This window comes from Aphis gossypii, chromosome 2, assembly GCF_020184175.1.
Source record: "Aphis gossypii isolate Hap1 chromosome 2, ASM2018417v2, whole genome shotgun sequence".
NCBI classification, from domain to species: Eukaryota; Metazoa; Arthropoda; class Insecta; order Hemiptera; family Aphididae; genus Aphis; species Aphis gossypii.
Genome location: NC_065531.1, coordinates 18,763,614 through 19,051,971, shown reverse-complemented (window position 1 = coordinate 19,051,971; position 288,358 = coordinate 18,763,614). Strand labels below are relative to the sequence as shown.

Here is a 288,358-nt window from a genome sequence, read left to right as displayed (position 1 = left end):
ATTACGTTGCAATGCAAATTCTTTGATTATTATTAAGACAATAAATAAAATTAGAATTGGTATAGGCACATATAATATATTTTGCTCAAACCCATTTTATTTAGAAGTATATTTAAGCATATAATGTATTTGCTATTATTATATACTGATAAATATCAATGTATATAAATAGTATGATTTTCATAATTTTTCTTTCTTTTTACTCGCCGTGAAACTATTTTATAGGTACCATGGTTTACTATTAACATATTAGGTAACTACCTCAAATTTGTATATTGTTTTTAAAAATTAAAAATAAATTAAACTATTGCTAGCTTATTAATTTTATACTGACAAAAATGATAAGATCTACCTAATGCTTTTATATTATTATTATAATTATTATAAACCTTATACATATAATAGGTACATAATAATTTATATTATATTATGTAGGTACCTATAGGTACCTATAAAAATAGTATTTAATAATTCATTAATGCCAAATAGTATTTGTATATCAATCGATTATTTTATTTAATAAATTTTCCCCACTGCAGTGCAATAAAATATTTGTGTAATTTCTGCAATGCATATAGGTATTATAGGTAATTTAGGTGTAGGTATGTGATTTGTCCGAAAAATGGTAGGTACCTATACGCGTTTTATGGAATACCTATTATCATAAATAAGTTATTCTTTATTATATTACCTATATATATTTCTTCATTTGACGATATATTATATCTATTCAAAAACATTTAATATCATAACAGACAATAGCATTATATAGATAACTATATAGGTACTGATAAATTGTGCATATACCTATAGTTTAATATCGTATATACTATATAATATATATAGGTACCTATACATTATTATATTAAAATATGTACCTATACATACACCTAGTTATGTATGTGATAATCGTTTTCATTCATAAAGATATTACACTTGGTTACGGAACTCAAAATCTGTATAGGTACCTAATATATAATATCCATGATTTGTCAAATAATATAATGCACCTATATAATAATATGAAACTAGAATAATATACCAAGTCGCACCTATATAACTGCAACAGCTTCAACGATGAGAATGAAAATTTTCCAGTATTATGAACATTAACAATAATATATTATATTATATGTAGTTTCTACATCGGTAAATACATTTCGGAGGGTCGTGACGCGGGATCATTGTGATGTAACGGTCTCCTCGTGGGTTGGACGTGACGACAGCGCGCGTATACGTCATATCACATACGAGTATATATATAATGTATATAATAGATGTACGGACACTGCACTGTAGTAAAAACCTTTATTCGTACTTAGCATATATAGGTACACGTATATGCTATATATACAATATAATATTATTATTCTATTACGGTGGCGAGCTGCAGCGCGTGTATACATAATAATATTGTATTATAGGTTTAGGTATGTATAATATGTGAACAAATCTCGTGGTACCAATATTTTTTAAATTATTTCAAAATGACAGTATAGTGACTTATTTTAATTTTAAACGTTAGGAATTATGGGTTGTTTTATCTAAAATAATATTATATACATGGAAATTATAATTTATATAAATAAGGTGGTTCTATTATAAAGATTCTTTTATACATTATGTCAATTTGTCAAACAGTGCATTATAATAACAACGAAAATTAATTTTACTCGATTTTTTATTGTAATTTTATTAAATCGCTACCAAATTACTGAATAGATAATATATATACAGGGTGTCCCGTGAGGATTTACCCATTGCGATATCTCGTTATGTGTATTTGTTACCACTATGGTATTAAATAATTCACTGTTTTTCTAGAAACTAGAAAAAATATTAAAAATCAGGAAATTAATGAAATCAAAATGTTGAAACGTCAATATTTTCAGAAAAATTAACTCTACAAAATGGCTATCTTCGATTTTTTTGAAAATAATTAAATAAAAAAATATATTTTTTAACTTTTTTACCAAAACATTAAAATAAATTAAAACATAAAATATTTGTAGTTCTTATTCCTGTGAGTCTTATTAAAAAATCAGAATTATGATATGTCCATTATTTCAGGAGATATCGCAATGGGTAAATCCTCACGGGACACCCTGTATACCTATAAACAAAATTATTTTTTAAAATCACCTCACATTTAATTGGGCTCTTTCGTGATCTACTGATAGTTTATTATAGGTATATACTTATACATTATAGGTATATTGTTATATGCAATAAAATAGAATATATCATTTTACATGAATAGGTATATTATATGATTTTTAAACCGTTGGTGTAAAGTGTTTTTATCGTATCAATATTATACAGGTCGTCGTTGGGCTCTACGATGATGTTGTCCCAGCAGCAACATCACCACCATCATCATAACATGTTGTCGCCATGTTCAACTTTTTGGACGTGCCGTGCAGCAGCAGTCCACCTCTGGCTGCTTTGCACACCATGACCGAGATGAAAAACGGATGCACGGCGGGTAACCCACACGGTATCGAACAGATATTGTCGCGGCCGCCGACCACCGGGGCAGCGGCCGCTATCAGCCACCAGCAACGAGCGTTCAACAGCGTGGCCGGCATAGCGGCCGCCGGTATGGCTGCGGCAGCATCATACTTCCACAACGGCGGCGTCAAGCATCCGGCCACCACGTTGGCCGACCTCACCACCAGGAACCTCTACTGGCCGGGCTTCCAAGGGCTGGTCAATAACCCGATTGCCTGGAGGGACAGGCTGGCTAGTTGTGAGTAACACCATCATTGTATATATAATATTATAATACCTAATATATAAGTTATTATATAGCACACATCATCTATACCTATGTGAATAAACTACGATATAGGTGTCTAAATATACTGCCGTGCGATGCATTATTCTTTGGTTTTTATAATGTGTTGTCGATATTTTATTTACCATAATTTCATTATGTAGTATGTATATAGGCAGAACACTAAAAAAAGTAAAAATATTATATATTATATATGTCAATAATTGGGTAGGAGAATATATACATACTCATTTTCTAGCATATAAATACGTATATACCTATATAGTATATACAGACATGAGTATATAATAATCAATAATAAATTTAATTCTGTTTTATTAAGTAATGAGTTCTAAATAAATATCTTTATTCCTGATTAACATTTCTACTTAAATAAATAAAAAAAAAAATAAAAAAAAAAATAAAAAAAAATAAATAAAATAAATAAATCATTTCTCATTCTAAATAATTGTTAAACAACTATTTTTTTTTTTTAAATGTAAATCAAAATTTGAAATAGTACCTATATAACAGTTTATGAATTATTTAAATATATAATATATTATGGTTTTACATATATGACAAATAAATAAAAATAAATATAATTTTAAAAGTTATACGATATATATATAGCTATAGGACATAGGTACTATATATAATTCAATATTTACAAATTATAAAATGTTTATACATAAATATAACGATTGCATGCATATACTTATATACAATATAGGTATTTTTACATTTTTATAATTTAAAAATCATTTTTATACAACCCTATTATATATTGTAAATATATTCTGAATATCTATTATTATAAGTACGTATAAAGTTATAATTAATTCGAAAACTTTTCATTTGAGTTTCTATTTAGATATAAATTTAAAAAAGAATTCATAATAGTAATCATTACAAAAAAAGTTTCTATCGCCACAGGGCACTTATATACTTTCCTAATTCTTTGTACAAAAAAATTGTAGATTCTGAAAATCAGTTTTTGAATAATTGGAATAAAATATATACCTATGTTAGATTATTCAAATTGTTTAGCTAGATTGTTTTTAAAAACTATTTGTTTAAAAATTAGGTACCTATATATACCTACTGTATACCTATTTGCAGTATTATTCGATGTTTTGTAAGAACATATTAATATTAACTCAATACAAAAATAATCTTTCACGAAAAGATAGTTTATAAATATAAAATATAAATAATATCAAAGAAGAACGTTGAACGTTATACTTGAGTACAAACAAAATTATACCTTTGAAAAATTTAATAGACGTAGGTACCTACATTTTTTTTTTTAATCGTAGGTAGGTACCTATATTTGATATAATTTGACATATCCGCGGCTTATTGTTGTTTGTATAGACTATAAATAGGTTTACTGCAGCAGTTTATTTTTTTATATCTATCGAATTTCGCCTTATTATTATAGACGTACAGCACTCACGCGGCACAATACGCACATAAATTTTAAGCATTCGTATGCAATATAATATATAATATATTTTAAGCGATTCCAGCCTTTCGTATATTATATTCAATAATATACATATGAGAATTATGCGAGTTATAGTGTGTGCGTATAATGATATTATATATACACGGACGGGAAAACGGCGTTTTTATTGGCCTATGATTTCGACCGGCCAGTGACAAATGACGTCCGCGCAAATATCGGCAACCGCCGCGGCGGTCAAAAGCGGTAACAGATGTGTGCGATTGCTGCTGCAAACCCCTCGTCCTCTGCCGGCACACCGCGGACACAAAACTTCGTTTTCAGCATAAAAAAAAAAAAAAATAACCGAGGGGGATAAAAACACACACACACGCACAGGCTGTGGTAAAAGCTCTGTATACCCCTCCAACCCACCCACACACACACATATGTATTTATATATATATTCGAAAAGGATTATTAGGGGTGCTAAAGTTTCACCGTGACGAACGTACATTTCGTCGTATATTTTTGTATTTTGTGTGTGTATAAAAAATAATGTATATACCATTATCTTTCGTCACATCATATCATATATTTATAAATTGTATACTCGTAACGGCGTATAAAATTTACCTATACAAAAATGTGTATAATATATTATAATAACAAGTGGACGGTTTCATCGTAGTACTTCGACTAATAACTATTTTATTATAATATGTACCTACATCTATATGCATAATATAGTATACGGGATGGCGTATTTATAGGTATACATATAGTTATAACACACAAAAAAATGGACACTGCACACGGTCATTATAAAATCTTGGGTTACAAAATTTCATGTTTATATATATACGAGTATGTTTGTGCGTAGTCAGGGATTTCATGACAAAATTGCATATTATTCTGCCACGTAATTTTGTACCGCTTTGGATTAGGTACACCTACCCTTTATAATATATTATATTTATGTCGACACGTCGTCACCATATAATACTCTGTGTGTTATATGTTTATAGGATATACAATATAATATATAATACACTGTCCATTTGAGCGACATTTAAAATTTTTTTAATGATCGTAATAACAACAACAACAACAAAAAATCGCTATTTATAGCAATATAGCCCCATACATGAGGCATATGTACAATAATATAAACGCACCTATACAACACGGTGACTGTTGCGTGTGTCTAATTGGCACACATTATGTATACATATATTATATTGTACCACACGCATATATTATTATATGTGTGTAGGTGTATTTTTTCTATTATATACATCGTTTGTCGCGAAACTGACAACAAAGGATCATAAAAAACAATAAATATAATATTATAGCTGGTACCTATATATACCGCCGAGTGAGAAGGAATTAATAATTGGTTTGGTTTACGGGCACATTATAATAATAATAACAACGCGTGTGATGTTATACCTCGCACATATATAATGACACGATGACCTTTCTCCTATCTCTTTCTTCGCATATAGGTATATACATGACAATATAATACTATATATGTAAAACGATATCAATGTGTACATCGGCCGAGTTTATATATTTAAAAATTATAATAAGCGTATCTATATACCTACCTATATATAGGTATACACATAATATAAATTATTACAATTATTATATTAATACCGCGTGAGCGTTCATGTATGATATTAATTATGTGTGTCTACCTATATGTACCTATTCAGTAGCAGCAGTAGCAGTCTTAATAATATCGCAAAATTGTCGTATCGGTATATAGGTAGGTAATAAATTTAGATAATGGTCGAGAAAGCAAAAAAATAAAAAGGGGGTTGGTTTATTATATTATTTTATATATTAATGTATACTCGTCTTCGTGGCTGCGCAAGCGCGGTATACGACCGAGGGATTTACAGCCCCCCTACCCCCATAATAATAATAATGTATTATTATTATATATATAAATATATTGCAACGCGCGACTATACGCATTCACCACGGTGCAGTCTATACATGTATATTATACATAGCTACTGCTGCCTATATACTGCACGCTTAGATGCGTATATAGGCGCTGCAGCAGTTCGCCCTCGAGGGAAAATCCGGTCTGGGGGCTGCAATATGGCCGTCGTGTGTATACGCCATATTAACTGCAGTATATATTGCGTATAGAATATGTATATCGGACGTGCGTGAATGTTATACGTATACATGTACTTCCTTAAAGGGGTGTGCGACGGCTATATAATGTTTATAATCGTATATAATATTATGTATAGGTATATAATACATTTGATGCATTATATGGAGGCGTGCAGTGTGGTTTTTTAAACGACATAATATATAAGACCGTATATAATAGAAAATAATATGTTTAATGACTAATAATATAATATATAAATAAATATTATTAATAATTCTGTTGTTCGAAAATTGATATTAACGCAGCAAATAATAAGCTTTATAATGCATGTATATATATATAATATACGAGAACGCTACGCAATTTTCCGGGCGATTCGTTACGTGTGTTATTATGAATAATAATAATAATTTCGACCGTTCGTCGCGCATATTATTTTTATGGTTCTCGAAAAATTACAATCGGTCATCGCAGTGCAATACCAAAGATTGTATAAAAACTATTAAAAAAAAAAATAAACTTTTTATATCGTACACGTTTATAATATTATATTCGTTTGGGTTTATTGCCAATACCACGGCGGAGGCTCATATTAAAACACATTTCTTTTTTTTTATAAGACTAGTTTATACTCAAAGAACGATGTATCACATCTAAACACTATTGCTTTTCAAAATCAATAAGAATTTCGAATCTTCTAATATTATTATTATTATTATAGTTATATAATATATGTGTGTAATGTATAAATATACGTTCATATCGATTTTACAAAGTCTTAAGAACATGCAGTAGACTGATGGACATTATTGGAAGTATGAAGATGATTGAATGATACCTATATTTGATAAATAAGACAAGTGACGGTTCTGTCGTATAATATTTAAGGTAGATAAGTTTATAAAGTATTTGCAGACTAAAGCGTTCGAATTTAGTTACTTACATAGGTATATTATAAAATACGTACAGGTACCTACATATGAGTATACATGTCTTTAAAAGTAATAAATGTATAGATGCGTGATTCATATAATAAATTTCTACGTTACTGTATTTATAAATTAAAAATTAATATTAGTAACTATATAACCATATTTAAATATTTTTTTAATATGCGGTATATATTATATCAGACATTAGTTTGTCGAATTTTCGATCGCACTCATACGCACTAATATTTTTATTCTATTCGTATAATATCGTATAATATACACCTATATAATGATATTAAGATAATTTGATAATATGACGAAATTAATTATATTGCTCGTCCGATCTGCACGCGTGTGTGTACTGTGAGAACAATTTTATACAATATAATTTAAAGCTGCGCCGCAGTCTCTCTACACACGCGTCGGCGACGGTCCGGCGGAGATCGCGGCGCAAGCTGTTGCGGCGTGGCGAAAGTGTTATGGTGTGCGGTAATCTCCGGCGGAACTGACCGCCACTTGCAGCCTGCATCGCCACTGCGCTGGCGGGTGGTCGGCCGAATTCGCGCGAGTGCTCGCTTGCGCGCGCGCGAGAGTATGCCTACCCTTATATATCCCGCCCGCCGAGCGGTCATCATCCCCCGCGCGCGTGAATATAGTGCGGGCCCGCGATATCGTATTTTCAATCTACAAACTATTCAATTAGCTTCCGTCACAGTGTCAAACAATGTGGGGGGACGACGATATTATATAGCCGCTTCCGCCCTTATCGTCGTGGCAGTAGTAGTATTAGTCGTCGTCGTCGTCGCCGTTTACGGTACACGCAGCTCGCTGTGTAATGCATATATGTATATAGTCCGCCACTGTCGTTTTCCCCTCATTCGCGCACCCACCGGACGACGTGTGTGGACGGTGGGTAGGAGGTGAATTTTATAAGGGTCAAATTATGTAATGATTTAAAGGCACCGCACCGCAACTTCCGCCCTCGTGGTGTATACACACACATATATATATATATGAGCTCGCGCCGTATTAAAGCTTAATAATATCTCCGGCCGACCCGAAATCCCGTGTAACGGCATGTGTGCCGTCTCTGAAACGACGTGCACACGCACACACATACGCACAATCCGCAAGTGCGTATCGTCCATTTAATATATACGAAGGGGATAATTGAATGGGCTTTTTTGTACAAAAAATGTTTCGCGTATATTCTAAAGTAATATTATTCTTTTGCTTTTCCTCGCCTTTCACGACGAAAAAAAATTATTTATAATATATTATGTCATCCACTCTGCAATATGTATAAGTATTTTCATTATGCGATTTTTTTTTTTTTTTTATATTTAATTGTGTGCACTTAAAATATCTAGAGATGATCTACACTTGGATATACTATAGTATAGTCGTTGATAAAGTTTTTTGTTGTTATTATTGTAGTATAACAAATTGTATAAACTCTTTGAACAGAACTTTTTGACATAATAATGTCCAAATAAAATCGTAAAGTTAAAGTTCCTTATCACGATGATACGAGTGTACGAGTATACATAGGCTTTATATGAGTACACAGTACAAATAATTCCGTACAATAATCGAACACATCATTAACTGAGAATATAATAAATATTAAATAACATATATTATATGGGTACGCTACACGCCCCTTATAATAAAACATAAAATAATCTAGCTGTTTCGTTATTATAATTATTATTACCATTTATATAAATTATATATTCATCATTGAGGAAATTTCTGCGAGTACTACATATTATACTTGAGATATATTTGACAGAGGTAACGTTGGAAACTTGGAACTGAATTCGGTAGCGCAAATACACAACTGCAGTGTTAAAGATTAAAGAGTAGGTATGTATATAACATATTATATACATTATTTACACGAATAACTATACACCTAAAGATTGTATCATTAACGATTTTTTACATCGCGTATGACGCGTAACTAAAACGGTTTGAAGTTGTTATAGATATATTCGCGTTTTAAGTCGTAGACGTTCAATTGCTGCGCGGGGGTACAGCGGGTCGCGATTTCCACGATAAGCAGTCCGTCGCAACGCGCTGCGCTATAGTTTTCTCTCTTGTTTCCGTTTTATCTATTTCCGGAGAAAAAAAAAAGTCACAACGATGGGCGTAACGAAGTAATTTTCTGTTTATATATGTATACGTTTATATACGCGCGAGCGCGCTGAAGTATGCGATGGTGGGCTGCGGCGAAAGCCGACGGAATTACATTGAAATGCAGTAAACGGGATTTGGCGGTCCCCGGGCGCCGCCGAGAAATAGATCGTTTATTTGGTTTTTCTTCTTCTCCTCCGCGGATGCGTGCGGATATATATGATATGATGGCGACGAAGGGACGCAAAGACGAAAACAACGTTTTTCGGGGGTACACGTGCGCGTGTGTGAGACACCACCGCCGCCGCGGATTGTGTTAACAAAATGAAATTCTCGTTGACACGCTTTCCCGGAACCCTGAATATCGCCCGCCGCTCCCGTTCCATATCGTCTCGTAGAGCGAGTGATAAAAACATAACGCCCCTTTTTCTGTCGTCCTCCCTACATAGCAGAGCCGCTATTTTCCGACATCCCATATAGTACCTTACACGCACGCACACTTGCACCAAGCTGCTTCCCTCGCGGTTTTTCTACGGCAAAAAAATACGTGTATTCATATATATATATATCATATACACGCACACGCACACACACACTACCATGTGTAAAATATACGTACACTGTATATAAGCTATTTATTTTCTCAGCACGCGTTCGTTTTAAACGTATTTTATGTTGTTGGGTTGCTGCTCCTTTTATTATATTACTTTTGCTCGTTGTTTTAAACGATATATATATATAAATATTGTATATGTACGTAAGTATGTGTGTATGTGCAGAGCGCACGTGGGGAAGGAGCATAGGGGAAAAGACACGAAAAGAAAGAAATAGAGAAAGAATGAGAGAAAGAGTGACAGAGAGAGAAACCGAATACGTGGAGAGGATGTTATATATATATATATATATGTTTTCGGCGCCCTGGAAATCGACCGCAACGATCATTCGGCCAGATTGTTGTGTTTACGATAACTATTTGCCGGCAATATCGAAAAGGAAACGCCACCACCACCGCCGCCGCAGGGAAAACGTTGTTATTTTATATATTATTGTTTCTATATTGCTAGGAGACATTTCCTTTATTTCTTCTAGCACCGCTCCTATATACCGAAATTCGATAATAATAAGAGCTATTCCGGAGTTGTTTGAAATTGTCGCTAAGAGTTTACGACGTTACAATACATACATATATATATATATGACAATTGCAGGATGGTGTATATAGACGAAACAAATTGAGTATAAGTATATTTTTTATTATTTTCCTTTATACAATACAATCCTAACACTGATTTTTGCTGTAGATATATATAAAACGTACAACATGGTAGGAATTTCTGATAAATGTATGATTGGAACCTTTCGTTTTATACCTACTCGTTTATGTATTATTTTTGTATTCTCCTATTTGAATACTGATAACTCGTTATAAAATCGACACGGGTAATAGTAATAATAATGTATGTAAGTAAATATGTATTGTACACATTATAACATCAACAACTCTCTAGGAAAACGTTATGTTTTATAGGAAGTGTGCGATAATATTTTAGAAAAAAAAATCACTCGTTTAGTAACGAATAATAAATAATATAAAAACAATGTGATATTTAGTATAATATAGTAATATGTCGTGATGATATTTTCCAGTGAACAATTCAAACCAAGAGAAGGACGGCAAGAAGAAGCATACGAGGCCCACGTTCAGCGGGCAACAGATCTTCGCGCTCGAGAAAACTTTCGAGCAGACTAAGTACCTGGCTGGTCCGGAACGGGCGAAACTGGCGTACGCGCTGGGCATGACCGAATCTCAAGTGAAGGTAAGACAATACTTACTATATTGTACCAACACCAAACAGCTAAGACTATTTCCATATTATGCATATATTTTAATTCTGCAGTCTTCACTGTTGAATTTTTTTTTCGTCACGAATTTGTTTACTCGACTTCAACGTAACTGCATGTAACATCGAAAAACGTCGGTTTACACCGCGTGAACGTATTTTCGTAACGATTAATTATTACGATATAAAACGAATACCTACAATATATGTATATATATTATAAGGGCTCCCGATAACAAATTATTATTATTATAATTTCGTCGGTTACAACGCGCGTATTATAATAGTTAGCGCGTTCAGCAGCTACATATATACATAATTATGCAGACGGGGCTTAAGTGACGGCGGGCGGTTGAATTATTTCCCCGCTTATGTATACACACTCACACACAGCATATATATATATATATATAATACGATATTATTATAAACGTATTATATAATACCGGGAGGATTTTTTCGTCATTTTTTATTAAAAATTATAATATTATATTTTATACGAATTTACATTTTTATTGAAAGGCGTCGTCGTGCGGTTTCAACGCGTTAGGTCCCCCTCCTCGTCACTTCCGAACACTTCCGCTACCGCGTACTAACGTCCCTTTGCCACACACACACACACACACACATATAAACATATAAGCATAGTGTACGTACACACACACACACACACTGTCGCCACGCGTTGAGGGCGATTCAATTATCTGTGTAATCCTCCAATTATAGTGACGGGGTTTCGGGTTGTTATGCCGCCGCCACGGCACGACCCCGCGGACCGCCACCGCCACCCGCCAGATCCGACACCCACCGCGAAGCCGTCGCCGCCGCGTTTATCCCGTTCCCGTATATAATATAACGTTATATGTATATATAATAGTATACTGTGCACTTGTCTCTTCCTCAAACAACCGTTACCACGGTAACCGACACTGCTGGGCGCTTTTAATTGCCCCGCGAAGAAGCGCTAACGATCCGCTCCGTCGTTTTTCCCGCCGCGAACTATTCCGACCGACACGCCGCCGTTACATTCTGTCCGTCGACAGCGGCGGCGGCGGCGGCGGCGGCGTCGGTGATGCCATAAATCACGCCGACGTGCAGGGGAGGCGGCAGAACGGCGAAGCGCCCTCCGCGCGTTACCGCCGTCACGCCACCGTGTTCGAACGCCGCGCGCGCACTCGCCCGTCACCCCGTCGGCCCGCCGCAAACATCCGACACTCGATGACGACGCTTCATTAGTGCACGCATCCCACCCCCACCGCCCACCGCTCCGGCGACGAGTCCGCCGGCTTGTAACCGCCGCTTGTTACAAACGCCTCCCGCGCGCCTCCGAATTTAATCTCTATATAAAAAGTGCACGTGTCCCGGTCGTGTGCGCATCGTGTGTACACATCATCGTCCAAATATATATGCGCGATGATGATCGCGCGGGACTATAGTCGTTCGGCGTATCACAACACCACGTCTTTTCGCAGCGGCCGTCCCTAATGTCGACGTGCTGTTCGATATAATAAATATTTATACGTCATGTCGACGTGTAGACGATACGTATTTAATAACGCAGGTTACTCGCCGTGGATATCGTATCGTCAGTAGAAGAACTCGAAATTTTCCAGAGGCTTATCCCCCCCTGCTGCAGCGCATTCGACATGATATCTGCTGTAATATAATTACGTATCTGCGCAGCTACTGTCGTGGTTATTATATAGTTATTACCAACAGCATACACTACTACTATATGGCTAATATTATAAACTATATCATTGAGTATTGACCATGATTACCCATCGCGATCTGTTGAAAAGCTCCGATATTGTAAGGCGATCTCTTGCGGTTAGCTCCTACGATACTATATAATATAGGGACAGCTATTATTAGGGAAGCCGGTCAAAACGCCGACCGTCAAAATGTCGACGAGTGCGAAGTATCGATAAACCCGAGTTTATCATTATCAATGTAAATATTGATAAATTAATATGTGTTTTTTTTGTGGTATAAAAGTAATCGTCTAATAAAATTATTGAAATTAAAAACGTAATATTTATAAAAATTAAGATCATTTTTTTCCGCTCAATCACATTTATTACTTTAAACTTATAAGTCGTTTACTGCCTATTTATGAATTATTATTTTTTTTTTTTATTACACCCTAAGAATTTTTAATTAAAAACATGTATTTTTTTTCCATCAGAAAACAAAATTACAACGAAGGTCGATATGTTGCGCTGTCGATAGTTTGACTGTTGACATCTTAAAACTTAATCTGTCGGTATTTTTATTGCTATAATATTTCATACCTATAATATAGGTATAATATTCTCGAATATCTTCGCGAATTAGTCGTATGGTTTATCTTGATTAATATCAGAGTTATTAATTTGTTGGAACAACAGTTATTACATTTGCTTATTAGTTTAAAATGTTTAAACATATACCTAACTATTCATTATACAATGGTAGTGGTAATAATATTCTAATTTGTAACCTACCTTCTTCTATACGCTCAATATATTTTGCCGTTTTAACTTGCAAATTTATGAATATTGCGAGATACACGATAACTATGTACATAATATCAGTTTAGCATTATACATATTGAAATGTTTCCAATTCTAAGTATAATTATAATGTTGATCCTTTTTATACTTTGAATCAGCGTCCATTATCTTTATGCACGCGTGTTGAACGATTTAAATTTAAAAAAAACAGACATGATCGTAGGTATATTAAAAATTTAGGAATACATCCCACTACAGTTCTATACTCGTACCTACGTAGTATTATGTCTACTTAATACATTTATAACGGTATGGTGTTGGTGGCGTTGTCGCGTTGATATTATGAATACTACTCGACGATTCCGTTTTAATATTTACCCTTCGTCCCGTTTCTCCAAAATAATGTATTTATTATTTCCTTCACGTCCGAAACGTTTAATTTTATTATTGTGCGTAAAAGACTCATCGCATCATCTGATACGGGTTTTAAGTGATTCATACTCCCGCTCGTGTATAATATTCCGTTTTATGTTTTCTGAAACGTTTTACATAATATATACATATATACACACACAATAACGATATTTGGAGGTATAATAGCTTGTTTATACATTTTTGGAACGGTTTTTATTTTTTTCGTATTCCTCTTCACAACAATTCATTTACCTATCAACTTCGCGTGTAGCAATTTGTGAAAATCCTTTGGTATTATAATACTAAGAATTTTTTCTTTTTTTTTTTATCGTCAGTCTCATTTCATTTATTCATAGATTATTATGACTATAATTATTTGTAAATGACCGCAATACTCGTATTAAAATAGTTTCAAAATGTCATTATAATATATAATATATAATACCGCCATGTTACGTATATAATACATCCACAATGTGCGTACGGGAATAATATAATATAATAATAATAATGTTGCAGGATTATATTTGTATTTTGTAGATATATATATAGATCGAATCTTTAAGACACCGTTAGTCGGCAATCAACTCGCCTCCGTCGCTGCGTGTTTGCAGTTCGATATCGCATTATATACGCGCATAATTTGAGGTCGCGAAAACCACCACCGTTGCCACCTCCGTTTCTCGCGGTCTCTCGAGACGTTGGACTTATCCGGCCTTAATAGCGTTTGCTATAAGGCTTAATTCGACGGCTGTGGCATATATATATGTATTATGTATACGCATTGTAAGCGTATATTATAATATAAACTCAAAAGTGTGCGCATATATAGTACATTATATGTGTGTAATAAAGACGACAAAGTTAGAACAGCATAATCGTAATCAATCCTTCGAGATGACGCGGGAGTCGTTTAAGTCATTTTTATATTGCCAATTTTTTTTTTTTAAGTCTAAACGAAATTATCTCTCGCTCGCTTTCTCTTTCTCTAAATGTCTTCATGCGTTCACGCATAAGGGTGTACAGCAGTATTATACATAACAGAACCTATATATATAATTTAATATACAAAATGAGTTCGATGTTTTCGTTTTGGTTTTTGCTTGTATATATAATAATATGATGCAATAACATATAATATACGAAGCCCAAAACGCGCGTGCACACGTATATACTACGCATTAGCAGGCCAAATCGGATTAGCCGTTGAGAAAACGCCATATGGGTACTCCGCCGCCGTGATGCCGATGGGATCCCCGTGCGTCGGGTTAACCGTCCGTGAACGCGCGTATATATACACTTTAGCGGCCCGCACCCCTTTAGCCTGAAGGGTTTGACTCGATAAACCAATTATTATATGCTTACACTTCTATATATATATATATAATATATAACATTGTACGGATACACGTATATGAGCTTGAACGGCGGTCATCGGTTTTTCGCGATGTAATCAATTTAAAAAATAAACCCTATACATTATATACACAATAATAATAAAATAACGCGCTACGGAGGGTTGTTCACGCGGCGTATATATAAATAAAGTGTTCCGTTAGACGCGGTGACGATAAATACACCGCCCATTATATCGTTGTGTGTATATAAAATATGATGATGATGCCACAAAAACGTTTTGACTCGGCCGAATCGAGAATAAATATTTCATCGCGGCCACTTGTACGCCAAAAGTCCTACTTTTTTCGGAAAACGTTTTTAGTAAGAACTTCATAGTACCGTTGTTAGATATAGCTGGTACCTATTGTGCAACATCGCGTGTTGCATTTCGTTGTATGGGGATGCGGTGTAATAATAATTATTTGTGTGTTATTTTATATACGCCTACCTATAATATTCGTGTATTTAGTATTATATTAAAAGTTTACATGGTTTATGGTTTTAACGCATTAAAAATAATATGTTTGGAAATAGTAAAATTGTTAAAACAAGAGCATATATACCTCGCACACAATGCGTATATAAATACGCGAACTTAACAGTTTAAAAGTAAACGTATGTCCAACTCACACTTGGAGAAACTTAATTAAAAAATGTGCACATGTATAATTTTAAGCACGCTCAGTAATGTTATTTTCGTTATCGTTCTAAAATTTCGTGACTTGTGTTACCAGCTCCGTGTATAAGTATATTATTATATTAAATTCAGTGTTTTGGGATTGTGAAAAAAAAGACAGCATAAAGAAATATAAAATACGCGTCCCTACAGAATATTAACAACTTCTAATGCGTATAACATTAAAATAATAGTAAAGTGGATACATATTGCCATATCGGCACTAGTAAGTAGCTGGTAATAACATACTGTATATTATACAGGTGTAATAGGTACATTGTATAAATTGAGCGGAATAATTTTAAAAATAGAAAACGGTGTCGTTCACTATATGTATCGTTCCCGCCGAATCGAGCGCAATAAACTATATAATATATAGTACATATTATACGATTATCGTGTTAACGTCTTGTCATCTTATGTACAACAGTAGTTATAGATATCAGTATACATGTGCGTACGCGTGTACGGTTTTATAGGTCGTACATCCATTATTTTCCAAGATCATTTCTCCCGAATAATGTTTTTATAATGTATATGACGCGTGTCGCCAATATAATATGTATAAATGTATATTATGTGCATATTATTACAGATGATGGTGCATCGCGTACATAAAATAAACTGCAGTATAAAGTCGCCGTTTCGTTTTGTTTTTTTTTTTTTTTATCCTACCGGATTAAATTTGAATTTTAATACGCAATTACATCGCGGCGTCGTTCGGGATGTGTTGTGGCCGATACGGCATTACCGCGGATTACCCGGCGCGCGTGTCGGCGATAAGGACGACACGCGTTATCCTCAAACACGCGCGAGAGTTTACACTCGTATATAATACACGATTTCATGGCCTCGTATACTCTAGCACAATATTTATATACATATAAATATTAGATGATATTAGACGTTAGGTACACTTTTACCAAAGTAAACGATGTAGGTACACGTCCGAAGTGACGAGTCAAGACACCGATTGCATTTTTTTTTTTTTTTACCCATCCAGATTATTTTTTTTAGAGTTTATTTAACCTCTTGGTGTCAATCGAATCTTCAATTTTTTTATCCATTTTTTTCAATTCGGTCTAACTTCTAACTTTTACTAGGTAAGCTTTTACCAGTGTCATCTCAACATATCTTTGATTTTTCCAGTGGTATTTTCTCTTTTGGTTTTTGATCCACAATACTGCAGCCTTTATATATACTATACTCAGTGATAATATACATTTTGTTCCTATATCTATGGGTTTTTCCTTCGCGTTATTCCCCCATTACATCTTATATTGGTCCTAAGATCGTCCGAGTATTAGAAACGTATACTATACTTTCATATCAGCTGTTTCCCTCGGCGGCCAAGTCGCGGATCAGTATACAATATTACCATCCATGATCCACACTGCACAGATATAAACATTATTATGTATAGGTACCTTTACCAGATGTCTATATAGTATATAATACATAATATGCAATAGATGTGCGATCGAGGCGTTGGTTCGGCATTAACTTGTCTAACACTCGATTAATTAAAACATAATTCTAGGGATTTCTTCCCCGCCTACTATCGCGTATATACACCGCGCGCGCACACGGTCCGTACACATACATTGTGTATACGCGCGTCCTGGAAATCCCTGAATTAGCATAATAATGTACCGCGCGGCCATCCCCGGTTTCTCGCTAGCGTGTGTGTTCGATACCATCTGCGGTACATTTAGGAGGGTTAGGTGTGCAGGAGTGAACGGTGGCGATATAACATGTATACAGGCGGAGAACGACAAGTCTAAAAATCGCGAGCTCGCGGCAAATTTGAATTCGCGTAAATATATATATAATATATGTTTAAATGTGTATGTATACACAGTATATATACGCAGTGCTCGATCATGTTCGGAGATAATTTCCGAATAGCATTTGAATAAATTTATCGCACGTGTGTGTGTGTGTGTGTGTGTAAATATATATACGGCAGTGGTGACGCGATAACATCGTATGTACATATATACCAGAGGCGGCAGCAGCGGCGAAAAAAAAATATAAATAAAGCGGAAAAAACCATCGCATTCGTCCGGCCCCGAAATGCGCTTTCTCGCCTCCGCCGTCACCCCCGACGCAACCCAACCCAACTTGTGGTACCGTCAGTCAGCCCGACAATAATTATAATACTTTTTTTTTTACAATCGTATATATTGTTCATCCCCTGCACGATCTCTCCGTCCACGATAAATTATATATTGTGGACGTCAATAGTTGCGACCATAATCATTAAGTCTATATACACGCCACTCTTTCGTCTACCGTATAATATTTAAGTATTGTACATTATTGTGGTTAATATAATATTATACCTACCTATAATCTGGTATAATATAATATGTCACTCAATTGCGCGTCTGATAAAATTCACGAGCTGTTGATGCACTTATAGAACTTATAAGTATACAGCGTGACCACACGTCAAGTCCGACAAGATAACTGGTTTGCCCATACACTTTATTACATCGCATAGCTGTGTACAACTTTTTAATGTACAAATGAAATGTGAATTGTTTATTTAATGCATATTAGTATTTATATAGTGTAGGAATAATAAGGATCGTTTGTCCATATAATTGAATTAATGCACGAAAATAATAAAACGTACTACAAAATGCAATATATATAGTGATTGAATGACGGTGACGGGATAGGGGTGAAAACATAAATTTGGAAATAATAATAATAAAAATGGTATCGTGATGTGTTACCGACCTAATAAATCTATCGCACGCGCATTGGACCGATATCACTACGGCGGTGGCCGAGTTTTTCGTTTGACGGTGACGCGCATACATCAAGGATTTTTTTTTTCATTTTCCCCGCACCGGGAATTGGCGAAAAAGCGACGGACCCCGCGACATAATCAGATTACCTTCGATGATTTATCGCCTCTCCGATCCCTCCGACTCCATCTCGTACACATACATATTTATTACACTGCATTATAAATTATAATATTTAATATTATTATTTATTATATTTTCCATGTAAAAATGATTTTATATATCATTTGAACGCCGTAGTCGAACTGGTATAAAATATACACGGGTTATTCGATTTTTAACTGACGCAGTCCGTAATATATTTAAAATTAAATAAATTTATAAAATAACATGTCCCGTTTTATGATATCCACGCGTATAATATATCGTAGGCGCGTATATAATACCTGCACTAACGTCGCCGGCCACAGACTCCTTGCACTGTAGTTAGGTCCATCGGGATCGCCGAGTCCAGCTATCATCGGTCCAATTATAATACGGGTTCTATATCCGCCACCGAACTGAAGGTGTATATATGCGCGTTTTATCGTTGTCCGGCGCGATCGGCTAATTATTATTAATCCCGTAATGGCGTAGGCGTATCCGGCCCGTTATAATAATATGGTGGTGTACAGGTATACGTATATATAATATAGGTATATATCTATATCTACGTATTATATGTATAACAATATCGTTCGGGTCGATTTTGATTCGGTTAATTAACGTTTCCATTATTAATATTATTATATTATTCAGCCGCTCAGCCTCCGCTGGTCCCGACCGAATACATAATCACAACGTGCGTTATACACGAGCAATTTACCGGACAAATATGTACATAATAATATATATATGTATGCATATATTGAGTAGGGAAGTGTGCGGTGTACGGATATTGTGTACACACACACACATGTATATATTATATATAGGTAAGCCGCTTGTGTGCGTATTTTCCACGGGCGTACAGTATAAACGCACTGCAGCTATATATATAATCGTATTTACACGCACAATTTCCTAAAGTTTCCGGGTAATTACACACGTGATTTTTCAAACACGAAAATACGAGAGAAATCGTGCTACATATTTTTATACTGAAATATGAAATATACTATTAGGTACCTATATATTATAAGGTATATATTCGCCTCCAAAAATCCATCAATTTTCTGTAAAGGTTTTATGCAGATTGTAGGTTTATCGAATTCGCATTTTCAATGCTATAATATAATGCAATATATGTATTGGTTTTCAGTTAACATAAATGTGTATATAAGGTATTTCTGTTTCTATTGCGCGCGCGTTTAAATGGTTGTCGTGCTATTGATGGGGTGTGTAAGACCGTAAGGGCGGATATTTACCCCAACTATACTGTATATAGGTACTTATACCTATAAAACGAAGAAATCAAGAAAAAAGAATATTATTTAAAGCGTTTTTTGGCTTATGCTATTTTTTATGATGCACCACGCTGCTGTCGTTCACGATTATATCGTGTGATTTTTAAACACGCATATAAATAGTTTATAATAAACGATTTTCATTTAATTTTATCTATAATAACGTAGGTAGTTATACCAGTTTACGGTTACGCGTAACCTGTAATAATTTCATACGCACTGTGAATTGTATTTATATATTATTATAAATTCAGAAGATTATACGGGGTTTTGTACGAGCGTTCATTTTTTTTTTTTGAGTTAATGGGCCACATTGTGTCCATAATAGTTAAAACTGCGAGTTTTGATGGCCGCACGTGGTTTTTTTGCCCAATTTAGCCGCGTAGTAAAATTCCGTCGAAAACGATTGCATGCCAACGAACATATATGTATATACAGTACCAACAATAGATATGCATCCCTTTCCGGTCTTATTTAATTTGTCCTGGGGTAGATTATTTTTTTTAATGACATAACCCGTTGTTACGGTATATTCACGTATATATACACACGACACGACGACGGCGGAGGCGGCGGCGGAAGAATGGAGCGAGGATGGGTTGGCGGCACAAAATGTAAATTAATACCGTCGGGGGTGCAGGTTAAAAAACTTTTCAACCGCACATTGCGCGCGCTTTTTATTCAAATGACAAACGCCCTGGAGAGCACTTGGCCCGCCTGTTTTAAATGTATAAAATGATGATAATAAAAACACGGGATGAAAAAAAAAATGATTGCGAATGTGTTGAGGTGAGGGCACGTACACCGCGTAAAAAAAAATCGTCTCTATTGCGCGTATATAAAAAGAGCAGTTTTCGTGTGTTTTTTTTATTTTTTATTATTATTATTAATACCAGGTCGCAGATTATGCGGTTTAATATTCACTTCCGAGAGCCGTTTTTAATTTTCATCCGATTTAATTTCCTTTAATACCTTGTGCTCGACGTCGTTAATTAATTTGAATGAAACATAAAAACGAAAATGTTAAATTAAAGCTGCCTTCAAATTCGTTTTATACGCCGTTCGTTGCTCTTTTTATATTCATATACTATATTTATATCAAATTTTATCACTGGCCTGTTTAATCAGATCAAACGGTTCGAAACCCTCGTTATCACTATTAGTTCTTTTCAGTCTGTGTTGAACTCTCCTATATATTCTTATTCAGTTATAATAATATTATGGGTGCATCATAAAGTACACGAATTGAGTAAATCATAAACTGTAGAATACATCATGTCATGCGAACTTTAAGTGGAGTGTATTTGAGTACCTACCAGAATTTGAATTACAAAAAAAAAGCAGTTCATATTGAAACGATTTTACAATTTACGCATTACAACACTATTGGCCATTAATGATTCATTTAATATACTTACTTTTATTTGTACAAGACAATAATATCGAGTGCGCTGCAGCATATGTATCTAATGCCTTTAAAACCTTTAGAGGCTTTAAAAGGTAATAGGTACATAATAATATTACATGTTTAGCCGTCCAAATCATCGACTCATCTGTGTACCTCAATACCTATATAATTACATATAATATATATTTTATGCACGCTCGTATCAACGGGCGGCGATGCTGTAAGCGTGCTGTAGTCCGACGAGGTGGCGATTTGTTGTGTATAGTGAGGGGGTAGGGGCGGCTTGATGGGGGGGAGACATAAACTACTATCGCCGTCGTCGTTATATGGGGTTGGCAACACTGCAAATTACCACTCCACTCGCGCCCCGTGCGCTGGTTCCACAGCAGTTTTGATCTCGTCAGCTTGTAAAGCAAACCGTCCCCCCGCAATTAGTAGTATTATCGAACACGCACGCGCGGGGGTGGCGGCGGCGGCGGCATTCGCAAGACGTTGCAAGATGTGACGCCGAGATTATTGCTGTATAACGTAGATACTTCGGGGTAGTGGCGTAGAAGGGGGTAAGCGCGCCACAGACTACCCCGAGCGTCGGCGGGGGGGTGCCGGCAGTTTGGACGGAGCGCGTGTGGGCGGATGGGTGGGGGCGCGTTATGGGGGGGACGGCCGTTGAGTGTATAGGTGCGGTGGCGGTGGTGGGCGCGCGCGCAGTCCAGATGGCGTCGTCTTAATGCGGTTATTAAAAACAAGACCGTCTAACGACCTTTGCAAAAGCCCGGGGGTTGATTAATGGCGAATACATGGACGCCTAAATACCGCGTAATTTGCAAATACACCGGCACAAACGGCCCCCGGACGGTCTTAATTACGGGCCGTTCCCCCCGCAAATGGTTTAACTTTATAATTAAAATCGCATACAGCGATATAATATAAAGTTTTAGCCCTTCCCCGTCTCCTCTCGCCGCCTCGTACCTACATATATATATACGCATAATAGGTATATAATATATGTATAGTCGTGTATCGCTACTCTGCAGCAGTATACGAGCCGCCCCCGCATATCCGGTAAAAACCCTTTTCCGCCGCCGCCGCCGCCGCCATCACCGGTAGAGCCTACGAAATAATGGCCGCGGTCTTAACTCTTTTAATTATGTGGAAAACGATAATATTATTATATATGGTTTATACATATATGTTTAATTATATACATACTCGCTGGCAGTGTAAGAAGTATATATTATATTCGCTCCTATACACTCGTTACACTCGCCGTCGATCTTAAACAGCTTATTTTATAAATGTATTATACTGCACGCGTTTCACGTGTAACGGACTGTTGCTTTGAAAAAGATTTTGGCCTTTCCGATGACGACTTTGGACAACGCAATTCAAACATATTATGCATATAATCAAATGTCAAAAATTATACTCTCGCATATAATTATATATCTAAATCGAACCCTTGTATTCGTTTTCCAGGTGTGGTTCCAGAACCGAAGGACCAAGTGGCGGAAAAAGCACGCTGCCGAGATGGCCACGGCCAAGAGGAAGCAAGAAGAGGCCGCAGACGAGAGTGACGAAGACGAAGACATGCGTGACGACAGTGCGGCCAAACGGCTCAAAAGGGAATTGGCCGCGCACTACGGAGGTGGTGGCGGCGGAGGCGGCGGTGGCGGCGGCATCGGTGGAGGTATATAGCATCAGGCTTGGCCAGGAGTCGGCCACCCTGGTACCTTGGACCTGAAGACTCACGAATAAATCTGTCGAGATGCGAGCATATACCTGTCTGTATAGGTACATTGATAACCGCGCACGCTGTACACAATTTTATTCCGACGAAGATGATGATGATAATTAATATTATTATTATTTATTATTTGTACATTTCTATATACTTATATAAGTACATAAATATTTTATACATAACTTTATTATTATATATAATACATAAAACTTATGCCTATCCAAAACGTCTAGTCATCGCATAATTTTTTTTTTTTTTTTTTAGGTATATTTGTGCATATTATTGTTATTATGTAAACATTTAGAGAGCAATATAATAATTACGGTATAGGTATCATAATATTTTAATATTAAGTATATAGCGCCGTTCTGCATATCCCCATCGGTCCTTTATCACTTAATCTATAGTTGGCATTATTTACAGAGAATAACATATTGTGGTGGATGGACAGTCTTACGTTTTTTATTTATACGTCAAATCTCCGCGATACACTATGTGTTTAATACACGCGTATTACTACGACGTAGTCCGCGGTGTGTACGATTTTTGTTTTTGTTACTTTTGTTTATTCAGTCCCCCCTCCCCTACCCAATTACCCCATTGTATAGCATTGTCCGCCCACACGTATACAACGCTTCGATGACGATCATTATTATTATTATTATTATTATTATTATCTCGATAATTAATATTATGTATGACCTTTATTAGCTTTTTTTTTGCCCGCCGATCATTACAATTATATTATATAATTATACAACACTTACCTACTTGGTAATAATGGTACATTTTATGTAATGTACAAGTATGTTTAATGTATATGTACTAAAACTACTAAAATATAAGTAAATACGTTTTTACGATTTTGTTTACGGCTTGTAATATCTGTTGTATAATAATATGTCGGGAGTAAACGGTTTTAATAATAATTTAAAATAATAATATAACTTGTAATTACAATGTGAATATACTATGATATTATATCCCCCTTTAAATACGTTGTATATATTATATTTAATGATTGTTAATAATATTATTTATTTAGCGAAGGTACGTTTGGATAATCGTTTGCACTTATATACACACATGTACGGTTATACTTAATTTACCACTAAACCTTAAGTTAAACAAATCATGTAATCTTTAAACGAAAATAAGTGAAATGTTGATTTAAAAAGACATAATATTATTATATACATCCATGCGTTATTTTTTTTTTATTTTTGACGATTATAACCTATTTGAATATTTGAATGCGATATTATACATACAATATCAAATACCAACATCTAATTGTCCGTGTATTTGTTTTTTGGTGATGTGACACTGTATGGAAGTTTGGCGTACAGTAAATAATTCACGGTGAGTTTATTTGTTTCCTATTTGTTTTCAACTATAAATCCTGTCAAAGTACGTATTCATGAAGAATAAAAACTGATTTACAAATTTCAATGCATAAAACATAATCTACACTACACGGTACAGCCTCAATATAATATGATTCAATAAATATTTTGCAAACGTGTAAATGTTATATTATATTATTTACTGTGTTGTAAGTATATATATATATATGGTATATAAACTATAGAGTATAGACATTATTGGCTATAATCAAACTTGTAAGTCGTAAATCTATTTATTATTAAGCAACTAGTTCGAAACATTTATTTAGAACTATTCACGATTACGACGAGTGGCGAGTTCGGAAGAATTTTACGATGTGGTTTACAAGTAGGTACGTAGAATGTAGATATAACTGTACCATAATTTAATTTGTCTACGAAAACAACTACTCAAGAGTAATAAATAATAAAAGTTACAATAATAACGACCATTACTGAATACTGTCAAATGTCAATACTTCAACATGACATCAACTTCATTAGCATATAGAATAAACATCAATATACATAATAATATATAATATTATATACTTGATGAAATGTCGATTTTTCAGTCATTCAATTTTTAATGTTATTTTTCTCTATAGCATATTATATATTTTAAATATAATACAACTATAATGAATTCTACATTTAGTCAATGCCATTTAGTGAAATAGTGAATAGTCGTAATTATACACAAAACACCAACAAGTCTATGAAGCCAACTGACGTGTAATGCAAAGAGAGTTTTTGTGTTCAAGTAAGTAAAAGTAGTAAGGTACCAAGAATAAAAATCTGAAGTTTTCATAAACAATTTTAGAGGTTTTATATATTGTTATCTCTAGTCCAATAACCAAAAACACAAGTAAATTGATCCATAGGATTCTGTAGCTTTTCAATATTATGTAATATATAACCTTTTTAGATAATAACGATGTGGGTTTTTATTGATGTATTTTTAACACAATAGGTATAGCATCGATTTGGTTGTGTATGGTTTAAAAGTTTCAAAGAATCCATTCGTCACTAAATTTACTGAATTCGATTTTTTTTCAAGATAATACTTAATATCTTTATGATTAAAACAATGTAAATAACGTCAATCTCAATAGAAAAATAATCTTACACTAAATAAAAAATGTAATTATCATTTTTAATTATACTATTATATAAAACAAAATGTTTTACATTTCTATCATAGTCTGCTATAGTTGGTTTTTTCTAAATATCAATAAACCTAGGTTTAAAATATATATATAGTGCTTAAACATTGGACATTCATAATTAACTATAAATATTATCAATTTTTTTGTATGGTTAAAATAGCCAATAGGTTTAACAAATTTAAATACAAAAAAATTAAATAATATCAAAAAATAATAAAACCAATATATTTTTGGTAAAAAAAAATGTGCTCCGTGTACTCAATATTTTTAATTTTATCTTATAAACAATATAAACGACAACTTTCTTTACTTTTAATAAAATATACCTATTAGAAATAATAATATAACTAATAAACGTTGTTTATGTCTTTTATAATATTATGAAATCGTTGTTGGAAAGTACTTTTGCAAACTACGAAAGTTAAATTAATTTATTGACATATTTTTATGTTCCTCAAACATTACATTTTTCAAGAAACTAATTTATTATTTGCAAAATAATTTGTTTTCCGTATAATCTTTAAGTGCGAACTTAAAAAACAATCTTTATCTTATTTCCACATAAATATATATATTCTTACATTACAACATACAAATTATAAATTATATAATAATATATTTATGAATTATTAAAAGTAAATAAATATAATTTGGGATTATAAGTATGTTTCAATATTGAATTTTTAGTTTAATCGTATAAAAAATATTTAAATTTTAAACACATATTGGTATTGTGTATAAAAATTAGTACCTACTGTAATTTATAAGTGTTGTTCATCACACTTGTACATAGTTATTGAACCTTCTATGTATTTGCATTAGATAATGTTAGTACACTATTTGTCTTAATTCTCTTTCTCTCACTAATCCACGAAAATTATAGTAAATTTGCGTTCAGCAGAACCAATATCGTGTTGTCAGCTTTAATATATTAAAGTGAATTAACCAATATATTGTCAAACTTAAAGTTTAGAACATTATTTGTGTTTATGTATTGGCTGACATTATTTTACAATAATTGTATTTTTCTGAGATATACAGTGGAACTTCCATAAAACAAAATCTCATAGGGAACAAAAAAAATCGTATTATAGAGAAATTCGTTAAATAGAATTGATTAACGCATAATTAACAATGAAAGTTATGATTCTTAAAAATAATTCATTCAACAGAAAATTTCATTAAGTGAAAGTTCGTTTTATGCGGGAAGGTTCACTGCATAAGTATTTTTTTGTAATAACTAATATTGAACACACATAACATGCATAAAAATTAAAATATCGTAGACAACTATAAAAAAATCATAGGTAATTCTCTATTTTCAAGTTTAACAACAGAAGTCGGTCAATTCATTCATCATTCGATAATATTATGGCCAAAAACATAAGATTGATTATAACTTATGCTAGTTTTGTACATTTTATTTTGTTTAAGAGTTTAAAGCGTCTATTGTAGTCAACCAACGACGCTGAAAGGTAATAATTGTGTTAGGACTAATTTGTGAAGTTAGTAAATCCTATAAATACAAATTACATTCATGTTTATGTGCAGTAGCCAGTTTATAGATATATTATTAATAGGCAGGTATAATTGTACTACAAATTACAATAATTAAGTGTTACTATATAATTTGTTTGTGTATTGAATATTATTCTATAAAACGGAATCACGTAGGTATAGTTTATTCGAAACTACCCAGTATTCATATAGTAAGATATTGTATACTACTTTTTGAGGTCACCGTCGCCGTAACATCACTTTATTATTATAACAATGCAAGACACAGTTTGTCGTTTGTATTTGTTGCCGTTGAAGATGATGATATCGACTTTCGCTTTTATACACACTTATATATAAAATAAATATATACATATATTTTTAGGTCTTTGTTGGATAGTGTTGTGTTATATGTGGAAACAGATTTCTCAATTGAATTAGAGAGAGGGCAATGTAGTGGGGTTCGTGGAGGGGAGGGATAAAGGTACATTTGGTCGAAAAACTGTCCATTTCATAAGTCGACAGTAGCCATGGTAACGGTCCGCACAGATTCTTATCGAATCAATTTCGGAATTCAAAAGGACTTATACCCTCACCTCCACCCAACCATTGATGCTCGGACACACGCGCGCGCCATTTATACCCTTGTAATACACCGTGCAACATTTTTATTCGCCGCTTTTTACCCCTTGGCACATATATATAAAAATATCCACACAAGTACAAATCCCCAGTCCACACATAAAGTATTATTTTTATAGATTTATATTTATTTTTATATGATCGATCGTTTACACCGTATAGTTTTATCAAAAGTTCTAAAAAAAAACAACGAAAACTATTTTCTTCTCTCTTTAAAACAAGTTGATTCTAGGCCGATAAAAAAACATCGACCGTTAGTTTTACATTTACTTGGACAAAATATCAAATGTGTAGTACATGAAACTATATATATATTTAATTTGTGTGTTGTAAGACTTTTTATTTAGTCGTTGTTACCCATACGTTTATTTTTATTCTATAAACTTTTCATTCTATACGCTGAGTTTACTAATTATATACATATGATTAATTTAGGTTGCTGGTATAACAAAACTCTTCTAGAGACGCTAAAAATGGACCGCAAAGTTAATCTGCAGATGAAAAGTTTTGTTTTAGCCTTTTATTCGTGAAAACGAGTTGAAAACATGCAACTCGTTATTTGATACAGAATGTAATTAGACACCGAATTTAAACATAAAGCTATAAAGCTTTTTTGCATTAATTTAAAAATTGAACACATATACATATTATTTTTTAGTATTCGAAATAAACTACATTTTAAAATGATAAACTCTTATATTTACTATGAAATTTTTACCACGGTGCACCTATTGTTTTAAATGTACCTATATATATTTCATATATAGTATTTATTTCCATTATTTAAATATTTTTTAAATTATAAATTTTTTTATGTATTCCAGTGGTGCCCATAAATATTTGGAATAATAAAAAAATATATTAATAATTGATTTAAAAAACAATCTTAAAAACATAACGAAGTGAATAATTTTAGTTTTAAAATACTTTATATGTATATTATAATCTTTAAATAGATAGTACTTTGGTGTATTATTTATAAGTTTATAACTAAAAATAATATAATAAAGTATCTACGTACCCGTATTATCTACGTAATACATAATGTATTCAAAATTAATAAAATAAATTATTCACATTATGTATTACTCTTTATTGAAATAGTAATTCAAATGTTTTATTTTTTTTTAATTTGAACATATTATATTATTATGAACATTAATAATTTATTAGACGTTGGTACTTATGGTATTTTATCATGTTATAAAGTATATCCAACGACTATAATCATTTTATACGGTTATCGAAAACTACAATTTAAATTATATCCATCGTTATAACCTAAATATTTATATCCATTGTATTATGTATTATATATGCGGTATGGTATTGTATCGGTTGTATTATTGCAGTTTACAAAGAGATGTTTTCGTTGACTTGATATTTTAAAACGTATATACGTTTTATGTGACACAATTGTTTTCTTTTAAAAGATAAAATTACGAGATGCAGGATCCTCACTGCACCCACCACCCTCTAGTCAAACGCAATACCCATTTATCATCGAAGGACCGCAAATATTTATTAACGGATGTAATCATTTTTCTTAAAGGTTTTATTATATTGTGAATCCTGATCTTGGCCATAACGTGTACCATAATAATATAATACCATAATATTATATATACATGCAGTATATATAATACACAAACCCCGGATATTATATACAACAGTCTAATACAGCGTGTACGTAATTTTATATTTATACAGTGCGGTTCCCAAGTCAGAAGAGTTGTATGTGCGTGCCACAATGGCATTACACAAAGGTTCCAGGTGTCTTCTATGTGCCATTCTGGGGACGCGTTGGCTCTCATATCCGGCTCCATAATGGTTCCAAATTATTTACAATGGGTTTTTATTATTATTTATTTATTTATTTTTTTTAAACAGCCGCTGATATTGGTCCGAAAAAATAGCTTCGTAGTAAAAAATAATGGCATGTATTCTTTCATCGAATCGCTCGGGTATGACAGCATTAAGGAAGGAAAATGGTGATCGCACCGGCATGGCAACATCAGGCCACGAGTAACCATAAACATTTTAAAAGTCTGCCATACTTTAAAGTTCAGCGTTTTGCATTTGAAATGAGACTTTTCAACTTTTAATAGAGTGTTCACGTTTTAGGGTGATCTTTTAGCAAGTATTCAATGATAGTAGTGATATTTTTTCATAAATAACAAAGAGATTTTTTATAATGTTTCACTACGTTATGTATTTAGTATTTATTTTTTTATATATATAATATTAAACAATAATATTTTTTATATTTTGTATTCTTGTTATATTTTAATTTGCAAAAATAACGATTTAAACTCTTGAGTTATCGAGTTCATTTTTCTTTTATAATATGTAATAATAACTTTTTTTTTATTGGATTAGCGTCGTTATCCAGGTTATTAGCTTACAATAATTTGCATTCATTAGGTATACGTATTTTGCATAGGTAGGTCTCATAGGAAATAAAATAGATTATTATTATAGAATATAATATTATTATATGTATCAACTGTATATGAGTATTTTATTAAAACTATAATACTGCTTAATGCTCTACAAATACATTATAGATACCTAATCATATATTATGTTTAAAGGAAAATACATTATTCCTTATATGCCTATAATAGTTTATGTGATTTTATCCTTTATTTTGTATACGGGATTTAGGATTTCGTTTAATACAAAAATACACAACTTTAGCACGGGAATTAGTATGGGAGGGTAATCATTTTAGCGCGTCGAGTCCTGTAGTTTTCGAATCCAACCTGACCTGACCTGGAATTAATTTTAATTTCGCATTTTCCAAGCACAATTAATGAACGTCTAGTAAGCAATCTCCTTCATCCTAATCTACGGGTCATTTCAATTACAGCCGTTGATCCTCCGGGTAATGAGTTTTCCAACCAGAGACCATTTGTAAACAAAATTACTCATATAATTTCAAAATCTGTTAGCATCTCTAAATGAGTTACCGGTGGTAGAGCGGGATATTTTGGTTTTAATAATTCATAAACCTGAGCACTGCCGGCGTTCGCACACACATGCATAGAGCATTCCACTACACTTTAATGGTCCCAAAATCTCTTCATATAATCTGGTAACGTTCCAAAAATACGTGCAGTTTTATGGAAAAATGTAAATAATTTATATATACATACATATACTTCAATATATTATATATATTGATATTGTTTTTATATTTTTTTTGTTTACCAGTCGATCGAGGGTTCAATCACGATTCAATTTGTAGTTTTAATTTATATTCATAGAAGCTAACGACGACAAGGGATTAGTGATGGCGGGGGATGAAAAAAAGTGGCTTCGAATTACATTAATTGAATTGTAAAACAATATTTTTTGTGAATAAAAACGACGAAATAATGAAAAATTGAAATTACGGATCATTGGAATTGCATTCGACTTTTTTGCGAGGGATTTTGAATAGTAATCATAACAAACGGAATAAAAAATATAAATAAAAAACTTTATTATAATTTGTCATAGCAAAAGCTATATATTTTGTATTGTATATTATAGGAATTGAGGACAAAGCTTTCAAAGTTTGTTTGTAAATTATCCATTTAGGTTCTGCGTAAATTTTAGTACTGTTATTATAACCGAATAAAACTACATTATTTACTTATAGAACCCTTGCCTATAATTAGAATTAATTTGATTTTAGATTTCGTTTTTTTTATCGGTACATTGAATTATCATTTATCACTTATTTGATTATAATCTATATAAGTACCTAGTCAAAAAAATCATTCGGTCTTTGCTTAGGCTAAATATGACACTGCATGCAGTAATAATAAAGATTTTATAACAATTTTAATATTTAAAGAGAAAAGCTGTATTTTTGAGATTTTTAATTGTATAAAATTGGAGATAATATCTGCTTATTAAAAAAAATTATATATTATACGACTAATATCAATGAATATATATTATTTTATTATTATCAAAGAAAAATAACAGAATTAAAAATATAATTTTTCTTGTATCAGTATAGTTAATTCGATTATTTATTGAGTAGGATTATTAATTCGGTATAATTTGAAAGTATTTATTTATAATTTTCTTTTGAAAATCTCTTGGAATGTTAAAATGGTTATAGCACTAAATTTAAATCGTCAATCAAATTTTTAGACTTTATCACAATCGTTCTATTAAACTTTTATGTTTTAGAGTTATTAGATTGTAATTAAAAATATACGTTTAAATAAAATTAGTTTAAAAATATTCCTGGTAATTTAATTAAATATTTACTTATACAAAAACGTTAAATAGTACAGCTAAAAAATGTTAACATTGAATAATACTTTGTTTGAACAACTGTATAATAGCAAAAATAATTTAAATTTAACTTTAATAACATATTGTTGTATTTGTATAAACTACATAGAAAACTCGAACCTAGAGGGAGTAATGCGATGAAGAAATAAGGTGATCTACTATTTTTTTTTTTTTTTGTTTTATTTTTACATACTATCATTATTTTAATTTTTAATTGAAACGGAGGTACAGCAATTGAAAAACCAATAATAACATCCAAATTAATTTTGAATCAAATATAAATTCAAGTTTTTGTTCATAATATTGTCACTGAGTTCATTGAAAAATCTGATAAATTTTGATTTACCAGATTGTTATTATTTGATAACACGTCTGTCCGACTATAATTTACTGTTCCTAAATTGTCATTCCGCTTGTGATGGCCAACTCCGTGTGTCAAATAATCACTCTCTTTTCCCTTCAAATACTATAGTAACTTTCTTATTACTTATTTAATAATATTTTAACTAAGAATGATGAATAAAAATGTTGGTTATTAATAATTTTTTTTTTTTAGTTACAACTAATTATTATAGGTGAATATTTAGATGGTCATGCATTATATTTTTAGTTCATATAAAGTAGTAAAGTAGAAAAGTATTTGAAAAATCTAGTAATGTCTGAGAAGTGTAACGTGCAAAACTTCCACGGGTCTGTGTTAAATATTTTTGCACTTGGAATGAAGATTTTAAATCGTTGTATGAATCCCTCTACTTAATTTTTCTTAATTCGAAACACTGACTAAATATACGCATATAAAAACTAACAATACACTTGTATTACTACATTTAAATAAATTCAACAGCAGTATAGTTAAAAAACGTATCGCTGTATTTGTTTATACTTTTAGGTTTAATTTTATAATTAGTTTATGTATAGACAAACTTCAAATTATAACCATTTGATTAAACTACATAAAATTAAATGCAAAATCGTTTATTTTATGACGAGGATTAACTAAACGAATATAATAATATATACTAAACTAATTATATTAAAGTATTTATTTTATAGTATGTACTGTGTATATTGCGTAGAACTATAAGAAGACATTTGAAAATGTTGGTGTATTTATTTTATTTCATTGAATCGTTTTTATTGTTTTTCTTCTAAAAAAAATATCAGGATGTAATAAGTACTATATAGTATGGTAAAAATACTTGAACGTGGTACATGGATATATACTTACAACCACGTCATTATTATTATTATTATTATTATTATTTTTTTTTGTCGGTTATAGGAAATCGCTGTAATATATTAGGTATGTTTAAACAGGTGTGTATAGAAGTCAGAGCAGCAATATAGCAATATATACATGTAATACAGTACGCACAAAATCATCTGTGTATAATAATACACTATATATATGCACTGACGGTTTCCAATGGTATTTTTATATTTGAACGACCTCCGAAAATCGCAGTTGTATGTTCACCTGCATATCATCAAATGGGCAGGTCCGCGTTGGACCGAAAGTCAAGTGTGCGTGTATACTGTATGGCACTCAATAATCCGATTAAAGGTCCCGCCGACTACGTATCCTTTTGCAGTCAGAAAAGAAGTGAAAAAAAATACTATTTCATAAGCTGTATACATATATACAATATACATGTACATATAATATGTGACTATAATAACCTATATAGTACACCGCAGCGATTTATTCACGGCGGGAAGAACTACCTTTATATTATACGGTTCACATGTATTATTATCATTATTACATTGTATGTATTTTAATGGGGTGCGGGAGTGTAGAAATCCGTGCGTGGAGTCGTGCTGGGGGGCTTCATTCATCTCGGTTTCCGGCTTATGAATGAAAAAAATGTATATATATGCGTGTGTATAATGTCTTCAATACAGGTGAGAAAAACCGACAGTAGCACCTCCGGAGCATCATTAATTTCATATTTATTCGACTCTCTCGTCAGACGTACAGTCGGGAATTATTATTGTTATTACCATAACGGTCGATAAAAAAAAAAAAAAAATACGAATAAAAATAAAAATATATATTATATATATTACGAGGAGAAGAGTAAATAGTCAAGTCATTATATGGCCATTGAGGCGAAAATCACACTCTCATAATATGAGAGAAATGATGATGCCGCGCTGGAATTTTGCTGTTTCTAAAACTAATATTGTATTATGGACATTATAATTTATATATCTAATATCTATATATATGTGATATATATATAGTAGCTATATATATTTACTACTATAATATTCACTAACAATTAATGATTAATGATTATTTTTGATATAATAATGATAAATATTTTAAGTTTAAAAAAATTTTAATGTCTTAAATTGTTTATAATTATTATATTATTGATACCATAAACCAGTATTCAACTTAAACGCCATATTATATATATTATAAAGTCTCCATATCTGATATTTTCTATAAAACCCTTTTTATGTTTCCCGGAAACCAACACGCTATACTGCTGTAGACAAGTACTTAGTTGCTATTATAATTTATTAATGGATTTAAAATTTAAATCTTATTAATTATACTGTCATGCAGTTGTTTGAATAACAAGGTATTTTATCACAACTATACTTAAGAAAAAGACTATATAGAAGGTAGTAAAATGTAGATACCTATTACAAACTGAGAATTCTTTTCATATTTTCTATATTCATATTAAGTAATGTCACTTCTTTCTTTCTTCAACTGTATAAGTAACACTTTGTATTGTGTAATATATTATATTATATATTGTAGCCTATATCTCCGGAAACATTTTTTATACTTTCTGTTTATTATTATTTATTATAATTGAAATTTAAAACAATTATTATTACATTTGTACGCTGTCATTACACCATTGACTATAGTAATAAAAAATGGTGACAAGTAGATGTATTTCTCTCATTATAAATTTAGATTTTTTACCTCGTGCCTATATTATAAAACAATAGGTACCATGTTTAATGTTTATGTGTTTAATTACAATTGGATACTTTCTAATAAATTATATCGGATAATGGTTAATGCATAAATGTAATTTAATGGTATAAAACATATACGTGTTTCGTAGCCTATAACTATATATTATATTCGTATAATATATAGAAATATAATGTTTAGGACTGAGTCTCGCAATATGAAGGCTTCATTCACGAGTTTCGCCGAATTATTTTCGTATACATTACGATACAAGGGAATTCGATTTAACGGAAAGAAAATCGGATCAATTTTGATACACCTGCAGCATCAGCAACGCCAGACAATCCGGTGCCGGTAAGTCTACGCTGAATGAGGTCTCGGCATTCCCATTGTACCGCGTCCTTCTATTCACCGTGTTCATATCGTAAATATAATGTGTACGCGTCGTAGTATATACGGCTATTATTATACAGTGTGTCTTTCATAAAAACGACATTGGAGAGTTATAAAAACCCGCCGGGTGGTATATGACTTTGAGCGGCGGATATGATCTGAATTCCGTAGCGAAATATTCGAGTATAATAATAATTGTAAAAACTGCGCGAACACCGTGGTTCGACCCCCCGGACGTCCATAAATGGCCGGTAACCCATCAACGTAATCTTATTTAAAACGAAATAACTTCAGTACACACACACATACACTCAGCCGCCCACGTACACATAAACAGACGTACGTGCACTCACACTGCAGTTAACAGCTTGGTATATTATTATTATGATAGTGTACTACGATACTGTTATGAATAATTCGACCTGCAGTGATTTTAATATACGTGTCGTCGGAATTAGACTATATGCAGATTATCGTCAATTGTATATAATATATTAATCGACTTTTTATCAATAAAATATTAATAAAAATTTTTAATAATATCATATTTTAATTTTATAAATTTAACTCGGTAAATACTCACTTGGTTCAACAACAGTTCAGTTGTAAATGTATGCTATAATTTTCATGTAAACAATTACTTTTTTATTGACGTTTTTCAAACAAAAAAAAAATTAAAAACATTTTCAACACGTCTTATACATAATCAGAGCTTTTATATAACATAAAAATTATAACTGCTTTATTGCCTTAAGTATTATTTATATCCTAATAATCTTATATACCAATAAAATCATTCAACTGGAAATTAAAAAATAAATCTCTAAAAACTATTATTTCTTAAAGATATTTTCTTCAACGCATATTTAGATAATATATTATAATATTATACATTCTATATGAACACTAGACGCAATACTGCTAATTTTATTATATGGCGGCGTCAATATAATAATGATAATAGATTAGGTATGTAGATGAATAATTTACCGATTACGCATTAATTTCAATGTATGACGTATTTAGGTTTAACTGACCAAGTTTTTCTAATTAATTGATTAATTACCATAACCGTTTTTATTCAAAAAAAAAAACAGAAATTATTTATTTCCATTGTTTTAATGGCATACAATTTTTATGCGTTTAATCTTAAAACGTAATTATAATTAAAACATATGAACACGCATAATTATATTGTGTAGGTATATATATTCATGTATATAGAACGTGCATAGATAAGATATATTCCTATATTCGTATGATATAATGTAGCCATGCAGTACGTTTAATAATATCAGGTTGAGCTTATATATAGATATTATATAGTCATGTACGAAATGACGAAATAACACACTCTGCAGCAGCAGCCAGCAGTACACACACACGAGCGGCCATTAAATTTTACTTCCAAGAGGAATTATACTCGAAAAACACGGGACGAACAGTAGACAACTGTTTGCGGTGTAAGTGTGTTTGAAAACTTTCGGCGTAAACTCAAGAAAGTTCATATACGACCACAGGATAGTGAAGAGGAGAAAAACGAGGGACCCGAAACTCTGCGAGGCGTCCTGTCCGCAACGAAAAATATACACTATTTATATGTATATATATATATAACAGCATACACGCACAACCACCCATCGCCAACACACTTTCGTATATATAATACGTATCCTCCTCTCGACTATTATTGATGTTTTAAGAATCGCTTAAGGCGAACCGAACGCATTATTGTTTTACAAATATCCGATCATACACCGCGAAAGATGCGCCGTATACATATATATATGTATAGGGAGGTTTTTTTTCTCCTTTCCGCCGTTTGCCGACCGCCTCGCCACCACCACCACTACCGTCGCCACAGCAATAAACTGCGAGCATTTTCTAAATCTCTTTCCGTCGTTCAGTGGTGGATATGTATAGGGTGGAGGGTGGTTACACCGCGACGCTGGAACGCGGACTGCAAAGGGCGAGGAGAAAACCACCGGAAACTCGCTGACGGGTCGAGAGGAGGGTGGAGTGTTCGCGAACGACAGTCGCGAGCGTATATAATATAAGGTTGTTTTTCACGAGCGGTGTGAAAACCGAGGACGCTTTTTAAAATGGAGTCATTTATCTCTCCGCAGACGTCCCGATAACGACCCAACAACAACCCGACGCCATCTTGGCACTACTATAAGTTCATATACATATCAGCCGTAATACGATACTGATATCGGATTATGCCGCGGCGAAAAGTTTTTCAGGACAGTTTAGAGGAGATGTTCGCGAACAGCGGTGATAGAGGGCGGGTGTATACGCCACGACGGCGGTGTCGCAGACGGGAAGTAAGTGCGTAAAGAAACGGAACAAGGAGCTTTTTAGGCAATAAGATTGTATGTGCGGATAAGTGGCTGGAACATTTGTGACGTGATAAAGTTTTCCCGCGAGGTTCGATTTAGTGATTCCCCTCGAATATATTATTATTATTATTATTATTACTATTATTATACATATTATATATACATACGTTGTGTGGCTTAATGCGTGTAAGACACTATGTATATATGGTGGTTTGTCGTATAGATATCCATTTATATCCATTTGAGCGTATATATATTTAGTAAGAGTATTTAGTGTTATATTTATTATAATGTCGAAAATAACTTGAAAGTGATGGGAACAAAATTATCGTTTAGTCAAGTTCTGATTTTGTTAAAACCAAACTATCCAAGTTTAATAATCGTTTATAATTCTTTTTTTTTTAAATTTATAATAGGTAAAACTACGATATTATATTCATCCTCGTGTTAGAAATGTATGTAATACATTATTATCATCACCATTATTATATTGAATATTATGTACCGATAATGTAATGACTACACTGCAGAACGCGTTATGAAACGTACCTATATAGTTACGCATTGCGAAAATAAAAATTTACAATAATTTTCAAATACAAATATAGAGAAATCTACTGACTACTAAAACGTAATTATTACTGTTATTCGTACATATAAAAACACCGAATCGATTGAACTGCAATAACACAATGTGATTTATATAATTCCATGTTCCTATCTATTCGATATAATATTAATACATTTTCATGTATATACGAGGATTTAAAAATAAATAAAACTCAATTGTCCGTGAACCATTATAACAGCAGTGTGTCGTAATATTATACTTATATACATGCGTATAGTTTGTATAACACGACATATAAAAATGTCGCGTTTATAATAACACATATATGTGTAGGAACGGATAATAAATTGTTAGTATTATGTTTCGCAGAATCGGAAGTAAGCGTCGTCTTATTATCAAAACGAGTGCCGTGCTCGCATCGCGTCCCATCTGCAGTGTAATATTATATAATAATAATGATAATATATCGAAGAACTACGCGTAATATACGTCTATCATTACTCATTATAATATTGGCATTCTCTGAGTATGATATTGCAGTGCACAACGGTTGTTATGTAGTAACACGCTGCGTGGCGGGACAGTCGATCCGAACCAACATTATACCCATTATAACACTGTTTATGCTCGCATATATTGGCTATTATATTGTTATATTATTATTTATTTTTTATTTTTTTACGGCACGTATCATACGTAACGTCGGCGACGGCGACGGCGGCTGTCGTTAGTGTTTTGACGGCCGTCGTCGTTTTAAAGGGCCGTTAAAACCGTTTAATATGTCCAATGTTTTTACAACACTGAGGAGCCGCCTATATTATACATATATATATGTATATACTACACAGGTAAAGGCAGATATAATATCATATTATAATGTTGCATTCCAAACGCCGCAAGTATATGTATGTATATACTATACGATATATAATAAACATATATACATACGCCGCGTGTAAAGCGATAAAAATCGGAGAAACTCGCGTTTTAGGTCACAGACTGCTTGGCACCTATTACGTGTGCATATTATAATATTCAATTGTCGTAAACTCATATTATTATTATAATACACAACTACGCTGCAGCAGAGCCAGAGACGTCGCCGGTTCTACACACGGACACCATCGAGGTTAACTGCAGCGGAGACGAACGCAAAGTGTATATTATTATAATACATAAAACGACGGGTAGCGTTTACTTTTTCGTTAAGCCGTATATATATCGTAATAATATTGTATATTAATAATACCCGCGATATTTAGTTCGGCGGCGGCGGCGGCAGCATTGGCGGTATGATCTTTATATAATTTTTCGTAGTGTCACCTGCGCGCTGTGCAACCATATTATACACCGCTCCAGTGTACGTATCTATATATTATAATATGTACATAATATATTACCCATACATAGTTATATAATTCATTATAATGATAATATTATATAGGTACACCCCGCGGCGGACATTCAATCGGGTTCACTTCCTCCGGGCTCGTTTGTCCGTGAAATTCCTACACGCCCACAACAAAATTCGAGTCCAGGGGTCCCTGCGGGTGCGTTGTCGTATACCTATATACATACGCGTGAGTACGTATTATTATATAATGTATATATTATTATATTGAGATGTTTTTTTTTCCCGAAAAGAAACGATAACCAAGAAAAATTTGTAAAAAAAAAAGGGACTATATAATATATGATGAGTATAATAAGTCGTCCTATATATTATATTATTATATTAAAATATACATTATACATAACATATATTATATTATTGTACGTCGTGTATATACGTATATAGTGTACATATACAGCACTTCTTTCGATTTTTTTTCCCTCCCGTCCAGACGTAATTTATTAAAGAGGGTATTAAGCCGGAACGGAGGCGACATGTGCGTTTGACGGCCGCGAATTCTCCGATAATCCAATCAATGACTAATAGTGCGTTTAATTTCCGACAACACGATGTAATTGTCGACACCGCTCGTCGCGCGCGTATACAAGTCAACGATTGCGCGCGTGTGCGGTGTTTAATTGAAAACGGCATATTATATTATTATAAGTTTATATAGGCTGCTGCACGGTGTCAATCAAACACGCGGCCGGTTCTATGTTCTATATTATATATATATATACACACGTAATGTATGATTGACACGGACCAAATGGTGTTATAATAATATTACAACAACGGAACGGCGCGGACCGACAAGTCGTTTTTGCGTGAAATCGCCCGAGCTCGTTTACCGATTTCGCCGGCACTCGATTACATAATCTATACTGTAATAATGCGTAATGTTCTATGTATGTGTACAGATTTGTATGTGTATATTCCGTCGTTAACTGTATTATAGTAAACCAAACCAACGGACTGCTTCGGTTACAAGCAGTCGTTCATATAATATATATTCCATATTTATGTGCGCTGTCCGAACCCACACACAATGTTGTCGCGACTGTATAGATTATAATAATACTGCTGCTATCATATATTCGCACAACAAGAATCAGTCCGCATATTGTATGCAAATATATTTTGTTCTGTTCTTCGGCGAGCTCTTGCCAATATATATGGGTTAACCCTATTTGGTTTTGCCAAGCTTACCCCGTTCACTGCGATTTTTTTATTTACTCGCACCACGCGCGCGAAAAAAGCACTTCTTATTCGTTATGTTATTATTTTGTTTTTTGTTGCTCTGTTGCGAGCCACTGCTCTGCAGACGAGACCTATCATCTCTGCAGCAAACTATATTATTATACCTATTTACCGCAGAGATTTTGTGTGGCAATCAAACGGTTAGCATTAACAAACAAAATCCTATTGTAATCGATGATTAAAGTTTTTAAAGATTTTTCTACAATTTTAAACTCAATAAACAAAATATTCTTCTAATCAATAAATATATATTTATTTAATTTAAAATTTTAGAAAACACAAAAACAATTTAAGTCGTTTAAGCTATATCTTATAATTAATAAAAGTATAATACTAAACAAAATCAACTGTGATGAAAAATTATTGCATTTTTATTTTTGGATCTCGATAATCTATGACAATATGAACATCATAATATATATTGATGTGTTTATTTAATGATCATTTAATATGTTTAAATAATTATAATATATATTTGTATACAAGTTAATTCATTATTATTTTGATCCTCTGAAAATATTTTCTAGTTGCGCCACTACTAATTGTATAGTATTTTTTAAAAATTCATGTGATTTAGAAAATATTACTAATTATTAAAAAATATATATTTAAGGTAAATTTGGATATGAATTATTATCTTATTCTTATAATATAATTATAGAATTATAACAATGTAAAAAAAAAAAAAAAGTAAAAACAAATCCATTCACAAATAGTATACTTATTAATCGTTATACTTATAAAAGCATAAAAAAAAATCATATAATTTAATTACATTATTATTATTTTTCACAAATTATTCTTAGTTATTCTCACAAAGTATATGTCAAAATAACTTTCAACAAAATATAACTTACTTAAAGAACTATGACTTATAATTTATTATAATTTTTGTAGACATTAATTATGTATACTTTGAACAAATTAAATTACATTTATACTTTAAGCATGTGAGCTAATAGGACATTTATTATTTTATGACACGGTCGCAATTTACATGCACAACCGACAAACTTTATTACACAAAATTCAAATCTAGTCGCAATATTACACTGTTGTGTTTGTTTCCAGAAAATACAATTAAGAACTCGAAAACTTTGGGTAATTTTGTTTTTGTTTGTTATTTTACGAGCATATTAGTGTGTTTAAATTTTAAACGTAGATTATTTTTTAATTAAACTGTGTACAACTGAATTTTATTTAACACGTTTATTTCTATGATTGAAAATTCATTTTACACTAATTTTACTAATGCATTATGATTTATTACAATTGTCTTCAACTATAATATCTACAATTTACACAATAAATATATAATATATAGACAATATATAGACAATATTACTGTTAACTGCACATGGTACTATGGGTGTAAACTCGCTAAATACTATGAAGAATACTCCATTAACTTAGAACATTAAAAAGTGATTTTAAAGTCAACAAGGTAAGTTTTATTTTTAAATATAACATTGCAATTATTTATTTAAATTGTTTAACACACAAAAGGGTAATAACTAATGAGTACAGTAATTATAGCTTTAAATAAGATTATACAGCATATATTATCTAAATATTAAATATTTAAATAGAGAAAAAATATAAATAAATAAATAAATTTATAGTATATATTATATGCATAATAAATACATATAAGTTTATCTATCATTATATTATATACCTAGTTTTATTTTTTAAATTTAAGTTTTGAATCAAAAGAAATATCAAAATCAAGTACATTGTTATAAGCATCTAAAAGGTAATACTTCCGACTCAAATTAAATTATATTTTTAGTACTAAGATACGACAATTATTTCGTGTTTAAGATGTTGAAATTTTAAAATGTATGTTCCTTATGAATTTTATGCATGATAGTTAACCTACTGTTTATCAATTTACTATCAATAACTATATCGTTGTAATAACCTTATAGTGGCCAATAATCCTAAACTAAATTCTACAGCTAAAATGTCTAAGTTCTAGAGGGATGTTCGCTCAACCAAATCTGTACGCCATGATTCTTAAATAAACGTCGTTAGGTTTTTAAATTTGTCAATTGACAAAAACCTAATTAGGTTATTTTGTTTAGGATTCCAAATAACTTGTATAAATTCTATTATGGACAGTTATATACAGTTTATGACAGTTAATGCTTTTAAATGTATAATAGTTTTTTATTTATAAAGACAATGAGCCATAGCTTATTGTTATAGCAGATAACATCAATATGACTAATTATGAGCATTGAATGTCAGATCGAAGAATAACCATGGTGTTATATCAATACTTTTATCCGATACCTATACTTTCTAAGAAAATTACATTTTAGCTGAATTAAATATATTTATTAATTTTTAAATCATAAGATTGAGTACACTACTATCAAAAAATTAAATTTAGAATTAATTTGGTTCAACAGTTTATTAAACATATATTTTTATATTAATTCATATATACGACTAAAATTATTTTCTGAAACGAGTACTTTTTTTTTAAAACTAACTTAAATAATTGAGTAAATATGTAGTGAAAAAAAGTGCATAAAGTATTAAATTCCAACAAGAAGTTAAAGCTTTTGGCAGCTATCTGTAAAATATAAATCTTTTATTCCTTTACATTTTTAGCTAACAACTTTTTTTCAAAATGTTGATGCATAATATTTGATGATTTGAAAGATTTAGTTATTAGTGGGTAATTATTATTAATTTATCAAAATGTTATCATTTATAAAAATTTCTTAAGTACCTATAATTAATACTAGATTCAATATTAAATTTATTTTATATTTTTTTAACTGTCTTAAAGACTTATCTTGAAGTACCTGTCTATTTACATTATAATAACTCAGATACTACTCGTTAAAATATTTATTTCGATATAATTTTACAAAACTGTCTGCTTAACAATTTATAGTAAAAAAAAGTTTGCTCTCATTTAAAAAAAAGTAAATTGGTATGGCTACTTTTTAAATAGTATAAAAATCTGAATAACTGAAAATAAAGTATAAAAGTATATTTAAAAATTCCAAGAATAAGAATTTGAATAAATTTAAAAAACCAATTTGAATAGAAAATTAGAAACGGCGTCTTGTATTTTTCTATTAGTTATATGGTAGGATAAACTAATATATTTTGAAAATATAATTGTGTATAGTTAATTTAAATATACGTAACAGTAAAAAGCTACTAAACCTAACGAATAAATTATTACAAAATAATTATAGTTGTTATATTTTGTTTAAAATTTAAATAGGTACCTATTTCGTTAGAATTTTAAATTAAAATGTCTATAGAATAAAATTGTGCAAGTGTACATTATATTTATTCTTCATTCAAAATCTTAAATTGTACTGTACTAATAATATATTACTAATTTAGAAATTAAGTTCGTTATATAAAAATTAAAAATTAAATTATAATATGTAAAATTGTAAAGTAATAGAAAACTAAAAGTAATAAAACAACAATTCAATAAAATATCATGAAATTTTATTTCATTATATTAATTGGATATTTTTATTATTATAATTAAATATAGATAATCTCTATCGTCTAGTTCATGGTATTTCAAAAAGATACACAGTGTACGTATAATAAAAAATTGTTATAAAAATAATAATAATAATATATTTAATGTGTTTTTTTTTTTTTTTTGATCATTGATGCGTTTGATGTCTCAACAAATAATTATTGTGAAACAAAATTAGAATGTGTTTTATTACTACTTTAAATTCATGTCTATTATAATGATAATTATTAATAACCGAGTAAGATAAGTCCGACACGTCAAGATAATGCTCTCGTCGTAATCTTCGCAGATAATAGTAATACATTTTCGACCATTGACCGAATGAAAATATCACATAAATCGGTCAAGTCTAATCAATCACAGTCGTCTTGTCGTTCGTCCAAACTGGGGCTTAAAGCAAGACAGAATCCAATAAAATACGTTTCATTCATTATTTTTAATAATATAGAGACCCTCCATTCATCAGACACGCATCATATTCCAACCGTATCATTCGTATCATTTACCTAATGATTTACAAACCCACGTACCTATACATACCTAGTGTGCACATGCTATTGTCATCATCATTCTGGCCGGCGTGTGTGCATGTGTAATTCCTAAACATATAGTATATATATGTGTACACGGTGTATAACGATATAAATACCTATCTACGCGGAGTTTGACTAGCAGTTAACACACGCGAGTACGCGACGGAATCGGGTAATAAATCCGAACTCGTATATATATTATATATATATAATAAAAATAAATAAATAAGCTGCCGCCGTAGTGCAGTATATGTGTATATATAGATAAACGGTGTATGCGTGGGTTCATTAAATCCTATTGAATAGTAATAAAAAAAAAAAAAAACGAAAAGTATACAGCCTCGCGTGAATGAGAAAAGGGGTATAATTTGTGAATGAGTCCATTTACTACGGCGGCCGCGGCAGCGAGGTCTATACATTCATAGGAGTTAATCGTTTATGTGCAGTGTAGTTATTTACCTATATATGTATATATCCACACAACAATAATGAGTACGCCTGCAAGGTCGGTCCCGAAGACGCTTGGTCATAATAACCGAAAAGAAATATAGGAGAAAAAAAACGTCTTTTGTACCGACACGGGCGCGTGGTGAAAAGGTTTTTTCTGGTTTTTTTTTTCTTCTGTTCTTTCCACTGATAATATATCGTGGGCTCGTGTGTGTGCCAAGTCGGGGTGAAGTTTTTTAATTTCAATCGGAAACGGTCGCGATATGGCTGTGCGGCGGTTATTTTCGCCGGTTGTATTTCTGTCAAACTGCGTAAATGCTGCTCGCGATATTATGATTTAAACGTTTTAATCTCGGCGCAAGACAATTTTGCGCCAAAAACTCTAAAATACACGCACGTCGTATTTATGTGTATCTATATAATATATTTTCCGTAGCAATGTGGTATATATGCACATACGCGCGCACACCAGACCGGCTAATGTGTGTAACGGTGACTATAAAGTATGTCAGTTCTAATAAAGACGAAAGTTTGTAAATACCGACTGAGATATAATTCAAATCGAGAACATTAGTGCGGGAGTTAAGTGGTCGGGCGCAGCGCGTAAGGGTTGGCAAGCGTTCAGCGAATCTTTGGTATGAACAGCAGTCAAAAGTCGTTCAGATATCCATTTCGAGGGTGGTGGTCAGATGGTCAGAAAGTTTTGTTCAAAAATAACACACCGACCGGGGAACTTTCCAAAGCCACCCTTACCTCAAGGTGGACGGATAGATAGGACGGGGGTTAATTTAGACAAATGTGAGGTCGAGGCGACTTTCGAGTTGTAACTCTTAAAACCCTTTCGACCGCACACCCTCTAAATTCAATAATGGCTTTTCTCTTGTTTTATCTTTCGGCTGTTAATCCCAAAGTTGTTTGTTTTTTCCTGCACCCCTCGTCACACTAACACACCATCTCTTATCCACTATACCCGTATAGGTCACTTATATACGCCGTTGATTTCTGTTTGAAAAACAAACCGTTTTGTAGAAAATTAACATTTTGTGGGCAAAAAGATTTATTTAATACGGTTACGCGCACCCATTTGTAAATTCAATTTAAACTAAGGTTCAATATCGTTATATGGGTAGGTCAAAATAGTTTCTAAAACTTGGTTAGCTCATTTAAGCTTATTTATATGTATAGTTACGATTTTATCATTATACTGTATGTATCCAAAACCTTTTGTAATTATTTATTTATTTAGTATAACTAAATGTACATTCGTTTTTTTACAAAAACGAACATGTGAAAACATTTGTTCACAGACTGAAAATTTTAAATTAAATTATATGTTTTTTTTATTAAATTAGCAAAGTAGCAGTTATAAGCAGTACATATTCATACATTTATATTTTTAATTTGTTAAAATCTTATTTGTATACCTAATTGTTTTTTCGATTACCTTATTTTTAAATAAAATAAAACTTCAAGTAGTACAATTATTAGTATCGTTTAATGTACTGTTTTATCTAAAATGCGATATTTTATATATTTTTTTTTGTAACTAATAAAAATGTTTCAACAAGAAGCGTATAATTTAATTTTAATTGAAAGTTCTTTTAGTAGATGGTAGCTTTTATTATCAAATTTAATGTCTGTAATATAAAACAGTTGTTTTAAGTAACAAAAATCTATTTATAATTTAAAAATAATAAGGATATTAAAAGGAAATATTATATCTATGATATTTATTTTTAAATAATGTGAAGTTTGTAATTTCTTTGTTTTCGCTTTCTTTTTTATTTAGATATTAATTGAAATATTTTTAAAAAGACTCATCACACATGTTTTAAGATGTGATTGGAATTAATAATATGTTATTATTTACAAAAAAAAAAACAAATAAGGTATACATTTACGTATATATGTATAACTAAATTATAATACATGCTTTTTATAGTGTATAAATCTGTATACAATTTTAACAGTTCATTACTGCGTTATAAATATATATACAATTCATACATGATGCAAATGAAAAAAGAAGTAAGTTTATTAACAATAATATTATGTATTTGATAATTTAAGAAACATTTAATAACGTTACTTTTAATAAGGAACTGTATTGGGTTATCAACAATTATAAATATACATAATATAGTAGTAATAGTTAATACTAATTTTAATTAAACCTAAGAATATAATATATTATTCTATATTCAAATTATAAATCGATTTATACTGTAATTTTATCATCTTTTACCCGTACATATTTTTTATATGAAAATACATTTGATGTTATAATACCATTACAATAATAAAATATATATATTTAATAACAATAAATAAAAATGACACAATCGAAAAGATAGCAATAACACTACGGACATTTAAAAAAAATTAAAACGGATCACCGCCGCCGGCTATATATGTATAATAATGACAACAACAATAACAGTATACGTATAATATTATAAATCACCGTACTAAAACATTTTACTAGCGAATTAGACTAATGCATACGGTTCGATTGTATATCTCATGCTGTCACATTATTCGAGTTTATTCAATTGCTCTCACCCGGTCAAACGTCGAATTCCCCTCCCTCGAGTTTCTATTGTATTTTAAATAGATAAATTATGATGATTGCTCGTATATGAAAATGTGTAATCGATGCTCATTGACGTTATCGAGAGATGAGATACGAACATTATATTATATTTATAATACAACGTGAATAGCGATGACTATTGTAAAACGATGGCTGTATGGCTATAAGGGGTTGGCGAGGCAAAGGGGAAGGATCGTGCAACATGTATTATTATTATTAATTCGGATAATAATGACTAAATATCCCGTCACCCCGCCCCACAAATATTTTCCATCTCGTTACATCGCAATGTGATCGTTGCACCGATGCACCGTGAAATATTATTGTTATATTATATTATATCTAATATAAAAATGCAGTTTCCATGCGTCATTAACAAGGACACCTTGCGACACCGGCGTGCGATTCTGTGATAACGACAGTTAAAGTATATCAAACTAATATAAGTACAATATTAAATTGTATAGATTGTACAAAGCAAGCCAACATAATTTTGCGTAACAAGTCTCTTTTTAAAGTCACATTGAAATCCATTAATATTGTCCTACTCTGGCCAATTTTGTTACGTAATGTTATACATTTTATAGAAATGCGATATTGATGTTTAAGTAGATGTATCATAGTATGCGTACATTTTAATATTACGAATATATTATTCAAGCACACCGATATAATAATAAGCGGTTAATATAATACGAGTATTATGCTATTAAATATTGTTTATTTGTTGTTATGTATTACACATTGGAGTACACCGCATTCAACTTGACGACATTCATATCGCTATCATTGTTTCGTAAATTGCGTGTCTCATTAATAACAGGATCTGCATCTGCAATATACGCTTGAGAGAGGACAATTATAGCATTCGAAAATCTTGTACTAATGCTCAAACTCATTTCTCATCGACATTGTTTATAATACTTTACCAGCTATTTATAACTCGAAATGCATTAAATGGTGTATCTGTTTGTGATAATGGTATTGTATCTATATATCTGTTTTCTTTTTTATCAAAATAATTGTACAAAAAATAATATAAATATACGATAACCAAATTTATCTATTATAAGTTAGTTTTAAAATTTAAAAAAATTCAACGAGTTGCAATAATCAATACGCGTTCTTTAGGTACTTACCTGCTAAATAGATCAAATTGATGACTAATGATTAAGAAAAATGGTAATATGTTTAAAGTTTTTAGGTATAAAATAAAGTAAGTACTAATTGGATTACATTTACTTACGTGAGATCCACTGAGAATAAAATTTAAAAAAAACCTAATTTCTGAATACTAAATAGATACTTACTAAATGGTTAAATGTAAATAAATTGTTTTCTCTGAAATAAATAATTGAAGCGACATCGTTATTATTAAGTAACACAAAAATTGTACTGCATTATTTCTGACTATCAATTTAGATATATTATTTATATAATAGTTAACATGCAATATAAGTGTATGTTTCTATACATATAAAAATAATACTTATAATATGTACAATGTACATAATATAATACACTATAAAATATAATATTATAAAATAAATATCGATATATTTTAAAGATAAAACATCATCTTAGCTAATATTTAATAAAATAATTATATTAATTATTAATGTTTACTTTAACTAATTATAATATTCATTTAAAGTATGAGAAATACTAACTACATTTATGTGAGACTAAAGCCGTAGATTATAAACTTTTAAGCATTAAATAGTTGATTAGCTTATTCTATAATGTATACACTCTGTTTAATATCATTACTGAATACTGGAAAATACTTTCGAGTTACTTGTCTAGTAAAATGATTTGAAATACTAATATACATAGAGTGCATATCATGTTATATATATTATAAAGTAAAGTGCAAGATAATTATGTTGTCTATGTGTCTAAACTCTAAATCTTGAGTATACGTCATATACCATACAATAAATGACGACCATCGAATGAAAAATATTTCAGATGACGCTCTTCTTTTATAAAATTATTTTCTTCTTCAATACATTGCGATATGTATAGTATTATAGTTACAATCATTAATAATCAATAATAAATAATAATTTATATGCGATGTAAATCGTCAACAAGTAGTCATCGGCAGTTTAATCGAACGAACGGCCACGGCTTGAGGGTGATCTGCGGATGTGGCTACAGTATTCCGGAGTCCGGAGAATATATACGCGCGTATTTGTGCAAGTCGACGGTGGCGATATAATAATAATATACCGGATGTACTCATCCGGCCGGCAGTAGATATTGACTTCAAGACCAAAGTACACATTTGGCCGTACGGCGGCTAACTATATGGGAAAGAGAGGGGAGGAAATAATAATGGTATATAAGGCTTGTATATAATATAGGAAATGTATATACAGTAAAACAGTGATAAAAGTGGATGGAAACGGCTCGGAGGGCAATAAAAACAATATAAATAGCAGCGGGAACCGATGATCGGGGTTGACGTGATGCAATGGCCGTAAGTATGTATATACAAACGGCAGCAGCGGGTATACGCCGTTATTATTATCATTTGTATTAATTCCATAACATCCATTTAAAGTTACTTTCCGGACAGACGAAAAGGTCGGTCTTTGTTTCCTCATGTATTCGTATAATATGTACATCATACACACACACACTCACACACACACACACACACATACATTATATATATATTTATATACAATATCTATACATATATACTGATATGTATATATATATATATATATATATGTTTATGGAATTTCTTGAACGGTCAATGGTTACCAACATGGCGCGGAACATACATACGCGAGTAACGAGAAGATTTATAACGACGTCGTCGCAGAAACGCAATGCCTTTTAATATATTTATACATAATAATTTATAATAATGCATAAAATATACGATGTGTGTATAGGTTAGTTTAATATGATGGGTTTAGGTATTTTTTTCTCGGTATCGTTTTCATTTTTTTTATAGTAAAAAACATCTATAAATATCATAATATTGTTTTAATTATTTTTTCTAATAATAATAAAAAAAAAAAAAATCAAAATGACGCGTATTCTATATTATTGTATAATATTTTACGTACATATATTATATATTTATATATTTCCAAATAAATGTTGACGGCGACGACGACGATCGCTGCATCAATGAGACGAGTGTTTGGGACCACTGCTACAGTTCAGCGGTGGTCGGTGATGGGAATGATGTCGGCGGTGGCGATGGTAGGGGTGGAGCCGTCGGTGGTAATGTTGAGGAGAAGTGAAATGGTATATGGTGGGTGTTTATATATATGTATATAAGAAGGGCGTTTATAACCCGAGTGGCGGCGAAAAGTACTCGAACGGGTCGAAACATGAGGCCCCGAACAACCCGCTTGGGATCTATATACGAACAGACACGCATCTCCGGACTCGTAACGTCCCGAGTCCATAGTATTAAATTTATTATATTTTATTTATATGCAACATTATATCTGTATGGGCAATAATATTATACACCCCCTCCCCCTATCCCACACACACACACAATCGGTATCGTACCGGGATATATCTAATCAATTCACCCCCGTGTGTACGCTCGGCCATAAAAATATATCCTCTTCCTCTCTTGCTACGAACCGGCGAATATAATAATAATAATAATAATAATAACAACAACAACAACAATAACGGACATAATATACCGGGACGTTATCGTGACATAAATTTACCTTTTATCGAGCAATGAAGTTCGGTTCAAAGTGGGTATAACACGTGTACGTGTGCATCTCTATAAATACATATAACACGCACACTCTGTATACAGGATGTGACCCAACAATATCACCGCGTTACAAAGGCATACAGATACATTACTATATAACTTATTATCACGTTTATTACAATCACAATAAACATCGCGGTAAACATTAAAATCTAACCCATTTAATGGACTATAATATATAATATATATATTATATAAAGGTTATAATATTATAATTTATAGGTATTATGATGTGTACGACGAAAAAAATCCGAATTCATACACTGTGATTCATAACTGCATAAGAATTTTTTCGAAATTTTTATATTGATATAATAATAATAATATTAGTGTTCGCTATGGAATACATTCAACTCAAATTGACTATTTCACGTTGACTTTCTGCCCGGCGTAAATTTTACAGCTGCAGCTGTAAGTTTTCGACATCCATATTCGTTGATATATTTTTTTTTTATATATATATATTATTTTACTCACGTAAAATTTATATAATATATATTATTATTATATTATGTATGCTTTTCAATCATCGCCAGAGGGCGTATAACATGAACAATATAAGGGAGTTTTTATTGTTAAACTTGGTTGTAACACTTATTTGCAACGGACATTAACATATTTTTAAAAATAATAATAACATAATATATCGTGATTTTAATATATACATTTTTGAATTTCATTTTAATACATTATAGTATTATTTTAAAGACACAAAACGACAAAACGATACATTATTACGTATATCAATCTTTACAATATTTTACTATATTTTTATCACGTTTTTATAGTTTAAAAAAAAATTATGTAATACCAACGCTTCCTAATCAGTAAGTACACATTTTTATTTACTTCGAGAAATTATTTTATTATTAAAATATCACATAAATTACACATTGGAATACTGGTTTATATATTCGTTCACATTTATTATATTATGCTTTCAAATTGCTAGCATATATTTAAAAATGTAATTAAAATGTCAGTTTTAAAATGTTTGTTTTTGAAAATATCGGCAACCATTATTCTTGCTTGTCAAAGTGCGTGTAAATTTTAAGTTCTAATAAAAACGTATGCTTCAAATAGTATCACATTTATTATAAATTAAACTCATATAGCAAAAGATAAGTATGATATGTATAATATATATGCATATTTTATACGACTATATTATGAGCCATATAAATGCTACGACTGTATTTTACTAGACTTATTTGATAAATATAAAAATGTTTAAAGATATTACGAATTTCACATTATGATTGAGTATCTTTACCTACATAATTTTTCAATAACGTATTGTATAATGTACCTTTATTTTACTACTATGTATATTACTTCAAGTAACAACGTGTAAAGGATATAATACTCTGGAAAATGAATACGGCTAAAAGGAATTCATGATTCAAATAACCCAAAAATATTATATCCAATTGCAGATAAATCGAATTCTGTAAAACCATACCTATTCATGTTTTATTTAGAAGATACGCAATAAATGAGTGTTTTATATTAAAATATTATGACGATTATAATAATACTTCAAATCTATATATTATATCCATATTTCATGAAATATAATATTATGTTTTATAAAAAATAGGTATATGTTATATGTACAGTATACGTTTATAATTTTTTAAAGTTTTTAAATATTAATTCAAAATTAAAACTCACACATATACGTAGGTACTTAATAATAAAATGCATTTTAAAATTTTTTGAAAAGACTAAAATCTATTTTAAAGAATGTAATAATTGTTTAAAGTATAGGTAGGTACTTAAGGAATGTTAAATTAAAAAAAAAAAATTTAATATATATTTACACTTTTACAGAAAAATGTACTATACGAATAACGCACGCTGCGTGTATTGATATTGTTCATGTTATTATTAAATTATAGTTCACATAAATTTATTATTGTTCTTGACAACAGGATTAAATAAAACTATCGATAGTAATCCTAATTCAAAATGTAATAATGCTTAATAGTTAATGACATTTAATACGTGTAATGTTTAATGGATGGATGTTTTGATAATTCGATTTTAAACATTTTACCTCTATTATGAGGGGGACAGATAAAATAATAACCCATACATTATTTGGCACAGATATTGAGTGGGTATTGTTATTGTTATAGTTGATATTAACGATATTCAATTTGGACCATAATGTGATTCGGAGTATATAAATAATATAAAGCTTCCTATTTACCAGTTTTAATTAAATTAAATAAATTCAATTAAACAGTTTAAAATTAAATTTGACAAAATAACGCATTAGTGGCTATCTAAAACAATTATATGAAAAAACAAACAACAATTATTTTTTATGACGTTAAAGCTATTAAATAATGCCTAAATGTATTTTTATTTTTTTTTATTAAAATAATATATACAATCTACACTTCAAAACATAAAAAAAAACAAGATAATTATTTAATATGTAAAAAATAGTAGTAACGGTGGAATATGAAAAGAAAATTATCCAGTGATAAAACCCAAATACCTACTGCCAGTGACGAAATTTTACTGTGCAATTGTACAAAATATTGATAAATCTATTCCTTTTAGAGTGATCAGAAAATATAAACTAATAAATTCACTTACATAGCATGCAAGATCATATGACACATTGACACAATGTATCTTTTCATAATATTTACTTAAATGCTGATTTGAATTATCGCGATATATATATATACATGTATAGTGATTCACCAAACACACATAACCCTTTAGCCCTTTGTTTCATCTTTAATAATTTAATTATTCAAATTCTCATTTTTTGAATTTTCAAATATACTTAAAATCCGTATTTCTAAATTCTTGAGATTTTTGTTCTACTTGAGAGTATTTTGTGGCAATATAAATTATTATTTTTTAAATGAAAGTTCTCTTTTTCTACTGTATATTATTTTTATTATCAAAATCAAAATAGTAAATACAAATAAATAACTTTGAGTTATTTAACTTTGTGTACTGAGAATAAAAGGTCCTTGATAAAGAGATTTGAAAATTTTAGTAATTTATATTAATCGATCAACATTTATAAAATGTATAAATGGTCCAAACGTAATAAATAATAGATATAATATTACATATTTTATATTTTTTAAAGCTATATTATCCTTAGTATAAAGATTTTAATAACTAAAAAACTATTAGTTTGAATTTTGAATCAGGTGCATCAAAATTTTCAGAAAAATTATCTACTTAATAATTTACAGTAGAAAAGAAGAATTTTCATTTGAAAAATAAAAGTTTGTTCTACTACACGATACTCCTTAAGCAATAAAAATAAATGTCAATAATTTTTAAACTATGAAATTGAAGTACACTTAAAAATTCCAAACATCAAAAATTCGTTATTATAGGAAAAATGAAGATAAACACACTTATTAATATGGATACTTTATAAAATAAATATACACATTGTATTTTATGTAATTTATTATTTCATTTGTCCGTTTTGATTTTATTGAGTGCTGTAGCGATTCGATTTTGTTGTCGACCGTAATATAAACGAGAATAGAGAACAAGGAAGAAAACAAAATATAGTCTTGACACGATCGCATGTTTCACATTATAATATAATAATATTATATTATATTATATATTATGTAATTTTATATGTAGGACACAATATCGCTGATCGCTTGCATGCGTGTGCATCCCTATAGCTGTTGTATAATAGTGTGGAACATAATAAAATGCAGTCGCCCGGAGCCGACAAATCGACATTGACGGTATTTCATTAAAGCGCTTTTAAAAGAAGCAAAGTGTATTACATCGTAATCGATACACCCTCGATGTCTGCCGGCGGCCCCGTCTCGTCCGCGGCGCGCCACACGCCCACACCGCTTCCGCCGCTTCCGACTTCCCTTCCGCCCAGCCGCGTTCGGACAACGACGTCGACGACGACGCACAACTCGATTAAACGCGAACCGATGACGCCGTTAATATCCAGCTAAACGATCGGCCGTATTTCAAAAACCCGTCGCCGCGATGGTCCAAACAGCATATCATCATCGTACGAATGGTGCACACACAGACTGTGACACGTTTAATACAATATATTATATACACATATATATATTGTATTATATGATATACGTATTTAGCTCTCTCGCAGATCATTATACAGCTTCCATACGACACTATATATACGATATACTGACTACTATATACGTATATATGTGTGTGTGTGTGTATAGTCCTATTTTGGCGGCCGCCCGTCCTGTTCAAAAGCGCGGGGGCCGACTCGCTAATCAGATTACGTTTTGCTGCTGCAGAGGGTGTTTTAACATATCGAGTTAACGTCGTCCTTTTGACCGTGTTCGTTTATAAAGATTATATGGTCGTTATTAGATTACACGTACGTATACACACCATAATATATAATGTATATGTACAGATCATAGCTAAAGGACTTTGCAGCGAGCGACCGCGCCGAGAGACGGCCAAATTCGATTTGAGAGATGCGCACTTACACACACACACAGGCGCATAATATATAACTTGTTATTATAACGTGTATATATTATCGTTACTATCGTTACACACACACACATAATACATTAATGCGGATATACACGCTCGCACCACCACGTGACGCCATTTACACGACTGTGCACGCGACACACAGCTTTAACGTGATTAAATATTGTGTGTATGTACGAGCTTACTTTATAATATAATATCGTGTAACTCGATGTAAGTGCGTTTCGCTTAATAGTCACACACGCCCGCCGTTCAAGATGAAACAGATTTTTTTTTACCCCTTTTTCGTCATCATTAATACTACTATTACTATTGTTTTCATATTATTTTGATAGTATTGCGGGGTAGCGTCTCGTCGTCACGCAGTTTAAATTGATTTTAAAATCGAAATTATATTTATATTTATTTTATATAAAACACTATATCATTATACAGTCGTTTACGCGTCCCACGCTCCATCGATCGACCATCAGACGATATATATCGTTCTCTCGGGCGTTTTAACAAGACCAAAATATTGTGTACTAACTATATTATTTTCTTGAAAAATGTACCAGTGCTCGTCATATATTATAGAAAATACAATATTATAAATCTATATGTAGCATATTTCAAAGTTCTACAACCACACTATACTGAATTTTAAACATAACTAAAGATTACGCTAAGAATGTTTTATCGAACACCAATTTTTTGATTCAAAACAATAGTTGATAATCATTTGGAATAAAATGGTTTTAACAAACCATAGGTAAGCGTAATGTACACTGTATACTTACTGTAGTAATGCTAATATCGTGTGAATTTTGTTTTAAAAATTATTATTATAAAAATATATGTTACAGTAGCTAGGAGAAATAATTGCTGAATATAAAATATTATAAAATAAATAATAATGTATAATTGTTTTAATAATTTATTTGTTTATGTTGAAATTTATAAATTATTAATATATCCAAATATCTATGTAGTTATTACTAAAAACGCTCTAAAATATTTTCTTTTTTAAATTAAAAAATAAAAATTAAATTTCATATTTTAATGTTTATGAAAATTTAATAAATTTAAGATTAAAAAATTATGATCAACAAATTAAAAATGACAATAGTTTTTTCAGTGAGTAACATTGTCTCGGGATTGTATTATTTATTCTAAACATACAAAAATAATATTATATTCAATTCTACATTTCACACAACAGCAAAGTGCCTTTGTTGGAACCTCTTTTATGAGCTTTTAACTCATATTTATTTGTACCTATATATACATTATACAAATATATTATAGCCACTAAATCATCTTATAACACTTGCATTTTTTGAAAAAGAATAGATTCTATGATAAAAAAAAAATACCTATTAAAACATAAAAATTCTACGTTAAACTATGTATTTTATATCTATAAAATAAGGAGCGTTACATTAAATATAATAAAATGTTTGAGTTAATATTTGTATCCCCTAATTTTACAATTAAAACTAAAAAAACGTATAAATACCTATAATTTAAAAATGAAAAAATAAATTTTTATTGCATTTAAATGTTGACCCTGTTTATAACACCTATACTTTCAATAAACACTAGGTAATTAGGTTAGTTTTAATGTATGTTATTATTAAATTGTTTTTTTAAAATTATTATTATTGTATAGAGTTGATACAAAAAAAACTTTTGTTACCTTCTTAAATTTTATGAGATTATTTATATAAAATACAAACTATATACGTGTACGTTTAGCTGTCTTAATATAGTAATTAATAAATCATCTAACGATTTATCATCGAATTATATTCGTACGAAAAACACCGCGTTATACCTGTAAAATTTAACAATCGTAATCGTATTTTATTAACAATATAATATTACATATATACTTACACATATATATGTATAAATGTATAATGTATATATATAATATGATATATTTATAAAATGAAATTATATCTCCAATAAACAGCCACACATTGTTCGCACAACAATTTGTTCGGCATTAAACGATATTAAAGAGCTAATTTTTGTTTATCATTGTTAAGGTCAATATTGCGTGACACATTACCCGCAATGACGTTGCCGTGAGCACCGATACCCGTACGCATAGGAATATAGGTGTGTATGTGATACATGAGCGAGATGTCACGTAGACGCGCAAATCTAATTAACTTTAGCGCAGATGTAAAATATAATAATAGCCCGGTCGGCGTGTGTGCGCCTGGCAAAACTTCTCAGGCCATAAAAAATGTATTTTCCGTCATTATGTATTGTGCGCGAGAGAAAAAGAGTGAGAGAGAGAGATAGTGATAGATGAAAAAAACGTTTTGCAGCCATTGTTAAGAGTAACAACAATGGATATAACCGTAATCTACGTCCCACTGCAATAATTATAAACCGATTAACCTGATTGTGCGGTGAAACTTTTTTTTTTTTTGTTCGCTTTTATTCCACACAACAATAATAATGACTTGTTGGCTGACTGCCCTTGTTCGGGCTTAAACGACCAATCAAAACGCATCAAAACTGCGCCGGGAAACAGGTGTAGGTGCCTATATACGCGCTGCTGCTCGACGGCTTCGAAATCCATCCGTTCGAAGAAATTTCCCCCGCGCAATAGTAAGCACGAAAATCGTGGATGCAAACTACATATTATAACAATATTATATCGTGTAATATTGTTTTACAGTGCGTAGTATTACACGGCATCACAGCGATAGATAGTAGGCACGAAGATTGTGAATTTTAATTTTTCTCTTCAGATCTATCGATGTATATTGATTGCGGGACATTTATTATTGCACATTCGATTTCTGTAAATACAACGCACAAGCTCATTATACGATAAATAATGGACATCAATATATGTGTACTCCTATCTCAACGCATATTAGAATATTCGGCCTACACATTGGCGTAATTCCGTGTACATTTTTAATAGAGACAAAATACAGAGTAATAATTCACTTTGATGAGTTTTTAAACGAATTTTTGAGGTTAGGGTTCCTTTGCTTATGCCGTATAAAATAACTAAGGAACAATCGATCCTTCACCCTAAACATGCATCCCCCTTCCAAAAATATGTCAATGTTTTTAGCTTTGTCGGAAAAGTGCTGAAAACCACCCTATATTCTGTATATTCTGTGTAGACTAGACTGTAGATACCTATACCTAAATATATATATATATTCTCCAAACTCATAATCTAACACATTTGCATTATATTTCAATTACAGTTTACCTTATAATCACATTAATTTATTGCAAACAGCGTTTGGATTGAAGACAATATATGTATTATTTAAGCTTTAGTGCGAAAATGGCCGTTGATTAAAATCCGTATAAATGAACTTAATTTCGTTAATTCCGTCCGCCTGACTGCTGTAGGGAACGCCATTAATGAAGTTAAAAAAAACACTATACGCTTCGTAAAGATGTAAAACGGGTAGGTTAGGATATACATACAACAGTGGCGTTTTGTTATGCAAAAGGTTATGTTTAAAATAATAATTATAAAAAACTACTTTGATAAACCGACCAGTATCCTTATGGTAGGTACCTACGTGATTGCTGATTACAATTGTAACTCGTAAAAACACCGTGATAACTTCCAGGCTCCAGCTATTTGCAAGGAAAAATGCTTATTTTATAGTGTCTTTAATTTGTACACTCTCCTTGGATATCTCGTAATAAAACATTTAATTTATAAACACACATATATATGTATCACATAAATACCAGCTATACTACCTATGCGGCTATGCGATGCTATTAAAAAACATTTTTTCTTTTTTAATATTTTAATGGCTCTTTCAAAATAATAATCCTATTATAAAATGCGAAAACACGTTGCTTAATTTTAATTTCATTTGTAACACGAAATTGCCTTAAATAATAGAGACCATTAACATTTAACATAACGTTTTATGTTATAATGGAGTTAAAAAAAATAAACATTTCAAATTATAATGCATAAATTACGAATATTATAATATTATATGACGGTAACACAGTTTAATTATTCCAAATAATTAAATAATTATCTATATATTCTGCATCACACTAAGATAAATTAATTTACAGAAGTTAAAAAAGATACTTCTTACAATGTACTTACAATATGAAAATAACAAGTAATTTATGTAATAATAATTTATAATTATGGACTATAAAGTATAAATGATTAAAATTTAAATATTATTAACAATGATCAAACATTTAATATTTTAGAAAAAAATTTGTTAATCTAAATATTTTTTTATGATTTTGTTTATATTTATATGAATTTTTGATGTACCTATTAACATTATAGATATCTGTATTTGAAATAAATAGATTACATTTTGAGCATGGTTACAAATTAAAATTATTATTTTTACTTCATTACTTTTTAATTGCATAATATCAGGATTATTGTATTGATTGTTTTGGATGTTTGTTATGGTTAGATTATGAACAGAGCTTAACTAATGTTGAAAAATACCATGGTATTTAAAGTTATTTTTTTTTTTTTTACAGTTCATATAAATTCTTGGAATTGAATGGTTTTTATTTTAAACATTTTTTAAAATTTGAAATGTTATTATATTATTAAAATTGTATACATTGACAACCGTTAATAATCTATTTTACTCAATTTAAAAGATATAATACAATTTAAAAATCTTACTGCATTATTGATTAACAGTTTTTTTAATTTTAGTTTAAATTATTATCATTCATAATTTATGCTAAAATATATAAATAGTTTTTTTGTATATAATGTATAATTATTAAATATAAATGACCAGTAGTTAAAAACTATTAAATTACATTTTAAAAAATCAAACTGTTTTATGTTTTATTAAAAAAAATTACACACATAGCAATAATATACTTATGTCCTAACATACTGTTAGTTTTATGAATCAATTAATAACATTTAGACTTAGTATCATAAAATGTTCAGTTATAAAACTGACAGCAAAAAAGTGCTTTTTTACTAATATTACCGGCGTAAAGTATCATATTTTTTTTATTACTTCAACAATGTGTTTACTGTTTTGTCCAAGTTAATTCAACTACTTGACTGTAAATAACACTTTTTCATATTAATAACTAAATGGTACAATTCTTTTTAAATTCATTCTATGTTTGTTATTTAATCTAATAAGGACCATTTTGCTAATCTTATTTTGTTTATTTTTGCATTTTATGATATTACTTTAAAAAAATTAAGATGTAATAAATAAATATTTCATTGCGGATGACTGTAGTTTAGAGGGAAAACAAAAAGTTGTTAAATGGTCATAAAATTCAACAAATATAATATACTTACTATATATATATATACACACAATGTTCCAAGGTTCCTCCCTCTAAAATATAACTTTTAAGTCTCAGCGTTTTCTTTTGGCTGAAATACTGAAATCTGGGCGTTTCATAGGAATGCACATACATTTTTTACATCATAGAATATTAATACAATTATTCCATAATAACCTTTATGTATATTAAATACAAAGCAATAATGTTTCCAGTCGTTTTAAAAATTATATGAACAAACGAGTTTTATACATGATTATGCTATAATTTTGAATCGTATTCATATTATAACACTATAAATTATAATATGGGATCCAACAATTTTACCATGATTTATAAGACTTCGATCATCTCAGCTTAATTAGTAATCATACTTATAATACTGATATATGATGTATTGATGTATATTGTATATGAATAATTTTGTATTCTTTCTAAGTTTTCGAATTTAATCGCTGTCTATTCTAATTTAATTTATAGAAACAATCACTACAATTAAATGTTTAAGAGCTCATTATTTAATAACATTTTAAGGTTTTTTACAATGTTCTAGTTAATTATGATAATGCACATAAAAATAAAAATAATATATTAATTAAACACAAATAATTGAAATTTTTAGAATAATTAATAAATATATTAAATTTGACGATTTTGATAAACAGTTTAAAATACAATAAATATGTAATAACCGATACTCTGATAGGTAATAAATAATAATAAATAATATATTAATGCACGCCATTAATGGATTAGCTTTACTCGATTATTTTTATACGGTTTTCATTGATGGATCTTATCGTCTCACGTCACTCTCATGCATGAAAATGTCTCGTAAAATTTATTATTTTAATTGAATATATCGAGAATCTTCTGCTTATTACTTTTTATAGTCGTTAACCAATGTTATAAAAATATTTTAAATTGCTAAAAAAGTAATGAACGTTTTTCCGTCGAAAGGGATAACTACATGCGTACGCTGCAGTAGTATACGCAACTAAAATGGTACATAAATATTTGATATGATGTCAAAATTCAAAATATTATACAAATTCGTAATATTATTTTTGAATACATAATAAAAAATTGTTCAACATTATTTTTCTAATTAACTCACCAGTATCTGAAATTATTGAGGGTTTTAATCATATTTTTTTTTTTTTTTGCAATGATTAAACTATTTTGTATAAGTTCTTAAAATCCAATACCACACCTTTCTAGATTGTGAATCACGTTCACATAAAATATTATTTAAAAAATTTATAATATGTCAATTTCATTTATATAGATACTACCAGCCAAATATTAATGTCTCAAGATGTATGTCATGATGATTAATAGTTAATAATTTTCCGTTTTTTGAATTCGAATTAATATTTATCTAGTGTATAATATGTTTTGCAATGTATAGGTACCCGTGTATACTGTATATACGAAACTATTTAATTGTATGTTCAAGGTGATTCACGAAGCATGCTCGCTGCGTTTTCTTCAATAATGTAGTTGTTATTCAAAATCTGTTTTAAGGAATTTTTAGATATAATTTTTTTTTTTTTTTGTTTTGTTGTTATTACTTAAGTAGTGTCCTGTAGTAATACAGACATCTGTTTTTAAAAATTAAAACCACTTTTTTACTGTAAATTATTTAGTCAATAATTTTTCTAAAAGCATTGATGTATCAAAATTACAAAATTACAATTTAAAATAGAAGTTTTTATTTATTTAACTTCATATAATATAATACCTATGTTAACTTTGTATGCTAATGATTATAGTTCCATAATAATGGATTTTATAAAATATATGGTTCTATGGATGATTAATTTGAAAATTTTAATGATAATGTTATTTATCAATATTGTTTAATATTTAAAAGTAGTTCAAGTATAATAAATATTTGATTCAATAAAAATGTATTTTATATTTTAGTAAAATCGTTTTTTAAGGACTATTATATTAACTAAATAATTTAAGTACATTAAAAAAGACAAATTTGAAATTATCATTTTAAAAACAAAAGTCCGTATTGCCACAGGACACTGCTCAAGTAGTATAGGTACAAAGAAAGGAATAAAGAATTTGTAAATACTGTTTTTTAGTATACTATTTAAAAATTTAAAAATTAATAAAGGAAAAATTGAGATGAGCATACCTACTAGATGAATCCCTCTGTATATTATATACAATGCAATATTAAGACATCACGGATCTGACACGCAAGGAAGATTCCTGCCACCAACAACCGAAAAAAAACATATCAAATGTACTGTACGTAATTGTGCTGACAATTGACAACATCGACATTAAAAAATGTCATTCCTATTGATACAGACAAATGACATTACTACGACGCTGTATGTACTCTTTCTTGCAATAAATATATCATATATATGTATAAATAAGGGTCGAGCGTGTCTTCTTTCTCCACCCACACACTTATGTACATTACGCTTGTTTCATTATTACGAAAACGATGTCACGAACGACCCAAAACCATTTTGGGTGAGAGGGTGCAATGCTAGCTCGCTTATTCAAACGCGCGTGCGAGCGTGTGTATATATATAAACGTAGGCGTAAGCTTGTGTGCAAGAGCGATCGCGTCTGTATAGATGATCGTTGTTGATGAGGTCCAATCATTCAACATCGGATTTTGCCAAGACGTCATATTTCGTCGCCTGGGCCAAAAAAAAAAAAAGTATAATAATAATAAAAAAAATTACAAATACTATCGTTATACGCGATTCGCGTATAATATATATGAGCGGTAGGTGGGGAGGGGCGTAAAGGAAATACCGATGAAAGCCTTCCTGACAAATCGCTTCAACTTTTTATCGTTCCCCGCTCGCACAATACCCTCCATAACTGTACGATCATCCCTACCCTAAATTCAATCTCTCTCTCTCTCTCTCTCTCTCTCTCGCCGTCATCCACTCGTCACTACCCCCGTGCACATCACCATCCGATCATTAATCCTTCGGTCGTGATGCACAACGGTAATCCGTCTGTATATGTATATATTTATACGCGCGCGCGCACCTTTTTGCTAAATCGCCAATGTAAACAGCCCTCCATCACTGCCCTCCCCTATCTTTCGTCCGTACATTCTCTAAACATCCGATATATAGTTGAGCAACGACTTTCAAACAATTCTCCGGCACTCGTTTCCCCGCCATTGCAGGTCCCTCATTATTCCTGTTAACATGTACAGATCATTTATTCGTGTTTGCCGTTGGGATTTTCAGACAAAATGAGCACCAGAACATGTATAAAAACGAGATAAAAATATGACTACCAGATGCGGCCAGAAATAATATATATAAGGAGATATAATATAGCTGATGCCCGTCGACCAGTACAAATATCATCACGCTTATATAGGCCCAAAATTGGTCACGTCACACTGTCACGGCGGACGTGCATATTTTACATGTTAAAACTGTATGATTACGATTTCAACAAATTATTATTTTTTTTCTTAAGTGTATCATTATTTCGGTGCTTACTATTATCGAACTGCACTTGTTAACGGAATTATATCACACAAGACACAATTTGACAATGCGATCCAACGAATGACTTTATTCGAGCCCTGAGTAAACTAAATAGTAAATAGTTCATCTTCCAACTATACCCACCCACCAAGTAGAAAGGCTTAAATAATTGTTTATTCAGTCTGCAACTGTAAAGATGAAGTTTTTTTAATTGGATATTTTTTATAACAAAAAAAAAAAACAACGTTCACTATTTTGAAATAAAATATTTAAGAATAATTAAGAATATGCTTATAAAATGTAATTGATTATTGGATTGAAAATGTATAGTAGTACATCGGAATGTGATAAATTTATAATACTATAATTATTTGTTGAAAAGACTTCAGATTTTAAATTAATAAGAATTTTAATTATTTTAATGTATGTATCAATTTTAATTTATTTTTTTAAACTATTTTACAAATTTATACAAAATAGTCTTATAATGCAAATCAATTTTTATCTATTTTAATAAATAAACAAAGAACGAATAGAATAATAAACGTAAAAACCCAGAATGCGGACTAAATAGTTATATTGGATTATTATTGTTTTCGTTATCGGCTTGTTTATTAAATGTACTAAACATATAGAATATAGATTATTGATTTACATACAGCCAGCAGTACCTGTACGGCCAGTATACCTATAATATCGATATCGATCATTTCAAAATTTAAGATTTAGTGATGTAATTTAAAATCTCTGATATGAAGTTAAGTATGCACCGATCACTTCAGTGGATGTAGAAAATTCATTTTTTCTATGTATAAAAATATTCTGTCAGACAATAGTCAGTTTCACTATTGCAGATCTAGGGAAATACATGGTAAATACCTTATTCTTTTTTTAATTTAAATTAATTTTTCAAATTTTTTATTCAGCCCTATATATAATATATATTAGGTATGAAATTATAATAAATTTATTTTCTTCGTGTATTAAGAGTAGAGAAAGAAAAACTATTTTAGTCATACATCCCCCTCAAATAAATCCTAAATACACCACTGTTTTTTTTTTAAACATATCAATAATAAAATAATGATCAAGCGGCGTTTTGGGTAGGCAATTTAGGTACATAACTGTCGTGATTAATGTTTTTGGTGGGAATTAATTATTATTATATGATTTTAAATTTATATATTTCAATAATGAAAATATATATTTTATGTTTACACTTAATATATTCAAAGAAATTTCAGATACATAAACTCGATCATTTGTGTACAATTATCAAATTGTCTTAGTAAATAACATACGTACAAACTACACGTGTTTATTTTTTAGGGATGTATAATATACTTTATACTTTTTATAACAATATTATTTTTTATTAGTGATAACCTTCTACTATTTTATTTACTTAAATATATAATATTCGTTACATACTATATATTATACAATAAACACTTAAAATAGAATTGACCAATACAAAATATATAAACTAAACACCTTTCGATACGTCCGAATTATTGTGCTAAATACATTAATATGACACAGTCAGTTCAAAAATAACCATGAATATTGAGCAAACTTACCCATAAACTTATTAACAGCCATTTTCCAAGTTACTAAAGTACTATTTTAAATATAATACTTATATTATATATGGCTACACCAAAAGTGTCTTATTATTATAGATTAAAAAAAAACTCATACACAGTTCTCTAACTTTTAGCTATACGAATAACTAAACTATAAGAAATAGAAAACCTTCTCTGAATATCTAATATCATAACAAGGTTGTCTAGACCACTTTGCTCATATTTTCATTAAATTTTTTAATTTATATGAAAATTAAACGATACTTTTAAAAAATTATAGAGAAATAAATATGCACTAATATATGGTAAATCTGTTATTGAAATTCACGTGCAATAAAATTACAATAAAATTTTTTTAAATTGATACTTTTTACTAAAACTAATTGTCTTTTAAAGCTGTCTTCGTGTAATTAAAATTTAGTTTTGTAATATTATTACGATTTACTAATTGTTAGATCTCATTTAATATTTTCATTAGTATAATTTATTTCTTAAAAATATGATTTTAGTATAAAACAATAATATTACTACGATTTGCTATTAACTATATTTCAAGTATAAATATATGCCATTTAAACTGTATACAGTCAGAATTTCCACTGATACATTTTTCATGGAATGGAAATACGCGTAATTGCCCGAGTACACTTAAAAGGGGTTCATTCAATTATTACTGGCTGAAGAACGGTCAGTATAAAACGCGTCGGTAGTGATTTCACTAATTGGTATCACACCCCTATACGAAAATAATACTTGCTAAATTTTGATTATAGTAATAACCCCCAGTCTGAATAGTTAAGATAAAACAAGAGTACGTTATCCCATAATCAAACAAAGGATGATAGAGCACCGACAGCTGTATAATATAGCATCAAATTTTTAACTCATGATAGCCTATGCTTATTTCCGATGAAACGGCTTTATGCAAATTGACGGAAAATTATCGGAACTAATCGTTTGGGTTAAGAATTTTTAAGTGACAAAATACGATTTTAACATTCTGTCAACGAGTTTATGTTTTTTCTAAAATGAGTGTAGGGTACTTACATACGAGTATTGTTACCGTCGTTGCATACGCGTACAGCGTACACGCTCCAATAGAGAGTCCTCTTCTGTCTCGACCTTTTCGGCGTGTTGGTCAACAAAAAAAAAAAACGTCTATTCGAGAGTGCAGCAACCGTATTTAGAGCACATTCTATATTATATTATATTATACATAATCATATATGCATTGTAGTGTGCGCCTACATATATTATATGACATATGCATCATACTGCAACGAGTGTAAGGTTTCGGACAATATGGAATAATACTTAACCGGTGCGAGACTACAGCGCATTATGTACCATAATAGTAATAATAATAATAACAATATTATTATTATTATACTCGTACAATAATAATGTGCACGATAAAAGGAGCATTGTGCTATGATATGGGGTCGGTAAAGTCAATGAAACGCGTTCGTGGGCTGCGCCCGGACGTAATGTTTTAACGAGGGATAGGGTTATTTAAATTTGTTCCGATTTGCATGACAACGACGACCGTCGCCGCAATCCTCCCCTTGTGTTTATTCCTCTACACACATATATACACACGTGAGCAGTCAGCTCTATATCATATTATACTATAATACATTATGTGCGTCGCACGGTCATCTCGTTTAAAAATTATATAATATATATATATATTTATATTATTATAATATACTTTCAGTCGTACTGCGTGAGTCTGGGCACTACTGTGTATACAACGTACTGCAGGAGATCACTCTTGTTACGAAATAAAACATTATAATTTTTTCTTTTGTTGAGTTCTGTTATAATATGATTCCTAAAAACATTTTTATCGTCCTACGATTCGGGAAATGAAAATAATATGTAATAAACTATAGTAAAACGTCTTATACACACTATGAGAAATTATCTATTTATACTAATTATAGAAAATGTTTGATAACTCGATTTCGGTTTCTTTATGATAGAGGGTGTATACTTTACACGCGCCGATAACAATAATAAATAATATATAATAATATTATACATGCGATAGTTTTAACGAGTAAATAACGCTCTGAGATTTTACTGGTACGCAACATAATGACTGCAGTATACGCTAAATTTATAAACATATTATTGTAGTTACAGCGATATTTATATATTATGAGCACGCGCACGATTTTTTAAACATTTTAATAATAACGACGACACGGAGACGTGCTCGCAGTATTATAACCGGCTGCTTATGCGACGTTAAATATTCGCGTACGTTCTCACCGAGGGGATTAACAAGAGAACCGCGGTATTGGTTCTTCGAGAAAACAACAGCCGTTTAAATACCGGAAAATCGTCCCCAAGGCAATTAGGCCGCTTTATTCGGGACACCCCTCGAGTAGCGACGTATTTTAAAACGTATATTCAAACCACCGGTGGCGCTGAAAGTTCTGATTTACGAACATAATGATTATAAACTATGTACATTATACATATTATACGTATTGCGTTATCTAAATATTGTTATTGATTGTTATTTATTACATACACACATAATTTACTAAATAGTTAATCGTTTTTTAAACGAAAAATAATTTATCAAGTATCTATAATGCCATTTAAATGTAGGTATCTACATACATATTATATACTAGTTAAATTATTACTATTATATCAATACATAAAACTAGTTTCTAAATTTGAATTTAAATTGATTATTATGATAATAAAATGTACAAGATAGGTACATTTTTATAACCGTTAGTTCTTACTAAAATGTATATACATATTATACACACTAAAAAACATTATATTTCAATAATTATATTATACAGTTGTTGATAGCTGTATGTTTATAAGTCATAACTCTTGATACCATTATTACGTTTATTATGGCTTTAAATAGATTTTTAACAATTATTATTAGTTATGTACCTAAGTATATTAATTTATACTTGATATATTTTTCAACAAACTCATTTGGTAACTGATTCTAGTTAGGCGTGTGAAAAAAATTAATTACAAAAACATTATTACATTTTTTTAAGACTTTTGTACTCTGTAATATTATATATATTATTATGTAACAATAGTACAGGTAATATCATGTAAAGTTGTTTTTTAAATAACGTCAAACTATAATTGTAATATTTGCCATACTATCTAATATCTATATATATATTATTAACTTGTCAGTTTCACCGCACGTATTATTTTATAGTATATATAATTTACTTTGATAGCTTTATCTTCTGCGGCAAACTAAATGACAAATGACAGTAATTATATTTTACCCAAATCTATATAAATGTCTCCAAAGGATCTAATTGTCTCAAATTTAACTGATTTTAATGGAATAACCGTTTAAATGTCTGAAATGGCCTGTTTTAATTATTTTGATAAACATTTAATCGTATACATAAATACTTTTTTTATCCATACGGTACTGCAATCATCTTGCTATATGCAAGTGCAATACATGCAATTGTCCTTAACTCAAGCTATAAATTAAATGGTAGTTTAAAATATCATATACTAGGTACGTAAAAAATAAAGATAGTAATCTATAATATTATAATATAGATACGGTAACATTTAAATGATATTTTAAATTCTTCAATAAGAATTAAGACAATATTCAATGTTTATTTAACATTAACTTAAGGTCTTATATAACTTAACTGTTATAAAAGCTTACAATATAAGTATACCTACGTTACTCTATAAAAGAAAATAATATATCTAACCAAAAAATTAGAAATTAAATTACTTTAATTGCATACAATAATAATATGTTTATAACAGCTTAACAGTTATTATAGTTATCATTAGGTACACACCTGATTATATTTGCATTAGTGATGAGTATACGCCTACATGTGAGTAAAACCTTCGTTACGATTTCGTTTTTCATATACAAATACGAGTATTATATGCTAATGTAATGTTCCATGTGTTGGTCACAGTTTTAATGACAAACAATTATATTATGGTCACGAATCAAATACTAGACACAAATTTGCCAATTCAAATTATTGGCGGAGGACGAATAATTATTTAAACACGTATTATATTATATATTGCGGCACGGCCAATCAAATATGGTTTAATTTGAACCGATCAGTGGAAATCCTCACAGCGGTGAATACGCACAGAATTTATTTTCAGGAAAACAATAAATATGTGCACCCCATCGTCCCCATCGCGACGGAACAGTTCAATATTATCCCATACCATTTTTTTTTTTTTATAGAAAAAAATTGTGAAAATAATTCTTGGACGAATTTTCAACTCAAAGCGTAACCCTCACACGCTCCACCACGGCTTGTGAGCTGTATATATTATGTTATTTATAATTATTGTATACGACAACGACATACGCGAATAAAACCGTCAGTGTATATCGGTGGCGAGACGAAGAGCTGTTGCTTTATTATATATAATATATCGTACACAATATTATTATTATTATATTATACACGTCAACTGTGATCCGCTAAAAACGCTTAAATGTCACACGGGGTGGAAAGAAAGCGAAAAAAATCTATATAAATCTGCCGCCGGATCTAATACGGCGTTTTTCGGATGATTGAGCTCCTCGTCTGCAGCCGCGCACAATATATATAAATCTGTTGTTTATTGTATGTGTGTATCTTTATACCGTATTATTGTTATTATTATTATTATTATACTATATATATATCCCCCCGACCGTGTACATACATAATATATATATTATATATAGGTATACGTCGCCGCCGTCAGAGGTTCAACAAAGTGGTCCCTTTGTACACGCGTGACTTTTAGGGGACGTATTAGCGGCATAATATGTTACAATAACACACAGTATATGTATAAATACAACTATGAGAAGGGATGAGGTACGGTGGAGAGGGATCGTATTATATGGGGGGAGACGGCCGCAGAGCGTTAGCGTTATATGGGCTGACAGGTCTAGTTTGTAGCCAGTGGCGACGGCGGCGGTGGCAGTGGTGACGGTATATAGTGGTGGTTCGGTCTCTTCTTTTTTTTTTTTTTTGACGATCGCACATGTGGAAAATGATTTTATTGTTATTATTATCATAACTCGGCCGCCGCCGCCGCCGCCGCGGGCAGCAGCTGTTCATCTTCCGCCGTCAGTCGGCCGTACGATGATTTTTCCTCGACGGTTTTTTTTTTTTGTTTTTTTGTTTTTTTTCCCCTCTTCTCTCTTTCGCAGCACCCAATTATTATTATTAATTCGATTTAATTTGCACACACGCGATGACACAGCGGAGCAGCGGCGGTGACGATCGCATTGTATGCTCTGCAGAACAAGACGACATATTTCGGTCTATTAGTCTCCGTATAGTATAATACGGCGTGTGACACGACGACTTGCGTATATGTATGGGTACATTATGTTATTAAAATAATATTATGTGTATACCTACTCTTACATCGTGTGGGAAACTGGAGGGCAAGAAAAAAAAACATAAATTTATTGCTCTACCTACGTCACAATACAAGAAAGTATATGATGTTATATTTTACGATTAATCAGGTGGACGTTATATATGTTTTTGACTTGTTTATTTATTGTGTTCTCCGTGCAATGTTAACATAATATATACAGTAGTTTTATATTATATATTATAGTCGTCCGTTACCAATAATGATTTTTTTTTTTTTAGTTGGTTCGACTACGCTAAAAGTAAAAAAATCATATTTAATACACAAAATTGCATCATAAAAATATTGATTTACTTATATCTTATTTTCTTTAGGATTATTCTGGCAGCATATAAATATACAATGACCACGGCATTAAAACATCCTTGAATTTTTTTCTCTTTTCAAACTCCAAACCATCCAAATTCCAATCGGCTCCTAACTTTCATGACAGGGATTTTTCTCATAAAAAAATTATATAGGTATATGTATATCTACATATAAGAATTTTCTATATTATAGTTGATATTTAGAGCTGGCAAGTTTTTGTATGTAAGTGTTTTTTCAAAAATATGTATTATTGTTCACACCTGTCGGTCGTTACCGTTTCTTCTCATTTCCTCAACTCCCTCCAAAATAACTTCTCCGCCTACATTACACTTCAGTTAATTCAGTGTTTAACGATTTCTTGGCGTCAAACTTACTGAATTCTCTGTTTTATCTTTTACTGCTGGTAAAGTTATTTCGAGTTCTACAGAATTTTTCGATTTTTTTTCCAAACTCAATATTTTTCTCTTAGATTAATTACAGCCCTTTTCAGTTTTCTTCACCATTCGCACCACTAAATATTATTTTTATTTTTATTGCATTATACAATTAGCATTCTTTAGTTTTTTCTCAAGATGATACTAACATTGTAATTGCTTCAAACTCTTAATCGCGTGTTTTCTAAAAATGTCTACTAAGCTATTTTAGTGTCACAGTATACACCGTTAAATATCTACTTCTTATAAAATCCTTAAACCATTAGATTAACTCAGAAAATAAAATCGTACAGTTCTTATACGAATATAATTCCAGTCATATCGATGATATTAGTAGGTACTATGAGTAATGAGTATATTATACGTGAGCCACCTAGTATATTCTCCACCTAATATTGTACACAATTTTACCCTTTTATAATCCCTTTGTTCTACTTACCGTATAAGTTACACAAAAAAGAAGAAAACACTAAAATAACTTTACTACTACTGTCTACTATTTTATCCGTAACTTTAGCTCTGTAGATAGAAACACTCCGCTAAAAACCTACCCTCGTGGCTCTTTCCTATAGATATATATACTCATTGATCTATATTAACTCAGAGCATGTAATAACATATTATCGTTGATTTTTCTTCATCACGTTTTATTTCTACTATTATTTTTGTAACTTGTTATAACTATACCACTATGCCAATAATAATTCATCTATAACCTTTATTTTAATTTTTTCGAATTATGTCCATTATGACATATAATATGTATATATATATTTATATACACCATGAATACCTCATTTTCAATATGCCAAAAACAACATGGTATTATATATAATATATGTTCGATTATAGTATATACCTACCGTTGAAAGATTAAAAATTAAATTCATTATTACTATTAACTATTTTAATTAAACAAATCTCTCCGATTATCCTATTAACTAAATTATATGTAATCTAAACATCAAACATATTATACATAATATAAAAAGATAATGTCAGTGGGGGCTACGATTTTTTTGTGTACTTAGACTCCACGGATACATAATAATCCGTATTTAGGGTGAATGATGCTAAAACCCTTATGGCACCAAACTTCAAAATGTATTCATAACTGTTAGATTAAAAATAGTAGCTTTAGACACATGACACAGCGCGTGTACTTTTAAACGACTTATATACACTTTTGTAAAGAAAAAATTAATATTTGGGTAATATGAAATGGTTATTTTCAAAATTTAAGCAGTGTGATTCTAATATTTTATATAAAAATATTAAAAATTTATTTTGACATAAATTCAAAATATATCTAAATTAAAACTGATTTTATTAAAAGCAATATAAACATGACTTTTTCAAAATATTTCCATAACGTTCTCCATTATTTCACCTTCACCCTAAATATGTACATAATAGGATTTTTATTAGTAGATTTATTGTAGATAAATGTACTTATAAAAAAAAAATTAGGAATAATATTTTTTAAATTAATACCTACATTAGTGGAGCAGTGTCACTGTGTATGTAATTTCACACTAAATTTACATATTATTTTTAATTTTACAGATTGGAAATTATCATATTTATTTATTTATTTTTGATAAAAATAAAAATACCTACATTAATTGTTTTGCTAAAACACTAATATTTTAATCCAATAATAAAAATATAACACAAAACCACTTACAAGGTGTTTTTAGCAAATATACAATAGGTACATAATAATTAATAAATAACTCAACTGATTTGATATTAAGCGACGAAAATACTTTGTATACGTATAATATATATAATTACTTTAAATTTTCGTCGTTAGAATACGACGAAAATATTTTTTTTATTAATATACGATATTAAACTAACTTAATACAATTTAAATGTGATTCCTACAATAAATGGAGTCTTTATAAAATATACTTCACATTAAAAAAAAAAAATGTCCAAATACGCCCGTCCTATTATAGACATAATAATATAATATATGCCACGCATTCTTATTAAATAATCCTTAAATCCTCGCAAATCACAACTAAAATATTGTAATACTTCGACAAATGCACATAGTATGATTATATAATTTATAATAATACGTATACATATATTATATATACACATTCATTATTGCACACATCATTCCGTCAGCTGGTATTCACAATGCATTTGAAAAATGACAATTAATCATGCTATTTTATTCCTTGCCATGGATTAAATATTGAATAGCTTTGCAGAATAAAAAAAAATACATTATTCTATAGATTGAGTAAACATTCGAGTGTATTATACGAACTGACTTAATACTTATTATCTAATTTATAGTTTATGATAAATACGTGTATTATATAGATGTAGGTACCTCCTATATATCATAATACTCACATATATTAACATATATGTGTGTATTGTATATTATTGTTAACTATTATGTCCACAAACCCACTTTTTTACAGTACAGTTTCAAACGATTTGTCGTCTAACCACAACGGCAAGCGATGTACCTATAAATATATATATATATATTATATGCAACATACTAATATAATATACCTAATATATGGTCGTTTCCTATATTATCCTTATATTGGACTTGTTGACTTTAGGTAATCTGTATTATTATTGTCACGGAAATTAATTAATTGAAAAATTGTATAGTATAAAGTGATCGGCATATGTTATATAAGTTGTAAATAACAATAATACGAGTATGTATAATATAATTTATATATATATATACTACATAAAGTTATATGACCATTAAAAATAAGCTCGGCAGGATTAGAGACTAAGGGGCGGCCTCGACAATAGCGGTTTATGGAGAGAATTCGCACCTGTTCTTTATTTTCTTGTCGACAATATTATTGAACACGCTTTATTCAAAACACTACAACTATAGGTATGATGATAATATAACGATCAGTACAAACAATAATGTATCAACATTTTTTGTTCTTAGAGTATTTTCACGTGATCAATCGTGTTATTAATGTATATATATATTAGGTAATATACATAAATATACGCGAGCTCTACCATATTTTTATCACATTCGTTTCCGTCGAACGGTGAAACGAGAAATCGATGGCCATTAAAACTTAATATTGACGACGAGAATGTGCGTCCAAAACATATTATATCGACGCAACACGCAAAGCATTATAGATTTTTGCATTATAAAATATTTTGTATACAAGAAAAATGTGCGCAAGGCGCTAAAATATAAAAATGAACAGTACTGTGATCTCGTGCGATACATATATTATGCAAATGGTGTATTAAACAATTCGAAGGCATGCGTTAAAAATAAATAAATCGAAAAATGATGTTTAACAAGTGTTTTATCATTGATAAATTATGTGATGGTAGGCGTGTGCTATACAGTATTCATTATATAACAAAAAACACACGCCCACAATTTACTCCCCTTTAGCATACGAAAAAAATGATAATATATATATATATATATAATGATTGTTTTAAATTACCAACTGCTATGCCTATGTATATATAACCTGTATGTGTTAGCTAGGAAGTGTATAATGTTTACAAACAAAATCGCACAGTAGACAATCGATATAATTATTGTATTATTATAAAAATGTCTTTTCCTATATTAAACTTGTTTTGTAAAGCGTAATCATTATGAAATAGTACAATTTTCGTTAAGCTTTTGTACTTATATTTAATGTGAAACAAGTAATTCTCCTTTCAAATAATAAATACTACAGGATAATTCATCAATCATGCTCTTCACCATATTTTTTTTTTTTAATAATAACATTATTCAAGTTCTGATATTTTTATTTTTATTTTTTTTATACTTAAGACCATACTTTAATATACTTAGATTTTTTACACCGTTTGAGTAGCTTATAATCTTGTAATAATACAAACATATTTATAAAATGAAAAACATTTTTTTACTGTTAATTATTACTTACTCTTTTTTTGAAAATGTTAACACGTTGAAATCCAAACGAGTAGTCTCTGAATTATTAAACTTTATGTAATAAAAGTCTTAAGTAATGATTTCACATAAAATATTAAGTATGTTATATAATATTTAGTATAGTACCTATACTTATTACACTCATACAAATTTATATATTATAAATTTTAATTCATTTACATTTTTGTATATTAATTATTATCATTTTAAATCATTTTATTAGCTCTATATATTCCAACCCTATTTTTATGGACTATTATCCTTTTTACAAGGCTTAATAATAATCTAAAAACTTTTTTAATTTTCTATTCAAATACCTAGCTACGTCAAAAGTTACGAATACAATTATCTTAACGTTATCATATACATTATTTATATTTTTATTACTATTTCCACAGGAAAAAATTCCAAAAATTGCATAAGAAATCAAAATGTTTGAAAGTTTTGTCTTTAAGTACCTATACTTACAATTTTCCAAAATTAGATTTTGAGTAAAGACATTACCAAAGGGAGATAAAATGACTATGAGCATGCTTTGTAAATTCTTCTGTTTACATTAGATACGCATTACAAATGTTTATATTACAATATTTTTTAAATGTAATATCAATAAATAATACATTATTAAAATATTATAACAACAATACCAATTGTGTTTAACTAAAATTATAATAGTTATAATATTTACTAAGTAACACGGAATTCCACGATTTTACACTCATATTTGTCATAATATTACGCATACCTTTATCGCACGCCTAGTTGTTTCGTATTATATATTTCGTATAGGTAATATTTATATATATTTTAACGTAGTGTATAATAATAGTGATGCTTGCAAAACGGATACAATTTGTCCATCCACATTAAATTAGGTAGATAATAAAAACGGCAATTGCCTCTGTATGGGTTTATACGGAGCGTTTAATACAGCACTACCGTGATCAGATACGGTCGTAAATATTACACAAAACTAAAATCAACAGCCTATACACAGACGAGAGGTCCGCCATTTTTTGAACTTGGGGCGCCGATTCTCCCCTACAATATAGCCGTATTTCAATTTCGAACGAAATCCGGGTGGCTCATGGTGGTTACTGTCCCTTAAGACTTGTTCGACATTGTCTACGAAATTATTTCGAGGGTAGAAAAGTGTAGAGAGAATTAAACTGTGGGGGATAAAGTGCACCCTGATTAAAGTCGATGAATGCGGCGTATATATGTATAGGGCCTTCTTGTCGAATACGTTTAGTATTTTTTTTTTTTATTTATTATTATATTTTTTTTTTTACTAAGTGCCTCGTTGAAATCATTTCGAGCCATTATAAGGTCAGTAAAAACAAGATTTTTCCGTGCGAATGACTTAGAAATCGAAATCCGTTGTGATTCAACTGTAGAGGTAGGTATACACACACGTACGTATGCATATGTGTCGAAATCTATTGAAAAGGAATAATCGACACTATATCGCTGTGCACCCGTCAGTGAAAAATTACATTTCTAAACGAATAAATCGTCTTGAAAGGTATTGGTGACAAATACATGGGACATATTACCGCTGTTATTATTGGTATTATAGCAACACATGAAGTGTGTTTACGATTATTTTTATACAAGACATTTGAGACCTTCCATGAATGAGAATGAAACCATGAATGGAATTTATTTCCTTTCTATTATATTTGCATAAAGATTTTTGGATTTTATTGACGTCAATTCAACGTTACACCGGGTAAACTGCTCTAAACAGTCAATTTTTGTTAACAATAAGTGATAATATTTGATATTCTATCATTCTACAGCATATATAAGTATATAAATAAATTTTTTATTAAATTTCCAAGTAGTTTGAACTAGTACAAAAATTTTTATCAAAGTTTATGGAAAAAAATTGAAAAATCCAAATACCATTAAGTAACACAAAAATTATAGTCAAATATTTCATTTTTTTTAAAATTTTAATTAAACAGTTAAAAGAAGATTGAAGTCTCTACGGTTATTCATTTATAAATAACAATAACAAAAAGATAAAACCGATTTTATTGGAAACTAATTTGGGATAAAATACAGTCAAATTTTTTTTCTATGATCTTGAGTAGTATTGAAAATGTTTATTCTTTTATACGAATTATAACGATCTAACCTAACCTGTATATTCCAATTGACAACTAGCTCCAATTTTATTCCAAAAATCACCCACAATGTTGAGGATCAAAACATTTGTATTACTTTAAAAGGTAATGAAATACATAAACACACTCACGTGACACATTCATCAAAGCACCAACACATTTATTGCTCCTGTGAAAACTTAAAAAAATAATACATTAGGTTAGGTAATTTTTGTTTACAAATTAAAATTATAAGAATTTATAAAAATAATTAATAATAAAAAATTTTTAAAAAGTACATAAATGTACAAAAGAAAAAATAATAATGTTCGATAATTTAATTTGGTAAAAGTTTAGTTATAATAATTAATATCAATAGATAAATAATATAAAAAATATTTACACATTATAAATGCGTTTGAATAAATATTTTATCTTTTAATTCTCATTTAACTCAAAACAACGATAAATAATAGGTAAATACAATTTCTGATTTATCTGCATAATTTATTCGTTATGACCTTCACCAAAATGTATGTCCCCTTTTTTAGTAATTTATTATAATTTTATAACAAATATAACAATGGTATGTGCACGTTTGTACATTTTTTTATGTATATTAAAACTACGAACCAAACAATCCTTCGAATACTAATTTTAATTAGTCCTAGTCATTAACATATATATTATATTAATACATAATATGTTTTACTAAATATTTAGGTAAAAAATATCATTACTTTAGAGTCAATAAAAATGATATAACTGAAGCAGCATATCAGTACAATGTACACTATAGTACTATACCTTAGGCAAAAATCCTTAGATAGTTACAATTATATGTCTTAGAGTTTGACAATTTTTCTAAACTTTGGTTTAGAGCATAGAATTCAATTCAGAAAAATTCGCCAAAAAAAAAAACTTTTTATAATTTACAACTTAACATTTATACTCTTGGTTACGATTGAAATTCAGTTATTTCGAATTTCGATTCTTTTCATTTTATTGTTCCAGCTCACCTAGCAACACCTATTTTGAACACCATATTCGGATAGGTCTAATTGTCTAATTTTTTTAAGCAATTTTGATGTATCAATTGTGGTTCTAGATTCAAAATTGACTGAATAAGAGCCATGTAAATTTTAATAAATAATACATTTTTTTGTATTATTTTTAAAAATTTATAAAATCACTTATAATTAATTCTTATTGGTTAATTTTTGAATATTTGTACGTATTTTTTTTTTTTTAGAAGTGTTATAAATTTTATACCAATATTATGTTAGTCTTGTTTATGGCACCACTAAAAAAAACGTACAAATATTCAAAAAGTAACCAATAAAAACTAATTTTAAATGATTTTATAAATTTTTTAAAAAAATAAAAATAAATGTATTATTTATTAAAATTTACATGACTCTTATTCAGTCAATTTTTAATTTAGAACCACAATTGAAACATCAAAATTGCTGTATATTTATAAAATATGAACGCAGTCTAAAATTACTTATAAATGTATTATACATATAGGTAAAACTACCTATATAATAATTATTATATATATTGTGCAATTTTATTACTAACTAAATAATTCAATTTTTATGATCAAACATTTATAATTTTATATAATAGGTTTAATATCTTAATACCTAAATAAATAATAAATATACCAAAATATTATGTAAGATATAAGCATATTATTATATATAGGTACAAAATACTATATACTACTGTCGCGTGTTTTTTCATTTATTGTAATGAGTTAAAATAGGCAATGAATGTATTCATCTTTAAAAAAAAAAATGTATGAAAACATTAAACTTTGACAGTAAGTTCTTAAATCAACTTATCAATCCTCAAATTAGTAATTACTACAAGAAATAAATGTAGGTGTAGCATCGTTATACAGTTATTTTTAACAAATATTAACACATTGTAATCTGTAATTGTCATCTATTTGTTTTATTTTAACAATTGTTAAATTAACTTAATGAAAATTTGTAATTACAATTGCTTAAGTATGATTAATAGTTAATACTGAAAAAAGTAATATATTATATAAAATAATTTAAAAAAAAATCAAAATGTAAATCAATGTGATGGGTATTATGTATTGGTCGGAAATTTATGTCCGTACATTTCACCCAGAAGTCAATACGTCATGAAATGTCACATCTGGATGTTTGTTATCGTTTTGAATTATTTACATAAAATAATGGATAAAACGTTTAAAACCGTTTTTTTTTCAATGTGTGTATGTTTGTGTATATATTCATTTTTATTTATAATTTTATAGTGTAGTAACTGAAAAGCTAAAAATTATACAAATGTTGTCTTGTTCGCAATTCATTCCTTACAATATAAAATCAAAAATAAAATACTAGATGGTAAATATATTTATATTAAAATAATAACACCGTGTTTTACTTTATACTAGCAAACAACAATAAATTTATAAAAGTACAAAGATGAATTATTATTATAAATAGTATATAATATGTGAGTAACGTCATGACTCATGAGTCATGAGTGATGCTAGTATTTTAAAAATTAAAAATAAATGATTAATCAGCAATTTTGACTGTTTTTAATTTTTTTTATTAACTATTTAATGTTTAAAATACTGAGTATAGTCATTTTGTAGTTTTGAAAATATATACGTTTACAAAGAAAAGATAATTTATTTTTATTTATTGAAGTTGTATACAAGGAGAAAAAAAATGTTGTCTTGTATAACATTACTCGGTATACCTTAAATCTAATGTTAGTTTTAATAAATGGTTATTATTGGCTGAGACAACATTTTTGAAAATTTAGTAGAATCTTTTACACAAATTGTTCTTGTATCTGTATATCAATTATAAAAGTACATAGACATGATTTATATACATATGCATTTTAAATTCAAATGTTAACAAAACTCTTCAAATTAACGAACATTTACCAACTATAAGTGCATGTTTTGTAATAAAAAATGTATAAAATATATTAAATTTTAAAGCCAACGTATGAACATTTTTTTACAATTCAAAAATATTATTCGTGGGGACTTAATACTTTATTATAAATTTAACTAAACACAATGACATTTTCAAAATACGTACCTACATTACTTTTATCATAGTATGCATATTTATATTTCGATATTTTATTACAGGATATATTTTTACTTATGTTTGGATAATCTATACTTTTAATACCTAGATAATTTTGCGAAAGCAAGCAGATATACACTCTATTATTAGGATGAGTTGTTAATTATTGTTGTACAGTAGAAAAGCTTAACGAGAATCCCTCATAAATTTGGTATGCTGATGCTGTGATGGCCCCTGTAAGTGTTTTAGAGTTTCTCAACAACCTTCTAACAAATTACAAATTTAGTACATATATAGTTGCGTTTTACGTAATACGTTCAGATAACATTACTATCAACATTTTTAAATTTTCCTGAAACTTCTGCGAGGTCAGTAGCAGCCCCCTCAGCTCCTCTCTCTCTGACAACGTCATCATAACGAACATTATTTATAAACAACTACTGGATTACACGAGTCAAGAATCTGACCTATACAGTCACGTGAATCGGTCACTATTTCGCATCGAACGGTGAATTAGCAGAAATTAAATACGACTCGTTTCGGCGTTGGTATTTGCACAATTATGTGTGTATTGAGGGGGAAAGATCGGCTGGTTACTGTGTATCATTTACTATTATATAGATTATTATTATCGTTGTTATTATTATTAACAATAATAGTATAATGTACAAGCGTACAGCACGCGAGATGACCGTTTTTGAGTCGGCGCGATGAATGGACTGCAAAGGAGACGGTGGCGGCAACACCAACACGTATGAATGGGACGGTATGCATTATATGTGTTGAGGACTATAATACATAGTATTTTTTTTTTCATTATATAAAACGAAACGGTCACTAAATAATATATTTATATATATATACGTATATTATACGGGTGACAGAAAAATTTCACCCGAACAATTAGAGCTCGCGACAAATAACCTCCTGCATGCTCTCTTTATACAGCCGCCGCTGTATACTGGACCATCATCATACAATGTAATATATATGGTTATATAGGTATGTATACGCACGCGCAGTGAATCGGATCGTAAAAATATATAATAATAATAATAGTATATGTACAACGTAATAATAATAACAATATCCGCACGTTACCTATATATTATATTATTATAACATATATTATAAAGCGTATATAGGTAGGTTTATATTATAATACACCTAAATCGTACAATATATAAATTGTATATTATATAATATGCGTTTTATATGGTGTATTTAAGTCGTATACAGCTGATTATCCATCGTGCAGCGTAGGTACCCACCCGCCATTTATATATATTATTATTATACTTAGGTTTATACGGTACATTAGTACGTGTCCCTTACAACTCATATAACCGCTATTGCTACAGAAGCCAACGCTCTAGAATTATAACGTCGATTGGCTAAAAAACGGAGATTAAGACGCACTAAGTCATAAATAATGTTCAGTTTGAAACCCACGAAGTTCAAGTTGAACGAGCGCTCAATCTGTAAAGACACGCTATATAATAGACTGCTGATTATGAGTCAGTGGCGGATACGAGGGGGGCGATGGGGCGATCGCCCCCTCCTTGGGCCGTATTTTTTAATATTTATAACAAATTATAATATTGGGCTAGAACTCACTGAAAGTCGATATTTCATTTGTGAAAATCCCCCCCCCTTGGGTGACTTCTGCATACGCTACTGTTATGAGTTCCAGACAACATGCGCAGATAACTAACTCGAGTGTGGGCCATAGGCCTAACTATACTATAGAGCTCAGAGTAGAGCCTCTAAAGAACTTAATAAGTTTAAATTCAGTAGCAATCATCTTTACCGTCTTTATATAAAACCCAACAAATTTAACACTTTGCAATTATATTATATGGTCTATGTATGAAATTGTGGATTCAACGAATTAAACCGAGATCACAAACCTCGTTACCTGTAAGGCTGTAACAGAAAAAAGGACGATATACTTGGTATTGATATTATATTATAGAGTATAGGTATGTGGACATCACTTGCGGGGAAAACTACATTTTTTTTTAGTCGAGGACACAATAGTAGTTCAAATATAAATCGGCCGGCCGTCTTGGGCAATCGAATGACATAAAATGACGTTTTTTTAGTCGTCTGCAGAGGACCGCGACTTTGAACTCGTACGTTGAGGTAAACCAAGAATAAAATTACTTTTGAACAAGAAGATCGATCGAAATGAACATAAAAATTAATATTGTATTGGCACGTGGAATTAAAACCGTACGGCGATCGCTCCGTACATACATATTATTTTATGGATCACGATATAACGCGACATATTAAATTTAGACCGTAATAGCGCACTATTATACATATATGTATATTATATAATATACGTATTATAATAATACACACACACACATATAGGCGAGATACATCTGTCTTATTATGTGTGCATTAGCCCGTTGTGCGTGCGTATATTATATAGGTTTATACTACTATGTATAGGCAGTATAACAATATCATAATAAATAATATTTCGGAATGAGAGAATATAATGATGACGATGAGGGGGTGATGTGTTGCGGGGAATCGGCGGCGGCGGGCTAAGGATTTATTTTCTATAGGCGTCGTAACCTATTTTCGGCGGGGTACGTGCCTGGAAATTTATTGGTTAATGATAAAGCGTACACCTGGACACACCGCACGTCGCGGAAGCCGCGGCCTCATCTGCTGCAGTCGCGTTTTGTTGTTTTTTTTTTTTTTTTTATTGGCTTTATATCGTTTGGACGAATTGCGTTATTGTTAAAATACAACGATGTATGTATATACATATATAGTCGCAGAAGACTTAGTGAGGAGTATACTGCGGCGTGTACGTATTATACATAGCAGGTATGGAATAATAATAATATAGAACATCGACTCGGCTTGATCGATTATGGCACACACCGTCTATCCGTACGCGAGCATTGTATTGTACCATTGTCACAGTACATTATTGTAAGATATTTTTATATCGTCCGTGCGAGAAATCAAAAGTTAATCGTACACCTCTATAGGTATACGCCAGCAGTGCGTTTTATGTAATAGGTACCCAGTGTGCAGTTGGTATATTGTCGTAGCCACGTGACCAAAGTAACCGATTTATCACACATAATTTTCTGCATTCTTCCGTCACTCTAACGAATATTCGTCCAATCAATTAATATTCTTTTGTTCACTAGAAATATTTGAAAAAAATTTTTTTTCTCCATCTGCATTCGACATTTTATGTAGTTCATTAAATGACATTTATTAACCGGTTGATTAAATATTTAAGTATACTTATACCTATGTAATATATTATGTATACATTATTGTAGAATTTTTTAATAATGTGATGCCCGTATCACGTAAGATGAATAAATATATTTTAACACCGGAAAATCATTTCCTCGACGACAACATTTTTATTGTTTTTATGGCGAGAATAAATTTATACTAATTATTACTTTAATCATAATAATTTAGATTACATCACGGTGTTTAGAAGAAAGTAATACGTACAATTAAAAATAAAAATATTCAAATTTAATAATAAGAAACAGGGGTTGCTTTTTTAAAAAAAATAAAGTTTTGTTGTGCATGCGCGAAATACTTGAGTTAAAAAAATGTACTCATAGAAATTTATGATCTTTAAGTATAGTTTAATGTCCCGCATACAGAATTGAAAAATATTAAAAGGGTAATGAGTGATAAACTGATAAAGTGTACCTTGTTTCTGGGACACACGGTAGGTACCTATACATTAAAAAAATAGTTAAATATAATAATTAAGTAACCATAGAAATTAGGAAGTGTCACCATTAGATAGCTCCTTCCATCACAATAATGTTCCTGCCAATTTTACTTTTAACCTATATTCTTATGGTATTAATGATACAGGTTGTATATTACTTGTAAAAATAAAAAAAAAGATTTTAAAGTTTTTAAGTAATATTAAAACACAATGCAACTTACAGAAATGAGGTTTATTTTATTTTATTCAATACATAATGCCGTTTTATTTGTAACGTTCGATTTTGAAAATAACATCGGAAAGATGATGACCTCCAGAAGTAATGACAATCGGTCATGTTTGACAAGATACGTTTCGTTTTTGGCCCAAAATTTAACACAACTCAATGAATTAAGCAGTTCTAAACCAAGATAATTTCACTCCGGATGTGTATAAAAAGATTTCGATATCAATTGCAAATATTCAATGCGTAACAAAACTCAATCTCAATGTAACTGAACTTGAAAAGGTATCGAATGGAGCCGTTTCCTAGAACAGAATAAAAATTTTCAATAGCAACTATCTGAACTCTCTATTTTGCGTTTAGATAAAAATTAAATAACCTTATGTTGGGTTACATTGGGATTATTTTATTATTCTATCTAACGTATATAGGTACTATATTATAATAATTATTATTTAAATTATAATCAAATATTGCTCTGGATCCATTAATGGCGTTATTATCTACAATTCACCGGCTATTGTTAAATATTTATCATTTATACCTAATAAACCTAAATACCCATCGTAAAAACATACACTGAACACTGAACAATAAAGTTAAGCATACAATAGGCGTACACGCATGTTCAGGTTAGGTTACCAAAAATTACCAATTCTATATAAAAATATTAATCAAAATAAGCCGAAGACTGCTGCAGGATCCTGGACAGCCCGGCAATGAATAAATACTTACCGCTTACCCCACCTCCCACAGTAATACGCAAACGGTAGCACCTACTCAATTTTTGCCAGGGATTTCAAGCATATTTCAAAAAGTTTTACCCTGATACCCTATGCGTGCTTACTAAATATTGAAATGAAGCCAAAAAAATTGTGTTGGTTATAGGTACCGTTTTTACCACCACCAATAACCTATCGTGAAATGAGTTGCAGTCAACACTCCTGTTAAGTCAGAAGTCTTGAGTAGCTGGACTCACAAATTAAAAGAAAACATTGTTATGCACAGTGCATCAATAATTAGCTTAGAAACATAAAAATTAAATTAAAAATACAAAAACCGTAAAGACAATGCTCTCTATCGACAAGCGTGAACTAAAATTTTGAGCATCAAAATGTTCAAACGCGACAGCGATTAACAATATTATTATCGAAGTATCAAACTAAAATAGTTTTATACTATAGAAATTTTACTTGATTGTCGGTTGTAGATATTGACAATATTATAATGTAAATATTTATAGTTAAAATATAAATAGAGTCGATAGTTTCATGACTTGTGTTTATAAGAAGGTATTTATAAAAACCAAATAACCAAGATTTATTAATTAGGTAAGTATTTAAAATTTTGTAGGTACCAACAAATAAACATTGTACTATTATTATTATTAACACAATAATATAATTATGGCATAAATAACAGTTTATTAAAACTAATAACTTAAAGAAGCTACAAAACTTAAGTTTTCACTGTTTTCAGGCACAGGTGTGTCGGTTTAATTCAAAGCACTCTCGCTTGATCTTGACTATGTAGGTACCTATGTGCTCTATGTAAATATTAAAATAATTTTATTATTTATTCCCAAATATCAATGTACTACTTGTAGATTAATCATCTAATCTTTTTTTCTGATTTCAATAATAAATTAAAGTCTTCATAAATAATAATATCGATTAGTATTTTAGTATACTAGTATAGTGTAAGTATAATGTCTATTTTTCCAAGATGCTATATTGTCATTCCAACTTATTCGAGCATTTGAATGTGAATTTTCATGAAAAAACAAATTTGTTATAATAAAATTCACTAACAAAGTTACAAGTATTGAAATATCTAACTTTCACTAATATTAACTTCTATCCATGTTCATGTTAATAAGTTTATAATAGGAATACACTATACACATACTACTATACTATTATAGTAAGACATAGGCGTGTTCAAACATTTTAAACTAAAGGTGGCATAGTACGACACACCACAATCAGAAGAAACTAAAAATAAATAAATGGTCATGTCTTTGAATAAATTTATTTCAGGTACCTAGGTTACAGGTATACATAATTCATATTTTATGAAATTTCTTAATATTTAAAATAAATATTTAATATAAATTTAAAATTTAAAAAAAAAACTAAAAATTATTAGTTCTGGACTCTGGTAATATATTATGTTCAAAATATAACTAACGAGTTATGAGTAGTGGTATCGTATCATATTGAACATTATAGATTATTATTGAATTTGAACTTAATGTAGGTATTAGTTTGGTATTACCTTGATTATTAATTGAATTACTTGAATTTTATCGTTTTGGCAATAAGTATAATAATAATAATATAATAACAATATCAAATATGTAGGTATAATACTACGATGTATAACTTATTGGTTGTCAGTTATTACAAATTTACAACCATTTATATCATACTTTATCGAAACACTGCAGAGATTAGTGATACACAACAATTATTGGACAGTACACACTTTTAATCGTGTTAGTCGTGTACCTATTATTATACTTATCTCGCCTACCTATATGGCTACATGTAAAATGAATTGAGCTGAATCACTCAAAATATTTCTCTGTAAAATGTTGATCATTTTTTAATACTATAACATAAGATAGGTTATATAATTAATATAAATAACAATAACTATGTTTGACATTCGGCAACTTTTTATATTTTTTAAGCAATAATTAATTTTTTTGATATTGAATTTTAGTTGTTGACGTACCTACCTATTACAAAAAAAAATGATTTAAATGTATTTAAAATATATTTTATATAATGTATAATATATAATTTGTATATATAAATATTTTTTTATTAATTTTTGACGTATTATAATAAACATAAATATCTTATTAATTGTATTAACTGATTTAAATATATTTTTTACATCCAATTGTCCCCACTTTCAAACAGTTACGTCTATTTGTCCTAGATCGTATTAACGTATATCATCACCTATTTAATATTTACCTACTGATAATACTAATAGTATAGCCCATAACACTCTATACAGTTACCATACGTTTTTAAAATATTTAAATTACTTTTAAGCTATTTATATCACAACTCATTGCACCGTATTCTATTATATATATATGTGATTATGGGATATTTGACGTTGGTTATATCTGTGAATTGTGAATAGTAAATCCCTACATATTATATATGAGTAAATCTATAAATAATAATATTACAGAAATTGTTAATTATGCGTATAATAAATTAATAACATTAAATACTAAACGCACCTCTCCACTGTTCAGTCACCGGTCATTCCGTATTCAGCATTTCACGTACCTAGAGTAGGAGATGATCAATTTAATTATTTCTAGACTGACACACCTTTTTAAGTATTTATTATTTGAACAATTAATAAACCTTACCACTGATCCTGAGTTCATTGAAGATGTAAATACTAAATGCCAACCACGTTCCTTCCCAACTTAAAAACGCCTATGATTATTGGTATTACCTTTGTTATTACATTTGATGGCTGATGAACGTTCCGTACCTTTATAATAATATTGTGTTTCCTGTGTAAATTATTAAAGACCACGTCTTGCAGTTCATCCCAGTGAAGACCGAGATTAAGTGTACCTACCTAGTTGTAAAACTTGAATAATTTTCTACATGAAAAATAAGATAAATAATTGTAATATCCATGTACATTTGAACATTTCGGGTGAAGCGAGAGAAATTCAGTGAACAATTTTATATATTTAAGGTACGTATGTATTCATTTAAATATTTAGTTTTTACTAATCCGCCCCAACTCAAATAGTTTTAAAAACTAACTAATAATTATTAATGATGTAACATTGGTATTTGGTAGAAACAGAAAACGGAACTAAAAAACCGAGATGCGTACCTACTACCTATATACAGTATTATTATTTTCCAATAAGTACCTAATAACCTTAATATTATATCATTATTTATAAGATTTAATAAAAAAGAAATTCTGATATAGGTTAGGAACTATTAATTAGAATTTTTTAATTAGCATTGTTTATGTTAATGTCTCATTAATATTCAAAAAAATCAATCAATCAATACTTTCTTAAAATATGAAATTCATGTGTTAATAAAATTCAAAATTTTAAAGGCACAAATACTTTTATTATTAGCAAAAATGGCTGTATTTCATTATCAAGAAGTTGGTGATTTTGACGAATCATTTAAACAATTGTTACAACCTATTGAATCAATTACAAAAAAAGATGAAAGTGAAATTTTTCAATATGATCTAACTAAGGTAAACTTCAATACCAAACTACATATACATATTTGTAATGTGTACTTAATATTAGTTACTAGATTCTTATTCAAAACACTTGAGGAAATCTTCAAATGATAGTTCCTCAGTCTTTGTAGATGCTGCTATAATCATTCAAAATATTTCACTAATTTATCAAAAAAGAGTTGACGTCACAATCAACGGGATGCTGAAACTTGTTGGGAAATTCCAATCCTAGTGAGTTGTTAAATATTTTTTATATATTATCTAATTTTTTGTTCCAGGTAGGTAATATAAATATATTTTTCCTTAGATTTTAAGAATATTAATCATTCGACAATAACTTATGAGTTACCTATATTCTTACTCTATGGTTATTTCTTATTATATTAATCTGTTCTATAAATTCAATATTGTTCAGTATTTTATGTTTTGATATTAACTCTGATATTTGATTGTTCATTTTCTTCTAAGATAACTTTTTTTCCCCAATTTTAATTTGTTATCCCTTTTAGTGGTTAGGTACCTATAACCCATTTGGCATCAGCATACGAACAAGCTTTTCAATTCTCTTTTCAATATTAGACATTTCTTACATTTTTCCTCTGTTATTTATTTTTGTGGTTGGATTATTAGTTAAAAATTTTAAAATATAACTTCTAATTGGTTATATAACTGACATAAAAGATTATAGTTCTATTAATATTATTATGATTTGATTCTAAATGTAATTAATACTAAGTATTTATTTGATATAACAGTCGATTAAATGAAAATATTGATCCAGACTATTATAAAGAGAAAAGAGTGGAAAATAAGAAAAGTAAGAGTAATAAAAAGGTCAAATGTTATTCTTATTTTGGGCCAATTGAAGGTCAAATCATTAGAACATGTAAGTTGATATATATAATGTCTTGTATACCTGTGGCTATTAAATTATAGACACTTATAGTCAATAAATAATATGATACTTATATTATTCAGTGAACATTTTTGACTGCAAATTAATAAATTTGAGCAAAATTCCCCAAGTAAAAAAAATTACATTAAATACCAATATAAAAGTAAATAATAAATACAATAAAATATTGCCAAATATTTGTAATAAAAACGGAGAAAATATTGGAAAAAAATATGATTTTAAGTAAGAATATATTTTATATTAATACAACAAAATAATTGTAATTGTACTATTTTACTTTATTAATTTTAAATCATTTTTTTCAAGGATAAATTTTCCTTTAGACTATGATTTGGCTGTAAATGAAGACTTTCATTGCCCCACTAAAGAAGATTCAAAATCTAAAAATCATGTCAATTATCGAAATCACACTAACTCAGTATTGACAGTACCTTTATTATTAATATTATATATGTTTTAAATGAACTATGGCTTTTTTTAACCAAATTATAATAATTTAGTTACCAATGAATTTATTGAATGATGATGAAATACTACCAAGTGCTTCCAACTCAGTCATTTTTTATCAGAATATTAATGATGACGTTTGCGTTGTTAATGAAATTTTATCAAAGTACATCAAATATACTTGAACTAATACTTATACTCCTAAGATGCTTTATGCTTACTTATATAATATTTTATAGTTCAATAAACACATTAAATGTTAATCAAATAACTTCAAATTATGATTACAATGACAATGATTCAAGAGCTCAAGATGACACGGCCAAGTGTAACTTTAATGCAAATAAACCTTGTGTGAGAAAAAAAGACCTCTCTAAAAAAGTAAGCTAACATTTACTATACTAATGCAGAACCTAGGACATTCATTCTTTAAAATTGACTTATAATACTCATGTTGATCACCTTATTTTTAATGTTAATGGTGGATTATTTAAAAATGTATATAGCTGAGGTGTAAGATAATTAAGTTGAGGATTCATTAAAGGTAATAACTATTAAGATTTAAAATGTAAATCTTTAATATTAATAATGTACATTTTTTCTACTTACCTATAATAGGTAAAAACATATAATATATAAACATACATATTATATATTTGATAGTAGCTGTTCAACAAAGTACCATTGCACTAATTTGCAAAATGTTTCAATGGCTTATAGATCTGATTCAGGTATATTTTATCTTTTAAATTAAATTTACAATTTTTCTAGAATATAGAAATATTAATGCCTATGGATACAAGTACAGAATTTCATTTCTTGGCTCATGATGAGGAAGTAGAAAATACATTAATAAATGGTGGTATGTTTTAAATTATAATATATCTACTAAGAAGTCTTGTTCTAAGTTTATAAAATTTACATCTTATATCTCTGGTCCCAAATTGTTTTCTTTAAAAAAGTAATTTAAGTTAGATTTGGTCATTATTACTCTCGCTGTCTTTTCAAACTAGATTATGATTTAAATATGGCAAACAATTATAGTTTTATTATCTATTGAATTATTTAAGAATCAGCAGAAAATGTTCAAACATATCAAACAAAATCAATAGAAATGCAGAATTATGAAACAAATCAAATGACAACGGTAAATCAACTAACACTTTCCAAAAGAAATAGTGTATCATTTTTATAAATTTAGATTAATGAACAATTGGAAATGCAAAAAAGAGTTCAAGAATGGCACGATAGTCTGCGGCTAATATTGGAAAATGAAGAGAAGGTGATTGAATTTGATGTACACGAATACGGAACACGCATATTAAGCTGCTTTGAATCTGTTGGAGAACAAAGATTATTCAAAGATTTAGTAGGAGGGATTGAAGAAGTAGAAGTTGCTCGATATTTTTTGTCTTTGTTAATGATGGTATTAATAATTAATTTTTTTAGTTTATTTATTTACACTAATATAACCCTATTATATTAGGTTAATACGAATAATTTGGAGTTATCAAATCATAAGTATGGAAATGAATTATTAGTAAAACTATTAAAAAAAAAACGTCATCATGAAGAACTACAAATTGATATTGAAAATCTAGTGAACCAAAAACAGAATTCACTATGAATATTTAATGTACATACTTTTTTTAATTTACCCAAATTATGGCTATGGTATTAATTTTAAGCGGTTTTAATAATCTGTTCATATGATTTATTATTTGGCAAACCAATTATTATAGTAGAACAAAAATTATTTTTATACTTTTATAAATCTTAATCTATTTATGTCTAATTAAACCAAGTATAATAAAATATAATTTAATGAGTAATTAAATTAAGCATACAAAAAAAAAAAACTAAATTGTAATGAAACTTGTACAAGTATAAATATGTAATAAAAAAACTTATTGTGTATTTGAAAATCAGGTGACCATAATATACTGAATATTTTCTTTTGAAGATTTATCTAAGACAGCTTTCTATGATTAACGCAGAGAAAATGCTATACTTTCGTCAGTTTCGGCCAAAGGATATTCCGCTAAGTCCATCATTATCACTTTACTGATTAAGCACTGCCCTTCCTAAAAAATAAAAAAAAAATATATTTTTTCATTATCAATGTCAATTATTGTGAGTTTTGTAGTTGAAAGCTTTGGCTAACATGGTAAATTGTAATAGTTTTAATAATCTTGGATACTTGTTTGTTATCGTCCCCGTCATCCAACCGAAATTAAATTATTGCTCCACCACTAGCCTGGCAATATTTCTCAATACAATCATTGTTAAATCACATAATTTTATTTAATAAAAATGTATTGTAATATTTTGTCAAAGTTAGGTTATGTTAGAACAGAAATTGTCAACATACTAACAAGGCATCAATATCTCATTTTCTGAAATAGATTATTTAGTATTTACCACTACCAAACTGCATAATGATGATTTGTCAAACCATCATTCTTTTCTAATAATAACCAATAGGCAAGCAGGACCCTTATTTTTATTATATATATTTATATTTTATACACTAGTTATTAATTGTTTATTATTAAGATATTTTTTATTGTTTCACTTGAAACATTTTCTTGTTAGATGATTTATTAATTTTATTTATTTTTATGATATTTTTTAATTTGTCCAATCTTATAATTTATTTATAAATAAATAATGAAATGATAATTGTGAAGCAAAGTATTAACAAACAAGTTAAATAATCTATATTTGCTACACCATCCTATTCGAAGAAAATCAAGAGTTTACAGTACAAATACAACTACTTACATCTGGACAGATCCCAACTAGAGCATCAGCATGATGGAAGAATTCTTCCTTGAGAGATATAACAATGGTTTGTAAATTAGTTTTTTTCTGTAAAATATACGAAGCGACTTTCCCAATATTGGTGTTATCCAAAGCAGCATCTATTTCATCAAGTACAAAAAATGGAGCTGGCTGATAACTATAAAGAAATATTTGATAAAAATTTTACATTTTTAAAATAATTATATGTATGATTGGTTTAAAAGTACAAATATATTATGTTGTATATAAGTTACCTGTGAATGGCAAATAACAATGCTAATGCAGCAACAGTTTTTTCTCCTCCAGATAAATTGGACATAGGTTGGAAACGTTTACCAGGAGCTACACAATTGTAGTTTATACCATCCAAATAAGGTTCTTCCGGATTTTCTGGTCCCAAAAAAGCTTGGGCAGATTGATTTTTAGATAAGGCCTATCCAAAATAAACAAAAATAAAAATGTTTATTTTATTTTAAAAAAAATGTACATTTTTAATAAATTAGTATACCTTATATATCAAATCAATCTCATTTGCTACATGTTCAAAACATTCTGTGAATTTGTTGTGTCTCTCTTTCTTAATACGCTCAAAGTTTTGTTTAGCTTTTTTAGCACGAGTCCTGGCAGTATTAAATTCCCGATCAGTTTCCTGCATTTTTTCTCTAGCTTGATCTAATTTTTGCATTGCCTATTTGACATATATTTTTATTAAATTGTTGAATTTTGTATACAAAAATAGTAAAATAAATATAAACATATTACATGAATAACACCACAATATTAATGAGATACTATTTACAATTTTTCTTTGAAATAATTTTAGAAATATATGATAAGCCAAGTAGGTAGTCAAAACTTAAAAGAATAATTAATCGGTAGAAAATTTCATTTAAGAAACTATTTGTACCGTCTGCGTCTGCATTGAATTAATAGCCATAAATGTATGCTTTGATCAAGCATTTGTAAGTAAATAAAATCAAAAAATAGTTATTTTGAATGTATTAATAAATTACCTTAAAATTAGGGGCATGAATCTTTTGCAGTTTCATTGATTGTTCAGCCATGGTCTTAGCCATTTTATCAGTCAATTTTTTTATATCATCTAAATCTTCTAAATCCTTGAGATTATCAGGCAATGAAGAGTAATCAACAGTAATTCTAAAATATATAACATAATTTGAAATAAATCTACTATAAAATTTAAGTATGTTCTATTTAATAACTAACCTTGCTTCCTGATCATAAATCTCTTGTGTGTTAGCTGTGCTGTCTCGTCCTTGTTCTTCAGAGTTATTCACTGATTGTTCTTGAATAATATCTTCCAAATTGCCTTGTAATAACGGTATGTTAATGTCTTCCATCTAAATGAATCATTTAACATCAATAAAATTTAAAAAAATATATAAAATTGAACATAGCATTAATTTCTACTATACCCGACAGTGGGTTAGGATTGCGTGTCGATCAGCTCTACGCATTTCCACTTTGTTCTCCAAGTTAGTCACTTGCTTTTGAGCTGCTTGAATATCTTTAGCAATAGCACCGACTTCTTTTCTTGCCTAAATAGCATAACAAATGTTCTTTTCAACTGTCTAATTATAATTTATAATTATTAATAACATACCTTGCTTATCACTTCATCCATTTGATCAACTTCTTGTTTTTTAGTTTGTCGCTGAGCTTTTAGCCGATCTACTTCTTTCATATCCATCTCTATTTCAGACATTTGTTTCTGTTCTGCCTGTTTGGCACGCTCAAGTTCATCTTCATCATCGTGAACTGCTCTCTCCCAACGTGTTACATTGTCTAGATAAACAATATGTTATGATAAATACTTAACAATTGTGTGATCAGTTTTTTAACTTACTCTGAGTGTCTTTTGTACGTTCAAAATCTAATTGACTCATTATTCTATTTTTTTGATTTTCAAACTCCAAACGAATTTTGGCCCTCTCTTGCTGTGACCTTAATTCGCGTTCTTCATATTGACGAATATTAGTCATGCCGATTTGACGACAGAAATCAGCAAACACATCATCCTCAACTGAATTCATGCGTCCTCTCATAGATTGAATTTCAATATCACGAGTCCGCATTGTTCTTTCAATTTCTTCAATACGAGGCTAAAATAAAATATTAATTTAATTTTACTTCTAAGTAAAATCAATTAGAACTCTTGATGTTTAAAAAAGTACTTACTCCACTTCCTTCTAATTTGTTTTCAAGGAATTTTAATTCCTTCTCCAAATCTCTGATTTGTTTAAGCTAAACAAGAAATTAAGTATAGTTTTTATACAATGAAATATGACGTATTAGGTAAATGTATATACTAACAGTATTTTCTTTGTCAGTTTTCCCATACTTGAGTCTCATATCTAAACCTTTAATTTGGGAGTCAACAGTATTCAATTCTGACTCTTTGCGTGATTTCTTCATAGCATCTCTTAATTCTTCAGATAATTTTTCCTAGAAAAAAAGATAATTGAAAATAGTATCTATAAAATATATATATATATAAATCTACTATACTTTTGAAGCCTTCAATTGAGTCATATGTTTTTCATCCCAACGTTTTGCTTTACGAGCTAAATCCAAACTTCCTCCAGATATAATACCAGATTTTTGATAGAACGTACCATCTAGAGCTACAGCCTAATTAAAACAAATTTGAGAAATACAAAACTTAAAATTTTATAAAATAGCAATAATATGCAATTATTATTTTTTTATAGAAAAGTATGAATAATTTAAATTTGTTTTAATCTTACATCATATCTTCCATCTCTTTCAAGTTCATAAGCCACGTGATTGGCGTCTTCAGGAGATTCACATACTAATGCGTTGTTGGTTGCAAATAAAACAACTCTATCAATTTCTGGATCAAACTCCAGAACATCATACATAAGTTTGACATTATGTGGACGACTTATGTTTCGTAATCTCTCCTTAAGTGGTTTTGTTTGCAAATAATCAATAGGTAAAAATGTTTCTGGGTCCAGCATATGATCCTTTAAATATTGAATGCACAAACGTGCTGTTTTCTCAGAATCTACAATAATGGCCTCCATGTATTTACCCAACACCTTTGTAATTGCTACATTGTAACGGTTACTAATAGGATGACACATGTTGATCAAACGGTCATACTAAAAACAATTATTTAAATAAATAAGAATTAAAACATAACATTTTTGATTACACAAAAAACTTACTACTCCTGGATATGCTTTTTTGAAATTTTCAACCAACTCTTGTTTCTTTTTACGTCTGTTATCGTCGTGCTTATCGACTTTAGCATCACCTAGCTGTTCAGTAACATTATCTAAATCTCTTTGTAGTTTTGACACTTTGTCTTTAGATGAACCGACATCTTTACGAAGTTCATCAAATAAACGTCTTTGTTCTTCCAATGCATTTTCACTAGATTTTATATGTTCAGTTAGTTTATCTACTCGCTTTTGAGCTTCTTCTTTTTCGTGAGTTTTCTGTTTTATTTTATTTTCAAGTTCTGATCTCAAACGTAACTCATTATCTAACCTATCCTGATCAGCTTTTTGTTCTCTGTTGATTGAATCTAATTCTTGTAAAAATAATGCTGACTGTTTACGAGCATCAATTTTCAAATTATTGTACTCAGAAACCTAAAAATGAAATAAATAATATGATTATCTCTAATCATTCATATTTGATGAAAAAAAAACCTACAAATAAACTTTAATACAAAACTATCAAAATACCTGAGCATCTTCTAACTGCACATCTCTTCCTTGACTATGACTTTCCCCAGCCACTTGCTCTTCATATTCACTACGCCGTTTTTCAACTTCTTTAAGTTCAGCTTCCAATTCATCAATATCCTTCTTGTGAGCATCATTAGCCATCACTACTTCGGCTAAAGATTTTTTTGCAGTATTTAATTTTTTACGTATATGTGCCACTCTTTCTTTGGACTTAATAAATGATGGACGTTTTTTATTTATCTCTACTTCCTAAAAATTAAAAATCAATAATTATATAAATGTAATTAAAACAATTAAAGGTGTAGTTCAGTATTAATATAAAAATTGAAAGTAAGAAGTATTTTCATAAATAAATATTAATAGATATTATCTACATTCAAATATAAATTAAGTTTAAAATGAAAAACAACCATTTTATCATGCAGCTTTTACAATAAATTGGGCTTGATTTTATGAAAAAAAAAAGTATTTGAAAATTGTCTATCCTCTATGTCCTATGATTATAAATATGAAGTAAGTACTAAGTATATGCAAAAATATGCATTATCGATTAGTTATTAATATAAGTGTTTAGAACAACTGAGATTAATATTTGATGATTGTAAAACAAGTTTTTATCAAATAAAAATTAATAATATATGTATATAAACAATTTAAAATGCTGTCGTTAGTCAATATTATGTATAAATGCATAAATCTCATCTCCCAAGTTATGATAATATGTAAAATTATGTCTTACGATTTCTCTGATTTCTTGTTCAACTTTAGCCAAATCACGACTAGCCTTGCCTTGCTCCTTTTTTTTTTCTTTGACCACTTCTTCGGCTTTTTCCTTTTTACTTTCTATTTTAGCAACTTCTCTTTTACGGTCTTCTAAATCTTGTTCATAGTTTTTTATCATGTTCTCATTTTGATACAGACGAAACAACTGATACTCAACTTCTTTTTGAGCCTAAAAAAATGTATAAGTTAAAATTCTCATAAAAAGTAGCACTAATTTAATTATTTGGTCTTAGATTAATCTAGCAAATAATATTCTTAGTACTTACTAATTCATCCTTGAGTTTTTGATACTTTTCTGCTTCTTCTTTTTCTAATTTTGCTTCTTTACGCTCGGCAGCCACTCCTCTTTTTTTCAAGTACGTGAAGTTAGTTTCTTCTTCTGCTTTCATCACTTCTGCTTTCAGTCTATCATAATCTTCTTTTAGTGCACCAGAACTAAAAAACAAAGTAATTACACAAATAATGTATTAAAAAATATATAAATTACCATAAGTACTTACCCACTAATTTCTTCAAATAAAGCGGTTCTTTCTTTTGGATTTTTCATAGCAATTGATTCAACTGCACCTTGAAATACCAAGAAATTTTTTGCTTTCACATTCACACCTATCTGTTCTAACTGAGCAAAATATTCTTGATTGGGTACCGACTAAAATAACACAAATATTTACTTATTAATCAATTCTTAGTATATAAAATATTTAATAAAAGCATATACATCATCGTTGATTCGATAATCTGATGACGATCCTTGTACAGTTCTAGTAAATCGTTTTTCAGTTCCTTCACTATCCATTTTGAAAACTGCAGTTACACTAGCACTGAACAAAAAGGTAATATTTGTATATTAAAAAAAAAAAAAACCGTATTTAAAAATGTACAATTGTATACCACTGTGGTAGCCAATTATGCTACTAATCAATACATAAAATAATAATTTATTATGCAAAACAAATACCTGCGAGAAACTGGCTGCCCAACTGAAGCACCGTGTATGAGATCGCTAAGACGTTTTACTCGGAGACTGGTAGTCTTTTCGCCCATAACAAAACTTATAGCGTCCATAAAATTAGATTTACCTATAAAACGACAAACAATTGAATTACAGTAAGATAAAACAGTGCATTGTACTGTGAATAAATTAGATTTTTTCTACGTACCAGAACCATTGGGTCCAATGACGGCTGTAAAGTTCTTCAGAGGACCGATCATATGATGGCCCCTGTAGGACTTAAAGTTGTCCATTTCTATGCATTTCAATACTGGCGGCATGATTATGATGGATTATCTGGTAACGGTTATTCGAACATAATAAATGTATACCTTATAATAATAAAAAATTCGAAACGAACCGCAATCGCTCACACAAACATATTATAGATTGAATATATCACGAAAGAAAAATATTAAATAAAACAAACCTAGGCCCTGGCTAATGGCTACTGAAAGTCTGAAAACACAAACGATCACGAAAAGATAACACAAAAAGTAAACAAACACACAAACGTCAATTGGATTCTGATAACGTATAGCAACGAAAACCACAAATTTTACCCCCTCTAACTTTTTTTTTTCATTTAATCATGGCGGTATTTCTTTATTATCTATGGGTTAGGTTGAATGTAATAAAAAATTTCAACTCAGCAGTAAGTTCCAACTAATATCCCGCCAAAATCCAATACCAACTTATTAATTTTTGAAATTGTATTATTTTTTTCCGTAATTATTATTTTAAAATTTATATATTACAATTGTTTTTATTGATATGAATTAATACTTATCTATTTGTAAATAATAATTTCCATAAAAAATTATAGGTAAGTTATATTTAAATTATAATAATACTTTTGTCTTCAATAGTATCATAGAACACTATGTTCTATGATTGTATTGTTCTAAATAAAAACAAAATTGAGTTTAATTATTTATCGTCGTAAACTCTTAAAGGACTGATTGTACTACGATTAGGTCATTAGGAGTTAATAACACAACAAAAAACTTTAAAGTTTTTTTGTTGTGTTATATTTTGTTATAAATTATACCTAACTTATAATATACCTACTATAAAGTTAAACTGTAATTATATAACTCCTAATCGTAGTACTATCAGTCCTTTACGAGGTTATGACGATAGATTTAGTAACTACTTAACAAAATTTTGTGTTTTTTTTTTTATTTAAAACAATACTATTGAACACTAAAGTATCATTATAATTTTTTTATAGAAATTGTTATTTACAAATAATAAATATTAATCCATATCAATAAAATCTATCGGAATATATCAAAGTATTCAATCATGAATTTAGAATTTATTTATTGGTTATATTTATTATTTAGAATTAATACTATACATAATATAATATATGTGTCATTTGAAGTCACTGGTATAACAACTAGAAATCAACATTTTTTTTAAATATTTTCAAAAGACATTATAATTTTTTAAAACAATTTGTCAATGAAATAAATAAAAAATATAGGACCGTTCTTTTTGTAAGAATAAGTTACTAACAATTTCAATATTCTTGACAGTAATCTAAAAAAATATTGGTACAGTTTTGATTAATACATTTTTAATAGTTTCAATTTTAATTTTGAACATAATAATTATTAACTATAGTAAGTAAATAATCTGGTGATTCTTGGTTGGTAATATTTAAAAATGTTGATATTAGTAACCATTTTGTTTTACTACCACTCAGAGCCGGATTTAGAGGTTTGGTGATCACAGGATAACTGGATTACAATTAAGAAGTGGAGGCACGTTAATCATTTTTATCTTTTTTTGCTGCTTTATAGTATTTATTGAAGTCAGAACTCAGAAGTATGAAATTAAATTTTGATTTGTATAAATTTTATTATATAATATTACAAATAATAATTAAAAAACTAATAATAAAATAAATGAAATTTTTTTTGGAAATAATGTTTTCAATCTACTGTTATACTGAAAGTAAAATAAATAAAATATCAATAAATATATATATCAATAATAATAATAGCTTAATAGTTACATATTTAGTGATATAGACGGACTGTGACAGACCATTTCTGCTCGGAATCATTTTTCGTATATAATATACGAATACATGATATACCTATATCATTGAATTTAAATTTAACACAATCATAACAGTGACCTGACACCTGTCCTAATATACAACAGAACGGTACCCACTTGTTTGCCTTTATTTTTTTTTTGTATTATGAATATTTTTTAGATAATTTTAGTATCAATAATATCTTTTGTATTATTAAGAACTACTTATTTAGAAAAAAAATTCTTGTGTCATATTGTATCTTAAATAATTGTTGATTCTTATCATTACAGAAAATGATCATTTACACGTAACAGAAGGCAGAACTGATAGCTACTTATATAATTTTTAAAAAGGTTTGGAAACACGTCTTTTGATATATTTTCTTTGATAGATATAGTTTTCTACCATATAAAAAAAAAAAAAAACCTAAAAAAAAATTATCTTACATATTTTAGAAACTAATTTGGGGGTAATTTATTTATTAACTAATGTGGTATGCTATAGACAGTATAACAATTTATTTTTATTTTTTGTACTTAAACAACAATATTATAATAGTATAATAACATAATATGATTTTTGTAGACAATTTTATGTTCAAAATATACCTGGTTATTGTTACAGATACAAAATTAAAAACAGTTTTGTAATCATAATAATAAAATGTAATTAATGTAATAAAATACATTTATAAATAAAATACATTTATCAAGTATTAATTATAATTTAATACATAGTTAATTTAAAAAATTGTATTTCTTAGTAATAAATCATTAAAATTAAGTATAAAAAAATTACATAGAATTATCAGTCGTATCATCAAAGTTATCAATAGGAGTAAAAACTACTTTATAAAATGAATCGATACAACTATCAGGTATTGCTTGAGATGGCGATACAAGAGTAAAACCACTTTGAGTTCCAATCCCCAACCAACGAAAAGAATTGAAATTTTGGTTCCAAGATAACTGTTAAAAATTAAAATGATCATAAATTATAATTTATAACAATATATTAAAAATATATTATATATATATACCTTGGTTATATTGTCAAGTGGGTATCTTAACAAAGGTTTGCTGTCATCTTGATTGTTCTGTGAATTTTCATTTAAAAGAAACTAGAAACAGAACAAACACATACAACATTTTTGGATTTAGAATACTAAAATAGATAATTTACACTTACAAGTTTAGATTCAAGTCCAAATTTTTTAACTGTTTCTTTAAAACGGTAACCATCAGAATACTCTGATTGAGTATTATCATCAGATAATAATTGTGTTACCATAAATTGATTTGTAGTCTAGAATAATAGATAAATATGAATAATATACAACTATTTAAAGCAATGTATTGATTAATATAAAATCGAAAATATAAACAAATACAAAATATCCTAATATTTTAATAACTTTTTTTTTTTTGAATTAGTTTTCAACTAAATTAGTTCTAATAAATTCAGAATTTTTTTTGGTTTCTAAAAAAATTTGTTTAGGCATGCCTTGTAAGAATTATTTAGCTGATGTAGTATTTCAAATTTTCAATTATATTAATTATTTTAATTATTTAATATACTCGTAAATTTGTAAGTGATTGCTATCTTTTAATTTAATTTTAAGATCACAATTTGATTTTAAGTACATAATTATAACAAAGTTTTTAAAGTTTTTTATGAACATATTAGAACCAACTTATAATTCTCTAAATAAGACTATCATAGGACATTGAACACTATAATATTTTAATAAAATATTGAATTTCCATAAATACTGAAAACAAATACGTATTATTTAATTATAATAAACTCACAGAGTTTTCTTTTCTTATAGTATTAGTTTCTGATAGAAACAATTTTTCATAAATAACTCCATTTTCATTTCCAGTCGCTATAACGTTCATCCAATCCGAAGTAGAAACAGACTAAAACAATTTTTAATAATAACTAATATAGTACATCTTAATTAATTCAAAAAACTATACTAACCCAATGAGTACTCTTTTGATAAAAAGAAGGACCATAAAAATCTTCCTCATCAATGTTTTTAGGAACATCTCCAGATTTTCCTACATTATTCGATTTATCTTGATCACTGTATGTACTTGAATCAACAGATTTATACGATTCATCATCACTACTTACATTAGATTCATTAAGAGTTTTGTTTTCATTAGTATCATCACAATTTGATTGTTCATCCTTCTTTACGAGATCACAGTTACCGATTATTTTATTTCTATTAATTACACTTTTTAAAACATATAACTCGGGATCATAACCTTCAACGTCATCATCACAGTTTGAAAAATTAATAGTCCGTACTTTTGAGAATACAGGGCTATAAAATAATGATTATAAATTAGTCAATAATTATTTTTAATACTAATATGAAATCAGCCAACTTACTTTACAACTTTACTACAATACACTAATGTATAACACTGTTGAAGCCAAGTACAATCAGATGGACAGTAAGATTTCTTTTGAAAGATTGGATTTTCAGTAGATTTTAAATCCCATAAAGTTACATTGCCATCGGTTGCTGAAGTAGCCAAAATTGATGTATTAAAATAATTCATGGAAAGACCTTAAAATTAAAAATATACTATTCAGTACTTGCATATCAAATTACATTAATTGTATAAAATTAAATAATTTTCTAACCTGTTATACTACTTCTACTTGCTATGAAAGTATGACTTGGATAAAGTATATCATTATTTAAGAATATTGATTTAAAATTTATGTGGAAAACGCTCACAACACCATTTGAATATCCACAAATAAGAGTTCTGAAAAATTATGTTTAAATTTAAATAACATTTTTAGATGGTATTAAAATAATATATTGTAATAGGATTTTCGCCAAAAGTAAGTTCTAAATACTACACTTCTACCAAACTTTTAATTAACAATATTTTTTCTCAGTTCTTTACTTTTACTGTAAAATTACTAATAAAGTATACTTTAAAATATAAGAATAGAATAGAATGATACAATTTTTAAAGTTTAGATGATTCAGATGATTGAACTATCAATATTCAGAAGGAAATGTTTAGAAAACGACCAGGACTTACATTCTCTTATAAATTATCATAATATACTGTTGATAGTATAATATGATGTCAATTGATATTTATTGTTGAATGTTTTACCGGATGTTTGATTATAATAATGAAATATATTATAGTGTAAAAAATTTATAAAAATGTTGTTCTTACTTGAATGGTGAAACTGCCTGCCAACAAACTTTTGTACATTGCACACCACCTTCAATCCATTCACATTCAAAATTTCTAGCTACTATATGCTTGGCCAAGTAAATAGAAAACCTAAATAGGTTCATTTATTGTTATTAGCTTTTATTTTTTTATTTATAATAAAAATGTGTTATCCGTTAATATTTAACAATACATTTCTGAGTTTTCATCCACAAAAGGCATAGCAAACACAGGACAATCTCCACAAGATGTACTTAATGCCAACAATCCTATTTTTTCGGGAGGTTCATAAGCTCCAGAAGGACACCATGCCATATCCCATACAGCACCAAACTCATGAGCTATACCATAAGACATATGTGGAGTACAAGAAACAGATTGATAACTGAAAGAAAATTAAAACATGTATGAAGCAATAATTTTAAACAATCACATAACATAATTACATAATTATAATAAGCTTGAATAGATTTCAAAAAAAATTCAACTGAATAAAGCTTACTTAACATTATTTAATGAATCAAATTCCCATAACTGCACAAGAGACGGATATTTGTAACTGTCCATCTCTTTATGTTCCAGATCTGGTTTAGGATGACATGATATTGCCAAATACTGTTTTTGTACTTCCTTTGGAACAGGACACCATGACATAGCCCAATTAGGACCACCAGTAAACAGCCAATATATACCTAAAAATAAGTTAAGAATTATTAAAAAATATTGAAAGCATATAAACTATAAATAATATACCATTGATATAAACAGATTTGAAAAGATCAATACATAGATGTTCATCATTTGAATTTAATATTTTACAAGATTGTTGAATAGATGGCATATACTTCAATGCTTCATCATTTTTTAAGAGCAAAACATTAGATTTAAAATCTTCATGACAAACATCCTTCCAAAACGTTTTTGTGTAACTAAAAAAGAAATGATTTAAATGTTACTAATGAATAAATTTTAGATTATTACTAATTAAGTTATGATTTTAATCTTACAAATTATAATAGTTTAATAAAGGTATTGAGTATATATTTCTACGCCCTTCATATTTATCTGTTTAAAAAAATTAATTACAGTGAATTAAAAATAAGAATCAATATGTAATAAAATGTTTGATGTAATAAATTTAATACAACTTACTAATTGTATATTTGTCTAAACTATCTTTTTTCTTATTATTTAAAACAACATCATGAACCTCCAAAATATGATCAACAATGTCATTGACACTTATCGTAATAAAATTACACAAACGACACATAAAATCCTATAAGAAAATAATTTTAAAATGTATTTTTTTATATCAAATAAAAATAAAAATCTTACATAATATTCAGTAATATATTTAGTATCTGGATGAAAACTTATCACATTGGGAGGCCTTCTTTTACGACGCAATTTATAATCTCTTTTAAACTAAAAGAATAAAACACAAAAAGTGACATAAAACAAGAAATATATTTAAATACATTATTATATACATTCAATGTTACTACTATTTAGAAAAATTATATTTCAGCTCACATTTTCATTTATGTAGGAGTCATTACCATTTTCTATGTTATATACACCTTTACAATTTTTCTGTTTGTGAGTTATTAATGATGATGGTTTTACTTTACTTCCACAATCTTCACATCTTACTAACAATTGTGTTATGTCCTGAAAAATAATTTATTATATTCAACTTGGAGAGTGTAAATTCTGGGTGTTAATAATAATATGTGTTTATAAATAATAAATATATATTTTAATACTTATCAAATTAATAATAACTTACATCTGGAGTTTTATTGCAAAATATTACATGACTGGCAAACCCTGCAATACTTTTTTTAATAGTTTTACAATCTTCACAACATAATTTTACTGTTCGGTTTCGGACAGCACTAAAAGGTATGAATTGTTTTAATTTATTTAACACAATATCATAGTTTTCTAAATCCTAATGTAACAAAAAATATATGAGAGATTATAACAATATTAGTTTTAAGATATTACCATAGGCGGATATTGGGGAGGGGGCTAAATCTCCCTCAAAATGTAAGCCACACCATGGTTGAAGCGTCGAAAAATATGTGTTTACATGGATAAGACAAACATGTTAAGCCCCTCCACAAATGTGACCAATTATCCGCTTATAGATATTATTTATTTTTTTTAATCAAACTATACTTACAGGTATTACATCACCATCAATCCAACATAAATTATAATGTTTAGAATAGTGACTAGTTCGATATTTATGAAAAGTCATTTCTTCTTTACAGCGGCCACAAGTCACCTTAAATATTAAATTTATGATGTAAAAAACATACATTTATACCGTGTTCCCTGAGAGACCAAGACGGTTGTTCAACAATTGGTTGTTATCCATCACTACAACATCTGACAACTATGGCCTAACTACTTATTACCTGTTATTTTAGATTGAGAGTAAATTATATAGTGTTGTGTTTTATTGAAGTGATTGTGATACATTAAATGTTTTGTGTTTATATGTTCATATATTGTATGTATATTTTTTAATTAGTAATAATCAAAAACATTTTGTACTATAATAGATTATTATTTTCAATTATGATATGTAGCATGTTATAACGACCTATGCGGGTGGCAGTTTATCAGAACTCACTAAGTATATAAAATAGTTTTAGTCTGTGAAGAGGGGATTTTTAAAGGTATGTCTATATTTCTGTCAGTTGAAGTAGTTCTGGTCTCCTGGCAAACAGAGTACATAATTAAGTATTATCAGCTTACCACCATTGAATCATCTCTTTCTTTTGTAAATTCTATATCAAATTTTTTAGTTATATCATTTCCATTTTCTGTTTCATTGAACTGTCCCACTTTATCCTATACCCAAAATAAATAATATAATTTTTATTTAACACTTAATTAAATAACTAAAAAGTTTTACCGGTCTAGATTGACATCGTTTAACATGACTAGCAAATCCAGGTACACTTTTTTTTTCAATTTGACACCATTCACAAACAAATTTAACTTTTTTTTCTCGTGCAGCATGTTTTGGTAATTTTTGTCGTAGTAAGTATTGTACAACATTCTCATCATCAAAATCCTAAAAATAAGAATAAAAGTTTAATCTAAACTATACCTACCAGTGAATGTTTTCACTTATAACCAAAAGTACCACTTTTTGTAAGGATTTAGTGTGGGTGTAAACAAAGATAAAATGGGTGGGAGACCCCCCCCAAAAAAAAAATAAAAATAATAATAACATGAGTTTGAAAATCAAATGATTTTATTTGATTTTGTTCTTTTATAATTACTAACATGGATTACATAATATGCATATTTGTTATTAATAACAAACTTTACAGAGAGAATTAAACAGTAACATTTAAATTGAATATAAAAAACCACTAAAATAAAGTAAATTTCCGTGAAAAAAAAAATTAAAAAAAATAATAATAATCATATATTAAATATTTAAAGAATTCTTATCGTTATGAATTAAGCTATCAAAATTAATTTTATTAAGAACTAAGACTATTAAAATAACCTATAAGTTATCTTTAAATTCAAACCTATTAATAGTATTGTTTCAAAAACAAGAAAAAAATGTAATACATTTATTAATTACCTAACAGTAATAAATATGCAAATACAATACTATTTATTAGCCATAACTTACATTAACATATTATTTTAAAAATATATACAACTGGAAAAAAAATACTTACTGGTTTTTCATCACCTTCTATCCAGCATAAACTATAATGTGTTGCACTATGTGTATCTTCATATTCTTTAAACATCATACTTTTATTACAACGACCACAAATTATCTTAATGAATAACAAATAAGAAAAAAAATTAAAAATTGTAATTTAGTATAAATACCAACAATATACATACCATGGAATTATTTTTATTATTTGATTCTTCTTCATCTTTTTCTTCTTCTATAGGCTTGGGAGAATCAGTTTCATTAGGATGTTGAAGTACGAGCTAAAATAAAAGGCTTTTTTAAACAAAAAATCAATATACATGTTGATTCTTTTTATTTAAAACACTATGATAATATCTCCATTACACAAAAAATATAGTATCATAAATATAATTTTACACTTAAAAAGTGATACAACTAAATTAAATCTGCTTCAATTTCAGTTTTGTTAATTTTTTTTTTAAATCCTACAAGTAGAGTGACTTGTTAATCTAGTTACAATTGATATGTACATAAAACGGTGATTATAAATTGGGCGATGCAGATTATATATAATTGTAATCACATCAACTGGCACATAAATAACTTGTCTAATAATTTATTTTTAACCATGTACAAAATACAAAAGTCGGTTTTACATAAACAAAATTTGTATAAAACGAGTAATTTAGTGATGATATAAAATATGAGAGGTAAGTGACTGTGCCGGATTAAGTGTTTTACGGGCCTTGAGCAAATAAATCAGACGGCCTTAATGGTTAGTAAAAAGGTGATAACTACAAATTAAAAAGAAATGTGTCAAAATTATGTCGAAGGCTTTTTTAAATTATAGTTGAATGCTAAAATATATGTATATATTATTCAAAGGATTACATAAAATTTGAACTTAAGATGAAAATTTTTTAATTGGCCAAAGTTCAAGTTTTTTTTAAAACTATTGTAAGCTAAACTTATGGAAAATATTATATTAAATTTTCTACTCTTAGCTACATATACAAAATTTTTCTGATTCTTTTTTTTTTTTTAACTATTGGAAAATTTTTACTTTTGACCTCTATAATGCACTAAGGATATTCACTTTGCCATCGAAAACCACCTTCGAAGTTTGAAAATGAAGTATTATTTTGATAAGTTATGTTGTACATAGACACAAACACAAAAAAAACACACATCATTGTAAAATCAATATATTAATCACTTTATTCAGAATCTAAAAAAATCACGGGCAGAATTTTTCCAAGGGCCTTAACCAGTGCTTAATTTGCTTGTAGGTTAATCCGGCACTGGTGGTACTCCTGGATATAAGAATCCATTGGAAAATGATGTGAGAAATTTTATTTTAAGCAATAATTTATTGAAAATTATTTAGAATTGAGTTACATCATTATCTGGAAATTTGTTGATAGAATTATGCATACCATAGTTATGTTTATCTCAGTAAAATTATAACTGGTCATATACGAAACAAGTTACTTCAAATTTTCAAAAAGGTATTTACTAAATTCATTATTAGTAACTGTTAATTCAAATATAAATTATTTACTGATAGGTTCATCTTTAAAATTTATTTTGACTTTCTTTCCTAGCTCAAGTTTTTATTGCTCTTGGATTTTTTTCTTTTAGACCTGTTTTGTAAATATATCAGAATATATGATATTAATTTCCAACTTTTCACTCAAACAATATTTTTAACTACAATCAAATTTTTATTTTTATTTTTTATTATATTTTAATTTTTGATTTGCACTTTCTTTCTATTCTTTCTTCTTTAATTTAAATTTGAAATTTGAAATTTAAATCACTTAGTAAAAACAATATTAGTACACAAGAAGTAACACCTATACTTTTATAGCATGTAATAGGTAATAAGAAAATGTAATTTTTTAAAAAGTTTTTTCTATGGCTTAATCTAGCAGTCAAATTGAGTTCACCAACCTTGAACTGAAACAACTACAAGATTGTGCCAACACATCATCACATTTTTTTGCATTATAACAAGTGTCTTGCAAATTGCTGACTGACCCCAGCCCACAAACATATCCGTGTAAATAAAATTTCGCAAATAAAAAGTAGTTAATATTTTAATAGAGCTTAAAAAACTATTACCTTTTGTTCAATGGCACATTTTTTTACATGAGAAGCAAAGCCTACCACACTTTTTTTTGAATCTTTACACCATTCACATATAAACTTTTTTTTAGCAGTAGAGTTTTTCAAAATTGCACGGAGTAATACAACCAGTTTTTGCTCATTTAAATAGTCCTAAAAAATAAAAGTTCTAAAATTATTTCACATGTACCTACATACATTATGAATTCAAAATTAAAATATAGAAACAAACTATTTTTTCTTCTCCTTCTAACCAACATAAATTATAGTGAGTAAGTTTATGTTTATTTTTGTATTCTTCAAATATCATACTTTCTCCACAACGACCACATGATACCTAGACATAAATAACAAACATTTTTAAATAAACAGTCAAATATTTTTGAATTTATTGCTGACTATATTTTGATAACGCCTAGTATTATACAGAAGTTTTAATAGAACTATATTGTGATCATCGACACAAATAATTGAATTATAACATGTCAGTATAGAATATATACAAATGTTAAAATGTGTATCTGAATTAAATTCTTTTAAAAACTATTTATAATTATAAAACTCCATCAGATTATTAAAATTAGTCATCATAATTGTGTTCAACAGTACATTTAATAGGAAAAAAATATTATTTTCGAAAACCAATAAAGAAAAATTAATTTTATTATTTGTATTACTTATACAAACTATGAACAATGTTGTCATAAATGTATTTGTAATATATAAATGATCCTTGTGAAATTTTGGTAAACATTATGACGCATTTAATTGAAATGAATACATATGAATACATAATGAACAAATATAAATAATTATCAGAAATATTGGTATTTCAATGACAGCTTGACTTGATTACTTGAGTCTTAGATACAATAGCAAAATGGTGCAGAGACCAATACAATTTTTAATATTTCCTTTACCTATTTCATATATTTATACATATATATTAATTTAGTTACTTACCATGGTATTATCATCATAAGTGATAGATGATGTACTAAGATTAACATCAGTCTCGATTAGAACTTTGTTATTTACATTTAAAACAGGCTATATATAAAAAAAAAAATTTAATGTTAGTAAAACACATTATAAAAAGATTTAAAAATGTACATTTATATACAGTTTAAAGTTTAAACTTATCATAAAGCAAGGAAAATTTTAATTAACTGAATTTTTGTAAAGATACTAAAAGCAAAAAGTTTATTAAAAATTGTTATAGTAAAAATTTTATGTAAAAACTATTTAATATTTAATAAGCTATATATTATCAAAACAAATGTATTTTCAAATAATATGCAGAAATGAATCTATAAGTTAACAGATGGCAAATCATTTGCTTTTCTTACTTCTATAAAAATCAACTATTATTAAAGAAACACATTTAAAAGACAACAAAACTAAAAATTACAAAAAAAAACCATAGGAAATACACAATAGAAATATAAACAAAATACTGATATTCTTTTATTATGTTATACTTTAAAAGACATTAAAGACATCTGATTTTCTAATTACAAATTAAGAGCAATAATTCACTGACAAAGTAACTCCTACCGACTGGTTAGTACCTTTGTTATATTAATAGTAAAACAAGCTGTTCTGTTAAAATAGTACCTAATACCTATTCGTATACATATATAAAAACTTGCAAAAAGTAAAACAAAAACCGAAACTTAACTTTAATTTTTTAACACAATAAAACTACTCTAAACACATAAATAAATAGAAGTATAAAATAACATTAATAAAAAACATAAAAAGAAAAAGTTAAATAAAAATTACTTAGTCTTTAATTTTTCAAATGCAACTTTATATAAATAAACAATTATTATTGATCTTAATTAGTAATAAGAACTTCAGTAATATGTTTAGTAAAATATAACATAATAGCAAATTTGTTTTGTTCTTATTACTCCAAAGATAATCATACTATCAGAAATAGCTTGACATTTTATTCAAAAATTACAAAGAAATATTTGTTAAATTAACTAGTGAATATTAGGCAAGTACTTACATTTTGTTTACATTTATTTAAATGGTTGGCAAATCCAGAAATAGTCATTTTAATAGCATCACACCATTCACATATAAATTTTGACTTAGCTTTAGATTTCTTAATATTTTCTTTTAATATTTCTTGAGTTTTTGAAGTATTTGTGAAATCCTATAAAATAATAATACTATTAAAAAAATTCTAAATTATTTATAAATATTTAAATTTAAAGTATACAATTTCATCTTCTACGCCCATAATCCAACAGAGGTCATAATGAATTTGGCGGTGTTTAGAATCATACTCCTGATATAACATTTGTTTTTTGCATTTACCACAAGTTACCTAAAACAAAAAAATAAATAACCAAGTAGGTATGTATATTGTTAATATTCATAATATTTAGTAACACTTATAATTTTATAGTTTATATAATATGCTCTTTTATAATTCAATGCAAATTAGTGTTAGGTATAAATTATAATATTAATTTTACAGATTAAACAATAGTAATATTGATACCATGTACCATCAACAAGTGACATTTATTGTTAAAATAATTTTGAAAGAAAATATTCTTACAACAGAATCATGACTGATTTTATTTGTAGACTCGAAATTCTTAACCGATCCTTGGTCGTCGTCGACTTCAAGTTTGACATCGACAGTATTGCTGTCCATCATAGGAGTTATAAGTAGGTATACGTTCAATCAACAAGCATCATTTATCTTATTTTGGCGTAAAATTTAAATATCAAAGAACAATGTTTAGTAAAGATTTGAGGTATTAGTATATTTAATATCGCCAACAAAGTGACTATATGAGAATTTGAATTTCCACAAATCTAAACATACGGATACAGCATTATAAACTTTCCCGGTAGCGGATCTCGTATTTGGCAAGTGGCAACTGCGATCTGCATTCTGCCGAAGTGTGTCCGCAACAGTTATAAATTATAATAAGTGAACTTTACTGTACCCATCCCGGTGATAACATTGATAACAATATAATATTCGTTGAGATAAGAAAAATAATCGAGCATGGACGTAACGTAAATATACAGCACTATGTAGAGAATCTACATCGTGATATACAGATTACAGAGATGAAATTTCATCTATTCTATATTTCTGTAGTAAATATAAAATACTCGTATCGAGATTATGAATTACACTAATAACTAATAAGTAATAATTATTATTAACAGTGGCAGTGGCGATTGCTGACTCTGAAATATGGGTAATGGGCATGGTAATTTATTGTAATGTATTAATTAATATTACACATTTATCCCAAGATTAATTAATATTAAAAAAAGGTTTTACTTTGTAATAAGTTAAAATAAGGTTAATGCGGTAAATAGTGAATTATTTTAAAAATGCAAGCTAATTAAATTATAATATTTTGAAATAACTACCTATAATAAAAAATTTAATTTAAATTTAATAATATAAATTTGTTTTAATATTTTTAGTTTATTTCATCGGTTTAATACCTTAAACTTCTAAAAATGAATTTATCGAGGGTGAGTACCTACGAAAACTTTTTCTTAGGATATGACGGATATGTATAAAGGTACGGGTAGGTACCTAGTACCTACCTAATTTTAGACAAAGCAATACGTGATGACTGTTGTGTTTTCAATAAGATATTACTTAGCTTTGTAGAATTTGTAATTAGGATTGATCTTTGTATAATTAATTTTCACAGCATCACAGCTGATGTTGACGTTGACTTGAATTATTTTTAAAAAAAATAATAAGGCAGAATAATATAGGACCCTGTACCATTGATTTTATAATACCTATAGTATATTATAAAATCAATGATAGGACTAAGATTGAATTTTTAAAATAAAACTGATAATCTACAATAAAATTCATACTATGATAAAATTAACGTTAAACATATTATAAATATATTATATATTATTAATTCATATTTGGATATAATTTTTATTGAACGCGCTTTGGAGCGGCTGCGACCAAGTCGACCGACTGAGCGCCGTTTACATATCGTATGGGTTTATAATGTTTATAATTATTTAGGGACGGATCTAGGAGAAGCTAAAAGCCTAGGCCCCATCACCTGACGTATTGTTTCTCCAATTTTTTTTTATAATTCTACAAATCTTGATACTACCACAGAATAAATGATAATTTCATCTATTCTGTGATATTACTATATTTCAATCAGAATTTCGTTATTGTTACTTTATTTATTTAATTGATTATCATGTACTGTTAAAATTAATATACTGGACAATTTTTTAAATAAGGCATATTACTTAGATACCTAATATATTGTAGGTAATTGCCGATTGGATTTGTGTATAGTAAAATAATTTTTACCCCTCCCCCAAGTCTTTGCTCTGGATCAATGCTTGCTTTATGATGAATGATGATATATTTATAGATGCATACCATGGTATGAAGTACCTACCAGTATACGTAAACCACCTTTCAGATTTTAAATTATAATAAAGCTACAGCAACAGACAAAGCTAGAACTGATGTTAATGATGCCATAAAAGATTTTTGGAATCGATGACAGAAATAATGTTTGACGTGGAGTCGTCGACGAAACAGTTTTAACTAGCGAAGAAATCGAACAACTCAAATCGATTATGAACAAAGCTACAGCAGACGAAGATAGTACTGATGTCAATGATGTCATTGAAAAATTGATAGAAGATTTGTTGGATGCTGCGGTGTGTGGTGACGATACGTTGGCTGGCGGAGACGAATCGTCATTGCAAGAGTTTGAATAGAAGTCTGATCCTGGTGCGTAGCCGGTCGAGTATTCCGACCACTCGCGGCGCGACAGGTTCGTAAACGTCGAATGTTTGGTGGCCGATACGATGGACCTTCTGCACGCGGCTAGGTGGGCAACTTTGGTCGCGATACGACGCATGACTACAAGGCGGTTAGCTGTACCGGCGAAGACAAAACGGATTCCGCCTCGACCGCAGTACCGACGACAATGCGGCGATAATATGATGGCGACTGGTTAGGGTGGCAGTGGAGACTTTAACACGAGGTGAGCGAGATACACAAACACTTGAAATTAGATCTAACATTGCAGTGGTAAACGGTAAAAAAGTCCGGGGAAAAAAAATTCGAACAAAAAGTAATTTAAAATAATATGGCATAATTATTCTAGTTTAACTCCCAAGCGATTTTTTGGAATTTTTTTTCCAAATTGTGTTTTTTATGCTTTATTTAATGGTACTCTTAAAAAAAGTCGCTCAAACTTCCCTTAGAAGTTACGTTTAAAAACCTTAAAAATACTCGATTTTTCAAAAAATCGTATTTTTGTATTTAAAATACCGAAAATTTGTACTTTTGGAATTTCTTTTTTTTTCAAAATGTGTGTTTTTGTATGCTTTTCTTAATGGTACTTTTAAAAAAAGTCGCTCAAACTTCTTTTGGAAGTTATGATCAAAAAACTCGATTTTTTAAAAAATCGTTGGTGTTATGGAATAACCGATAACATAACTTTGTGTAATATAAATATAATAATTAAATAATACATTAATACCTATACTATAGACTTACCTAAGGTGGTTTTACATAACAAGTCGAGGGATATTTTCGATTTTGATTGTCCGAACGAGTAACGAGTGAGTGACCTCGCCTGATGTATTATGTGCTTTTTTATAATTTTACATAGGCGATGATATATTGAAAAAACAAATTTTCCTACTATTTAATAATAAAACATATTAGTTTAATAATAAAAAAAAATTATTTTAATTTAATAAATAATATATATTTAAATATTTTTTCTCGGACTTTTTTTCTTAATATCCATTGTCAGTGGCGGCGCTAGGCGTGGGCGGTGTGAGCCATTACCCACAGCCTTGCGTTCTTTGTTACTTAAATAATGTTTTTTAAAATTTAAATTTAAAAAAGGGCCTCTTTAAGTCTTCCTTGCCCCGCCACTGTCCGTTGTAGTATAGGAATTATTCGGAAAATTGAATATAATAGCTGAAAATTGAAATACGATATAGCAGACTGACTGGTCTAGTATTAAGAGTTAAATTTTAAAAAACTAACCATATACTAAACTGGGACTTCTTAAGTTTTCTTTATAGGTACCTAGGTCTAGGTAGGTACACCTAACTTTTTAAAATTTAATTATAGATTTTTTTCTCAAGTAATTTATATTACTTTATTAGAACCAAAAAAATCTAAAAAAAATTATGAAGTCAATAAAATTACGAAATTACTTATTTAAACAATAAACATCGAATTTGAGCTAAGTTGATATAATATGGTATAAACACATGTTATTATTATAATAATTAAATATTAATGATACCTATAATATTTGACATTTGTAATATTTCAGTAAAAATTATTTCAATTTCAATCTACTGTAATATTAAAAGTAAAATAAATACCTACCTAACTTTAATATAGCTATATTATAGCTGAATATAGATAGTAGATACTCTGACCGATTGTTTCTGTTCATAATTGTTTTTCACGCGATCTTCTTTACATCGTGGTTTTTCATATACAAAATACCATAAGTAATTACATATTATCATGATTTTGTTAAAAATTAAAATTATAATATAATTATAATTATATTAAATTCAGCGATTTGTTAAACAAATATATTATTTTTATAGTATTTTTCTTCCACGTACAATAAAAACAAGCTTATTATCAGAGCTTTGTACTACTATAATTTTCCCGCTTAATTCAACGCTTATCTATACTATAATATTATGATGGTCTGATTATAGTTTTCGTTTTGGTTCTTTGCAAGTTGCAAGTAGTTATTATTTCATAAATATAAATTCATAATACCATTATTCTTTAGTTTTTATTTTATTATGTGCTAAAACTGTAAATTAGATTATTTTTATTTTTAGAATAAGATATAAGTGGAATCTCGTTATTGTCAAGTATGTTAAAATCTTAAAATAATTATTGGTTTTTATTATTAATTGTTATAATCTTATGTCTGTAGTTTTACAAATTTACAATACAATATTTAATTTGAGTACTAATTTTTTACTTTTTATAGTATTACACTAATATTACTTTAATATTACTTAAGTATTTTATATTAGTTGATTCCGACTTTAATTCCTTTTAATCCCAACATATCAAATAATTGTAGGATTTTTAGCACCCCGTGAAATTTTAAAAACCTAGCATTTATGGTGTTTACCATCTACGCTGTTTGATTCATTTCGGTATGTTTAGATATTTTTCAATATTAATACCTCATATTATATTATAGTAGTATTGAAGTCTGCTCATCATTACGTTCATCTCAAAACTAATTAAGCTCAATAAAATAGTTTAAATTTTAATAGTTGATACTATACTTTTTAAAAGTCTTGTCATCATGTTTTTAAACAATAATTTGATGAAGTAAATGATGTATTATTTTGCATAATACCTATAATATAATTTTATGTTTGAAATTTATCATATAAACTTTTGTTTTTCAGAATGAATAAAAAAGTGGACCAGAAAAATAAGCCATTAAGTACTGCACAAAAAAAACATAGACCACTAGGTGTTCTTACGCAAGGTAGTGTTCCAAGTCGATCTGCTAGTAATTCAAATTTAGCTAATATTATCAATACTCCAAATAATAATACACCAAAAACACCAAAAAATGTGAATCACCGATCCAAAAGTAATTTAACAATAAAAGAAAATAGTGCTGTTAGTCGGCTCAAAAGTAATGTACAGTTTTACTAAATAAAAAAAATTTCAAATATTAAGGTAGTAGTAATAATCCTTATTATATTATAGATTTTAGTTCCAATGTTACCTTAGAAAGAAATGGCAGTATGCCAAATTTAAATGCAACTGGTAATAGATTACAATTGGATAAAACTACCAAGCTAAGGTTTGCATACGACAAATATCTCAGCAGCTTAGAAGCAAAATATGTGTTTCAGATGATTGAAAAAAATATATCTTCAAATATTAATAAACAAAAAAAGGTTTTTAGAGATGAATTTGATATTCTCAAAAATCAATTAGTTACTTTAAGTAAAGAATTAGAATCAATAAATGAATTAAAAATTGAAAAAAAATTAATTGACCAAAAATTTGAAGTACTTGAAATGCTCAGTAAGCATATATTAATTTACTTATAAATAATGATGTGTTATTAGGTAGTTAATGTATATTTGTTTTTATTTTAGATAAAGCTATTGTGTTTGATGATTCAGATGAAGAAGTTATGTCATTGTTTTCTAGTACGGCATCCAAGGTTGTTATCAAGAATTTTAAACAAATGGATGAAGATGATTTAAGTAAATTAAATTTTAATAGATATTATAATTTATTAAATTATTGATAGCCTTGAAAAGTACTGAAACTATACCATTCAATATAACAACTTAACTTTATCAGGCTCGTGAGTTAAACTTGGTTGGGTCTTTTTTTATATATGCAATATATAAATTAAATTCAAAATTAATGTAACAATATATTCTTTAAGATTTTTGTCTCTATTATTAGCTTATTTTTAAATAAGACTAAGTATAAGTTGTTGTATAATCAACATGATAATAAAAAAAATAAGTGCTTTTGAATCTCTGGACTTAAGAAAAAATTTCAGTCAATTGGTTTTTTTTTTTTATTTTAATTCAATACTGATGATTGACTATATATTATTTTTCTTTTCCACGAGATAATTATAAAATGTTTCATTTTTTGCTATTACATTATATTATTTTTTCTTTTAGCAGCATCACTTAATAATTAATTTTTTTTTTTTAACATTATGCATTGTAATAAATAATTATAAATTAATGTTAAGTAAATAAGTCTGCAATTGTATAATAGTATTTAAAAATAATCATAAATTAATAAATCAATAATGCCAAGTACGAAATAATGATGGAAATATGTAATATCTAATAACATTAATTATATAAATAATGATTTCTAGTTTATATTGACCATTGCGGTTATAGTAAGTGTTAGAACAAATATTTAACCACAAAATACCATAATAGAGTTAATATATATTCTATACAGTGGTACCTATAGGCTATAGTTTATACATTTAACTACATGGGTTGTTTTATATGTTATAGTAGATATCCACAGTTGATGAATGCTGTTGTACATCAAAGTTATTGGTGATTTTTAATTATGTCAATATTGTTTAATAATATGTTTAATATAATTGAAAAGGTCACCATAATAATATAGTATTATTATCTACTATAATAGTGAAATTAATCCCCTAAGTATTTTAGCTTTAGTATTAGATATAGTAGATAATGATTTTTATAAATTAGCTACCAAAAATGGTATTATTAATCAATTTTACATCTAAAATTAATTTTTAGTATCTAAAGAAAATTAAATATCAATTACTGATGTACTAAGCAATTAACAAATGTTGAATCAACAAAGGCAGACTTTTGAATCAAATTAAACAATAGGTAGGCAAGGCTTCGAAGATATACACAATACAATGATAAAACAAAATGTTATACCAGTTTGTCATGATGCAATAAGTAGTTCTCATCAAAAAAATAATAATAATAATTCATTGATTAAATTAAGTATGTTATACTTTATAATATATTTACTATGCTATACAGACTATACTATATAAGCGTATACTTATTTTTCAATATTCACCAATTTTGGATGTGTATATTGACATTGAGTAGGTAATTGTCAGCATTTGCCAACTGTGGACATTCATAGTAACATAATCACTGGACATACCCAGATTTTGCAGCACTGATTCCATCTAACATATAGGAGTAGAATATATGAGCAAATTTAATATAAGATGGCAGATAAATAATATGTATGTTGTATGTATCAAAAGAATTTTGATGTTAATTAAAATATTTTATTAATAATGTTAATCAATAAATATCCTTAGTTAATTGTTTTTGTTACTACTAACACATGTTTAATGTATAAGTATTTTAAATTATTCATTTAAATTTAAAAAATAAATTGTTTTGTAAAAAATCAAGGGATAAAAATACAAAATATTTCTCGGTGAACAATTTATCCTAAGCTTTGACATAATGTAACAAAATTATTATTTCTATCTTAAAACAAAAAAAAATATTTTGTATTATAGATGCTGTTAAGATTCTGCTGAATGAAATTATAGAACCATTGAAACTACTTGATTATGAAAATAAAATAAATGCACGTATTCAATTAAAAGATTCACTGATTAAAGTAGCAATGTTAACTAAAGAATTAGATACATTAAAATTGAAGTAAGAATTAAGTGTTTCCATTTAAAAATTTTCATTATTGATCATGTTTAAATAAAAATTAAAAATCATTATGTTATTCAATTAATTTTATCTATTTATGTTATAAGGTGTGAAGAGCTATTTGATGAACAAAGTAGTTTGCTGAATTATAATAAATCATATAAAATACTAAAAGATCAATTTGGAGAAAATCCAGACACAAATTTACTGCCAACAAAAAGTAGCTTAGTGGAAGAAGTTGAAAATGTATTAAATGAAATAGAATGGTAAATCTATATATTTGTATTTGTACTTAAGATCTAAAATTAAAATATTAAATATATTTTTATATTCTTTTAATTATCTGAATTATTTTTATTTATTATTCGTAAATTTTAATAATATAATTAAGTAATGAAATACTTTAGAATTTATTTTTAACTATTAAATAAATAATAAACTATATTTTAATTATATTATTATTGATTATATTATACTTTATCACAACATTACTAGAGAATCATGTCAACACATATTTTATTAAAACTTAAAACAAGATAGTTTTTATTGATAATTGTTGTTTTTTGTTCAAATTGATTGAAGTAATTCTTTGTCTAGCCTTAATATGATTTTGCCTACATGTACATGTAGGCATGTACATATCTTTCCATTAATTTAATAATTAATGTACTTTAGTTATATTACTATAATTAATTCATTCTAGAAACTGAACACAAAATAATTAAATTAAATACTTAGCTTAATTGATGATGAAAAATAAAAATACAGAATATTCTTTTAAGATATAAATTCCACAAAGATTATTACTGTCATTTGATATCATTGGGCAGTGGACACATCCAAATATCAAAACTAGTGATATATATTAATCTAATATGATTGTTTAGGATAAACTTTGATCAAAAATTTATATTATTAATTACTGAATAGCTAGATGTTACATAATATTGTATATTTGTACATTGTTAATATAATTGTGTACTGATATAATATGTAATAATTTATTACTTATACCAATACTTTTTACGTGTTAGTACATAGGAGAATGGATAAAACACCTTAATGAAGATCTAATGAACTTGGATCAATGACCAAGTATTATAAAAGAAACTAGAAAGAGAAAACTAAAATGAGTTGGATATGCCTGGAGAAAAGGTAATTTGGAAGTCGGTTGAGAAGACTGTTAGGTAGCCAGTGGACCACACTTAAGATGAGAAGACAAAATAAAAAAGAAGTAGAAGCAGTAGAACTGAACAGACTTTAAGAGAGAGATGGTAGCAAATTTTTTTTAAAGGCTAAAACTTAGACTAGAGAAGTGCATCATGCATATTTTGCTTACATACTAAATTCTAAATGGGGTGATCATTTTATTGATTTTTCAAGTATATAAATACATTGTTATATTAATGTCAGTATACGCTTTTAAGAAAATAAAAAATGATAATTAAAAGGAAAGAATACATGAAAAACTGAAATTCTTACACAAACCTACATTCCAAAAAAAAATTGATTTAGTTTCAGTGATGACATAATAAACTTGTTAATTCGTCTTAATTTTTGACTATATTTTATATTTAAAAATATACTAACATATTTCCTCTAACAAAAATTATTGTTATTTTGTTGAAATTCAAAAAATATTGAAGAAACTTGAAACTTAAAACATTCTTCTATTCTATAAGTTATTATTACCCATTCACAAATAAATTTTAAAATATTTTGATTAATTTTAAACATTTGAGTATATTTTAATGAATTTATTTAAGTTATTCTAATGGTAATTTAAAATTATTGAAAATAAGTGTACACAATTATTACTTAAAATAATATTTTCTTAATTTGAAAACATAAAACCAATTGTTTTTATTTCCTTATTTTAATGGAAGAATATTTCAGTCTATAAAAAGTAAATTTAATTATCACTTAGTTCGATATTTATTCTAAATTCATTATATACCTTAACCATACATTAGTGGAATAAATTGTTTTTAAAATTTGGCAAAACAAAAGAAATAAATTGGTTGTATTAACAGTAAAAATGCATTTTATATTTATTTTAATAAAAGTAATTTAAAATAAATTATAGTCATGGATCTCTGGTATTCACGAATCAATAATTTAATCTAGCATTTTTCTTATCATATAGTTCAAAATTCCTCCATGTTTATGATACAGTATATCCACTTCAGTGTCAAAACGCAAAATGGCATTGAATGTGACACCTGTGTTGGTCTAAAAAATAAAATGAATAATTTAGCTACAAAAAAAATTGTTTTGATTTATTATTTACTTTCACTTGGATTTCTTGCAATGGTTTGCAGTTTTGTGGAATATCTATATCATATATTTCATGACCAGTAAGTTTTAATGTTTCAGCATTTTCTCCGGAACGGAATTGCAATGGAATTATTCCCATACCAACCAAGTTAGAACGATGAATACGTTCATAAGACTCAGCAATTACAGCTTTAATTCCCTATACACAATAAAAACCATATAAAATTTTTTTTTAATAAAAAATGTTTATATTATAAGCAATGTATATATAAAATATAGTATAAATTATATTAATATATTACCAGTAAAAATGGTCCCTTTGCTGCCCAATCTCTTGATGAACCTGATCCGTAATCTTTGCCAACAATAGCAATGAGCGGTCTTCCTTCTTTAGCATAAATTTGAGCTGCATCAAAGACATCCAACTAAAAGAACATAAATAATAATAAGCTCAACAAAAAGTATTAGATTCAAAATATGTACAACCTCCTGTCCGCTAGGAATGTGTAATGTTTTTGGTCCAGTGTTCTTCACCAACTTATTTACTAATCTTATGTTTGCAAATGTTCCTCTTGCCATAATATCATCATTTCCACGTCTTGAGCCATAAGAGTTGAAGTCTTTAGGGACGATACTAAAAGAAATTTGGGATATTAGTTTTTAGTATATCCAATTATTGATATTAATAAAATTCTTAAGCTCACTTTCTTGAAGCTAAATAACGTGCTGCAGAACTATTTCTTGCAATACTACCAGCAGGACTGATGTGATCAGTTGTTACAGAATCACCAAGAAACAGTAATACATGAGCCCCTTTCACTGATTGAACACCAGGTAATGTCTAAACAAGAAGTATTTGTATCGAAACTATGTTAGGTACTATTCATACTGATATGGTTTATACCTTTGTCATGCCATTGAAAAATGGAGGGTTTTTTATGTAAGTAGATGATACATCCCAAGGGTATAATTGGCCGTCTGGGGCTTGTAAACATTGCCAAGCATTAGAACCATTTTCAATGCGAGCATAGACATCTTGGAACATAGCAGGAATTACAGTTTGTTTTTCGACAGATTGGATCTCTGCTCTAGATGGCCAAATATTTTTCAAAAACACTGGTTTACCGTTTTTATCGTTACCTAAAAATGGATTAACGACATTAAGACCCTACATAAATGTGTACTTACTGAAGTTAATATAAAATAAAAAAAATATTTTTCTTAAAAGATATAATGAGTTGGAATGACAACATAAATCAAAAATTAATATACCTAGTACCTATAAAAATATCTATAAGTAAATTGTATATTAAAGCAGTTCCTATAAAAACCTTATTGGTTTTAAACCAGTAAGTGAAAAGTTAGTGTTTTCAATGTAGGCTATAGTAGTATAGTCTGTAGGTATGAATTAATTATTAGCTTCTTTTCTACAAATATATGATGTAATGATATGTCACAAAGTAAGAAAAATATTTTTTGATTTTCAACATGACTAGTGCAAAAGTATTGTTCTTCAATGTACACACATACATTTTAAGTACAATTGTCAATATTAAAAATTTTACTTCAACAGTCTTAAAGAGGAAGTTATTATTTTAGGAACTTAATGTTTAATATATTCTGAAAAAGTCGGAAAATTCCATAGATAATGTCTATGGAAAAATCGAGAAGCATGCATTTCCCGTAATTCAACTAGGGGTGGGCTCTAATTAGTGAGAATAATAATAACGAGGTTGAATAACGGGAGTGTCTCGACCATAAAGTATAGACATTACATTTTTAGCTGAAAAAACTTATAACTCACCAATAGGTTCAGTTTCAAAGTCGATGTCCATGCGTCCAGCGATTGCGTAGGCAATGACCAACAACGGTGAGGCCAAGTAGTTGGCACGGGTGTTTGGATGAATGCGGCCTTCAAAGTTTCTGTTACCAGACAAAACTCCACAACAGACTAATTCGTTCTGAATTAAGATGCAAAAAATAATTATTCAAGTATATTAAAAAAAAAAATATTTTTATAATGTAAAAATAATAAATGTAGGTATTAGGTATATTTTATAGTGATTTATAAATTTAAAACACCTATTATTTTGAACTAAAACTGATCAGAAAACTAGGTCATTAAAAATACGTATTTAATAAGAAATATATATATTCTAACGATTTATCATCATATTTATTAAAAAATTATTTACGTCTATTAATGGCAATATACATTATAATTCCCAATTTTTAAGCAGACAATTTTTTTTAAATATTTCAGCGTATAGAAATCGAATTCTATAATTAAGGGTATCCCGCAAAATGTTGGTCTTCTTCCCTGCTCGACATAATATGTTGGTTTTTTACGGTTAATCAGTTTTATAGTGAGTTATGAGGAAGGTTAGGATGTTTATGGACTAAAAAATGTATGCATGTGTATTCACTTAAGCTTTTAAAAACTACTGTTAAATATACCTGTAAAGTTTGAAAAATATGCATAAAAAAATTAAAAACTGTAATAAATATTTAAAGACAAATTTAATTATTCATAGAGAATCTAGCAAAAAAAATTGTCATTTATATTTAATACATATAATTTAATATTATATAATATTTGGTTATAGATACCTATGTCAAAAAAAGTGTTACATAATTATATTGAAATTAAGGTCCACTGTAAAATTAAAAAAAAAGTGATGTATTTAGTTAGTACGGGATTCTTTTTTCTTATAGCCGGGGTTTTTTTTCCTGGACTTTTTCTCCAAATACCTTAATAGAATATAAACAAATTGGATTGGTACTATTTTAATGTGCTCATTATATTATAAAAATAAGGTATTTTTCAACATTTTGCATCGAAAACCGTCAAATATGCGCTTAAAAACATAAAATATACAAATTATGCACTAGTAAATAAAAAACGGTAATAATATGCAATTATATGAAAAATACAAATTTGATATTTTGAATAAAGAAATACATATTTTCTATATAAGAATGGAAGCTATTGGACAATCTAAAAAAAATATGAAAAATCATAAACATCCTAACCCTAATTTTGATCATTTTTTAATTTATATTATACTTATTAGTTATTATACATACACGCATAATTTGCTAAAAAAATTAACTATCATAAAACACCAACATACGAACACAGTTAATGTTGTTACCAATGTTACCATCAAGTTTCATAAATCATAATAAATCGATAGTAGAATAAAAAAGTATGTTCTGACCGCTGATCCAGCGGATCCACCGTCGCGTTACTGCACCCCCGCCAGAACATACTTTTTTATTCTACTATCGATTTACTCTAATTTTTAAACTAACGGAGCTAAACTTAATCTGATGAGCGTAAATTTGCTATGTATATGCTCTTATAAAACGGAGACAACACATGCGGGTGTTGCGTAATCTTAAATAATACTTACTAACTTACTACTCAGTTATACTTAAAAGTTTATAACTTATAAAAGTGATTTGAATTTTAAAACCAATATTGTAATATCAACTACTATTGAACTACTCGTTCAAAATTTAATTTTTATGCAATGAAATAGTTAAACGTTTACGGGTCACAGCCACGTTTACCATAATTGTGTAAGTTATATAGTATGCTAGTATACCTATACTATTAAGTCTAGTAATATAGTATGAATACTGTTGACTGTTGAATGTTGAAATTGTGACTCGAGTGACTTTTAAATTATGAATTTTTTTACCAAAACTTCTCAAAAATATCATAAATTATTATCCTCAATCAGTTTAATCGGTAGTTCTTGATAATTTATGATTAACAATAATGTGACCTCAACTTACAGACTCGATAGCGTTTACGACCGGTTCGGGCAAAGGTCCAGAATTTCCAATACACGTCATACAACCGAATCCAACGGTGTCAAAACCAAGAGCTGTCAAAGCTGGGGTAACTCCACTCTCTCTCAGATAATAAGTGACTACTCCCGAGCCAGGCGAAAGACTAGTTTTGATATATGGCGCCACCGACAGTCCGGCTTCGACAGCCTTTTTAGCCAAAAGACCTAAAAAATGACAATTTTTAGATAGTGATATGTTTCATTTTTTAATGCAAAATTAGTTATTTATTTACCAGCTCCAAGCATGACACTGGGATTGCTTGTGTTTGTACACGAAGTAATGGCAGCAATGACAACTGATCCATGTCTTAAAGTATACTTTTGATTATTGAATTCGAATTCACAGCTGGCATTCAATTTGTCTGGACTAATGTTAAATCCTTTAAATCCAATCTAAAAATAATACAATTTCTATATTAAAAAAGTAAGAAATATAATGAAAAATAAATTTAAAAACATTTGTTCACAAATATTTATTTTAATATTTTGTTAAAAATAACACAATTTAATAGAACAAATTATATCAGTATATATCGCTCGAAAAAGTGTAGTATGTATTTTGTAATGTTATATAATATATTTTAAAAAAAGAACTAAAATAATTGATTTTTTAAAAACAAATCATACTAAATGTTACATAATTTGTATTTACTTCATATTAAAATGATACAAAGAACAACGTATTTTTTAATACCTAAATCAGTGGCGTAGCCAGCGGGTAGGCTTGGTAGACCCGGGACTACCCGATTTTCTCCAAAAATAAATGTTTTATATCTTTTTTTTTTTATTTAATAAAAATATTCATTGATAAACCTTATTACGCCAAACTATAGGGCCTACCCAAGAAAAAGTGTCTAGCTATACGCCACTGACCTAAATAGTTTTATTATAATATGTAATTATAAATGAAAATTTAATAGAATATTTTGTATTTTTGGAATTTTTGTTAAACACGAAAAAATTACTCGGACTGTTTGTCCAACTTTTTTTACAATGGTCAATGGTCTAACCGATTACTAAAGAGTAAAGAAACTATTGAAGTAATAATTATCAATTACTATACATTAAAAATAATACAATCTCATAATTTTAAATAAATCTAATATATTATTATTTTAAAATATAATATGAATTATTGGAATTGTCTTTCGAGTCAGTTTCGACTATAATAATCGTAATACTACAGTTGCAATTCACCGGAAATATTTCCCAATTAATAAATGTTTTCTGAAAACACTGTTTAATGTTATTATGCTATAATACCAGAACATCAATAGGCATTCAAAAATAATAGTTGACTGACCACACCTTAAATTAAAAACGTATTTATTTTAGATACCTATCACATAATACGTCAGTACTAAGAAATCGTGAGATTATAAACAAGTCTGTATTGGTGGGATTCGTGTTGATGCCGAGACCTTGAATAAAAGGACTATTTATAAGTGATAATTGTACGACTTCAGTGGGAAGGCCCGTGGAGTCCAGGAGGCAAGAGAATTTATAAATTTATATTTTCATTTTATTAAACATTATATAGGCTCTGACATGATGCATAGAAATACCTAAACGATTTTCGAAAATCTTAGTGATACCATCCAATAATATTATAAATTATAATAGAATATATTTTTATTATATCCATAATGTGGAAGATTTTATTTAACAAACTATTACCTATAAGAATAATAATTGAAATCATGTGATAAAAATGTCTAATGTCGAAATTATTTTCGGCATTCGTGTAGCAGGTGATCTACTACCTCGTTTTAGGTGTATCAGGTGATCTATCGTATTACACTAGGTGTAGTTGGTGATCTACAATTATTATTACCTATTATTATATTCTATGATATTATTCTAGGTGATATATAAATTTGTTTTATGAAATGGCGAAATTAAATACTAAGTTTGAATTTAAATATTTTTACATAATATTTCGTCATATTTTAAGAAAATCAATTTTTAGCATATTGGCCATATTTTATATTATTTTTATTTTTATAAACGTAAAATTTTCGGGAAAAATCATAGTTGGATGGTCGTAGTTTGTTGTATCTAACACGTACGTCTGTTTATGTTAGTCTCTTTATCGCTTAATAATCAACCTTTTTATTGACAATATAAAAAATAAAATTTTTTACAACTTCACAATTCACTTCCGAATGACAGTGAAACTCCAAATTGTAAAAAATGTGATTCTGAAACAAAAATTGCGGTCAGAAAAAAACGGCTGGCTTCTGGTGAACAACGTGAGTACCAAAGTTTAAGATGCGTTCAAAAAGGATATCAAACATTCCAGTCTCTGCGTCAAGACAATAAATTGTTTACCTACACAGATTTGAATAATAAATGGAATTCTAAATTGTCGCTGGGGTAAATTTTAGAGTTGGTTTATTACTGGTCAGAAAACATGAGCATAGTAACCGTTTGTCGGCTTACTGGACGTTCTAATAAAACAGTAGTAGATTGATACAATTTATGCCATGATGTGTTTTGTAGTATTTATGAAATTCGGAAACCTATGGATGAACCTAACAAATGTGTTATAGGAATCAATTAATAGATACTTTTTTAACATTTTTAAATGATACTAAAAATGTTTACTGTAATTGAAAAATGTATTATATTTGGCTAATTATTATTTTTTTTTATACTTGACGAATATTTGTATAATAATATATTATGACGTAGATACTTGTAATAAAAAATATTATGTGTTTTTATACTATTAAAAATATTTTTTAAATTTATACGTAGATCACTTGTCCTAAATTCGCAGATCACTCTAGTGTAGTAGATCACCTGCTACACGAATGCCTTATTTTCGAATACCATTGCTATTTGATACGTTATTATATTTTAAAAATGTACCCAAATATTAAATAAATTACAATAAAATAAACCTGACCGAAATTCCAATAGAATCTCACAGGTCCATGTCAACTGGGATACTGTGGGATTATGTAGAACACCTACTACTAAACACTTATTGCCTTTTTTTTTTTTAATATACCTCACCGAGAAAAAAATGAAAATGCGCACTGCAGGACACAGTTTTGAGACGCAGAAACTGTCTCGAAAAAAATTTATGGTTTTAGGGCTCAATAATATTCAGAAGAAAAAAAATTCCTATTTATACTACGTCCTGTTGTAGCCGTTGTAGGTCTTCGCGAGAGGAGAATGTGTTCCAAAATCCCAACGGAATAACAAAACATTCTAAACGAAATAAACCACTATAATATTATGTTATACTTATAACACAATAGGTATCATAACATGATATAGATATTATAAACTATAAAGATTAATGATACTTGTGGACGGATTTCTGAGAAATACAGCTATTATATAGCTATTCGTTTAATACGTATTTCAAGCAAGCTAATTACCGAGAAATATAAATTTACATGCACACGCATTTCTTGATTAAAATAGAGAATATAATCCATTTATAAATATTAATAAATATAAAATTATAGTTGGATTTTATATTATATTCACACTAATGAGAAATGAACAATTATTATGATATTAAAATATGAATATTACAATAATCTATTAAATTTCAACCATGATAAAATACTATTTTTGTCCAAATTCTATAAGAAATTCGACAATAATATTATTTAAGGATCTTATTATTATGAGTATCGATAGATCATGGACATAATATTATTATTCAAACTAGTGCCGCAGGTACATAAATAATATTTGTATTTTGTTTATTATTAGTAATACCGTATTACTAATACGTATCAGATAATAATGCATTTTATATAGGAACACTGTATTATACAATTTAAAACTACAATCCAATTATTACTTTAACATATTATTACCATTGATTATAAATACTTATAATCAATGATATTACCAATTATCAATGAATTGGCTGAATTTTTTTCATTTAGTAGGTATAAAAGTAATATAATTAAGCCAATTAAGGACCTAAAATAAAATTAACTATTAACTATGATTTTATAGATAATCTTAAATCGTCGTATTATAATACTAAAATAAACAGTGATTTTAATATTTCAATATTGATTAATGATTGTCAATTATCAGAACACATACAACTTATTTGCTGGGGGGAAATCTTTGAAAAAGAAACATTTTATAACAAAAACACGTAATTTTTTACAAAATATGCATATACAGATCCTATTACGATAGATGATGAACTTGAAGTATTTTTTTTCAATGTCAATGTAAATCCTCAGTGGGAAAAACTATTTTTTTCAAAATACATACATTTTTTAGTTATTAAAATATTAAATATAAAGTTTTTGACTTTTACTCGCTCCAAAATAGTGAAATTAATATTAATTATTTTTGCAAGACGCTAATGTCGCTAAACCAGCATTTCTTGCAAAAATAATTAATATTAATTTCACGATTTTGTAGCGTGTAAAAGTCAAAAATTATATTTAATAACTAAAAAATGTATTTATTTTGAAAAAAAATAGTTTTCCCCATTGAGAATTTACATTGACATTTGAAAAACAGCATTAAAACAAATATTTGGTTTCAAAAACGTTTCATAGACCGGTATACTGTATACCTAACGGCCAAACGGCCAACAGAATTCAGTAACACTCTAAAACAATATATTTATACATAATTTATCTATATCTAAAGCCTCTTAAGTTTAAACCACAATGAGGTGATAAACTAATACAACATAAATTGTTTTGAAACGGTTTTTTTGGAAACCAGAGAGTATCAAAATGTCAATAGGTACATTTAGAAGAAACGCTTCGTTCAGTTTATGATTAAGCGTTATGATATCATGATAATTGATAATATTAATATGTCTTAATAGAAATGCGTGTGAGAATAAACAAAACATTTCTATACTATTTTATCCGAATGGCGATTACTGTGTACAATTGCTCATCAGTCATCATGTTTGTTATTATTTTATATTTTTATAATAATAATAAAATTAAAAATACTTAAATATTCAGACATTCTACAGTAGGTATCTATTGAAAAGTACTGAAGTCTGAAATGTTTTTATTCATTCGAAGTCGTTTACCTGGATAATTTTATCAAAAATGTTTACAGCCGGAACATAATATAATAATATATTATTTTATTTAACGTGATGGGACAACTACTATTACGGTATACCGTAAATGAAGAGTCAAAGAAACCTCACATGTTACTCCCTGGTAAATACGACTAATATATAAGAGATGAAAAAATATAAAAGGTAGAAAAAAATTAGGAACACACGCAGAGATCGGGGAGTAGACCCTTGGTGGTGACATTTGTTTCTTATGTCTAGCAGGTAGGTATTCTTGACCATGGGTGTGGGTACTTCCGTCTTCGACTATCACATACAATACAATGTATTATTTACAATAAACGTATACATATTATATATTATGAAATATTTTGGGCCCAAAGGACAGTGTGCCAGTGTGTATTCACCATTCAGCATTTCAGACTTCAGTAGTTCATCGTCATTCGCCACTAACGTACGCACCTACGCAGCGCATCTGGATCTACAGGATCCTAGCAAATCTTCAAAGTATAATAATAACATCTATCGAATGGATACTTCACTATACCTTAATAATATACTTTCCCGAGGTTAGTATAAAACACTATTAGTATTGTTTAATATTCATCATGTATATCGTTATTCATAATTTTATACCCCCTAAAATCCTACTCAACGTTGGTATAAAAATTATTATTACATTATTTTGGAATTTGTTTTCGTAAGCTGACACTGTCGTTTTATAGTATATTTTTCAGTAACATGTGGTAATTGAATTTGTGACTAGAATTATATACTATTAATCTGTAGTGGTGATTTGCAACAATTAAGAGTTATATTTTTATGTTTTTAATTTTGTAACTACTTATTACGCTATTAGTAGATGATGATAATATAATGGTTTTAATTGTAATATAAAATTAAATATTACAAGTGTATTATGGTCATAAATCATAATTCATGAACGAAATAATGCATATTTTAAATTTAAATATGTAATTCATATTAACGTCCAATAAATAAACATGGATTGGCAACAAATAACATTTGTATTCATATTTCTTAATATATTTTAATTAATTAATTAAAAAAAAATAAATAAATAAATTATACAACAGCGATACTATAGGTACTATAGATGTTCACTACCGAAATTAGTTGTACTACAGTCTGTGCAATTGCAGCTTGAATACTATTAGGTAACAGATTTGTTTTGTGAGTGAGAAATTTAAAACTTCCCAGACGAACTCTGTTACCCTGTAGTTTCAAGAATTACCTACTGTAATTATTATTATTATGTATTAATTGGGATTTAAATGCTATTGATTTATTTGGTTGTTGATATTATGAACTAAAAGATTTTTATGTAAATCATATAGTATGAACTCTATGAAGGAAATCATTCAATTAGCATTTTTAATCACGATTTATGAATAATTTCTTTTGGTAACAAGTTTCGTCTTTAGTAATCCACTTTTAAATCTAAAGACGTCGTTGTTACCTACTAAATTACATAAATAAACAACCAATGAAATGGATAATCACGAGTCACGACCAGCATAAGACGGGTAAAATCTAACACGTTGTTTATGGCGTGAATTTTAACCGCGTAAAATGCTATTGTGTACACATAGCATTGTATTCTGACTTCTAGAGAATAAAATTTGGGGCGATTTAAAATCGAGTCCTCATGAACTATTTGCCTAAATAATTTATTTGGATTTAGCAGAGTAATACAATAAATAATAACATAATGCCATTATAGATACTTATATCTATTTTTTACACGAGAAAAAAAGGTTTTAATTATTAAAAGGATATTATAGATTGCATTCATTAATATATTATCAAAAACATAATTTTTGTTAGTTTATGGGATACTCAATATTATTTTTTATTTTCTCTCATAAATTATGAACTTGAAACTTTTTTCCAAAGAATAAATATCACAAGGTAACTTAATCAAAAATTAACGATTTTAAACATTTTATTAATTTACTATTTTACATTTATATTTTTAAAATTATCTTTTCTAATTTTCTATCAAAAATAAATATAAAATAGGTAACAGAAATATTTTTATTGTTCTAAGTAATCTACAAAATCACAAGTGTTGTTAAGCATTTTGTGTAAGATGGTAAGGCAATTAGTAAACAACCTGTTTCAAGGAATTCTATTACCTATTTTGATTTCAGATATTTGATTTATCATATAATATTATTTGCTTAGAATTAACCTAAGTATCCTAAGCTATGAATTACTGTAGTTAATGTAAATGTTTATTTTATTGCACGAATATTGCTTTTGTTTGCATTTTTTATGTAATAAAATATAATAATAAAATTACTACTAACTTATAACAATTCCTAGGTTACTAATAAATAATAAATAAAGATATTCATTATATAATATTTATTTTTACAATCATTATTATTATTATTTTTTATTGATCTTTCATAAATATTATTAATTTTATAAATCGTTTATCGAATAGTTGCTATCTACTATCTAGTCTAGACATAATAGTATATAAAGAATAAAGATTATTATCTTTTTGTGTGATTACCATATCATGCATAAATACATACAATTAATGACATTTTTAATATTCAACGTGTTCAACTAAGTGCGGTTTTTAAATTACGAAGAAAATAAATACTTCATAATTATTAATGGCTCTCGTAACTATAAAACCAATTACAAATCAATACTTTTAATATGTAGGAAAAATTAGATTTAGAATTTATCATATTTATGTAGTAAATATTATTTGTTAGTATGAGAAAGCATCGAGAACTATAAACCTTATTTTTTTCTTGAAACTCGTCAACTAATACATTTTGCTAAAATAACAAAATAATATGTCTATAAGAAAATATAAGAAATTATTAAAATATGCCTAGTGTGCATTAAAATAATGTAGTTTGCACACTTCGCACGCTATAAAATCTGGAACAAAATTTACACATATGCCCATAGATAAAGAAATCATATCTATATGCCCATATATCCGTGTTCAAAATGATATCATGTATATTGTAATGTTGCTGTACAATATTGTACAATAAATTAAGAACATGAATTTAATAATATGAAATACCGAAATCAAATAATTATAAATAACTATCGCTAGGAAAACCAACACCAACTGGTTTCCGATTATTTCCGAACGTGTATGGTGTAGAGTTCTGCAGCTTGTCAAAGGAGCTCATCGGTTGTACAAACAGGTGGGGGGGCACGCGTTACGATTAGCCCACTACCCGAGCCAGTCGAGAAGTCGAGTATCAACTATCAATAATTCTAGAATCGTTTAGCTCGTTTTCGCGTGCGTCTAAGATCTAAAGCATTTATCGTCACCCAACGCCGATGAATATGTGAGTTCGCTGTCGTTCGACGTGCACTTTATGATTCGCAAGTATTCTAGACTCTAGTAATGAAATAGGTGATATAAAAAACGTACTTCTTTATGTACAAAATGTATCCAAGATTTTATCAGTTATTAAGTACGATTTTTGTATTGCATAATAAAATGATAATATGTTGCTATTGATCGCGTGTTTTATACTTGGTATGTGTAGTATAATATAGTATGCTGTTTTTCATTCATTAAAATATGTTTTTGTTATTGTCCGACGTACGTTTTCTCGCTCATCAAAGTTTTAGGTCGTATACGTCTAGGGATACTTAAAGCTTTGATGACGGGATACTGTGCGCCGGGAATGTCGTCGATAGTGATGGAGGTGATGTGTAAAGCAGTATCGTCCGAAAATGAGCATTAATGGTTAATGCCCCCTACTTATTATTTATATTACCGAATATTTATAGAGTTGGTAGTGTTTGAAATTTCTTGTGTTCCGTGTAAATTTGACTAACGAACTCTGAGAAATTCCAAAATACTAAGGACTTCTGCATAAAATCATTCGTATTAATCATATTTATGGTGAACGCCGTTTGGTAACATAAACCTCTTTAGCGAATGTTGGACGTACTAAAGATGTCAATGTTACCTGCGAAGTTCCCATAAACATCACTCAGCGACTTCAACTCAATTATATGATGAATGTATATACTTTATGTTAAAGTAATGTTAATTTTAAAGTATTTTATTATGTTAATTATTATTCTGGTAGTGTTAATTCTTTTTATTGTCTTTTGGATCTATTTTAAGGTAACTACATCACTATGGGAGTAATATTTACACTTCCCATAGGATATAGGTACTCTGTAGATGATGCAAAAACAGTCTTCGATTATTATAATATTATGTATGTATAATTCTAATTAGTTATCTTTATTATCTTACACTATAGAATGTTGAAAAATTATTAATAGGTGGTAGGTATTTTTGTATAAAATATAGTTGGTCTGAAAACTGTCAATAGTAGTGTAAACCAAATATTTATTTTAGCCTGAAGGTACAAACTACAAGGGCAAACCTTCTATTAAATTTAGATTAAGTATTATATTTCTGGACAATGAGTTCTATTATATTATATTATATTATACATGTACGTTTTATACTTTATAGCCTCCTAGTTAAGTATGTTTAGCGATAAGATATATTAATTATTTCATGTTAAAAGTTTTATACATTTTTTTACATTCATTGTTTAAATTTTAAGAATTATTTAATTTGTAGTTTAATAATCGATTTTTATGTGTTTAAGTATAAAAAGAGTCTCCTTCAATCAATTTGGTCTTTTAATTTTCGATCCTTCGTATGGTCACCAAAGCGCTCTGTGGAACTTCTATCATTCAAACCAACTACTAAACTCAAGGCTATCCAAATAGACGTCTCCCTCAATAAAAACAGGCCAAAAAATCTCAATATTTTATAACTTTTAATAAAATATGTACACTGTACAGGTAGTTCTACTATGAGCTTCCTCTTCACAAGTCCCGTCACTGTCAATCTTCCCTCAAATTTGCATAATATTCTACATAAATGAGTAAATTATAATTTATAAATATATAATTTCTTATTTACAATAACTTAGTTAAATACGTCGTTTTAAGATTTTTTTTTTTTCGAAAATATAGTTTTATACAGATTTTTTTAATTAAAGTATTAAGCGGACTGCTCACTACTTAAGTTTCCATTTGGATATAGTTAATTCATTACAATGTATAATAGTTGTAACAGAAACAGAAGATCTCTTCTATGCAGAAAATTAAATCGTAATAAATAACAGTTAACTTTATAGGTAGCTGATATTAATTCTCAAAAGCTAATTGGTTTTTTTACGTAAAGATGATATTGGACTGTATGAAATAATTAGTAATCATAATAATTCCAGGTTTTAGAATTTATTTTTAATTATCTGTAAGAACTAAGAAGTACAATTATATTATATATATATGATAAAAAAACAAATTGCATAGCAACAAAAAAAAAAAGTTTTTTAACTATAATGTAAATTTAAAGTAAGTACAAAAGATGGATGCCCAATTAATTTATAAAGCTGAAAAGATAATATTAAGTTTTAAAAGTCCAATCCGAAATATACATAATTACCAAAATTAAATCGCCTTCATCAATCTAAATTTATAAATTTAAAGACAAATACAATCATCAGTAGTATTTACAATTTAAATATTTTTTAGAAAAGTAATAAGTTGTGACTATCCCGTATCCGTAAATAATTGGTATCTTTCATATTAATATGAATTATTTATAAAAACTATACAATTAATAGAAGCTAAAAGATTATTTTTGTTAAAATTGTGTCTATATAATTAACTTTTGAGGTTTATTTGATGCACATTAGAATCTCAATATATAATATTATTTCTATAATAATTAAACAAACATTGATTAGATAATATCACCTATTAATTTATAATTATGTATTTATTCTTAAATAATTTAAATAGAGTAAATGGAATTGAGTAGGTAGGTACCAAGTAGATACTAGAAATATTATAGGAAGTATAATATGTACTATGGTCATATTATATAGTTTATTAAATACAGACATTACTACTGGGTAATAATAGTTCCTGAGCTAAATAAAATACTCAATAATTGAAGCACTACTACAAAATATTCATTGATTAGTAATCTCCTAAATCATCTTGCACTGTAGAACAAATAAGATTCGTTTTACACGGACGCGTTTCGTACGCGCGCGTTTTTAGTAAATGTTGTTTAAGTTCATACGCGCCATATCGACGAGCAAGACGCGCTGGCGCGTATGAACTTAAACAATGTAAACTAAAAACGCTCGTGTACGATAACGTCGCTTACGATACGCGGCCATGTGAAACGAGCCTAAAGCTTCAATTAAAATTCTACAATTGATAAAAATTGTATTTTAGCACTTTATAATTTGTTAGAAAAATGTATTGATTTTTGAAACATGTTGTATTATTATGTTAATATATGAATACATAATATAAGATATTATCAATAATTATTAAAAATAAAAATACAATTTAAAAATCATTAATTCAATAAAATGTATAAAAAGAAAAAAATATAGAACATGAACATACAAGGTCCACGTAAATATATTATGACGATCAATATAATCTCATTAAACAAATAAATAATGCAAATAAAACAATACAGATAATTCTAAAATGCTAATCATTTTATTTTATAAAAGACATCATAATGTAATTTCTGACACTATTCAATTCGAGATTAATTCATCAAAGCAGTTATGAACACAATCCGCAATGAAAAAGTAGTTATAGTAGTCGCCAGTTGGTAAACCAACATTTTTAGTAGTATAGTGTTTTTCAAAAAAGTTATAATTAAATGTATTAATCTATGGTCGAATATTAAGAAATTTGATGTAAGCACCATGAATTGCTTCTAGTTGGTACTCATAATTAAACTATCACTGGTGACAATTCATGAAGCATACATTTTAATTTTTGACGGATTAAATATTTTATCAGACTATTAGTATTTATAAAATCATTTGGTTACAAGGTATGTACACCTATGTTAATTTGTAATTATAAATTTACTATTTATAAATATCTGTTAATACATCTGAGTTATTAAAAAAAAAAAAAAAAAAAATGAATTACTTGTATTGTTCGTAAAAAAAATTCGTTTATTAGTAGCTTTAATAATATAGTAGTATATTTATATTGACCTTTCTCATATATTAAGGATTATTGTCTCTTAAGTCTTGGGTAAATATTGTATGTATAACAGTAACCTGGGAATCCAGTTAAGTCTATTGCTATTTTATACTTAGTTAATAATAAATGCAATACCTATCAAATTTAAAAAATGAAAGTATGTCATTATTTATTACAGTTAATGTCTAATGCTTTAAGAAAATGAAACTAATAAAGTGCTGAAAACTAATAATTATGCATTATACTGATTTAATGGACAATAATAATAATAGTACCTAAATATGAATATTTACATTCTAATATGCAATTGTCATTTTTAATAAGATGTCCAAGCTCATCAATGAATTGGAATAGATATTATTATTATGATTATCATCATTATTTATTCTACTATTGCACTATATTATTTTATATTAGTATATTATTAAATATGTATACTAGACACACATTTTTAGTATCCATACAAAATATATTAAATTATAAAAAATTACTTACCTTGTTTGTGAGACAACTTTTAAAATCTTTTTGAGCTTCAGATACAGACACGCGATCATGTGGTCTCTTCGGCCCACTGATGGAAGGTACCACTTCTCCCAGATCCAAAGTAGTGACTTGACTGAATACTGGATCTTGAGATGGATCATCATAATTTCTTAACATTTTGGAAGCTTCTAGATATGCTTTAACAGCAGCTATTTTTTCACTGCTTCGATCTGGAACATGAATAATTTAAAATAACTGTATAAACAAGAATACAAAAAAATACATTATGGGCAAGAAGCTATATATTTTATTAAAATTACGAAAAATTGATTTAATTGACCTTGATAACTCACTAAATGTGTCATACACTCTGGTTTACTAATAGGTAGGGCTGAGATTTTGTAAAAACTTCGTAGTTTACTTAACACAAAGTGTAATTAAAAATTATAATTTTGCAATTTTTTGACAAATTTAATTTATTAAGCCTAATTTTAGAATTTTTATTCATTTTTTCTAAATTAATATTATTAATAGTTTTAGTTTTTCAAATATATTTCATTATTTCAACAAGTTTTATTGTACTTATATACTTAATAAATAATATCATTAATATTAAATATTTCATACTAGATTGATTTTATATGTATATAATGATATATCAATGAATCCAAATTTAACACATACATTAGAGTGACTTACTTCAACACTACTGTATAACAGAGCAATAGCAATATTCACTATGTAATTTATACTGATTTTTTAGATATTTTAAAGTACCATTTTACATTTTTCAAACACAAATTTTTTATTATACATTTTAGGCACATTATTAACTAGCAAAAAACCAGTGGCCTCTTAAGGCAGGGCCCCTAGGAACACCAAGTATACCAAATACATGTAAACATTAAGGATTTATTATTACATTAAAAAAACTCCACTGAATGTGGTTTGTTTATTTTTTTAAATTATAATTATGATGAAAATTATTTTAAAAAACTAAAAAAAAATATTTATATAATGTTAAATTTTAGCATAATTTTAAGTAAAATATTTTGGATTGATTTTTAAGTGCTTATATTGTAACATATTACAGAATTTTTAGCATCATGTTTTGAGGCTTTTTGTCAATATAAATCTGTTTCCTAATTATTATTATTATTAATTATTAATTATATAATTATATTTTTAATCACACAGTGTATGTACCTTATAAACAATATATTTTAAAGTGAGTTAAAGTGTACCCACATATTGTGATGTATCGATTTTTACTAATGAATAACATACAAAAATGTAGATTAAGCAGTTGAAATTTGGTATTTTTAGGTTTAACATTAGAATGAATTATCTTGTTATTAAACTTAAGTTAAGAATAATATCTATGTTCTTGTATTCAGAACCGGCTCAAGTATTTAAACACATCTAGGCAAACTTGAGTTTTGCCGTCTCTTACATACTACATCAAATATATTTTTTTCATCTATAATACAAAAATGTTAAATGTTGCTCTAGGCGTGGGCCTATGTCACCTTCTCTTGAGCCGGGCCTGCTTGTATTGTATATTTATTTGAGTAATAAGCATTTTAAATGTTAATGTTTTACATACTCATTACTAGCTTCAAACATAAATTATTGAAAAAAATACTTTGATAATACATTTATTATTTACCTATAAGTTTGAAAATAAGTCAATTCACTGTAGTATTAAAAATAATGTAAAATGTATAGTTTTTAATATAAATTTTTATATGCTATGCGTTAGTGGACTAAAACAATGTAATTATTATTGTGGGTTAGAAATTCTTATCTAAAAATACTCAACATACTTGTTTGTTGAAGATATGAAAGTGTATTTTGGTCTACTGGAAAGAAACCTACTGTTGCTCCATATTCAGGACACATGTTACTTATTGTCGCTCGATCAGCAATAGATAATTGAGTAACTCCGGGTCCAAAAAATTCAACAAATTTTCCAACTACACCAATTTGTCGTAAGTGCTATAACAATTATAATTAATTAAATTAATTTTAATGAAATAATAAACAGCACTACAACAATGTCTCTTGTATTTTACCTTTGTAATTGTTAAGACCAAATCCGTAGATGTTGCAAATTGATTTAGTGTTCCTGTTAACTGGTAACCAAGAACTTGAGGAAGCAACATAGATATTGCTTGTCCTAACATAACAGCTTCAGCTTCTATGCCTGAAAAAAATAAACAAACAAACATTAAAACATATATTGTTTTCACAATAATAACTTATTATTTAAATTAATTTACCTCCAACACCCCATCCTAAAACTCCTAAACCATTGATCATCGTTGTGTGAGAATCTGTGCCAACTAAAGAATCTGGATATAATGTATCTCTATCAGTGAAGACAACACGGGCTAAATATTCTAAGTTCACTTGATGAACAATACCAGAACCTGGTGGTACAATTAACATGTTCTTGAAAGCTTTAGCTCCCCACTAAAAAATACATACAGTTAATATACAGTTTATTTGTAATTTATTAAAAAATTAACACATTTAAGTAATAAATTATTAAAGTACCTTCAAAAAAGTGAATCTTTCTTTATTACGTTCAAATTCGAGATTTTCATTTTTCTGTTGTGCATCAGCTCTAAAATAATCATAGCATTTGAACAAAATTTCTTATTTAATGATAGCATTAATAGCTTATAAAATTATAAACATTACTCTCTGACAAAATCTGCTTGGATAGAGTGATCAATTACTAAGTCTGAAGGACACACAGGGTTAATTTTGTCGGGATCACCACCTAAGCTCTTGACAGCATCTCTCATTGCAGCAAAATCCACCACAGCTGGTACTCCAGTAAAATCCTATAAAATATATTATTCGTTTAACTAATTTTCAATCTAAAAAAATAATTTTTAAATAAATTTTTACTTGTAAAATAACTCTAGCGGGTTTAAATGCAACTTCGACACCTCCTTCAATTGATTGATTAGTTTTCCATTTTAATATATTTTGCACATCATTTTCAGTAACTTGAAAATTATCACAATTTCTAATAGCCGACTCTAAAAGTACTCTAATTGAAAATGGCAGTTGATCTAAAATAAAAACATTTTTGTTTAGTCACATATGAAATATTAAAATAATGTATATTTTTATATTACCATATTCAACACCAAACTTGGGTAAATCAAAATAAGTGTATTCCTTGTTACTAACATTAATTGTTTTCTTAAATTTTTCAAACGGATCTATAATAATAAGTTGTAACATTTAATTAAACATAATACAATTAAATAAATTAAACATACATTTTAAATTACAAATGCATTTATGTTTTATAAAGCATACTATTTTATTATATATAGGTATTATTGTTAATAGAGACAATATCTTATTTCTATATCTATCTATACATGACGGATAAAAATGATTTGATTCATATATACTCTGTATAGTAAGACAACATATTATGGTCAAATAAATATTGATTCTTCTGTACTTTCCTACAGAAAAAACCAGTGATCTTGATGACAGGATATCATGTGGAGAAGATACATAAAATCATTGTTTTGTTGCTGGGTTGAGGATTATAATGATTAAGGCTAGAAAGTTGATGACTTCTTCATTTTTTTTTTTTTTTTTTAGGCAAATCTTTATAGATGAAAATGAGTTTTTAGTATGAGAAACAAAAAAAGAAACTCAGCATAAGCCTTCTGATTTAAACAAGTCAATGTCCGAACTGATCAAACCCAAACAATGAAACAAAACAATTTAATTTTTTTAAATTAATCAAAATACCTATTAAATCTAATTTAGCTAAAATTATTGCCAAGTACAAAAATATGAAATTATATAATTTAAAATTGTATTTTTCTTTTTTTTTCCTAAATATATTATATGTATAAATATAATTCTAATGACCTTAGTAGTCAAAGCAAAAATTGTATAATTTTAGTAACAGTAATAAGAAAATATTTCAAAAACATAAAAATCGAAATAACTAATTTTTTTAATACATTTATTGAACATTTATGGTTTTTTTTTTGTCAAATTTTAAGTTAATATGTACGGGATGAAAAAAAATTCCAACCTTTTAAGTTTTGAATGTAATTTAAAAACCAAATCATTTTCCAATTATTTAATTGATAAAATATTTGAATATTTTAAACATGGATATCTTGTATTCAAAAGTTTTAAATAATCAACTCATGATATCTTTACAATCATCAATTCAGTTATTAATTTATTTACTTCAAAAATCATAAAATTATGACCTAGTATATTATTCTAACGTAAAAATATCATTTATTTTTGTTAAATTATGAAAAATAGTACCATTGCTCAAATCAAGGGGGAGGGGGGCAATGAGAAATTCTTTTTTTCCTATTAAGTTTGTCAACCCATGGATTAAAGAAAGGATGAATATATCTCTAAACCTGTTATCTAAAAAAAAATGTTTAAGTGTGTATTTTTTTATAATTTTTCAAATTAAATTTAAACTAATAAAAATGAGTTCCTATATTATTCTTCCTCTCACTAAAATTCCAATTTCAATAAGAAAAATAATATTAATTAAATAATCCTGACACAATTTAATTTATGTAACTAATAAAATCGAAATTATTATATACTCAAAATTAATTACATAAACTAAAATTTATATGAATGTATAAAAAACAGTAGATAATAATAATTATCTTCTACATATGGTGAAAAAAATTGTTACAATCAATAAAATAAAAACTAAGATTGAAAAAAAAACACGAATTTCTTATTTAATTAAAAAATTCTCAAAGGTCATTATTAGGGCACGGATGTTGTAGTACTAAAAAAATATTAAAATTGATTGCAGTATTGCACTAAAAAATACCAAATATTGCATTTAAAATATTTAAAATGGTACTAAAAAATAATAATGTTTTTTTATAAATGTTTTAACCTTACTAATATAAATTTAAATTTAAAATTCTACCAAAAAAAAAAAAAAAATATATATATATATATTATACAAATATATTATACATCATTGCATGACACTATAAGTGTTTATTTTAAATCACATTCTCAAAAAATTTTGATACGTAATTTCTTACAACAGTAGAAATAGTTGGCTTAATTTTCGGCATATTTAATAATAATAGAACACAATTGTTTAAAATTTTCAGATTGATTGAAGAACAGATTATACAGTCAAACAGTCACATTTCACAAATTATTTTGTATTGTATTCAATACTTCCGACTTAATATTATTTTTAATTCGATAAGATACCAATATTACTATATACTATACTAGTAATTGATTTTATGATTGAAGAGAGTCTAGTAATATCTTATCTATACAACTACCGAGTGTTCGTTTTAGCTAAACTTACAAAAACTTTCAATAAATTAAAAAAGTAGAAAAAAATTATCATCCATGCCCTGGTCATTATTAAATATTAATCATGAATCAATTATAAATGTATCTAAAGTATAATATGAGCAAGTTAATATTCACCAATTTAATATGTTGTTTAAACTATTTATAATAATATTATGAACTCTACCTATAAATTAAAAAAAAAATAGTTACTTCAGATAATATTTTAATTTAAATACACAATAACCTTGAATAATAAATATTAGATCATGTCTTTACAAAATTATGATAAAAATTAAATACTGACTGTGGACCATCTAATGGAAATTCTTTATTCATAAAAAGTATTAAGGAAATGTGTATAAAATTCTATTTAAAATGCATTTATTAAGAAGTGTACAATTGTGCGATAATCAAAAACGATGTTAAAAGAGAAAAAATAATGAATTCATATTCTAATCAATTGAAATTGATTTTCTAGTGATTTATGAATAATAAGTATATATTTTTGCGATTCGCATACTTACGCGACATTTTTAATATAATTTGATCTTCTTGCTACACGATTACGATTTAATTAATAATAAACTAATAATTGTAAACAGTATAACTAAAATTAAAAATTATTTGTCTTAGAAAATTAGAGAAGAAAACGATCAACGAACAATTATTGCACTTTCAAAAGTGATTGGTAATTTCCCACTGCCCTATGGCCAGTACAACACTACAGCATATGTATTTTGTACTCAGTAGTCAGTAAGTCCAAGATTCTACTCTGCTACAATCCACTAATTAAAATTATTATTATTGCCGTTAGCGATAACTGATAAGGCGACGTGTCAAGCGTTATCAAATCGTTCAGCTGTTTTCACTTCGTATCTAAAATGTGGTAGTACAGTGGTGGGCGGGCTAAACCGCCAACTTAAATACACACCATACTATAAGTTATAATTGGGTAGGTATTATTATTAATATTTATATTATACTTCGGACACATTCAAATATTCTATAAAATAATTATATAATATAAATTATAATTAATGTACCTACTTAATACTTGTACGTATTGTACTATTGTATAATACCTATAGTTATAGTTGTACCTATCGTTTTATTCTGTATTCAATCAGTCAAACTTCAAGTATAATATTATATCTAATGATGTACAGAGATTATATAATTATTACTTATTGTTTTTTTTTTTTTTTTTTACTAACATTTCAATTAAAAGTTCAATTTATAACTGCTCAAGCGTTTAAATCTTTAAGTATCTATATTTGATTAGACCAATTGAAATAATAATTAAATAATTGTTACGTATTAATGTATTATAATTTAATAATGTATAATAAACTATTTAGATTTATGCCATTGAACGATTGATTATGAGTGTCTCGGGTTGTTAACAAACAAAAATAAAATGATGACTCGCTCATCGTTGAGTGTAGACAAATCCAATAATTAGTCATTATTATTTATAATAATTTATATATTATATTAAGATATATCTTAGTCCGTGATCGCAAGTCATAAATTTCTATTTACATTAGATGGTCCAAATTGTTATCACGTTATTATTAATTTGCTGCTCAAACGAATGTTTCCTTATGGCTTCCACCAGTTGTACCTGGCTGTATAGTGTATATAAGTCATAACTGGACGAATGATATTAATTTGATTCGAACTACTATAGCTAGTCCTAGTTTAGGCACTTAGGTAGTTAGGTTAAGGTATTAACAGTGTTTATTTCAGAAAGTGGCGTAGCTATGAGGATAGATTCCCCCCCCAGAGCCTTTTTTTTAATGTTTAATGCATTGACATATTGAGCCCCCTACTTTATGTTTAACCAATAAATTATATATCCCCCCTCCAGAACAAAATCATAACTACGCCACTGATTTCAGACCTTTTCAGTGATGAATTCGTAATTTCTAGGGTATACGCTCGGCACATAGACGTTTATTGAGGGGAGAGAGGGGAGCTAATCCTCTCTCTCTCAAAAAAAAAAAATTTAAACAAACCTAAAATTAAATTATGGCGGTCGTGGGGTATACCATTACCACCACGTCTTTATATGTCAATTGATTAATTTAGTCCCCCCCTCAAACAAACAACTCAAGATATATATTATATACGACAAACGACATGCATTAGAATAAGATAGAGTTAGAACTTACTTTTTGATACATAATTTCGTTCGTTCTGTTTGTCATGTATGCGGTAAAAAAATTGATCTTATACGTTTTTCTTACTATTATTTCTATATAAGACAATCGGTTATTTAAATTATTATATTATAATTATATACAATTATTGTTAATATTTTTTCTCTATTGAGCATCCTTATGAAAATTAGCTCAATATGATGTAGGTACCTATACATGTACTAAATGTATGTATAATAAATAAGTTTTTTCCCTTTATTAATATTATTACCACAGTTTACAGTCGTATTCTTACTACAACAACATTTTTAAATTGAAATGTAATTAAATTGCAATGTATATTATATATATACATATAAATATAATATTGAATTTTATATTATCATAGTTTATATACCTAGATGTTTTATTTTTTTAAATAAAATAATGATATACAATCAGCATCGGTGGTACACTGGCCAGGAAAGTTGGAGAGATTTATTTTCCTGAGCCAGTGAAAATTATAAGACTATGAGCTGGCCTAGGTCCAAGGGGTTTAAATCTAACCGACAGTGCTCTTTTTCGTATCCCCCGAGATCCTATTGCGTCGCCATTGTCCTATCCAATATAATATATATTCCAGTCGAGGACGATGACGCTAATCGTTGCTGCGGATGCAACACGCAAACTGCAAGCCCGCCTGACACTCCTCCAAGCTGCGAAGAATATGTGCCGGCGTCGAGCGGGCTGTGGTCCGTTACATCCGGATCCTGTTGCAGCACGTCGCCTTTTGCCACAAAACCGCCATCGGAATACTTAGCAGCCGTCCTTGGTCGAGTGTGCACTCGACCGGCTGCGCATCAGACTCTTTCAATGACGGTTCGTCTTCGCTGGTCAACGTATCGTCATCACATACCGCATCCAATAAATCTTCTATTACTTTTTCGATGAGATCAGTATACTACCGCGGTTCGTAAAACATTAATTTACTCGTAAACATCATATAAAGAAAAATATTTATTTATTCAATTGTTATGCTAGTGTAAATCAAAAATCCTAAAATATTGTAATTTTAATAGTTCAGCTTCAATAATAGCTGTCTGTCTAATTTAAATAATATATTTAAAACTATATAGATAGTTATATTTTATATATACATATATTATTGATTTATACATTGTAGAGTACACCACTTGTTTAAAAGTTCATTTAATAATCATATTAGTACGAGTGAACGTGTGTACCTATACGCTTGTTAACGTGTAAAATGTAAATACAGAAATTAATATATTTGCGTGACATTTAGAGTGACTTTCATACCACAGAGACAAAATTTAAACAATTCAATGAGAATTTTTAAGTGATATAAAAAATAGTATAAAATATTTAAATTTATCAATTTTGATTTATATTTTCATAAAAACTACTAAATTTTTGATTAAATTTAAAAAATGTTTTAAATTTATTTACTTCGCATAATTTTCAGATCTAATAATGTTATTTTTTAATAATTGTTTTTACACGAAGGTATTCTATAAAAGCTATTCACAATAAAAACACGTTTTGTAGCGTTTATTGGTATTTGCAGATAGGTATAGAGATAATTTTTTATATCTCATAAAAATATGTAATAGTGTTACATAGTACCTATCTATTACCTTTTACAACTAGTATTTATAAAAGCCCAGTCATTTAAATTTAATAGATTAGATAAAACACTGTAATAGTTATGTTATGTTGTTTTTTAAAGGTACTTAATATTCGTGTATCGTCGTATAATAACTATTATTATTAAAATCCAACAGTTAAAAACAAATAATAAAAGTGAATACAGAATAGTGATTAATTCCTAAGTCCATACTAATAATGTGAGCGATTCGCAGTCGATAGCAAAACAGGGAGCGTCCAACAACTAGTATAATTATTATTGTAATTTGTAGACGATATATAATTTTTTTTTTTTATTAGGTAGGTATTTACACCAGAAATCTTTGTTCTGGTATAGAAACTGCGCTTATATTGTCGCAGATTTGGAGAGTGGAGACTGGAGTAATCTTTTAAGGTAAATCGGTATGTAAATAATATTACTGTAATATACTTAGCTGCATAACAGATTAATTTAAGAGGTCGCCGAGTAAAAAACATATTTATGTAACAATATTTTGACCACTGAACATCAAGGAACTGGGAACGTTAGCTTCGATCGTAGCTATTGATTCATTAAATTCACTGATTAGTAGTGATTGTTTATGCAACAAGGCAATAACGTATTAAATGCGTATGACGTAGTGGCCATTTATTTATTGTATAAAAGTGAATACTAAACTTTGACCTTGATTGTTTACCACAGCACGATAGAACACTCGTATACGGTCTGTGTACATTGTTAACTATATAAGATCGTGTACACACAAATCAACATGTATATTTTGTTCTGTGCCCATACCAAACACATGATCGTTATCAGTTGCGATAACAGTGACGTTATCATACGTTACTCTTTAAACAACAGAAAAAAAACATTATCGAGCGAAACGATATTATTACATCCAATTTGATTTCGTAATACCACTTCAATAGTTTAATATACACCGTCTCAATTACTTCACAGTTTGCGTTAATGACCGCAGCGCACTGAAGAAAAAATTACACACCACTAACGTTTCCTGATGCCATTTCTATGTCAAGGACACCGGTGGTTGTCCACAGCTGCCAAATATAATATTGTCAACCGACTTCACCGTTCAATGCATTGAATGATGGAATACGAGAAATATCTCCGACCACTTCGGCGTGCATGATGGCACATGATATACAGGTAAACAACCGCAAATTTGGTGTGATTATTGTTTTTTTGTAATTTGGTTATAATCATATTTGCTTCAGAAACATGATTCAAATTCTACTAACGTGTTGCACAGTTTGGCGGCCGGCGCCATCGCTGGTGCATTAGCCAAGAGTACAATCGCTCCATTGGATAGAACTAAAATCAATTTTCAAGTGAGTATTGTAATTATTATAATATTTATGATTAAACATAATTATTTTCCAGTCAGTAAAAAATATATATTCGTTTATAAATATTGATTGGTATTAATATTTAGATATCTCAAGAGCCGTATTCAGGTAGAGCTGCGCTTAAATTTTTGTGTGATACCTATGCAAAAGATGGTTTTATATGGCTATGGCGAGGTAATACAGCCACCATGACCAGAATCATCCCATATGCAGCTATTCAATTTACAGCGTTTGAACAATGGCGAAAATTGTTGGAGGTTGATTCTCTAAACACAAAGTAATATTATTATTTAGGCTTGTTTTTTGTTCTAATTACATACTGATTAGATGAACGAACATTTATAAATATACAAATAGTTCTATGTTAACATAATACATTTTGTTTTTTAACTCGTGAAAACAAATTATTCATTATGGTAATATAAATTTAAGCTAAAAACAGGCAACCTTAATAATATTTATAAAAATCTATCGCATGTAAAACCATATAATTTATATTTATTTTTTATGCTACTTTTTCTTTAGGTCCTCCACCTTGATAAATATTTCTATTATAGTATAATTCAATAATAAATGTTATTTATTTATGAAATATTGTTTTAGCATATAGATTGTCTATACTGTTATGTACAGAATTATTTTTGACTCTTCAATGATAAAATAGGTATTATTACTAAATTTAAATTTGAAAATTATATATACCATAGAAATACAATAAATTTTAGTTTGCTTTATCTTAGTCAAAAACCAGTTACCCGTATAGTTAATTTTATAGAATTGTATTGCATTACTTTTTAAATATAATAAATATTAGTAAATAGTATATAAATACTCATTAAAGCTAAATCATTCACATTAAGAATTTGACTGATGCTATTTGTTATATAGTATTATTTAGTGCCTATTAACTATTATAGTTATAACTAATCCTAATTTATTAAAAAATATAAACAAAAAATAATTTATAGTTATATAATATAATATATGGTATAATTAATTTAAATGTTAGTTAAAACAAAATATAAGTAAGCACAATGAGTACTTTTATTATTAATAGTAAATAATAATAAAGGCAGTATTGAATTTATTTTAAATGTTTTACGGACTTTGGGTCTATAATTTTAGATTTTGTTGTTATAATATGTCACACTGTACATTGTGCAGACATTTTAATAATTATAACTAAAATAATACAGAAATATTAGTATTATATTTAGTAATAGTATAATAAATGATTTTTCTTGCATGTTTACAATTTTTTTTTATTAATGTTTTTATAGGTTTAAATTTAGATAAATAAGCCAGTCAATATTAATTTAATCTATATTATAGTTTAACATGTGGGTTTATTTTATTTTTATGCCTATTTAAAATTTTATTGTTGTTTATTTTATTATATTTAATATTTTTTAGAAATAATGGAGGTCTCAAATTTCTTTCTGGATCTTTAGCTGGAGTAACATCACAAACATTAACTTATCCTCTAGACTTGGCAAGAGCAAGAATGGCAGTTTCTACCAAAAATGATTATAAATCGTTGGGAGATGTAAAGTATTTAATTTTAAATGGATTTAATGATACTGTTATATTAATTATTTAGTTAGAAATATCTTTGAGTTTAATCAACAAAATGGTATTAATACAACTTTAATCAATTATATTTGTTATCATAATATTTAATACAGTTAACTATTTAAATAATTGACGTATACCACATATTTATTTAGGTGTTCAAAAAGACTTTTAAAGTTGAAGGAATAAAAGGTTTTTATCGAGGCTATGTGCCAACAATATTAGGCATAATACCTTATGCAGGTACAAGTTTTTTCACTTATGGATCATTAAAGTCATTTATGAAAGGTTAGTATTCATAAAATGCGTATTTCATTAAATCATCTTTAATTTTTATATTTAATAATACAGAAAAGCATGGATATGAAAATACGGTTGTGAATTTAGCATGTGGTGCAGTAGCAGGTATGGCTGGTCAATCATCATCATATCCCCTTGATATTATTAGACGGAAGATGCAAACATCAATAATTACTGGAATTAATTACTCAAACCTCAGAACTACATTTATAATGATTTATAAGTAGGGTATTTTTTTATAGTAAAAATACGATTGAGCACAGTCCTTATTAGAGCAATATTTTTAATATTATGATTGAGCACATCTTTTTTTTCCAACATTACTAAATTAAATCTTATTTTTTATAAAATATTTGTAATAATGATGCATAAGTCTGCATGTAAGTGTGTTATCCACTTACCTATACCAAATATGGATATAAATGTCAACATAATTTAATATTATTTTTCTATCTGGTGTTTTTATATTTAACTATTTTATTTATATAATATACTCTAACCAGTAACAAATGATTTAATACATTTCACATGAATACTTTAAAATTTTAGTTATACCTTAATACCTTATAGTGCATTTTCTCATTAAATCTCACATAAAAAAATAAAAAAAAAAAATAATAATAATAATAATAATAGCATCATAATTTTTTTGAAGAAATAATAGAAAAGTTAAGAAATTTGTAACTTTAAATATAACTTAGGTTACTGACTGAATTAACTATAACTTGTAATTAGATACAATTAATCAAGTAACTTGGTTCCTAATTGTGTATCAGAATTATAAGTTAAACATTTTTTTTTACACTGATAAAGTTTGACTTGTGATTATGTTCAAACCAAAAAGTCATTTTATTTACTATATAAATAATATGGCAATGTTTCATTAAATGTTGTGCTCAATAATATTTTTAGTTTATTTTGGTTGGTGGTGAGTTATTTGTGAAGTATGTTCAAGTATTATATGAAAAAACTTAACTTACCAAAAAAAATACAATGTGCTCAATCGTTCTAGAGCCTTTTTATTCTTTATAAATAAATTACTATGGTTATAAACATTTTATGTTTAATCTAGAACTGAAGGCATTAGACAAGGCTTTTTCAAGGGTCTAAGTATGAATTGGATTAAAGGTCCGATTGCTACCGGAATTAGTTTTGCTACATACGATTTTGTAAGAAAAACTTTAAAGAACATTTGAAATTCAATATTATTTTTCACCATTAATGTGCCTAATTTAATCATATTGTTACCATTAGATTGTATTGGTTTTATTTGTTTGAAGCCATTAATTGTATATGAATTGTAATATCTAGTCAAATAATTTTAATTTTAATGAGCGAGTTTGGACATAATTTTATAACTTTGCTAAACTTATTATAAAATATAATTAATATATAATTACCATTATTAGCAATATTGCTAATTATGTTTGTTATTGTTTCAAAAACGTGTTATTAATTGATTATTATGTTAATTTTGAATAATAATTAAAAGAAGTCTAATACTTAGGTAAAATATGCACTGTTTAAAACTTAAAAGTGAATTATTTGTTATTTAATATTTTTATAGTTATTTAATTATGTTAATGTTTGAAAGGAATAATTCAACAAATATAGTTATATAAACAAATTAATATATATATATGAATATTAAAATCATCAGTATTGACAAAAAATTAATTTGTATGTATAATATTATTTCGTTTAAACAATTAATTGAATTATTTCTGTAAATATTGTTATTTATATTTAAACTTGAAAGTTGTTACACTAGAAAGTTTTAAGTTTTATTTAAATTATTAAAATTAAATAAGTCAATATTTTACCATATTGTAGTGTTGTGATAGTTTCAAAAATTAGTTATTGACTAATGTATATCATTAGTCAAGTCAATTAATTTTATCAATAAATAGTTTGAATAATGAGTTAGTAGGATAATTTTTTCTTAATCTTTTAAAATTATCCATAATTCAAGATACTTAGATACTTTACCTCGATGAATAACTATAAATAATTAATTTTCAATACAATTTTTTTTTTTTTTTGAACAACATCTATTTTGCTGAAAGTTTATTATACTATAAAAGTTAGTTTTTTTATAATTAATTTTTCAATTTTTTTGTTATAATTGATTTTCTTTGTCAATACTTTACCTTATTTGTTATATGAATCTGAAACTATTATTTAATAAATAAGTTCTAAGGCGATCCCATATGAAAAGTAATAGTATTCTATGATTGTAAATAATATTGTACACGTTAATTAAAATGTTATTTTATTTTTTTAAATATTGACAATGATATGTAACTTGTAGTAATAGTTACTAATTAATCATATTATATTCTTAGTAAATTATTTGAAAATATTTATTCTTTGCATTCTTGAGCTAATGTATTCATTTGATTACTAACGTCACTGAACTCTGAAAATAATAACAAACAATTAATACTGTAACGGACAATAATTTAATGTGTATAAATGTAGTTTTAAAGACTGATTGAGAATGTATAATTTTTAAAATTATGAATTATCTTAAAATGTTTTTAAAAATAAATTTAAAGTGAATAATTTAAGTAAAATTATATTTTACATTATTTACATAAGTTTGTATTGTTTATACATTTATAACAAATTGGGCTTATGTTGTGCATAAGTGCATTATATGGTAAATAGGTGATCAATTACACAAGTTAAAAGTTAGTAACTCTAAGATATATTATAGCGGATATATGAACAATTTTATCAACAATTATATTTTAAATTCAACCTAATACACTTTAGGTAATACAAAAATAAATGTATTATTAAACATCAAGAAATAAATAGAGGCTAATTAGCGGTTCTATCAAGTAGCAGATTTTAGTTTTGAATTCAAATTTAACATAATATACATGTAGATGATTAGGGCTGGGATTTTGATGTAAAGGCATCTTGAAATGCGTTTTGAAACGTTGGTCCGTATTTCTGTAAGTATACAATGTGTTTTGGGTGATACTGATCATTTTAAAGTAATTTTTTCCTTGCATTTTTTGACAAAATTAACCTTAAATGCAATTTTAGTGCATTTTCTTAGCTTTTAGACCATTTTTTCACAATTTGTTCATAAAATGAACGAAAATTGTTTCGATTAATAATATACTTTCGGCAAACTGCCGACGGTACAAATAATAAATTATATAGCAACCACGACAAGTTATCGTCGATAAGAATTTTATTATAGCTAGGCTCTATAAGTATTACTGAATTAGTAACCAATTATTATATCCAGAAGACCAGAACTATACAAGTAACAAATACTTTAAAATTAAAAAATATAAATTTTTTTTCTAATTTTTAAGCTATAATAAATACAATTTAAAGCACTTTTACAGTAAATTTTTTTAGTTTTTTAAGTGATTTTTGCATTTTTTAAGAATTTTCGGGGCATTAAAACCCCAGCCCTATAGATGACTATTGCAGTGAGATACCTACTCAAGGACGAGATACCTTAAGCTACTTTTTTGTTTAGTTGCATAAACTGAATAGAAGACTGTCGACTGGGTTATATAAAATTAAGTAGGTAGTAGTGTAATAATAAAGTCATATTTAATTTAATTTTCTTCATTGTGACTTGTGAGGCTGGGTAAGTATTCAATAAGTTGGCATACTTAAAAAAATATTTGCGTAACCACAGTTTACAAAATATATATTTGGATCACTATTCACTAGGTAGATGTTTAACTTTTCTAGCTTCTAAACTTTGGAACTCGGAGTATTAACCATTTAATCTCCAGTACCCTAAATGTATCTTTTTTTTTACATGATATTGTGGTTTGTGGAAAAGTCGATTTTAATTTGTTGTATAAATTATCAATAGTAGGGATAGTATTTGGCATGATGTAGAGAAGAAATATTATCTACATCGTGGTATTTGGACTACCTACGTATCTATAATAATAATTCGATAACATTTCAAAATGTGATAAATACTGAATTTGGACTGTATAGTGCAGTGATTCCTGAACGTTTTATTTTTACTGCCCATACTTGTAAAAAAAATATTATAGACCCCCCTACCATAAAAAAATGTATTGATATTTGGTTCATAAGTACGCAATAAAAAATTAATTAAGCTTGTAATTTTCATCGCCCCCCTGGATAGCCCTATCGCCCACTTTGGGAAACGCTGGTATAGTGTATCAGTGTATGGTAATGGGCTATCGGCCATAACAAAACTTGTTAACGGTTTTGGTATTGTAAAATGTATTTTTTGATTAATTTGTGTGGTTATATGCAAAGCTCTAAGAAAGTATGAATCGTTGATAAATAATAGCTAGTTAAAAAAAATGATATATTATGAGATTATGATAATATTGAAAACCTTGTGTTTGCTTGTGCATTACTTGCAAATTGAAATTGCCAATTATGGTACCAAATATCGCAAACAGCAATTTTTTCAATAAATACTAAAAAAGGTTTAATAAACTGTTATTTAAAATAATCAGGACTTAAATAGTTATATTTTATAAAGAATTAATTAAATTATTAGTCAAATATTAATAATTATTATACCTAGTTTCATTTGCACTACATACGCATAGAAATGTAAACAATACAGAAATGTAATTATTTATGAAACAGGTGGTACGAAAAACAGAAAAAGAATAATTGAACACTGAATTTAATATTTAAATGTAAATAGATAGGTGAGCAAATTAATAACATCGATGTAATAACTATAGTAAGTAATAAGATATACTTAATTCAAACATTTCAAACAATCGAATTGTATAAGTAGGTGTTCTTAACTTCCATTATGTATAGTAAGTACCTACCTATATGTATTTCTCAACATACTTTTTATATTATTTTGAAATTCAATACTCTTGAGATATTGAGTATTTGATTAAATCTCAATTTCCACATAGGTGTGCATTTTTTCTTAAATTATTATTTGTTTATAATATGTTTCTATAGTGATTTTCTGTATTTATGTTATTGATAGAAATAATATTTAAGAGTTGTACAACTAATAATAATGTATAAAAGTATTTTCTACTGAAAATAAGTCAAATCTTTATATTTAAATGAATGATGGAATCAACGTTACTAAACTACTAAACCGATTTGTTTGAAATTTTCGGTAAATGTACTTATTACTATATACAGGTGCACTAAGAAAGGATTTTGCAATATTCGCATTTTAAAGGGTAAAAAGAGCATAAAATCGACACACCTTTTGAGATTTACGATGGAAATTTTTGTTTATAGATGGTTGATAATAGTTTCAATAGTAATAATCTGTCTGTCTGTCATTTGTTTGTTGCTATAATGCTATTATGGAAACAATCATGCCTAACCATCTATAAACAAAAATTTCCATCGTACATTTAAAAATGTCTGTTTGAGCATCTCCCAGAGTTAGGCTTATTACTTTTTAACTTAGCCTATCTTCTGCCCATAGGTCTAATATATCTCTGTGCTAAATTTTATCACAGCCGTTTAGGAATGCATAAAGGACAAACTAACAGACAGACAGAAATCCAACAAATTTAACACATATAGTTTGAGTCGTTTGAGACATATAAGAGGTAGGATTTTTAACGAGCTACGAAGGTGCACGGGTTCGGCTAGTATTAAATAAATCGTAATAATTTTAGTTGAAAAGTAAACGAAGTAAAAAAGTGTAGAAAGAAAATTGAAAATAAAAAATTTAATTCGAAACCAATTGCTTAAAAAGTTTCAGTTTTTCAGGAAGAAATATTTGTCATTAAGAATTGTTAAGTTTGAAACAGTGTTAAATTCAGATTTTTACAGATAATTGTTAAATATTGCAGTAACATAATATTACGATGTTTGATTGTAATACAACGAAATAGAACTTATATTGTTTGGATATTTTAATTAAAATAAAATCTATATAGTAGTATACTTATAGGTATTAATTTATATGAGAATGTAGTGAATATTGATAAGTTATTGAATGTATATGCACCTTGTACCATTATAAAATAAATGTAATGTTTCTTTAATTGCATTAATCTTCGGTTTTTATGACCTCTGCATTCATAAGAAGATTGTTTTTTTCTTTAATTAGAATTAAACATTGAATTTATTAAAGACCATATTATAATATATATTTGTGTAATGAGATTTTTTTTTCTGAAATTTAAAATATTAAATAATATACCTACACCAAAGACTAATTCACATTGCAATCGTTTCAGTTAATTAGTTATAAAATACGTATTTGAGAACAATCATTTTTAAATATTATTTGTTCTTTGATTTTGTTATAAAAGTAAGCAATGTAATAAAATCGGCACAAGTGGTTTATTAACAACATTCAGAAGTTAAATTATAGTTGTGTGTATCTATACACAATACAGTAGCTATGCGAATTTAACTATTATTTTAATCGATCGTTAGATTGACCATTGACAAATATGAATATGACATTTAAAAGTTACAAAACAATAAAAAATCAACGTCCCAGCAAAAATCAAAATGGGTGTATTTAATGTTGCTGAATAATGGGATTTCTAGTAATTATTAAAGTTATACAATTATGCAAATTTAATAATATAGTATCCAAAGACAAATACACTTATTATACACAAACTATCATTAACAATTTTAAGCTAAACCGTTATTTTATACATTCTGGAATTTGTTTATTTAATTGCATTTTATTGAATAATTTATATATTTATGTAAATTTCATATATAGTTTTTTTATTATATACCTATAAGATTTATACAGAAAATATAGAAAAGGAATGTGAGTTACTGGCTATTTTTTAACAACCATCACTGTTTTTCATACACAGCGAACCTTACAAGGAAATTCATTTTTCTATGTATAATATTATAAATCTGACATTGCAATGGACATTGGCGACAACTTTAACAGGGTCTAGTGGGAATATACTATAACAATAGGATAATATTTGCGAGAGAGAAAGATTTCAATACTGTTACCTACGAATATAGTACAGACTTTTTTTCGTTACTATTTTAATGCACATGGGAGCGTAATATTTGGGGCATACATTTTGTATACCTATTAAAGGTACATGTATATACGTACATACACTGTAATATTTATTATGACATATTATTTTAATAACTACATCTTTGAATGATTAGATATTATAATAATCATGAAATAAATAAATTAATACATTTTTAAAATATTCATAGACTATTTAGAGTAGAATAAATATATTTTACGTAAAGTTTTAAAAATGCAAGCTAGGTATTACCAAAGAATAAACCTAGACGCTCCTACCTTATTTATTATACATGTGTAATGTTTTAATCATAGATAATATCTCTTAAGATTCGTCTTAAAATAACATAATATAATACATTTATTAATTGGTTAAGTAAATTATACAAATTATTATTAAATGTGGGATGGTAGCGTTCACGATTTACAGAAAAAAAAAAATAAGCACAGATTAGATTACTAAAGAAATTTATTTTAAAAAAGAAAATTAATATTTTTAATTAAAAAAATGTTATAATTTATTACCTTAATTATTGTTATTATTACCTAAGTAAATTGGGTCCCTATAAATGCGATTTGGCATATCTACTCTCAGACTCTCACAAAAATATTTAATATTTTCTTGTATACTCAATCGAGTAAATAGTTTAGTGTTTATACATTAGTAAGAATAGAATTTACATACCAGCAATTAAAAGTTGAATTTGTTCTTTTGTCAACGTGAATTTATCTGCTTTTGAAATTTTAGATGTACTACAATAATTTAATTTCATCACATATTCGCCATCATTTCCTTTGGATATATCAACATTATCCAAACGACCAATTTGCAAAGATTCGTTCTTCAACATTTTAGTAATTTGTGACAAATTGTCCAAATATACTCTACATAGCGCTAAAGCATGTTCACGAGGTAAACCAATCTGTAAATGAGTGGTATAATATTAGTTATCAGTTTTTTATTCAGTTATAAAAATATAGAAAGTAACAATTTGTTTTATTCTATAGCTTTTATAAAGTTATACATGACGAGTATCAACTATTCCAACACATATGAAAACAAAATTAAGATAAGCTTTACTCGAGTTTAAAAATAATAACATTAAAACATTACTGTTTTAGTGAAATTTAAAATGTTATATAATGCATTTTAACTTAATATTTAGGTTCATGTACTTCCTATTTATGTGTAATTAAATAAGAAATAACTAAACCTATCAATTTCCAGTGATCTCTTAAGTTAAATAAAGCCTCTTAATAATAATTTAATGAACTGCTTAAAATAGTTATAACTAATAATAAATATATAATATGTATATATTTAAAATATTTTAATAACATACTTGTTGTAATTCATTAGAGAGATAATTTTGAGAAACAGCATGACAAGCAGCATTTTTTAGAATATATGTGATTGCGGCTACACAGGCTTTACAGTTTTCAACATCTAAATAAAAAAAAAGTAAATTTGTTTTCAGAATATTTAAGATTTCTTATATTAGTTATATTCGAGTATTCTAGAGGGATTAGTTGATATATCGAATATAATAGTTTATACTAGTGTATTAATACATTAAAATATTAATACTTATAATTATAATATATTTGATATTATTTATAAAAAAAATAATTTATAACATTTTCTTAAAAATATTATTTAAACAGAATGCACACAATAGAAACCAAGTGTCGATCAGTCGACTGATCGAGAAAAATATGTTCATCATTTAAATAATTTTTTTGTTTCTTTTGATAAAATTGTCATTTATAATAAATACTCTTAAGACTTGAAAAAAGTATAATTGATAGCACTAAAAAAATATAGGTATTTAGATGTAAGTATTGTCTTTTTACAAGCTTTTATTTAAATTATTTCTTATTTTATCTGCAATCCACTAAATTTTGGAATGTTTGAATTAAATTTGTAAAATATGTCCTATGTATATTGTACATAATTATTTAAATAAATATTTTATAAGATGAAAAATTTAGAATACCTCATGCACATTAATTATACTACGCATTTATAGCCACAAGAATCTATCTAAAACAATACAAATATAAAGTTGATATCTCGTAGATAATTCCATAAGTATAATAAACGAAATAAATAATTACTAATTACTAATTCCTTTAGCATGGTTTTATTGGAGAATATAAGATATACCACGTTACCAAATTTTATACTATAAATCAATTAGAGCTCAAAATTCTGTCCAGGTCCATGGGACGTAATATAACACGATACAAAATATAAAAATTGATTTATGGTCTTGAGAAGAAAACACCTTAAAGAGATTCTATATAGTGTACAATGAGCATCAAAGAACTGTTAAGTAAAGCCATAATAATAAAATCATAGTTATTGTGTATGAGTGCAGGACATCCACTCAACATTTTTAATAAGATAAATTTGGGAAAAAAATAGATCATTTGTGTTTAGGATTAAAAGTTTCTTTGGATGACAGCGGAAGTGTAACCTCATTATAACTACATACAAAAAATGTCGTTTCTATTCAATATCTCGCCATAGCATAAATGAACAGTCTTTAATGTTATATGTTTAATTATAAATAAACCTTTTATTTAACATTCAGCAATAGCAAATGGAAATATAAATAAATAGCAAGATATCTACTATATTATATAAATATACAGTTAATTATAAGAGTATGTTAGGATAGTAAACGAAAAATTAATAACTAATAATTTTAATTTGTATTACTGCATGAATAAAAATAAGTTGAAAATTATTAAAAGATTATATTACGTTTGTTAAGAAATAAGACAGAAAAAATTAAGTAAAATATTAGCTTAAAATAAATGTTAACAATATTTCTGAAGTCATTTTAAATAGATATAATTTAATTAGTTTTATATTGTAAATGTATAATGCGTAGTATTATTAAATGAAATATACACTACTTACCGTACTTCAATACATAACAACCATTTGTTATATATTATTCAATTGATTTGTGTACTTTCTATTAATATTAATATTTAATCTAATTATTGAAGGTTTTATCTAGTATCTATTGGCTATTACATTATAATCTTAACCTCAAATATTCATAAACTGGCTAACCATTTAGTAGGATTATATTTTAAGAAAAAACAATTAAACTTACCCAGTTTAGCATCAGCCATAAGCTCCTTAGCTTTTTCAAACTACAAAACAAAAGCTGTCATTAATTATTCGGCATTGTATCATCGCTCACATAATAGGTTTTCTTAACGATGTATCAAATTCTGCGATCATATAGAAGCGGTGAAAAGTGTGATCTATTGCAATACGTATAAGTTGTTCAACATTAAGCTACTTAAGAAAACTCATTTTTTTAAGACATCAAACAAAAATGAAAAATTATAAATTCTATCGTAAAGAATATAAGGTCTTTCTAACCAACATAGTCTTATATTTAATCAGTTAATGCTATTATTCCATTAAAAAATGTTCGCTAAAGATAATCAGATTTATTAAGGTCTTTATGAAACATCGGACAAAAATTTACGCACTTACATGGTCCATTACGTAAAAATAAATGATATTATCTGTAATGTTTAGCGGGTGTGTCTTAAAAAGGTGAAGAATAAAAGCCGAGTACAGAATTCTTTGTAACAATAAAAAAAAATAACTTTCTTTAAAAAAATAGTGGATGTATACCTAATAATGAAGAATAATAGCTTTTTTTCAAATCCCAATAGATTATATTTTATGAAAAAATAACAGAAATAAAAAGTTTGTTGGCAACCACCATAAATAAGACCAATCAAGATTAACGAGTTGCTTTGAATTAACTAATTGTATTTTTTTGTTTTGTTTTTATGTGTTAACGTATTTTTTAAGTATAAAACAATGAGTTGCTAAAAAGAGATTTTACACCGCTTTAATAATAATCATAAATAAAAAGACATAATAGCATAACGTTAACATAATAATATAAACTTACGTTGAATGGTTCTCCGAGCAATGAATTAACCGTGCACTGGGCTAATAGTTTCATTTTAATCGATGTCTGGGAAAATAATATAATTTTAATTCAAATTGAATTAACCAACACTAAAATTTGAAAACTATTCTTCTACATAATATTTAAAGCATAAAATAAGTAATGAGTTAATTTAATTTGCATTTTCAGTAAAAATATTGCGTATTTATAAATCGAAATTATTCATATATTTTTTTTAGACGGACAAATAATGTAATAATAATGTATAGTAATGTAATAATGTATCAATGAAAATATCATTTAATAAAGATTAATTGATAAATTTGGTAAATTTGGGATGTAGATATTTATATAAAAGCTTTATGTAGAGTTGGATAAGAATAAAAAATAAAACAAAAATATTCTCACCATTCTTGAAAGTGCATTGATCTGAACCAATAACCATTCTGGGCAGTCACCACCCCCACAGAATTTGAATTTCTGTATCAAACATATCAAACAATACCTATTATACCATTATAATAACCATTTCAGACATATTAAATTATATTATAAGTTATAGTGTTGGGACGCGCTTAAGTATTTATATAATCTACAAGAAACGTGGCTGACAGCGATTAACTAGAAGGTTAGATTAATTACAAGAGAGTATAAGTACTATAAGTATTGTTTTACTCACCATTGTGACACGTTAATGATAAACGCCGCAGAAAAGGCTCCCCAAAGGACCTACAAAAGAAAAATAGGTTATTTCGAGAGAAAACAAATATAATCCAGTAATATGGTTTTTTTATTTTTAAAAAAATGTTATTTGAACACATAATAAAATAACATGTCGTCACATGCCTTGTACAATCCTTGTCGGCCTTCTAGTCGAAATTCATAAATGGTAGGGGTAGCTCTGAGGATTGGGTAATGTAATTCAATAACCTTAGGGTGTGTATCCAGCGTCATGAACAAGATTAAAATGGGAGTAGGTACCGATCCCAGAGTTAATCATTGCGATCACCTGGTGTGTCCAAACTAAGGTACGTGTAAACATAATAATGTAAGGGTTGTAAGGTCTATAAATACACGTAGTTCCTAAGGAAAGACGGACATTCGAACTGGACGTCATGGAGCTCATGGACGCAAGAACAAAGTTATACTTAATAGGTGTCGCCTATTTTGTACAGGTACATCGTTTGATATTAAATTATTTTTTAGTATTTGTATTAGCAATAATGTTTGGCATATAGTAAAAAATATTTTGTTTTACTAATAATAAGTAAACCACAATAAACTCTGATTAAAGAAGAAACATAATTCAATATAATATAATTAATTAATTTTTAAAAAAATTCAAAATATTTAATGTTTTAAATAGTATGTTAAATTTAAATAAATTATACTTTTTAAGAGTATAGAAATTAGAATTTAAAAAGGCGAGCAAGTGGGTATTGTTTTACTGTATAGTAAGTATAGAATAGGTTGTTGTAATGATTTTGCTTAATTCGAATTCAATAATACATAATTGTATGATTTATCAATAAGTTGATTTCATGATCTATTATTTGATATAATTATAAAGTCATTTATTTTATTATTAACATATGTATAAGCGTAGCTAGGTTTATTTAATTTTTGTCGAAAATAAAAATAAAAATATATATAAAAAATGTATTAATATTTAATTATTATTATTACATTTTAAGTCAATACCACTTAAATGTAAAACAGTGTGAATAGATTCATAGTATAAATGGAGAATATCTTATAAGTAATCTACATTCAACGTATTTTAAAAATGTCATTGAATATAGTCAAATTCATTAAGTTTTAAGTCTTCGTGAGTAATATTTTTTATAACAAAACAATTAACATCAGCATTTATCATGAAAATATATAATTTTGCCCATATTTAGAATTGAAATATCTATAACAGTATAAAAAATAATTGTGATTGTATTTTATCTTCAGATCTTTAGCTGTAATAATTCAATATTTTATACATTTTTACAACGATATATTCGTAGTTAATAAATATTCCGTGATTTTGACGAATTTCGTAAACATTTAAATGGTTCATAAAATACGATTATCCAGTTGACTTTATTTGAATATAGGTTTAAAAACTAATAAAGAATCTAGAATTAAATTTTTAAAACTTGCAGGGTATTAATATTAAAATTTTTATAAATTTTTAATTAAAAATAATTTGCTAATTTTCGCGATTTTACGGTCACTTTTTAAAAATTTTATTAATAAAAACTTATGAAAAATCTTGAACTAATTTTTTTAGGTTTTTGACTAAGCAAAACATTTTTTATTGGCAATTAAAAAAAAATATGTTAATATATTTACAATTTTCTAACTTCTTTAACAAATAATATGTTTGAATAAAATATCATAGTATATAATTTAATCAATTTCAATTGATGAGGTGAATTAATCAAATATTTAATAAATACTTTTTAATTATTTTTATTTTGAAACTATTTAGTTGTAGATATTTAAGTATTTATAAATATTGTTGATTCAGTGTATTCATAAACTTGTTAAAAAATTTTAATAGTTTTTAATTAAACTATTTTATTTCTTTAAATAAATCAGAAATAATATTATACTTTGATTATTTTAATAATTTAGTCGTACACTCTTGGATGACAGAAGGGTATTTTTGCGTGTTGTAGGTACATTGTAGCCATTTCTATTTTAAAACTTTAATCAATATATATATATAATATACTTGTTATTTAAAAAAAGTTTTATTTACGTGTACAATGTACATGGAATGATAATTTATGAAATATTACATGAGGAATTTGAAAAAGATCAATAAATGAAGATTTTTAAATATTCAAAACAATTAAAAAAAAAATATTTAATCCTATATTTATTTATATTTGATACTAAATTATCATTAAATAAAAATGGGTTATAGTCACAGTCAATAATCGTTCAAGAGATTTTAAATATAATTTTAACGCTCAGTTTTATGTCCCTAAACGAACATGAAAAATAGAAATTATTTTTATTATTTTAATAATTTAAATTGTTTTAAAATATTATGTGTAGTACATGACTGAGATTTAAATAATACAGTTTTAGAACCAGACTTAAATAACATAACGACGTATGTTTAATTTAATTTCATATTCGTAAAACACTATTATACTGTTTCCTTTGCATACACTCCTAACACGAATTCCTGGAATTAGGTATATATATATAAAGGTACAGAAGGTGAAAACCGACTCTCATGTTTATAAAATAAGATCCAAGACAAAACGTATTATTGAAGCTTTAAAACGTGACACCGCGGAATGTCACAGTAGTGAATACTTAAACATTTGGTAAAAAAAATCAAAATTTGTAATTTTTACAGCTTATAAATGGCGACGCAAGAATTTCAAGAGCCGATATCAGCGCAGTTTTGGGTGAAAATGACGATCCTAATTTTTGGCCTTCACGAGGTCGAAGAAATAGTCCGGAACCCAAATTTAAACAATACTTGGAGAGGAAATACAACATGAATACTTTAAATGGTAAAATAAATATGCTATTAATAGATGTGAAGAAGTAGGTATTTAAATATAAATTTGGGTTATAAATAATAAAATTATATTCATATTATATGAGTTACTTTTTTTATGAAATACAAAAAAAATATTATAATTTCAGATAATTTCTACACAATTATTGTTATTTAAATGATAATTTGAATTATAATATGAATTAAAATTAGGTGGCATATTAAGGTGAAAACAAATAATATCAGTTAAAATTGATTCAATTTTAATAATGACTAACTTTTATCTTCGAAAGAAATCTACAAATAATTTAAATTTACTTAAATCTTGTTTGTGTAAACTATATACGAAGTAATATTTTCACAAAAGTACTCATTATAATAATTATTGGAAATTATAAATGTTTATGAAGGCATTTTGCTTTACACGATTAATTTAAAATTATTATGAAACAATATTTTTCTATTTTATAATTCGAATTATAATTTCGAAACAAATTTAATGTGTAGTTAATAAGTTGTAACTTATAATTATTTAAAATTAAGATGATTGGAGTAGTGGACAGTCATTTTATGGGGTAGTAAAATTATTCAGTATATTGAACACTAATGTTGATATAACTGCAATAAAAATAATTCATTATTATTATAAATAAAACAATTCTTTTCGGGTAGGTATACTTGATTGTTAAATAAATGCATTTAATCCAGTATAAGTAAAAAATTTAAATCAATAATTATGTAGGTACTATTAAAAAAATATTTAACATTTTAAAGTTTTTTGTCACTATCTGTAGGTTAAATTTTAAGTTATGTACGATCTTAAAATATTATACTTTGCCACTTTGGTTGTAAACTTTTGTAAAATAATACGAAGGAAAATTCCTAAAAATATTCAATAATTATTAATTATGTTTATTATTGAAGGACATTTAGAAAAACCACTTTACGTCGATGAACCAATGTGGTTAACAATCGACAGAAGAGCTGAGGGAGATGATGACTATTTCTGGGTTACAAGAGGACGGAGAGGAAATAGTTGGAAACATCCAACAGCTTCAAGACTATCAACGAATTCAAATTATCGTTATAGAGACGAGTCTGATAATAAAATTAAATAAAAACTTGTTGTTACTATTTGACCATAAATTATCATGTAGTGATTTATAATTTCTATAATAAATTAAAATAAAATGTTTATTGGTTTATTAATTTGTTGTAATGTTAATGTTTTACTAAAATACTAAATCAGCAAAAATTGTCTTGTTTCATAACCAAAATAACTCCAACATGCTTGAAACAAATAACATCAAGATTAATAGTCTGTGTACCTACATTATATATTTATTATTTTTGAACAGTTTAACGGTGTATGAACTCATAAAAGATACAAAAATAACTCGTTGAAATAATAATAATCATATAAAAACCTTTAACAGTATAAAGAATAATATTACCATATTTTTATTATCATATAGAATAGGATAGGAGTATGTATGTGAATTGCAATAAAAATAAATGCCAATGCGTGTGACAACACGTCACGCCTACTTGTTGCAAAAGAAATAAAGCGCCACCCATCGCATTCGGGGAGTATATATCTTTAAGCGCTCTCTTGATATCCTTTTAAAAGCTGATCTGGTAGTGGCGATAACTGTAGCCGTAGGGATTCCAACGCAATAATACAGGTAAGATAAAATTAATAAAAATGTACCTAATATATAAAAATTTACAATATCGGTTTGAATGCTTATTAATAAATAACTTTGCAGGTTTTTTCTAATTACAAGGTTTTCAAACCTTATTATTTAATTAAAATAATACAGATATTTATCCCCAAACCATTAACATATTTGGTTAAAAGTAAAAAATATTACTTAATTTATGAAAAATTAAATTAAAATACCAGTCAATAGAAATTAATTATACTTCAACTGTAATGTAGGTAGGTTATAATAATTAAAATTTTTGTGTTAAAAAAATAGAACAGGTGTCAACCTACTATACTGAGTAATAATATAAATATATTATTTTATTATGTTAATAATAATTACTCAAAGAAATACAATTTATGTACTATACGTCTTTACCAGTTGTGTGGATTTAATATCTATATTCATGAAAAATATTTATAATTATAAGCAACTATAGAATATTTATATAAATTTATTTTGTGTTAAATTACTTGTTATTTTTTTTGGCGGATTAATAAGTATATCATCAGATATTATTTTCAGATTGTCAAAGGTATTTAAGCTTTAATTTTTATACGTCAACGTAATAAAATCTAAATTTAAAAAATGTAAGTCAACATCGAAATGAAAAAAATATTTAATACATTTTAAATTAGGTAATTAATAATTTTATTAATAGTGTTAAAAAAAATTGATATTTTTCAAGCTTAAAATAAAATACCTACCTAAAGTAAAAACCTAATCAAAGTAAAAAATTTTATGCTCAGAATATGATCAAGTAAAATAAAAGCGTAATATTTGTTTATGTTAAAATAATAAAATATTTAAACATATAACATAAATTAATTCATTGGCTACACATCACTTTATTTTTTAATTATCTGCTTTTTTCCAAGCCATCATAAGGTTTTATAATTGCAGCTAATTCATTATTCGATAAACTTCTTTAATATAAATAATAATAAGGACACTTAGGTATACAATGAAAGAATAAATTATTTTTAAGTAGTGTTAAGACATTACACTATTAATCCCTCACATTTTAAAAGATTATATTAAGTTGTATAGATAACTGATAATACATCATTTATGTAAAAAAATTATTCATTTTTCAGTATAAATATGTTGTATTTATTGAAAATTAAATTATTGAAATAAAAATTATGAATTACCCGCACAACTTAACAAAATTGGAAAAAAATTATAAAGGGATTTTAATTTGATATACGATATCAGTAAGATTAATTAAGAAAGTATTAAACTTAGATTGTTAGTTGTACTTAAATAATTTTACTTAAGTTAATTAAGCAGTCATAAAGTAATTATTATTTAAGTAATACATTGATAAAAATCAACGATATATTTCTAGCCATTCTTTTTTTAAATTTCAATTGTGTATTAAAGTATATCATATTATACAATAATTAATATATAAATATATTTATGAAATAATATAGAACTAAATTATTTTTTAATTCAGATTTATCAATTAAGTTTAATATTTAAATAAATAAGTATATAAGTTGAAGATTGTAAATTTGACTTAATTATTAAATAAAATAAAATTTTAAGTTTTTAATGGTTATAAACAAAGTGAGACTATAGTGTTTCGACAAAATGTTATTTTATAAAATTAAAATTTCATTAAGTAGTAAAAATAAATAATGTAATCTCCCAATGTAGAATTCGGAGACAAGAAGTTAGTTAAGAAATTGAGCACAATTTATAAGATTTATAAGCTTTTTTAATAGTTTTTGAAAAAATACGATTTATTGATTTTTAATTTTAACAATTTTATGCGTTTTTACTAACAAATTCCATTAAATTATTATAAATTACTTCATTATTTAACAATTATCCAAAGAAAAACATATTCATTTTACTTTTAAAATTCTTAAGAAAAAGTTTTTAAAGGACATCTAAGAACTTTTGTAAAAAGGTTAAAATGTCATAATTACGCCACTGCATATTAGAATTGAGTTAATAACCTGAGTTTAAAAAATTATATAAAAAAATAATTATAATAATTATATAATTATTTAAAATATTGATCATTATTTTTCTGGAGAATTTAATGTGATTTTCTTTTTAATAAATAATAATTTATACTTTTAACTGAAAACTTAAAATAATCTAAATAACATTATTACATTTTCATATAGACACAATATTACATATACTTAAGTATTTATATATTATATTCATGGGCGTAGATAAGGGGGGTTGGGTGTTCAAATACCCCCCGAAATTAAAGATAAAACAATTTTAAAATAAGTATTGTGAATTAAACTTAATGTATAACTAGACCAAAACACCCTCAGAAAATATTTTCTACCTACGCCCATGATTATATTTAATTAAAAATGATTCTGTGGGGAATTGTTGATTCTTATGGAAAAGAAAATATCTTTACTATTTGCACTACTTTGTTTACTGCGTATATATAATTTAAAAATATTGAATCTTATATAATATATTACATACGTAACTAAAAACACTGTACCCTAAATAAATAAAAACAAACCTGCCTATAGAATTTATTATTATAGTATTCTATGATAAAAGATATTATTTATATTTTAACTAAATTTTAATTGATTAACAATCTTTCATTTTAAAACAACTTAATCAAACGTGTATAGGTATTGTTTTTACGTCTTTATAACAATAGGTTTGTGTCAAAACATAATTATCTTTCATAATTTAACTATTTCTGAACAGGAAAATTAATATGGGTTTTGTCAAAGTTTTTGATTAAATGAGTTGAGTCAAGTCATTGCAAGGATCGTAGAGGTCTTCAAATAAACTTTGCAATAGCATGATGATTATACAGTAATATTATCTAATGCCTACTGATAAAATTGAGAATGTGAAACATATTTTAAGTACCTATATATAAACAAAGATATATTATATAACACAATAAACCTGGTCATATGATATACTATGTACTCATTTGTATTTAAAAATGTATGAAATATATTGTGTAGATATAATATTACTAAATATTTAGGCACTGGTTTGTTATATTCTAGTTTGGACATATGAAAACTTTATTTTTCCAGTACTCAGGTTTTTTAATCGGTTTATTTTCGTAGAACCTAAGTAAGGATAGATTGAATTCAAATTTTCACGAACTCAAGAATCGTTTTTTTTTTTTAAACTGAATCTTATTTAAATTTTAAATGTTCAAACTTTTAAAACTTTAACCATAACACATATTAAAACATACTACTATCTATAAACTATTATAGTAGGTAATAGAAGTATTAACAGATTTTACAATTACCTATTAAAAATCAATTAAACTTAATTTACTGTCATACTTGAATGCATATTGGACTAAATTATTATACATGAACTATTCTAGTTGTAGGAATTCAAATTGAATTTTTTTTCAAATTTCAATGTGTTTGAATTTCTTAGTTTGACAAGTTTGTGGATATGAAAAGATTGAGAATCAACAACTAAAAATAAGTTATCTTTTGGCTTTTGGTTTAACATTTAAGTAAAGTAAAGAAGCCAAATACATTTCAATACGTCCATAGATTGTAGTAAAAAGTAACTTTTAATTTATCAGTATTTTTTTAAGAAATCCGTCAATAAAAAGGAGGAAAAGTTGGTAACCGCTCTTTTATACAGAAAATGCAATTATAATGTATATTCAAAAAATTGAGTTTTATGATAAATCATTACAGACGAAATATGATTTTAAGCGAAGACTGTCAGTTATACCTATTACTATGTGTATATTATGATATATTTATATTGATATACCTAATAAAATAATTTATTTTAAAATAAGCACAAAAATATATTGAATTAATTTTTGCCAAAAATATTGCATTTAAAAATTGCATTGTGTGTGATTTAACTATACAAAATATTATATTATTATACTTAGAATATTCTTAAATTAAATATATAATTTCGTATAAATTAAAGTTAAAATATACATTTAAAAAATGTGTAATGTATATTGCATGTATTTAAGATTTTTAGCGATAGAATAATTTAATATTTTTAAATTTTTAACTACAAAATTGTTTTCAAATGTTAGTGTTTTGACAAATATTTATTCAAAATTTAAACTTTAAATGTTTATAGAAAAAAATCATGACTATTTATCAATAATATTTTTAAATAGCTATAAAAACAACTTATGAAAAACCTATAGTATTCAATTTTCAAGATCTTTAGTTTAAAATTGTTATCGTCAATTATACTAAGTATTGATTAGATCTATTTTTCAAACAAAAACTAACCTCAAAAGTGTGAATTGAACCATTTTTATCTCAAATGGTGATCACAGAAAAAAGTTACACACAGAAGATTGTAAAATCAATACATTCATGATTCTAAAAGCTAATAAAAGAACAATCGCATATGTGATTTTTTTCGAAACTTGGCTTATTAGAACACATTATTATTTTTTATACTTTTATACTATTATCTGTATCTTATTCCAGTGTGTAGAAGAGTTTTCGAAGAATTTGGAACACTCCTCAGCAACAAGTGATTACTTGAAAATGAATATTAATGATCATAAACTCATAAATATAAGTTATAAACAAAATTCAGGAAAAATTAATTTTTTTAATTGGAATTTAATAATATTTTATTTATAATTTGATAAATGATGTTTATAATCATCTATCTAGTAACGCGTTTAACTCGTATGGCACAACGAATTTTAACTTAAAATGTTCAAGGGACTGAAAAAAAATTTGTTATGTCGAAGAGTTTTTTTTTTTTTTTTTTTTTTTTTTTTTTAATACACCCGCGGCAACTTAGGCCATTGGGGATGGATTAGGTTTTTAATCGGTTATTACTGTAAGGTTGGGAACGGTAGGGAGAAACACGTGTGTGTGTTGTGGCAGAATTTCTAATGGGGCACCCGTAGGTTTCTGCCATGCCCCGGGGTGGGGGATGGCGGCACTTATTCTCCGGACACCGTGACTTGCCCGAAGAAAAATGCCACCCGGTGACCGCGGATCGAACCAGCGACCGGCTGCGCCGCAACCGACGCCTTAGACCACACGGCCACCTCGTCCCCCGTCGAAGAGTTTGTTATATACTGATATTCCGTATTGTATAATGATATTTTGAAGAAAGCAAAAGTTTCTTTATTATATCGTGAGTTGGCTGTATTATGAACTGACATAAAGCATAACAAATTGATAATAAGAAAGCTATTTTATTCGATATTTGCAATTTGCATTTAATTATTTTTATCTTATAATTTATGTTGTAGAATAACAATTAAAATTGTCTATGTTTTTGTATAGCTAAACATTTCGGACATGTCTTTCCTATAAATAATCGAAGAATATTCTTATGTATTTTTATCTTAATAAAAGGTATCTTGTATATTAAGTTTTAAATTGTTAAATAATTTGTAATAGTAATTAACTACAAGGGTATAATTATTTAACTATCATATAATTAAGGACTTTAATTAAAAATAAGTGATTAAATAATATTAATTGAATATTATTTTACTTTATTAAGTATATATTCATCAAGGATCATGATTATTAAATATTAATAGATGCACAACTACAGTAATGATGAAATGGTAAAGAGAAGGTTAGATTAAGTTCAGCGGAAGTTGCACGCGTACCCACATCAAAAAGTAATTTATGTTTAAGTAGAAAAGGAAGCAATAAATAAAATAAATAGTTATGAAAGTAAACAATAAGTTAAGTAAAATATTATCTGCTCATTTGTTTTCGATTTTTATTTTTTAGTGAATGCATTATTTCATCTATATTTATTTAAGGCACTTCACTACGTTATTGAAGTCAACTAGATACCTACAATTATTCTTCATAATAGTATCAAAAATAAAAAAGGCGTGGTCAAGTGGGTACCGCTTTGCTATACATTAGGTGCTGTGTGGATCACTATTATATATAGGAGTGTTAAATTTGAATCCAATGATAGGTGTCATTGTATACAAAAAACGATATTGAACGGCGATGATTTGTCAGCCTAGGATATTATAAATTATTAATATAAATATATTATATTTTAAATTTGGTGGCGGAAAAAGTGGTTTATGTTTTAATGATCCAATTACCCCAAAATTAAATTTTTTACAGAAAATTCCAATTTAAACAATAACAACAATCTAAAATTTTTTGATAAGTAGTAAATCGTTATTTTACTGCTAGTGAATTTTGGATTTCGTAAAAAATTAAACTAAGGACAAAAGTTTTTTAATGGGCCAACGTTCAAGTTTTTGTCTTATCAATATTATAATAATGAAAAGTTAAATAAACTATTCTAGTAATGACTAATAGTGTACTATTCGGGCGATCATTCATCTTGGATTATCGGGTGTTATCGATTTGAGAAAAAGTGCCAACGTTCCAGAATTTAACTTGAATAAAAATAATATTATTATTATTATTATATTTTTATGTTAATAAATGTTAATTATTAATTTATAAATCAAAAGTAAATTAATCACACGCTCATATGCATTAAATGCCTATATTTTGATATTTTTATTAATATTGGCTAGTAATAATTTATTCAACAGCAATATCAAAATATTTAGATATACGGCAACTAACGGATGGAATCAACGACAATATAAATTATAAACTATAAAGTGTTCTAAACTTATGTTAAGAAACATAAAAACTAAAAAGAGTCAAATACAATATTATTATTTATTAATTAATAGTCATGCTGTTCTTATTTAATTTTAAATGATCGATGGCTGAAATATGTACCAAATACAAAAAACATTATTTATACTAGTAACTCCTAAAGTCCTAAATAAAAATAATTTAGTTTGATTGTATGTATTTATAGGTAAAATTATTTAGGTAAATAATAATTTTAAAATTGATTTTTAAAGATTTTTTTTGAGGGTACCTACATATGAACACAATTTAATTTATGTTCATGAATCAATATTTTGTAAAATTGACGATAGTTAAGTAAGAAAACAATTTTTCAATTTAAAATCATTCATCAAATTTCGATACGAAGAAAATTAACTACCTGTCTATATATAGTCTCCAATGACCAAAAAGGTGAGACACGTCTACAAAAAATATCCTTCTTGTTAAATCTACACCAGAGGGAATAAAGAAGATCCCCTCGTTTACAAATCCATATTATTATTGTATACATCCGTAAAATATATAAACAGATATATTATATATATAATAAACACGTAGGTATATGTAATAGGTACCTATATATAGCTGAACAATAAATAAATCATTTTTAATATAATTGATTTAACTGTAATTAGAATTTCTATAATAGCTAGATGGCTTTTAAATAAACAATTATATTACGGTTAAAATAATTAATTTATTCGAAAAAAGTAGTTTTTGTTTTGCTTTTAGTGACAATAATACAATTAAAATTTAAGCCATAATAATAACGCGTTATAAGATCATTTTTAAATAAATGGAATAGTTTAAAATAGTATCATTAGTCATTATCATAATATCATTATCTCAATAAGTAGGTATCAATATTTTGAACAACATTTTATTTTACGCGACATTAGTGTTAATTACAAAACAAAATTTTTGAGAGAAAATTATTTAATTATATTTTTAGATTCTTAGCTGAGCAATAAATATATTGATTTTGCAATGTGATATGTATTTATTTTTTTGTATGACTACACGGATACGTTTTTGATATTATTATTATGCTTCGATTTTCAACTTTGAGAGTGGTTTTATAGATTGTAAATTAAATCTAGTTTGTACGCACGTTGGAGAGGTCAAAATTAAAAATTCACAGTACCTATCGATAATAAATCTTTAGGTAATCGAAAAATAAAAACAAAAAATATTAATGAAAAACAGGAATTTACACAAATTTAATTTTGTTATTTTTGTGTAATTCGAAAAACAATTAATAACCGTATAGATACTTCGAATATTCATTGAAGGTTCATTTTTAATCGGCATGAGAAATTTTTAATTTAATTTTGTTATTATATAAGTATCGATTAAAACTTATTATTATTATGATAAAAACAAAAAACACGGTGTGAATTACGTAACTTTTAGATTGTGAACACTATAGATGAGTATATTGAACACGCTACACCACGGCTATCTATAGCCGTGCGCTACACGACAGACCTTTAAACGACCGGCCGACCGGGCACTGGAGTATTGTATATACTCGTATAAATATATTTATTATTTATGTAATATGTATATTATACATATATTATTATTATTTTGTTAATTAACAATAAACCAACTAATTTATAAAGTAGAAAATTTAATTCTTCATTTTTTAAGCCTCAGCATAGCCAGGAATTACCTTAAGGAGGGGTTTACATGCATATAAAAAAAAAACTTTAATTATATATAAACTATAATTACAAATCCTGATATTGGAGGGGGGGTGAACTTCTAAAAACCCCCCTGGCTATGCCACGGATCGCCTCCCTTCCCCCTAAATAAGCATCCATTTACGTGCCTGATACGGTATAAATAATAATTAATACCTATAATAATTAAGTAACACATAATCCTAAACATTTTTTTATTTATCTATCGTAATACTAAAAGTAAAATAAACGGATTTAGATTTAATAGCTTTTTGTATAAAAATACATATCACAAAATACACAAGGTGATATTATAGGCTGTCAGATTATTTCCGCTCAGAATCGTTTTTCATGTACAATGTGTCATTTAATTCAAATTTAACTAACTCATAATAGTGATCGTCTCGACATTTATAATGTACAACAGAGTATTACTCTCTTTTTATCATTAAAATTTTTTTTTTTAATATACAATTTTAATTACATATTTCAAGGTAGTTTTACTGAAAATATTGATTTATAAAAACAGAATTTTAAACTTGTAGTTAATTTAGTAAAACTATAATTAGGTACTTATAATATTTTAAGATTAAATTAGTTGATTAGTAGACTAACATTTGTATGTGTATCTCCGTAGTTCATGCTTCTCTACTCCGATAATCTAAATTAAAAATTATTAAATACTTTTACAAAATTATATTTTTATTTATAAAAATAATTTAGATTTTAGAATATGAAATTAAAAATGTTTGCTGTCATTTAATAAAGTAAGTAACTTAGGAAATATAATTTTTTCAAAAATGTTATAGTATATTATGGCGTTAAATTATCTACAAAAAATTAAAATTAATACTTTTTAAGATACTGAGCATTTACTGATAAAAGAATTACTCTGCATACAGAGAAAGTATCTAAAAATGTTCATGAAATTTAATAAACATCTATACTTAAGTAACGCTAAAAAGATTGTTTGATTATTAAAATGTTTATTAATTGTTTAGTTATTTTATACAATTTATATGTTCCAGCATGGTAAAAATTGGTTTACCCTGGTTGCTGCTGGTTCTAATGAAACTCACTAACCGAGAAATCAAGTCAGATGAGATTTTATCCTTACAAGAAGTGTTTGATATATGCCAAGTAGAACCTAGCACCGAAATATGCGATCTACTGGAAAAATCCTCGAGTCTAGTTGATCTAAACAAATTGGATTTACCAGAAAAGCGCCGACAGAAGACAGTATTCTCCAGTTGGGGCGGAAAAAGACAAAGCACTTATCCATATGGGGGAAAACGTCCAGCGTTTTCCAGTTGGGGAGGAAAACGAGCTTCGGATAAACACGGTCGACCTAAACAAACATTTTCAAGTTGGGGAGGAAAAAGAAGTGAACTAGATGGTTATGATAATGGAGAAATACTTGAACACCAAATGGATAAAAGGGATTTTAATGGGATTAAACAAGATAAAAATAATTATAGAAATAAAATGACCAAAGGAATTCATGCATTGTTTACTATTTTCTCCGACTGGTCAAGGGATCCAGAAGAAAAAAAAGGCATTCGATACGCTGGTATTAAAAGTATGAGGAGAAGTTCCGATTTTTTTCCATGGGGTGGAAAACGATCTACCGGTGATAAATAAATATGTTTTACTTTATAGTTGATGATAGGTGCATTCAATTTTGTCAAATTTTACTATAAAAACAAAAATAATTTAATCCTAATCTTACTTAAGTGACGATAAGCTTACTTAGGTGGTATTAAATTGGTAGAATCGTATATTATGTATTATCAAAATAAACATATTTGTGATTAGATGATGGAATGTAGTTATTGTTCTATATTGTTCTACATTAAGTCAATATTATGATTTATATTATATTGTTAACACTATTTACAAAATCTTAAAGATTTTGAAATAAAAATTAATCTTGAAATTATATTACTTTCTATGTGATAATTGATAAATGTAATTTTCTATGTACCTATAAAAAATTTAAATAATTATATCGATCAAGATATATACTTCACGACACGTTTAGGGTTAAAAAATAAAGAGAATTCAGCTTCAATGATTACCTATCACAAGTATTAAATACCTATACAATGTATTTATTAAATTTAATATTCATTGTACGAAATAAAATTAAATAATAAAAAACGGCTTGGTAAACTGATTTTTGAGGGTGTCATTAAAATTATTAATAGACAAATAAACTAGTTAAAATGTGATAAAAAATTAATAAGACATGCACAATTTAAGCAATGATCGCAAGTTTAAGGGGCATGACTTTTCAATCTGCAGGCACTAAACTTCCAAAAAAATTATAGTTTTGTAGCTGTACCTAACTACAATAAATTAAAAAATTCAAGTTATTCTAATAACACGCGTTAATTTACTATTAATTAATTAACATAGCTTTAGTATTTATTTATCATTTACTGTACAAGATATTGGTGCTAGTGCAGTTCACACTAGTTTGTATGAGATTTTTTCCTCACTTCTGTTTTTGTAATACATAAATAGACAATATTATTGGAAATCCTAGTGAATTAATAATGAACAGAAGAGGTTTAATAAATTGTATTTTATCCTTTGATTATTAGATAATAAACTTATTACAATCCTTTTAAAAGTTGTTCAATAGATGGCTTGAATAATTATATTCATACTGAATTAGTTATTTAATATTTATTATTTTATTAGTATAACCATAAACTGAAGGTATGTGAATTATAATGATATGTACATACCTATATAATATTATAAAATTTACAATTTTGTTATTATTATCTACTTATTAGTTATTAGTTATTAGTTTATTACCAATCTGAGTACATATATTTTGTCTTTATAAGTCTTGTCTTATCTTATAAATAATTCAATTTTAAAAAATATTTTTTTTCTCGATAAACATTTTTTATTATTTTTCACGATGCATGAAATGTTAAATTGAAGAAGAAAAGTATTTTGTGTAAAAGCAAAAAATTTAAATGATGCATTTTCAGGAAAGGGTAAAATAGTCAAAATAGCACAATTTTTATTTCTTAAGTCTCATATATATATTTGTTATATAACATGAATGGTGAGTACAATATGGTTATAAAAGTGTCTATAAGTCTACAGGTAAGGCCGTTTTTGTAAGATATTATAAAATATGTAATTTTATCACATTAGACACGGATCTAGAAAATGTTTATAGCGGAGAGGGAGTTATGATTAAGTCTAAAATAATAAAATATAATGAATTATATTTTATATAATTTACTAATGTGTATCAATAATGATTAACATTTTAGTAATGAACATATTTGTAGGTTTTACATAAGTTTACTAATTATTACTATTATAGCCAAGATGTATATTGTTTACATATTAGTATTTTTCAACCAGTGAGTGGCTGGATAAGTTTAAACGTGTCATGAAGCGTATTAAATGACACAAAATGTACAAACATTTTAACACAATTTACAAATATTAATGGTACTTAATATAATTTTTATGATGACTAAAAATAAGTTATTTGTTATCAATTTTGTCATTATTTTTTATTTTGTTATTTTTAATTTTACATCATTAGGTAATTAAAATTAATTATTAAATATTTTAATAGTGTGTAGCTATAAAACAAAGGTTAAGAAAAACTGGTCTACATGGTAGATATATTATCTTAGTACCTATATAAAGTTTTAAATTATTTACGAACAGTTGACAACTAATAACCATTAACAAATGTACATAAACATATTATAATATACTAATTAATGACTATAACAATCTATTATTAAGCTATTTTGCTGAAGATTATAAAAAAAGGCCAAAAATATTTTTTTAAATATTTTGGTTTTAAAAATTGATTACAGAGAGTTCTGTTACTGTGTGACTTAAATAATTTAATGGTGGTTTCCAATGATTTTCAAGTACCTAACTGATTTTTGTTAAAATCATCAATTTAACTTCATACAATTTGGGATATTGTCTTAAACAAATAGTTCCGTGGCTAGTTCATAGGTAGGTGACCACCTAGGAATTTTACCAACATCAAGCTAACCTAACCAATCGTCGAGATAAATAGTATCTAGCTGTATCTCTCTTAACATAAAAAAACAAAAAAAAAAAACAATACAATTCCTACTTCTATGATTATATTTTCTTTAGTACTTTGGTTGTGATGTTATAATGGACAATATTTGAGTTTAATCAGTATCTACACTTTTTATTGGTTAATCTGAGTAGGTAATAAGAACCATGAATTTCATGATTTCATCTTAGTTTGAATTAATATAATCTTCAGATATAATTTTTTTTATTTGAAAAATGTTGTACATAAATTAAATAATACAATCATGTTTTGATACTCACGTAATTAATACTTTGACTATTGACAATTAAGATAATTAATAAATAATGTTTTTGAAGTTAAAATGATTCTAGAAAATAATCAAATTTAAATTGTGGTAATTAAATTTTTATTTTATATTTACATATATGATTATTTTTTGTCTTTTTGTATAATTATAATGCTTTCATATAAATCTTTTAATAAAAATAAAACAATAGGTCAGAACTGTCATCGACGACGATAAAAGTACAATGTATATCAAAATAATATTTTTATTAACAGTATTTATGGTATTTATGTTTTACAGAATATACAAAGAAAAACAAAATCATCAAAAAGTTGATAGGTACTCACTACAGTATTGGAACGTCATATTCAAAATATAAATAGGGTTTTTATTTGAATCCTCGATTGATCCTAATATATATATATATATATTTATAATATATAGGTGTAAATGGCAGAAGTCTTTACACAGTTTATACTTAGTTATTACTTATTAGTACCTAATTTAATATCGTAGATATTACACAAAGTTTAAACATAACAAAATAGTGAAAATACTAATAAAATAAATCTTAAGCTGTAATTTACAATATTTTATTTTTATTTATAATGGTTAATTATTATTTAATAATATACAATACATTGAACTGAATAGATAAAAATAAATATTTGAAAAAATATTTTTTTTTTTTATTAAGATAAAATAGTTGAGTTTATTAATAAAAATTAAAAAATGATAATTACTAACCAGTCAATATATTAATTTTTTATAACAATCAAACATGTTACATATATTTAAGAATATCTAATGTTTATTTAAAAATAAAACCATTGAAATATAACCATACATATAACTAGGTGGTTATAAAATATTATAATATATTAGAAGGTCAAAAAAATATTTTGCATTATTTTTAGTCATCAAAGTATCAGACTAGACATAATTTACTGTACATCATTAAATCATTTATTAGTAATTCAATTTTAAATTAGGAATAGTATTTAGGTATTAACTATTTAATATTATGCCTGAGTTATGATAGGAAAACATTTATTAACATGAATAATTTACCTGAAAAAGCAAGCGTAGTGTTAATTTCAAGAAGAATATCACACAATAAAATACAAATAGTTTGATTTTGATTAACTTAACAGCTCACAGTAAATTATAATTGTAAATAAACTAGAATTACTAAATTATTTTAACGAAATACGAACTGTTTTTTCAAAATTATTTACATTAGTATTTACTCATTACTGGTTTAAATCTTTTGATAAACCCAAAACCATGGTAATATGTTATTATGGTAAGGATAAGATGTTAATAAAATAATAAATACAAATAGGTAGGTATAATATAAAATAATGTAAATTAATATGATATTTCATAATAATAATTCTGTGATAATACCAGGTAAAACGTTATCATAGTTGGTCAATAGAATATTAATTTATTAATTTGAGCCTGCTATTATATGATGCTTACGAATTTACGATATTATTCCTCTTAAGTTGTATATAATATTATTTGATAAATTAAAATAGACCTATAAACCATAGTTTTACTTAATAGGTCTATGAATATTTAATATTATATAATATATATTATTAAGTTGATAAAAAAAACAAAACATCAAGTGTTATCAATAACTAAAATAAATAAATACTTTAAAAACATCATAGACCTTATCAGTTAATTGTCTGTAGACTACTAGACTGTGGTCTCATTTTAGTTGTAGTGTTTGTACTGTTGGTAGAGCTATTATTATAAAAATAAGCTTCGTAAACAGTTATAATTTTTTTTTTATCGGGTGCAATATTTTTTTCCTTTTATTAAAGATAATTTTAATTGTGTTCTGTACTTTCTGTGCAATAAATCAGTGCGAACTTGTAATGCTAAAGGATTAAAACAATCAAGGGACACGTGTACAGTTGTGTTTGGGAAAGGCAGAAAACAGGTGATAATTTTATCAAATTTTCCCACTTATAAATGTTTTTGAAAAATAACTGTAAATCGTATATGAAAACGTTAACTAACTGTAAATGTAATTATGGAGTTTCTCTTTTCTCTTTTGAGTACTAACCTATTTGGTTCAGTATAAGTGCTTTGGTCAATCAATATGGATGTTTCTTTTTTAAAGATTATTTTTGCCTTTATGGCATTTTCAATTGTCATTTTAAGTGTTCTAATTAATTTGATTGAATCTAAATTACCGGTATCTATAGTGCAAACGTTCAGGTACGGTAAATTTTCAAGTGAAAAGAAACATTTCTTAGTCAACTACTTGGAAGTACCAAAAAATTGGTTCAAACATTTTTATGTATTTGCTGCTGTTTGGTCAACACTTGGATTTGTATTAGTAATATTAGCTTTTGTCTTCAAAATGCCTGTTCCTGAATTCATAACATATTTTCTGGACATGGTAGCACTAAAGAATCGGCGAACTTCATACAACGCAACTGCTGCTACTGTCGCCATGTTCTGTATGCTATTACAATGCTGGAAACGTTTTTATGAAACCCACTATTTAAGTATTTTTTCAAATTCGAAAATTAACATTTCTCATTACGCCATTGGCTACATACACTATTTTGGCTGTATAGCTGCCATATTAGCTGAAGCACCATCACCTTTTACCTCACTTTCTGTTGATCATCTATCCTACTTCTTAATTAATGATATAAACATTAGACTTATCATAGGGATTATTATTTTTCTGTGGGCTTTTCAACAACAGTATTTGGCCAATGTAAATTTGGTTAATTTGAGAACAAATAAAGAAGGAAAAATCATAACATATGAACACAAAATTCCAACTGGTGGTTTATTTGACAAAATATCTTGTCCTCATTTGTTTTGCGAAATGCTTATATATATGGCTATATACATCATGCTTTGGGGAAGTCAGATCTGGCCTTATATTTTTTTTTGGGTGTTGAGCAATCAGTGCGAGTCTGCAATGCTCAATCATTGGTGGTATCAATCAAAATTCAAAATGTACCCAAAAGAAAGATATGCGTTCATTCCATACATATTGTAAAAGATTTAAAAATTAATCTATACTTATGTTGTTAATTATTTGAATTATTCTAGTTAATTATTTTTTAATATACACATTTATATTATTTATACAATAAGGAATTCATATTTATATTGATTTATAGTCTTTTTTTATTTTCATTAGGAATTTATTTTATGGTGCTACTAATTCTACTTCTGTTTTATATGTTAAATATTGTTATTGCATAAATTTGTAATTTGTTCAATATTATTTGTCGATGATTATTATTATATATTATTACATTATTATTGCTCAAAATATATTATATTTATTTTTAAATACATAGGAGCTTTATTGACGAGCATACCTATTATAAATTGTTTATGATGTATTTTTTTATTTTAAAATAAAAAAAAAAAATTGGATAAAAAAGTTATTACTTAATTTGTATGTATTCATCATAAATTGATAATAGTATTAACTAAATACTTGCTCATATAAACAAAAATTTTTCGGTTTTTGTCTTTAAGGGTGATCAATCCTATGTTTTGTTTTATATTTTATAAATAAATTTAAAATTATCTACCTAATGGCTAATATTATACCAGTGGCGGATTTTCAAAAATTTTCTGGGAGGGGATCTGTGTTTATGTACGTATATTAGGGGTCAGACTCAATGTATGCATTATTTAATATATATGTATATATCAGTGTCTGGGCGGGGGTCCAGACCCCGTGGGCCCCCCCTTAAATCCGCCACTGTATTATACCTAGATGTAAGCACATAAATTGAAAATGTTGAAGTACTAATATTCATATATTATGTTAGAATAAGCGATAGATATCACATAATATTAAATAGTTTTTATATTATATTGTGTTGTAAAATATAACTTATAAATTATAATATTTTGTAGGTACTTAGATTTATTTATTTTTTTAATCAGTTTAGGCATTTATGGTGGATATTAAAAATTGATTAATTTTATAACTAATAGTTCACTAAAATTTGATGTTTCTATTTTAAAAGAAAATGATAGTTAAAAATGAATTGTTCTTACATAAACAAAATATTTATTAATTATTAATTGATAAGGTATTTTTCATAAATGAACCTAACCTATCAATGGTCAACCTATATTAATAAGTATATTTCATAATATTGGTATTAAAGTAATTTATTATTCTATCATTATTATGGTAGATTCGAGGGTAGATTAATATTTTTTTTTTAAACATAGCATTAGTTATATTATTAATATGTAATGGTTTTAATGATTATAGATAGACAATTAACTAGAATTTCTGTATTTATAACTGTGCACTGGGAATCAAAATAATGTTTAAATCACTTTATTGTATCATGATGTGAATAGATTTGTGGTATAAATAGATAATAATAGATAGCTTAAAATTAATTTAAATATGCTAAGTGTTACAAAAATGTCATTGTGTATAAAAAATATGATAATATACATATAAGGTATAAGTCCCCACCAAGAATATTTATGAACCAAAACAAAATAGTTAAATTTTTTGTTTTAATATCTAATTCAGTCCAAATTTTTACTGTATTTATTATTTAATACAAAAAAATTTTCTTTATTTTTTTTTTTTGGTTTTAGTATTCAATAGTAAAGAATAGCTTTTTACTAAATTTCCAAACCAAACATTTTATAAATTTTCACTATTAAATAATTTGCAATTTTTTGTAATTTTAATAATTTTTTTTCAAAAGATTGTCATAAAAACTTAAGAGAAAAAAACCCAAATCACACCTAATAATATATTATATATAATATATAATATATTTAAAAAATTCAATTATGCATCATGCAAGATGGCATACAGTATGGCTTAAATACTAAAGTAGCATCTCATCTAACAATTAGCAGTTGGATAGTGTGTTTAAAACCATTTATATACAACCTTTAATGAAAGGTTATCCTACCTACTTCTTAAATGATATTTAGATACTTTTATTTTATTTAAAATTTTAAAAACATACATTTAGAATAGTGTTTTAATATAGTTTTTACAAAATAATTTATATAATTGTAAAATACTTATTTTGTTACATTGTATAAAATCAAGTCAAGCTATAAGTGAGTTGTTTGTTTTAAAAACATTTCTATCTAATGATATGAAATCAGTAATTTATATTTTATATTAAATATAATGAAATATATAAAAACTTATACCTTTTGTTATTTAAAAAATATTAATTTATGGTATGCATTTTTAGCCGATTTGGAAATAATTGTAGTAACAATAAATAATAAAGATAAGTAACATTATTTATGAGTTATTTTTAATTCAAAAGTAAAATTAAATAACCACCAATTTATAAACATTAAAATTTATTTATAATTTAAATAATAGTTTGAGTTTTCTTCAACTTACTATAGTTTTAAACGATTTTTTAGTACTTCAACTATATACCTAGGTTCATGCTGCAACAGAAATAATAAAATACATAGTTATATAATGAGTAATGACAAAAGTAACGACTTATACTTTTTAAGTCGATTTTTTATTAAAATTAATAATGTATTGATGAATATTAAAATATAAAAATGTAGATGACTATTTATCATTTAGTAAAGAGACCTCTGTCTTTTGCACATAAACTAAAAAAACTAATAAGTTTTGGTATTTAAACCTTGTGTTTTTATATATTGAAAAAAGTAGTTTGGTTTTCTTACTAAATATCAAAAAAGTAAAATAAAAAATATTATTAGTCTCCCAAGTTTTAGTATTAAAATTAGTATTTTAATATATCAACAAATTTTTATTAGTTAGAATCGATTATTTTAACTAAGGTGTAAAAAAAAAAAAATCAAAGTTCAATGTTCTCATATAATATTATTATTGACAATAGATAACTTACTTTTAAAATATGTATTCCTCTCTCACTCATTACAACTACATCATTCACTCCTTCGCCAGTTATATCTAAATAACAAATTGTATAAACTGAGTCTCTCATATCAAATTGTTGTTGTTCCACCCAATTGTTATTTTCGTAGACATAATTTAAAATATACTGAAACAAAAATTATTACATAATTTTAATAATTGATATTTCAATAAGTATTATATATCTATTACATTTCCATAAGTCCCAAGTAGTATTTCATTCTTGGAATCAAAATTTACATCTGTGATTAAAGCACATACAATAGCTTGATGCCTATTACTATCGGTTAATGTAATTGCGTTTCTTAAATTGTTTTCCAACACATTCCTTAAACAAATATAAAACATCTATAAAATATAATTTTATTTTATACAACTAAATTATCAGTACTTGCATATATACAACAGCACTTTCAACTGCACTTCCTACTAGTAGACAGATTTGTTCTTTTTCATTCACAGTATCACAATCTGGTATGAAATCATCTCCAACTGCTATAAATTGTACATACATAATACCAATAAGTGAAATGTAAAAATCTTGATAGTCAAAACAAAATCAGACCAAGTGTTGCCCACATTACTAGTTATATTTCTATGTTACTTATTACTACTTAATGACCAACAAATATTATTACATTAACTTTATTTATGAGTTCTAAATAAAGATCAAAAATTACAAAATTGTAATCGATGAATTTGATTTTTATGTTCATTGTGTTCCAGCAATTTGGACAAGTTATTATTAATGGATTAATATGCTGTTCAGACTAAGGAGTGTGCTAGAGTTAGACTAACGAGGTTCTACTATAAATATATATGTTTTTAAAGCACCTGAAAGAATATTGTCAATGTCAACAGTTTTTTTGTGTATATTAAACAATTGCATGACTGTTATTGGTGATTCATAACGTTCAGAAAAACTTTGTAGTATCTGATTTTTTTCTGAATCAACAACTGAGAACATTGAATATCCTGTTTCACATCCATAATACGACATTCTTCTAAAAACATAAAACATTGAGGTAATGTTATTTAATTTAGAAATTTAAATTTAAAAATTAATGGTTTACTTTTTGTAGTCACTGAATGATTTAGTACCAAAACACAGAACAATAGAGTCTTTTGTATCTTCAAATTCAATAAAATAATCCTCAATTTTTTTTTCAACAATTTCTTGTTGTTCACTCTTATAAGCGTGTATTTTTCCATCACTTCCTGATAATAACCACATGCCCTAAATTATATGAATTTGATTATTATTTGTTATTTTAAAATGTTGAATTAAGATCATAGAAAATATGTAGTTTTTTAATATAAAGATAAAATGTTGGAAATAGGTGTTCACAGTGGTATATTTGAGAGTTGATATTGGAAAACAATAATTGTTATTTTTTGCATATAATATCTCGGTAACAAAATCATTTTTTTATGAGTATAGTGGGTGTATGCTAAATAAGTTTTGGTGTTGGAAGGTTTCTATGTAAATTTTTATTTTTGAATTTTAGTATATTTGACGATCAACAAATGTTGCAGATTAGTTTTTAATCTATTAAAATTATGAAATCATTGATATATTGAATGAAATTGTGAGTAATATTTTCAAAATTTATATTATACCATTAATTTATTAATCAATATACTAGGTGCTAGGGGTTTATAAGTATCTGGCTGAAGTAAGAATATACTTTAATTCAGTATTGCAACAAACCTAAAATTTAAATAAAAAGTTAATAGTATTTTACGTTTTTATGTGTTTCCGACATATAAATGGCATGATTCAATTGAAATGGAACAAAATCCAATTGAAGTGTTTCGCAATTTTCCATTATAGCTTCTAATGATGAACCAGGAAACCCTGAGTATATATTTAAGTATGTTTCAGCCGTTTCTGGATCTTCGTTTTCTATAACCTAGAACATATTTACTACTTTCAAATTTTGTTAGTAATACACAAAAATGATATGATTACAATTATTTATATTTTGAAACACTAGACCAGTTATTTTATTCATTAATGTATTGGGTAATATGCTAAAACTTGTATTATTTATTGTCTGTCTTTATTTGTTAGTCTTGATTAATATTATAGAATTTACATGATTTTACAAAATTATAATTCTAAACAATATTATATTTTAAGAATATTTAAAAAAGTTACATGGAAATTGTAAATTTGGACCAAAGATAATTAGTATTAACATTATGATTTTTAAGGTAGATGACAATTATGTATGACATGACAAACTCTAAAGAAATTATTATCAAAAAATACAAAAAAGAAATGTATTAAAGGGTTAGGTTAGATTATATATTTCATGTGAAACTTAAATCTTAAGAACAGACCTCAATAACAATAATACATTTATTCGATAACAATATTCTACTACCAAATCAAAACCGACATTAGTAAGTTGTAATCAATACCTTCAACAATAAGGCTAAACGTATAATAATATATTATTATTTACCAATGCATATGTTATTCCGAAAACGAAATCATCAAACTCCTTATTTCTGTTTATGCAGTGTATAGAAATGATCTCAGCATTACCTTTAAAATAATTCAAACAATTAGATAGCAAACATCTTAGCCAATATTGCAGTTTTGAATGTTTTGATACTCACTTGGAATATTAGAAAAATTGAGTTCCACAATATAAGTTTCGACCTTATCGTCTACTATCTTCGACTCCAGAGTGATCATGTCCTTTTTTGAAGCGATCATAACAATCTTTTGGTCTCCATCGACTTTATGCATTACCGTTGCTGAATAAATATTCGCCGGGCACGAAGTGTCGTACACTACCGACTGTACTAATCCGTCCATTTTTGTTTTAACTTTCCTCGTGACTTAATTCATAAATCATAAATCGCTTGTTCTCGTATTTATGAAATGTTTTCCAAACGACACGTCTACAGATAAACAGGTCCGACGGCACTCGTTGCGACTTTCGATTATACATTTATTGTTTGTGCTATAACGTTGAATGGTTGTAAATAATAATATGTAACTACTATCTAATACTATAATATTTAATAGTGAAAAGTGATAAGTCCCAATCGTGGTGGTTATTATATCCACCTTAGTCCCAATTCCATCAGTTGGTTTTTATCAATGAACCATACGATAGCGTAATCTATGTAACGTAAAATAAAACAGTCGATGATGTTCCGTAGTACCGAATAGATCGTACAGAGTGCGCAGTTATAATGCAAATTGTTAATTCTTTACTGGAATATTATTTATAGAGATATATATAGGTATCTACTATGGCATAGTAACTATGCTATTAGTTCTATTTATCTATTATGCTACAAAATATGAATTGCATAGTCAATTTCGATTAGAACGTGGGTTTTTTTTTAAAAGTAGATTATTCCATAAAATTTAATTTATCTAATCTATAAATAGTGAATCCTGGTCTATGATTTAACGTAGTATTCATTGACCATTCACAATATTGTTAGTATTCTTTTTTGCCACTTGCATGAAATTGTTGAATAAATTAGGTTTTGTATTGCAGAATTATTTTATGTTTTTGTAACGCTTTAACGATTTGCTTACCTACTTTAACCTCCATGCATAAATAACGTATGGTCGTATGTATAATTTTCGGAGACAACTTTTAAGAATTTCAATGCCGTGATCAATACTTGTTGTGCTTTTTGATTTGATTTATCAAAAGGCTACCTGCCTTTTAAACTTCGCTCATTTACATTACATAAGACTTAAATTAAATTTTTTATAATTTATAAAATCAAAGAAATTATTTAATATTACAAGCGTTTAATCGTACGGTACCCAACATCTATGTACAACCTTGTCATCCCTCCCTCTAATCTACTTATTCTACAAAACTTGTATAAATTGTAAATTTTCAATAAACGTTCTTTTATATAAAAAAAACTGTTTTTAAAAATATGATGGCTTTATTGAATATTTAAAAAATAAAATTGCATAAGTATAGTTTTTGAAAAATTTGTACCTTAATATTTGATTATTGTTAAATTAAATGGTGCATATACCTTCAAGATTACTTATATTTTAACGTCACTTATATAACTTCGATTTTAGTATATTTACTTAATATATACAAGAGTTGTATTTTATTCAATAGATTCTGTATAAAATATAGGGTATTGATATTTTATACAAATGTACGATTTATTATTTTTTTTTTGGGTGGGGAGAAGGGTGTAGAATAGTGGCTACACTCTTTATGGATAGATTTTTGTAACTGTTTTACCACCCTACATTTCCACTCATTTTTTTTCGTTTTTTAACCACCAGTATCCGTCACTGCGTTAGCATTAATGTCCCTTCACATATACACTATTGCCTGGCTGTCTATAGTCACGAATGTTTAGTACACCCGCAGGATAAAATACCATTCTGGTTTGACGATAATTAATAGGGGTACTCTTTAGCCAGATTTTATTTATAATATTTACCATATTGACCCATATTACCTATCTTTGGTAATTGTCATCGTTAAAATTGCCCATCACCGCTCTCAAAACATTTTATTATTTTAATATGTTTTATTGAGATATATTTTTATTGTGTGCACTGTGCATAGAATACGTAAGTGTATTATTAAAATATCGGCTAACGAACATTGTGAAATCTCGAGGTAGACATCAAGATATCAATACATAGAGTGACCATACTGTTTTATACTCATACCTAATCACTAAAAGTTATTGTATACGATAACTGTAGTTACTTTCTTATATTTCATGAAAAGCGTGCACCATCCGTAATTTATTTATACATAAATAAATTATTGACAGAATAGAAAGACTGTTTGTACTATATATAACCGAAGTGTTTTTTTGACAACAACAAAAATAATCATCCCTACAAAACTTTTACAGTTTCGTCGTTCTACTCGAAAATCGAATTCAATACATTTCACCATTTCGTATAATATGTATTTTATTTAAGGTCAAATGATGGAAATATATGTATAAACGTATAATATTATTTATTATCGCGATTTAAGAAAAATGTTGTGAACATGGTTGAACCTAAAAAAATAAGCCAAATAAAATATTTTATAAGCTTCAAATATTATATTTAAAACAATATATAAAACTTATTCCGCAATTTCTATAATTTACATTACATTAATATTCACGTGTGTTTTCATGATGTATCCTCATTAATATATGTACTTACTCTTAAAGTAACACTTCTTAATGTTTGTTTGAGTACAAAAGGTTACGAGTTCTATATTTACTTTTATATAGTATAAAAACGCGTTTGTCATTTAAGCTTTTTAACTTTTTTATATTTTAATATTTTAACCTTTCCTCATAGATATTACAATTTTTAAATGAAAATTTGTTAAGTATTATGATGTATAATATATATTAATATAAATAATTATATTATAACTTTGTAACGTGACTTGTACCTACCAAGATTTGAACAATTTTTCTGATATGTTAAAAGTCGTGAATTGCTTATAAATTATTAGTTACTCACTTACACCTAATTATTAAATTATTCATTAATTGTAACACGGCGTCCTAGATAGGCATTTTCACTACACTACTCGTACTTCGCTTACTACTAGTAACTACGTGATTCTTGTTTTCTAGTGTCTTAAAACATGACGATATTTCATTAACCAACATTTTAACTGAATATAAATTAAAGAAATGTGTCTTACTATAGTAACGGCATTATGCTTGATTACTATATTTTAGGTTATCATGACCATTTACGTGGCTTTATTTATTTATTCTTTTATTGTTCGTTATTAAAATGTTTACAGTATTAAAATGAATTAGACACCGAGGTCTATACCTATATTATAAATTTGGATTTGGTAAGTATACGTAATTATTCACAGGTAGAATTCTTATTTACTTCACTGTTGCAAAAACGATCAGTTACTTGCGTAATTATGCTTAAAAATTCTCATCCAATGGCTTGTACTGTACTGAAATATATCATTTAAAGAGTGCTTAGTTGCATAGAAATATGACTTATATTATTATACCTATTGTTCCGTTAATATACTTAATACTTATAATATATCATAATTTCTTAAATATTGTATGCAACTTAATTAAATTAATTAGGATTTAAGTACATTTCGTAACAGACAATATTCTCTTATAATTGGTTTGGTACGAAAAATGTTTGCACTTTGACTAACTCTATATAGTTATATTAAGTTTGAACTAATTTTTATCGTTGTTAATTTTCCACTTGTGTCATATATCGTTAAAGATTTGATATATTCATACATTATCGAACGTTTGTTTTCGTTTGGTGTAATATAATATTCGACATTTATTTAAAAATGTATTTTTTGTTTTGTGGAATTAGTGAAATATATATTTTTGTAAATTATCAATGAAATTATGTTTTTATAAATTAAGTTCTCCTGTTTTTATTTATTTATAATTATTTTTTTTATTGATATTTGTTTTAAACTACAACAACAATGATTATTATAGTTACACTGTATTTAGGTACATGTTATATTTTATTTTTATTATTAAGTTTGATCGACTATAATAATGGTACTTAATTAATAAAAACAATTGGAAAAAATTGTTGTGGAATTCGACTGATTACTAGTATTTGTTTTTTAAATCTTGTTAAATAAATTTTTTAATTTTAAAAATTTAATAATTAAATTGTCTTGGTTTGGGTATGGTCTAAGAAATGAGATGAGGTTTTTAGATATTTTAAGGTTGAGTTGATCCCGATGAAACTTTTGGAATTCGGCTTGGATATTTTTGATTGCTAGCCTGATATCTATATACCTATTTATGAGTGTTTCACCCTTAATTGTTTAAGTTATTTATGAGTTTAGTTAGTTTATAATGTGTTCTATTCGTTGTCGATTTAGAATAATTCCTTTGTTTCATGTAAAGAGTTTTGCCATGTTTTTATTTTATTGATTAATATTATTGATTGAATTAATTTTATTGATTTTATTGGCGTTATGATAGTAAAAAATCAGCTATTTTTATAACATTTTTAAAATTAAATAATTGATATTTAATCTAAAAAGTTTGAGTTTGTGCAAGTTATTATCGCTATTTGGTATATTTTTATTTTTCTAGTAGTTTCATTATCACATATTATATCAGCTGGAATGATGATCTTATATAAGTGAAACATCTTTTGGATTGGTTCTATCTTTACCATGTCCTGTGGTTTATGTTGTTCTTTATGCTATTTATTATTCTTAAACAGTTGCTCAATAATTATAATGTACTTTTTGATAATTAATTGTATTATTTGTAAAGTATCCACGGAGTCTGCTGTAAAATCTGAGCATTTATTAGATTATTTATACGTTATATTTTTGTTTTGGGGTATTATAGCGATTCCCACGCTTCGTTAGGTTGTCTTAGAAGCGCCCGTGTACTTAAACCTTTTGGTGCTTTTTGTATTCTTCTTTTGGGCTGATTGGAGGTGTATAAATAAACACAGTTTTATAAAAGAGTAAAGTTCGATACTTATTTTTTAAATGCTTACACAAGGTCGTTTGATAATGTTGTGTTCTTTAGCTGTGTATTATATTATAAGATACGTAAAATGTATTTCCTAACGTTTTTATTTGTGTGTGTGTGTGTGTGTGAAAATCTCAGATCTGCGAATTATCGTCTACAATTGAATAACGATTTCAAAGAAGCGTTATGATATTTAATCTTAGAATTTTATTAAATTTAATAATAGTGACAAATGCAACAAAAGTAGTTCGTGAAGCCAAAGTAAGGCGAATGACAATCGTGTACCTATACAGAAATAGTGAATACTATATGTATTTTATTCATAGGAGGTTAGATTTATATACCTGTCCGCTGCAATGCCTTTTAGATGAAGTATTATATTAATCATCCTCAAATAAATGGGGAGTATGGTATGTATTTTTCTCTTTTGTGCTGTCGTATTGTAGGAGACAATCGAAATGGGTATTATATACATTTATACAGCCGACGGGTTTGTCGGTATAACAGAACATTATAATAATATGTAGGACGTATGTAGGTTTTGAGAAAAAAAATTTGGATCACCTTGTTTGGGTTTATTTCTATTACATTTAATCTTCTGCACCCTCGTGGTGGTACGTCATACTTGTATAACGACCAACCCTCTTTTTCAGGTCGAAACGTTATGTATATAATATATATTTATAAACAGTGTGAACACTTATTTTGCGGTGCATTTAATGCGAAAGCGATCGGGGTAGAGTCGGGCAATCGCAAAGGGGTTTGGTTCCAAAGATTTACGAGTTTCTTTTGTCATTATTTTTTTTTCATTCCTACAATCAGTATTCTCGATTTGGCAATTTTTTGTTCATTACACGTAGGTACGAGGTACCCCGTAAGTCCTTTGAGACAACCTGAAACGTTCCAATTCGTTCAAGCGTTTTTTTATATATGTATTACAATTTTAACATTCAGAGTATAAATGCAAACGGTAACTCACGCGTATAATGCTGTTGAACAAATCTCATTTTTTTATGACGCCGAACTATAAATATATGTACCATAACCGTCTGAACCGAATTTCGTTTAATTAAATTTATGAAACTGCGGAGGCAGCATTATGATTTTTGCAGATTTATAATTTAGCTTTTATAATATTATGTTTTAGGTTTTCAGCTTTTTATTTCTTATTTCGATTAACACTTTATCAGACAGTAAAAAAGCTAAAAAAAAAATGTCATTCAACCTATCAAAGAAATTAGAAATTGAACACAGATTTATTTTTAGAGGTGGTTTTTTTTGTAATTTAAAAATCCACGGAATTTCCGTCACACTAAATTTAAAGTAAATCTCGATTCTTTTTTTTTTTGAAAACCTAGTATTGAGAATCGCTTTACGAATATAATGATTTACATTGTTTTTAGATTTAAAACCTATTCAGTAGCCTGTTCACATCCTGTATTTTACTTCTATAGATAATCTTATATATATATTATACAAAAACATACGTGGTCACAAATGTAATAACAATTCAGGTGTTGGATATAATGTCTCAAACCTTTGTAGAAGATTACATATTTATTTAAATTCCTTAATCCATACTTCAGCGAGTAGTATGAATTTAAAAGTATGTGTAGAATTTGATTTAAATACTTTGACATTTTTAATAAGTTGTTTATAACATTTTTCCTTCAATATTCATACACCAAAAGTTTGAACATTATAAAAAATGAGCGTGCAGTACCTACAATTTTTATTTTAATGTCTATACTATCATCGTGTGATTATAGATAACCCGTCAATTATACTTTTGCTTACACGATAATCAATATTATTTGATCAAAATATTATAATTTATTGTTAGCAAAATAAATATTTACGCATAATCAGTTTTTTCACATTGTAAAATTATGTATTTTCAAAGCTAATATCATTACGGAACGTCATTTTTAGGAAGGGGATCTGCATTACTAAGCCCATTTAATACCGGGAGAAATATTAAACGAAAAAAAAAGTGATTGGCTTAGCGTTAATCAAAACATGCCCAAGCTTATTATTCATATAGGGGACGCGGGCGTGGATTAACTAAACAAGACTCAACGGTGTGGTGCATTATTTAAAATTTGTTCCTGACCAAATGTCCTATTGATTTAGCCTAAAAGGAGGTATTAAGCTTCCGGGATTAATCATGCACAATGCATTTCAACAAATATTGCCAAACAAAAATGTCCGTTGATCAGATTTAGAAGACTTAAAAAAATCGGTATACGTTCCGCGCAGTGCACATTAGGTATTATTATTTATAAAGCATATATATAATCATTGTACAATATTGAAATTTATTAAAAAAAACCCGTTTGTTTCAAATGTTTACAGTACGCCTTATTTTTGAGAATTTTATATAACGTCGTTAGTTTTTATAACGGTTGTGACAATAGTAAAAAGAAACAATGGATAGGTAGCCGCGTTGTAATAATAGTAGTAAATCTATATGTATATATACATATAGGCATTATACCTATAACTCATTCATGTCCCATTGTAACTCTACTCGTATGTATATAAAATCGAGTTTACAGAAATATTGTCACATATTTTATATTATTATTCTTGTTTTTTTTTTTTTTTTTTTTTTTTTTTTTTTTGTGGTCGCGTGCTTACATTTTGAAATTATATTACGCACACTCGTATAGATAGTATAAACTCAAATAGTGTTACGTTTTTATCGTGTCAAGCGTGTACCTATATAATATTATAATAAAGTGCTCCCTACCTATATATATAATACACGTGTATGTATAGAAGGTACGCACATTATATCCGTGTACGTATACATGTGTACAATAGAATTGGTGAATATTTGATTACTCGTTAACCGTACGCGTGTTATAATATTATGTAAAATACATTATTGAATTGTGAAATCCTACTTCTCCCCGCGATATTTCGATATTAATGTAAACGTCTATATTATTATTATATATATATACGCACACGCGTATACATAGAATGGTATTGCAGTGCGGTGTATTCAAATATCGGAAAGTGTGGTTTTATGTGTATGGTAAAAATTTCGCCGGATAAATCCGAACGCGACTCGTATATTAATATTTCTTCGACTTATATACTATATAGTATATATTAGATATTGTATAATCACAAACAGACAGAAATGTACAGATATATAGATAGTCGACCCAAACATTTATTCCTTATTCAAATATATTTATATATATATATATATCGGAAACTTCGGCATAATACGAGATGCGCATGTATTTATTTATCCTATCATTTCAGACCATTAGTCTGTATCGTTTCATAAAAGCCATTTAAATTGACTCAGCGTTCCGAAACGTTACGACGATATACTTGGTCGTGACGCCGTGATGGAACTCTGTTGTAGTATACATATATAAATATATATTATTATTAATATTTATTGTCCTGTTTTCGTTTATTTATTTCTTATGTGCGTACGTACCATTTGTCAACTGGTAAAAGGGATATGTAAAAAAAAAAAAAAATAATACTAATAACAATAAAAGCGACAATGCGACATCCAATCGAGATACTCATATTATATGAGTGTAATATTATAATATAGTTACGGACACTCGTCCTATATTATATGAACCAAAACGAAGTACTATACTGACCGTTTACAAAACACGGCATATGATCAAGTGTGATGATCGTTCGTTGATGGTCCGTAATGTTCGGTATGATCGTCCTAATGATCTAGACGCGTGTGATTGTGAATAATATAGTGAGATTATACGTCTATACTATTTTATATTATCGTTTGTACAATATTATACTTGTTTAAATATAGGTTGGATGTAAAATGTCATGGGCGACAGTATCGAAGTCGTCACTATATGCGTAGTTTTCCTAAATACTTGATGTCATCGGAGTGGTATTTTAAAAATGCAGAATACTGCCATATTATGTAGTATTATATTTTATAGAATACATTTTTTTTTATCTCAAAAATATTTTTGTAGACGTTCGTATTATTCTGTGTGGAACAAAGTAGTGTAGATACTATATTGTTATGGTTTTCTAATGATACGTTTTTTTATTTATTTTATTTCGTTACCACTATTTTACCGTACCTATATATTATGTATATATAGGTACTTATTCAGTGTAGAATTTTTCTCTTATCTCGAAAAAATCGAGTAGAAAGTGAAATAAAAACGGCGAGTGCATAAATGTATATAAGTAAATGTAAGTTTTTGACAACATTTGACCGTTTTTAGCGTATCAAACACCAGTCGCATTGTGTTAATTTTTTAATGAATTAGCCTCTCCCCCTTATCGGGTTGTTTATGTTCTGAAGACGCTCTCTCTTCTTTTGGATCTTAGAGCTATTACTGCGACACGTACAGTCTTCAGCATACACTTCGACGTCCGACGAACACCGACAACTAGTGCCTATGGCGATTCCAATAATAACGAGTATATACAGTGGTTGCAAATGTGTGCGTGCTCAAGCTATATATGGTGTGTAGACTGTGTAGATAAAATTTGTTTATAATTGAACCGCTAAAGTTTCCAACAAGTTCCGATAACAAAGCGCACTTACGATGTGTTGGCGGGTGCCTGGTAGTCGCAGCGCTTTATATAACGGCAGTCGATTCTTATCGCACACGGCGCATCGCATTTTCTATTGCGGTGTGCGATTTATAGTGCCTATATATATGTATATATATATATACAATCGTGTATATAGTGTTTATATAATCGATGATTTTAATGGTCCCTGCGTATATGAGTCGGCTTTCAGCTAAGTCATTATGTGTACATTTATAAAATACCATCAATTTAATATGTGTTATATTGTGTAATATATGTATAGCCGTATATGTCTATGTATAGGTGTGTACAATCCATAACTCCCAAACCGTAGGCCAAATTATAAAACATACAGTTTTGTGTGTATTTTCATGCCTACTATTTGTGTATAATTCGTAAAAAGTATAAAAAATAATACATTTGAGAGCCATATGTTTATATAAATAAAATACAATCTATCGCTGTTACAAACAAGCGCTATAAATCAGGCGTTTGTGGAGGAGGTGTTGTGTACATATGCGTAGACGATGTAGTAATCCTCTTCTCTGGCCGTATTTAAGTTATACACGCGTAACTTTGTGTGCTATAATATGGTAATAACTAATAAGTAACTACTGAGTATATGAAATTTGATTAAAATATAACATTAAAGTGCCTATTCAAAATTATTTACTTATATTATACATTAATAGGTTCAGATATTAAATTAATGACTCAAAACTATTAATAATTATTGGTATAGGTATAGGTACAAATACATTTTAGAAAATGAACTCGATTTGCTTATTAATACTAATAATATATTTTGTACAGTATATTAGTGATACATTAATACAATTTACAATGAGTTGTTAATTCTAATATTTCTTGAACTGTAAATGGTTTTAGTTTATACTATATAAACGGCGAAGTGTGGTGGTAACGAAGTGAATTCGATATTTGTTATGGTAAATAAAAATTAACGATTTTTATGCGATACTGTCAACACATGGATACTTCATTTTCTCCAGAGAACAGACATTATGTCCATATTCGGCATTTCATATGTATACTGTATAGCTCAGAGTTTAGTCTTAGGTTATAATAACTAAATGCCAAATTAGGTATATGCGTGCATGCGAATGGGCTTATAAAAATAAAACCTTCCTATGGCGATTACATCAACGTATATGTTACACTATACGAATGCCGCCGGAAAATAGCTTTCGTCCGCTTAGATGTCTAATAACATTATATTACACGTATATTTACGAGCTGCAAAACATCAAAAGTTTTTTCTCCGTTCCGTTGTTCTTACGGTTTTGTGTATATAGCTAGTGCTTTACGGCCGCGTTGAAATCTAAACCGCAGAATGTATGCGCCGTCTCCAAAAATAACATTACTTTCATCTCTTTTAATGTGGTTAAAAACGCTTGCACGCGCGCGCGCGCACACTAACACACTCACATTTGCGTATAAGACTTGTCGTCAACAACTAATTATCTTTATATTATGTACGCAGCCTGTCCCACGCGGAATGGGCTCAGCGTGTGTGTATATTTATATTTTAACGAGCCAATTTCGAATGTAACCAGTTGATACTAGACGTTTTGGCTGTAAGAGAGATTAGTTTTATACTTTTAATAGTGCAATTAATTGGATAACTTTTATTTTTACGACTGTAACGCGCGGGTATAGCGTCGACATTAATCTTTGAGCGAAAAAGATTACGGTTATCCTACTATAAAATGTAACGATTAATTATTTCAAGGATTTAATCGAGATTTTTGGTCTAGAAATTATTACAAAATTGTTTGATGAAAATTGTAGAAAATAAAAATAAAATAATAATAATCAGTTTTTTTTTATTATGAAATTCAATAGGTTCTTATAAAGTTATAACTTTTAGTATTATGTTTTTAATTAATCACATAAAGGTATACTTTCGAATAAAACCTAATAATATATAATAATTGTTCTTCTAGTTGACTGTTGTATAATTAAAAATGTATTATATTTCATGAATTAACATTTTTAATGTATTTATTCATTGCGTTATGTTTGAAAAAGAAATTAAAAGTACAATGATGTTTTGTAATGAGGGTATTATATTACTATAATAATTGTTATTTTTACTTATACTGTACTGTTGTACATAGGTATATAATATGTACAGAAAAAAAAACATCTAGGTTTTAATTATTATGTACACAAATTTTATTTTTCTAGTTATATTGGTCCTTTTATAATAGGTATAATAAAAATTAATAATTTATTGTATGTATTAATATAAAAGATTATTCAACAAAAATGTTTTATTTATATTTATGGCAGTAGGTATTTATTTTTTATTTTTTAAATAAAAACATTTTACAGTTTTTAACGTCAGCGTTTTAAATGCCATAAACTATCTCTAATATAGGTTATTTATATAGATGCTCGTAAAACAATGCATAGATTTGCAAATTTTACTTTGTATGGTAATTTATAAACTACCAATTACTACCTTATATTACGATAATAATAATTCAAACTGTGCGTGATATATATACATTATACAAATATTAATAAATAATAATATTTTTGTTTTTGTTTTATTTTTCCTGTAGCAAATACACGAACATATACAATATACCTACAGCATAATATATTATTATATATTCATCCTAAATAGTAAATATTGTGGACCGACACCTACCTGTACCACTTCGATCGAAACTCGCAGTGATCGTTGAACTATATCACGTGCTTAGGTAAGTTAAAAGTGATGTTATAAAATAACACTTAGCAAATTTATTATACATAATATATTATATAATATATAAATAATATTATCGTGTTTACAATGTATATGATCATATTATACAGAAAAAAAAAATGCGGAACGTATATTAAATCTATTTATTATCTTACGCAGCGTATGTGAATTTATGAGTAGGGATCTATATAATGTAATATTATAATGCCTCTCTACGCGTAGGTATCCCTATGGCGATTGTCTGTCGATGACAAAACTAGTTCCTTTGTCTTACAAACTGCCGGTTCTCGTATAACGTTCCGTGTTCTCCCGGCCAATTATAATGACTTCCAGCGGATTATGATGCATCACATGAAAAATAATATGCATTAGACCAGATCTCAAGTGGTACTTTCTCATGTTTCACTGACTTCCCCTTCGGGTATATATACTATGTAATATAAAGGTGGTGTTCACACGAGAAACAAAGCAAACCCCTATTGATTTTTAGTTTTTCCTCTCGTAAAGAAATAACATTGTTCGGGTCCTATTAAACGCTGACTTTCACATACACGCCCCCTCGAAATTGACCGCACGTATAAGCGTAGGTAAATGTTATACGTAACCGTTTTTAGGTCCTTCTCAACGAGGGAGGACCGTTTCGGTAAGTGCCATATCAGGCCCATATTATATTCTATAACACAAACGAGCGAGAATACTTCACAAACACACAACTCGAGCACTCCGGCTATACATAACGATCTAATGAAATAGGAAACCATAATAATTCAACGTTTCTTCTGGATTTTATTTTTCGACGTTAGACTTAAGATGCGAACACGCCTTTGTTGTATGTAATGTAACTACATATAGGTAATAATATTGAGGCTAGGTGTATATATATATATTATATACATATGTTGTATGTACAATGTAGGTATATAAACGCGTACGCGCATAAGATCGGTTCAAACCATTCGAAACGAATTCGACCAACTTTGTTTAAGTTACTTGGTGTGGTGCAGAATCAATTCGAATAACTTAGGTCTTAGTTTAACCTCGAGAACGTTTCATCATAAATCTCGCTCGGAAACGTATTCTACAGCGAGCTAGTGTTAGGGGAGGTACATCTGTTTATTTACGCGTTTTCGTGACCGCGTGCTCACTACGTATATATGTGCACTCGGAATTTCGTACAATATAATCAATTTGATTCGGCGAACGTTGTAAAGTTTCACGGACAGAAGTATAGGTTTATTCTGGTCTTATACAAACACACTTACACGCACACGCTTATTATATATATATATAACAATCATCCAAACGAAAAAAAAGTTTGGCTTCCTAATTTCTAAACCGAGTGTGCTTTGCCCCTCTTCCGCCGGCCCACGGCCCGTACACGCCGCATCGTTGAATACACGCTTTACGTGAGTTACTTGTAAGATTTCTTCTCGTTGCCCTTTATATTTCTCCGCCGCCGCCTCATTACCGCCGTCCCTCCCATACCCGACGGTCCTTCCTGGCGGTCGGTAACGGACGCCGCGTGGGGCTTCTGCTGACGTCCGCACATGCACAACGGCGCGAGGGGGTAAATGACCCTGGGCTCTCATCATTATATATATTATTGGGTTAACTATACCACACGAGGAGGAGCCCCCGTATAGATGCCGAGCCCCAGCTGTAAATTGAATCAAAGCCCCGGGAACCCATATGGCGCGCAGGAAATTAATATTGTTCGTGGAAAAAAAATATATAATAATATGAATACCTATATATACACCGGTCGCGAGTGAATTGTGTTATAATAAAGGACAAGAGTTTTTTTTTCCTCGCCCCGACTCCGCCGTACAATATTACAGTATATGCTCGCGAGTGCGCGTGTGTATAGATCGTAATTATTTGAACGTGATTTATCTCTATTAGTCTGACGGTGGGAGTCCCGACGACGACGACGACGACGAGGAGAGACCTCTAAATGATTGACGAGACGATTTTCATCATCGCTATTATATTATTATTATATTGTACACCGTCTAAACTTACCACCTTGACTAATCCATTGTTTCGTTAAAAATATAATAATAACAACAGTAATAACGACACGCAGATATAAATTTAAACGGAATACCTTATGCGGGACGTATACCACTATACGGTAGGTTGGTAGGTAGGCAAAACACTACATATACTTCCGATTTGTACGCCTCGTGGAAAAACAATAGGCGCCTCGTCCTTATTATTAGTGTCATTGTAATCTTTGGGTCACGTCGTCTCGAACACACGGCAAACATGAGCCTCGCGATACTTCGAATACCGTCCTGTATAGGTGCATTATAGGTAGGTAGGTCGGTAGGTGTGTGTTGTGTGCGTGCGTGTATGCGCGTTTTACTCAGTGCACCTGAGAAACCACCCAGTCATTTTTCAAGCATTTCCGCCCGAAAATGTTTACATAATATTTTTACGAGCCCGCGAGAAAGGTAAATATTTACCAAGCAACCCAAACACTATTTTTTTTTATTACAAGTCCATTATCCATTTGGTTTTTTTCTTTCTTTCTTATTTTTTTCTCCAGCGTATATATGTATGTGTGTGTTCACGGTTTTTTTATTTAGAATATAAAAATTAAAATATTTTAACCGCACTCGGTTTTATGTATACATGATGGCGCGTACACAAAGGTTTCTGCTGTATGTGTGTGTGTGTGAGTGTGTTTTTTTTTAGTGCATTCTAAATCATTAATTATTTAAAAGGTTTTAGTATGAACCTAAACGGACCGATTTCGGGCGTTTAAAAGTGCTATAATATAATAATAGGTATATATTTATACATATTTGTACAATAGTTTTGACTCGGCGTTGAATGAGTGATGGACAACGGTTTAGACGTACGAGTACATTTTCTCTATAAATGTAGGAAAAAAAATCATGAGTTCAATTGAAACACTTCGCGCGTCGTAGGTATTCATCCATTATTAATATAGAAGTAACTATGTAGTTACCATGACCTTATAGTGCTCGTGTTCTAGCAGATAGTAATATACAATTTAGATCTCCACTTACATATTGTACGTCTAAAAACGTGTGTTTCTAGTAGGTTTTTATTATTCATTAATTTTTTATATTCACTTTTATTTTCATTATAGCATTCGTAAATAAAATTATGTTTGTGCTTTACAAATATTATAGTATAATATTATTATATATATTTTAAAATATTTAAAGTTGGATTCTCGCTTATCACATCACATACTTTACTAGATTTAAAACACAAGTAGGTATATAGGTTATATGTTGTAATTAAATGTTTTAAATAAATCATTAACATTCATTGTATATGGAAAGTTGTGTTAATAAAATGATACAAATAGTTTAGGTACCTACATAATATTTTTACCTCTTTATTGTTACTAATTTCATAATACTTTGTTTTATTTCACAACACGCACGTGAACAAGTAATTTAAACAAAAAGTTGTTCTCGCCAACTAATGTTTAGTATAAATAATAAGACAATTAATTATAAATTATCGTTATGGTGCATATTTATGTAGCAGGGCTTTTATTTAAATAACAAAAGTTATTACATTCGTAAAAAAATCTGACTAACATTTTTGGATCCCCTCATTAATAATTCATTTTAATCGTTATATTGTTAGAATGCATTTATTATATCCAAAATTGTAATAATTGTCAACCGTATATTATCTCAGTAAATTATACAGTCAAAACAAATGTTTAAAACTGGTTAATAACACATTTTAAATGAAAGATTGTCTTTTTTACTATGTACTTGTATACAATATATTTAGTTGTTGTAAATTGTAATAATTCTTATGTGTATTTTTGTTAACCTATTTCTGTTAACATTTTTACAGTTTGCATATTATACAGAATAATATAATATTCAATTTATTTTCAAATAGCAGTATAAAACAACTTACTTGTATAGTTGATTAATAAAGTAAACAATTGCATACCTACACATTAAAATACTAATCATAGACTTAAATATAATATTATGATTCACGATGAGCTCTTAGCCTAAAGCACATAAATCATATAAGCATTTTCAACCTGTAATTTAGAATGTATTACTATCTATTCATATTATATTAATATTTGATCGATCATAAGTAATAAATTAATAATTAATAATGTAATGATTAAGTAATAGCAATAATAATGATGCACTTACATAGGCATTTTATATTACCTCATCAAAATCCACTAAAAGCCAAAATGAATATATTAATCAATTTTAAATTTAATTGTTTTTCTATTTATCTATACTTATTATAATTACTAACCGGATAAAAACAAACGTTGAAAAGTATTATATTATTCCTAAAAAAACCTAATATCTTTACTCTGAAATGATTAATCAAGTACATACGTTATATTTCCTCGAATTGCATTTATAGTTTCCATTTATTATTTTATTGCATATTTAAACGAAAAAAAAATATTACAAACGAATAATTAATTATCCATTCAGTCAAATAGTGATTACTTAAATTTATTAATTGAGCTGACGACAGCGCGAGTTCAAAAAACTTTAAATATGTTTGACACATTTTACTTACCTATAATATATTTAATTTTAAGTTTAACCTTTATTATTATTACACACGCAATGCTAATGTAACCATATTGTCATTCAAATTATTACTATACGCTTTTAATTTTTTAACCATAAATTAAAATATAAATCATTAATAAACATTACAAATTATAATTATCTGTATAGGTAATAATTTTTATTATTTTATTAGATATAAATTTTATATTATGCAATAATATCGGTTAAGAATTAGGTTTAAACTATAGGTAGATAGTTAGATTATTTAGATATTTTAATTATATAGTATGTACCTACAATATAATCAATGTAATTGTTCATTGTTTTATTCATTTTAATTATTATTAAAATATAATAATAATTGTTTATATTTGTCAGCAACAACATTATTAATTTATATTTTAGTTATTTTTAAATTTTTTGTTCTACTTATTTATGTATTTGCCTTTACTATACATATCTTCTTAGACTCTATTGATGAACACGCTTCCTTAAAAATTATTTCATATAATTTATTTGTAAATCTACTTAACTACTATATAATTGAATGTGCTAATTACATGTTTTTATAAATTATATTTAAAATAATAATGTATGTTATTTTGATTACTAGAAATTCAAGGGAAACCATTTCATCTTATGTTATCAAGGTTATGATAAAATCTACTAAAAAAAAAAATAAAGCTATCATATATTATACACTCTGTCCAACGTACTGCTGATGGCTGATTTACAAAACACGTTCGGCGATGCACATGTCGCATTCGATTATAGTGCTAGTAGCGTTGTCAATCATTCGCTCACATAAGTATACCTAGGAGTTGAAAAAAAAAATGATAACCTACTGTTATCTCACCTGTTTATTCGTAAACCCGTGATTTTTAAATTTTTGTTACAAATTATTCATTTTTTCAAAAAATTTTTCCATTAATGCTCTTTTGACTTTTACATCTAAACATGTATTTTGCGAAGAAAATATGTCACTTTAAAAAAAGCATACGCTGTGTATCGGCCATCATTGTAAGTGGAGAGGAAATATTAGGACACTGGTTAGTCACAGTTTGCATGCGCAGTAGCTTACCATTCTTTCGTTGGACAGAATTCAGTTCTAAATATGAATACTAAGATAATATATGGTTATGGACATGGTAACATTGTTTTTATCTTCTTCTATAACTGTATAGCTGCATTAACTGAGGTTACGCTTGATCAATTCAAATTTAAGTAGTAATGCTATATTTTTATAACTGATTTGATACTCATACCTACCTACCTAGTAGTAATATAAATTAATTTTTTGTTTGTTTTATTAATTAAAAATAAAAATCATTATGCATAAGATCTTACTCGTCGTAAAAATATAGTTATACATTTATATGTGAGTTTTATTGTTTAACTATTACTAAAAAATTACCTAATTACCTATTTAGTAAAAAACTGATGTGTTGTAAATATATAAAATACCATGCGTCTTAGAAACAAAACTTTATTTTGTTTGGTATTTTTCAATTCTAGCAAACGGTAAAAATTTTCTGTATTTTTTGATATAGAAATGAACTTATTGATTGGATATTCAATTTATATTTAGTTGATATTCTTGTGCAAGTCATTTGTCTAATTTGTTATTCATGTTTTCTCGAAAATTTCTTACCAAAATATTCATCCATCTGTCATAATTTTAATTCATGTGCTCCATCAACTATTTATCAGGTATGATGTACGTGCGGAGCTATACGAGCCCTCCCCCAAAAAATATCATCTTTATAGGACAAGTTGTTCGTTGACTGTAGATTCCTCTTAACTGTTCTACCGGTGACTAAGCTGTTTTAATGTAAATTTTTCAAATGTCAGTTATCGCTTTTGTCTGTTTAGAAACATAAGTTATGTAGTATATCATAAGTATGATATACTTCAAGTATCCTTGAGGTCTATATACGTAATCGTTGTCCTGGTATACTTAAATGTTGACTATTTTATAATGAAGTCAGTTGTCGGATTACAATTATATGTTAATGTATGTATAATGTAGCTATATAATTATAATGAAATTATTGATTTTTATTTTCGTACGTAAATATTATATAATATGAATAATATGATACCGCCAAAAACAACTAAATACAAGTGGTTTTATACATCATGTATTAAATATTATATATATATTTGGACCAAAAGTTATTCAACGAACGAAGCAATTAGTTAGTACACATAATTATTGCAAACAAGCTGTCATTCGTCTATATTATATTGGTGCGGAATGTAATAACTAATAATACTGAAAATACTAGTTAAGGTTTTAATGAAAATGACTAATACCATTATGAGCGTGCATTTAGTCATGGATACTTTTGACATATTTACCCATAGTTTACTATAAGCGTGTAATTTCGTGCGTTTCCCAACAACATAACAACAGGAGATACATATACATTGCAATGTGTTCATTATAATTTATAACATATACCTATGAATTATATTTAAATCTTCAACTAAAAACTGTCAAATATTTTTGAATTAAACTATGTCCGTTACAAAAGTCCTCGAGTTTTTATAAACAATTTCAGGGTCGATGGTACTTGTAATTAAAACCGTGAACCTTATAAAGTCGATTCATTAAAATATTTATACCAAGTATGGATTCAATTTTATGCGAATATTTTTCAATACGTTAAACAGTTTTATTTTTTATTCGGGCAACGACATTATATTCACCCCGGGTTATCAGAGACTGATCTATTTTGTTATTCAAATATAAAATAGTCTTAATCTAAAGTAACATAATAACATGTTTCAAATGACGATCGCCATTGTATTAATATTAAATAGGTACCTACTTATCCAACCTGTGGTAAAACGTGAGTTATTATTAAAATTAATAATAATCTACAAAAAAAAAAAAAAAATAAATAATAATGTTAATGTTCAAGTTCAATAATACTCAATGATTTAATCTTAACTGGTTCTGTCTCTTCTGTGACATTTTGTAATGAAAATATGTTATTGGTGTCATCGTAATGCTTTTTTTTGTAAACAACATCGTGTATATACTAAAATTTGAAATTGGAATATGAATTCAAAATCATTGAATAAACTTATAGTTAAAATTAAATACCTTAGTATATAGGTTGTATGTTTGGAATTTTAGATGTTTTCCTAGAAATGTCTCGTATTTAATAACTATGTAGTTTATTATAATTTAATATCATTGTGTATAATTTCTTGTATTTACGATTTATTATGTTGTACATTAAACGGAATTAATTATACATGGGATAATTATTTTAAAAATACACTTTTTTAACAGTTTCTTGGCTTAATTAATATAATATCTAGGTACTCCAGACAAAAAAACTCTATTTTATTTGAATTGGCTTAATTTGTGTTGGGCATGTTTTGGTAAATATAATATATATACATAGTATTATATTGTATCATACTACAAACAACAGTTTTTTTTATAATTCCATATCGTAAAAATATTTGGGTACAACGAAACATAGTTATAACAATACATTAAAGCAAATTCGTAATTAGGTTTTAGTAAGCATATATATAGACAGCATATAGCATATATATTTTATGTTTTACACGTGACAATATTGATACGGAATTGTTTTTACAACAATAATTAAAATACCCTGTATACTGACATGTTATTAGATAGAAGACTAAAAATAAATTATTTTTCAAATTTGTGTAATCATAGATAGTATATTATATTATAATCATTGAATCGTAATAAATCATAGTTAATTAGCGATGCATGAAGGCTGTGTGGTTTGTACTTTTTTTAAACCGTCGATATTTTATTATTAAATTCATAAATACGCATTGAATGTGTGCTTAATAGCGGTGGTTAACCCTTAAAAATGTAAAAGAAATAACTAATTTGGTTTTATGTTACCGGGAAAATATATATTATTATTTATTACTATAATATAATTTAGTTTTTAGAGTATCGGGATTTGGGCCAAGGTTTGAATTATGTTTTTCTAAGACTTAAAACTGTATATTATTATGTTTGAACTTTTGAACGAGTAATAAAAATATTGAACATGTTAGAAAAAACTTGTTTGAGAAATCAACAACGCAGAATTATTTTACCCGAATTGATTTCTATGAAAAATGCAAATTTCGATAAAAGTTAATTGATTTTTTTTTTGCCATCGTGTTTCAGAATCCGATATTTCGTTGGTGTCATTATTATGCGTCATATATTATATATATTTATATATATATAAATAGGTGTGTTTAAAACTATTATAGATGTACTAAATAATAATATGATAATCCGCGAGAGAAGTACCTATATATATATTATACTCACGGTATATTATAATTTAGTGGCGATGTTGACGTGGTGTATAAACTTTTATTTGCTTGAAAATATAATTAACTACTAATCGCCATCGTTGTGTAAAAAATACTACAATTCAGCATCTTAATTATTGCACTGAATTAGATAAAAATACTCAACACATCTACCTGAATCATGCACTTACTGTCTAACTTAGTTCGAATTAATGGTTTTATTTTTATGTTATCCTCGTACAAACATCCGATATATATATGTTAAGGCTGTAACTATTATCCTTTTTTGTCAATCATCTGAATATTTAAATTTTTATTTTACTATGGCTTTGTAATATAATCTTTTTCATTTATTTTGTATCATCTCTAACTGTGTATATTATTTCATATTGAACATAAGAAATTGAAAATTTTAATATTATTGTCGAAATAGTATTATAGCTGTTTTTGGCCATCGACCAATATTTCAGTATAATAAGAACAAAGTATAATAATATATATTAACGAATTTATGTGTAGGTCGTTTTAATGCGATACGCTTATTATCTATCATTTGGAAACAATATTTAGTTGCAGGCGCTCAAAAATATTTTATTGCAGTTACTTATCGTTGTTGTTCGTGATAAAATATTAAAATATATTATAATCATTATTAATTAGGTATAGGATTTTATAGCACTTCAAAGTATATAAATATTCGTGATATTAAAATATAAGGTCATAAAAATCATCGTGATAAGTAATAAAAATGACAAAATATTCACTAAAAAACGGTCGACTGACGAGTGTTGATTAAAAGTTTAACAGTTTTGTAACTAGTGACGAGAAAATAAGAAGTGGACTATAAAATACGATGTATGAGCCATGAGGGTTATATACTCGTTACTTATAAATAGGTTAAAAAATTACATTATGAGCAATATTATATAGTTTTTAAAGATTATAATAAAAATACAATTTCATGTAATATATAAACGAAATTTAAAATAGTAAAATCGTAAAATAACATTTTAAATTTGATTTTTTTTTATATCTCAAAAAAAAGAAGATTTTTTAGTTCACTCTGGCATATGGGGATATATAAAAATGAAAGCAAATATAATAATAGTTTATTTTATTTTTTATTATCAGGAAGACCGCAACATCGGCTATAAGACTAAATAAAAAACAGGGGGGAAATATACAACCCAGCAGCGTTTTATTTATATATTTCACAGAATGTTTGTATACGTGTACCCGATGTTAACTTTTTCTTTTTATTGATATATTCGAAATTCTAATTATTTTTGTATTGCATTAATAGATAGGTATACTTATATACTATAATGACTATAATTTATGTAGTGTAAGACACAGCTATTATGTAATTCGTTTAGTATTCCGGCTTATTTAAACTCGAAATAAATAAGTTATTTTTCATTATTTTTATAATCAACTTAATAGAAAGCTTTTACTAAAATTTCGGAATTACCAATCGTCATTATGTTGATGTCTATTTCGATAAAACGTTTATATAGTTTATTCACCAGGTGTGGGGGCAGTAACGTCGAGCACCCTACGTAATTGTGTGTGTGTGAGTGTTGTATAAATTTACCCGACTCTGTCATTTTGTATTTATGTTTACGAATGTACGTGCAGAAACGTACCGCTGAAATCTGCGTGGAACGAGAAAAAAACATTTTTTCGCTGCAGTTTCCCCCTGAACGAATGGGCTATTTACAATGCGACACAACCAGTAGGTATATGTTTAATGTGTACACGTCACACGCACGTGAAGGTTTATTGGATGTGTGTGTGTGTGTGTATAGTCGACTCCAATATTATAAATTTATAATATATATATATATATATATATATGTGTATTATATATTTATATAATATATGTATGCACAGTTTACTGTCGTACTTACGCCGTCGCTGCCGTCCGTAATGCGTGTATGTATAAGGACTTCGAGAGGGGTGGTTCACGGATAAAACGTGCATAAGAAATTGAAGTCTGAAACATAATATTATATTATATTATTATTATTATTATTATTTTCAATCAAACTATATTTATATTTTATAATTCCGATCGATCATTTCGGTCCGTTTGCTCAGTTACGACGTAAAAATATACTATAATATTAAAATAATATTGTCTTAAATAGTGCTTTTGAAATATGAACCTATTAATATATTGAGTGAGGTTACCGCCGCGGTGTTAACTGTTTTTTTTTTCGTTCTGACTTATTGCTGGTCAGCTCATTATTGTGTATACGAGGAGAATTCATAAGTTTTAGTCGCTTCTTGTAATCTTGTGATGAGAAATAAGTATAATTTGTATATTATATTTATTATTATTACATACAGCGATTATTGAGCACAGCCTATAAGTGTGTTATCTAGAGTTTTATTTTATACAGATGAACTTCTATCGGAAAACGAAATTACACATTTTTTTTTCTTTATAAATCCAATTGCGACGCGGTAAACGTGCGTGCGTGCAGAGTAAAGTTGAATGACGTGAAAAAGTTTTTAGGCGCTGTGAGTGCCGCGACCGCTCGTTGTCTGTCTGAATTCGGCTCACAAAGTTTATTCCGTGACACACAATACTCGCTTTTCCCGTTTTCAATGGCACTAATAATAATCATTATTATTTATATGCGTTCGTGTGTACCGCTTAACGATGACATAAATATGCATAAATAATACAATATATACGTTCGTATGCATGTTTTCGCGTTTGTGTGTATGTGTGAACTTACATGTATATTATAATATACAAATGGGTGAGTTATTCTTTATCGCGTATATTTTCCGTACATAATATAATTTTATTATTATTGTTAAATTGATGAAGCCGTGATCGCCGTCGCTCGTTCGGGACCACAACGTGTCATTTTTTGTTATGAACGCAAATTTGCAGGTAAAATGATAATATTAACATTACATTTTTTTAACAATAGTAGGCATTAGAGATGAATCCATAACGAAGATTTTGAGTAGGGTATATATTTTAATATGAGTTTGCACAAATATTTATCTCATAAATTTTTATCTATTATCTTAAATTATAAACCCATAATCACTACAGCGCTTGTTATTAAATTACCTGTTTTATATGAATATTTTACACATGGTGTACATAATATAATAAAATAAAAAGTACATAAAAGTATCACCACTTAATAGTTTTATATGCCTCTTATGTATGTACTTATTATTACTTTATTTATCAAAAAATGTTCAGGGTCCTGGTGCAATAAATTCATATATAATAGTCTCTTTACCCCTTCTCCTCTCAATACAATTGCGGTAATAGTCAATATACTGAATGATTAACTTAAATAAAAATTGCCATTAAATTGTAATATAAAAGTAATGAGTAGTGAGAAGAAAAAAAATTGTTTGATACACTTAGTTAAATTAATAATTATTATCATTTAATAACAACAAACTCATTTTAAGGATTATAACAGTTATGGATTCATTTTTACGATGTATTTATGTACCTATATGCAGCATTAAATATAATTCGTTATAACACCTTCAAGAAACCTTTCAATTGGTTTGCATTATAGCACCACATATTGGCTTATAAAATATCGTTTTGACTGACTCCCGAGCTTACCATTTTCTTTTTGTTTTCCCCTGTAATCAGCTGCTCTGTGATTGAATTTTTTTATTTTTTGGTTTCTCAATGTGTCCGCGATAGTGTATAACAATATTATGAGAGTAGCACGACACTGTTAATATTACTATACAAATATATATTTTTATTTCGAAAATGCATTATTATATACGGTTTACCGTCAGTCGTCGAAATATCGTTCGGCACGTTCGGCGAGAGGAATTATAATATTATTAAAAAAAAAAAAATTATTAAATAAATAAAATCGTTCGTCGTTGTCGCCACAGTCGCACAACGTTACTCGCTCGAAAGCCGTCGACGATCGACGTAATTATAAAGCGTGCGAGACGACGAAAAACGCATCAGCCGATCGTTGCGGGCCACGCTCCGACCACGAACAACGCTGGAACAAGGAACAGCGGCCGCGCGACCGGTCCTCCGCCGGTGCCGTTGCACAAGTCGCCTTTGCACAGGCACACCTTGGACGTGACGTTTTGCTCCGGGCCGGTCACGTGGAAGCAGCCGGCCCGGTTGACGCCGGTCGGACCGGAACACCCGCGCACCGACAGCGGGCCGGTGGCCACGTTCACGCACCACGCGGACAGGCTGGACGGACAGTGGAACACGTGCTGCCGGCGCTGTCGCTCGTTGGCGTACGACCAGAACGCGCCGCCGTCCGTGCGCCTGTCGCTGTAGCACACCAGTCCGCCGCTCTTGTGTTTCGGGTACAGGACCGTCCGGCCACCGCCGCTTCCGGCCGCGGCCGTCGTCGTCATCGTCGCGGCGGCGACGACGGTTAGCAGTAACGTCACGGCCGTCATAGTGGCCACTGCAATCGCTGTCGGCGTGGTCGCTCGATGATGCACCAGACGCGAGCGTTAGGTACGACGACGTCGTCCGGCGAGGGTTACTGTGATGCGCACAGTGATTTTTGTTTATTTATACGTTTCGGAGCAACATCGTTGCGGGTACTGTATTGTTTGTTATCGCGTGGTAAAAAAATAAAAAATGTATCGCCTCACCTGGCGACTGCAGTCCGTTGTTTCAATCTGACGTTTTTGTTATTTTGTTTTTTTTTTTATAAACCGTTACAAAATGTTCAAATAAAAGTTCATATAATATAATAGTTTAATATAGTTTACAACTGACGGCACATTGTACAAAAACGAGAAATGCCCTTAAAATGCTTTAATATCATAGTAATATCACACGGTTATCGCTTTGACGGTATGTCAATATTAAATATTGTGGAAAATAACTCGTTAAAATCAATTTTTATCAATATTCTAAAATAACCGAATAACGTTTGTTTTACCGGTGTGTGCTTAGAATTACATTTACTCGTACGATATAATATATTATATATAGCGATAAATCGACAACGAACATGATTATAATAATACAATAAAATACAACATTTTTTTAAAAATATTATGAGAAGTATTCGTACTTTTATCATAAATCGATTGTGTACTAGACTTACCAATACTTAAGATGTTATCTAGATACACGCTACATCAAAACATCGATCTCGAGAATCGAATTTTAGATTCAAGACTAGACTATTGATGTTAGGTTACCTAAAGTAACACATTTGATATACGAGCCGGTAATGAAGCGATAATAAACAATAGTAGTCAAATTTGATTTGTAATATTGGTAGTTGTAAACCAGTTGTTTTGTAAATTTTCCTGCGGGTATCACCTGCTGAGGTTATATACATATATATATTTCAATGCTTCATAATATTTTACCTATTAAACAGCAAATTATGTTTTATGTTTGTAACGATAATTTGTTTTTGTTTTTATTCGTAGCTTATATAGTTATGTTAGCTCTTACTGTCTAGTAAAATAGGTCAAAAATGTGTATACAAAAAAAGTGATACGAAAGCATTTATATAGCTACGGCAATAAATTAATTTGTTTACAATTAATAGGACAACTCAATTCTAAATACGACATTGCTTACAGATTAAGTTTTTAGACTTGCCTCGTTTGCTCCTTTCTTATATTATATTGTGCCTGTAACGTTAATCGATCTAAGGGAAATTTTAAATTTAGTAGTTACAAACGATTGATATAAAACTGAAAATAATTTATTACTGTGGGATTGCCATTTTATTGAGAGATCATAGAAACGGGTTTTCGTAGATTTTCTATGTACAAATATATATACTATATTCTTTAGTTTCGGTTGTTAATTAATCGATTAAAGCTGCTTTGCCGTACAAAACAACAACGTTATATGGCAACGGCAGTGTCGCAAATTGTTGTGTCTATGCGATTTCATTGTCGGCGAATCGGAAATATTTGTAAAATTAACTACTGTAACGTCTGTATAACTGGGTCTGTTTGTCGGCAAATTTGGCGTAAACCGTTTCTCTAAATTATAACCTCGTTTGCTATACCATCAGTCGAATTTATTCTTCCGTCTAATCATGACGTATACGGTGAAAAAACGGTGATAAAATACTAAATAAACAACTGTAGAATCATATAAAACGATTTCTCGTTACACGGTGTACGTTATACATCGCAATTGTTCTTTTAACTTTTAAGGCATCTGCAGAGAAAACGCCCTACCAGTCAAACATTACAGCGATGGTATTTTCGCTCTCAATTACATATCAACGTTTGATTTACACTCATTATCACTTATATATCGTAATCTGTGTTTCTGGACTCACGCGCGTGTGAATCATAGCTGTTTCTATAAACGAAATGTAATTTTGGAATAGGATTGATTTAAAACCGTCCTGCAGCGTCCGTGTGCCATTTTTAAGAGGCAATTAATAACTACCATCGTTTGAATAATATCGATTATTTTATTAGTTTTATTATGCAGTCCGTGCATATATAAGTTATTATTCCTCGGTATACCATTGACAAACACTTTAAAATTTCTATTCCGTTGAACGCTTAAAAACCCCAATAAAATACTCCGAATGGACGAATGAAACTAATTTGCATAAACATATTTACCTATATATTATTATAAATTTAAAATGTCCACAATTCGTTTACATATTTGTAAATGTTATTCAGATATACGATTATATTTCCGAGGAAATGAAGCAATCATTTTAGTATCAGCTATTATTTGTCTATACGTTGTTATGTTTATACGTATGTATAATATTATATAAAATGAGGACTCGTATCGTTTTTAAATTGGTAATTTTACAATATATATAATATAGTTGCACGAGTGGAATATACAATTTATTGTATTTATACATTTGCATAAACTCTGTATGTAAATTGGAACGAACATGTCCTTATGAGCTTTAAATACCTGTATGTATTATAATGTTATTAAAGCTACAAATTAATGTATTTATGAGTTTTATTAGCAAAAAACAAAACCATCTATTTTTATTCATTCAATTTAATCAAAATGTAAAGCGGTATTTTGTGTAGACCTTGAACATAATAATTGTAATAATAATTATAATATGTATTTGTTTAGTAAAAATGTTTGGTTTTTATTTATTTATTTTTTTAATTACATGCATAGTCCACTTGTTTAACTATATCGTTAAAATATGCGTGTCAATATGTGTTTGAAGACATGTTTCCATATGATAAATGATTAATTAGTTATTTTTCAATTAAAAATATTGCCACACCAAACGCCCTATGTAGGCATTCCGTCAATATTATTATTAATCGACAAAATCGGTATTGTGCAACGAAATTGCGTTGTATACTTATTCTTTTGGACGTTTTTTAAACACTATTGTATACATAAATACATAATATTTAATAAAATAATGTATTCGTATTATGTATAGTCTTAACCCGGGTCCTCGTTTGTGTATAATGACGAATATTTATACATTTTAAATATTTAGATTTATCACAGAACGTGTCGGGTTCATGCGAGCAGAATAATTCTATTCATCCTAAACAAATATAAGCGTCTCTCGTAAAAAAAAAAATAACAACAGAAAAAGTCCAAAAGTCTGTACATATTAATAATAATAATAATATACCGATAACAATTTGTGCAACGTTTCGAATTTCTTTTGTTTTCTCAGGTGTTTTCGAGTGTACAACAACAATCGTGGTTACCTACCATTTTTTTTGCCTCTCCTGACTTCCATTGATATGTACTGTGTTAAGTTATTCGACGAAAACGATTTTGATATTTTATGTATGTATTGTAATCGTTATAGCTACGCGTGTGACAACCGACAATCGCATTTATACACATAGGTATATAATATGCGACGTAGGTACACCCAATGAGTTCGTTTAAAATACGACAGCGAGAGTGTTTATTGAATGACATTATATCATAGTATAATATATAGTCGTAACTCGTAAGTAAATACCATTGTGGTTCATTATACCTAAACTATAATATTATTATGATACCGAAATGTTTTTAATTCCCTGGAGTAAAACATATTTCTAAGTACTCTCTTGTAGTAAAAAATGTCACTTAATGATTAGTATTATATACCTAGCTATAATGGATTTTTACTGTTATTGTATTTGTATTCATAATAGTATATGATACACGAAAAACGAGAAAATACAGGTATACAAGTTTTTTACGCTGATAGGTACATAAACCACAGAGTTTTAAAAGGCATGTTTATCGTCACTAAACATATATGGATATGGGTGGTCGTACAATATATTATAGGTATCGAATGATACCTATTGATCAGATTGTCATAACTCATCGTTCATAGAATATATTTTTTTGTGTTTTCCTTTTATCCACATCTAATAGAGTACAACATATAACATTATATTATTTTCCTGGACTTTCAATTTTGTGTCACGTTAAAGTTGTATACGCACGGCGGTCGATTATACTGAACGTTATTCGGACGAACAGACCTCAGTAAAGTTATAATTTTCTCGAGCAGTTTTCCATCTACATAATATATTTATGTATGCACTGTGCATACGTTTTACGAATGAACGGTGTTAAAACAGTAGAATATGCTAGGGAAAAAAGTATAACAATATGTCTATACTCTACAATAATAATATATTCTTAGAAATGTTAATCAACCGAAGGTTATTGGCTATTGCCTATTAGAGTGAGAAATTGTTTTTGAACAGCTCTGAACTTAATTTATTTATTGTGATCGAGTTATATGAAAATAAATGAATAACGATTAAATGTTTAAAAATTGTTAAATTTACTCTACTATAGTTTCTTAGTAACCTGTTACTTCTGCAATGATTTAATAATTTACTTTTAAATTTATTACGTATAGTTTTAATATCATTATTCACGGTCGCTGACCGCTTGAGAAATCATTCACGGAGTACTCCCCAATTAAATCGTATTATATTTAGTATTTACTAACCAAATAACAATTTTTAATCAATGATCGTTTGTGAATTGGGAACATACTTAATTCGACCAGTAAATGGAAGGTTTTGATAAAATTAATTGAACTTATTACTTAACAGAGTACGTCATAATATTATATGAATGCAAGTATATATATATAAATAAAAAATAGACGATGAAGGCGTGTATAGTTTGGCTTGCTACACCTCATTTATATTATTCAAACGCTTAAATTGAGGTGTGGCTAATGACGACTATATACCACATACATATATTATATATATGATATGTATAATATAATATGTGTATGTGTGTTGTACTTCTTCTTTGAATTTTTCTCACCCATGACATTTTTCTCGTCCCTGACAGAGACATTTTTTTCACACGTGCGTCGCGTCGGATATTCGTTCCAGCTACAGAACAAATTATACACGTATATATATATACATATACGTGTATTCATAGGTCTCGTGATGGTCTCTCGCGGTGTTATATAGCGTGCTGACGGTTTTATTCTTCTCTGACGTTTGCGAAATTATAACGTGACGGGAAAAATAACTTTTAACAAATGACACTAGTAGGTAATATTATCTAAGACGTTCGTGTGTTTACTTTGTTGACGAACAGATGTACGAGAATTGCGCGCTTCCACAAACGTCAGTAGAATGTAGATATAGATACACGTGTGACGTGTAGTATGTTTAATAACTTTTTTTTTGAGACATTTGAGAGTTCCGCAGACTTTGGAACGTTAAAAATAAATACAATTTAAAATGTTATCAATTTATCATTGTTTATTCACTATTCACAATACATCACGACTGTTCGGTGCGAAAAATTAAAAATATGCGTTCTTTTACTATTTCAAATATAACGCTTTACTAATATACAAAATTAAAATTAAATTTTACGGAAATACGTAACAGCAATAACTGCAGTTGATGATTATTAATTATTAATACCAAACCTTTTTTTTTTAGTTTTACAATAACATGTTTTCTGTTGTATATTCTGGCTATGAATTTTCATGTATATGTTATTCAGAGTGATTCATTAGACATTTTTACCCTTATATTTTTCTTTAGCAATTAATTTCTTTAAATTTTTGGAATTTTTAAATATATTTTCAAACTCTTGGGATTTTTTTGTATTGGGTACATTTAGGGAGTGCAGCTTTGTGACAATAAATTCAGTTTTTCAAAGATAACTCCCTTTTTACTGCAAATTATTAAGTGAATAGTTTTTTGTTAATAATGTTGATGTACCTAATTCAAATTCCTAACAACTAGTTTCTCTGCTATTACAATGTTTATATTAAGAATGATAGTCCTTAAAAATAGTTTTATTTACAAGAAAAGCAGCTACAAAATTATTAACAGTACAAAAGGAGGGTTATTTTAGAAAATGGAAGTTTGTGCCTCCACAAGATTTTTGTTAAGTAATACAAACAATCTCACAAATTTGAAAATATATCTACAAGTTGTTATAACATTTTCATGATTAAATTCTCAATAACTGCATTATTGGAGAAAAAGGAGCTTGGTGAATCATTCTGTATATTACGTTTATAGCAATGTTCATAATATCATACATTTCTGGCAGTGTTATTAAAAATTATGAATCACTATACTTTGAATTATTTTTAAGTTAAAAATATAACTAAACAAATATTAACGATGAGTAATGGCAAATATTTATTATAATATTCATCAATGCTTAGCGACAACTGTCAATAAAATTGAATTTCAAAAATGCAATACAAATGCCATCTACAGTCAATATTAGTTAAAGCTTATAATTTTTTTTTTTTTTTTGTGTGAGTTTCAAACAGTATTTTATTATGTAAATTAAAAAAAAAGTATCATTTATTTGTTTTAAACTTCAAATGTTGTAAAAATAATATTTCAACAAATATGTTATTATCATTATATATACAACACATCTATTAAAACTGGCATCGATAGACGATAATGATTTATAACCACAAAATATGTAAATCTTAGTTAATTATACTATACATTACGTAATATCATCATAATAAAATAATATCACAAGATTCGTTCGACAGTCTTTATGAAAAAAAATAATAATAATAATAATAATAATTGAAGCTAGATATAAACAAGTATTACAATTTCCATATCTAGTTTTTGATTTTGCTTTCATTAAAAAAAATATATATATTTGATAAATTAGTTGACTAATATACTTAAAGCGTAAAAAAAAAAATCAAATTAATATTGATATTTTGACACGGGAAGATTAAAAATTAAAATGATGGTTTTATATTATATATAGTATATGCATACTACATATTATATAATATTAAATATTCGTATAGTATATATATGTGTGTGTGTAATTAGGGCGGATTTGACATTAGACCAAAACCCATATCAACGCTGAGCATGTGTCTATCGTCATAGTCACGCCATACTACATTTTATTTGTACATGGATAGTTCCCAAAACATGCTCATGCATACTTTTGGCGGAAACGATTAATATTAATATAGCGGAAACGGTATACGCCCATCAAATGCGATAGAACAGTGAAATCGTTACATAGCACATTTGACCGGCTGTGATTGACCCGACTCTTAGGAAGCACTGTATCGGTTTTAATACAATTATCACATTTATTTAGGCCTGAAACAATTCCGCGTAGGTTTCCATTTTGCCGAATGAAATTTAAAATAAAAACCCTAAACTCCAATAGTTTATTTATTAATTATTTATTTTACATTTTTTATTCGAATAAACATAAATAAATAATTTCTCTTATTTTTTTTATCAAATTGTAGATTATCAATTTCACGTAATTTTGCATTTTTAACGGTTTTAAGTTTTTACTAAAACTATATTGTATATAATATTAAGAAAACATAAAATTGACAATTACTCTTAGTGTAATAATTGGTATTGTTATTACTTATAAGTGTTTAATACTAATAATATAAGATCTCTAAAAAAAGTTTGGTAGTAGTCAAATACACAATATACCTACTAATCAATTTCTATTTTAATATTTAATACCTTCAATTTGTATGTTAAAGTATAGTATACTACATAAAACATACTAAAATTAAAAGTTTATACCTACTTTTAATTAAAACATGGTTCTTAAATTGTAAAAATTGTATAGGTAGGTATATTTTTAGTTTAGTAAGAACGATTATTTTTTTGCTGTCTATACAATCATAATAAAGAAGTTACTGAATAGACAGTCAACATGGATATAGCCATATAGGTATTCACAAAATGATTAACCATTTAGAATTTATTATTAATTTAGAAACAATAAGAGGTCATTAGCAAAATACAAAATTATAATATTATGATTTATGATAATTTTTTTCGATATAATATATAATTCATTTTTATTTAAAAAAAAAATTGATATTTATCCTCTATACTATATTGAAAATAAATTAGAGAAAAAAAGTGGAGATACTTTTCCTAAATACTAAAGCATATTCGTTGTTTAACGAATTGGAAGAAATCGTTTTTTAGTTAGAAAACTATTGTTCATTTTTTTATACCTATAATTTTAAATAGTCTGGTTTCATATTTTTGACATAATATTATGTTTGACGATAAAAGTTATTGACCACGAAGCTCGAATCGATTTGTAGATTTTTTACTGGATCGGTAAAACATTTTAAGTTTTTCGTTCCATTAGTTTTAGTATAAAAGATAATTATTGAAATCATAAGATAGGTATAGTCTACCTCTATTCGCTCCGTTTTTCCTGATTCAAAAGTTTTCCAAGAAGGAGGGTCATGTATGTAATTTGCCAATATTTTATATATTTTCTTCCATAAGATTGCAGAAAACTTTTGAAAACACCGGACCACATGAGTTAGATTTCCGCCGGGGAGGAAAACTTTTTGAATTATTTCTCAACTTTTCAATAATCCTCAATACTTGAAACTTTCTTCGATTACCTATTTATTTTATAAACGAGATTTTTTTTTAAAAAACGCTGACCTAATTCGAGTACTATAAACAATATTGAATCTTTTAACAATATGTTTTCTCTCTTTTCTTAAGTTTTTATGCTACTATAAGATGTGAATAGAAATATTCAAATATAAATGCATACTGTTTACTTCTGTCATTTTGTTCATCTTCCCATCGTGGTTATCAATGCCACTCCCAATGTCATTGTTGATTTTTATACAAATATACTGTTTAACGATATTATATATTTTGGACTATACTCTCAATGGTGTCATATTTAATAATTTATTACCTTGAGTACAATTTTTTATTGACTACATTTTCAACCTATACTAATATTTCGAACACTCATTAAATTATATTATACAAACGATTATTTGCATGTGATTATAATGTTTTATTTAGATACGTTTTTATCTTCATTATTGGTTGTCAGTTTTAATTTTAAACATATTGAATTTTATTACAGGAAATAATACTTTATGGCCTTTATGGGTTATATCCCATTTTAGACTCATAAATAACGCATATAATTCATAAAGTTCGCTGCAGGTCGTATACAATAGAAACTATAGCAAGTGTGTTTTCCCTCACCTATTATTAATAGAGGAAAAAATTAATTTTGAAGACTTTTAAACTAATCTTATGTTATTCTGGTATTATATGATATATAGGTATACCTATATATGTATACATATAATTTTGCTTTATTAAAAACTACTTTAAAAATCTATTCAACCAAAATTGATTTTATGAGCGTCAAGATTGCAATTAAGAGTTCGAAGTGCATTTATTTCCACTAAATTGTACGATATTATTGTGTTTTTATTTTATTTTTGACTAAACATTTGTGTTGATTAATCACTATTTTATGCAAACGTATAATATCGTGTAACTCTTTATACTACCAATCGTCGAGGCGAACGGTGTAAGATGAGTGACTGTATATTATATGTTATTGCTATTATACTATCCATTCGTATACATGTTTCAATATCATAATATACACATAATACTGGATATAATATGGAAATAATTCCATAAAAAATATAAAAATTTATCTGACATTTAGAATTAAATTAGGTTTGTACTTTGCATATAAAATGTATGTTACGAAAATATATTAAGACTCTGTTGAAACTGTCTTACACAAGCCAACATTGCAAAAAAATAGTGCTAATAGTCTGAAAACGTATTCAAATTTAATATTTTTAAATAGTAATAAAAATAAAACTCTTTCTTAAAAACTAATCAATTGTTACTAAAGCAAAATTTGTTTATTATAATATTGAAATAGTAAACATGTAATATCTTTTAAATGTTCAATCTTTTTGTTCTTCTAAATAGAAAGCATATCAAAATCGTATGAATAAATCTCTAATCTCTAATATTAAAATTGTTTAATATACAAATATTGACTCGGTTGACCAATTTTATTTGTTACTGTCATAATTTGTATTATAACGATAGGTATTTATTTCGTTTTAATTTTGATTGATATTATTTTTTATCGTACGTTAATAAAATATTACGGTATAGTTGTATAATAAATGTCATATGTTAAACTATACTGTAGTTGTTGAAAAAAATACATAAATGTACCCAAATGACCTTATATTATGATACAATTTGTAACTGTTAAAAAAATACTGAGCATATAACATTTTTGTATATCGCCTTTTCGGCAGATATATATATATATTTCTGTACATGTCTAATAGCACTATTAAAGTTGCACGAGTTTATAATATGTATTTTTTTTCTACGTCCGTTTTCTGACGTTCAACTATTAAATCAGGAAAACAGTCACAGATACATCATTTTTTTTCGCTTCTCTTTGCCTTTGTCACACATCACAGTAATATTAGTGTCGTTAAAACTCCGTTCCCCCCCAGTGAAACGTCAAGCCGTCATTAGAAACGCTCCAGATGCGCTCCATACAGACATAAATGTATATACGTATATATATATATATATATAATATGTGCGTTGTGTGCGTGTGTTCGTCAAAAAAAGAAGAAAAAAGACACGTACAAAGCTGTAGTATGAAAAATGCCCGAAGGGAAAAGTACAATAATATTATATATAATAACAAATTCTTCCTTCGGGTGTGCCGCACGATAACGTTATAAATGGTACGCGACTCTTACTGCATACATATATACATATATTATGTTTTCGTGAGCGTGTAGAATATTATAATTTGAAGTGCGTTTAATTTTTCTCCCCCTGCTAGGCGTTCGGTGGCGATGGAAGTGGCGGCAGTGGCAGCGACGTCCTTTAATTGGGCAACCTCTGCACAAAGAGAGCCCATTGTGTGCAGCGCCTTTCGGACCGCTGCTGGGCGGATGGATATATTATTAATACATATACGATTTTATAATATAATATATACATTGTATACACGGATTACGAAAGCATATATTATAATATTTTATTATTATTATCATTATCATTATTATTATATATGTTATTATGCGTGATTTATGGTCCGAGCGAATAAAATCTATCCGTGCGCAGTCATGCATATGCGTAAAATAGATATTATATAGACTTGACTATATTATAGTAGATATATCTGTAGTTGGAAGAAGGAAGTAGAAATAAAAACTTTTAGTCGATATTAGCGAAACTGCAGGGTTGGGGTTTTCGGTCAACAGCAAAGAAAAAAAAACGAGAAAGAAAAAATTGGCAAATTTTCCGTCTACGTATTGTGTTGTGGCCTGCTATAATATAACACTACATATAGCTATTATTCTAAACATAAATCTCCGATTGTATATGTTTATATGTATATTTATTACGCGTAGGTCGAAAAGCACTCAATGAACCCTATTGTCGGTCGTTAATTATAAATTACTTCATCCCGCACATCCGTCGACCGAGGAACATTTCGATTCGTATAATGTGCTTAGAAAAAAAAATTATAATAATATTATGTAATAACAAACGAATAAATAAATAAATCGAAGTTCATAAACGTATACTATATACATATGCATAATGCTATGTATAATATTGTTTGTTGCGGCCGCCGGATATCGCGTAACCGACAAAATCGAATACGCCGAAAATGTATAATAACGCATCGTCCGGAATTTCTGTATAATATTTATATAATATACTGTATCAAAACGGATCTTGGTGTGCGAAAAAATTGAACGAAAACGAAGGGAAAAAATTACAAATCTGGCAGATGCGCAGATTTTTTCTGTTATTCTTCTCGTATTACAATTGTTGATTTTTTTTCCCCTCGTAGCTATCTATAAATATTATATAAAATATGACTTCGATACGCGTGCATGTATTTATAGTATTGTTTATATGCGTGTGTTCGGTCTTATATGATATATTACATTTTTGTCATTATTAGTAAAAAGTAAAAAGCGATGATTGTGATAAGTATAATATAACTCCAGTCCCCACAAGTGTGCATTTGGGAGGTACAGAACTCACACGCAGGATCGACAAGTGCCATTGGAAAAATATCAATCCTTATAATTATTTCTTTACAGACTTATTTTTTGCAGTCGTTTTACATTTTTGAATACGTCTGTTTAAAAGTATATATAGTATGGTATTATATTACAATAAAATGTATAACACGTTGATAATACGTCTTATATAACAATTGATAAAATATAAGCTGCCGACATCAGCTATATTGTTTTTATTCTTACAAATCTACGACTAACCACTTTTACTGGTATTATATATATAGAGGGAGTGTGCTCCAAAAGTTTCACGTGATTGCCCATCGTCAGTATCTACACAAATGACTGACTATATAATAATGCGAACAAAGACTCGGTTACTTCAGAGAGGCTTGACATTTTTGCCGATATTTTAATCTCTTCACGTTTAGTGTATATATGTATTATTATTGTATAGGTTTTTGAAAATGTTTATTTTTCATTTTGAAAACACAATCTCCGGTGTACTTGACGAATTCGTTGTCATGTCGGGGCGGCCATTCTGGATCGCTTTGCGCCTTCAATGGACTTATACTATCGTATTTAATAAAATACGATATCAACGGCGCGGTAGGCCGGGGACACCGAAACTGTGGCGGTGCGGCATCGCCACCAGTCGCCCGGGTATGCAAACATCACGATTGAATGGTCGTTGTGGTAGGTGGTAGAAAGTAGGGAGTGATGCCGCCGATATTATCGTCATTATCTCACGCCTCTTTAGCACGTTTTCGAAACGTGCTTATCTCGAACCACTCAAAATATACCGTCCGTCCGTATAACCCGTATAATACGTGTATGTATGTATATATATTGAGTATACACATCAAGACGTATAAATGATATACGGGCGAGGGGCGCGAGTTGGACACACAGACACACAAACAGACGAGCGATATAATGCGTGTGTACAGTACCAAAAAATAAAGTGGTTTAAAGGATTTCAAGGTTTTTTTTATGACATCCGAGACACGTTTTGGCGGCGAGCTTGACGCGGTGTGATAAATGCACGAAATCGTAATTCGATAAAGACGCTTTAATTTATTAATCCCCTGCAGCCCTGCAGTAAACTTTTCCGCCACTGATCGGATTTTGTGAAAATTTAAATATCTCTGTTCCCTACAGCAACTGCAACCGACGATCAAAAAACTTTGAGATTCAAATTTCATGGGGGACGGCCTGTTGGCGTCGAATCGAGAAGTAGAATATACCTACTTGGACTATTTTCAGATATATATGTAGGCACATAACAGCAGGCGTACGTACCTATACAAAAATGTCGAAAATTTTCTCTATATAATAAATCATTACGTATTATGGGTTAACTCTCCGCGTCCATTTCACACACACACACACATATATATATATATATATATATATATTATATATATTCGCATCACAGGTATGTCGTTATTTTTATGTGTATTTAATATTCCAATCGCCGGTTTTCGTATATATCTACTGTAGGCACTTAATATGTTACTCGGTACATAGGCGCATTCGTATATTCGTGTATTCAGTGTTCCTATACATAATGGTAATCAACCTCAAACCGAGTATAAATTATAAACTACTCTTTTTTAATTAATACTGTTTTGTATATTACTTCAAAACTCGTTTATTGCTATTAATTCGCTAAAAATAATAACTGCATAGCCGCATGCGGCATGTATAGGTACCGCGAGTTAATTGTTTTATCCTTTATCGTGTCTATGTTTATAACATGAACATTTTACAACACTATTTTATATAATTATAATTACTAAAAAGTTACTCACTTAAATATTCTTAATATTAGTCTTTGGAGCGTGAGAATTAGTTTTCCGACAATAGAATTTAAAAGAAAAAAAATTTAAATAATATTATAAGACGATTTTTAGCACGAAATATAAATAATGTATTTTGTATTGAGTGTGCAAACTTGTTTAATAAGTGTAGTTATAAAATTTAAATTAGTCATGATTTCGATCAGGTACTTTGAAAAATTAATTAATGTAATAAATTAAATAAAAAATATGTAGACGTCATATTTTGGGGAACCGGCAGAGTAATAAAATAATAATATAATACTAACAATACTAAATAGTAATAATATTTTTGAATTATTAAACATTATAAAAAAAGAAATTGAATTAGTTATATTATATTAAAAATGAAATTGTTTATTATGCATATTGCATATATATATTATATACATACTATGGATTCTCCAAATTACATATTATATACTATATTTACAGGTAGAATCAAAAATATATTATTTACATAATTGTTCTGTGTAAAAAAAAATTAACTTGCATTAAATGTTTAAAAATACTTATTTACGAAAAATATTTTTCATTATATAATATATATAGGTATATATAAATATTAGATACAGAAAAGATTAATAATTTATAGTTTTTACAGCTTAACTGTTCGCGTAGTTTTTTAGTGGCATTTCGTTTTCAAATTACCTTAAGACTTTTATGTTTAAATTAGTAAAGCGGCCTTGTTTAGCAAATAGCACCTCGGGACTTAAAATCCGGTATTAAATTATTATCCCAGGGAAAATATGTACGTGTTGATCGTAGTGATCATACCTAAAAAAAAAAGTTATTGAACATTAATTTCAAACTGGTATCCCGATACTAAGACATGCAGCTGTCTTGATAATTACAAGCGTATTATTATATTATATTTTATTAGAGACGTTATTGGCGAGCCGAAATACGTACTATATAAATAATATATTATTATTCTTAGATTACATTGACACGCAGCGAAAATTATACTAATAATTATTATTTTAGAACTCCTGTTGCGTTTTATGATATTATATATACATTTCGTAGAGGTTTAATGATAATAACATATGGACGGTAGAAAATAACCGAAATGGTATTCATGCAACACGCGTATAGTTCAAATTGTAGTAGTAATAACAGATTATAAACATATCATAATATCAGTCTGTAGGATGTGCACCATCGTTTAAGGTACATTATTGTTAGAAAATTGATTCACTCGTTCTGTAGTTGGATCAACCTCTATACTCATTACACACGTAAAATCATTGACGATATTAACGTGTTAATTATTTCCGATGAATTTGCTCGATAATATTATGTTCACGTAATACATGGTGTGTTCATCATGACGTGTATTTACTCAATGGAAGGTGAAAATAATAATATTTTCAAAAATAAAATTCCTTGAGCCTTTTTGACATTTGAACCTATTGGCAGACTCTCGTGGAATAACGTTCATTTATATTTTTTCGGCCCTTACATTTTTTTTTATCAGCAATGAGCAGAATGTCGACACGGTTGTTCGCTGTTTGCTCGTAATTAATTGGAAAAATATGTTGTGTACCTGAGAGAATATCATTATTATAATAAAGGCAAACTAAAGAGATAAAACTATTTTGAAATAATTCCTTGTTTGTCAATAATAATTAATAAATCATGGTTTAGAACGAAATGATAATCATAATTGTAAATAGGACATGAACGGATTATGTATACATGTAAATTGTTTTAATGATATACATATTTGCAGCAATTGTTTTATCTGTTTTGAGTATGCTTTTATTATATTATATATATTTTATATAATCCCAAAAAACTATACGTTTAGTATTTAAATTTAAATAACAATCAATTCCTATCTTAAAATTATTAATATTACAATACAAAAATTATTCACTCAGTACATGTTCTTAGTAGTATTTAAATATTACACAACACTTTCATTTTGATTATCAACACTGATAAGTGATAAGTTAAATTAAATGTTTAGAATAATAATTAATTGTAAATAGTTTGGTAGGTACCTTACCTTGGTAGGTAATTTTAAAACCTGCATCATATACTAATCAAAATAATAATTGTTTTAGCTATCAATAATTATATTTCTTTAAACATATTTCTTTACACCGTATTCGATTATAGAAGAATGAAATGATTTTAGTTTTTAAATTTTTTTTTTTTACTATTTTAAATTCTTTTAGTTCTATAAAATCAAACACAACATGCACATTATCGAATGTAGATAAACTATGGTGATTTATCCCTACAGGATATTGATATCAACCACGAATATATCATAAATTATAGTTTATAGCCATTACTATATTTATATTTTATAAAGATTTACCTACTATAGCGAGGGATGTAATAATATTATTAATGTTATCATTGATTTTATACAATGATATCATGTGATTCATTACTTCTAGACCATAATATATGAATAATAAATATTCTATTTTTATATCAATATATAATGTAATATATATATATAATGTCCTTAATGTATAATATATAAAATGTATGTAATAAAATTTAAAATGTTATCATCTTATAATTTATAACGTTAATCTTTTTGAATTTATTGAGAACTATACATATCGCAGTATATTTTATATAGTTTTACTTTATTAATTTTGTGTTTGTCTTAACCAATGATATCACTAACCATTAATTGTTTGTACTTAGTAATGTTCTACACATTCATTGTTTGTATCTATTTAGATATACACAGTCTCAATGAATAGATAAACAATTATCATCATATTTATTAAATTTTTGTTAGCACAATTAACATTCAAACCGATGATCAAATATGAATTATTTTATTTTCAAAGTAAAAATCAACGTTTAGATATATTTTATACTAAATAACATTATAGCTTTGTAATTTCAGTATTCACTAGACAATAAGACAAACAATTACGACTATTGGTAATATTTGTTTTTAATAATCACTTAGTATAATTAGTAATAAATTATGTAAGAATATTTATTCTAAATGACTTATTGACGTTGACAAATGATAGAACTTCCCTTCAAAAATAATTTCATCGCTTAACTGTTTGTGATATTGGTCAATGAAAAAAATAGTTTCTTACCCATACTAACTCTGAAAATTCAATCATATTAATAATGTGATTACATTATTCATCCGAACAATATTCTCTTGCTAATCAATATTCAACTGGATTATTTATTATTCTATGATTACTGATGTCTATATATTATAAACTTATTGCCGTGAGTATGGAATGTTTCGACATCAGCAACTTATTGGAGAACTATTTTAGTATATTACCATTGGCATTCGATAAACGTTCGGTTTTGTTCTAACTAGAGACTAAAATGACGATAGTTTCCTAACGTTGTTCCCATGTTGCCGGTGTGCCAAACAACAATATTTGTTTTAAAAATGACAAGAATGACGTGAAAAATGCACGCACGCACTCACACGTGATTATTTATACTCATATACGCATCAATGATTGTTTCTAAAAAAAATTGTTAGTGCTTGACTGCCAATGGAGTATGATAAAAAAATATATAATAGGGTATAATCGGTTTTTTCTGATTTTTTTTTTTTTATTGCCTAACGACAATTTTTCGTTGTACGATTTCTGCGAACGGGATGCGTACCAGTATTACATCTGGTAGTATAATACCAGGCACCAGCCATATATTTCCTATTTGAAAAACATGTTCGCGGTACGTGTGTCGGGTCTTGAAAATAAATAAAAATAAAAATCTACACTAATCGATCAGGATTCGAGCAACGACCATTTATCGACCTTCCGGCCGGATGGTATTAATTAAATACAAAAAATCCAGATGGTGTGTCCGTGCAATCGTTTCCTCCTCCTCGGACGGGTCGACCCCGCCGCGACTAAAATAACATAATGTCCGTCCGTCCGTCCGTCCGTCCGTCCACGATCGTGTGCAGTGTTCGGTATGTACGCCACATTGTTATATACTGTTGTATACAATATTATTATTATTATTATTATTATATCATTATAATATGGGCAGGCGCATTTGGTGGTGTTCTTTTCGTGAAATTACATATGCGTTATATATCTCCAATGGCCATCCGGCAATTCTAATCGTGTTTTAACGAAACATCGATGTATCTGTATATATGTGTATTTATACGTACTCCCGGCGACAACAGTAAGAATAATAATTATTATGGAAAAATAATAATAATAGGAACAATCGTAAAAAAAAAAAAAAACACCGCGCGTTCGATACGTCCATGTGAAAAACTTCTGTCTGCATGGTGCGTCCGAACACGCGGGGTCATCACGTATGTACGTGCAGCGGTGTACTGCTGCAGCTTACACAACCGGCCCGGTATATACCCGTATACATGTTAAGACCGCGTACACCAGAAATACGAGATATTGCTGCGGTATACCGCTGGAATAAAATATACGTTTGTGCAGCGTGCGCGACGACACAAACACGTCTCGTCGTATTATTATATAGGTAGGCAGATAGGTACTACAGGTATAATGCTGCGTGTCTGGTGTTTCATCAAAAACCGTATTGTAAATCATCGGGAAGATTACAAAACCGTGTACGACCTTTTACGACGAATATTGTCGGAAGAAAGTGCGCGTGAGCCGAGCGAGGAATTTTTTTTTCCATCCTTAAACGAAAAGAAAAAAAAATTCACCGCCCGTCTGCGCCGTTGACCGTCGTTGTCGTCGTCGTCGTCGTTGTTGTTTGGCCTGTATTATACGAGACTTGTATCGAATGTCCATCTATATATACCTATTATATGTATTATTATGCTGTACAATGCTGTATGTACATATCGATAGGAGGTTACCTATATACCTACACATTTATTATGTATTTGTGTGTATATTAATATAATATAAGCAGTAAAATGTACTTCTATAAAGTTACGCGTGCAACAATAATGATAATAATAATAAAGCATAACGCATAATATTGTTACTGTGTGAAAATAATATGTCGAATTGTCGTTACTTCGATTTACATCCAAACCGTCGCAGTTAATAATATTATATATAGGTGCCTATTATTATCGTTAGCGTGCTGTTTATACGTGCGTGTTCATTATACTTTTTTAGTACACTCGTGACGTCTTCAGAATCATTAATTTATTATATTTTAGTATAATAATAGGTGATTGTCATTTGTACCGGAACACGGATGACGTGGTTAATGAACGGCAGACATAGTATTATCAGCTATCAAGTCAAATGTCTAGGTTAGTTCCTCACAGTAAAAATTAAAAAATGTTTATAATTATATTGACACATAATTCATTTTTTTCTTATAACTATTATACAACTAATATCATCAATAATTCTTGAACATTGCACAAGCCTAGAAGCAACCACGTGTGAATATAAAACTCTTCGAATCTATTGATATTTCTGATTTCACACTATCACATTTTGATGTTAAATGATGGCTACAATTACATTAAAAAAAAAAAAACAGTTAAATTATGTTTGTACGTGTTGATAATGAAAGACGCGGTAATCATATAAAAATAGTAATATAATTAGTATTAGGTAAATCTAAACTAACGTAGAATCAGATAACTATTTTCATTCGCAATAGTTTTTTCCTAATTGTGTTTGTGCTCTAATCTTATTGACTCGGATTGTACCTACCCGGACAGTATCAAACTATATTATTATATAATTTCATAAAATATTTTATTTGTTCGTTCGACCTTAGGTGTTTTTTATACCGTGTTCTATACATTGTATGACAGCGTAAATGATGAAGGATGATGAGGTATGCGCTCGTCAACAACGCAATGGCTGTTAGCATACTATAATAAATTAATCATTTTTAATCATACGCTGGAATAATTTGACAAATGCTTCATAGTTTAACTAAAGTTAAATTACCATATGTATCACATGTAGTTATCAGTCGTTTGTTTTTATTTTTGAGCATTACAATTTAATTATATAAATTTAAATTCAAAGGTGTGCCCAGTCTTACTATGATTACTCACGTATTAAAATACAAATATTATATTATAATTATTATACTTCATAGTATAGGTAGGTAGGTACTTAATAAATTAATACATAGTTAAGATACGCAATAAAATTAGTAATTCATATATTTAATATGAGCAATCACATTTTGCAATAAACATAAACTTATTGATATTCAAAAAATAAAAGCTTTTAACATACATAAAAAATAAATGATAACAATTTAATACAATACAATTAAATTTTATTTTCGAATCATTAATCAACATAAATTATGGATAAGGATATATAAAAAACTATTTATTTTTAAATACACATCAACAGCAAGGTTATTATAGCGTTTTCTAAACCTATAAGATATTATAAATTAAATAGTTATGTGTAGGTATGTGGTTGTAGTTTAATGTAGGTATAATATTTACTATTAATTACATACAATAAATTAGATAGACATAGTAAAATAATAATAGCTAAAATTAAATTATATAGCTCCAATAAATGTAAAAAAATGTATTAGCTGAGTGATGGTTTCTGGATTTGGTAAAAAATTTAGTTTACAAAGGTTATTTTAGACATTTGGTGAAAATGTGTTTGACTGTGTCTGTGTGGTGCATGAGTCATGAAAAAATGGTACTATTACTATTTACTTTAGTAACTATAGTTGCTATTAATTAAATTTCTATAAGAATTAATACCTCCATAGACTTAACATTCTCCGTAGCCATAGGATAATATAAACTAAAATTTATAGAAAAATAAAGATTATGTAAATAATCAATTAGTATTATATTTACTTTAATTTGTCAATATTATATTATAATTACTTACAAAATATATTTTAATAAGTTTTGTCATCATTTTTTTTAAATATACTTACATTAATAAATTAATCATTTAAGGAAATTTAAATATAAGTAGGTACTTATTTTTTTTTACATTTTACAATAGAGTTATACCATTTAAAATTTTTACTCCTATAGTAAAATAACATATATCTTATGTTGTCATGTCGATTTGAGAGATACGTCAAATTACTGAAAATCTCGCATGGTTACCCATACGTCACTCGGTAATGTTTGACATGATATTTTAACTTTGACAATGCTTCACTTAAAAACCTGCCATGTCACGTTGGCCTACTTTTTATTACATTTAATGATTAAACTAAAAAAATTGAACCACCAAAAATGTAACATCATTATACATCGACATATACGACGAATTGTCATTGTTAAAACTATAAAACTAATCCTAACGAACAATGTCTTAGTTGAAGTATGTTTTTTTATCTTAACTAAATAGTATACTGGTAATTAGAATTATCAGTCCATATATGTTTAAATCCTAATAAGTATATATGTGTAAAAAACGTTTCACTCACTTTGTCCATATATTATCGTTGGTGAAATATCGGACATTTTTTTAAGGGATTAATGCTTTAGGAATGTTTAAGCCCCTTATTTCTTTACCCTCCGTTCTTAATGTCAATATAATCATTAATCACCAACAATGTACACTAATATAAAACGCATTAAAGTCAGTATTTTATAGCGTTTTTAAATATGTATACATAGTATAGTGTATACTATTATTTTCCTCGTATTTTTAAAAAATGTGTTGTAAAAAATACGGCGTGGTATCTTAAAATCTTGCATTCGTGTTCCTTGACACAATTTATGTGAAATGTGCTTATTGTTGTTGACTTGACATCCATGCGTGTATACTCGGAAGTATATACATTTTAATTTTTTTTTTCATACTTGCTTCTAATTAACTCTATATTATGTATGAACAGATTTTTTATTTTTTTTTATTACGAGACATTTTTTATTTTTTTAGGAACGGATTATGTAACGTATTCATGTTATTATTTTGTTTCTGTTTGTAGGCTTTTATAGAAACTATATTATCTTTTAAAATAATGTGCTATTCTATTTATATACATTTTTTACGAACATCAATTCATGGTTTTTTCTAAGCCTCTTCATATAAAGGGTACGTCTAATGCGATTTGCTGTATTTTGGCATACTTCACGTTGTTCTTGTTAAAAACCATTATGGCGCCAATGAATGTCGCCACCTGAATAAAACGCTGAGTTTTTGTATATATTTTTAAAGTATAAACAATGTAGCTATTGTCTACAGGTGATTTGTTTTGCCCTTTTTTATGGCATACTTGCATAGCTTCTAGAAAAAATAAACACATACCTTATAAATAGTTTCGACTCAAAAAATATAAAGGTATTCGTGTATTTAAAAGTAAAATAACTGGTTATTATAAATTTTGAATATTTAATCATGAATTGAATTCATAATAACAATAATATACTAACAATTATGAAAAAAATAGTCTATCTTATAAATTAGTTCTATGCACATTTTGAATAAACAAAAATAATAGCTTTGAGTAGGTGGTATTACACACTATAATTTATTTATTTTATAAATATATATTATTTATATAGTATTGTGAAGTAGGATAATTGATTATTCAACACTACACAACACAACAAAATGTTCAAATTAGATAAATGTTTTTTCCCTTTTTAAATTTATTGTTCTGTTGTTAATCATGAAAAGGTATATAAAATATGAAAACTAATAATGCTTCTATTAAAGTGATAAATATATGTATATACCTATTATATTATTATGATTTATGACTTATTTAATTTTTTTTTTTTTTGTAAAATCAAATGCATTACATTATTTCATAAAAAATCGTTCATTAAATATACTTAAACACGAACACTGAGAATGTTTGTTAATTTAAAAAAAACCTTTTCACTTGAATTAATCTTAAAAGTTTTTGATGATATAAGCTCTTAAAGCATTGTTTCAAATATATGTAAATGTTAAACATATTCACAAGCCACAACATAGATAAAGAAATTAATAATTAATACTACCTATTTAGTATACAAATAATATCGTATATCATATTAATGTAACGATAACGTCAAAACAGACGTGGATTATAAAAATTAATTCTTTTATAATTTATTGAGATTAGTATATTGTAATGATAAACAAATCAGACATTTTATTAAAATTGAATATTATTCATACAATATAGCAACGGATAGCATAAGGTACAGTAAATGTATTAACGTTCAATTTGAGATAAATTTACGTCGAAAATATAAATATATTATGTACAGCGTTGAACATTTTAATCGTTCTTTTCATATAAAATTGATATTTTCATAATATATATATTGTACAAGAGGAGAATGTACTAAAATGTCTGCAGTAAAGAATAAGTTGAAAGTGGAACTTCGCATCATTTTAGTTATATATCTATGATAATTGATAATAGCGGTGCAAAAACTAATAACCGTTAAATTCGGGAATATAATATAGGTAGTATTATATCGTTCAAAAACCATATCATTAATGTGTGTGCGTGCTCATATAGTTTATACTATATACGTAATAATAATTACATCACGCGCATTGACAAACGTGAGGTCCCCTGGTCCGGAAACTTTTTAATGGGTCGCGACAAAAGTGCACAGTTTTTGAAACTATAGACACACACTTGCGGTGGCCCCACAAAGAGAATCAAGACTTTTAGAAAACGGTGGACCTGTACTCTCCCTCACCACTGGGATCGCCCGTCGCGGACCAATTCAAAATTCTACTGGAATATATATATATTTGCAATAGTCGTATATCGCTAGTAGCCTTTATTCGTTTGGCGAAAAAGGAAAACTTTGTCACGAGACCCTTTTCGTTCCGGTGGCGAGAGGAGGAGACTTTTTGGGCCGAGTATACATACAAACCGTTCGAAATCGACGAGCACGAATCGAGTCGTAATTAAAAAAATATATTTTTGTTATTGTTCGGTGCACGACATGCACTCTCTCCAACCGAATACTGTGACTGTACGCCACGCAAAATCATTATTAACATCATCGTCGTGATTACCTATATATAATATGCAAGAGAATAGACCGTTTTTTTCTTCACAATAGTTTTTAATTTTCAAGACATGAACCTCAAACGGGTTACATTGTACAATGTACATGCGCGTATGTAATATACATTTTATTATGTAGGTACCCCCTCCCCCCACCGAACAATACCAAATATATTTCGATAAAAGTCGGGTCTTTGGTTTTCATGCACGCACGTGGTCCCAATTTACAGATACAATATAGTATAATGTATATATTATATTATATATATTATACTATTGCACACACGCACCCAAATACAGATGCGATTCGTCGCGTGATGTATAATTATTGATGGTCCCCGGTGTACTTGCAATTATTATTACACGCGGATATACAGTATAGGTTGTTCGTTATTGTTTTATATCAATAATACGTACGTGTTATAACGAAAAACAGCTGTTGTAGAATAATAATTGTATATGGGGCGTGTACCCGGCGCGCATATTATCGGTGGACCGCGTGATGGACTCGACTTGCGTTTTCGACACGCAGATATGATATTATATTATGTAGTATGTCCAATTTTTTATCATTTTTTTTTTTCAATATACGCAGGGAAAATAAAAAAAACCTCCCCTCTCGATTACGGAGTGCGTTTAGAGCGTGGAAACCGTTCGTATTTCGACGACGCTGTGTATATCGTATAATACATATATTTATGTGTTATAGTAACCACCGTAGTGCGTAGTGATAATCGAATTACGCAATATAAAACGAACGGTCTCATAGCAATGCGAAATCGTCTGCTGAGAAAACAAGTCGTTTTTGTTGCGCTGTGTGTATACCTATATAAAATATACAGACGAGTTCGTACGAAAATCGTTACGGACGTCCGAGTATGCGAGTTAAGTTTTCGCTGAACAAACATAATATTGTAGATACACGTTTTTCTTTAATTCCATTGTTTCAAAACAGTTTTACAAACAATCGAATTTTTTTCGAATACACATGGGATCGTAAATAAAGCGTGCTATAGGAACGTAAATATAATGTTAAACATATACTCATATTTTGATGTGATCGTTGTTTGATAATAAAATTAACGCTGACCGAGATAAAGTATATAAAACCAACCTCTTAAAAGATATTATTCGATTGTTTTTACGTTGAATGAACGTGATTTTCAGTTATACTGCCCATGACGTCATATGGCTATATCTAAAACTATGTACGATCCCACTCGGTACACGATACAGTTTTTTTTTATTGTTATTCTGCGTATTAGTTGATCATTCTGATAGTGTACTTCACCTTTTAGATATCACACAAAATATTTAGTAGTCATGGAGATTTTAGATAATTAAATATTTTTCTTTATAACACCTTTATTAATATAACTATTGAAATAAAAATATCAAAAGAATAAAAATCGAGTGATTAGGATAGCAATGCAGCTCGTTGTAAAGTCTAATTTTGATATGTACATATTTTGTCATTTTTCCCCGCAGCGTTTAGACGCCGAACAATTTTAATTATATTTTAACTCTCCACAAATAAAATAGAATAGATTAAAACTCTATTATATTCTTATTGGTAATTACTTCCTATTTTTTTTACTAAATACAATGTACATTACTACATTAGTGATTAAAAAACCTACTTATTGGCTTTGAATGTGTTTGGAAAAGATTAATTACTTATTAAGTTTCGAAAAATTTCGTGACATAAAAAATAGTCTCAAAAGTAGCAACTTCTGTATTCTTTATATACAAACTATTTCGTTCTTACCTTACAAATCAATCAAACCCTCTGCTTTTAACTCTGACAATATTCCAGTTAATTTTACCAGAAGACTAAGAGAAACTAATATTGAAACTTATCGAAATTTAAACTTAATTAATAGAAAAATGTATTTGTATATTTTATATAATATCACGTCAAAAGCATTAATACTGAGAAATTCCTTGAATCCAATGTTACCCAACCTATAAGCTGCGAAATATTTTGAAATATATGAAAATAATTTTAGCTGTCAATTTATAAATGATTAAGATATGTTTTATTTGATATATCTACTCAAAATAATGTGAAGTATAACTAAAGTATTGTAGAATATAGAACACAGGTTTGTAACGGTTATATCAATATATTTTCGTAAAGTTAATATTATTTTATTACGATTATGAAAAATTTGTTGTCGTATCGGTAAATGCGTTTATGACTGTTTATGTGGTATCGATCGATTGTCTATACAGTTGAGTAATGAACAGCACACCGAGACTACTACAGTAGGTACAAATGAATTTTAATACCTATATATTTCACCTACATATTATTTTAGTTTAAAAAAATTATGTGTTTATTATTCAATATTGTATTATATTAAAATTCAATGATAAAATTACCTTAAATAAAAATTATTATTAATAATACTATATTATTAACATTTATATATATATTTTTTTTTGTGTGGGACGTGGGTGGTGGTAGTCGTGTAACCAACAAACGGTATACATGTGGGTTGGGAAATACTGCTTTAATCTATATTTTCATTTCTAAATAACTATAACTTTAATTACTATGCGTATTGTAAATTACCTAGGCGCATTCTATAGAATATATTATACTATACTTCTAATCGATATATAAAAATAAATAAAATACTTAATAAGTAAATTTTTTCTATCTTTTTATTCTACAAATTTATTATCTTTTTGTACTTTTTTCTCAGACCTTTTCTCCTGGACTTTTTTATATTAACATCTAGTATCTAGACTAGTGATTGCATTTGGAAGCTACAAAAAACATACATTGATTGATTAACCGATATTTCCAATAGTTAATTGAGTGTAAAATAGACTACAGAGTTAACAAATTTTATATCTATATAATATACTGCAATGGGTTTTATTGAAATAGCTACAAAGTGTGCACATGCAAGTGTCTATAACCAGTGTCATTTAAATATTATTTTTTTGATTTTTTATATCGATGTGTAGAGCTTAGAATTGTTAGTGTAAAAAATTTATTTTAATCAACTAAATTATTTTCTCGGCTATTTACTTCACATAAAATATTTTTTGAATTTTTCTCTAATTGGTTTCGACAAATTTAGAAAATCTTAATCATATATAGCTAATTACATAATATTATGTTTATAATTTATACGGCCTTCAAATAATACATAATATTGTACTTTTAATCCGTATAGTATAGCTTATTACTTACATATAGTTATAAACTTATAACTTATGATATTGTTAATATGGTAATTTTAAGTATACGTCTTTAGTATATATATATATATATATATAAAATAGGTAATAAACAGAGATACATTATCTTTGTAGCTGATTTTTATAATCATTATTAAGACGTACAATTTTATTATATCAATTATAATCATTAATGCAATAATCAACAAAATGTATATCGCACCTACCTACTTATGTGTTTGTTTTTAAATTGATCATTATATAGGTATTGTACTCAAACAATACAATTAACAAATACGAATTAATATCTAAAGTTCTTTGATAAAAATTATAATGCCATTTCTGGGGAATGACACCATGGACTTATTTAGATTTAATAGCTAGTAAGTAGTTTAAATTGTTTTTGATATAATCTTTCGAGAACTTCAAGTACGTTCTTGAGATGTATTTCGATAGGTATAATATAAAATTCTACTTGAAGTTAATTGACGACTATATTTAAAAACACTTATGAGATAAAAATGTTTACTATTTTTGTAAATAATCTTAGTCATTTCGTCATTTATATAGCTATATTAAGTACATAATTCAATAATAATAAATAATATTTTATTAATGTATAATAATTTATGTACTTATTATGATGATATTATACACGTACCTACACGCTGATTATATGAATTATGTATAATATGCTATATATATAATTATTAATTACTATTATGTTTATATTATGTCATATAATCTAAAATACGCGAAATAATTATCTTAATGAAATTTAAATACAAAACAACCTTATTGAAGAAAATTCGGAAGTAAATAATACGCTGTAAGTGAATTAAACAGATTAAATACGAGTATTTTTCATAGGAAAATTGATTTCTGTATTCTTTTGTAAATTGCATTCCTAACAAATCAAATGAATCATCCGTAAACAACAGTTTTTTAGTTTTCTTTATTATCTCATATAAATAGATAGATAAAAGCTTCTAACAGATCCAATAAAATTATGTTTTCGGAGAACAAATCTCGTGTTCGAGTTTCTAAAATGTTGGTCGTTTGAAGTATAATATTCATCTCCGAGAAAACTTTCGTTTACTCTGCAGGTTTTTTTATTCCTTTTTTATTTTTACGCCCAATTTGTAAATTTGTAAATTATCAATTCATTTTGATTAATGTCCATACACTTACATACACATCATGTACACGTGTAAAATCAAGGCAGTCTAATTGTAATGTTTTTTTATTTATGTATATATAATATTTATAAATGAAAAAAACGGTATGTAGATATAGTTTTATAATGCATTTATGTATCACGAGATACGGGCGGGAGATCTGCCGTCGCCGAGACCGGCGATAATAATTGGACACGTTTTTCTCTCCGGCATTCGCAATCTCTTTTTCATTCTGATCCCAATATTACTACCTTAGTCTTGAAAAGCGTACACACACACACACACACGCACACATTACACTTTACACTTTGAGGGTACAAACGTTCTACTGAACTAACCTCATTAAGTGTATTGCATGCGGTGCTGCGGTCGGGGATGATGGACTGGGGGGATAGTAGTGTTAGGAAGTTTGCGAGACTTGCTTTGGGACAAAGTCATCGTCGTGGTCGTCTCTATAATTCAATCTGTACACATGTGGCATTGTCGCATACACGCATATTGTGTACGAAAGCGAACGGCATGATCGGCTATCGAAAAACGAAAATATCTACGCGCACTTTATTTTGGGGAAAAAATTGATCCCAAGACGGTTCGTATTAAAACAATATTCTGATGTCATACAGTACTGTTTTATAATAATAAATAGTACTTATGCACTTTAAGTTCTGAGATGACGCGTTTAAAGAATGTACTATAGGTATACACATATGTACGGCGGTACCTATAAAACCTATAATATCATATTGCAGATCAATATTATAAGTTCTGTAAATGTCGTTAAAAATATATCGATAGCACAATGCGCATATGTTCTATGAATTAATCATGATTAATATACTTGTATAGTTGTTATGTTATAGCCTAAAACAGTAAAAATTATTTAATGCAATAAATGCATATTTTTCATATCCACTTTCAAGAACGCATTAAATGCGTTAATGCATATTATATTTTTAGTGTAGTTATTTAAAAATTATAAATGCTGACTTATATCTTGTTTTAATGTTTAATTCAAAAAAAAAAAAATTACATACTATATTTTAGTGATGTTGAACAAAATATAATCATCAACAATTTTTTTTTTTTGACAACTTTACAATAATCATCTTCGAAATTCTTTTGAAATAAAACCAGCTGTGCAATAAATTGCTTACGGTTTACTGTTGTAAACAATGGTAATTTGTAATTAACTAAAATTGCAATTAGGTACCTATTATAACTGCTGATCACTGTTTGGAAATAACCAAAACTTTTGATTATATTGTTTCCATAATTATAAATATAACGGTAACCTCGTTTTAAATCATATATCATCTAAACTGTGAAAAAAATCATGGTACTTGAATATTTAAAAATATTATTATATATTTATAAAAATGTATTAAAATCTCAATTCGCGTGTTCGAAATAAAATATATTGCCTTTGCCACATATTTAAGCCGATTTTTATTTACTTATTAAAATTTTTAGAAAATATCGTATATTAGCAAAATAGGTTTAAAATATTTTTTTTATCTGCATTTATCTATCTACTTATAAAAAGTTTATTAAAATAAAAATAAATTCTAAAAATTCGCTTAATACTTTTTAAACTCTACTTTTATTCTTTATTAAATAATGTAATATTATAATAGAATGGAATTTTTTTTATTAATAATTGTATTTGCGTCATAGCAAAAATAATATTTCATTCTTTTTTATTGTAATATATTATATAGTATTTCTTTTGAAACTATTAAATTGTTTTTTTTTTTTTTTTTTTATCAGTTCTGGATTATTTTCTTTTTAAAGTTAATGCCATAATAATTTAAAAATATTATGTAAATATAATGATGTATAATGTTCATGAACCTTTATAATGTAAGTATACTATTATCACGTACAGGCAATCAAAATTTAGTTATTGTATACAACTATAAGCCATTATTTTTTTTCTAATTACGGTAACGAACAATACCTGATTTAACGTCTAAATGTCAAGATAAATATAAAAATTAAATTCTCAAAGAAAAATAGAAACCTTACTTAATAATAATTAATATTTAACGTATTTAAATTTTTAGCATCGCTTAATGTCTTTAATATAGAATAGGTATTAAAATACAATTATTCATATAATATGCGTCAGTATTTTAAATAAAAACAAATCCGATAAGTAGTTGTACAAGTAAATATATCGAAACGACTTATAACGACATACTTATTAGTTATTATCAACCTAAGCCATAGAAAATGTAAAATTTTCACATATTATAACGTCATCGTATTTTACATAACGTGTACTATAATAAGCTAGCATACATAATATTATTAAATATCAATACTACATTTTCATTATTCATTATATTTATAATGAATAATGAGATATATAATACATTAATTTATATTTACATGCATGTTGTGATGTATAAATAATAAAATTAATAAGCATTAATAGTAAATGAAATAAATCCATTTTATATTTCTAAGAAAAAGGTAATATAGATAGAAAATTAGTTTTATAAATGCATGAATTATTGTTAATAACAGCTGTGTTGATTGAAGTTGGCATTTTATTTATAAATATATGTTAGTAATGCTTAATTAATGAGTAAAAACTTGGAACATAGACACATATCGTGTTATTTAAATTAAAGCCCAAGGCTTTCTGGCTTGATAAAAAGTATTTCGAAAGTTAACATTGAATACATCAAATGTATTATTAAATACCATTATTTATAAAATTAAATATTTAGACTTATTTTTTATTTATACATTTATGTTTTTTTTCTTTTATGACTGTATGTTATTTAAATCAAAAACTAAATAATATGTATTTAAATTAAATTTTTTTACGGCTTTTGATTTTATTTGTATTTTGTTATTAAGGGCAAGTATGAAGTTACAATTAATATTCGCTTAAACTATGAAAATGTTAATTACAAATATTAATACATCAATATATAGAGGGAAAAACCAAAAACCACTTACTAAAAAATAATTTAATACATTCTTTAATTTACTGTTAATTTAACCAACATTTTTATTTATATTTATTTTATAATATCAGGTTGAATATTGGATATTAATATTAAATTTTATATACCAATAATATAACATTAAATATTAAATTTGAAAACATTTGAAAAAATGTAAACTATTACATCTATAACGTGATTTGTTTGCGTATTTATTTATTTACTCGTATTGGTATTGCGCATACCTACGGTTTGATAATAAAATGTATTAATTTTAAATTTTAAAATTTTTGTATGGATCTTTATAAAAATACATACAGATTTTGTATTAAACTCAAATACTACACATATATAAAATTAAAAAAAATTAAAAAGTATTGTTAAGTTTATTATGTGAACTTTGAAGGTTAGGGATTCGATATAAATTTAAAATTACTGCAGGAATATAAACTATTTTTTCATAGTTCCAATAATATTGTTTTTGTATTGAGAACTCAGCTTACCCAACTACCTCGAGGAACACGGGACCTTGAGTTCGTCTAAGAACTCTGCAAAGAAAGTAGTTTTTAGCATAAGACTCTCTGAGCCTGCGCATATTAAAATTTTTCCGGTACCTCTGTCCACTGTTAAACAAATACAAATTATTGAAATTTGCGAGTTCAAATGATTTATACAATAACGTCCGCTATTTGGCCGATGCGTATAAATATATTTAATAATACGTTTACTTTTACAAGTTATACTTATACAATATGTAACCATTGTAATCTAACTAGTAACTATACTATAGTAACGACGCTTTTAGGAGGGAAAAAAACATTGAAAATGCATTATATGCGGACTTACTTAACACGTATACCTATAACCTATGTCAGAATCGGAATACACGTCCTCAATATGGAAATACGGGTTCGGGACGGGTCTTGCCGCTTAAATATATTTTGCAGATTAATCGTTTGTGCTGCATCGATTACCGGTCGTCAACATATAGGTTCAGTGTATGAAAAGTAAATCCGCCGGGCTACAAGACAGCGGCATGATAAAATTTATTTGAAAGTAATTGACTACAGGCTTGATTTATCGATGGTTTATACATATTAGAGAAAAATGTTTGTATAAATATTTTAAAATTAAAAAAGTCATAGGTCATAAACGTCTAGTAAAACCAATTACTATAGTATATTAGCTGTCGATGATTTGAAGTAAAAATGCATGGGGACTTCAGCCTTCTGTATATTTATTTAAATAATTTAACCTGTTTTATTATTATTATTTTTTTTGTTTGTAAAATGGATTTGTTACGATCGTGGGGAGTTTATAGTTGATTCTCTGTTTATAGTCATTCAAAAATAAGTAATTAAAACTTCGTCATAATAGATATTTAATCTGAATTAAATTTGTTTTAGGTAAAAAGATAAAGAAGAACTAAAACCGTGAAAAATAAAAAGATGTCGTCTTCAACATCGTCATGGTCCAAAGCGGAATCGGTAGAGCAAAAGGTGGCCAAGTTCGAGATGTTTATCAACGATGTGCTCAAGGACAGTCTAAAGCAGATCTCGACAGCTTTGGATATTATCAACGAACAAATTGCGGAACTGGAAGACGTGCGTGACACCGTGGAGACAATGAGCCGGCTTGCGTGCGATCTCCCAGCCGGTAAGCCATTGAAGACTCGTGTCAATGTGGGATGCGACTTCTTCATGCAGGCCAACGCGGACGTCCGGACGTTCTTGGTGTGCGTGGGCCTGGGCTATTATGTTGAGTACACCAAGGACGAGACACTAGCGCATGTCCAGGTCCGAAGCAAGCTTCTCAAAGAACGGGCGGATGAACTCCGAGACAAGGGGGCCCGGGTCCGAGCACAAATCACCCTGGCCCTACACTGCATACAGGAAGTGCAAGGATTATAGGGATGTGTGTAACTGCCTATCGTAAAAAAATGCAGCGATCGACTGATGTGCATGCATAAGCGACTGCGTCCATATTGTACATGCATACGTTAACGAAGCTATATAATAGTTGTCGCTTCGTTAAATTTTTAAAATGTCATTCAAAATAAAATATTTAATATTAATATTGTAGGCATTAAATATATATTTTTTAATACAATATATTTTTTAAATCTTGTTTTTTGACATTTTTTTTTATAATTCTATTACTCGCCGGATATCCGCTTTTTTTGTCACCGCGCGACAGCTGCGAAACTGTCAAAAAATTAAACTCGTGACACGTGAGTTCCATATTATATACTATATAGGGTAGCCCAAAATTATAATTTTATAATTTTCTGACGCATTATATTATTTATTATAGAACAATGTTATATTAATTTTATGCAATCAATTAAAATCCACGGATGTCAATAAACCTATTATTTTATAAGAAAATAAAATAAATATATAAATATATTTATGGTTCAATTTTTAATTAAAAAAAATATTATATCAGGTTAAATGAATCATCAAATCATCATATTGTACTGTACATTTTAAATCGTTATACGTTACTATTATGGTATAAAATATATTATATAACATATTATACGTAGGTACATCCATTATTCATATACACCGTATTGAAAGTAATATATAATATGATCTATTGTATAATATGTGTTGAGGGTGGATCCGCGTTAGCTTTTCGCACGATTGACGACAATAAATTGTACAAACACATATTAACAGGGCTTTGAGAGTTATACTTACATTTTCCGAAGGGCGTTTCTGAAAAATAATGAATTGGAAGTATTAAAAGAAAAACACGCACTGTAATTTTGTTACTTTAAATTGAATATACGGCCGGCTGTGAATTGGTCGCATACAAAATGTTTACTTAATTATTTTTAAATTTTTGCTGATGTGATTATGATAAAACGGCAAAACAATTTCCCCCTTTATAGTTTATATACAACCCCAGGACTTATATAATAAATAAAATACACTTTTATACGTATACAACTCAAAATATATTTGAACTAGTATGAACTAGTATATTCATCCGGAATAATTCTTTTATTTTCTGTATAACGATTTCATTCTTGGTCATGTGAGTAATACGATTATGTCTACGATTACACTTTTTATCCTAAAACTATACTCATATATAAACTGTAACGGATCATTAGACAGAAGTAAAATACTGAGAGAAATGCGTTTCGAAAAATAATTTATCTTAAAAACTCTCGTTAGTCTCTCATATCTATTTTCTCTGTACTAGCCGAACTTTGTTATTTATTACTTCTAATGCTGTACACTTACGCTATATACAAATTAAAACATTATTATACACAGAACTCGTAATAATTTATGTTATGCTCGTTGAAATTGTTTACAAAAAACGAGATCCAATAAATTAGAATGTTTATTGGAAATTTTTAAGTAATGAATTAAAATGATTTCGAGAAGCTTTAAAATATAATAATATATAATATTATATATCGTGAAAACTATGTGAGACAAATGTTATTTTAATGGGATATCACGATAACAGTACAAATAGAGAGTAATAAAAATATTCGTCCGGACATTAAATTGAAATTCTTTTGGAGAATATTTATTATTATGTGTGTATATAGTATATAATGACTATAATGTATATGTAGTATATAATGTGGAGAAAAAAATCAATCTACTACACTAGGAGGAAACCCTTGTTTAACCAGAAGTCGTGGAGCGATTCATCTTTGCCAATACAGTTTAGCAATGAAAAAATAATAATAATAGTAATAGTAATAATAATAACAAAAGAAACAACCGTCGGTATTTCGTATTGGTTTTTTAACCTTTAAACCGTATACGAAATGGGTGTGGGGTACCTATTGATGGCAAGAAGAAAGTAAATAAATGTTTGGCGACTGATTTCCGATAGGAAAACCGGTAATCGACGATGCTAACAATCTTTTACACTCTCGTCATTGTCGTCGTCCTATGTATAGGTATAAATGCATTTACATTTACATTTGGTAGAAAGTCTACACGAGGGGTGCCGGACGTGTGTGCGCACCGGAATTGTATGTCAACGGGTGCGGCGAAATGTACTCGGTGGTTGTGACACGATGGGAAACTTTGTCCGGTGGTCCAAAAGAATCGCGTTTGCCGTAAGTACATATATACATACATAATGTAAATATAACAATATGCACCGGTGGCGGCGGTACACACCTCTGGGACGGATTTAGGGTTCCCCGTGCGCAAGAGACGCGCTTAAAATTTCAATTTGACAGTTGAATGGGGTCGGGGCGACTCACCAAAGACGCGCCGGTCACTTTAATCAGGTTTTACCGGAATATAATATAGAGCGTGCACGCTTGTGTTGTGTTGGTTAGTTGTCATGAGTATGTATAGGAACCTCGCAAAATAAATCGCATTGAGAGATTGGACGAGATCTACTGTATACAGCACATTAATATTATTATATATATATGTGTATTTATAAAAAAAACGAAGTAAAATACGTGAATAGACTTTATTCAGAGATTAATAATAATAGTAATAATAATAATGATAATAATGATGATGATGATGATGAAAAAAAAAGAAAAGATTTATAAATGCCCGCTTTCCACGTATAGTCGTAAAGGTATATAATATAATATATATTGTATTGCGTATTGTATTTGTGTATGTAAGTGGTATGCGCCCGTTTGCTGGCTACGTTGCAAATTGGACCGTGTGCGAGTGTGTGTAGGTTTCTTCCGTTTCACAGCCGTTGGTTCGAATGTCCCCACGGGGATCAGATACATGATGATATTATATATATATATATATTATTCAATAGAATGAAAAAGAGTAGAAAAACCTACGCGTATAATAGGTAATATAATAACCACACAGATAGAAGAAACAATGGCTTGTAAGCTTGTTTGGTGGAGAATAAGAATCGATAAATAAGATACACGGGTGAAGGGTTGTCCACGACAAGAGGCAAACGACTGCGCGGACGTTTAGTAGCACGGCGTTCTATATACATATATGTATAGTAATAATATATGATAATATAATGATTCATAATATTAATGCGTCTCCGGCTACTGCCATAGGAATCGTACCAAAAGACTTATCTTTTTCGGACGTTGTATAACGAGATAATATTCGTATGCGAGGCCGTGTTATAAAGCCTCGCATATCCGTTTCACGAATACGTCGTTAACCCGTCCGCCCGCGTCTCGAGCTGACGTCTATACCGCAGTCGAATAATCTCCTTGGCGAGCGCTCGCGTTTTCGTCGAAAGGTCTTATTAATATAACCCTTTCGCTGCCGCACACAGAACAACGCACACCTCACGTCGCAGATCGTTTTTTATTCGTCAATATATCATTTAATGTGTAAGACGTGTCCTCGACAACCACGCGTATACTTATATATTATTATAATACAATACTGCGAGGCTGGCGATGAGATAATAATGTTTTATCTGTCTCGAAAATAATTGTTTGTGTGCCCGCGTGTAGTGTCCAATTCACGTGGCACGCCGCCCAGATCTCTTTTAATATAACGGATGAAGGACACAACGGTCCCGGACGAGGCTTATCGGTTGCAGCAGGTATGTATAGGTACTACCCTATTGTACCGTTTACTCTGTGTATATTATTCTGTATAAATGTACAGATAGACGCGATGTACGTACAATATACATATTATTATACGTACACAATGACGCGCGTTGATAGCTCAGACCTGACGTCCGGAAAACTTTGCCAGCGTGTGTACTTATACCGCGCGACAGATGTTAGCATCGTAATTTGATCTCTGTATAATAATATACACTGTAGTAGCTCCTGAATCAATACAATACGTGTACCCGATATGTCAATGCACGAGAGAACCCATTTTAATGGCAACGTGTTATTTTTGTCAAAATTGTAAACACATAATAATATACTATACAGAGTCTATGCGTAGTATAAACCGCGTCTATATATAGGCAGACCTTTTCTCGGTTTTTTTTCAGCCCGACGTTTTTCCGTGTTGAAACGGTACGAACATGCTATAAAAAAACAAGTACAGATGAATGCCAATCGATACACTCGTGCTGTGCAATGTTTTCATAACAATTATAATAAATTTCAAATTGATTACGATGTATCTATAGTTAATATCGATAAACATTGCAGTGTTTGGAGGAACCGTATATATATATATGTGTGTGCATGATTTATGCATCGTATAATTTTCTGTTTAGCGCAATAACACCCTTAGAGGGTCAGAGAAGAGAGTGAAAAGGGGTCGACCGAGAAGTAACATTTTCTCATGGATGGCCACAGGCTCATAACCGCACTGAACGCGTCGGTCGTCGTCTTTTGTCCGACCATTAAACTTTATAGGCTATCAACTGCAGTTTTCGAATTCAATCGGTTCGTTGTATATATTATTATACTTATGTATATTATACAGACGCGCACGTCGCCGACCGCCAAAACGCGTTGGTTAATACGGTAATATTAGAAAAACATATATAATATTATTATAAGATATTATATAGTTTTGAACCAGTCCGAGTGACGTTTGTGCTCTGCTCAAAGCAAAACCGAACGCTGAATTATACTGAAACGCGCCACTCGGATGAATGTCATTTGGATCTATAAAAATTACAATTTTACAGCCGGTTGGCTATAATATGGCCAAAATCACGTTCGGATGCTCTCGCACGACTCGTGATTGTCAAGTATATTATACACAATAAATGGATGTTTAATATAATATATATCTATTTACTAATAATGTGATTCATATATTATAATGTATAACCGAGTACCGACACTGAGCACATTATGTGTACGGTGCGGCAGATCCTATAAATGCCAATCGGATACACGCCTACGTGATATACAGAACGGGTTCAAAAGTGATCAGTGATTACCATTTTTATCGGTACAGTCGCGTTATGGCGTCATATTTATCGCCCTGCGATACATATTATATTATTTTATAGTCGTACTCGAACATCATGCGTTACGTGATTTTCGTCCGCTGCGCAACAGACGCTCGTCGAATTTACCACAATTAATACGTTTATATTACAGGTATGAATTATTATTGTCCGAATATATACGTGGCATAATATGATGATATATTATAATCGACGTTTTAAGTAGAGTCCTTATAAATACGCAATATATAATATATTATTATTATAAATGCGTTTCGTTAATGTCAGCCGGCTTATGTGTAATATAGGTATAGAAAAACGATTTACTCGACGTCACTTATGCCCGCCGATCGTTTTGCATCGCGTTTGTATATATAATTTGATTATGATAATGCACAACGTACATAATAATCAAATATAATAATATCATACGATGTGCGCGCGTGAGGTTTAAAAATTATATTATGCGATACCTATAAAGCCCGTTTACTTGTATTGATATAGATGAGTGTACACTGTACACTGTACATACGACGTGTACCTACCTAGAATATTTTATGATATTATTATAATTTATTATAGGTACCTATAGGTGTAGGTACACTGCGTGTACGTGGTTTTCTAAACGATGTACCTAAATGATTAAACAAAATAACGACTCGTTTGTATGCACTTCGGGTGTTTTATAACAATATATGCATATTTCTAGGTAGGTACTTAAAATACACCTATATAATATATATGGTGTCGTTGAAAAATATTGCTATCCCAATTGGAAAGAATGTGTTTTTCCTCGTTGTGTTTTTACACCTGGCAGATGTTTAGTGCGTAAATATTAAGTATAATGTATATAATATAACATGTAAGTACTCCATATAATATACATATATATATAGGTGGACAACAACAACAACAACAACAACAATCACAATAATGACAACGACAAACGTACATGCTATCGTTGTGCATCAGATGTATGTTTAACCTACTGTATATACATTGTTTGTATGTTAAAAAAAAAAAAAATTGGAGCCAGCGTTGGAAAACTCAGACTGCCCGAAAAACTATTCTTGCCAATAATAATATATTATAATATTATACGCTTTTGACGTGTTTTATAAAAATTCAAGCCTTCTGGACGCTTTGACAACTATATCTAATGATTTGTTGATCGACATTGGACGATGGTACTATATATTATTATTCCAAAAATATATTCTGCTAGTGTAATGTATCAAGTGTACACAATGTAAAATATCTACTTATAGGTTGTAACTTGTAGATATGATAAATATTACATCATATTATATTATGTATATTGTATATACATACAATACATATTAAATTTTCAATTCGAAACAATTAGATACGTATTTATTACATTGCACTGCTATAGGGAGGAATTTAAATAAATATTTTAAAAAATAGCAACAACAATAGTGTAAGGCAGTGCAAAACAGTATAAGCCAAAAATGGCCTTCTCGATACTGTAAATGTTTTAAACGGGAATCCATTAAAATTGATTTGGAGCATTTAGTGATGACTGATGGTGTATATTTTATAATTCATTACAAATATATTAATATATAGTATAAATAATGTTTCTCTTCGGGTTAAATATAAATAACAATATGCAAAAATACCCTATTTGATTTTACGAGATTTAATTTCATATTCGAGTTAATGAAATTATAACAAATAAATAATTTAATGCTATTCATACTGTATGCGTCTGTACCAATAATATGGGTCCTATATAGTATAAATTACCATAAGCTTTCGTCGAATAAAATGCCAGTATAAATTATAATTTTATGATTGGATTGAACATTTTGATGTTTTTAAATTATATAGAAGGTACATTTTTTAACGTCCATTATGCTTATATAGACACAACTCAAACGCGCTTTATAAATATATTATAATAAAACATATGTAGTATGTACCTGCCCATGAATAAAGAATGATCATAAAAGACGCTTACGTGTCAATCATATATGGACACACAATGTGTTCTTAAAGGAACAGATCTAAACGTTCTAAATTACATTTAGAAATCAAGATCATAATATTATAAGTAGTATAGGGACAATCAAAAATTTCCTTTTGGCACATGCTTAAGGAGGAAGTTATGCTGAAATTTTTTATTTCTATCCTTTGGTATATAGTGATGGTTAGGTTAGCGTCGTGTTGCAGCATCTAAAAAATATTTGCACACATCGATTATAAATAATATTGTCGTAAAAGGCGACCTCGAACAAAAACGCCCGTTGGAAAAATGTAAAGACTTTATAATATCAACACTATTGAATCATTTATCATTTTAACGACGTCTATTTTTGTTAATAACTCTAATATATATACATTGTTTCACTGGCTTTAAAAATTATAATGGTATTAAAAAATGAATACCTACATGATATGCACCATCTGAAATTAAAACGACTTAAAAATATTATAATTTAATACGAATTTTGTTGATGCGTTTCAAATTCTAAACCCATTGTTTGTTTCATATATTTTTTTGAAATAAAAATAAAAAAAACTCATAACAATTATTTCGATCTACCTGACGTAAACGGGTTTTATGTTGTCAAAAATGTATAAAAATAATTCAAAACGCCGTCTGAATTGAAAGAAAAAAAGTCATAATCTGAACCAATTTTCTACAGAAATATACTCGTTGAGGGAAATTACTTGGGTATGTTATATCCTCAGTATTTTTTTTGTCAAGTAATTTGCTTTGTTAATGGTATGCGTTTACACTTGAACATACCAACACAAATTAGAACATCGTGGTGAGCATCAAATGAAAATTTTATGTTACCTATATACTTATAGTTTGTTTAAATTTCACACCGAATTCTATGTCAATGTTGGTTATCAGATAATATGAACAAAAATCATACAGACCGAGTGAAATACTTTTAATACGAATAGTTAGCACTTATTAACTTAAAACCCACTTACATTTTTGAATATATATTTTTTTTTTTACATAATTTGAAGTCAAAAATGATTTATGAAAAAACAGTACTGTTGATGCTTGAAAAATGTAATTTCAAACTGAAAAAAGAAAAATATTTTACATATTTCAATCATGAAATAAAAAATGCATTTTGTAATTTAAAAAATAGAAAAAATAAAAACAATGACATATAATTAAATATAGTATTTTCAAAAATGTTGTTTAGTAATTACCTACTTCAAATTATCTAAAAAAATGTTTTTCGTTGATAATTTTTGAGATAATGAGTATTTAGGTACCTACTGTTAAAAAAATTCTTCAGTTCCTATAGGTATATGTGCATATTATATTATTGCTGCGTATTTTTTGTTCATATATTAAAACAAGCACGCACGCATAACGTTCGTTGGGCAAATCAAACAAACCATATGTTTTAATATGTACAGTTTTCGTTGGGTTATTATCGTTTACCACAGTGCTCCACTTTCTGTATGATATATGTTCCCACACTTTTTATGATACAAATCGTTTATTGTAAAGATATTATATCAAGTTTGTGTTGGAAGAATGAATTGTTGAAGTTTGAACCTCGAATTACTAAACAATTTTTGATATTCGTCACCGGAAGAGACAACTGATAAATTAGTTGATACTCTACGTATCAACATGCAAATATACAAATAGTTAGGTTGGTTCATATGTGATATTTTTAAAAATAAGATTAAGTCTTTTATAGAGAATTCATAAAATCGTATTGTGCATCATAGATCATAGCGTACTTAATAATATTATCTCTTCAATTTATATTTTATATCACTAAAAAACGAACATCCTTAAATTGTTTATTAAAATAACACTAACTTGTACTTTATTGTTTATTGAGTATATCACATATTATACTTGTAATGTTTTAGATATGACGCATTATTTCGTATTGTCAAAAATGGTTTCCTTTGAAAAAATTGGAAAACGCATACCAAAAGGAAATACCATTCAATAAACTTACTATAGTAATATAGGAGATAGAACAACTATATAATATATATATATATGCATAACATATGCGGTATACCTATTACTTAGATATAATACAATTAACTTCTGTATATCTACTCTGATTTAGTTTTTAATAATAAAAAAAAAAAAAATGATAAAGCCGACTACGTGGTATAAATAAAGGTGTTCTCAAAGTCAAAAACCATTGGAGTGGTTGCAGCGTCAACGTGCTCTATATACGCGATTAGTGTAAACGTATAATACTAAGTACTTATTTTCTAATGTCAGAACAGATAGCTAATTTGATTAGTAAGGATTTTAACGTAGGTACATAATATAATATCATATACACAAACACATATTTATGTATATGTATAAGTATTTATAGGTATGCGTATGTGCTAATGTCTGTTTGCCCAGTAAACCTCTAAGAAGCCTTAATAATCCTATATACGCAATCCGAGTACACTTAATACTAAATAATAATTGACTACGCGAGGCGGAATGTACTTTGCTGATTTCTCGAAAACATTGGCAATACTTTCGTATGAACATACAAATGTCGAGGATTAATCGAAGGATTTTGTTCGAATACACACCAAACTGATTATTATAATATAATATATGTGTAGAATATTTACATTATATTTACCCATATTATATATAATAATTAATAGTATATACAAATAACAACACCAAATACAGAATAAATCATGAGATTAAATTATAATAATGATTTGTTTGAAGTTAATAACAATCAGTTACTTTGCATAATTTAAAAACACTATATTATAACTTAAAAATTATAAGTTGTGTGTTTAAATTATTTCAAAACATATATCAATGTATGCAGATACGAAGTATCTGAACATTTTATACATAATATATACTTATAATAATTATAGAATCATAATTATTATGTACTTAACAGTTTACTTATATAATATAAAGTATATTAAAATGATCTAAATTATTTAAAACTTAGCCTGAAACCTAATTGACTAATAAATACGCATCTAAAAAAACTGCTATGCTTATGACTATTAAACAATGTAAAAATCATTAGTTGCCATCACTACTACATATTTACATATTAATAAATAATTTAATATATCCTTTTTTATCCAATGCCAAAATCTAATATATATTTTGATTACATAATTTTATGTTTGAATATCCACACGTTTAGAAAAAATTTAAAACATATTATATATATGTATAGTTAGATTTCATTAGTTAGTAATAAAATTCTAACAAAATCGCTATTGAAAAATACATATATTATAGAAAATAGTTACTTAATTATGTTATTTTTTTTATACATTTTAAATTATAAATTAAAATAATATGATACAAAAAATATAAATAGCATAAATAGCATGATTTTTAATTAAACTAATTAGATATTATTTTCGAAACATTATTGCTAGAAATTATAGCAAGTGCTTTTTCCGGAAATATTCACTCGTTTCACAAATAATAATCATTAAAATTATAATAATAGTTTAAATAAAACGTAATTATTATCACTACCGTCTGTAAGGTTACTTTTTATACATATAGGTAAATACTTAGTAATTGTGCTGTTGTTCATAATAATACCTTACCAACTATAAATAACAAAACGTGCTTAGTTCAATCTAAAGTTATTATATATTTTTACTACAAAAACGAGAAAAATTCTTTAAAATCTACATGAATAAAAAATATATTTAAATTTTAAAGATCTTATCTCTATATGAGTTATAAATTATAACCTACATTATATTATAGAAACCTGTATGTAAATAGTATTATTATAATACTTTGTTATTTAAATATATTTTATTTAAAAAAAATATATAGATACTTTTGTTTTCATTATATTGGAAAGGTATTTTCCTTGAATGAAGTATTTCAAATTTCACAATAGGTACCACCTACGCTATATTGTATGGCTGAAACACGTGGGGAATTTGTTATTTATAAACTTGGACAATACTTTTATAAAACGTATTCAATCAAATTGTCAGTTACACTACCATAATAGTTCTATAGTTTTGTTATGCAGTGCCGGGCGTACGTCTGTAGTCATATCCGGCTGATATTTTTGAGTATAGAAAAAAACATTCTGGTTGAGTGCTCGGGTGGAAACCCTATCAGAACAGAACATTATTATCGTTGTACGGACCGATTGTGTCATTATTTGTATCAAATTATTTTTTTTTTAAAGGGTCTGCGAAACGTAGAACAATCATTTTATGTAGGGGGGCCGTCCTTTTTCCCACCAACACACAATCTATGTGTGTTAGAAAAAAAAACTATACTCATCTATAATGCAGTCCACACTCACGATTTTTGTATAACTTTTGTTAATACTTTCAAGTAGGTACATTTAAGCATTTTGAATTAAAAATAAGTGCGTATGACCGAATTGAAAATAATACCAGAAATCAAAACATATTATATTGTAATAATATTATATCAGTTTTAAGTTGTTATTTTAATTTTCAACGTTTCAAACATAATCATCGTATTTTTTTTCAAACAATTGTGAATTAATTAATTGGATTTCGAACTCACAATATTATAATATTCTGAAACGTTGGACTCTGTTCGTGTATAACATTACCTGTGCCGCGCGTATACTGCTGCTTAAGTGGTGTAATATTATCTGCTTATCAAATATTGTATATAAAATATTGAAATCGAGTATTTACTTATACATAAGGTCTGGCGTCTACGGTATGCTAAACAAGTGATAATACTATATATATAATATAATTTCGTAAACCGTACAATATAATTATAATATAGTGCTTTATCTAAAACGTATACGCACGACAAGAATTTAAATACATCTCTTATCTCTATAGTATGAAATATATGGGCTATGGTTCCAGCGAATACGATCGTCGATTTACACTATACACATCACCTAATATAATAACCTATACGATTTATAAATCGGTTAATCGGTGAAAAGCCGAACGTTGCAAATCGCGATTATATTATTATTATTATTATTATTACCCATACATTATTATTATGTCGGAGTCGGGTGTGTATTATATTACATTATTCACCGGTAACGACGTTCGAAATCATCTTTGCGAAACGAATCCACACAGACCGACGTCTGCGGTCGGTTTTTAACTCGTCCCCATTACGTTACGTATAGGTATAGCCGGTATACACCACTCGTGCACAAGCCAGTGGTTTTAAATATCCCGAGCCGAGCATCGAAGTGAAAAAATTAACGAATAATACCGATTTTGGTTTTCGGGGATCGTATTACACGGTCATTATAAATTTTTTTTCTCCACGAAATCTGTCGGCGGCGGCGGCGAACGAAACAAAACAGGACAAGAGAAAAAAATGTAATGCAAGAAAAAAGCAATAACGAGAACACAACGAATCTCAGTAATTAAAAAGTATATTATATATACATCAGAGAACATGTGCAGAGGCATCAGCCGTGCGGCAACCGCGTGACGCCGCCGCCGCCGCGTTACCATTATTATTATTTTCTTTTTCATATTCCATTATATATTATATTCTTTTCCGATGCATCACCGCAGGTGAATAATAATTCCCCAATGCGTCGCCGCCATCGAGTTTTGTACCATGTGATACTAATATTATATACCATTGTGTGTGTGTGTAGTTTTTTTTTTCTGTTACATATTATTATTATTATTATCGAGACCCGCAGTGCGGACGCTGACGACGCATCATGTGTCAAAGACCTAAAAACGTAAAGGGGTGCGTGTATACGTAATAATCGATTTTTCTCTTTTCTTTCTTTCTCACATGTTATTATTATTATTATATACACTTTTAACGTAACATGTCACAGAAATACTCAATAGTTAGAACCCGACCATCGTTTTTGAAAAAATAAAAAATAAAAAAATAAAATAAAATGAAAAAGTAAAACGGCGTTGACGCGTGGTAAACAAAGTGTACGCCAACTACCGAGATTCGATCTTTTTAAGTGAACGTTGTCAGCGGCGCGCGGCGGAGGGGTAAGAAAAACAAAGTTTCTTATATTTCTCTAGTATTTTGCTTTTTATTATTTTTATTTCACAACAAATTGGTTTACTGCTGCGAATTGAAGGGTATTTTCCACATCATCGGCAAACACACTCCCTGTTGTAAAATTTAAATATTATTTAACCTCTCTGAGCGATGCACTGAAATTTTCTGTTTTGTGTACATGCGTTTCACATGGGTGGCGACAGCATCCGATGAAAACGGATTTTAAATCCTATTAACGTGAAACGATTTTCGTTTTCTATATTTTAACAATCATATTAGGTATATACATTATACATTACAATGAAAATTGTAAATTAAACACAATACGTATTATTATTTACTAGTATTTTATAATATACTGTTTTGTGATGAAAAATATTGCGGTTACCTGCTGGCTGCAAACACTATAACCAATATGGTCAATGGATGGCAGTGTGTTGAATAATGCGATTATACAACTTCATTATAAATTGCACTGATAAATGTATCGGTGCCAAATTTAACCACCTTCTTCCCTGAGTTAGTCATCTGCAAGTTTTTTATTATTCCAAATAATATAATTCTTTACGGTGTTTGCGGTTTTGAATTTATTATAGTTATACACTTATACGAGTCTATATAATGTATGATGTACATTGTATAGAATAATATCTAATAATATACTAAGATACTAAAATACTCGTTACTGTCGTAACATACTTACATACTATACTTTGATAGAGTTGGTCTGGCTATAGGCTAGAAGTAGAGTATAATAAATTGTAATAATTTTCTGTTATTTATTTTATTGCAGTAAACACGACGTAACAATACCGTTCAATTTCTAAAATAAGAGAACAATCAAAAAATTAAAAAATTAACATTATAAATTAACGATTTAATTATATTATATTATATATTATTGGTGTGGGCAAATTTATTATAATTATTCGATATATGACTTACTTTTCCAATTGATTCAAATGTGACTAATAGTTTTTGTGAGATAAAATTGATGTATATTAAACCAGCAACAGTAGATATTATAATTTATAATATTACAGCAATATTAAATGATCTGTTCAACTTAACGGAAATATATACATATTACATAGTAGTTTTAAATTAATAATATTACTATGTATTGTATTATTTACAAATTATAATACGTGTCAATATATGTATAACGCATAAAATATTTATTTTTTGTGTTTACTGAAATTATTTAAGGAGAATAATGTTTGCGACCGCGTGGCATTTGTATGACACAATAAATCAATATCAATACGATTGGATTTGTTTGGATTTTTAAATTTGGAACTGTCAACCGTTTAATAGATGAATGTATATTTTTTAGAACAATTGCACAAAACGACACATCTGTACATCAATTATTAAAAAAAAAAACCTTTTATATATGTTATACGAACTGTAATTATATATTATTAATGACAACCGACGATAGTCGATAAACAATCAACCCTTAAATGACATTTAGAATTGTCCCGTGAAATCGTTATTGTGGTCGACAATGGGCCGACCGGGTCCTATCCCTACGGATATTCGTGTTTTAGCAAAGCTCATATTTTTTATTATTATGCTTTCTATTTGATGCCGACGTAGGAAAAAAGTAGTAACTGATTTGATTTACGTTGAAAATTCGATTCTTATAGAGACTATAATTTGTTATCGTATGTCAAGTCTTTGACGTGTAGGTTTAAAGAAATCAATATTAAACCATATCCAAATAACAGTACAGGTATACAAATAAAATTATCTATAACTATAGTAAGAACAAAGAGTATACATTTAATACCTTATCAAAATTATTATTTATTGTTTTCAACTAGTATAACAAAGTAACTTTCCTATACTAATTAGTAATTAGACGGTTTGATTAAATAATTATCAATGATTCACATTTCAATAATGATTTTAATTGAGTTTTAAAAATATGTTTGCAGTTTAATCATTGTAATTAAAACCACCAATTTTATATGTTTGATGATTACGTCATATTGTTTTTTTCTATATAATATAATTTATTATAATATTATATATATAATGATATTGATAATTTAAAAGGATTTGTGATTCTTTTGACGATTGAACATAATCATACAGAATAACATAATTTATATGGTAGGTACTGTTCGGTATGGGTGTACGTACATTGAATTAATTAATAGGCTATTTATTCACTAATTATCGTGTGTTGTCCCTAATCAAAATCAGTTTAAAATAATACAAATTATATTAAAAATCTATGTATATATATTTTTTTTATAGTAGGTACAAGAGTTTTACTTTATTACCAGTCTGGAAAATTTCATTTTTTGTCATATATTATTCAATAATTGAATATAACGTACAATAATCTGTTGATTAATTATCTTTATTTAAATAATTTATACTCGAATTCAAAACTGAACATTTGATGATTATAATAAAATACTATGTAACTTAATTAAATTTATAAACATATTTTATTTTTAGATCTTTTAATACGCATTTTTAAATTTAGATACATTAAATTAATTAAATTGAATATCATATACCTATCGTAAATTTATTAGGTCATTAGATTATATAATTTTAATAATAAAAAAAATATATTGTTTAAAATCAAAGAATCAAAACCTTTTGATAAATATAAAATGTTTTATATTTCTTTAATTATTCATTATCGTTATTCTTTATGGATATTTATCTATGTGTATTGTGATAATCAGAAGTTAATTTCATATAAAGTGTTTACTTGATAGTTTTTATTTTTATAGATATTGTTAAAATCCACATTAATACACCCGCCATAGGCTGTCTCGTGTCGTATTTGTTGTGATTAATCTTCTTTACAATGTAAAATACTCTCACTAGATGACTGGCGCCATAAAAAAAAATTATTTTTCAGAATTTAAATATAGGACACGTACTCATGTTAATCAATTGCAAAGTATTATGTTAATAAATATATATACACATAATAGGTACTAATATGACCATCAGTAAGTCACGTTTTGCGTGTATAAGCCATCAAAGTGATTATTATACGTTTCAAACCAAAATCTAGTTGCGGAACAAATATTACAAGTGGATTTATAAGAAAATACGTATATCTACAACACCACGGCAGCAGTATTACATACGACGATATAAAATTATGGCAATTTTGAAAAAAAACAACGTCGTCCCACGCGTAAAGATATTTGCAAAAACCGTCGGCGATATCAAAATATGCAGTCAATTGTGCAGCTAACACTATATAATAATACAGAGCTCAAACATATTACATAGTTATTATAATAAATACAGTCATATGCAGAAATTCGCGTATAGAGCCTTGTATATATTTATATAGGGATTACACATGGGAGTGTCATACTGTCAAACATATTACAATTTATAATATTATATATTATATTAGGTGTATACAAAGGCGGTTTATCGAATACAATTTAATAATATACACAATTATTATTAAACCATGAACGTCCGCATTGATATTACATTATTATATGGCTTTGTTGAGTATGTATGTAATAGTATGATACCGATGCGATTAAAACAGTCACTATCCATCGCACTTATAGTTACAGCGTACTTATGTATTAAATTATGTATAGTATTATTTAGAACTATAATATTGGTACATAAAATGTATTATTATATACTTATTATACAGTGAGCAGTGTTGTATAAAAATAATCCAAAAATTATTTGAATATAAGATAGTATAATTATAAAATACAAAGCTAGATAAAAAAATAAATATAACTCCCACTTGTAAAATAGCATTTTTGTTACGTATTTATTAATGTGAACTCTAGCGGTTTAAAATTGAATTAAATATTTTAAATAAAATTATACCTACCCATTTGTGTTTAAACTGTTTAAAGTGAATTAATAAATAATTATAATATTTACTTTATATAACAAAATAATTATAGTAAAACATACGTAATAAATCGACTAACAGAGAAATGTTTTATGTTTTCGTGTTCAATATTCTGTCAGTCATTAAGGGCTGAGATTTTGATGTGAAGTCATCTTTTTTAAGTATATTATTTTGCGTCTTTTGACTATTTTAGTAAATTTTCTTAATTTTTATTTTTTATAGCATTTTTCACATTTCATTCATATAAGATGAACGAAAATTGTTGCGATTATGTTGAACGAAAGTTTCTTGTAATAAACTATCGACGGTATACGAATAAAAAATTATTTAGTATGACATAAGTTATCATTGATAATAATTTTATCATAGGCCTTTCTTCTCAAATTATCGCCTACATACTTTATCTACAATTATCTAATATTCAACTAAACAAATAACATAACGTACCTTCAATAATACAATACTGTTAAAAAAAAATACACTACTGTAGCATATTTATGCAATAACTTACAAAAAACACGTCCCGTCTACGAAAATAAAATAAATCTAAAAATAAAACACATTATTGCAAAAAATTATATAGATAATTTATCTCAGACAACCATTTTAGCGTATAAATAAAAGATACTCTAAATTATCAAGATAATACACAATACATGCGATGAGAATATTGAGAATTTATAATAATACACTGTAGTCTGTAATGTATTACAATAATGGTTGAAGATAATAGATATTCATATTCGTCAGCGTTAAATTTACGAACGAACAATGGGTATGTCGTCTATTAGCACCACTTGCGAAGCGTTATAATATTATGGGAACTCGGTGCAGCTATACATAAATAAAACTATAATATTTTATTGTTATTATAATGGTATACTGGGTCACGCGAATTGACCAAAGAAAAAAATATGAAAAAAACTCGAAGAGGAACCGCGCGGCGAGAAAGTCGTAAAACAATGCATTTGCGTAATAATCAATCACCGTGAAAAAAAAATTGAAAAAAAACGTAACGCTTCTATTGGAAACAATTAAAATAACGACGGCCAGAGATTATAATAATAATAATAATATAGGCGTATAACATGGTTTTGTTTTCGTTTAAAACGCGAAGTACAATGTAATACTCTGACGTTCAGAAAAACCAATTTTTACGGGTTGCAGATGATGCGTTATTGTGACCAAGTCGTTTTTCTCATAATATGTTTGATTGGCAGCAGGGCAAAGGGGAGGGAAACGTAGAAGAAAAATTAAACTACGTTTACCGAACATCATAATATAATATGTATATAATATTATGATATTCGGTACAGCGGAGAGACAAAACGATGATAGGAAATAAAATGAAAAAAGGGGAACGCGTCAGCGCTGCGTCCGCACGTCGTGTCATCGTCAAATCGGAGGCGCATCCAATTCGTCTCGGGCGGGAAAATTGTAGACAGAAAAACGAAAAAAAATTAAAATATATATTCAGTAACTACAACGATAACTTTTATGGAAAAAAATCGACTTGTTCCCTTTTAACGACGTCCCTCAGGTCTGGCAGCCGATCGTTAACCGACAGTGATAGTAATGACGGCAATGATAACACACAACAACAACAATAACAACAACAACAAGAATAGGTATAGTAAAAGAAATTACTATGATTATTATACCGAAAAAATGTTTCACGCGTGGACGAAGAAAACGCCACTAGGTCGCGCCACCGATAGCTCCCGGCAGGTCGCGCGCGCCCGAGCAGTCAGCGGTACCGCCGCATAATGTCTGAAAGGAGCGCGCCAGTCACTACTCAGTCCGGTGTCCGACGTCAAACTGTTCAGTAAACGCACCGCCGCACGACCGTGTTCACTCGTGTTGTGTAGTCGTCACTCGTGCGTGTTTTTGTTTTTATTTTTGTCGTCGATCACATTAATACCCGAGCCATTTGTTTCGATTATTGCGACTAGTTTTTTTTTTTTTTTATTATTATTATTATTATAATTACATATTTGATTAATTGAAAATTTTTTTTCTGTTTTGGTGATCTAAGAAAAAAATTGTTAATTACCTATATTAAAAGAAAAATTTTAAAAATCTGGTGAAATCGTTTAAGTCCACAGTATATAATAATCGTATATTAGTATTGTTATTAAATCGAGTTTCGTGCGCCAGATGCTCGCAGTGACCGTCGCCAGTGTTTCTCGTCGTCGGCGTCTCCAGGAGGAGGAGGAGTATCGTCGTTGTTAATCGCGCGCGTGTCGTCGCCGTACGCGGTGATCTTCGGCGTGCGTGTTCGTCGTAGTCGTCGTCGTCGTCGTCTCACCCCGATGGCTCTGAACGCCACTACGTGTTACAACAAGGCGGTGATCGCGGGCTACGGGTCGTCGTACCCCAGCCCGCTGGCCGCCGCCGCCGGCGTGCCGTCCGCCCTGATGGTGGCCGCGGCCGCGGGTTCCGCGAGCGGATCGCCGTCGTCGCGGTCCGGGTCGTCCGGTTCCGGTACCGGGCCGTCCGGGTACCGCGTCAAGGACTTCAACGTGCCCCTGCACGTCGACTGCAGCGTCGAGTACGAAATGCCCAGCTCGGCCAAGCCGCCGGTGGGTGGCAAGGTCGAGCCGCTGCTCATGATCCACCCGTCGTATTACCGGAAGGCCGAGAGCCGGACCCGCAGCCTGTTCGTCAACAACATGCCCGCCGCCGCCGCCGCGTCTTCCGGCCGGAGCAGGCCGTCGTTGGCCGCCGGGGCCGCGGTCGGCGGCGGTAGGTCGGCGGTCGTCTCGAACGCCGACGGGCCGCCGCCCGCGAAAAAACCGTACGCCGGACCGGCGCCCGGAGTGACCGCGTCCACCGCGGCCGGCGTTTACGGCATGGTGACCGGTGCCGCGGCCGCCGCCGCCGGCGCGTCCCAGTGGCCCCCGCTGGGCTCCAGCGCCGAGCACCAACACCACGACGGCAAACGCACCCTGGACATGGTCCAGCGGCAGTACCAACAGCACCTGCAGGCCAGTCTGCCGCCCCCGATGATGACGGCCGCCTTGCCCACCGACAAAACCCACATGACAGGTTAGTTGAAGGATTCCTTCGCGGTTTTATCGTACCTATATGTACGAATGATATATTTTTATATTATTTTCTTGCGTAGGAAAGTCGTCTTCGACGCCGTCGAATTAATCGTATTTTGATAATTATCAGCTGTTGTCGCGCGAACGGGGTACTGATCCGTTTGCGTTTGGAGAGAGTTTAATTTTGGTTGACGATTTTTCCTCGTCATTACCTACATAGGTGTCGAATAGTTTTTCACAACGATCGAAGCTTTAATCTCTCGGTTATCATAAGTTTCAAAACGAATCTTTTTCTTACGCTCTTGTTAATTTTATTCGTTCTATACCACGATTGGAGAACAAAAACAATCTCGAATTACAACTTTTTAATCTTGTTTTCTATACTTCGTACGTGTTTGTCCATTCGCATTTTTGTCATATCATTGTTCCAAATTTTTAAAAAAACAAAAATATTAGTATCCGGCTGGCGCCTGCTGCCAGCTTATCGTAATCCGAGGTGGGAAATAATTAGTTCGGTAAACGATCGTAATTGTATACGAGTTTTCTTGATTCTATTTTATTCGTCGAGTTAAAAGCGCGTGTACGCCGAAAACAAAAACCAATTATGTCATCCCGTCGCGTTGTTCGCTCGTTCCCGTCTATCTATAACTTTTTTTTTTTACAAGCGAGCATTCCGTTTCGCTTTGCATTTTTACAATTTGGCGGCGGAACGTGCAAAGTCGACGGAGGGTGGTGTCGCCTGTACATTTTAATATTTAAAAAGTTTATAAAAAATACCTACCAATTTTTTGGCGTATTGTCGGCGAATGAAAAATTAGTATTCCTCCGGTGCGAGGGGGCCCCATCGTTCGCACAAAGACTCGTTCGCGTTGAGCCCCGTACACGTAAGGGGGCGGGAAAGAACAGGGTTTTTTTTATCACATTTACGTCCGTAATTAACGTTGATTTATAGGTCCGAAAAAGAAAAAAAAGTAAAAAGTATTAGGTAAGGGTATAAAGAAGAAACCTTTGTTAATTACACACTGAGCGAGTTTTAAAAATGAAAAAACCGTATACCCTTTGAAACCAGGACTGTATTTAATATTATTATTTTTTATATTTCTCGTCGGATAATTTCATTTCGGAAATCGAGAGAAATTCCTTCGCGGAAAGTTTTCCGGGAATAACACCCTTCGTCAAAGAGCTAGCACTAAGGAAGTGCGTTAAATCACGGCAGTGCCGACTTCACTTAACTCTGTATACACTAATTACGCTCGCTTTATTATTATTTATATTTTTTTCGGGCGCAGCTCGCGTATCTCATTTAATTCTGTTTTGTTTTCACCCGTGGTTATGTGGGGCCTTGTCCCTCGGGGGCCTTGCTAATAAATTACAATAACAACACCGTCGCCGTCACCGATAAATTATTATGGCCTAGGGTTTATAAACCTCCCAAATTATACAAATCATGCAAACGTTTTCGATTTTTTTATTCATTTTTTTATAATCGAAACAGCGTTTTAAATGAGCGAACCGCTGCTGACTATGTCAAGAAACGACGAACTTTCTTGCCCAGTTTCCGTTTAATATGTAGATTTGTTTCGGCGTATCAACTTTCAAACAACCTTGTGTCTGAAATCCGTTCTTAATAACAAACGACGAATGTTATATCCGCGCATAAAAAAAAACACGTCGAAGCAATATATATATATTTGGCTAATTGAACAGCTACTATAAATCTCCCGTCGTCGTCCGCAAGAGTATATATGAGCACATTTAAATATACTAATTAATATTTAGCGTACTCGCACTCAATCATTATAACAGGTGCGTGTTGTCTCGGCACAGAAATATTTCGCCCGTCGGCGATGATGACGATGATAATAATAATGATGATAAAAAAAAATAGAAAATCGAACAACAATATAAAAGTCGTATGTAAAACAATATTATTAGGTATAATGCCTCTCACGAAAACTGCAGAATCGAAGACGGCGCTAAACGAAATTTCCCAAATCGGCACGATAGCGTCCTCTGAACTTTAGTATCGGCAGCAGTATTACTTATACAGGTACTGCATACGATTATTGCAGTCGTGTTATGCGTATAGTCCGCAACAGCTGCTGCCGCGGTACCTATATACTATCGCTGGTACGTCTAATGATTATGATAATAATCGTTTTTTTTTTTTTTCATCATAATAATAATTATCGTCATCAACGTGGTCGTCATTATTATATTATTCCGACACGTCTGCGGGTGAATAATAATAATAACAGTTTGTGTGTGTGTAACGTGTGATGTCTATTGAAATTTTGCTCATGACTCATGCATAACGTGCGAGCCGCCGCCGATACACGCGCACAATGGTGTCAGACGGCTGAAACGGATACGGTGTATACGCTCATTGTATTCAGATATTACGGCATAACACACACACACACATTTGGTCATCCTTTTCAAATGTATTATACACCCGCGAGAGACAACGTGTGTGTGTGTCACTTGTTGTTGTTAATGGCTTCGCACACGTTCGCGTCCCGTAGAACGACGACGACAATGCTCTGGCGAGCTCGTGTACATTACACAATTGGCGGCGGGGGGCCCCGGGGGAGTCGTGTCGAAATTTATCGTCTTCGAAAAAGGCTACGGATAAATGATAAGATATGAAAAAAAAAAAAAAAGAAAAGAAAAGAGAATCGTACGAGTGCGTCGTGTGTGAGTATAATAATATAATATTGCGATAGCGTGCGATGGGAAGAACAATTTTTCTCCCCATACACTTTACGCCCATTATACTATACCTACTTACCTATTACGTGTACTTTATTTATTATATACGTACGTCTACGACCTGCACGGCGGCGTAAACTGCAAAGCGCGTCTTTTTTCTCATGTTATATTTACGCTCGGAGAACGGACGAGAGAACCGATTTTGACCGACAGCCGTTTTTTCTTTTAAACGTCATTTTTTTCTTTTTTTTTTTTTTTTTTTATCGTGCTATAAAATGATTACACGCAGTAAGCGAAATTTTTTTCCGGAAATTCGCTGCGTCCGTTTTTATCGCCGCGCAGTAATAAAGTTTTCGTTTACGACGAAATCTACTGCTGCTGTAACCGATTTCCCGGTATTATAATAATATATAGAACAGCGTAAAGGCGCGTCATCGTATAATTTGCGAACGGTTTTCCCCCCTATCCGTCGTTTTGCCACCGGTGGCTATAATTATATAACTCGTATGTTCGACAGTAGTTCGCATTATACCATTAATAATAGGTACACGTATGGACCACCAAAGCGAAACTCTATTTTAAATTTTTGCCACATTAAAGTACAATATACTATAATATGTATACTGCAAGTTTAAAAGTATAATAATAAATAATAAGGCTGCGCGTAAAACAAAATAGACCCGTTATCACGTCGTTGTCGAGAATTGTGCCACAAGATTCGGTTCCCAGACTCGGGCGTATAATGTTGAATATTTAAATCACGTGTTCATATTTTATCGAAATGCTCGCGAGTGTGAGAGAGTGTGCAGGATAAAGACGGTGTCAAAAATCGACTGTAGAGTTTTTTGTTTCTAATTTTTTCCATCTCACGCCACGCGCGAAACGTTTTTATTTTTTCAACAACACAAATTACGCATACGATGACATATAATATTTGTCGACAAAAAGTTATATTCCCGCACTCGTCTTTCAACGAAAGAAATAATGATAAAAAAAAAAAACACCGTCCCTCTGTCTATACGTAGTGTATTCGACACTGTGTGTATAATATAATATACATAATAAATCGTATTTGACCCTAATTTTTGTCGCACGCTCTCGATTTGCTCGAATTCCCCTTGCCTCTCAACCCCGTCGTCCTGGTCGTTTATTAGTTTTCCATCTGCAGCAGCGTGTTCTGTCCGTCGTCATAAATTGGGTCTCATTAAAATCAATATCTCGCCCGCTTCCCGGTCGTGTTGTTTCTTACAAAATAATTTTTAAGTGTTTGCGGGGTCGGGTTGGTCAAAGACGGTCTAATATAATATTATTAGTATTCATGTGTTTATATTGTATCGGGACGACGAGGGACAAAAACCGGAGAAATATACGTGCCCGTGGTTGCGTGCGGGGTTATACTCATACGTCTTGTAAATATTACAAAATCGTATCTGTAAACTCGCGCATATCATTATATTATATTATGGTCGGCCAACTCACGATGGCTGTCTTTGGAGTTTCTGTTCGTACATGACGACGACGGGAAACTCGACACGCAGTTTGTACGTTTATCGCATAATATATAATATATAAGGACGTGTGGCCGTCTGACCACATTACTGTATGCGTGCTCGTGACTCGACGACGACCCCTCTCGCGGAATGATTCCACAGAATTTTCGATTTTTTTTTTTTTTTTGACGATGTCGTCATACATAGTTTTTAATTATTTAACTCTCGTTGCCCGAGGGAAGACAGAAAAAATGTTTAAAATCGTTCGCCGATGGTATTTGCTGTTCCGACAACGTACAGTGATTTCACTATACGTTTATATTAAAGGTAGATAATAATAAGCGAATTCGTCGATTACTTTACGACTGCCGGTAACCTATTCTCGCTCTCCGCCGGCCACGGTAGACCGGCTCGCTGCCGTTTATCGATACTACCGATCTAAATTGCTTATTATATTATTATTATTATTATGCGATTATGTTGTTCTAAGAACGTGCGGTAACTCACAATTATTATTATTATTATTATTATCATCATCGATGTCTTTTGGTGTACGGTTTTCTCACCAATTAAGACGTGTTTAAATATTTTTATTTCGATTGGTTTTATCATCGAATGTGTGCGTATTTTTAAACGAAATACGATTTATTGTCTCTTTGGAAAGCATTCGCGTTCACGATAATAATGGCAGAGTGATATATATACACACACAAAGTCTACGTCTTTATAATATTCAAATGCTTATTTTCTTTTTTCGTCTTGCGCCAATCCCCCGGTGGGTGTCCCTAAACTCGAATGAGCTCACCGTATGCACCGCATACCGAGAACACGAATCCGTGCTAAAAAGAAGAAAGAACGTCGACAAAAGAAGCGTATGATAATGCATGCGCCTTTTATCGAAAATGTTGATCAATTTTTTCCCTCTATTCATTCCTCCGTCGCAGAATCCACCTCCCCAAAATTGGTTGTGTTTGTGCGTCGTTTCTTTTTAAGTATACGTCGTGGGTCCGGTTTACACTGCGACTATACGACATCGGCCCGGCGATTTATTGCAATAATTTACAATCGTTACACATTTATAATACTCGTACGCAGGCACACACACACACACACACAAATGGTCCATTTATACCATGATACAATACACTCAAATGTACATTATAATATTATATTTATTATTTTACCGGTTGTTATGAGAGTGAGGTCTTTCCTTTATTCGCGCGGACAGCAATATTATTTATGTGGTCCGCGGAATGTGTGTGTATGTTTTATGCGTTTATTATTATTGCTATTGTATATATGGCGATAAACCGTCGGACCGGAAAAATGATAATTTTTAAACTGGCGACCGTCGTTTCAATGTCCACATGTATAGATATTGTGCGTATTGTGTGTATGAAATGTTATATTGGGATGCGCGTGCGCGTTAGTGTATATTATAATAATATTTAAATTATAAAGTATAAACTGCAATCACCACCACACCTACAACTTCTATACTACAGGCTATTACGAGTGAAAAACAGTATTTTTCATCAGAAAAATTTACAACCCGCATTAAAAATACACTCAAGATAGAACATATTATATAATTGTATACTTCGTATTTTCCTACACACCGGTTGTTAATAGTTATTTATCGACTACTGACGGCTGGAGAAACGTACAGAACGCGATTCGTGTTTAATTAGTTTAAACCATTGGAACGTTACGAAACAAAATAATATTGTTTAAATTTATTCCACGGATAAAGTAGTAAAAAAAAAAAACATACACCACACACACACAATTAATTACTAAAACGAAGGGAAATAGGTCTGCTGCCTCGACCGTCGTCCACTAAAAAAATCGAGTATTTTAGCCAATTAGACGTTTATGAAATCATAATAATATATAACCCATACATCTGCAGCCCATCGTTTTCTTCCAGACGTGCCACGATGTCGGGTTATTGTTGTTGCAAGTTATTCCCAAGAACATTTACATTTACATTGTTTTTCTTCTCGTACAATCTTGGTTTTCCTATTCTTCCGTGTCGTATAGATAAACATCAGTTGATATATATATATATACTCATAGGTTTTGTGGTGCCACTAAATTTTTATGCATTAAAACATCAAATTGGTTTATTTTAAAACGTTTTGTTTCCGTTTATATTATGCATTTCTCTCTCCAGAGATTTCTACAGTAGCACATAATTTTTCTGTGTCTATAAAATAATGAAATTCTTCAAGTACCAATTTTATGAGTATAGTAGACATATCCTATACACATAATCTATACAATAGAATGGTGCTTTAAGTTTATACTCATTGTTTATACTTTTGCAGTGGTATTCTATATTTTTACGAGCATAATAATAATAATAATAATAATGATAATTATTATTATGCTTCGGTCAGGCGTTAATAACGTTATATTTAAATATTTGATTTAAAAGGGTGTATGAATAATTCAGCATACCAGTTTGTTTAATGTACCTATATATATATGTATATAATATAATATTATAATTCAATTAAATCGCGAAAAAAGTTTTTAAAGAATGATTTCCAGTTGACAGTTTTTTCCTTTATGGTTGAAATATTATAGAGACACAAAACTTAAGATTTCGTATATAGTTTTAAGAAAATATTTTCTTTCTAGTTGTTAGAGTAAAAAAACTTTTTTCATTCAAATCGAAAAACATTGCGTTTTTGTAATTTTAATGCAGGTACTCGTATAATATAGAGGTACTGCTATTTTTAATAAATTTTAATGCGACGCCAGACGTAAAATTAATTATTTTCGTTCAGACTGAATAGATTTTGGTTTAGACGTCAAAATCATGAATTGTTAGGAGTTGTGTGTTGAAAATACAAAACCGATAAACAGTTTTTGAGGGCCGTACTGTACACGACTCGACGAACACACTCTGTCTTGTAATTCAATTTATTTGGTTACAGGTACTTTGATTTTGTTGTACATAATTATGCACATTGAGCAGCGTTTAAAATCAAAAATCATCGATCTGACGTAATATACAGATAATAGTATATATCCGTCGAATTATATTTTGATTTAAGTACTCGTACAAATTATCCGCAGAAATACTACGTTACTTTAGATCTGTCGTAATTTTGTTGTTTTTAAATGTTTTATCTTTCCCTTTCCTCTTATGACGAGAAAGAAAACTTTTATTCGCCGTCGAATCGTCTGCAGGTTTAAAAGAAGTTTTTGACGACGAAAAATTTGCCTCCCTATCCGTTTTCGTCGATCGTATTGTATAGCATTTATAAATATAATAAAGGGTCTTCTTTTTATTAATTCGTCGGGGTTTCTTCGGGTTCGAGTAAATAATTAAAAGTAAAGGGGAACTAAAAAAAAGGATCAAATAGTTTTTAATTAAAAGAAAGAACGATGAAAAAAAAATGTAAAGAAAAAAAAACGTGTTCTGATGGCGTTTTTTATTTTTTGTCCATGTTTAGTGCCGAAAGGGTGTTCTTGCTGCCAGGCGAAATTATTAAAGCGCAAAGCCCAACAACAACCGTCGGTGCCTCAACAACAACCTCTACAACAACCACAGCAACACCATATCCACCATCACCAACAACAACAACAACAACTACAACAACAACATTTACCACAATCATCTCATTTACAACAACAACAACAACAACACCTCCATCACCACCAACAGCAGCAGCAGCAGCAGCAGCAACACCATCAACATATCCATCATCAGCAACAGCAGCAGCAACACCACCATCATCAGCAGCAACAGCAACAGCAACACATCCATCACCATCACCATCATCAGCAGCAACAACAGCAACAACAACAACAACAACAACAACAACACCAAGAGTACCACAAGTCGAGGCAAAACGAACCTACGACTCCACAGCTTTGGGGTTTTAACGGTACCATCGCAGCAGTGTTGCGCAACGAGTACAGTGGCAAACCGACGAAAACGTTGGGACGTATCACCGACCCTATCAACAACATCCTGACGCCCACGTACATGTTCTGAACGTCGTCGGAGTTGATAAGATATTTTTATTATATTTTGTGATAGTTAGACTGTTAAAACATTTTTTTTTTTTTTTTAATAAAAAACCGCGTTCAGATCGAATAGATCTACGAGAAAAATATGATATAATAACTAGGTATTGGACGTGTTAACGGTGAAATCAATAATAACACACGCACACACCTACCTATATATTATATATGTTATCATTATAATTGTAATATGTCATGTACGCGCGCGTTTAGCGTGTCGTGTATATAAACATAATAATATTATACATAGTTGTAGACCGCGACGAGAATATATATAATATAATATATAACGACGATATAATAATAATAATATCATTAACCAAAAATCTAAAAAAAAAAAAAAATAATAATATTTATATATATTATATATAATCTATATTGTATTAGCGTTCGAGTTTTCACCTGTTTTTGCTTGCACGTCGTAAAACAATGTAATGCGTTGTGATCATATTATATATTGTTATTATCATTCGTATTATACATAATAATTATTATGATAAAAAAAATACACACACGCAAACATTTTTATATTATATTCAAATTATTTAATGCATGTATATTGTTATGTATGCGCGTGCAGCGAAAACAGCGTCCGGCCAAACACCACGGTGTGGGGCGGGGGTGTCGTGTGTCCGCCGCGTGGTAATAGTTGTCAAACGTGAGATTTTATTTTGTTTTTAGCGGACACCCCCTCCTCACGACCGCCGGACGTCTGGAACGTAGAGGTATACGTTTAATATTGTATATGTTTAACTATTTTTTTATTATTTATTTTTCGAAATACGACGCACGGATCAGGCGGTAGAAACGTGCGTCGTCGTCGTGTACAAATATTATATTATAATAATATATATATACTATGATGATTCCAATTTTTTTTTCTTCTTCTATATAGTTCGTGCGTGTCGCTTTTTGTTGTGTTGGCTGTGAAATATTGTGATAATAAAATTTTTAAAAAAATAAAATAAAAAGAAGAAAACGCACGAAAAATTAACCACTCGCTGTTTTCAAATAAATCGAGAAAAATACCAACCACCGTTTTCTCCAAGGGTATATTTAATAATATATTGTATTATAAATAGATTTCTGCGTAAAGACTGAACGAATATAATATCTTAAAAAAATTATATGAATAAAAGACTAGCCCTTTTACAGTATATATAATACAATAATAATAATAATAATAATAATATATATAATAAACAGTCAGGGGTATGAAAATACTGTATAAGTTCCTTATATGTATAAAAATGAAAATTATACCCTTTTTTTTTTTGTTTTTATTGGAATCAATTTCAAACTTTAGACGTGTTATGACCGACAATTAATTTACGTCTGATACCAAACGTAGACGTTATTGTTAAAAAGAAAATAGAAAAAAAAAACCAAAAAAAAATAAATTATTTACATTTTCTTTCGATTCATCGTCGTCATCTTCATCATTATCGTCTTAATAATAATATATACATAAAAGTGTACATTCCTATATAATTTTATCATTATACATATTTACGACTTATTAGGTGTGCCTGTTTAATTTGTGTAATTTTTATCTAGTCTGGTTGGATAATGGGCCAAAGAGCTAAACATACATATTATATAAATAATAATATATTATATTTTTTTCCTACGATAGGGCAAAACATTTACAGTGGGTTCACGGGGAGGGGGGAGAGTTTCGTTCGAAATAATCACTCACAGGCCTAATAATAATAATAATAATAATAATGATAACAAGTCCATACGATAGGGACTCGATTACGTTCGAGGAAAAAAACAAAAATAAATACACTCAAGTACACATTAGATAATACATTTTTATTTTCTTTACAAACAATAAAAAATTGATCGGCCTGTGATACACCTTAATAATTAATTCTCTGACATATTTTCCCATTTTTCGTTATCGTTTAAACTTTTTTTTTTTGTTTCGAATAACATTTTAAAAACGAATGAAATATTTATAACTATATTGTATTTGTAATATTTATTTTTAGATACCACACGTAATGTTAGTATTCTATTTGTAAATTAGACGTTAGACATATAAATATATTATTATTTTTTTTTAGCCTGTACAAAAGTTTTTTTTTTTGTAATTATCCTAATTTCAGGACGTGGTTTATTTGTTAAAAGAAAAATACCTAACATGAGAAAAAACAATTTAATAAATACACGAGATTATATAAAGGAAACGCTATTTGGTTCGTTATTTATTTTTTATACACTGCGTACCTATATAATATTATATTATACTCCTGGGCCTAAAATTGTGTGCATTATACAACACACTATATTTTATACGGCATCTAAATACGGATTTCAACGGCTGCATTATTAAATGCTACTTTGTTTTATTTTAAAGAATGGCTGATCATACTATGTATGACGCAATACGCCAGCAATATAAACATTAAACGTTCTATATGACATAATATATAAATAAATATAATGTATATTTATAGTTTTTTCTCTTACGAAGAAAAACTGAAATCACCCATCCTTTCCTGTGTGCGAATACTTTTGTGCGCTCAAAGGTCACGGAGGGAACGCCTCTAGAAGAGTGCGTGTGACATTATAATTTAAAGGTCTTTTGGAAGAAGTAAAATCGTGGAAATGTCAAAATGAGCAAGTATAAAAAAAAATTAACAGTTTTTTCACGGTGGTTCTGCTATGGTCTGGTGTGGACGCGGAAATGGTGACGGATATTAAACAATATCATAATATGGCAGAAAATTCGGAGAAGTGACTTCCTACCGGAGCCGTTTACATCTGCTCTCGAATGGTGTGAACTGTTGTTTGTCCTAAATGTATTTTTATTGTTTTTGACTTCCCTGAGTATATTAAGGTAACTGCAGCAGGTCTGGATAGATGAACCGCAGTGTGTCGCTGAGGTTATGTGAGCCAGACTATATCTCGATACTATATATTAATAGTAGTATAAAGCATTTAAGCTCAATTTATTGTTCTAACCCATTTTAACGAGTTTTGGGTTAGTAAAACTTTTAAAACTCGTTAAGCCGTTACTTACACTATTCCACTGGATAACATAATATTATTGTTATTCATGTGTGAATATAATATAAAATTGTGATTTCTGAAATAGTATAGTCGTATCGCGGTATTCGACTTACTTGCACGTGTTTCGAATATTATAAAAAAATATAATACTCGTATTATGTATAATATATTAAAGATAGGTAGCCGATGGGAGTCGATTTTCCGATTACAAAATCTACGAGTATATCACACCTAAACAAATACAAAACACCATTTAATATGTGGTCTTTGTACTGTATTTGCATAAAAAAATTAATCTTATTCTAACACAATATATAGGTACGTTGAACGTACATCATTTTAATGGGCAACGGCGTCAGATGAGTTTCGTTTTTCCTATATATATAGGTAGAGCTCACCGTGTTGGTAGTTGGCTGCAAAAATATGTCGTACTTCAGATTCGAGTTCATGGGAAAAGACTACACCTGTGTACCATCATGTTCGTGATCGCTCTCGTTTTTATGTAATAATAATGGTTGTCAGAAAGTCAATTTCAGTGGAATCCAATTTATTGTAATAATAATTATGGATCCGAACTTAGTAATTATGTTGTAGGACATCAAATTATCGTGGAATGATAGGTAAGTAGAGCGATCTAATGGCACACGTCATGTTTGATGTTCGACAGACTGACTAAAATAAAATATCACTAAACTCGTTGCTTTTTATAAATTGTACAAAAGAAAAAAAACTAATTAAAATGTATCTGTTTTTACTAATTACGTAAGTAATTAATTATGATTCGCGTTTTTTTTTTAGTATAACTTATTATTTACCTAATCATTGTTAATAATTTAGTTTACAAATAATGCACGTAATAAAAATCATAATATTTTAGATAATATATACAATACTAATTATATTATACATTGCCACATGAGTATACGCATCTGCTCTTTTTCAGTTTTCGCTATGCGCAATTCATATTTTTACACGATGACAAAATATATAAAATGCTAAATATTTCATACGTTCAAAGAGAAAATGCGAAACTGTGTAACTGTGTAAGTGTAATGTGTACAAATTTACAATTTGCCGGTAAAGTATATTATTCACATAATATGATTTTCGATTTTGGTGTAATATTATTTAAGAACAAATAACAGTAAATAATTATATTACTATACATTTTATAATGCATAATAATATTATTATGATGATGACAATGCCAACCTTTAGTTTTTAAAATGTGTCGTTATAGTTGTGCGTATATTTGTGTATAGCACGCATACATTTAAGTGTTCAATTTTATTCTCGGTCAATTATTGTGATTTTGAATAAAATCTTTTTTAGTAGATTTTAGTTAATAAATATGTACTCAGTTATACAATGTAAATGTTCATAGTCGAAAAGCTATCTAATATTTTAAAAAAAGTTTTCATAGAATTGAATCAAATTTGCATACATTATGTTGTATGACATATGTGATTAAATTTTTTTAAATATCCGCCAAGAAAAAAACTACAGTTTAATACGTTGTTTTAAATATACATTTATACGTGCTTAAAGAAAGTACCTATTTCAAAACGTTTTATTTTTAATCACAAGAATCGACCGAATAAAATGTGATATTATAGATGCACGTGTAAATAATTATATTGGGTCAATGAAACTAAAAAGTCAATTGTATATACGTATATATTTATAACATTTGTGTCGCCGCAATGGTAAAAAACAACAATGCCGTTTTTGTCTATACGTGGTATTATGTAATAGATTTTTTTTTTATTTTAAATACAAACTTCGTTGCCGTCGTGATAATAACGTCGGATGACATACACAAAATATATTACGGTCACGTGGTACGACAAAGAACGCCATTTCGAATAAGAAACATAATAATGTGCTTTGTTTTTAATAGACTTTTTTTAAGTGATACGGATAAAAAAAAATATGTAATGCGAACGTTTAAAGTTTCTAAATTGCCAAACCAATTTGTAGTTTAATAGTTTCGTACGTGTATAAATGTGAATGCGGAAAAAAATTTTAAACGTTCAACCTTAATGTCTGTTTATTGTAAATTTTACGATCCGTCGGTTTTTTTTTCTAGTATCTACTTCGTTATTTCACCGAAATTATATTTAATATGTATCATTCGAAACCGTATCGTTTTTATGCATGTGTGTATAATATGATATTTTTTTATTCTGCTCATTAATCAAGAAAGTTTCTCTGTTTTTTTTCCTCTGTATTTTGGTGTTATTATAAAACATCAAATATAATATATATACCTGAACAAGTTATAACGCGTAACAGCTATTAATATATTATATGTACATAAAATAAAAAATAAATGTACCTAACTATTAAAAAGTTTCTAAAAAAAAAATTACTGTACCATTAAAAAATTATGCACAGTTATTATTATCTCATGTTATAATTTAAATAGTGTGGCTGCTGAGAGAGACAAAATATAGTACAAGAATATTGTGTTATAATTCTGTGATAGATTTATGAATTATGCATGTCCATACAGTTTAATCACTTTTGTCTATGATGTATGCGTTTTTATCCGACATCGGCGTATTCTAAATTCGACTACCTCTAAGTTATAAGATAATATTATTATATTATTATGATCCATTTATTCAGCAAACCATAGAAAGGTTACCATGTTACGTAATTACGTTTAAATGCGTTGTCGACCGAAAATCATAGAGGCAACCTACAATGGCCAACCCATAAAGGTAACCTATATATTAAGGTAGTGAGGTACGCATAATATAATATAATACTGTCATATCATTTATATATGTATGTATATGTTTGTAAACAATAATAACTATATCGACAACGTGCCAGTCGCACTACGAGCCAGCTGGTCGTAAGTCAAGAAGACAAACGGTGTTCGCCTGTCGTCGGTGCGTAGGATACACTTTATAAATTTTATTATTTATGTACAACGATTTAGAATTTTAAACCAATTTAGTCGTCGACCGATGACCGGTGTTGGTCGGAATGCGTCGCGCGAGAAAAAAAGAGAGAGAAAAAAATCACAAAGACAGTATAGGTTTAGACGGTGTACTGAATATAACAATTATTACGCTCTGCAATAAAGTAGTGTATGAAATTCGCCTTTTTTGGATTCGTATCAAAAATGAAACTGGGCAAGGCAGTACAAACAGAAACAGCAGGAATGTGTAAGTCTCTATTGACATTCCGGTCGACGTTGTATACAGGTATTAAGGTATAAAGTACATGCGCGAACGTTGTTATTGGTTTGGAATAAATTTAATTTGTCTTATATTATCGAGACGTAAATAGCAACCGCGTTCGCGTGTGTATTGTGTATGCGTATAATAATCATATAATAATAATAATAATAATAATAATAATAATAATAATAATGAGTACTTTAACGGATAGGATGTACTTTCGGTGTTATTGCTAATGACGTGTGATAAAAAAAAACATAACATCTATGCCTTTATGCCGTTATGTAATATTATAATAATATATAATATAATATTCTGTGTCTATATATAGAATACAATATAGCGAAGAAGACGAACAAACATGCAGCGATAATGGAAATCGATCGAAATTTCATATAATTTACGTCATATTTTTACGTCACCTTCGTAATTACTAATTATAACATCTCCTTTAAGATATAATTAGATATACCAGCTATATCCAATTATATATTTTTTTTACAATAATATTGTTAATTTTTGTAACGAGTTTGCAATATGAAAATATAATGATCGTCGTCTCGTGTACTCCATTTTATTTTATAGGAATTGTTTCTTATACAGATACCTACAGTTCAAAATGTTCAAATAATTTTCGAAAGCAATGTTAAACCACTGCTTGAACGTTTTTTTTTCCCATGGCGGATGACGCGGAGACGCCAGAATTGAGTAGGTATACGCAATTGTATTTGCAAAATAGTACAGTGTCTTGTCGGTTGTGTCACTAACGGAAATGATTCAATCCTGGAAAATGAATTGTGTAGTAGGAAAAAAACTACTACTCATCAACCGAACAAACAAATAATGACGAGAAGAGGTAAAATCGTGGCATGCGGATATATATGCGGTCGAATCCGACAATTTCGCAAAAAATAAATAGTAAGGAAAAAAATAACAATAATAATTATAACTTAGACATTATTTATTTGTTTTTTTTTTTTTTGTTAACGTTGCACCGAATTTGCGAACGCAGAAAAACGTTTTCGGTCCGAACAGGCATAATATAAACAAACGCACACACACACACAGACTACAAACATTAAAGATAATACGAAAATCATTTATAGTTTCCAACTCGCAAAATGCCAACGAGGTATACATCGTATTATATATTTTACAATGGGTTTTAAAGTGGTAATTTAAATAAAATGATAATAATCGTTCACAGCCTTTGTAGAGAAGTGGCATACCTCGAAAATATTTATATGCTCACTATATACTCAGATACACCGCTTGTCCAAACTTTAAATGTTTTTATTTATTATTTATTTATATTACACACAGCTAACAAAATACTTAATAGAATTTCGATTTTACGTGGGTATATAGAAATTCTCAAGAAAATATTGTGTTTCAATTTGTAAAAATTAATATTATTCACTATTAAAAGAATCGCTCTGTATAATTTGTTTTACAGAAACAACAGCGTCGCATTCTACTTTAATGGTTATATACCTACTTAAATATCGTTATAATAATATATCAAAACATGTGTATAATTTATAAAAGTATTGCATACATAACTATGTTTTTATTGTTTTTTTTCTTTTAACGTCCATGTAAAATATTTAAACATTTATTTATTTATTGTTAGGTATTATTTTGTTTACGTCCGAGGTTGCGGAATGTGTCTTTATGTATAATATAATAATGATACTGCTATGGTATGCACTACAAAATAGTTTATTATTATAATTAATCGTAACGTATACCTTACACGCGTTAAGTAACAATATATAATATTGAATATACGATTATTTTAACAACTTATTCGTTCCCGATGTATTACAGATGCCAGTCATTCGATGATATACATAATATAAAGTATAATAACATTTTATCTTTTAATATTGATCATGTGAATAATTAAAACACATTACATGCCTACGCTGTATAAATTTTATAATGACGTATTATATTAATGTTATTATGTTTTCGTTTTGTGATTCGCGTTTTGATTTTAGGTCCGGCCGCCGTTCGGTGTCTCCAGACGAGGTTCGTGATCATCGATAAATAATAATATCATCTTTGAAATTTCACCACTTTATTTTATAATTTTCCTATACCGCAAAGACGGAGTACGTTGATGCTGTATACGGTGTTTACAGTGCCGTGTGCGTTACTGCAGCATACGTGCACATAGTAAAACGTCGATTATTATTATTACGTTTTAAGTGTTCTTTTACCAGACGAAAATAGCAATTACGACATTTTTCTAGTATATACGCCTACTATATTAACGAGTCATAAAATAAATACGGTATGCCTATTTTTATTTTTAATGAACTTTAATTTTATTTAAGTCACGAACGCGAGTATATACACTCATTATGTGTACTTCATTTTTTTTCTCGATGATTAATCGATTGCGTTTAAAAGAACACAAATTGTGTGGAAACTTATTGTTTGGTTGGAAAAAAATTTCTTCGTTCAAAGAAACCGACCGGCATAATATTGGCGCACGTCACGTCACGATGATTATAATAATATAATATGTTGTCTCTGCATCACATATACACGAATCGGTTCATAATAATTTGGGTAAATATATCCGCAGTGACCACCGCCGGTAACTAATCACAATGGTACTATATTTCGAGTTTTTGAAAAAATTTAAATTGCATTGTAATATATATTATATAAATATTTATAAATCATTGCTACACGATAAGTCTGTCCATAATTTATACATCGTTATTGTAATATTATAATATTATTATGCACTCGTTTAATAATATGATCGTTGACGATGAGGTTTTCAGAACGATAAAATATTTCGGTGTGGAAGTTACTCAATAACATTATGCTGTTGCCGCTTGCCTGCCACTGCAGCAGCCATCGATCGATTTGCGAATCCGTCGAAAATCGAATGGATCGTTTATTGTTTCGCCCAGAAGAGATACGATATAATTTATAGTCACTTCATTATGTGATGCCTGTGCGTATATAATAATGGTTGTAGCAGCACTACACGTCTTTATCGTGTCCGGTTATTGTTGTATGTATGTATATGGTCTTCTGGCCTCTGGCTGACACATAAATATTATTAAACCCGAAATATCTCGGGAGGCGTGCACCAACTATAACTCTATGCATATTTTATTATATTATGTTTGTAATTATGTCGTACGGTGTATGCGGTGTTTGTTTGTCTTGTTATTAATATTTTTGCTTTATTATTTTTTTCACACTTTTTTAAACTTGTCCGAGGTACACGGTACGGTGTTCTTTCCGGTGAAACGCGTGATCGGCAGAGGAGAACATCATCACTGCAGTGGTTATACACCGGTGACGGAGGTGACAATGGTTACTGGTTAATACCAGTTAATGGTTACATTGTTTATACATATATATTACCTATTTCGTATTTATAATATGTAGTTGTAGTTGTTGCTGTATACGTGATTATGCCGATTGCAGCTAATCGACCGACCGACCGAAACGCGGTTAAACTTTCTCGAAGAGCGGTCGAAAACATCAGTGACGAAGTACATAGATCGATGGGTATCTATATAATATCGTAATACATAATATAAACTATGTTAATTATAATATTAATATCGACGATGCTGCCGACAGCCGGATAAGATAAATTAAAAATAAAAACAAATTTTACGGTCGCGATGTTCATATTCATATTCATATTTGATGTATTATTATATAGTTAACTTAGTTAGTTAGTATAATACGTAATTAGCTGTTCTGTGCACTAAATCATGTAATTGCAAACACTTAACGCTATTTCTTCGAATTTGGTACTACGTGACCCGAAATCGGAAAACGCTGAGCATGATTCTTCAGTAATCAGTATAATAATAATAATAATAATAATATGTATGAACGATTCGTTTACCTGCCTAGTATGTTATGTAAATATAAAGCGATTATTTTCCCAATTATTTTTTTAGTAATCAATATAACACATTATGGTAGTTACAAAGTTTTCAGACGTCGATATTCACTAGTATAATATATGTATATTAAATCGCGGTGGCGCGATAAATCCAAAAATTGAGTTTGCATAATATATATTATTATTATTAATATGAATAGTATAATATTATGCTTGCGTGTTTTTCTCAGGGCATTAGAATTCAACGTCATCGAATATGTTTCGTTGTATCCTTATAATATGCGTGCGTAATATAATATTATGTGCCTGTAAGTTATAGTGATGTGTATACTTATTGTATATTTTTTTTCCACAGAGAAACTTTCTACATTGTAATGTCCTTTTTGTTTTAGCCGATTCCCCACGCGTCACCGTTCGAATGCAAATTCAAATTGGACCTAAAACAAATTATTCTAATGCCAAAACTTTTCGACATCGTATAGTCTATAGACCTGAACCATATAGTGTTTTACACACCACTCACGTGTGTTTTTCCTATACGCAGACCGGTTGTGCGTGTACAGAAATGAAAAACATTTGTGAAATACTGCACGGTGCTTATATTATATATATATATATAAATATTTACGTATTAGAAAACGTTATTACCTTATTATTAATGTATAATATTATGTCTATAATATGGGCATAGTAGGTATACGCGTAGTTTATTTTAATTTAATTTAATTCATTTTTTTTTTCATTGTGGTGAAGGTTACCGATTCGCAATTTGAATGCTAATTGATAATAGTATTGGGAAAAAAAAACAACAAACGCCGCACATGAAAACTGTCGATTTAGAAATTCGCAGTGGTTCCGTCGCGTCCTAGTCCGGCGATAATAATATGATACACTTAAATACGAGTACAATTTGTATACATTTTTTTTTTTTTTTTTTAATAGTTTTCGTGAGAACTCGTGTGTAAATATAGTGAATAACATTATAATAATATAATAATATGTATAGGTATATTATATATTATATTATGAGCGTGTATTTTGTGTATGCCATTGGAAACGACGTGTGTTTGGCAAATCGTTTTTTTTTGGCAACGTTTCTCGGTAACAATCACGTATTCATTATTTTTGATCGATTACAATAATACGATGCGTGCACGAGGGAAATTTCAGGGTAGGTACGTGCAATTTGTTTATTTTTCCACCGCATAACGTATATGTACCTACGTATAAGATATAACTACTGTACCTATTTATTATATATATATCACTCGTGTGTGTTATACATATTCGATATATGTGTGCGCATAAATTGTATACACACAGCCGTAGAATATTCTATATGCATTGAATATAATTTGGTCACGTACATGGAAAACATAATTGTATAACGGCGTGGTGTTGTTTAACGCGAATTCGTTAGGAATATTACGAATGGCGCGTTTTTACTGTAACGACTATGGAACGAAAAATAAATGAAAAGTGTCAGGTAAACGAATTGTTTTCGACATATATTCACT

General features: G+C 28.5%; 14 protein-coding genes and 1 long non-coding RNA gene across 28 annotated transcripts; 10 read left to right on the top strand and 5 right to left on the bottom strand.

Annotated features, from left to right (window-relative positions):
- Positions 1-2,325: 2,325 nt before the first annotated feature.
- LOC126550057 (homeobox protein Nkx-6.1) lies at positions 2,326-24,810 on the top strand. Its single transcript, XM_050200891.1, is given in 4 exon segments — positions 2,326-2,393; positions 2,396-2,749; positions 11,085-11,254; positions 23,350-24,810. Coding segments are annotated over 4 exon segments (795 nt in total). The 5' UTR covers positions 2,326-2,341; the 3' UTR covers positions 23,569-24,810.
- Positions 24,811-39,560: 14,750 nt separating this feature from the next.
- Positions 39,561-41,492, top strand: LOC126550108 (uncharacterized). Of its 2 annotated transcripts, none has more exons than XR_007604156.1 (3): positions 39,561-39,701; positions 39,845-40,213; positions 40,298-41,492. It is a non-coding gene; the product is annotated as an uncharacterized LOC126550108 (long non-coding RNA). The 2 variants fall into 2 exon arrangements; XR_007604157.1 differs by having other exon boundaries at positions 39,561-40,040; positions 40,116-40,213.
- A 48,364-nt stretch (positions 41,493-89,856) lies between these two features.
- Positions 89,857-94,021, top strand: LOC114124003 (uncharacterized). 4 transcript variants are annotated; one of them, XM_050200341.1, is made up of 13 exons: positions 89,857-90,021; positions 90,108-90,280; positions 90,662-90,811; positions 90,867-91,030; positions 91,555-91,685; positions 91,778-91,937; positions 92,022-92,142; positions 92,216-92,328; positions 92,402-92,543; positions 92,934-93,024; positions 93,233-93,309; positions 93,364-93,588; positions 93,649-94,021. In XM_050200341.1, exons 3-13 carry the CDS (start codon positions 90,689-90,691, stop codon positions 93,787-93,789), a joined length of 1,488 nt encoding a protein of 495 aa, XP_050056298.1. In that variant the 5' UTR covers positions 89,857-90,021; positions 90,108-90,280; positions 90,662-90,688; the 3' UTR covers positions 93,790-94,021. The 4 variants fall into 4 exon arrangements, with proteins under 4 accessions (XP_050056298.1, XP_050056297.1, XP_050056296.1 ...); XM_050200340.1 differs by having other exon boundaries at positions 89,857-90,280; positions 90,684-90,811; XM_050200339.1 differs by having other exon boundaries at positions 89,857-90,280.
- On the bottom strand, positions 93,968-100,928 carry LOC114124004 (structural maintenance of chromosomes protein 1A). The gene is made up of 21 exons (XM_027987160.2): positions 100,651-100,928; positions 100,449-100,569; positions 100,209-100,311; positions 99,991-100,139; positions 99,757-99,925; positions 99,447-99,659; positions 98,705-98,956; positions 98,180-98,608; positions 97,736-98,113; positions 97,497-97,619; positions 97,302-97,433; positions 97,167-97,232; positions 96,835-97,090; positions 96,592-96,773; positions 96,404-96,526; positions 96,195-96,328; positions 95,981-96,125; positions 95,476-95,655; positions 95,222-95,400; positions 94,947-95,124; positions 93,968-94,246 (listed from the first exon to the last, which is right to left on the bottom strand). The coding sequence occupies exons 1-21, from the start codon at positions 100,760-100,762 to the stop codon at positions 94,151-94,153; spliced, it is 3,720 nt and encodes a 1,239-aa protein (XP_027842961.1). The 5' UTR covers positions 100,763-100,928; the 3' UTR covers positions 93,968-94,150.
- A 2,248-nt stretch (positions 100,929-103,176) lies between these two features.
- On the bottom strand, positions 103,177-114,558 carry LOC114124012 (uncharacterized). 2 transcript variants are annotated; one of them, XM_027987167.2, is made up of 27 exons: positions 114,149-114,557; positions 113,804-113,911; positions 113,588-113,737; positions 112,534-112,620; positions 111,803-111,907; positions 111,568-111,723; positions 109,650-109,742; positions 109,475-109,579; positions 108,688-108,849; positions 108,528-108,623; positions 107,947-108,051; positions 107,548-107,712; positions 107,292-107,429; positions 107,094-107,183; positions 106,908-107,034; positions 106,763-106,820; positions 106,509-106,684; positions 106,258-106,447; positions 105,949-106,140; positions 105,756-105,866; positions 105,199-105,326; positions 104,941-105,121; positions 104,521-104,872; positions 104,346-104,456; positions 103,723-103,839; positions 103,574-103,654; positions 103,177-103,502 (listed from the first exon to the last, which is right to left on the bottom strand). In XM_027987167.2, exons 1-27 carry the CDS (start codon positions 114,248-114,250, stop codon positions 103,329-103,331), a joined length of 3,660 nt encoding a protein of 1,219 aa, XP_027842968.2. In that variant the 5' UTR covers positions 114,251-114,557; the 3' UTR covers positions 103,177-103,328. The 2 variants fall into 2 exon arrangements, with proteins under 2 accessions (XP_027842968.2, XP_027842969.2); XM_027987168.2 differs by lacking the exons at positions 103,177-103,502; positions 103,574-103,654; positions 103,723-103,839 and having other exon boundaries at positions 104,521-104,600; positions 104,677-104,872; positions 114,149-114,558.
- A 1,546-nt stretch (positions 114,559-116,104) lies between these two features.
- Positions 116,105-123,724, top strand: LOC114124013 (uncharacterized). Of its 4 annotated transcripts, none has more exons than XM_027987171.2 (7): positions 116,105-116,606; positions 119,041-119,276; positions 119,351-119,674; positions 119,749-119,859; positions 121,665-121,809; positions 121,917-122,075; positions 122,844-123,724. In XM_027987171.2, the coding sequence occupies exons 2-7, from the start codon at positions 119,042-119,044 to the stop codon at positions 122,848-122,850; spliced, it is 981 nt and encodes a 326-aa protein (XP_027842972.1). In that variant the 5' UTR covers positions 116,105-116,606; position 119,041; the 3' UTR covers positions 122,851-123,724. The 4 variants fall into 4 exon arrangements, with proteins under 4 accessions (XP_027842972.1, XP_027842970.1, XP_027842973.1 ...); XM_027987169.2 differs by lacking the exon at positions 116,105-116,606 and adding an exon at positions 118,314-118,485 and having other exon boundaries at positions 122,844-123,721; XM_027987170.2 differs by lacking the exon at positions 116,105-116,606 and adding an exon at positions 118,617-118,779.
- Positions 123,725-123,830: 106 nt separating this feature from the next.
- Positions 123,831-146,684, bottom strand: LOC114124016 (cytoplasmic aconitate hydratase). Its single transcript, XM_027987176.2, has 18 exons — positions 146,421-146,684; positions 143,694-143,780; positions 143,461-143,627; positions 143,248-143,393; positions 143,101-143,170; positions 142,824-143,016; positions 142,617-142,747; positions 142,368-142,539; positions 140,554-140,771; positions 128,180-128,339; positions 127,891-128,111; positions 125,891-126,047; positions 124,991-125,226; positions 124,791-124,927; positions 124,573-124,720; positions 124,389-124,511; positions 124,100-124,285; positions 123,831-124,041 (listed from the first exon to the last, which is right to left on the bottom strand). Exons 1-18 carry the CDS (start codon positions 146,425-146,427, stop codon positions 123,928-123,930), a joined length of 2,673 nt encoding a protein of 890 aa, XP_027842977.2. The 5' UTR covers positions 146,428-146,684; the 3' UTR covers positions 123,831-123,927.
- A 3,181-nt stretch (positions 146,685-149,865) lies between these two features.
- On the top strand, positions 149,866-154,372 carry LOC114124017 (mitochondrial coenzyme A transporter SLC25A42). The gene is made up of 8 exons (XM_027987177.2): positions 149,866-150,099; positions 150,649-150,855; positions 150,924-151,037; positions 151,142-151,332; positions 152,469-152,601; positions 152,783-152,915; positions 152,979-153,150; positions 154,000-154,372. Exons 2-8 carry the CDS (start codon positions 150,835-150,837, stop codon positions 154,121-154,123), a joined length of 888 nt encoding a protein of 295 aa, XP_027842978.1. The 5' UTR covers positions 149,866-150,099; positions 150,649-150,834; the 3' UTR covers positions 154,124-154,372.
- An 810-nt stretch (positions 154,373-155,182) lies between these two features.
- On the bottom strand, positions 155,183-183,092 carry LOC114124009 (COMM domain-containing protein 4). The gene is made up of 8 exons (XM_027987165.2): positions 182,817-183,092; positions 164,548-164,597; positions 164,277-164,348; positions 163,869-163,934; positions 163,047-163,086; positions 161,259-161,362; positions 160,601-160,838; positions 155,183-155,346 (listed from the first exon to the last, which is right to left on the bottom strand). Exons 2-8 carry the CDS (start codon positions 164,548-164,550, stop codon positions 155,291-155,293), a joined length of 579 nt encoding a protein of 192 aa, XP_027842966.1. The 5' UTR covers positions 164,551-164,597; positions 182,817-183,092; the 3' UTR covers positions 155,183-155,290.
- LOC114124010 (uncharacterized) lies at positions 164,912-168,579 on the top strand. Its single transcript, XM_027987166.2, has 3 exons — positions 164,912-165,043; positions 167,236-167,395; positions 168,307-168,579. The coding sequence occupies exons 1-3, from the start codon at positions 164,984-164,986 to the stop codon at positions 168,498-168,500; spliced, it is 414 nt and encodes a 137-aa protein (XP_027842967.1). The 5' UTR covers positions 164,912-164,983; the 3' UTR covers positions 168,501-168,579.
- On the top strand, positions 168,917-179,337 carry LOC114124008 (uncharacterized). Its single transcript, XM_027987164.2, has 2 exons — positions 168,917-169,067; positions 178,425-179,337. Exon 2 carries the CDS (start codon positions 178,426-178,428, stop codon positions 179,035-179,037), a length of 612 nt encoding a protein of 203 aa, XP_027842965.1. The 5' UTR covers positions 168,917-169,067; position 178,425; the 3' UTR covers positions 179,038-179,337.
- Positions 183,093-183,444: 352 nt separating the features above from the next.
- On the top strand, positions 183,445-248,845 carry LOC114124007 (protein UXT homolog). 3 transcript variants are annotated; one of them, XM_027987163.2, is made up of 3 exons: positions 183,446-183,702; positions 202,299-202,442; positions 248,123-248,845. In XM_027987163.2, the coding sequence occupies exon 3, from the start codon at positions 248,165-248,167 to the stop codon at positions 248,624-248,626; it is 462 nt and encodes a 153-aa protein (XP_027842964.2). In that variant the 5' UTR covers positions 183,446-183,702; positions 202,299-202,442; positions 248,123-248,164; the 3' UTR covers positions 248,627-248,845. The 3 variants fall into 3 exon arrangements, with proteins under 3 accessions (XP_050057635.1, XP_027842964.2, XP_050057636.1); XM_050201678.1 differs by lacking the exon at positions 202,299-202,442 and having other exon boundaries at positions 183,445-183,702; XM_050201679.1 differs by lacking the exons at positions 183,446-183,702; positions 202,299-202,442 and adding an exon at positions 240,279-240,406.
- Positions 183,735-185,140, top strand: LOC114124006 (polyprenol reductase). The gene has a single exon (XM_027987162.2). The coding sequence runs from the start codon at positions 183,865-183,867 to the stop codon at positions 184,783-184,785; it is 921 nt and encodes a 306-aa protein (XP_027842963.1). The 5' UTR covers positions 183,735-183,864; the 3' UTR covers positions 184,786-185,140.
- On the bottom strand, positions 187,041-190,705 carry LOC114124005 (KICSTOR complex protein kaptin-like). 4 transcript variants are annotated; one of them, XM_050201676.1, is made up of 9 exons: positions 190,294-190,705; positions 190,137-190,219; positions 189,411-189,578; positions 188,739-188,902; positions 188,500-188,669; positions 188,057-188,157; positions 187,858-188,013; positions 187,637-187,792; positions 187,041-187,199 (listed from the first exon to the last, which is right to left on the bottom strand). In XM_050201676.1, the coding sequence occupies exons 1-9, from the start codon at positions 190,493-190,495 to the stop codon at positions 187,149-187,151; spliced, it is 1,251 nt and encodes a 416-aa protein (XP_050057633.1). In that variant the 5' UTR covers positions 190,496-190,705; the 3' UTR covers positions 187,041-187,148. The 4 variants fall into 4 exon arrangements, with proteins under 4 accessions (XP_050057633.1, XP_050057632.1, XP_027842962.2 ...); XM_050201675.1 differs by having other exon boundaries at positions 188,057-188,160; positions 190,294-190,704; XM_027987161.2 differs by having other exon boundaries at positions 187,858-187,993; positions 188,061-188,160; positions 190,294-190,704.
- Positions 248,846-267,220: 18,375 nt separating the features above from the next.
- LOC114124002 (centrosomal and chromosomal factor-like) lies at positions 267,221-277,606 on the top strand. The gene is made up of 2 exons (XM_027987158.2): positions 267,221-268,489; positions 276,158-277,606. Exons 1-2 carry the CDS (start codon positions 267,754-267,756, stop codon positions 276,700-276,702), a joined length of 1,281 nt encoding a protein of 426 aa, XP_027842959.2. The 5' UTR covers positions 267,221-267,753; the 3' UTR covers positions 276,703-277,606.
- Positions 277,607-288,358: the final 10,752 nt, after the last annotated feature.

What these genes read in the sequence shown, in the direction of transcription:
- LOC114124003 (XM_050200341.1), top strand. Translation starts at nt 90,689, where the DNA reads ATGGCTGTATTTCATTATCAAGAAGTTGGTGATTTTGACGAATCATTT. An exon ending in GTTAATGAAATTTTATCAAA is followed by an intron (nt 92,329 to 92,401) that starts GTACATCAAATA and finishes AATATTTTATAG; the next exon opens with TTCAATAAACACATTAAATG. An exon ending in TTTTGTCTTTGTTAATGATG is followed by an intron (nt 93,589 to 93,648) that starts GTATTAATAATT and finishes CTATTATATTAG; the next exon opens with GTTAATACGAATAATTTGGA.
- LOC114124004 (XM_027987160.2), bottom strand. Translation starts at nt 100,762, where the DNA reads ATGCCGCCAGTATTGAAATGCATAGAAATGGACAACTTTAAGTCCTAC. An exon ending in CATTGGACCCAATGGTTCTG is followed by an intron (nt 100,570 to 100,650) that starts GTACGTAGAAAA and finishes GTCGTTTTATAG; the next exon opens with GTAAATCTAATTTTATGGAC. An exon ending in TAGTTGGGATCTGTCCAGAT is followed by an intron (nt 94,247 to 94,946) that starts GTAAGTAGTTGT and finishes TTTATTTTTTAG; the next exon opens with GAAGGGCAGTGCTTAATCAG.
- LOC114124012 (XM_027987167.2), bottom strand. Translation starts at nt 114,250, where the DNA reads ATGATGGACAGCAATACTGTCGATGTCAAACTTGAAGTCGACGACGAC. An exon ending in TGGGCGTAGAAGATGAAATT is followed by an intron (nt 113,738 to 113,803) that starts GTATACTTTAAA and finishes ATTATTTTATAG; the next exon opens with GATTTCACAAATACTTCAAA. An exon ending in CAAATCTGTTTATATCAATG is followed by an intron (nt 106,448 to 106,508) that starts GTATATTATTTA and finishes ACTTATTTTTAG; the next exon opens with GTATATATTGGCTGTTTACT.
- LOC114124013 (XM_027987171.2), top strand. Translation starts at nt 119,042, where the DNA reads ATGAATAAAAAAGTGGACCAGAAAAATAAGCCATTAAGTACTGCACAA. An exon ending in TGCTGTTAGTCGGCTCAAAA is followed by an intron (nt 119,277 to 119,350) that starts GTAATGTACAGT and finishes ATTATATTATAG; the next exon opens with ATTTTAGTTCCAATGTTACC. An exon ending in AATGGATGAAGATGATTTAA is followed by an intron (nt 119,860 to 121,664) that starts GTAAATTAAATT and finishes TTTGTATTATAG; the next exon opens with ATGCTGTTAAGATTCTGCTG.
- LOC114124016 (XM_027987176.2), bottom strand. An exon ending in TTTTCAATGGCATGACAAAG is followed by an intron (nt 124,928 to 124,990) that starts GTATAAACCATA and finishes CTTCTTGTTTAG; the next exon opens with ACATTACCTGGTGTTCAATC. An exon ending in ACATTCCTAGCGGACAGGAG is followed by an intron (nt 124,512 to 124,572) that starts GTTGTACATATT and finishes ATGTTCTTTTAG; the next exon opens with TTGGATGTCTTTGATGCAGC.
- LOC114124017 (XM_027987177.2), top strand. Translation starts at nt 150,835, where the DNA reads ATGATGGCACATGATATACAG. An exon ending in GTTGATTCTCTAAACACAAA is followed by an intron (nt 151,333 to 152,468) that starts GTAATATTATTA and finishes AATATTTTTTAG; the next exon opens with AAATAATGGAGGTCTCAAAT. An exon ending in ATTAAAGTCATTTATGAAAG is followed by an intron (nt 152,916 to 152,978) that starts GTTAGTATTCAT and finishes TTAATAATACAG; the next exon opens with AAAAGCATGGATATGAAAAT.
- LOC114124009 (XM_027987165.2), bottom strand. An exon ending in TATGGCTGATGCTAAACTGG is followed by an intron (nt 161,363 to 163,046) that starts GTAAGTTTAATT and finishes TTTTTTATTTAG; the next exon opens with ATGTTGAAAACTGTAAAGCC. An exon ending in TCTCTAATGAATTACAACAA is followed by an intron (nt 160,839 to 161,258) that starts GTATGTTATTAA and finishes ACTCATTTACAG; the next exon opens with ATTGGTTTACCTCGTGAACA.
- LOC114124010 (XM_027987166.2), top strand. Translation starts at nt 164,984, where the DNA reads ATGGAGCTCATGGACGCAAGAACAAAGTTATACTTAATAGGTGTCGCC. An exon ending in GTGTCGCCTATTTTGTACAG is followed by an intron (nt 165,044 to 167,235) that starts GTACATCGTTTG and finishes TAATTTTTACAG; the next exon opens with CTTATAAATGGCGACGCAAG. An exon ending in CAACATGAATACTTTAAATG is followed by an intron (nt 167,396 to 168,306) that starts GTAAAATAAATA and finishes TTATTATTGAAG; the next exon opens with GACATTTAGAAAAACCACTT.
- LOC114124008 (XM_027987164.2), top strand. Translation starts at nt 178,426, where the DNA reads ATGGTAAAAATTGGTTTACCCTGGTTGCTGCTGGTTCTAATGAAACTC.
- LOC114124006 (XM_027987162.2), top strand. Translation starts at nt 183,865, where the DNA reads ATGGATGTTTCTTTTTTAAAGATTATTTTTGCCTTTATGGCATTTTCA.
- LOC114124005 (XM_050201675.1), bottom strand. Translation starts at nt 190,495, where the DNA reads ATGGACGGATTAGTACAGTCGGTAGTGTACGACACTTCGTGCCCGGCG. An exon ending in TCGGAATAACATATGCATTG is followed by an intron (nt 189,579 to 190,136) that starts GTAAATAATAAT and finishes AATATGTTCTAG; the next exon opens with GTTATAGAAAACGAAGATCC. An exon ending in GAGGAATACATATTTTAAAA is followed by an intron (nt 187,200 to 187,636) that starts GTAAGTTATCTA and finishes TTTCTGTTGCAG; the next exon opens with CATGAACCTAGGTATATAGT.
- LOC114124007 (XM_050201678.1), top strand. Translation starts at nt 248,165, where the DNA reads ATGTCGTCTTCAACATCGTCATGGTCCAAAGCGGAATCGGTAGAGCAA.
- LOC114124002 (XM_027987158.2), top strand. Translation starts at nt 267,754, where the DNA reads ATGGCTCTGAACGCCACTACGTGTTACAACAAGGCGGTGATCGCGGGC. An exon ending in CGACAAAACCCACATGACAG is followed by an intron (nt 268,490 to 276,157) that starts GTTAGTTGAAGG and finishes GTCCATGTTTAG; the next exon opens with TGCCGAAAGGGTGTTCTTGC.